The 288,358-nt window shown below is 41.3% G+C and overlaps 2 protein-coding genes across 2 annotated transcripts in view; both read left to right on the top strand.

Moving 5' to 3' along the window:
- The first annotated feature begins 53,257 nt into the window (after nt 1-53,257).
- On the top strand, nt 53,258-196,929 carry cyb5r4 (cytochrome b5 reductase 4). Its single transcript, XM_072250276.1, is given in 17 exon segments — nt 53,258-53,354; nt 53,357-53,517; nt 66,061-66,214; nt 79,455-79,555; nt 85,065-85,149; nt 92,647-92,697; nt 95,094-95,145; nt 101,914-101,971; nt 107,117-107,210; nt 108,677-108,712; nt 109,163-109,285; nt 112,500-112,640; nt 120,729-120,878; nt 141,349-141,496; nt 145,841-145,927; nt 163,625-163,789; nt 196,339-196,929. Coding segments are annotated over 17 exon segments (1,758 nt in total). The 3' UTR covers nt 196,394-196,929.
- An 84,598-nt stretch (nt 196,930-281,527) lies between these two features.
- The window catches only part of mrap2a (melanocortin 2 receptor accessory protein 2a), a 17,571-nt gene continuing 10,740 nt past the window's right edge, over nt 281,528-288,358 (top strand). Inside the window, exons 1-2 of the mRNA XM_072278027.1 lie at nt 281,528-281,645; nt 287,669-287,768. Of these exons, the coding sequence (XP_072134128.1) occupies nt 281,528-281,645; nt 287,669-287,768 (218 nt within the window). The remainder of the gene's footprint in view (nt 281,646-287,668; nt 287,769-288,358) is intronic.

Below are 288,358 nucleotides of genomic sequence, written 5' to 3'. Positions count from 1 at the left end.
TCATTGCTGTTTTTGTAACAGTTGTATTTTACCAGTTGGGATTGTTAGCCCTGAGCTGAACCCGTGAACCTGGAGGTCCGGTGAATCACTCTTAGTCTGGCCTCTACCCTTTGACTTGTTTGGCATGGGTGACCCTACCAAGAGCCAAAGCATAAAACCCTGACTCTCTGGGACATTGAGGCATGCAATCCTCTAATTCACAACGAGGTTGTGGTCCCCCTGGAGGAGTTAACTATTTCACTTGCTCTAAAAACTTGGAGCCCAGTGCTTTTTGGCTCCCACACACAGGCCCAGGAAGTTCAATACACACCTACATTCTGGCCACTTAGGTACCTCTTGTACCTGACAAAGTGACCGCTGAGGGTATGTTCATCGTCTTCTGCTGCTGTTGCTCATCTGCTTCAAGGTTCAACATGTTGTGCATGCAGCAACGCAGTTGTAACACGTGATTATCTGAGTTACTGTCACCTTCCAGTTGGTTTGAACCAGTCTGGCCACTCTCTCCTGACCTCGCTCATGAACAAGGTGTTTTTTCCCCACAGAACTGCTGGTCACTGTATGTTTTTTTGTTTTTCTTTTGAAACATTCTCTGTAAACTCTGGAGACTTGTGCATGAAAATTCCCGGAGATCAGCAGTTTCTGAGATACTCAACCTACCCCGACTGACACCAGCAGCCATTCCACAGTCAAAGTCATTTCGATCCCATTTCTTCCCCATTCTGAAGTTGGTCTGAACAACAACTGAATCTCTTGACCATGTCTGCTTAGATTTATGCATTGAGAGGCTGCCACATGATTGGCTGATTAGATACTTACATTAATGAACAAGTGTACAGGTGTACCTAATAAAGTTGCCTCTGAGCGTATTTACAATAAACTTATTTTATTCTCCCTACATTCTCTTCAACGACCTCAGATCCTACCATTCATTAATTAACAAACCTGAATATCACTGGGATGTGGGAGATACCAGAGGAAACTCGCATGAGCACACACAAGTTAACCACACCTGGGGTTACTGGTGCTCTGAACCAGCAATTCTATTAGTTGTGCCATTGTGTCATGCCAGATTAAACAATCCTATATTCAAAACCTAACCAAAGTGAACATGACTCCAAATATGTCTTCTTCCCACCAGGCGCACACTGGAATCTCTTTTCCTTATTTGCTGTTAATATTTTGAATACTTCTGCATTGTAGGCATAACTAATTTTGAAGTTGGGGTAAGACATTCATTCAGAGGTATGTTAGAATTAGCATTGTGTGAAAAGTAGTGGTTATTTCAGGAGAATTTTAGGCTCCTGTTTTCCTAAAGGAGTATTGTATTGATTCTCAAGCTCACTGTAAAATGATACAGCACAGTAAGTGGACTTCTAGCTTCCCGTGCCATAGCCAGACCTTATGAAACAGTTACCTAATTTTTCTCATCAGTCTGTTCTCATCCCTGATACTTATTTTCTCCTCTGCATGTATTAATCAAATTACCATTTGGATGTTACAATGGCATCTGTTTCCCCCATATTTCCATGTAGTACATCTAAGCGTATATCAGATACAGTACATCACAACACACAAGGTTACTTTTTTTTTACATGAATTGAAATTTACAGCACAATTACCAGTCATTTGCCCTAAAAGTGCCGATGTTTATACTCTGTATCTGATATCAGTGGTAGATCCCATCAGCAAATTAAATTGATGTTCTGAATGACAGCTCTTGGGATTTGGGAGGGCACTGGCATTTGAAATTTGGTAAATTTCAGCTCACAGACAAACACATAACAATAACATTAGTGATTATAAAGGATTACTCAGAGGTGCAGGTAGGTCCCACTCTTACTATGTGGCTCACACAAGAGGAGGTAAAATATAGCAAGGAGATACAGATATTCGTGCTGCAATTTTACATCCTCAATTTATTTCATTCATTTGGATAATCTAGATCCTCTAACATGGCAAACCTTGATTGTTCTGTTGAGAAAAAGGTATGACTGTAATGCCATTGGACTATCGTTCCAGCACAGTGCTGTTTTTGAAATGCCCTTCAGAATTTTAAAATGTTGAAGTAAGTCAGCCTCGCTCTGTAACATGAATCCTTCAGTGACTGCTGCTGTTTCAATCATTAAGTATTCCTGTTGTTTCTAGAACCCCATGCTTCCGTGCTCTTGGGATCAGATGAGATGTTGCAAGGTAAAGGGGTTTACTGCTGACTAAAGTCTAAAATATCAGGTTCCTTCAGCGTTTATGAGCAGTTTATTAATCTAAACAAAGACCCAACAACAATGGGTCTGGAAGTATTTTAAATGCTTGAAGGTATATGTGCACCACTCATTCCACAAGGTCCCAGTATCAACTCAAAGGAAACTATTCGATATAGGAGGATGATGTATAATTGGAACATTCTTCAGTTCAGACAAAAAAAGAGCTATAAATTTAGAATAAGGGGCATTCATGCAGCATAAAGGTTAAAAAGTAAGTACTGCTATTCTACTTAACTGCAAGAAAGGAAGAGCAATCTTTTTTTCTGAAATCCTGTTTCTCCACCTGTCTACCTTGATCAGAGGCAACATTGTGATGTTTGAGCTGGAGTACTGGCTAACCTCATTATCATTGCTTCCAGTCTCATCTGAAAAGACTACAACTTGAAATTCGTTCAGCCCGACTGAATGAGCTTGCACTCTTCTCTAGGGTGATAGGTCACAGAGTTCGCTTCTGTTGTTATTTCACAGAGAAATCTGATCATGTAGCACATGATGAATATTTCAACCCTACTGTAACCATGGAAATAGGGAACTTCAGGGGCAATCAATCACTATTCAAAAACATGGCTATGATAGCTTTAAAGAGTGGAATTGGGAAACATACCTTGAAAGTTTTGTTGAATAGGGATGGAGGTCTACTTCTGGTGCCAATGCCATAGAGGTGGAACTGGGATTTGGTGCTAATTGCATGCCATCTTTATTCTAAAATCACTGGGTTTGTCCTCATTAACACGAGATTTACAGTGAGTTTTTGCTTGGGTCTGGGATTTGGAGTTGTTGGTGGAGAAGGGGCAGTGGAACTTGTGCATGCCAACTTTATACCAAACCCACTGGATCTGTCCTCATCAATGGAAGGCAAAGGACTTGACTACATTTTGAAAGGAAGCGACCACAAACAGTTGAAATAATTGATGAGATCTTAAATATTTTCAAAGCATTTTCAAATATTTTCGATCTTTCTAAGGCTGGAGTTGATTTTAAAATTTTGATTTTAAAAAATCAAGCGTGTGGCAAAGATTAATGAACATGAGAAAATAAGAAATAGGTCATTTAGCCTTTCACACCTGCTTGATCACTCAGTAAGGTGTTGTGAGACAGTGACACCTGATTTTCCACATTCCAGCCAGGAGAAATATCAGAAAAGAAACTGCTTGAGGAACTCAGTGGACTGTACAGCATCCGTGGGGTGGGAGGGAAAGGGTTCTGACCCTGGATCAGGACTGAAAGTGGTGAGGGAAGATAGCTGGTATAAAGAGGAGAGAGGTTGGAATAAGATAGGTAACAGTGGATGATAGTCTGCTTGTTATCCTTCACCCCTTCTCACTCCACCTACCATTGACTGGTCTGCCTCAACCCTCCCCCTCTCCTTTTTATGCTGGCTGCCTTCCATCACCACTCTCAGGCCTGATGTGGCCTCTTAACATGAAACATCAGTAGTTCATTCTCTTTCCCACCCCCCCCCCCCAACCCCGCCAATAATGCTGCTTGACTTCCTGAGTTTCTCCAGCAGTTTGCTTTTGGTCCAGATTTCAGCTTCTTCAGTCTTTTCCATATCCAAGAGAATCAAAAACGCAGCCTCAATCTCCTTAAAATTTTCAGAACACTCAGAAAGGTTGAGTTTCTTGGGAAACTGACCTCATCACCGACCAAATGTTGATGGGAGATTACTGGGAATTTAGGACATAGGTTTTGAGCAAATGATCCAACTGCAAAATACTTGAAGCCATTGGCAAAGTGCATTTACCACCACAACGAAAGTAAAGGACAGGCTCTTGCCCTGTTTATCATTGATTGCTGTGAGGTTTATCAGGCTGGAGATAGAACCCACGAGTAAATATAGAAGATGGTACACCTTAAGCATGTTTCTGGGTTAAATGTTAATGCAGTGCCAGGTACCACCTTCATTGTCTCAAACCACTCCATATAACAATGGGGGAAATCTCACTGTTTGTAAAGGGTTTTAAAGTTTAGCTTTCTCATTAACACATGCATATCGAAACATACAGTGAAATCAGCCATTTGCACCAAATCAGCGAGGATTATGCTGGGCGACCTGCAAATGTCGCCATGCTTCCGTGCAACATAGCATGCCCACAACTTACTAATTGTACCCAGATATTTTTGGAATGTAGAAGGAAAACCGTACGGTCACGGGGACAATATACAAACTCCATACAGACAGCTGCGGGATTTGAACCCTGATCTTATAGCTGGTACTGTAAAGTGTTGTCCTAACCGTTAACCAAACTGCCAGCATTTAGCAATTAAACTATAGTACATCTCAGACCAAAGCACATGCACTGTACCTAGGATTCACCAAGTAATTGCAAAGACCAGGTTATGCCAGAACAGGACTTGAGACCACATAGATCGATCATAGTCACGTAATTATAGAACTGCGCAGCACAGGAACAGACCCTTTGGCTCAACTTGTCTATGCCAACCAAGGTACCTACTTGAGATCATCCCGTCTGCCTGTGTTTTGCCGATATCCAACAATTCCTATCCATGGTCCCATCAAAATGTCTTTCAATGGGAATTCTAGACCAGCAGACTAGGAGAAGGGTAGGTTCGTTTTTCTAATTTTTTTGCTTCACTTGTCACTTTATCTGTGTATATATGTGTGCTTTAATTCAGTAATACTTTTCTTTCATTATCATTTATATGTTAAAGATTTTAAAATGCCTCTAAACATCAGTAAAATTTAAAAACTGCGACATTCACTTAAGGCTTTGAAAGAAGACAAAGCTCTGCCCCAGATTTGCCCTCTGAACAGGGCAGTTTGGGCTGGGCCTTGGCACCACTACCCACAGCTCAGTACCATTCCAGACCTGGCCACACAACTCAAGGTAGAGAGGGCCAATTTTGCCAGATCTCTAAATCTGGTCCATGTCAATATGGGCATGTGGGGACAGCTGGAGGCAATTTCAGGAGATGGGCCAAGTCCATAGATCCAAACTATTGTTTAACCATCTGTTTCACATTGATCACTGGCCCAGACCAAGCCCGTATCATGGCCATACAGCATCTCTCCTTGTTTTCATGCATGTTATAACTCAGCTAAAATATCATTAAGCTTATAATAGGTTGTCCAATTCTAGGAACAATACTGGCCGAGGTACCAGATTTTTTCAGCATTGCTTGATCGGGGTAAATACTTCTTTAAAAAAAATACTTCTTGGTTGTTTTCAGCACCACAGAAATTTGACCACCTCAGAAATTCCTGGCAAAAGCCACACTTGTGTGTCTAAAGCAATATATGTTTCTGCTGCTGAATAAATTGGTGTCATTCTGTTATGAAGATAGTATTTACTTTAGTGGGAGAATCTCAAACAAAGGTATGTAATGACAAGATATACAAGATCAGAGGCCAGCGATCCCCAAGGACTGAGGTCCAAGGTCTGAGATCTGTGGGACCCCAAGAACAATGGCTGGTGATTCCCGAGGTTGGTGAGTCCTGGGGCTGGAGGACCAAAGTCAGTGGGTCCCAGGATTGGAGACCTGAGGTCGGTCAGCAGGTCCTAAAGTTGGTGAGTCCTGGGGTCAAAACTCAGAATTCAGTCAATCCGAAGGTTGAAGACTGGAGGTTGAAGTCCTGAGGTCAGCAAGTCCATAATTCAAAGACTAAGGCTGGCAAGTCTGAAGGTCAAAGCTCGAAGGTTGAAGCCCCAGTTCGGTGAGTCCAGAGATCGGAAGCCTGAGAGTCCGGGGCCACAATATGGAGGTCAAAGACCAGGAGGCAGCCTGTCCTAGGGTTGGAGGCCTGTATGCCTGTGTGGGTGGGGAGGCGGCTGGGACAGGAGTTTGTTTTGTCGATGTTGCTTGTCTTATGTTAGCTGTGTGTTGTTCTGCTGTACTTTGTTTTTTTTTTCAAATCTGCCTAATTCCCTAAATTCTCTGTGCAGGACTTTCTCCCGTCATTCTACTGTGTCATTGATATCTCTGAGTATCCCGACCTCCAATGGTTCTCCTCCCTTACAGAATGGTCTGTGCCCAATCCAAGGTAGTTCTGACCCTGGCACCAAGGAGGCAATACATTTTAGCCACAAAAATGTTGCCATCATTAATGAATACTCTACCATTACCACTCACCTAGATTTCACCTTCCCCTGCTGTGCATCAGAGCCAACAGTGGTGCCACAAACATGATTGCTACTGCTGCTTTCCTCTGAGTGGCCACCCCACCTCCTCATCACCTCAAAAATATCCACACCAGTACATTCATTTGAGGGGGAAATGACCAGAGGGGACTCCTGCACTACCTACCTACACTTACTGCCCCTCCTGGTAGTCACCTATCTCCTGTCTTCTGTAACCAAATCATTAAGTGTACTATGTTCAATAATTTCCACGTCTGGATACTCCATAGCAACTGTAGCTCCTACTGCCTGCTGCAGCTGGACCATAAGGACATAGGAGAAACTTGAGGCCATTTGGCCCATTGAGACTGTTCTGCCATTCTGTCACTGAGAAGGATTTATTATCCCACTCATTCTCCTGCCTCTCTCAGGCTGATTCACCAGTGACATTGGAAATTTAAATTCATTTGATTCAATCTGAAATTAAAGAAAATGCAACGGTAGCTGTACCACTCTAATGTAAAACCCTTCATCAGAGTTTACGAGAGCAAAATCTGCTGAATTTATTTGCTCTGGCCTTCATGAGTTCAGACATACAGTGATAAGGTTGATTTAACTGCCTTCTGAAATGGCCAGCAAGCAGTTATGCACTATGGACACAGTTCCAACCCATGAAAAACCAGAAAGGCACCCCATTCATTGCTTTGATATCTTTAAGCTTTCTGGTCATTACAGACCTGTAATTGTTTTCCTTTTACAAGTGAAAAGGAAAACAAATTTCCTTCCAAGGCTGACTGAGAAATACAAACATGCTGCTTGCCATTTGACTAACAGGAATAGGGAACCAGCCTCTGAGTGACATTTATCACCACAGCATTACAATTGCTAATGACCATAATACACTGTACACAATGACAGAAATAAAACCAGAAAATGCTGGAAATACTCCTCAGGTCAGGTTGAGCACATCCCATGGCCCTGTTATTAGCAATATACCGCAGAGACGAAGAAACATAATCACCTCTAAATGCACCAACAACCTAGTCTCAACATACTACAGATATTTTCTTTCTTCTATCCATCCTCCACATCACCTTTTACAATTTAAAGTTAATCTTTTTTTATTTGAAATATTAACTCTGCTTCTCTTCTAACATATGCTGCCTGAGCTGATGGGTATATTTTTAGCATTTTCTGTTTCTGTTTTGGATCTCCAGCATCTGAAGTTTTTTTAAAGTTTATACACAGTAAGAGTATTGTCCTCTGCTATGTCAAAACCAATATGAGAAATCATACAAACACTTAAAAAGAATAAATCAATGGGTCATTCAAGGCTCACAGACCTCAAGTGGTGTAACCTAACTATTGTTGAATCCTGATACTTTTGTGGTCCAAAGGTTCCTCAGAAATCAAGAACGAGGCATAAAACTTATGATTGTTTTATTAAGCATTACAAGAGTGGAAAACAAATAAGAAAGAGGAACTGAAAGTACAAAGAAAGGTTAAAGGGAAAAAGTAGTCGTAGTCTTCTCATAGATTAGAGATAAGCAAAATTTCAGTGATAGCAATCAATCTGTAAAATAGCCAGATTCAAGATGTGAGTCACCTGCTACTGAAAACTAAGATGTTTCTAAAAATATACAGAAGCTCTGTATTGTAGTTACTGAAAAATTCACTGAACAATTACATGTACATAGGTGATTATATAAAAATACAAGCAAGCATAGGGAAATTAATTTATAAGAAAAATAACAATACTACACGCCAATCCAACACCATGTAAAGTCAAATGATCCTTTCACATCTTCTCACTCCACAGTCACAGTCTTCTGGGGCAGGCGAAAGGAGAGCAAATAGGTAGAAAACAAATATACTGGGAAATACTTCTGACAGCTTGCAATCAATGAGACTCCTACATACTGTATCACAGTGAAGGACAACTATAGTCCACTATATCTTACCTTCTCACATTTTAGGGATTAGATTTTTTTTTACAAGCTCTAAATATTTTTACTGGCACCCTCCTCCTTATGAAATCAATTGAAAATCAGGAGGGAACTGGAACGGCTACTTTCACACTGGTTTATCACATCCCTAGCTTCCATTCCACCAGTGCCAGATAATTCAGCCACAATGCATTAACCAACAACTAACATGAATATTTCTGGAGTGGTCCATTATCCGTATCATTGAAATGATTCACTACAAATTATTTACATCCTGGCCCATTTTTTAAATCAGGTGAGAAAGATCTGGGCCAGAACTTTAAAACATTAAACACCAGCTTTGTTACAGTTGTCCATGACAGCCAAGGCCCACATGAACAGAGAAAGAAATGACATAACTCGTACTCATTCAGATTGAAGATCTGTTGATGAATTGCAGGAAATAGAAATAGTAAATTAAATGCCAAAGTTGATACATACAGCTAAGTAAAGAAATGGAAAATAAGGTAAATTGCCGGAGGGATAAAATGACATTTTTGCAACTCCAATAGAAATTAAATGCCAAAGGAATATTCAGCAATAATTAAGCTAACCATTTAAAAAAGTCAATTGAAACTGAAGTGGATTGGTTCTAAAGTTTGGTATAAAACAAGATTTCATGCTGTTTAATACAAAAGGGAATCTATACCATTGGTTTAGACTGCTATTAGAAACACATTGACATATAATGACACAAAACAATCAAGTTAAAATTAGTTGCTATGCTAGTGAACAATGTGAGCTGTAAGTTCATTTTAACAACATTAATAAAAATGATATGTTACTAGAAATAGCCTCCTACATGTGTACTTTTTCTGGATATTGCAGGAAACCTTGTCTTTTACATTTGGGTGTACAGAACTAGACAGATTGGAATGACTTCTTATCCATTGTGTCTTTTGACTCAGGCTTGAAAAGACATATCCCACAGAGATGTTGTCCCAATAGTGTTACAGCAAACAACTCAGACCGCGAGTTTGTTATAAAGAGGTTTCTTACATTCAGGGTTGACTGAAGTATGCATTTGTCTTTTCCACACCATGCTATTACCATGCCTCAGCTATAGGAAAGAGAGACATATAATGACAGGCATTGTTCTTCTGAAATAGCGATAATGAGTGCAGCATGCTAAGGATGTTTTGGCAAGTGTTTTCTTCAGATAGGGGTCTGATCAGCCTCAACCACCTGTGTCTCCTCTTGTACTGACAGGCAATGGTTTTTAAGAGAAGCCTGCAGCGCACAGCAGGTGCTGGCAACACAACCTTGAAAATAACATTCTTGATGATATACTGTCCCTTCACTGAGGAGCAGAGAAAAAAGAAACAAGGTGTGAGACTAGCGGACCAATAAATGTTGCCTGGGATTTGGATTAGACACTGTGAAAACAGAGCAACCCTCCTCATTTCCTCCCCATCCCAGTTTTCCTGCCCGTATCAGAGGAAGATGTAGGCATAAATACATCCTCAAACATTGTCCATCAAGCAGCTCTGATAATCAGATTTACCACATCTGTGTACTCTTTATGCAGATTGTATTGTGTGTCCAGGGGCCTTGTTTATCCAACAGAATTTGCCACAGGCAAATGTGCTTTGCTTATCAAGAAACTATATGAGGGATTTCTCGCTAATCCATCCTTTTGCATGGTGCCAACAACTTAAAGCCTCAATTATATGGAATCAGTCCAAATTAGGAGCTCGTTCTAATTTACTCACTTTGTGCAAACATCATCGTGCTCCTTATTCAAATCAAACCCAAATTAAAGCATCCCTCTGCAAGCAGATTTAAAGCCATTCCTGTTTTGTTTTTAGCCATGTAAATAAGGACAGTGAAAATGAAACTGGTTTACACATTCCATAGTTATTTGTACTGGACTCCAGTAATGTCAAAACATGATGTACAACACAACCATAGTTAATCTCAGACACAGTGCACAAGTGTTAGTCTTTCACTGAAATATTGGTAAGCAAGTACAAATAAATAAGGATTGCACTGACTATATTAATGGACTTGCACAAAGTCAGTTTGTGTGTGTGCTCGTGATGAACAACATTTTGATAAATTATGCTGTTGATCACATTATTTGAAAACTTCATTGAAATATCATTTATCAGTTTAATGCACCATATGCCATTTGATGTGTTTTATTGCTCCGGTGAATTTGGCACTAAGAACTAATGGCCTGAACAAACTTTGTAACATGCAGCAAGATAGAACAACAAATCTGGAGACTGGGTTATACAGATTGCAAGACACTGATGTACTGAAAAGCTAAATTTAAGATCCGTGTTGCAAATTTAGATATGTAAATAGAATTGTCATATTATTAGTCTACAGGAACAACATTTCGAGACAAAGAACAAAGGTTCTGCTGGAAGTAAGGCATAGGGTAGATTGGTCAGTGTTAGCCAAGTCTTAGTTAAGACTTTAAGAGAACCCTTCATCACAAGAATTTTGATGTGTCTATTGAAAATGTTCTCACTTTCTTACTCTAAGTGGTGGTTAACCCATTAATTGCCTGTTATTTACTGTTTTATTTTTTACCTTAGATTCTTAATTGCTTCTTGCTTTTCTTTTTCATTCAACTGGGTTACATGCTGATGGAATTGATATACCAGTGATGTTTTCTTATCCAAGCAATCTGATAAAAAGTGAGCAAAGGTTTCATGGGTTACTGATGAATACAAACACAGAAAAATGGTTGGATTTGAAGGAAGACAACAAGGAATGTATCAGTTGGCGTCTAATGCATTACCAAGAATATTATGCTATCTGTTCCAAGAAAATAGTGCCTATTAAATAAAAGACATGTCGGACCATAAATGCATAAGACATAGGAGCAGAATTAGGCTATTTGGCCTATCGCGGCTGCCCTGCCTCATGGCTGATTTATTACCCCTTGCAACCTCATTCTCCTGTCTCCTCTCCATAACCGTTGATGCCCTTACTAATCAAGAGCCCGTCAACCTCCATTTTAAATATACCCAATGACTTGGCCTGCAATTTGTCAGATGTGGCACTGAATTCCACAGATTTACCACCCTCTGGCTAAAGAAGTTCTTCTTCAAATCTATTCTAAAGAGACATCCTTCTATTCTAGGGCTGAACTCTCTGGTTCTAGGCTGCCCCACTGCAGGAAACACCCACATCCAGTCTATCCAGGCCTTTTAATATTCAATAGGTTTCAACGAGATTCCACACATTCCCCCCCCCCCCCCAATTTATTCTTCCAAACTCCACTAAAGTACAGGCCCAAAGCCATCAAACATTCCTCATACATTAACCTGGGAACAGTTTCCAATTCCTTTGTTAACCTTTGTTTCTTTTGTTTTAAAGTTCAAACCTTTTTTTGCATAAGCAAAATTTTCCTCCAGTCTCACTAGGCAGACTTGTTTCCTTCTGCAAAGCTGAAAGGAAATGCCAGACTTGAATATATCTGCTTGATCTCTGGGGATTCACCAGCTTTATTATGACATGTGGCCAAACACATTTTACCATCCAACTGGTATATTCAGTGCTGACAACAGCATAAATGAAGTGAGTTGAACCTGTAGCTGCTGGGGCACTGATTGTGACCAATTAAGTGGGTTTTGTGAATGGTCAAAGCAGCTAAAACAAGAAATGTGATGATAGTCACTGACAGTTAAAAAGCAGTTTTTAACATTTTTAATATTCTTGCATATCAATCTTTTGCTGAAATAGGATAGTATTTTTTTATATCTATCCATAATGGTTATGATCTTGAAGACCAGAAGATAAGTTCAGTGAATTTTTAAAGCCTGGACATTTTACAAGGATCAACTTTATTCACTATATAGGTACATTTACATGAATTATACATTTGCTGTGGTGTGTTGGCGAGACATATAACAAAGAATGACAGCATTCAACAATTATGAAGAATAAAGAATTACATAAAAAGTAATATTAGAGCTTAAAATACAGATATGGAATAAAATGTGTGTGAATATATAAATATCAGCATGTAAAGTGTTTACAGTGCAGTGCAGTGACTGAGGTAATAGATAGGAGGGTGGGTGGCTAACTCACCAGAATAGTTGATCACATTAAGTGCCTGGGGGAAGAAACTTTTAAAATGGTGTGAAGTTTTGTTTTAGCAGCTTTATAGTGCTTTCCAGAAGGGAGCTTTTGGAAAAGGCAGGCAGTTTGCCGGCTGGGTAGTGACTGCAATGATTTTTCCTGCCTGCTTCTTTGTCCTGAACACATACAAGTCGTGCAGTGATGGAAACCTGCAGCCTATGACTTTTTCTGCTGACCTGACAGTTGGCTGTAGATTTCATATACTGTGAGAGGACACTGCACCAAACCAGACAGTAATGGCTAATGTGAGGATGCTCCCGATGATGGTAGTTTAGAATTGCACCAGTTAAGTTTTGGGGAAGATGAAATGTTACCAAAAGCTGTTAGAAGTACACGTTCTGCCGAGCTTTTTTGTTAATGAAATAGATATGGTTCTCCTAAATGTGTCCCTGTAAAATAACGACATCCAGGAACCTGAAAGCTGAAACAGTGCTAACTGTAAAGTTGTTGATGAGTGAGTGGGGAGGAGACATATTTCTTAGTAATATGTGAATTATACATTTAAATAGTAAGAGTTAAGCGAGAAAGCATGGCCAGGGCATAGACTACTAGCAGATACTGGGCAATTTCTAATTTCTTGAGCGAACCAGTTTTTATTCCTCTTCATCCATTAACACTGCCCTGACAAATGATTCATACATTGAGAACACACTAATGCATGGAATGTTCACCACTGAACTAACCCCATCACAAAATAATTAGTTAAAAACACACTACATATTCCATTCCTTTCCCACTTTTGATCTGAATACTTCCAATTTTTTTCTTTCAGATCCAATACATCCCATCTTTTCAAGCTGTTTTCAATGACCTCACTATCCACTTCGTTAGCTTGCACAAACTTTGTGCTATTTGACAAAGTGTTCACCTTTTGAAGTAAGTTGTGCAACTAATAAAAACTAGGTAATGATAGAGATCTAGAAGATTATAAGGCTAGCAGGAAGGAGTTTAAAAATGAAATTAGGAGAGTCAGAAGGGGCCATGAGAAGGCGTTGGCGAGCAGGATTAAGGAAAACCCCAAGTCATGTGAAGACCAAGAGGATAAAATGTGAGGGAATAGGATCAAATAATTGTGACAGTGGAAAAGTGTGTATGGAACCAGAGGAGGTAGCGGAGTTACTTAATAAATACCTTGCTTCAGTATTCACTACGGAAATGGATCTTGGAAATTGTAGGGATGACTTACAGCAGATTGAAAAGCTTGAGCATATAGACATTAAGAAAGAGGATGTGCTGAAGCCTTTGGAAAGCATCAAGTTGTATAAGTCTGCAGGGCTGGATGAGACTTCTGCAGGAGATGAGGGAGGAGATTGCTGAGCCTCTGGCAATGATCTTTGCATCATTGATGGGGACGGGAGAGGTTCCGGAGGATTGGAGGGTTGCAGATGTTATTCAGGAAAGGGAGTAGAGATTATAGAAATTATAGACCAGTGAGTCTTACGTCAATGGTTGATAAATTGTTGGAAAAGATCCTGAGAGGCAGGATTTATGAACATTTGGAGAGGCATAATATGATTAGGAATAGTCAGCATGCCTTTGTGAAAGGCAGATCGTGCCTTACAAGCCTGATTGAATTTTTTGAGGATGTGACTAAACACATTGATGAAGGTAGAGCAGTAAATGTATATGGATTTCAGCAAGGTATTTGCTAAGGTCCCCCATACAAGGCTTATTGAGAAAGTAAGGAGGCATGGGATCCAAGGGGACCTTGCTTTGTGGATCCTGAATTGGCTTGCTCACAGAAGGCAAAGAATGGTTGTAGACGGGTCATATTCTGCATGGAGTTTGGTGACCAGTGGTGTGCCTCAGGGATCTGTTCTGGGGCCCCTTCTCTTCATGATTTTTATAAATGACCTGGGTGAGGAAGTGGTGGGTTGGTTAGTAAATTTGCTGATGACACAAATGTTGGGGTTGCTGTGGATAGTGCGGAGGGCTGTCAGAGGTTACAGTGGGACATCGATAGGATGCAAAACTAGGCTGGGAAGTGGCAGATGGAGTTCAACCCGGATAAGTGTGAGATGGTTAATTTTGGCAGGTCAAATATGATGGCAGAATATAGTATTACCGATAAGACACTTGGCAGTGTGGAGGATCAGAGAGATCTTGGGGTCCGAGTCCATAGGACACCCAAAGCTGCTGCTCAGGTTGACTATGTGGTTAAGAAGACATACAGTGCATTGGCCTTTATCAACCGTGGGATTGAGTTTAAGAGCTGAGAGGTAATGTTACAGCTATATAGGACCCAGGTCAGACCCCACTTGGAGTACTGTGCTCAATCTGGTCACCTCACCACAGGAAGAATGTGGAAACTATAGAAAGAGTGCAGAGGAGATTTACAAGGATGTTGCTTGGATTGGGGAGCATGCTTTATGAAAACAGGTTGAGTGAACTCGGACTTTTCTCCTTAGAGCGGTGGAAGATGAGAGGTGACCTGATAGACGTATATAAGATGATGAGAGGCATTGATTGTGTGGATAGTCAGAGGCTTTTTCCCAGGGCTGAAATGTCTAGCATGAGAGGGCACAGGTTTAAGGTGCTTGGAAGTAGGTATAGAGGCAACGTTAGGGGTAAGTTTTTTACGCAGAGAGTGGTGAGTGTGTGGAATGGGCTGCCGGCAATAGTGGTGGAGGCAGATATGATAGGGTCTTTTAAGAGACTCCTGGATAGGTACATGGAGAGAAAAATTGAGGGCTATGGGTAACCCAAGGTAATTTCTAAAGTAAGTACTTGTTCGGCACAGCATTGTGGGCCGAAGGGCCTGTATTGTGCTGTAGGTTTTCTATGTTCGTATGTTTCTAATTTGATGCCTATACAAGGAAGGCCGGTGTTGTTCTTTAATGTTACTGTATATCCAGCTACTCAGTGAATGTCATCATGCATCAAATCAGTGAGAGAGCTACCAACAAAGTATGCTGACCCGGAACCCAAGAGCCCCAAAAAAACAACTACAGTGAAGGGTTAAAATAGTTTTAGTTTATCGAGAAAGAAAATTGAACTTGCATTGTGATAAATTATTTAAACCTACTGTTTTGGGAATGTTACCTGAGGCTGTTCAAGAGCAGGAAATTAGTCACAGTCCACATATCTGAATAAATTTTACAGATGAGAGACTGTTAAACAAGAAATGCATTCAATGATATACACATTCAGATGACCTGGCACATTCATATTATATATTGCAAATAATTATTTTGGCAACTAATTAACATCTGTTCCACCTTGGTAATTTAAATAGAATTAAAAATATTATTTACCATTCCAAATCATGTTTTGGTGCAAGCAACAGCACTTTGACTGAGAGTCGTGAAATCACTATTAACCAGCCTTAGCTTATACTCCATCTTGTGACAGTATTTTGTAATATCAGTTGATAAAGAAGGTATTAGAATTTCTCTTATACATGTTTCCTATCTGATGATTTTTATTTAGAAATACAGCATTGTAACAAGCCTTTCTGGCCCAATGAGCTCACCCCGCCCAATTACACCCATGTGACCAATTAACCTACTAACCCGTACGTTTTTAGACTGTGGGAGCAAACTGGAGCATCTGGAGGAAACCCATGTGATCACGGGGAGAATGTACAAACCCCGTACAGACAGCTGCAGGACCTGCACTGTAATAGCATTTTGCTAACTGTTACACTACTGTGACATGCATAGTATTACCATTATTTATATTATTAATGACAAGGCAGAAGTAAAGTCCAAATATGACAATGAAACCGCAAACCCTGATTTAGTTTTTCATGACACAAAGAACTGGATTTTATACTTGAGTTTCAACAGAAATTTGGTACACTTTGTTCTCCTAATAGTGACTATTTGTTCAGACAATTTCCAGCCAACGGGAAAGGTTCCATAGCTACCAGCAATGTCTTACAGCTGCGTAGACCAACCATTGCTGAGAGCAGGAAATTTCACATGGCCTGAAAACAGCATTGCACATGTTTCTTTTCAATATGCATACTATCAATATTTAGAATGAAAATCGAAAAATCTCATATTTCTGATTTTATTTATTTATTGCAGTGTATAATGAATACAGTACAACAAAGTAAAATTATGTTAACATTATATAAAAGAAAATTACAGATGTACGTCAACGAAGGCAATGTGCATGGGAGCATTTCAGTTTCTGCGCGGATACACACCTGCACACCTTAGAGGGAAAAGTGGCCACCAGTATATTGAGAAAGAATGTGTCTAGCTGATTTCATTTACATCAAGTTGCAATGATATGCGTGAAGAACCCGTATTAAGGTTTGAAATTGTTAATGTAAAAATAAAAACATGATGATACTTTTCTTTAGTTAAGATTTAAAGTGATTTGTTTTAGCCTGAAACTAGGGTCTTAAATCTGAACAAAGCAAACTAGGAACATATGAAGCATGAGGGAAGACTGGGAGATTGTGTCAAAAAGTTTTAAGGGCAATAAACAGTAGCAAATGCTTAAGGAATTCATATGTAGCTTGCAAGATATATACGGTATGCCCCCTTAAGGGACAACAATCTGACAAGTCAGGTGATCCTCCATTAGCTATGAAGAGAAGTCAGTGATTGCATTAGGTCAAAGAGTAAAGCTGATAATTTGTGTATTTAAATCATCAAGACGTGGAAGGCTATGAAGCAAGTGCATGTAAATGGAATGAGTAAAGGTGGGCACTTAACGGTTGGTATGGCTATGCTGGGCTGAGGCTCCTGTTCCTATGCTATATGACTTTATTGCACTAACTTTCCCAAAGAAAAAAATGTCTGAGGATTGGGAAATTTTCAGAATTTGGCAAAGAAGAAATAAGAGAAGAGAATATGAGTGTAACCCAGTGAAGAACGTAACAGACCAGGAAAGGTTCCGTAGCTGACATTAATTACTGAGAACAGGAATAACTTAAGATCAGAAGAGCATAAGACCATAAGACATAGTAGCAGAATTAGGGCATTCAACCCATTGAGTCTGCTTTGTCATTTGATCATGGCTCATCCAGGATCCCACTCAACTCCATACACCTGTCCTCTCACCATATCCCTTGATGCCCTGACCAATCAGGAAACTATCAACTTCCGCTTTGAATATACTCACAGACTTGGCCTCCACCGCAGTCTGTGGCAGAGCATTCCGCAGATTCACCACACTTTGGCTAAAAAAAATCCCCTTACTGCTGTTCTAAAAGGTCATCCCTGAATTTTAAGGCTGTGCCCTCTAATTCTGAATACCTGCACCAGAGGAAACATCCTCTCCACATCCACTTTATCTAGTCCTTTCAACATTCAGTAGGTTTCAATGAGATCCCCATGCATTCTTCTAAATTCCAGTCAATACAGGTCCAAAGCTGCCAAATGCTCCTCATATGTTAACCCCTTCGATCCCAGAATGATTCTCATGAAACTCCTCTGGACTCTCTCCAATGACCACACATCCTTTCTGAGATAAGGGCCCAAAACAGTTGACAATACTCCATCTGTGGCCTGACTAGTGCCTTATAAAGCTTCAGCATTACCTCCGTGTTTTTATATTCTATTCTCCTTAGTCCCCTGCACTTCTACACCTTCTCCCCATTTAGATAATAGTCTGCACTATTGTTCCCTTTACCAAAATACATTATCATATGTTTCTCAACACTGTATTCCATCTGCCACTTTTTTTGCCCAGTCTTCCAACTTGTCTAAGTCCTGCTGCAATCATAGTGCTTCCTCAGCACTACCTACCCCTCCACCTATCTTCTCATCATCCGCAAACTTTGCCACAAAACTATCAATTTCACCATCTAAGTCATTGACAAACAATGTGAAAAGTACAAGTCCCAATACTGACCTTTGAGGAACACCACTAGTCACTGGCAGCCAATCAGAAAAGACCCCCTTTATTCCCACTTGCTGCCTCCTGCCTGTCATCTATTCCTTTATCCATGCCAGTATCTTTCCTTTAACACCAGAGGATTTTATCGTGTTACGCAGCCTTATGTGAGGCACCTTATGAAATGCCTTCTGAAAATCTAAGTAAATGATAGTCACTGCCTCTCCTTTGTCCACCCTGCTTGTTAATTCCTTGAAGAACTCCAACAGATCTGTCAGGCAAGATTTCCCTTTACAAAAAACAAGCTGACTTTGACTTATTTTATCATTACTCTCTAAAAACCCTAAAGCATCATCCTTAATAATGGACTCCAACACTTCCCCAGCCACTGAGATTATGCTAACTGACCTATAATTTCCTCTCTTTTGTCTTTCTCCTTTCTTAAAGAGTGGAGTGACAATCTTCCAGTCCTCCGGGACCATGCGAGAATCAAGTGATTCTTGAAAGATAAAGACCAATGCACCTGTTATCTCTTCAGCATCATCTTTCAGGACTCTGGGATGTAGTCCATCTGGTCCAGGTGACTTATACACCTGAAGACTTTTCAGTTTACCTAGCACTTTTTCCTTTGTAATAGCAACGGCACTCCCTCCTGCTCCCTGACACTCACGGACCTCTGGCACACTGTTCGTGTTTTCCTCTGTAAAGACTGAAGCAAAGTACTCATTAAGTTCATTTGCCATTTTTTGTTTCCCCCCCCCCACCTTACTTCCTCACCAGCAATATTTTCCAGTGGTGCAATATCAACTCCAACCTCCCTTTTATTCTTTATATAACTAAAAAAAATTAGTATCCTGCTTTATATTATCAGCTAGTTTGCCCTCATAGTTCACTTTTTCCCCTTCTTATAGCTGTTTAGTTGCCTTTTGTTGGACTTTAAAAGCTTCCCAATCATCCAACCTCCCACTTACTTCTGCTACCTTATATGTTCTTTCCTTGGCTTTTATGCAGTCCTTAATTTCCCCTGTCAGCTATGGCTGTCTCGCCCAGCTATTTGAGAAGTTCTTCTGTGGGACATATCTATCCTGTGCCTTGTGAACTATTCCCAGAAACTTCAGCCACCTCTGTTTGCCATCATTCTTACCTGCATCCTCCTCCAATCCACCTAGGCAAGCTCCTCTCTCATGCCCCTGTCATTTCCTTTATTCCATTGTGATACTGATACATGTGACTTATGTTTCTCCCTCTCAAGTTGCAGTATGAATTCGATCATATTATGATCACTGCTTCCTAAGGGTTCCTTTAAAGTTCCCTAATAAGATACAACACCCAGTCTAAGATAGCCTTTCCCTGAGTAGGTTCATGCACAAACTGCCCTAAAAATCCATCTCGTAGGCATTCAACAAATTCCTTCTCTTGCGATCTAACACCAACCTGGTTTTCCCAATCCCCTTGCCAATTGAAGTCTACCCGGCTCAATTGTGACAGTACCCTTTTTACATGCCTTTTCTAGCTCCCTTTGCAATCCCTTTGAAAGCTATTGGTGTTTAGAAGGATTTAGGTATCCTTGTACAAAAATAGTTGAAAGTTAACATGCATAACATAAGGCCCCAGAAAAACTGCACAGGGAAAACTGGGTACAGGTCTGGTCTCCCTACCCAAGGAAGGATACTAATGGTACTGGAAGTGAAACAAAGGTTCATCAAAGTGATTTCTCAGATCAGTATGTAGATGGAGAAAAGGGGGAAAAAAAGAAAATTTTGCTTAATGCTGCATAGTGTGTAGGCTGCAATCAAAGATGCCTCAAACTGCTTTGAGGTTCATTGGACAAAGCTGTAAGCTAAAAATGGAAAGATGGAAGTGTGAGTGGGATACATAATCAATGTGTCTGATGATTGGCATCAGTGAATGTGGTGATCCATTGTAGAGGATACCAAACTGTGATCACTAAATACATAATGCTATATTTTCAAGAATGTACTGCTACAGAAAGGGCATTAGGTGCTTTGAAAATCTTCTTATAGACTATCTGGGAGCATGATTTAAATTTTTCTCTGTCCGACGAGGTTTGGATTCAATTCTCAAATCAATTAATTCAACTTCTTTATGTGCTCGCCGCTGCCTTTTACAGTTCAAGGTTGTACACAGGGCTGATATGTCTAAAATTAAATTATCGGGGTTCTATCCTGATATTAGTCCCTGTTGCGACAAATGTAAAGGGGACGAGGCTTCCCTTATTCATATGTACTGGGCTTGTCCTAGCTTGGAGAAATTCTGGAGAGATGCCTTTTTAACTTTATCCCATATACTTAAATGCTACTTGGATCCTAACCCTCAGATTGTTCTTTTAGGCACCTCGGGAGAAGTTGACACACATCTGAGTCCGGCTAAATGTCGTACATTGTCTTTTGCCTCTCTTTTGGCCAGACATGCAGTCCTTCTTAGGTAGAGAGATGTTGCCCCACCCAGTCATGCTCAATGGCTGAGACATTATGTCCTGCTTAGACCTTGAAAAGATTCATTAATCACTTCTTAATTCAGACATAAAGTTTCAAAAGGTGTGGGGACCTTTTCTTGAATATTTTCATAATTCCCATTTAGATTAAGGGTTTATCCCTCCTTTCTTTTCTTTTGCTTTTAAATCCCTTACTTCCAGCTTCTTTCGGTTAAGACTTACGGTTTTTTTTTATGTCTAAACATATTATAGCTCAGGTCGTAGGCAATATACATGCTTTTTATAAATACAACTCTGTGGTGATAAAAGTTCTGATTAACTTTTCTATATATTGTAAGGTTGGCTTGGAGTTGGGTAGTGGGAGGGTGGGGTGGTTACTAACTTTATACTTTCTACTATGGGTGCTTTTCCTTAACTGTTGTGAACTGCACATCTGATATGTTTGTTTTGCACTGTATAAACCTCTCTTTTTACTGTTTTTTTGTTGTATTGTAAAAACTTATTTAAAAAATTAATTTAAAAAAGAATGTACTGCTTTATATGGACAAATCCATGTGACACTATATGGAAGGAAGGGAGGAGGTAAATGGGCAAGTTTTATTTAATCTTTTGTATTGTTCCATTGAAAGAGGAAAGAGGATTGATGGATAGAGGGACATTCATTCACAGAAAATAGACATCAAGAGCAAGGGCAGCATTTACTGACCATTCCCAATTGCATTTTGAACTGAGCAGCTTGTTGGGCCATTTTTGGCATGTGATATAAGTCAGCTTCGCTGGTATGTCTAGAGTAACACATAGCCCAGAAATATGCAGTCAGGAGATCAATGTCCACACAGCTCCTGGATTATAGCATAAAGTGACAGCTTTAAGTAATTAAATTAAAGTGACAGCTTTAAGTAATTTAAGTAAGACATAAAGTAATTTTTGAAAGGATTCTCCCATGTACTTTCATCCTGCAGATACATTCCACAGTCAGATGCGTTTCTGTCTGGTGTTTGTAGTTGCTCTCTAAGATAAAGTTTTCTCCTCAAGGTCTCCTTTTATGCTCATATTGCCTTCTCTTTGCACACACCTGCAAATATTTGAGCATATGTACTGTATTATCAAACCAAAATTGCTACTGGTTAGTTTAACGGGAAAGTTCAATCTTGATTCAAATTCTATTTTTATTCTTTCATGGGATATGGGGTCACTGCCAAAGCCAGCATGTAGTGTCCATCCCCAATTGCCCTTGAACTAAATGATCATTTCAGAGATCAGCTGAGAGTCAATCACACATTGTATGAGATAACAATCCAAAATACTTTCTCCAGTATCATAATCCCCAATTGCCCTTGAACTAAATGATCATTTCAGAGATCAGTTGAGTCAATCACAAATAGTATGAGATAACAATCCAAAATACTTTCTCCTGTATCATAAAGCAGAAAGATAATCAAGAGGGAATGTTACCAGAAATATGAAAGCATCCACTATTTTCTTTTATCCAATAAAGTGATATAAAATATGCTGAACTAAATTTTAAATGTAAAATTTACAATATCAACAGTAGGAAAACTGACAGCTTTGAAATCATATCTGTTGGTTCCCTTCCTCACTACTGACTCCTCTCCCCCTCCCAGGGACTAGGTCAGACTCAACGGAGTTCCTTTCAAGCTTGTACTTTTCCGACACTAAGATGGGCACTGAGCCCTGCTTTCCATAAGGTGAAAACCCTACAGTACCCTATGAGATGGCATCTTTTAAAGCTTTCTCAAAGCCTCTGAGTTAGCCTTCAGTTACTTCATTCATTTATTTTTTGACCTAATGCCAATTTTGATGCTGTCTATTTGTGAAATACCTTGGGACTTTTTTATGTTGAAATAGGTATAGGGTGCTATTATAATATTCACAACACATTGACTTTTTCTCAAAAATGGGGTATGATTTGTCATTTGTTCCATCCATTGTACTCCGGCAATAATATACTGTACATGGTCTATTGGAGTAATATTAGCCATAGGGCAGCTGCCAAATGCTTAATTTTCAATTGCTAACTACACAATCATTCAGCTATTATATTCACATATGGAAACTTTTTAAATTGTACATGAATGCACAAACTAGTGATTTGAATTAAACAGTAGACTGTTATTCACAATGGGTTGAGTGAAAAGCAGTTTATTGTTTAAATGCAGCTATTTTGTTACTAATTGTAATCACCTATTGTTCCCTATTATTAAAACTAATTTTTCCACATTTCTAAGTAAACTAAATTTAATAGAAATCATTCTGTGGTTCAGAGTTTAAAATAATAGATAGCAGCATAATTCCAAAATTTTGATCTATAAGATATGTAAAAATAGTAGTTGAAAGAGTAATGCGAAATATACTAGCATGGATCTGAAATTCCAAGTTATGAGAAACTGTTAATCTTAAAATGCCATGAAAAGGGATCATTACCTTCCCTTTAAAAGTGAGAATGAGATTATTGACAAATGTGACAGCTCCTATGATAGACAAATAGTTAATGTTTATTATTATTTATTATTTAGCTATTTAAATGTGAACTTTTCTTATAAGGCAATGGTACAAAAAGGTTCATGATGGTTGAAAATTGGAGCAGTAGTTTTCTATTAATTCAATCTCATTATATTACCACATGAGCGAAAGCATAGAGTCAAAACAGGAAGCAAACTTGTTGAGGTGGCTCCTTGAATTGACAATGACAAACATCACCAGCATCTTTGTTGAGAAGTCTGGCACATAGGATAACAGTAAATGAAGTTTTATATTCAAGCAAAGGGACCAGATTTTGCCAAATTTCGATGATGAAACCTTGTACAGCTTTTTATTTTGTGGCGGAGAGGGGGAAATGAGACCCACATAATTCATCTGAGAGCAAAACCTTAAATGTCCATGCAGATAAATCCACCACTTACCCTTAGCCTCCCATAGTAAAGGAAGACAAAATTGATAATAAAGTGTGAGAATATAAACTCCAAATTTATAAACCTGGGTGAAGAGATCCTTTAAGTATATCAAAAAGACAGAGATTCAAGTGAACCATGACTCCTTAGAGATTGCGGCTAAGGATACATTTATGTGGAACAAAGATTTAAGGAAAGTTTAGCTTTACTTGTCTACATCAAAACATACAGTGAAATGTGTTTTTGTGTCAACAACCACCACATTCTGAGGACATGCTGGGAGCAGGCCACAAGTGTTGCAATGCTTCCAGCAACAATATATCATGACCACAACTTACTAATGCTAACCCTTACATCTTGACAGCAGAGGTCCGGGCACAGCTGAGAGGTCGGGTTGCGCCTTCAGGTCGAGGGAATAAGACAGTTCTTGGGGATGCTCCTAACTGCACTTTCCTGCACCATCAGGGAAGCAAAACAGTATTATTGACGCCAGAGACATGAGGTGCATGTGGCAGGGCATTCACACCAGAAAGGTACCACTGTACTGAAGATGGCAGAGAGTAGGTTCACTGGAATGATCCCAGGTATGGAAGCTGGAAGTCTAGCCCAACCAGGAATGATTAAGTAAATTGGATCTCTGCTCATTGGAGCTTGGAAGAACCAGAAATGACTGCAGATAGATTTTTAGGAGGCTAGACAGTGTAAATATTGAGAAGTTGTTTCTTCTTTTGGGAGAACAAGAACCAGAGAGCATGGTCTCAAAATAGGGACATGTGCATTTTAATAATAATAATAATAATAAGTACTTTATTGATCCTGAGTGGGAAATTATTTCATTACAGCAGCAACATTTAGAACACACTTAGACCATAAGACAATAAGACAAAGGAGCAGAAGTAGGCCATTCGGCCCATCGAGTCTGCTCCGCCATTTTATCATGAGCTGATCCATTTTCTCCTATTTAGTCCCACTCCCCTGCCTTCTCACCATAACCTTTGATGCCCTAGCTACTCAGATACCTATCAATCTCTGCCTTAAATACACCCAATGACTTGGCCTCCACTGCTGCCCGTGGCAACAAATTCCATAGATTCACCACCCTCTGACTAAAAAAATTTCTTCGCATTTCTGTTCTGAAAGGGCGCCCTTCAATCCTTAAGTCATGCCCTCTCGTACTAGACTCCCCCATCATGGGAAACAACTTTGCCACATCCACTCTGTCCATGCCTTTTAACATTCGAAATGTTTCTATGAGGTCTCCCCTCATTCTTCTAAACTCCCAAGGAATACAGTCCAAGAGCGGACAAACGTTCCTCATATGTTAACCCTCTCATTCCCGGCAATAATAATACATTAATAATAATAAATATAATAATATAAACTAAAGTACAGAATAATAATATACACAATAATTTACCAATGTGCAGTACTGTGTACAGTGTGAACAGAAACAGAGACGGGACAGGCTCTTGTGGCGCTCACCACCACCATCTCAGACAGAGAACTACCCAGCCGTACAAATTGGGGTTTATCTGTCATCCCCATGCAGGCAGGTTACCCCAGAGTTGAGGGGAAGGGGTTTGGAACACAAGCATTCACCAGAGGGGAGGGAGGGGTGGAGGGAAGGTGTGTGGTTTGGGTAAGTTGGGGAGAGGACAACAGGAAGTGTCATGCTGAACATGTTGAAAAACAAGTTCAATTCGTTGGCCCTGTCCAGGCAGCCTTCGATCTTCCTTTCGTTAATCTTGAAGCTAGTGATTTGCTTCATGCTCAACCACACATCCCTTATACTATTGTGCTGAAGCTTGTAGTCCAGCTTCCTCTTGTAAGAGTCTTTGTCCCTCAGCTTTACCCTCAGTTCACTCTGCACTTGCCTCAGTACTCATCTATCTCCAGAACTGAAGGTTTTCTTCTTCATATTCAAAAGTTCTTTCGGGTCACTGGTGATCCAGGGCTTGTTGATGGGGAAACAATGTACAGTCCTGGCTGGCAAGATGGTGTTCTCACAGAATTTGATTCAGTCTGTGATACTATCAGTCATTTTGTTAATGTCATCCCAGTCCGTCCTCTCAAAGCATTCCTGCAGTGCCTCAGTAACGTCCTGAGTCCACCTCCTTACAATCCATGTTGACACAAGCTGCCGCTGGACAAGAGGCACGTACCTGGGTGTCAGCAGGACCAGGTTGTGTTCAGATCTGCCAAGTGGGGGAAGGGCAGCAGCACTGTATGTATCCTTTACATTTGTACACAGAAGGTCCAGTCTTCTGTTGCCCTGTGTAGGGCAGCTGACATGTTGATAAAGAGTTGGTGTTGTACATATTAAACATATGTTGATGAAGAGGGTATTTCTTTACTCATAGGGTTGTGAGTCATTCTGTCTCCTTACCACAATGAGTCAGGGTATATTTAAGGCTGATATAATAGATAGATGTCTATTCAATGAATAAACCTTGGATTATGGGGATAGGACAGAAAAAATGGACTTGAAGAATGTCAAATCAGCCGGGCTGCTACTGCACGTGAGAGCATGCTTAATTATGGAAAGTCCTAATTCTCTTTCTACTTCTTATGGTTTATGTATTAAATTTTACTACTATATCCAGAACGGAGCAACAAAAACCCATGCTGCCTTATGGTCAGAATGGATTTCATTTCCAAAATATATCAGATAACTATGAGTCAAGTTTACACATTGCTATTGAATTAAAGGAAAGAGAGAGCTTTAATTATAATCATGATTATAATTATAATTATGCTTCTAATTGTAATCATACAATATTTTTGCAATTTAATGTAAACTCTTAGTGGGGTAAATGTCAGGTTCTCAGAACACTTGTAATAAATGGAACAAGCTAGTAGATGTAGTATGCACTTTCGAGCCAGCTTAAAATCAAGGGAGCTAAATAGTTAGGCCTTGAAACAGGGCAAAGGGATTGCAGTTTATGATTAACAGCCACCTGCTGATGGTAGTGTCGGTACTTTTGTAATTGTTTTAATGATTTCAGCATCCAGCCAGCACTAACTGTACTTTTGATTGACTGCATACATCATGAGGAGTCAATATTATAAATGGTTAGCACAAGTTAACACTTATCTGCAGTGCTTAATGAAAAAGTGGTCTGTGGCTAGAAAAAGTGCAGGCATTTATATAACCTGGGATGCAATGAAGAAGGGCACCACACAGGAGAATGCAAGCTCCAAGGAATGTGGGCACGGTACTGATGGCACAAAGAGAGATGCCCATTAGACATAAGCCAATCAAACAGAGAAGGCTGATATCTGTATAGGACAACATAGAGAGATGAATCCCAAGGATGCACAATAACCTCCATCAAATTGTTAGGATCAATGGATATTTCTTATAATCACATGTTCAACACTACATGATGCCCTACCATTCCCTTTGTGATCAGTAAGGACTAATACCCTGCATCCCTATGCGTTATCAAGCCTTACACAGAGAATTACCCACCTTAAAGCAATATTTCAAAACTTACATTTCCCGAAATAAAACTAGGGAGTTGAAACATCGAGACAAATTTACCAACACTTACTGACAGGTTTGTCTATGTTTTGCAGGACTTGGAGTCATACAACTGAGGCATGGGGGAGCTCATTGGAAGGAACTTAGATGTCCTAATGGTACTGGATAGTGAAAGGATAATTGATGCTGAGGCATGGCAGAAATGATCAGCAATGTTGATTGTCAAAGGCACAGTAAGAACCTAGGACGTTATTTCTTAAAGAGCATGAAGGAAGCTAACACTAAGTAGCACAGGGCTACTTGAAGAACTATGACACGTTTGTGGACTGCATAATTTTCCAGTGACAGTGTCTGGTGTCCGAAGCATCTTCAATAGCAGAACAAGTATCAGGCACCTAGTATCTAAATGTTGCAGTGCACAGTACAAGCCAGGATGAGGACAACATATGACAGTCAACCAAATGATCAGACAACTAACAAATAGTACCTAACAGCTACCATTCTGTTTCATTTCATCATGATCAATATTGTACAATTAAACACTTGAACATGAAGAAGAAGCTCCTTGAGTATTCAGTGTAAATGACATTAAATTCCATCACATGGAAACAAAGGCAAGACTACAGCATTTAAAATGATCAAAGGTCGGAAATACTTAAAGAATGGTCTCCTGCTAAGACCTCTCCATCAAAGATGAAAGGCCCTTTAACGTCTGCTCCTCTTTTAACACCTGTTTGAGCTGCTGAGCATTTCTACTTCTGTTCGAATCTTCAACCAATTGAATTCCAGTGCGTGTAGTATCCAGAAGCTGCTTAATGACCTCACTCAAACAGCTGAGATCAATGGATGTATCTATAAATGTCATATCCCACATGCTACACAGTCAGCTTTTGGCACAGCTTAATTCACTCTAAAACTCTTCCCAGCAGAATTTCAGAAGAGAGTAAAGGTACAAGAGAGAGACATGGGATATGGGAAGTTTCCCAGGATCTGACAGATCATTCAGTTTATGAGCTTTATAACATATGCGCTATTTTGAAATTCCTAATTAAGCCAATAACTTACTATACATTTCCAAATGAATAACAAAAAATGGTAACAGTAAACAGGCATGGATATAATAAGCAATATAGCCTTATTTGTAATATAAATTTCCAAATAAAGCTAATCTATTTAAATTTGCCATGTTTCTGATAAAGGGTGTATGCAAAAAAATTTGATGAGTTTTTTTCTGGTATCAACAGCAATTCCACTGGAGACATCTTTATCACATAAGAGGTTCATTCATGAGTCTTTCAACAGATGTCCTTGAGCCTGAGCCTGGTGATGTATGTTTTAAAGCTTTACTGCCTTCTGCCTGATGAATGAGTTGGGGGTTTGGGGGAGACATACTACACGGAGCACTGCCACAAGGCGGCAACATCCATCATCAAGGACCCCCATCATCCAGACTTTGCTCTCATCACACGGCTGCCTTCGCAAAGGAGGTTGATGTGCCTTATTTCCCACACCACCAGGTTCAGGAACAGATATTGCCCTTCAGCCATCAGGCTCCTGAACACTGTTAATAACTTCACTCACCTCAACTTTTGAACTGATTCCACAACCTGTGGACTTAATTTCAAGGGCTCTACAGCTCATGCTCTCAGTAGTTTTTTTTTATTTACTTATTAATTTTTTTTTCTATTTGCACAACATATCATCTTCTTTTGCACATTGGCTTTTAGTCAGTCTTTGTTTGTGTTCCGTTTTTCATTGATTCCACTTTATTTCTTTGTTCTACTGTGAATATCTGCCAGAAGATGAATCTCAAGATAGTACATGGTGACGTGCACATACATTGATAACAAATTTACTTTGAACTTTGAATAGAGGAGAGAATGCCCAAGTTAGAGGGGGCTTTAATTACTCGGGGTTTTTTTTTGCTAAGGCAGTGGGAAGTTTAGCCTGAGTACATGAAAGGAAGTCTGGTTTTTGTGTGGCCTGAGCTAGGTCCACAATTCTGCTGCGTCTTACGGTCCTGGGCAGACCACTTGCCATACCAAGTTGTGATGCTTCGGGAAAGGATGTGGAAATAGTTGAAATCATCAGGTTTGGATTGAAGCCAGATCCAGCTCAGGTAAAGGTAGTAAAGGAATGTTGAGCCCTGTGGATTTTGCAAGAGTACAAAATTTCCTGTGTTTCACAATGGTCTTAAAAAGTTCCTACCCTATATAAGTGAAATGTGTAAGCCACCTTGTTGAGAAAGATGCCGTTGGATTGGCATTCATTGGATACAAATTAAGGAGACAAACTGTGCTCTAATACTTTAATGATAAGAACGAGCTGACACTGTAGGCAAATACCTCAGCAGAAAGGCTTCTTTAGGAGCCACGTTGCAGGAAAGTCAAGCTCAGCATACACAACGTACATCAAAGTTGCTGGTGAACGCAGCAGGCCGGGCAGCATCTCTAGGAAGAGGTGCAGTTGACGTTTCAGGCCGAGACCCTTCGTCAGGACTAACTGAAGGAAGAGTTAGTAAGAGAAACGTTGACTGTACCTCTTCCTAGAGATGCTGCCTGGCCTACTGCGTTCACCAGCAACTTTGATGTGTGTTGCTTGAATTTCCAGCATCTGCAGAATTCCTGTTGTTCTCAGCATATACAGGTGAATTTGGGGGGATATGGTGACATGAGTTGAGAAGAAGCTCTGATCTGCGAGGTTTCAACAACGTGTGGAGTGAACACAAACCACAAGAAGTTTTCTTCTCCCTCTCTCTGCACAAATGCTGCCTGACTCGCTGAGCTTTCACAGCAGCATTCCTTCTTTCAGATTTCCACCCAATGTGACTTATTGAACACCTTGATCTTCTTGATCTTTTTTCTCTCTCTTCATCCTCTAGCTAGTTGTCATAAATGACCCTCCTTAATCAGTCATCGCATGAGTTAATTTGAAAATAATTTTTGTTAGAGTATGTAATCAGTAATCAAAATTAAGATGTTAATGGCTATAATTGCCATTGGCTCCAGCTGAATTTTTTTTTACTTCAAAAATAACTAGGAACTTGTTTCAAAAGAATAGTTAGGCATTTAAATCTTAAACATTTCAAGTGTTTCATTGTCGCATATAGAAAGCACATTAGCGCTAGTGTTATACACCAACTAATTTGCAGTCATTCGTTAATCAGAAGTTGCTGGATGAACCCACCTGAGACATCACAGGCATTTACATGAGAGGTTCTGGAATTATAAACTCACATAGGCATGATGCCTGAGGCACCCTGTACATTAGAAACTGTTACAGTTTTGAAATCATCCCAAATTTAGCGATCAACTTGCGGGAAAGTTAAACCATGCTCTGGCAATCTTTGACTACAGGAAGCTGTTTATTACATTGCTTTCTGTCCAAGTGATGCAAGAAGAGAAGAAGATTTAGTTCTGAATTGCTTGGCTCATATGGCAATGTGCAATGAAGCATTTGAAGCCACGACCCTATATGGTGACCATGACATGGCGATCTACGTTTGCCACATACAGTCATTGTTTCTCAGACAGTAGAGAACCTGGGGAGAGACACAAGAACATATGACTACAAACTACTAAAAAATATTATTAAATATCTGAACCTTGACACTAAAAATGAAGCCTGGATTTAAACCTTGACGTTAAGAGACTTCCACACTTCTTGAATTCTTAATGGAAAGATACCCCACAATGAAGGAAAGGAATTGGCCATGAGCAGGCTTAGCTATCTATGCCATAAATCAGAGTTTTCAATTACTGTGACAATAACCCTTAGCATGCTTATGAGTTCCTATACCAGCCAGGATGCAGGATCAGCCGTCATCATCATATTGAATAGCCATGCAGGATTTAGGGGCCTTGTGGCCAATGTCTACTCCTGTTTTTGGGGTTTGTGTGTTCTATAGAGCCTGAAGATCCATCAGAAAACATGTTTCCCATTAATCCATGCATGCTTTATTGCCTTCAAGTTATTTTAATGAAACACTCTGATTCCGTCGGCTGCGTAAGTCTAGGGAAGTCAGTTTCCAGCCCCGCCAAACGTGTGAGATTGAGGCGCGAGCCCACCCAAAACCCTCTGTTTGTGTGGATACTGTGTGATTCGTTACCCTGTTACAAGTAAGCACCACCAAATAACAGACAGTACCTCACGTACAATTAAATGATTTAGCTTTATAATTTTTAATTTAACTAAATTAAATTTTGCTGTAATGTTCTATGGTTCTATGGTTCTAAAGAGTCGGTAAAGAATAAGCAAAAAAAGAAAAGGTCCCATTTTAATGAAACAGTCTAATGTGCACAAGTTGGAGCTCATGGTTTCCCCTTCACCAATCCTCCTTCGATCTCCCTGAGCTTCGTCGAATCATGGCCCCGCTCCGGGTCAAGTCCTATGACTTCTTCTCACTGGCATCCTCTCCCTTCATCTCCCACTGAACAAAAGACCCCGCTCATGCCAGTGTCAGGCACACAACATGAAAAGCACACTCCCTTCATTGGACAGCTCACATTCCATAGCACCTGTTATCTCTAACCATAACCCTAATGCTGCTTCTGCAGAAAGACCATTACATTAGCAGTGAAACCTTTCTCAGGGTGTTACATTAATTTCTGTGTTTTTTTCCTGCTGCTGTATATCAAATCCACCTGATCTCTGTCTTCACTATCTGATAAACTCCATGAAAATATCATTTTGACCTATTCGTCTCATCAGCTCTATGCAAGAAAACATACACCAGTACGACATAGTTCAGGCCCTTCAGCCCAAGATTTGCATACTTTCACCCTACTCCAAGATCAATCTTATCCTTTCCTCCCATGTAGCCTTACATTTTTCTTTCATCCATGTGCCTATCATGATCAGGATATTTAAGTGTAACGGGTTTTCGTCTCTTATGTTACTGCGTAGGCTCATTAAAATAGTTTCTTTATTATGTTATACTTCGGAATGCTTCTTTGTTATGTTAAACGCTGAGAAAGTTCTTGCGCTAGCAGCTTGTTTTGGGTTAGAGTGTGATAAGAATATGTTATGAACCAATTGGGATAGTTGTTATGGTTTTGGTGTATTTGAAGATACTGTATGCGCGGGGTTTTGGGGCAGAAGGCGGGAGAGAGAGACAGAGAATGGACCAGGTGCTGTGATGTCCACTAATGGGGTCGGACCCCGAGGAGGGTGTTCGGCGAGGAGACAGAGACGGACTCGCGTGGAGCGTCTGGTCAACTACCATTGTTGGTCCCAGGCAGCCAGTCGAGGTGGTCTGAGGGGTCGCAGGGTGAAGAAGGGTCCTGAGCTCCAACTCTTTGTGCACGAAGAGATTGAACTTTGATAAGTGTGGCGCCTTTTATTTTCCTTTTATATTTTATTCTCTCTTAATTATATAGTTCCAGTAATATCTATAAACTGTAAATCATTTAATCGTATCTGGTGTATTGTCTGTTATTTGGGCGGGGTGGGGTACATCACACAGCATCCACACAAACGAATTACCCAGTTTGGCGGGGCCGAAGGCTGTTTCCCTAGACGACAGCGAGCCGAGCGACCCTGAGGTTGGCCTGGGGGGCTACATAAGAGTAGCTTCAATATCCTGATAATTGATCTAGTTTTCCCTCAATTGCAGAAATAAGAATGTTCACTGATGATATCACAAAGCTCAGCTCCATTTGCAATCCTTTAACAAATGAAACAATCACATGGCTGCATACAGCAAGACCAAGATACGTTCAGACATGAGCTGGTAAGTGGTCAGTAATATTTATGCCAAAAAAATGCCCAGGCATCATCCTTAATGAAGATGCCAGAGTTTGTCATGAGTTACAAAATACACATGGACTAAGATGTTAACTGTCCTGTGCTATCACCAGTGGGATCATCAGTTGATCTGCCACCTGTCTTCAGGAGTTTCGGCCTGCTTATGATCAAGACTCCTTCGAGGTGGTGGGCCAGCAGTGCTAAAGCACCACCTCCCACTGGTGAGCTTAAAAACTTGGCATCCGCCTCTATCAGAGTTGTTGGTCACTTCCATCCAACAGACAGTCTACTCTTCAGGTGTCTATGCAACTACTGAAGGGTTTGCAAGATATGTATACACTGTTTGACTATCTGCCCCTCTGGACATACTTGGTCCACACCCATGCTGATCCTTTCTCTGCTGCCTCAGCTACAGCCCTGCTGGTTGACTTGATCTCTCTTCTAGTGAAGCCAAGGTCACGCAGCCACTTCTGGAGAGCGAATGCAATAAACCCACGGCAGCCTACTTTGAATGGATAGCATGAGACCTTCCACCCTCTGTCTCTGCACTCTGATCGCAACTCTGCATACTTGGTTAACTTGCGCTTATGGGCTTCATCAATGTTGTCTTCCCAGGGGACTGTGAGTTAGGCTTTGCTTTCTTCAACTCAACCAAACCAAACCTGTACTTTCCAACATCGTAAATCATATTGCCCATCACTTCCAACTTTCTCTTTGATGTTCCCCTGAGAGTGTTCTCCAACATCATACTGATATCCTCATCAAATACATGCCAAGCCTTCTCACCTGCCATTGCTGGCCACTTGACCTTCCTCTTCTTCTCGACCTCCTCACCACCGCCATCATGCGAAGAATATATCTGGGTAGCGTGGTCTGAAACCTGACCTGGGTTATCTCTCGTCTGACCTGGAGTATGATGACGCTCTCCAGAGCGAATCACTGTGGCTTGTGAATCAGTGGTTGAAAAGACCACATCATCTCTGCTTGGTGAAGAAATCTCACCTTCATCCACTGGGATGGAATAGCACTTCAACTTTGCTTGGTGGACTCGTAAACCTTTAATGCTGGAAAACACTCTCCCACACCAACACACTGGACACTCAGAGCCTCTTATCCTAGCTCTTGGTCGTAGTCGTTCCCTGTAATTAACTGTATCCGTCTGATTGGGTCCATCATTCTCCCTCCCTCTCGGAGGACCCCGAGGGTATGTTTCTCCATGTAAACTAGAAGCTTCAAGAGGTGGGTGCTCTTCTGAGCTGGTGCCTGGACTGCCAATCCTGACACCCCCGGTGCCAGTCTTTCCTGGCTGTCCGCTGTCTCTCCACGCTGTCACCAGACTATTCCCAGTTGCCAACCAAACTATTCCTGGTAGTTACTGGTGTCCAGAACAAAAGAGTTACAAAATACACATGGACTAAGATGTTAACTGTACTGTGCTATCACCAGTGGGATCATCAGTTGATCTGCCAGCCGTCTTCAGGAGTTTCGGCCCACTTATGATCAAGACTCCTTCGAGGTGGTGGGCCAGCAGTGCTAAAGCACCACCTCCCACTGGTGAGCTTAAAAACTTGGCATCTGCCTCTATCAGAGTTGTTGGTCACTTCCATCCAACAGATAGTCTACTCTTCAGGTGTCTATGCAACTACTGAAGGGTTTGCAAGATATGTATACAGATATCAATACATCGGTTATCATCAATATCTGTACTATTCTCCCTTTTCTGCTTAGTAGGTTTTTTTTGTTATCACAAATTATTTTTAAATCTTTAAGATAATGTCTTTTTTGAGACATTGTAAGTGTTGTTACTTCAGTTTACTCATGTTATTTTTCCTGTATAATATAACAATAAAAAGATTTGAAAAGAAAGAATACCTTGTACCGGCTGGAAACCTGAGAAGTGTTCATTCATCTGTTGTTTTACTTTCTAATTAGCAACTTGTTTTTCAATCTTGCCTATCTAATTTTACTCATTTTATTTTAAAACTACTGATGCATTCCAAAATCTGATAGATGAAATGTGAAATAGTAAGGGCCTCAGTATTAATTATCTTTAGGCTTTCACTACCTAGGTAATTGTGTGTATCATCCCCAGCTACAAACAACATTAGACTAAAAACATTAACAACCTCCAAAGATGTCTAATCATTGACTTTGCCCTTTCTGTTATTGTAGTTGTATCTTCAATCAGAACTATTTCTCTATCTAGCAGCAAAGTGTTGAGCCCTTCCATACATCCAAGAGTAGAATATTAAGACTTTCTGCATTTGCTCTGATAGCCTTTCATTACAACAATTCAAATAAATCCCACTCCTGAAATTATGCATAGTTTTAATTATTTTGTCAAAATTTTAATCAAATATTCAGCTGAACTTGTTAGCACTTAATGCATATTATCAGTGATTAATTTCATAATTCATTTTTGCTTATTACTAATCAGTAGTGTCAAAGACATGGGAAAATTTCAGTCTTCCACATAAAGAAGTGAAGGTAGATGATGATATGCAAAGGAAACAAAGCAAAAGGAATTCTGGTACTAAATAAAATCAAACGAACATTTAATGCTAATATCCTTGAAATGAATTTATATTTGGCACACATGCACAAACATTTGGAAAAAGTGAAAAAGGAGTATTTAATTCATTAGACTTACGCAAGTGGTGGAAAATGTTCAATTTTAAGGAATAACATTCCCAAATACTTAAAGCAGTATGTATCAATTTTTACACATTTATTCGGTAATTTACAGTAATTTTACGTCTTTGCACTGTTACTTTTCTACTGCCACAAAATAACATTTACACCACAATGATAGTAAAACTAATTCTGAGTCTTATTCTGATTTTGTAGTCACTGAGGTGTGGGAATTGCAAGGTCAGACAAATCCACAAAAATTGGAAGAAAAGACATCTTACGTTTTGATTAATTTGTGCAAAGTAAAGGTAGAGGTTGAAAGAACTGAGGGAGAACCTACAATAGATCATTATTAACAGTTGGAGAATAATAACACCTGTGTTGGTGAGCAAATCCAGAAAAATTGGAAACAAAAATCCAATGTTTAAACTGTGATAGAATATTTCTTGACTGCCTCTGACTATGGGAACAAATTATCAAATTCCTCACAATAGAAGATTAAGTCACGTGGTATGCACATTGAGTTAGTAGACTGGACCCAGAATTGACATGTTCATAGAAGGGAGAGGGTTGTTGTAGACAGATGTTTTTTAAATTGGATGTCTGTAACCAGTCATGCTTCATAAGGATCAGTACTTGGAACTGTTGTTTATAATATACTGTGCCTATAAAAAAGTTTTCACACCCCTTGAAAGTTTTCATGTTTTATTGTTTTACAATATTGAATCACAGTGGATATAATCTGGCTTTTTTTTTACGCTGATCAACAGTAAAAAGACTCTTTTGTGTCAAAGTGAAAACAGATCTCTGCAAAGTGATCTAATTTAATTACAAATATAAAACATAAAATAATTGATTGCATAATTACTCACCTCCTTCAAGTTAGTATTTAATAGATGCACCTTTGGCAGCAATTACAGCCTTCAATCTGTGTGGATAGCTCTATCAGAGTTACACATCTAGACACTGAAATTTCTCCCCATTCTTCTTTACAAAATTGCTCAAGCTCTGTCAGATTGCATGGGGATTGTCAGTGAACAGCCCTTTTCAAGTCCAGCCACAAATTCTCAATTGGATTGAGGTCTGGACACTGACTTGGCCACTCCAGGACATTAACTTTGTTTTTTTAAGCCATTCCTGTGTAGCTTTGGCTTTATGCTTGGGGTCATTGTCTTGCTGGAAAACAAATCTACTCACAAGTCGCAGTTCTCTTGCAGACTGCATCAGATTTTCCTACAGGATTTCCCTGTATTTTGCTGCATTCATTTTACCCTCTACCTTCACAAGCCTTCCAGGGCCTGCTGCAGTGAAGCGTCCCCACAGCATGACGCAGCCACCACCATGCTTCACAGTAGGGATGGTGTGTTGTTGATGATGTGCGGCATTTGGCTTACGCCAACATAACATTTAGTCTGATCGCTAAGGAGCTCAATGTTGTTTTAATCAGAGCATAAAACCTTCTTCCAGCTGACTTCAGAGTCTCCACATGCCTTCTGGCAAACTCTAGCCAAGATTTCATGTGAGTTTTTTTCAACAGTGGCTTTCTCTTTACCACTCTCCCATAAAGCTGCGACTGGCGAGGCACCTGGCCAACAGTTGTTACATGTGCAGTCTCTCCCATCTCAGCCCCTGAAGCTTGTAACTCCTCTAGAGTTGTCATGGGTCTCTTGGTGGCCTCCCTCACCAGTCCCCTCTTGCACGGTCACTCAGTTTTTTGATGATCGCCTGCTCACAGATTTACAGCTGTGCCATATTCTTTCCATTTCTTGATGATTGACTTAACTGTACTCCAAGGGATATTCAGTAACTTGGAAATTTTCTTGTATCCATCTCCTGACTTGTGCTTTTCAATAACCTGTTCGCAGAGGTGCTTGGAGTGTTCTTTTGTCTTTATGATGTAGTTTTTGTCAGGATACTGACTCACCGGCAGCTGGACCTTCCAGATACAGACAACACACATCAAAGTTGTTGGTGAACGCAGCAGGCCAGGCAGCATCTCTAGGAAGAGGTGCAGTCGACATTTCGGGCCGAGACCCTTCGTCAGGACTAACTGAGTCTAACTCTTCCTTCAGTTAGTCCTGACGAAGGGTCTCGGCCCAAAACGTCGACTGCACCTCTTCCTAGAGATGCTGACTGGCCTGCTGCGTTCACCAGCAACTTTGATGTGTGTTGCTTGAATTTCCAGCAACTGCAGTTGCTTCTAGATACAGATGCATTTTTTCTACAATCAATTGAAACACCTGACTGCACACAGTGATCTCCATTTAACTAATTATGTGACTTCTAAAACCAACTGACTGCACCAGTGATAATTTGGTGTGTCATAATAAAGGGGTTGAATACTTCTGCAATCAATTATCTTGTGTTTTATATTTGTAATTAATTTAGATCACTTTGTAGAGATTTGGTTTCACTTTGACACTTTCACAAAAGTCTTTTTCTGTTGATCAGGGTCAATAGAGCCAAATTAAATCCATTGTAATTCAATGTTTCAAAACAATAAAGCATGAAAAGTTCCAAGGGGGTGAAGACTTTTTATAGGCAATATCTTTTGATGACTTGGATGAAAACATGGGTAGTCCCATGAGTAAGTCTTGAGATGCCGTGAAAATTGATTAAGTTGTGGTTACCAAGGAAGGTTGTCGAAGTTCAAAGTGCAAAGTAAATTTACGATTAAAGTACGTGTATATTACCATGTACAGCCTTCAGGTTCATTTTCTTGCAGGCATTCATTGGAAAGTAAAAAGTACAGTAGAATTTTATGAAAAACTATACTGTACATAAACAGAGAAAGACTGACAAACAACCAATGTGCAAGAGAAGCCGCAAGTAAAAATAATACTGAGAACACAAGTTGTAAAGTGTCTTTGAAAGTGAGGCTGTATGTTATAGAATCATTTCAGAGTCATAACGAATGAAGTTTAACATGCTGGTTCACAAGCCTGATGATTGTAGAGTAATCACTGTTCCTAAAATCGGTGGTGTGGAACCTAAGGCTTCTGTACCTGCTACCCAAAGATAGTAGTGTGAAGAGAGCATGGTCTGAATGGTGGGGGCCTTTGATGATTAATGCTGCTTTCATGTGACAGTGCTTCATGTAAATGCACCCATCGGTGGGAAGGGCATTGCCTATAATAGACTGGCCCATATCCACTACTTTCTGTAGCCTTTTCCATTCCTTGGTATTGGTGTTTCCATATCAGGCTTTGATGCAAAACAGCTAGACACTCTCCACTGTGCATCTACAGAAGTTTGTCAAAGTTTTTGGAGACATGCTAAATCTACGCAAACTTCTAAGAAAGTTGAGGCTCTTTCATGCCTTCTTTGTGATGACACTTATGTGCTGGCCCCGGGACTGTTCCTCTGATAGGTTATTGCCAAGGTACCTAAAGCTACTGACCCACTCCATCCCCATTCCCTTGATGAGGGCTGTCTCACCAACCACCAGCTTCTTCCTCCTGCAGTTGATAATCAGCTGTTTAGTTTTGCTGATGTTGGGTGAGAGGTTGTTGTTGCAGCACCACTCAACCAGATTTTCATTCTCTCTCCTCTATGCTGATTCATTGATTTGCCCAACAGTAATGGTGTCACCAGCAAACTTAAATGTGGCCTTGGAGCTGTACTTAGCCACACAATTGTACGTGTAAAGTGAGCTGAGCTGTGGGATAAGCAAACAGCCCTGTGGTGCACCTGACCTGATGGAGGGTGCTGATGAGTTTTGAGTGGATGATAGTATGGAATGCTGAGCTGTACTCAATGAAGAGCATCTTGACATGTGCCTCTTCATTGTCCAGATGTCCCAGATTTGAGTGGAAGTACCGATAAGATGGCACCCGCTGTTGACCTGTTGTGACAGTCGGCAAATTGGAGCAGATTCGAGTCACTCCTCAGACAGGAATTGATATACTTCATGACCAATCTCTTAAAGCACTTCATCATTGTGGATGTAAGTGCTTCTGGATGATAGTCACTGAGGGAAGTTACCACATTCTTCTTGGGCTCCGGTATGATTGATGCCTGCTTGATGCAGGTGGGTACCTCAGACTGCCGAAGTGAGAGGCTGAAGATGTTAGCACAGGTCTTCAGGTACACTGTTTGGGCCAGATATTTTCCATGGATTCACCCACCTGAAAGATGCTCTCACATCAGCCTCAGAGACAGAAATCACAGGGTCGTCATGGTCTATGGGGGTTCATGAAAGTGCCTCCATGATCTGTTGGTCAAACTGAGCATAGGAGGTATTGAGTTCATCTGGGAATGAAATGTTGTTTCCATTTATGTTGCCTGGCTTTGCTTTATGGGAGGTGATGGTATTCAAGCTCTGGCACGGCAGTTTAGTATCTCTCTATGATTCATGTTTGGTTTGAAATTGCGTTTTTGCATGTAAGATGGCGTTCTGAGGTCATACCTAGTCCTCTTTCACTTTTCTGGTTCACCAGTTCTAAAAGCCACTGATTTGTCCCTCAGCAGTTTGTGAATCTCAAAGTTCATTCAGGGTTTCTGATTAGGGAAGAACCCAAATGACTTTGTGGGGATATACTTACCCATGAATATCTCCAAAAATTCCGTGACAGCTGTGCTGTATTCATTCAGGTAATCTGATGCGTCTTTGAACATGGCCCGGTGTATGGACTCAAAGCAGTCTCATAGTTGTTCCTCTGCCTCCTGTGACCACTTCTTTGCTGTCCTTATCTTTAGTGCCCTGGTCTTTAGTCTCTGCCTGTATGCAGGCAGGAGGACAGCCAGGTGGTCAGATTTCCTGAAGTGCAGTCTGGGGATGCATTGCCAGGCAGCCTGGATGGCAATGTAGCAGTGGTCTGGTGTGTTGGGTCCTCTGATGCTGCAGGCAATGTGATGATGGTAGTTGAGTAGAGATTTCTTCAAGCTAGCCTGATTCAAAGGAATCAGTAAGACATAGATCAGTTGAAAATCTGAGTGGATGAATGGCAGCTGGAGTTTATCTCAGACAAGTTAAACCCAGACTTAAATCTAAGAGGATGTTGCTAGGTCTAGAAGCCCTGAGTTATAGGGAGAGGTGGGCCAGCCTGGGACATTGGAGAATGAAAAACATCCTTATAAAAATATTTAAAATGATGAGAGACATAGATAACGTGGATGGTAACAGTCTTTTCCCCAGGGTAAAGGGACCCAAAACCAGGGGGCATAGATATAGGATGAAAGGAGAAAGAATTAAAAGGCATCTGAGGGGCAACATTTTCACACAGAGGGTGGTAAATACATGAAACAAACTGCCAGAAAAAGTGGTAGAGGCAGGTACAATGGTATCATTTATGAAGCAGCTGGATAGGACCATGGAAGGGACTTCCCTGCCGTAAGTACATTTATCCTCTCCACCAATATCAGTAACTATCTGAAAAGCAATTTCCTTGTCTTTAAAAGAAGGTGGGGATGGTTCTTGAGATGGTGCAGAATCTACAGTGATTGAGTTAGCAATCAGCTATTTTATCTCAAGGTCATCCTGCTTCAGCACTTACCACCTTTTTGGACAATGTAGATAGAATTCTTTCAAACAGCAAGTGTGGTTCTGGGAAGCATGGTCCTTTCAGACATGATCTGTTTTGTTATAAAGTTGGAATATGCTGCCATCGTGTGGTAACCTAGGGTAATTGTATGACAAAACTACTATAATGCACAAAATATTTCATCCAGTTGACATCACGCTCGCTAATTGGTGTGAGCATAATTAAAATCATGATCTATTGTTAAGTACATTCAATCATTCAGTCCTTTGAATCCTTTCAACATTTGGTTAGACCATAATTGATTTATACTTTAACTCTATTAAGTTCTCTTTGTCCTACCCAAACTCAAAAAAATTATGTTAGTTATGAAAACAAATATTTCATTTCGCATGTATTGGTTTTATACAGAATATAAAGTACAGAAAGAGTTCATTTCACCCAACCAGTTTTGCTGTCTGAAATTTAAAAAAACAAAGTGCTGGAGGAACCAGCATAACTACCATCAGAGAAGAGGTACAGGAGCCTGAAGATGCACACTCAGTGCTTTAGGAATAGTTTCTTCTGCTTTGACATCAGATTTCTGTATGGTCCATGAATACTACCTCACTATTTTGTTCTCTTTTTTACACTTAAAAAAATATTTCTTATTTTTTGAGGCAGGTTTGATGTTGTCATTTAAAGTTAAATTGGATAGCTATATGGACAGGAAGGGAATGGAGGGTTATGGGCTGAGTGCAGGTCGGTGGGATTTGGTGAGAGTAAGAGTTCGGTATGGACTAGAAGAGCCGAGATAGCCTGTTTCCGTGCTGTAATTGTTACATGGTTATATGTTATATGGTTATTGTAATCTGTAGTAATTTTTTACAAATTGTACTGTAATTCTGCTGAAAAACAACAAATTTCACAACATACGCTAGTGATAATAAATGTATTTCTGATTGTGTCAGGCAGCAACTGTGGAGAAAAATGGACAGTTGATGTTGTGGGTTGAGGCACTTCATCTGGACTAGATTTTGTGAAAGATTCCAGCATCTGCATCACTTCAGTATCACTGTTCTGCATCATGATCTGGTACAGCAATTCAAATGCACAGGAATATAAGAAGATGTGGAGAGAAATGGACTCTGTTCAATACACCATCTATCATCAAAGATCCCTATCAACTGAACTATGACCACTTACATAGCTACATCAGACAGGAGGTACAGAATCCCACAAGTCCCACATTGCCAAGTTCAAGAACAGCTACTTTCCTGGAATCATTTGGTCCTTGAACCAATCAGCAAAAACAAATCAGTGCAGTTTTACAACACTATAGCTACTTTGCTCTTATAGTGTTCTTTGATGTAAAAATTGTGTTTAATTTATGTTTTCCTTGTAAATGCTGCCTACACCCAGTCATCACTTTATTGGGGATAGAAAGTACCTAATAAAGTGGCCATTGAGTGTATTTCTGTATGTCTGTGGTCTTCTGCTGTTGTAGCCCATCCACTTCAATGTTAGACATGTTGTGCATTCAGAGCTGCTCTTCTGTACGCCACTGTTGTAACGGGTGGTTAATTCTGTTACTGTAGCCTTCCTGTCAGCTTCTCTGGCTATTCTCCTCTGACCTCTCTCATTAAAAAGACATTTTTGCTCACAAGATTTTTTTTTGCACCATTCCCTATAAACTACAGAGATTGCTGTGTGTGAAAATCCCAGGAAATCAGCAGTTTCAGAGATGCTCAAACTAACCCATCTGGCACCAACAATCATTTCACGATCAATGTCACTTACTGTAGATCCTATTTCTTTGCCATTCTGACGTTTGGACTGAACAACGAATTAACCTCTTGACCACGTCTGCATACTTTTATGTATTGATTTTCTGCCACATGATTTACGGATTAGACATTTGCCTTAACGAGCAGGTGTACAGGTGTATCTAATAAAGTAGCCACTAAGTGTGCACATTACAACCATGCCTACATGTATAATTGGGCATAACTGCATCAGCTCAACTTTGACATTGACTTTAATATCATACACACTCTTTCCAGTTCTGCTTAACTGTTAAATATTAGTTAGATCAATGCTTATCCATCCAAATTCAGTGGACATACTTCAGATGTATGCAATTCATTTTACAGCGTAACATTTTCAGATTTTTGCATCCTGTATGTCAGAAAACATCTGAACAAGGTTTTAAATAATTTAGCTGATTTTCAACTTCACTTCTGAGCACTAATTCCTTTTTACAGAGTTACCAAGTTCAATCTGGGATTAGTGGGTAGAATCGACCAGTAAACCACTCTTTCCAGGAATGCTTGAAAAATTCTATGTTTTAGAGGACAGTTTATGAACTTGCAATGGGAGCAAATTCATAAGTCGAGAAAATGGATTTATTTGAACATGTATTGTTTATCTGTAACTCAAGTACAAAAGCAGCTTTATTTGGGATGGACCATTCCAGCAATCATCTAATGAGTGAAGCTGTGCCCATTGAGAATAAGTTCAGGTGATTTTGTACAGAATATATCTTTGTTCTGCTGATAATTTTCCCAGCATTAATCATGCCCAAGTCACAGAGTAGCACACAATGTTTCCTCTTCTATAGGTAAATATTGGAGCCTTAGGGAGCTGGTGAAACTATGATCTATGTTTAAAAAAAACTACAGGATCACATTGTACACGTATTAGAAATGAGGTGGAATGAGCTGCATCTGCAGTGTGTCGTTGATATCTGGTGCACAACATTTGCCTCCCTTACTGTTGATGTACAACATTATAGAAAATGATTCCAATGGTGGTTCCTTCACTGCTAACAATCTATTTATTTAAATAACTTATTTATTTGACACTCAAAGCCGCTGCACAGGTTGACTGTGTGGTTAAGAAAGCATTTGGTGCATTGGCCTTCATCAACCGTGGAATTGAATTCAAGAGCCAAAGGGTAATGTTACAGCTGCTGTATATAGGACCCTGGTCAGACCCCCCCTTGGAGTACTGTGCTCAGTTCTGGTCACCTCACTACAGGAAGGATGTGGAAACTATGGTAAGGGTGCAGAGGAGATTTACAAGGATGTTGGAGAGCATGCCTTACGAGAATAGGTTGAGTGAACTTGGCCTTTTCTCCTTGGAGCGATGGAGGATGAGAGGTGACCTGATAGAGGTGTATAAGATGATGAGAAGCATTGATCGTGTGGATAGTCAGAGGCTTTTTCCCAGGGCTGAAATGGCTAGCACAAGTGGGCACAGGTTTAAGGTGCTTGGAATTAGGTACAGAGGAGATGTCAGAGGTATGTTTTTTATGCAGAGAGTGGTGAGTGCGTGGAATGGGCTGCCGGCGATGATGGTGGAGGCGGATACGATAGGGCCTTTTAAGAGACTCCTGGTTAGGTACATGGAACTTAGAAATATAGAGGGCTATGGGTAACCCTAGGTAATTTCTAAGCTAAGGACATGTTCAGCACAGCTTTGTGGGCCGAAGGGCCTGTATTATGCTGTAGGTTTTCTATGTTTCTAACTTTTGATCAATGCCATTCCTTGAAAAAGAGAGAACATCTCTCCTTTTCTCACAAGGGACCTACCCAGGACATTCTGTTCCTGGAGTTGATTGAGAGTATTTTAAATTTGGGGTGGTTACAAAGGACAAGTGGAATGATTTCCCAGCCAAGCCTCACCTCATGACAATCACAGCCGAAATTGAAGTATGTCCCTGGATAGTGCATGTGCTTGAAGGTCGGTTAAAAGCCTGCAATACTGAGGGGGCGACAATGAACGTAATTTGAAAGTATCTCTCCAGAAGAACGTTTCAGAAGTACAAAGCAGAAGTGTGCCCACTTGCTTCTACTAATCAGGTATTCTGGATTTTAACTGTGTCATTGCGTGAGGCCTAGGGTTGCCAACTGTCCCGTATTAGCCGGGACATCCCGTATATTGGGCTAAATTAGCTTGTCCCATACGGGGCTGTCCTTGTCCCGTATTTCCCCCGCTAAGGTAGAGCGTTCCCATGAAACTGTTCGTAAGCCGAAATGGCGTAAAGCGAAGAAGCAATTACCATTAATTTATGTGGTAAAAATCTTTGCGCATTCCTAGACCCAAAAAATAACCTACTAAATCATACCAAATAACACATAAACCCTAAAATAACACTAACATATAGTAAAAGCAGGAATGATATGATAAATACACAACCCATATAAAGTGGAAATAATGTATGTACAGTGTAGTTTCACTTATCAGAATTGGGAAGATTAAGCCAAAACTGATTTGTGGAAAAAAATCGGCACGTACATGCATGTGCACGTCACACATGCGCACACAGGTGCCCACGCAAGGCTTCATGGTCATGGTAGTCTTTCTCGGGGTAAACACAAGTGTCCCGTATTTGTCCCTTATTTGGGAGTGAGAAAGTTGGCAACCCTAGTGAGGCCACATGCCACTCTAAGGCTGATCACTAGGGCCAGGTCTCAAGGGAACACAGAATTTTTATAACTAGACTGCACCAGAAAACCTCCACCCACTGCCCTGAATTCTCCAAAATATCCCTGGCACTTAGAGACACAAGTAACTGCAGATGCTGGAATCCGGAAGAACAAAAAGTGCTGTGGGAAATTTGGCACTCAGATTCTGGCCTGTAAGCTTCCTAAGTTTTAGTGGTTCAACAAATTGACAGATTTGTTCCCTCTATTTCTCTATTTTTTTCTTTTAAAAGCCTTTCATTAACCAAGTACTTACTTACATGATTTGTTGTCAAATTTACTTTGATATCATTCCTGAAGAGTATCCAAAAGCACTTTTAAAATGTTGCTTTGAATACATAATTCCATAAGATACAGCAGCAGAACCAGGCCATTTGGTCCATCAAGTCTGCTCTTCCATTTCATCATGGCTGATCCAATTTTCCTCTCAGCCCCAAACTCTTGCCTCCTCCCTGTATCCCTTCGCGCCCTGACCAGTCAAGAATCAATCAACCTCTGCTTTAAATAAACAAAAAGGCCTGGCCTCCACAGCTGCTTGTGGCAAAGAATTCCACAGATTCATCACTCTCTGGCTAAAGAAATTCCGCCTAATCTCTGTTCTAAAAGAACACCCCTCTATTCTGAGGCTGTGTCCTCTAGTCTTAGACTCCCACCGTAGGAAACTTCCTCTCCACCTCCACTCTATCAAGGCCTTTCACCATTGGATAGGTTTCAATGAGACCACCCCTCATTCTTCTGAGTTTTAGTGAATACAGGCCCAGAGCCATCAACACTCTTCATATGACAAGTCATTCAATCCTGGAATCATTTACGTGAACTTCCTTGAACCCTCTCTAGTTTCAGCACAACCTTTCAAAAATAAGGGGCCTAAACCTGCTCACAATACTCCAAGTGAGGCCCCACCGGTACTTTATATAACCAGGTGACCATTGAATATCATTTTTTTTTATTGTTGAAGTGCACATGTATTCATCTTGGTAATGCTAAAATAGTTACCTGTGCCTTTAAGAGAAAACGGTGAAGTCATTTTGCATGGGTGGAGTAGAACGAAGAGTTGCCATGTTCTAGAAAGGTACAACCCAAAAAGTTCTATAAATATTCTAAAAGTTCTTGTAAAAGTTTATTTGTCTTTCTTTATTGTTTCATGACCGAATGTGAATGTAACAGAGTAATATCAATGTGTTAATCTCTGTTCACGTAGCGTGAGCGAGGAGAATTCATTTCAAGGTCTCGCCTATATGTGTTTGGAGGCTAAGCACGTGTGTGCCAAATGTGAGTACATCTCTTAGTTAAGATGAGATGTATTTATTTATATTTTTGATGTTGTGTATAAAGTACAGGACTAGTGGGATTCTAATGTTGTTGGTATTGTATTTTTTTAGAATTGCCACTACCATATTGGTTTTGTATGTTTTGTTTTAGTTATTCTCATACTGCATGTATAAGAAGGGTGTGGTGCAAAGTTAAACTGAGATTGTAATAGCGGGATTAAAAAAAAATTGTCATTTTTATTTTGGTACCCTCTTTCTGCAATAAAGCACCTAAAACTGATAAAGGAATTTAAGACCTGAAAAAGTATTTGTTGTCCTGCATATGTATTTTTCCCCAGGCTACAAAATTTATTAAGATTCAACATTACATCCTTGCTTTTATACACTAGTCCTTTTGAAATGAATGCTAACATTGCATTGGCCTTCCTCACCACAGACTCAACCTGCAAATTAACCTTTAGGGAATCCTGCACAAGGACTCCCAAATCTCTTTGCACCTCAGTTTTTTTTGTATTTTCTCTCCATTTAGAAAATAGTCAACCCTCTCATTTCTTCTACCAAAGTGCATGACCGCACACTTCCCAACACTGTTTTCCATCTGCCACTTATTCTCCCATTCTCCTAATCTGTCTTGGTCCTTCTGTAACCTCTCTACTTCCTCAAAACTACCTGCCCCCATTTGCAAACTTTGCAACAAACTCATCAATTCTATCATCCAAATCATTGACATAGACAAGATTTTCCCTTGAGGAAACCATGCTGACTTTGACCTATTTTATCATGTGCCTCCAAGCATCCTGAGACTTCATCCTTAAGAATCGGCTCCAACAACTTCCCAACCACTGAAGTCAATCTAACTGGCCCACAGATTCCTTTCTTCTGCCTCTCTCCCTTCTTAAAGAGCGGAATGACATTTGCAATTTCCAGTCTTCTGGAACCATTCTAGAATTGAGTGATTCTTGAAAGATCATTACTAATGCCTCCATGATCTCATCAGCCACCTCTTTCATGTACACCATCTGGTCCGGGTGACTTATATACCTTCAGACCATTCAGTTTCCCCAAGAACCTTCTCTCTAATTATGGTAACTTCACACACTTCACGCCCCGATACCTGGAACTTCCGCCATACTGCTGGTGTCTTCCACAGTGAAGAATGATGCAAAATACTTATTCATCTGCTATTTTGTTGTCCACCATTAGTCCATTAATACCTCTCCAGCATCATTTTCCAGTGGTCTGACATCCATGCTGGCCTCTCTTTTACATTTTATGTACCTGAAGAAATTTTTGGTATCCTCTTTAATATTATTGGCTAGCTTACTTTTGTGTTCCATCTTTACCTTCTTAATCAAGCCTGCTGAGTTCCTCCAGCATTTTGTGTGTATTGCTTTTTACCTTAATTACTTTTGTAGTTTCCTTCTGTTGGTTCTTAAAAGCTTCCCAATCCTCTAACTTCCCATTAATTTTTGCTGTATTATATGCCCTCTCTTTGGCTTTTATGTTGGCTTTGACTTCTCTTGTTAGCAACGGTTGTATCATCTTTCCTTTAAAATACTTCTTCCTCTTTGGGATGTATATATATTGAGCCTTCCAAATTGCTTCCAGAAATTCCAGCCATTGCTGTTCTGCTGTCATCCCTGCCAGTGTTCTTTTCCAATCAATTCTAGCCAATTCCTCTCTATGGCTCTGTAATTCCTTTCACTCCACTGTAATACTGATACCTTTGACTTTAGTTTCTCCTCAGGGTAAATTCGATCATATTATGATCACTTTCCCTAAGGGTTCTTTTACCTTAAGCTCTTTAATCAATTCCAGTTCATTGCACAGCACTCAATCCAGAATAGCTGATTCTCTAGTGGACTCAAGCACGAGCTGCTTTAAAAAGCCAACTCATAGGGACCCTAGAAATTCCCCCTCCTGTGATACAGCACGAACCTGATTTTCCCAAACTACCTGCATATTTAAGTCCCCCATGACTATTGTACCATTTCCCTTTTGACATGCATTTTCCATCTCCTGGTGTAATTTGTAGACCACATAGAACATAGAAATCTACAGCACATTACAGGCCATTCAGCCCAAAATGTTGTGCTGACAATGTAACCTACTCTAGAAACTGCCTAGAATTTCCCTAGTGCATTGCCCTCTATTTTTCTAAGCACCATGTACCTATCTAAGAGGCTCTTAAAAGATCCTATTGTATACGCCTCTACCACCACCGCCGGCAGTGCATCCCATGCACCCACCACTCTGTGTGGAAAAACTTATCTCTGACATCCCCTCGGTACCTATTTCCAAACACTTTAAAACTATGCCCCCTTGTGTTAGCCATTTCAGCTCCGGAAAAAAGCCTCTGGCTATCCACACGATTAATGCCTCTCATCATCTTATACACCTCAATCAGGTCACCTCTCATCCTCTGTTTCTGCAAGAAGAAAAGGCTAAGTTCACTCAAACCTATTCTCTTAGGGCACAATCTCCAATCCAGGCAACATCCTTGTAGATCTCCTCTGCACTCTCTCTACAGTATCCACATGCTTCCTGTAGTGAGGTGACCAGAACTCAACACAGTACTCCAAGTGGGGTCTGACCAAGATCTTATATAGCTGTAACATTACCTCACGGCTCTTGAGCTGAATCCCATAGTTGATGAATGCCACCACACCCTAAGCATCCTTAACACACTGTCAATCTGTGCAGCAGCTTTGCGTGTCCTATGGACACGGAACCCAAGATCTCTCAGATCCTCCACACTGCCAAGAGTCTCACCATTAATATTATATTCTGTCTTCAAATTTGACCTACCAAAATGAACCACTTCACACTTATCTGGGTTGAAGTCCATCTGCCGTTTCTCAGCCCAGTTCTGCATCCTATTGATCTCCTGCTGTAACCTCTGACAACCCTCCAGACGATCCACAACACCCCCAACCTTTGTGTCATCAGAAAACTTACTAACCCAACTTTCTACTTCTTCATCCAGGTCATTTATAAAAACCACAAAGAGGAGGGGTCCCAGAACAGATCCCTGTGGAACACCATTGGTCACTGACCTCTGTGTAGAATACGAACCATCCACAACCACCCTTTGCCTTTTGTAGGCAAGCCAGTTCTGTATCCACAAAGCAAGCTCTCTTTGGATCCCACGCCTCCTTACTTTCCGAAGGAGCCTTGCATGGGGAACCTTATCAAATGCCTTACTCAAATCCATATACACTACATCTACTGTTCTACCTTCATCAATGTGTTTTGTTAATTCCTTACTACTGTTTGGGGGTACAACTCCCACCGGGGTCCTTTTACCCTTGCAGTTCCTTAGCTCTGTCAACAATGATTCAACACCTTCCAACCCTACGTCACCTCTTTCTAATGATTTGATTTCCTTTCTTATCAACAGAGCAATGCTACCTCCTCTACCTTCCAGCCCTTTTGATATAATGTGTATCCTTAGACATTAAGCTCTCAGCTATAATCTTTCAGCCATGATTCAGTGATGCCTACATCATACCTGCCAATATGCAACTGTGCTGCAAGTTCATCGAACTTACTCTGTACACTGTGTGCATTAAGATACAAAACCTTCAGTCCTGTATTCCCCTTTTTCAACTTGGTCCAGCTATTACATTGCAACTCACCCGCTTGACTGCAGTTTTGCCCTATCAACAGCCTCTCCTCACTACACATTGCCTCTGTTTGTAAACCAGCTACCTCATCTTCAGCAATATTATCCACTTTTCCTACGACAGCTCAGGACACTAGTCACACTGTGCTCAACCTTTTGATTCCTAACTGTGCTCCACAACTTCACCACTAACTATTCTGGCACTCTGGTTCTCATCCTCCTGCAACTCTAGATTAAACCCCACCGTGCATTATTAACAAACATTCCCACTAGGATATTACCCCCACTCCAGTTCAGGTCCAAACTATCCCTTCTCTGGAAGACAGCACAACTATCCAAAAAATCTTATGCTCTCCCTCCTACACCAACTCCTAGTCACGCATTAAACTGTACAATCTTCCTAGTTCTGACCTCACTAGCACATAGCTCAGGTAACAATCCAGAAGTCACAACCCTGGAAGTCCTACCCTTTAAACATAGAATAGTACAGCACAGTACAGGCCCTTCGGCCCACAATACTGTGCTGACCCTCAAACCCTGCCTTCCATATAACCCCTCACCTTAAATTCCTCCATAATAGAACAGAGAATAAGCACATAACTCTCTGAACTCCCTCTCAGAACCTTGTCATTCGTCCTACCCATGTCATTGGTACCTCCATGGACGACGACTTCTGTCTGTTATCCCGCCCGCTTAAAAATGCTGAGGCCTCACTCGACCCAAGATATCCTGGATCCCGGCACCCAGGAGTTAACATACCATCTGGGAATCTCGTTCTTGCCCACAGATCTTCCTGTCCATTCCTCTAACTAATGAATCCCTTATCACCACAGTGTCTCCTCTCCCTCCTTCTTGAGTCACAGAGGCAGACTCAGTGCCAGAGACACGACCACTATGACTTTTCTTTGTTAGGTGATCCCCACTGACAGTATCCAAGGTGATGTACCAGTTGTTGAGGGGGATGTCCACAGGGGTACTCCGCACTGGCTCCTTAACCCCTTTCCCCATCCTGACTCACACCCAGTGTCCTGTGTCCTGCACCTTGGGTGTAACTACCTCTCTACGTGTCCTCTCTATCACCTCTTCAGCCTCCCAAATGATCCAGACTTCATCCAGTTCCAGCTCCAACTCCTTAACACAGTTTGTAAGAAGCTGCAGCTGGACGCACTTCTCGTAGTTGTGGCCGTCAGGGACACTGGAGGTCTCCCTGCCTTGCAACATCCCACAAGAGGAGTTATCCTGTCATCCGTACTGTCCTAGCTGAACAGATATAAAGTAGTAAACAAAAAAAACTTGAGCTTTTCTTTCCTTTGCTTTTGCTCAGTGAAGCCTCTCTATACGGAAGACCCAAAGAGCATGATGAAAAGAAAAATAATTGTAGAAATTAATGCTTGTGTTTTGTTTTAACTGAACGAACACACATGAACAGAATTTTATTGTCCAGCCTTAACTTGTAAAAGTGATGGTGAAGTACCTTTCTAAAACAATGCATTGATTGCACGAATGTGAAGTAACAGACAACAGAGTCTCAGACTGGAGGGGGATGAATGGTATTCCCCATTTGCAGTTATGATGTTATGGTTCTCACTTTGTTTGGTCAATATTGTTTTGTTCGGCATGGTAGTACAGCAATTGCTCCACAGCGTCAGTGATCACCGATGGAGGTTTGATTCTCGCGGCTGTCTATAGAGAAACTGTACATTCCCCCTATGACCGCGTGGGCTTCCTCTCAGTGCTCCAGTTTCCTCAGCATTGGTGGCGTGGTGAAACCTGTGCTGTTCCCCAGCACAGTCCTCAAAGTAAATTTATTATCAAGGCAAGTACACCCAATGGCCACTTTATTAGGTACACCTGCTTCTTATTGCAAGTATCTAATCAGCTAAAGATGTGGCAACAACTCATTGCATATAAGCAGGCATAGTCAAGAGGTACAGTAGTTGTTCAGACTGCCCTGTGGAATAATTGTTGGTTCCAGACAGGGTGGCTTAAATCCCTCAGAAACGGCTGATCTCCTGGGATTTTCGTACACAACAGTCTCAAATGTTTGCAGAGAATGGTGCATTAAGCAAAAAGAAAAATCCATTAAGTGGCAGTTCTGTTTGTGAGAACACGTTGTTAATGAGAGAGGTCAGAGGGGAATGGCCAGACTGGTTCAAGGTTGGCAGGAAGGCTACAGGAACTCAAATAACTACGTGTTACATCATCAGTATGCAGACTCTGAATGCCCAAAACTTAGCACATTGAAGTAATGGGCTATAGCAGCAGAAAACCATAAGAATATACTCAGTGCGCAGAGTGCATGTTGCCATAAACTACTTTGAGATTCATTTTCTTGCAGACATTTACAGGGTAAAGAAATGCAAAAGAATGTTCACAAAAAAACCTATACATACAGACAAGTCCTGATGAAGGGTTTCGGCCCAAAATGTCAACTGTACTGTTCTCCACAGATGCTGCCTGGCCTGCTGAGTTCCTCCAGCATTTTGTGTGTGTTGTTTACGTAAACAAAGACTGATAACACCAATGGCAAAAGAAGACAACTGTGCAAATAAAAATAATGAGAACATGAGGGATTTTAAGGCAGTTGTTTCCCTAACATCTTTGGTCTGCATCCCATCGCTGACATTCCTCGGGTCTTGAAAATTAGAATCGAACTGCAGATACTGGAAATCTGAAATAAACCAAAACAAAATGTTTGAAACACCCAGGTGGTCAGACAGCGCCTGTGTAAACGTCCGGAATACTTTAAAGGTGTTTTCAGCATTTTCTTGATTCCCCAATTCTCTCCACTTTCTCCTTGTCTCCAGCTTAAAACCCATTCTTACAGCGAGTCTTTGCCCCAAACTGTCCACTGCGGTCGTACGCCACGGATGCTCCTATCACTTTGTTCCTGATTCGGATTTTCAGCATCTGCAGGATTTTAGTCCAGAGTTCGTACGTCACCCCTTTCAGAAATAAAAACCACAACTCCCATGACGCGTTTCTCCACCGCGCATGCTCGTTGCCTTCAAGGGCCTAGCAGAAATAGGAGCGCTGGTCCCCGTGCTCGAGTGAGCTGGCCAGTCGGGGGGTGAAACAGAGGCTGTCAGGAGGAATTTCGCCTCTGTCTTTCCTGCAAGACCTAAGTGGCAGTTTAAAGAAGCCAGAGATGATGAATAACTCTTCTCAATTTCCCGCGCCCGGTTCTCAGCAGCGCGTCTCGGCGGCGACAACGACGTCGGGCAGGAACAAGGTGAGTCGGGACCGGTCCCGGGCTCTGTCGCCTCTTGTCAATCAAACGGTCACGTGACTCGAGTTTGTTGGGTTTGTGGTGTTCAGGGGTTTTTCAAAACAAGCTTTTGCTGAATTGCTGAGTTTTGACATGCCTCATTCATGGGTTTAGCACTTTCGTGGGCAGGACTGTTGTTAGTAACAAGCCTGATGCTTGTCCTTTCATAAAAAAAGAACATTCTACCGAAGCATTACTTCCTGGTTAATGTAAACTATTATACTGAACAGTGAACAATGTTGTATGTTTCAGGTATATTACCACTGTCTATGTCGTGAAATCTGTTGTTTTGTGGCAGCAGTACAGTGAAAGGCATAAAAATTATTATTAGTTCTAATAAATAAGTAAAACATGCCAATGAAGAATAATGAGGTAGTGTCCATGGGCCATTCAGAAAGTTCAAGAGAGGAGAAGAAGCTGTTCCTGAAGTGTGGGCCTTAAGGATTCTCTGCCTTCTCCCAGATGGTAGTAATGAGATTGGGCATGTCCCGGAATGACCAAATCGCCTCCAACTCATATTGAGGTATAGACGGTGGCAGGCCTTCTATGTGATTGCATCAGAGTGTTGGACCCAGGATAGATCCTCTGAGATATTGACACCCAGCACCTTCAAACTGCTCACTTTCATCAGCCTACCCCTCCTGTGTTCTGACTTCCCCTTCCTGAAGTCCATAATCAATCCTCAGTCTTGCTGATGCTGAGTGGAAGATTATTGTGTGACACTTCTCAACTAGCTTATCTACCTTGCTCCTGTACCCTTCCTTGGTGCCATCTGAGATTCTGCTTACAACAGTAGTGTCATCTGCAAATTTGTATATGGTGATTGGGTTGTGTCTAGCCACACAGTCATGATTGTAGATAGAGTAGAGCAGTGAGCTAAGCACACATCGTTGATGTGTGTTGATTGTCAGTGAGGAGATGTTATCTGTAATGACTGGTGTTCTGATGAGGAAATCAAGAATCCTGTTTCAAATGGAAGTACAGAGGCCTGGACTTTGGAACTTCTTGATTAGTAGTGAGGAGATTATGGTATTAAATGTCACGCTGTAATCAATAAATAGCAGCCTGATGTGTGTATTATTCTTGCCCAAGTGCTTCAAAGCTGAGTGAAAAGCCAGTGAAATTGTGTCTGCTTGAGACCTGTTGTGGAGGTAGGCAAATTGCAGTGGGTTGTTGCTTAGGCAGGAGTTAATTCTAACCATGACCAGCCTCTCAAAAGACTTTATCACAGGAAGTTTAAGTGGTACAAGTGCTACCGAACAGTAGTCACTAGACAACTAGGTGACCCATTGGGGCACCCTTTGAGAGAAGGGTAGTGCAGTGTGATGTGACCAGAATGAACATTAAATTTTCCTGAATGCTATTGCTATCTCTTTGATTTGGAAATTAAAGAAGAAAAACTCAGCTTATTAAAGAAGGAAGACGCATAACAAGACAAATATGTGACCAGAATGAACATTAAATATCCATGAAATAAATTTGAAGGAATCGGGCTTGCTGGGTCGGGTCTGGAATTAAATGTCCGATGTAATGATGGATTTGGCCTTGAATAATCACAGAAGGATTCCATCAATTCCTAGTTGGAATCACTTCTTTGGCACCAAAGGATGTCATTTGGAAGAGGCAATTGTATTGTCTGATGTTCTTCTTGAACTCGTTTGCAATAGGTTCATCATTGCTGTGCAAATTGAGGAGTTCATTAGGTAGAAGCTGCAAATTGCCTATCCTGACCTTTCCCTTCATACAGCAGAAATGTGCAGTTTCTCCAGTGAATAGGAAGGCAGGACAGTGAGGGCATACCCTGGTCATTAAATCAACATCAGCAGAAATGTGACGGCATGCGCGTCGTGCATTTTGTCTTGCTCTTTCTCTGTCAAAGTATTGTCGAAAGCGGCCATTGTCGTCTTCAGCAACTCTCGCAATAATTACTCTGTGCCGCATATTCTCAAGTTGATCTTTCCTTTTCTCCTCTGTCTCTTCCTCTCTCATCCTTCTCTGCCTGTTTTTGTCATTCTGGAGATGCGCAGTCCTTTCATCCTTCGTCTCTTCCTTTGTTCTACCATTTGTTCTTTCTGTCTGATCCTGGAGTCATGCTGCCCTGGCCTGATCGGATTCTTGTTCTCTCCTCCGTCTGTGCCTATTGTTGTCATTTTGGAGATGTGCATGTCTGTCCTCCTCTGTCTTGTCTTCTCTCATCTTTTTTGTCCTGACTCTTTGATCCTGGAGTCGTGCGGCCCTGGCCTCATCCGATTGTTGTTGTCTCCCTCTCCTTGCCGCTTCTCAACAACGTTTGGTGTCATCTCTTGACCATAATGTCCCCCTTCACTTTCCACACAGCATAATTAGGCTATCCATATATTTTTACCCTACTGCTCGATAGACGATAGGAAGCAGTAACACCAAAGCCTCCAAGCTGCTGAGGCTGGCCGTGAACATGCGTCGGGCTGTGACGTTGTGGTCTCCATGGAAGGTGGAAGCGGCTCTGTGAGCATCGTGAAGCACTGCTGAGGCTGGCCGATCGGGTCTCGGGTGAAAGGCAGCCTGTTGGTTGTTGGCGAATGAGCAATTTTATAACCCTGAACTTTGCCTGCATTCTGTAAGTTAGCGCATCTTAATTCGATTTAGCCAAAAAAAGTGCTGCTGCAATGCACTGTTTGCGCTAATTGGAGGTCACAAACAGACAGACAGAGCCTGAGAGTTTTAGTAGTATGTAGATTGAGGCAGCTCACCCAGCTCTTGATTGATACCCTTTTGAAGTATGTGGGAACTTTCGACTGCATCAGTGAGTGGTGAAGATGTCCTTGAACACACCAGCCAATTGGTTGGCACAGATTTTCAGTACCCTATGTGGTACACCATCAGGGTCTTGTGATGGTTCACCACCTTAATGGATGTTCTGACATCGTTCTTCGAGACATCACAGGGTTGTCAGATGAGTGGGGATTCACACAGGAGTAGTTTTATTCTCCATTTCAAATTGTGAATTAAAGGTGTTGAGAGCATTGGGGAGTGAAGCATCAGTCATTTATGTTATTAGGTTTCTCCTTGTAGGAAGAAAAGGCATGCAGATGATGCCACAGCTGTCATGCACCCGATTGTGTCCCTAACGTCACATTTAGGCTGAGGCCCTTCATCAGGACAGATCTCATTCTTACCATCATCACTGTAGCTAAATAAAACTTTGTGTGGGTCTCACTTGGGAGTATTGTGTGCATTTCTAGTTGCAACATTATAGGATAATGTGAAAGCTCTGAAAAAGATGCAGAAGTGGTTTGTAAGGATGCTGCTGGATTAGACAGCATGAGCTGTTGGGAGAAGTTAAATGAGTGTGTGTTTTCTCTGGAATGTCAGAGATGGAGGGGAAAACTAATAGGAGCTTTTAAAACTATGGAGACGTAGCACTGCAGATGCTGGAATCTGGAGCAGTAAGTGATCTGCTGTACCAACTCACCAGATCACGTAACATCAGAAGACCATAAGATATAGGAGCAGAATAAAGTCTTTCAGCCCATCATTTGTGCTCTGCCATTCCATCATGGTTGGTTTATTACACTCATCCCCTATTCTCTTGCCTTCTCCCCCATAACCTTTGGCACCCTTACTAATCAAGAACCTATCAGCCTCCACTTTGAACATGCACGAAAACTTGGACTGTGCAGCTGTCTTTGGTAATGAATTCCATAGCTTCATCACCCTCGAACTAAAGTAATTACTCCTCGTGTCTGTTCTAACAGGATGTCCTTGTATTCTGAGGCTGTGTCTTCTGGTCCAGGACTTCCCCACCAGAGGAAACATCCTCTCCACAACTCTGAGAAGAAGGGAATTGCTGACATTTGTGGAAAAAGATGAAAATTGTATCTGAAATTTTTGCAGAAAAATTGGGAATAGATGTGGACCATCTGAATTTTTTTCCCAGGGTAGAAATGTCTAGTACTAGGATACAGGTCTACAGCAGATGCTATCTTATTGGCTCTTCACGCAACCCTGGAACATCTGGACAGCAAAGATGCATACAGCAGGTTGCTGTCTATCAATTACAGTTCAGCATTTAACACCATTGTTGCCTCAAAACTAATCAGTGAACTCCAAGACTTGCGCCTCAAAGCCCTCTTGTGCAATTGGACCTGGATTTCTTCACTTGTAGACCCCAGTCAGTTTGGATTCGCGAAAACATCTCCTCCACAATCTCTATCAGCACTGAGGCTGCCTACAAGAAGGGTCAGAGCCGTCTCTATTTCCTGAGGAGACTGAGGTCCTTTAACATCTGCCGGACGATGCTGAGGATGTTCTACGAGTCTGTGGTGGCCAGTGCTATCATGTTTGCTGTTGTGTGCTGGGGCAGCAGGCTGAGGGTATCAGACACCAACAGAATCAACAAACTCATTCGTAAGGCCAGTGATGTTGTGGGGATGGGACTGGACTCTTTGACGGTGGTGTCTGAAAAGAGGATGCTGTCCAAGTTGCATGCCATCTTGGTCAATGTCTCCCATCCACTACATAATGTACTGGGTGGGCACAGGAATACATTCAACCGGAGACTCATTCCACCGAGATGCAGCACAGAGCGTCATAGGAAGTCATTCCTGCCTGTGGCCATCAAACTTTACAACTCCTCTCTTGGAGGGTCAGACACCCTGAGCCAATAGGCTGGTCCTGGATTTATTTCATAATTTACTGGCATAATTTACATATTACTATTTAACTATTTATGGTTCTATTACTATTTATTATTTATGGTGCAACTGTAACGAAAACCAATTTCCCCCGGGATCAATAAAGTATGACTATGACTATCACCACAGCGATGTGTGCTTAGCCCCCTGCTCTACTCGCTTTGCACCTATGACTGTGTGGCTAAGTACTGCTCCAACACCGCATACGGGTTTGCTGATGATACCACTGTTGTGGGCTGTATCAAAGGGGATGATGAATCAGCATACAGGAGGGAGATTGACAACTTGGCTGAGTGGTCAATAACAACAACCTCTCACTTAGTGTCAGTAAGACCAAAGTGTTAAATGTAGACTTCAGGAGCGGGAAACCAGAGGTCCATGAGCCAGTAATCATTGGAGGATCAGAGGTGGAGAGGTTCAATAACTTTAAATCCAATCTCGGAGGACCTGCCCTGGACCGACATATAAATATTATTGTGAAGAAAGCACAGCAGTGCCTGTACTTCCTCAGAAGTCTGTCGAGATTCAGTATGTCATTGAAAATCTTGGAAAATTTCTACAGATGTGTAGTGGAAAGTGTGCTGACTGGCTACATTACAGCTTGGTATGGGAGCACCAATGCCTTTGAGCAGAAAATCCTACAAAACATAGTGGATTTGGCCCAGTACGTCACGGGTAAAACCCTCCCATCCATTGAGAACATCTACATGAAACATTGCCATAGAAAAACAGCATCCTTCATCAAAGATCCCCACCTCACAGGCTGTGCTCTTTTCTCACTGCTGCCATCAGGTAGAATGCATAAGAGCCTCAGGACTCGCACCACCAGTTCAAGAGGAGTTACAACACCCCTCTTGAATAAAGGGGGATAACTACACTCGTTTAACGACACTTATATGGTTATTTCATGCTTGTTATTTATTTCTATTTATTTATATCTGCTTTTCGACAGTTAGTTTGCAGTTTATAGTTACTGTTTTGACTGCAGAAAAAGAATAACAGGTTTGTATGTTGTGGCATATATGTACTCTGATACTAAAATTTACTTTGAACTTTGAACATGTGTTTAAGGTGAGGGGGAGGTTTAAAGGAGATGTACAAACGTACAAAGGAAGTTTTGTTTTTTTTCCCACAGCATGTTAGGAGTCTGCAGTGAACTGCCGAAGGTAATGGGGGAAGCAGATTCAATAAGAGGCTGTTAGATGGACACAATCTTCAGGGAATGGAGGGACGTGAATCATGTATAGGCAGAAGAGATTACGTTTAATTCTATGTCATGTTTAAAGCAGACATTGCTGTGCTGCACTGTTCAGGACGTTCTTCTCACCAAGGAACCGTCAATGTGAGAAGGGTAGTAGATATATTTCTCAGTTCATCTTTTTCCAGCTTTCAAGATTGTGTCTTCATAATGGTGTAATATTAGATTAGATTAGATTCAACTTTATTGTCATTGTGCCGAGTGCAGATACAAAGCCAATGAAATGCAGTTAGCATCTGACCAGAAATGTAAAGAATAGTGTTATTTACAAAATAACTGTGAATAAAAAAAGTGCTACAGCACACAAATATAAAAGTACTGAGACAGTACAATACAGATGCGATACTGCTTAGCACTGTGATGAGAGGTTCAGCAGTGTCACAGCCTCAGGGAAGAAGCTCTTCCTGTGCCTGCTGGCGTGGGAGCGGAGGCTCCTGTAGTGCCTACTGGATGGAAGGAGAGTAAAAACTCCATGGTTAGGGTGAGATGCATCCCCGATGATGCTTTTTGCCCCACCCAGGCAGCGTTTATGGTAGATGTTCTCAATGGTGGGCAATTGGGTGCCGATAATCCACCGGGCAGTTTTCACCACATGCTGGAGTGCTTTGCAGTCCGATACGGGACAATTGCCATACCACACTGAGATGCAGTTGGTGAGTATGCTCTCAATGGTACAGCGGTAAAAGTCCGTCAGTATCCTGGGACAGAGCCTTTTAGGGTGTTCCTTTGTTTCGGGAGGGAGGAGAAGATGGCGGCGCGGCCGTTCTGAATTGATATCGTATCTGTGAAGTAGGATGCCGTGCACAATCCTGATTTGATAGAGACAGACATGAAGAAGCACGGAGGAACATCTGGAGAAACTTCTAAAATGCCTGCTTCGCTGCCGCTGCTACTGTGCAATCGAGAATCTCCGGAGGGAAGGCTCCAAATCCTCGGCCTTGCCTGTTGCCAGGGCTGTGGTTGAAGAGCTTGGCGGAGATAGTGCTCGGTGCATCGGTGTCAGGGAGCTGGTCGGAGGCTCGGAGTTTTCAGATGGACTCGGAGTCGGACTGTGGTCGGATGCTTCCGGGATGCTGCATCGGCAGGTTTGCGGTGCTGGAGGTTTGCCGTCTGCGTGAGATGATGGGACTTCCAAGAGACTGTACCGTGCCCATGGTCTGTTCTTATCAAATTACGGTATTGCTTTGCACTGTTGTAACTATATGTATTAATTATGTGGTTTTTGTCAGTTTTTCAGTCTTGGTTTGTCATGTGTTTCTGTGATATCATTCTGGAAAAACATTGTATCATTTCTTAATGCATGCATTACTAAATGACAATGAAAGAGGACTGCGTGTCCTCATAATCTAATCTAATCTAAAAAATATCATGCAACATCGTGTTTTACGTTATAGTAAAGATTATGTTATTTCCTTTTAATTTCAATATAGATTTGAAGTGGATTGCTATTTCTATATGCAGTAGCACTCAGTTAAGTATTCTTTAGTAGCAGATGATCAGAAACACTGAATTGCATGACAGCTATTGTCGTAAATTTCTTTCGATCTACCATGTACTACGGTGAATATAACTTTAACTCTTTATTAGCAAGTTACCAGAGAGACCCCTCCTTAAGCACTCTCTTGGGCTGCTCCGGGGGTCTCTGGTTTCTGAAGCAAATACAGTGCTTTTTATACATGTGCAGTCACGTACATAGATACAGGTGGGTTCACCCCCTTAGTTTCTGTACAGATGAGTATTGTTTAACTTATCAGCCATAAATTGTTTGTGTAACAGCTTAACTACCCTTATGTCTGGGAACAACCAGACATAGGCTTACCCCACAGAGCTTCCTACCCTTGAAACAGGCATTCCTTATAATACTTATCTAGGGAGCGCTATGTTTCTTACAGTAGTTAAACAGTGGTACAATTTGTTCTTAAGCAAGGACTGAAGTTACACGGGTCGCATACCAAGAATAATATCACCCGCTCAGCTTATCTTGTGAGAAACACTTGAGCTTCTATGCTTTTTTTTAAATTATGAGGACACGCAATCCTCTTTTATTGTCATTTAGTAATGCATGCATTAGGAAATGATACAATATTCCTCTGGTGTGATATCACAGAAACACAGGACAGACCAAGACTGAAAAACTAACAAAACCACATAATTATAACAAATAGTTACAACAGTGCAACAATACCATAACTTGATGAAGAACAGTCCATGGCACAGTAAAAAAGTTCAAAGTCTCTCGAAAGTCCCACATCTCACGCAGACGGGAGAAGGAAGAAAACTCTCCCTGCCATGCACGACCACAGTCCAACTCTGAGTCATCCGAAAACTTTGAGCCTCCGACCAGCCCTCCGACACCGAGTACGGAGCACCATCTCTATCCGAACGCTTCGACCTCAGCCTCGGTCGCCAGCAGCAGGCAAGGCCGGGGATTTTGGGGCCTTCCATCCGGAGATTCTCGATCGCACAGTAACAACAGCAGCGAAACCAGGCATTTCAGAAATTTTTCCAGATGGTCCTCTGCTTCTCACGTCTGTCTTCATCAAATCAGAATTGTCCACTGCCCCTATTTAACAGAAACGATATCATTTCACCGGAGAGCTGCGTGACCTGTGTCGTGCTGCCATGTTCTCCTCCCGATCACCTTTGTCAAAGTCTTAGCCGCTATGACCCTTACAAAATAGCCAGGGTCACAAGAGGCCTGCAAGATGCTAACTTCTTAACATTATATGTTAAGAAATTAGCATCTGGTGAGTGCCCCCTTCCAGCTCTGCTTCCCTCCCTGATGAGCTCAATTACTTCTACACTCACTTTGACCAAGAGAACAAGGAGGTCACCCTCACAGCAGATCTCCCACCTGGTGAACTGCCTCTCTCACTTTCCACCTCCGATGTTTGCACCACCCTGAGCAGGGTGAATGTACGGAAGGCAGCTGGTCTGGATGGAATACCTGGCTATGTGCTCAGAGTCTGTGCAGGGCAGTTGGATGGGGTCTTCACGGACATTTTTAATCTGTCCCTGGCCCAGGCAGTTGTCCCCACAAGCTTCAAGATCACCACCATCGTGCCAGTCCCGAAGCATTTCACTGCCACGGGCCTGAATGACTTTCATCCAGTTGCACTCACCCCCATCATTGCAAAGTGCTTTGAGAGACTGGTTCTATCACATCTGAAATCCTGTCTGCCCACTACCCTGGACCCCCATCAATTTGCCTATCGCACCAACAGGTCAACAGAGGATGCCACCTCCACGGCACTTCACTCTGCCCTGACCCACCTGGACAGCCCCAACTCTTACGTCAGAATGCTGCTCATTGACTTTAGTTCAGCATTCAATACTGTGATCCCCTCCAAGCTGATCACCAGACTTCGCCAGCTTAGTATCAGCTCATCCCTCTGCAATTGGACCTTGGGCTTTCTGACTAACAGACCCCAATCAATTAAGTTAGACAACCTCTCCTCCTCCACTCTCACCCTGAACACCGGTGTGCCCCAAGGATGTGTGCTGAGCCCTCTTCTGTACTCCCTTTTCACCTATGACTGCATTCCTGTACATGGCTGTAACTCCATAATCAAGTTCGCAGACGACACCATGGTGGTTGGCCCAATCAGAGGGGATGACGAGACTGCCTACAGGGACAAGGTCCAGCATCTGGCTGCGTGGTGTGCCGACAACAATCTGGCCCTTAACACCCAGAAGACCAAGGAGATCATTGTGGACTTCAGGCATGCCAGGAGCCACACTCACGTCCCCATCTACATCAACGGAACTGCAGTGGAGGGTTCAAATTCCTTGGAGTCCACATCTCCGAGTATCTCACCTGGTCCCTGAACTCCTCCATCCTGATCAAAAGGGCGCAATAGTGCCTTTATTTCCTGCGGAGCATGAAGAAACTCACCTCTGTCCCAGGATATTGACGGACTTTTACTGCTATACCATTGAGAGCATACTCACCAACTGCATCTCTGCGTTATGGCAATTCTCCCGTATCGGACCGCAAAGTACTCCCAACGTGTGGTGAAAACTGCTCAGCGGATTATCGGCCCCCAGTTGCCCACCATTGAGAACATCTACCATAAACGCTGCCTGGGCAGGGCGAAAAGCATTATCAGGGATGCACTCTCACCCTAACCATGGACTTTTTACTCTCCTCCCATCTGGTAGGCGCTACAGGAGCCTCCGCTCCTGCACCAGCAGGCACAGGAAGAGCTTCTTCCCTGAGGCTGTGACCCTGCTGAACCTCTCATCACAGCGCTAAGTAGTATTGCATCCATATTGTACTGTCTCAGTACTTTTACATTAGTGTGCTGTAGCATTTTTTTTATTCACAGTTATTTTGTAAATAACACTATTCTTTGCATTTCTGGTCAGATGCTAACTGCATTTCATTGGCTTTGTATCTGTACTCGGCATAATGACAATAAAGTTGAATCTAATCTAATCTAATATTACACCATTATGAAGACACAATCTTGAAAGCTGTAAAAAGCTGAACTGAGAAATATGTCTACTACCTTTCTCACATTGACAGTTCCTTGGTTAGAAGAATAATTTGTTTCCACTCTGATTTTGTGGCTTGTGAAGTGGCTGATAATGCCAGTGTGGGAACTGCAGAAACCTTCCTGTTTGAAAATTGCAATCTCAATATTTACAGTACTTAGAAAAAGTATTTACCCACCTTGGAAGTGTTAATGTTTTATTGTTTTACAACATTGAATCACTGTGGATTTAATTTGGCTTTTTTGACACTGATCACCAGGAAAAGGCTTTCATGTCAAAGTGAAAACAGATCTCTACAAAGCGATCTAAATTAATTACAAATATAAAACACAAAATAATTGTATTAGCATTCACCACCCATCTTCAATACGCCACACCGAATCATCACTGGTGCACTCAATTGGTTTTAGAAGTCACATAATTAGTTAAATGGACATCACCGTGTGCTGTCAAGGTGTTTCAATTGATTGTAGTAAAAATATACCTGCATCTGGAAGGTCCAGTTGCTGGTGAGTCAGTATCCTGGCAAAAACTACATCATAAAGACAAAAGAACACTCCAAGCAACCCCACAAAAAGGTTATTGAAAAGTACAATTCAGGAGATGCGTACAAGAACATTTCCAAGTCACCTGAATATCCATTGGAGTACAGTTAAGTCAATCATCAAGAAATGGAAAGAATATGGCACAGCTGTAAATCTGCCTAGAGCCAGCCATCCTCAAAAAAACTGAGTGATCGTGCAAGAGGGGACTGGTGAGGGAGGCCACCAAGAGACCCATGACAACTCTAGAGGAGTTACAAGCTTCAGGGGCTGAGATGGGAGAGACTGCGCATGTAACAACTGTTGGCCAGGTGCTTCACCAGTTGCAGCTTTATGAGAGAGTGGTAAAGAGAAAGCCACTGTTGAAAAAAACTCACGTGAAATCTTGGCTAGAGTTTGCCAGAAGGCATGTGGGGACTCTGAAGTCAGCTGGAAGAAGGTTTTATGTTCTGATTAAAACAACATTGAGCTTTTTGTCTATCAGACTAAATGTTATGTTGGTGTAAGCCAAATACCACACATCATCAAAAACACACCATCCCTACCATGAAGCATGGTGGTGGCTGCGTCATGCTGTGGGGATGCTTGACTGCAGCAGGCCCTGGAAGGCTTGTGAAGGTAGAGGGTAAAATAATGCAGCAAAATACAGGGAAATCCTGGAGGAAAACCTGATGCAGTCTGCAAGAGAACTGTGATTTAGGAGAAGATGTGTTTTCCAGTAAGACAGTGACCCCAAGCATAAAGCCAAAGCTACACAGGAATGGCTTAAAAACAACAAAGTTAATATTCTGGAGTGGCCAAGTCAGAGTCCGGACCTCAATCCAATTGAGAATTTGTGACTGGACTTGAAAAGGCTGTTCAATCACGATCCCCATGCAATCTGACAGAGCTTGAGCAGTTTTGTGAAGAGGAATGGGGGAAAAATGTGGTGTCCAGATGTTCAAAGCTGATAAAAACCTAACAAATTTCACGACACATGCCGGTGATAATAAACCTGATTCTGATCCTCACCCACGCGGACTCAAGGCTGTAATTGCTGCCAAAGGTGCATATACTAAATACTAACATGAAGAGGGTGAATACTTAAGGAATTAATTATTTTGTGTTTTAAATTTGTAATTAATTTAGATCACTTTGTAGAGATCTGTTTTCATTTTGACATGAAAGAGTCTTTTTCTGATGATCAGTGTCAAATATGCCGAAATAAATCCAATGTGAGTCAGTGTTGAGAAACAATCAAACAGGAAGGCCTCCAAGGGGTGCAAATACTTTTTATAGGCAATGTATATCTATAGAATTTTACATACATTCACCAAATGATTTGTAACTTGTTGCTAGTATCACTTGGCAATTTTTGTGCGAGCCTGTTATTAACTGTATGAAAATTATACCTCAATGTGTTTTAAAATGCATTTAAATCTTTCTAAGCTGTCTTCCATTTATTAATTACTTCAATAAATCTTAATTTTTTTATATATCAAATGGTATGTTCTACTAAGATGTTTGTGTACTGAAGCATTATTTCCCCCCCCTAAAGGTACGACTTAAGCCGGGTCGAAGTCTAATGGATTGGATCCGTCTGATAAAGAGTGGGAAGGACATGACGGGGTTGAAAGGAAGGTTTATTGAAGTTACACCAGAAGAGCTTGCAAAACATAACACGAAGATTGATTGCTGGATATGTATCAGAGGTAGGACAGAAGACTTCATATTATAGGCTTGGCTTTATGAATAATGGTAGCTTGGATACAGTTAAAACAGAGATGAGAATGGTGGATTATGACTTATTAAATAATTGTTTTAACTCTCTTGGTTTCAATAAATTAAAAAAAACTTTTGTAGGGAAATTTTCATCTATAGAATGAAGCTAGTTTTTCTGAATAGTGAAACAGAATATAATGGTTTATGACCACATGTTGGTCATAACTCTTAATTAAACACAAGGTAAAACAGTACATCTCCTTCCCGCAGTTGTCTCCGACCTTCACATTCCCCTTCCCAATGCCCCCTCCTGCTTGATCGGCTATTTTTCCCTTTATCCTCTCTCTTTGTCTGCCTCCATCCATCATTCACCTGCCACCTTCCAACTCCGTGCCCATTCATCTCACTAACTGCCTGTCATCTCACTCATCTCCTCAGTCCACCAATTGCTTTGGAATCCTTCAAAGTCCAAAGTGTGTTTGTTCAGAGTATGTATATCACATACAACCTTGAGCTTCATCTTGCAGCCGCCACAAAACAAATAAACAGAATAGAATTCTGATATGTCTATCCATGGCCTCCTCTACTGTCAGGATGAAGCCGCATTCAGGTTGGACGAACAACACCTTATATTCCGTCTCGGTAACCTCCAACCTGATGGCATGAACATTGATTTCTCTAACTTCCATTAATGCCCATCCTCCCCTTTTTACCCCATCCCTTATTTATTTTTATTTCCCCCCTTTTTTTTCTCTCTCTCTGTCCCTTCACGATGTCTCCTTGCCTGCTCTCTATCTTCCTCTGGGCTCCCCTCCCCCTTTCTTTCTCCCTAGGCCTCCCATCCCATGATCCTCCCCCTTCTCCAGCTCTGTATTCCTTTTGCCAGTCAACTTTCCAGCTATTAGCTTCATCTCTCCCCCTCCTATCTTCCCCTATCATTTCAGATCTCCTCCTCCTGCTCCTCCCCCTCCCACTTTCAAATCTCTTACTATCTCTTCTTTCAGTTAGTCCTGACGAAGGGTCTCGGCTCAACATCAACTGTACTTCTTCCTATAGATGCTGCCTGGCCTGCTGCGTTCCACTAGCATTTTGTGTGTGTTGCGTAAACAGAATAGAACCCACTTTAAAAATAATCCCATACAGCAAACACTGTCAAACACCCAACTTGTGAGAACAAAACAAATCATGCAAACAATAAAATGTAAACAAATAGCACAAGAACATGAATCACAGGATCCCCGAAAGTGAGTCTACAGCCACAGAGCCAGTTCAGTGTGGCAGCCGGTTCAGGAGCCAGTTCATTGCTGAGGTGAGTAAAGCCTTTCAGAGTAGTGAGCGGAACACTGGTTCATTCTTCACCCTCAGTCTCAACAACTTGATTTTTTCAATCTGGCTGGGTGCTTAAATCTACTAAACGTCAGTTCGTTTTATGCTGTTGGGCCTGGGCCCCACCTCTTCAATTCTGGTCAAAGTTTCAATCTGGCTGCAATTCTATTCCAGCAATGGTATCCACGGCTGGACCTACATTCTGAGCGTCCAGTTCGCCGAATCCTCCTGGATACCACAAAAGTGCCAGGTCATGCAGACTGTTCAAAAGCACAACTCCAAAAGAGGCATTACAGGCTGTGAATTGCAGTGATTGTTGTCTGGAAAAGGTATAATTAATAGAATGGCTAGTAGTCTTATTTGCTGCCTGTAAAATGTCACCGTGTCCTGCCAGTGCCATCTTGCCAGGATCTTTATCGACACTCCCCATTTCTGTGGTGTCCTTGTTCTGGCTGCAAGTCTCTGATTAGTAGCGTTCTGTGGGGATCTGTATTGGGACCTCTGCTGTTGGTTGCACACTGTGATCTCTCACAAAGAAAGGCTAGGGTGGCAGGTGCATGGAAACATCAAGTTCTCTTCCACGTTACATGGAAGTGTGTAATTCTTTCATCTTCAATGAATTGAATCCTGGAAAGTCTTGCCTAAGAGTAGTCCAGGAAGGCAGCTTTTTAAGGGAAATTAATTGTGGCCAATAATTGTAATGCCCTGTATATGAATCAGGACAATTACATTAGGTGTGCAAATTGTATTTACGTAACTGTTGCTACAATGTCTGTGGCACCTTTTTCTGTTCAACTTTGTTCAAATACCTCCATGGACAAGATGGAAGTTAATTTTGCTGTTGATCTCTGTAAAATTCACTTAACATTAATCCTGTTCAAACTAATGCTAGAGTGCTTTACAGTGATGAGAGAGAGAGACTTCTAGTTCTCCGCATCTCACAGTCTTAGTTTTGTTGCATTTTGAGGATCACTTCACTTGCAGTAACTTTCCCTGAAAGCCCCACATATACATTCATCCTCAACAATAGCAATAATCCTGCACCTATGCACAAAGGACACTATTGAAGCATTTACCGTTGTTGTGACTGTGAATTGAGCTATTGGAAACACTAAAGCTGGGAGATGTGAAAGGATTTTGTTCATCATGACAGGCAGGCAGTCATTTGTAGACACTTCCAGTGGAAATTCAGTCCATCAAATTTTTATACAGAACAAAGATAATCACAGGTGATTCAGTACAATTTCAATAGTTATAATGGCATTACTTAATTCAATATTGTGTGTCTAACCCATTGTTCCCTTGACAAATGGAGTACACTCACTGGCAAGACACTTCTGACAGTTCTAACATTTCTCCTGAAACAGTAATTCACACAGTTGGTCCAAAAGCTCTGAGGACAGAGAAAACAGACATCCATAATTTGTGTTGTGAGGGCTAAATCTCGCAGCAAGCTCTTGAATATATTTAAAAATGCAAACAACAGGAATTCTGCAGATGCTGGAAATTCAAGCAACAACACATCAAAGTTGCTGGTGAACGCAGCAGGCCAGGCTGCCTGGCCTGCTGCGTTCACCAGCAACTTTGATGTGTGTCTTGAATATATTTTCAGTTTTCTGAATTTCTGCTGTCAGCTTTTTACCTGGGCACGGTAAAAAAAAAATTTCCTCACCCTGAGCATTTCTTCCTGCTTTGACATGATTTAACCATGCCATTTTCTACCAGCTGTGTTTTGTCCAGATGGTTTCATACTTTTTGGTCCAGTGGTAGACACAAGAAATTCCTGTAAAGACTTCCCTTCTTTTGTTTCATTACCACTATAACAGATTTATCCTTGCCTCTTGTTAGTTTTCATCCACATGTAGCCCATCAAAGCTATCGCCTGATTCCATATATTCTAGTTCCTTGCCTTTTCTGAGCTAAGTAGCTGTACCTCGACCCACTCCACTCCACTGCTTCTAATTTATTTCACAACTTGCTTATCATTGACTGGTGGGTGAGCAGTTTTTTTTTTTCTCATCCAAATGTTGGGGACATCCTTAGTTCACTACTCAAATGCCTTAGCAACATCATTCACACTGCCTAAAGATTAAGAGGCTGAACTAGAATTTTCATATTTGATTCTGCGATGGAGATGCAAACACATATCACCCACTGAAATATTGTGTGATTGCACCTCTGCCTCAGTGCATTTCTTGGTTAAACCTTGTCTTATTGATATTTCTAGGTAATAATGCCATCCTGAATAGTCTTCTATCCTCTGTATACTCAATTTCTTTGTTTCTGCTTACAGCAAGTCCTTGGCTTTGTAGTCACTGACCTGCTATAAGGCAGTGTATTTGGCAACACCTCAGTTTTAAAAATCTCTGTTCTTTAAAAATCCTTTCAACATCTTGCAGATATGGCATCATGTTCTGAACTATTGTTCCAAAATTGATGCTCAAACTTTGAGATGTTCAAGCCCCAAATCCTCAACTTGCCGCCTTAGATCTGTTGCACAACCTTTCTCTTCTTTTAAGATATTCTGTAAAAATTGTCTCTTTAATTGTTATCCCTTAAAAGGAGTTATAAAAGCCAACTCTGTTATCAAATGATATAACATTAAATTCTGTGTGATACAGAGAATTAAGTTAACGTTTCTTGAGTAGTTGAATTTGTTGAAAAACTATTTTTAGAAAATGCAAATGTGGATGCTTCAAACAAACTTGAAATGTTCCAGTGAAACTTCTATAATGAAAGCCTTTGAGAAAAGAGAGCAGAACAAGTGGCTTAAAAGGAGCCTGTTTAATTAAGAACCTTGTGAAAATGAAGATGAGTAGAATCCAATGACTTCCTAAGAGTGGCAGTATTTCTTTCCTCTTTGATATCAGTTTTTTGCATATCATCACTTGGAGTGAAAGGTAGTATAGCCAAAGCAAATCAATGCACATGCTGGAGTATAAAGTTCCGAAGATGATTTTTTTGTTTCAATATATTGTATACCACATATTGCCACTGCTAGTTTCTATACTGTTTGAGCCTTGTATCAACGTTTTAATTTCAAACAACCTGAAACATGCAGAATTTCTATACCTTCTGTCCCTTTGAAAAATATTTCGGCTGCTATTGGCTCAAATGTTGAAGGCACATTTGTGAAAGTGCAAAGTTAGTTAGTTTCTTTAATCAGCTGATACATTAATTTCTAATAAGTGCTAAGGTTTTGTCTGATTATAAGTCTAAAATATTCTGGGAAGTTTACTATATTAAAGATGCTGCTGTGGCGGCCCGCACACGCGGGACTTGAACCGCCATCAGGAGTCACGAGCAGACATGCGGTAGCGTGTTTGGAACTACCCGCCCGGGGCGGACCTTCCGGGGACAGTCTGACGTCACATCCGCCCCGCGGGTCGCAGCGGCCCATGGGAGGGAAGATTTAAGCGCGCGATTTTGAATCAGTAAAGGCATTCTGAGTTCAGCTCTCTCTGCCTCCGTGTGTTTCTTTAGTAGCGTGTTTGCGCGTGACTACATTGGTGATCCCGATGTTCCAGACGGCATCTGGAGCCGGTGACTCAGCGACCAGACATGAGTTCGAGCAACCCGCACAGCGCTGTCTCTCGGAAGCTCCCGACTTTCTGGGCCACTTAGCCCCACGTTTGGTTCGAGCAGGCTGAGGCCCAGTTTGATATCAGAGACATTACAGCCGACGCCATGCGGTACTACTACGTGGTCAGCACGCTCGACCAGGAGACGGCAGGCCGGATCATCGACTTCCTTTGCTAGCCACCAGCGGAGGACAGGTACACAAAGCTTAAGGTGCTCCTGATCCGTACCTTCGGACTCTCCTGTGTGAACAGGCCGCGCGGCTCCTACACATGGACGGCCTGGGCGACCACACGCCATCCGAGCTCATGAATGATATGCTGGCGCTCATGGACGGCCATAAGCCGTGCCTTTTATTTGAACAGTTGTTCCTCGAGCAAATGCCAGAGGACATTCGCCTTCCCTTCGCGAGTGAGGATTTCAGCGACCCACGCAGGGTCACGACTAAAGCAGACGTCCTTTGGCAGAGCAAGCAACGTGGAGCAGCCTCCAATGGCCTAGCCACGATCGCGCGCCCCAAAGTCCAGGCCCCTCAACCGAAGCCGTCGAGACCCACGGGGGAAAAAGATGAAAGTTCGGAACAATGGTGTTTCTATCACCAAAGATGGGGTTAAGGCGCGTGCTGCTGCTGACCACCATGTGCTTTTCCAGGAAACGCCGGGGCCAGCCGTCGCTAATGGCTACGATGGCTGACACTGAGACAGCCTCCTGTACCTCTGGGACCGACACTCTGGGCGGCGCTTCCTGGTAGACACCGGGCCCGAAGACAGCCCCCCCCCCCCCGAACATGGACACTCGTAACGCAGTCCCAGGCCCCGAACTCACCGCTGCAAATGGCACCAGTATTCAGACGTATGGCCCGTGAACTATCTCACTGCATTTCAGGTCCAGCCGTTTCACTTGGACTTTCATGTTGGAGGCGGTGTCACAGCCACTACTAAGGGCAGGTTTCCTATGAGCCAACTGCCTGCTGGTCGACCTAAAATGCCGGTGTTTGGTCCACGCTGAGACATTCCAGACTTTCCAGCTCAGAGAAGCCAAACTACCGGCCCTCCACCTGGATTCCGTGACCCTTTCAGGTAATGAATTCGCCAGGGTGTTGGCAGAATTTCCCTCCATAGTCACCCTATAGTTCTCTACAGCCGACCCCAAGCATGGCATGCAGCACCACATCCCCACGCAAGGACCGCCGCTGCGGGGGGCGTCACGTGATGACGTGGGATTGAGACGTGTGAATCCAGCTGTCCCGTAAAAAATCAGCAAAGTACCGTTTAAACAAAGTAAAGTTAATAAATACTTTCCGAAAATTACTTATAAACTTCGTAAGACTACTCTACGATATGCCTCGTAAACCGCAACAGAAGAAGCCTGTTGTTGTGAAGTCGCCACGAGATGGGAAGAGAAAAGGGCCTACTGCAGCGATGGAGCCTCGGATTCAGGTTGGATCTCCTTCGGAGGAGACGCATTTTATCTCTGGCGTAGAAGAACAAGGAGCAATGGCGGGGGTAGCGGTCTGTCGGAAATTGATGCCGGAATTGCACATGCGTAAAGAAGTACGCATGCGCAAATTGACACAACTTAAACTACAAGAACCGACGGCCACTGCAACTGAAAGTGACTCGAGTCAGAATTGGATATCGCAGAGAACACAGATGCAGAAGAGGAGGAAGAACTGGAAGAGACTGGAAGTAAAGGAGACGACGGAGACGTAAGAGAGGCTTTATTGCAATTGATGGCTGAACTAAGAAAATTAGAACAAAGTTTAGAAACGTGAAGATGTGCTATGATAAAGCTATGAAAAGACAGGATAAAATGGATAAGGAACTTCAGAAGATGGAAAGAACAATGGAGCATATTAACGATAGAGTGGAAAAAAGAGAAAATGATGTGCTTGTCTGGAACACGGAAAGAAATCGACTCTTGGAGAAAGTGGACGTGTTGGAAAATTTTAGTAGACGTAATAACATTAAAATTATTGGTCTTAAAGAAGGTATAGAGGGAGATAATCCCATAGAATTTTTTCAGAGATGGATCCCGAAAACCTTGCAAATGAAAGAGGAAGACCGATCAATTGAAATTTAGCGGGTACATAGAGCTCTGAGACCAAAACCACAAGATGACCAATATCCACGATCAATTTTAATAAAATTCTTAAGATTTCAAGACAAAGAAAGGATTCTACAGGCGGCTGTCCAAGCTGCCGAGAACAGAAAAAGGCCACTGATGATAGAAGGGAAGAAAATTTTTTTCTACCCTGACATAAGTTATGAGCTTTTGAAGAGAAGGAAGAAATTTAATCCAGTGAAAAAAGCCCTATGGGATCACGGTTATCAATTTATATTGCATTATCCTGCAACCTTGAGGATTTTTTTGCCTGGTGGAGAAAAAAGATTTTTTGACGATTACCGGAAAGCGGAGGAGTTTGTGCGAGATCTTTGAATATTCACCAGATACAAGAACAAACCTAGGGGAGCGAGATGGATTGAAGATGAAGACTGGATCAAGGATTAGGCCTGTTGGATTTTTAGGCAGATGAATATATAAATATATTATTATATGAGGGAAGGGAAGAAAGGTTAAAATTTGAGGAATATTAGTTGGGAATAATGACATTAATTTTTTTTATATATATACAATTTTTGTTACGGGGGAGCTGGAAGAAACACTGACCAATTGCTACGTTATTCATGTGTGCAAGCGTGGCAATAGCCACGACCTGCACAATGGAGGGGGTTAGTGTTGTGTATCTTTCATTCACAATATTAGTGGGGGGGGAGGTATTTTTTCTTTTTTTGTATCTTATCTATCTTTTTTTTCTTTTTGCTTGGATGATTGGGAGGGAAACACATAGCAACATGGTGAAGTTCAAAGAGATTCCCCAGGGAACTATGAGAGTTGAGAAGCTAAGTAATATTTTAGATTTTAAGAAATAAATATGAAACATTTTTGAATATTTGGAGCCCTTATTTATAGCTCCGATGATAAAGATCTTGGTTCCTTGGGGGAAAGTAATAAACATATATTAAATTTATTTTTATCCCATGGAGCATGTGCAAACCTTCCAATATTCAGGTGGTTCTTTTTTTTTCTTTTTTTTCTTTTTTTCTTTTCTCTTTAGGTAGGAGTATATACCGGGGGGGGAGGGTTAAGGGGAGGGGGGAAGGTAGATATTATTTTCTCATGTATCACTTTGAAAACTCAATAAAAATTATATATATAAAAAAAGGACCACCACTGCACGCCTGAGCTCACAGGCTCCCACCCGACAAGCTCCACCTTGCCAAGGAGGAGTTCCTTAAGATGGACGAGATGGGAATCGTACACTGCTCAGACAGCCCGTGGGCATCCCCGCTGCACATGGTGCCCAAGTCCGCAGGAGGGTGGAGGCCCTGCGGAGACTACAGAAGGCTCAACGATGTCACAACTGCTGACAGATACCCAGTACCCACATCCATGACTTCACGGCAAACCTGCATGGAGCGACCATCTTCTCGAAGATCGACCTGGTCACGGGATACCATCAGATCCCAGTGCACCCCGACGACATGCCCAAGACAGCCCTCACCACCCCGTTCGGCTTGTTCGAATTCCTGAGGATGCCTTTGGGTCTCAAAAATGCAGCCCAAACTTTCCAAAGGCTCATGGACTTGGTGGGACACAGCCTGGATTTGGTTTTCATTTACTTGGACGATATCCTGGTGGCCAGCAGTTCACACCAAGAGCACATGGCACATTTGCGCCAGCTCTGCCAATGCCTGAGCGACTACGGACTGGCAATCAATCCAGCGAAGTGCCAGTTTGGGCTGACAGAGATCGACTTCTTGGGCCACAGAGTCAACTAACATGGTGCAGTTCCCCTACCGGAAAAGGTCCAGGCCATCCGCCAGTTCCCCAAGCCCAGCATGGTCAAGGGCCTGCAGGAGTTCATAGGGATGGTCAACTTTTATCATCGGTTCGTGCCGGTGGCGGCACGCATCATGAGACTCTTGTTCAGCCTGATGGCCGGCAAGGCCAAAGAAGTGACATGGGATGCGGAGTCCATAGAGGTGTTCGAGCAGGCCAAGGAGGCGCTGGCAAAGGTGGTCCTCCTAGTGCACCCGAGTGTCGATGTACCCACGGCACTCACAGTCGACGCTTCCGACATGGCAGTCGGCGGAGTCCTGGAGCAGCTCGTTGAGGACCACTGGCGAGCACTCGCTTTCTTCAGCCGGCACCTATGACCACCAGAGGTGAAGTAGAGTGCTTTTGACAGAGAGTTGCTAGCGCTGTACCTGGCTGTCCGGCATTTCCGGTACTTCCTCGAGGGAAGGGAGCTCACCATGTATACGGACCACAAGCCCCTCACCTTCACACCGGCCAGGATATCAGAACCATGGTTGGCTTGGCAGCAGAGGCACCTGTCCTTTATTTCAGAATTCACCACGGACGTCCGCCACGTCGCAGGGAAGAACTAAATGTCGTTGCTGACACACTGTCTCACCCCTGCCTCCACTCAGTAGGCATATCGTCCTCAGGAGTAGACTACGCAGCACTGGCAGAAGCACAACGGTCAGACACCGAGATCCCAGCTTACCGCACTGCCGTCGCGGGGCTCCAGTTGGAGGACGTCTCCATCGGCCCGGCAGCAGATCAACTCCTGTGCGACGTGTCTACCGGCAAACCCTGACCCGTGGTACTAGCAGCATGGAGGCACCGACTGTTCGACACGCTGCACAACCTGGCCCACCCGTCTATCCGGGTGTCCATCAAGCTGGTAGCTGACAGATTCACCTGGCACGGTTTGCGCAAACAGGATGGACACTGGGCCAGGATCTGCGTACACTGCCAGACCGCCAAAGTCCAGCGGCACGTGAAGGCTCCCCTCCAGCAGTTCCAGCCAACGCACAGGAGGTTCCAACATATCCACATGGACATCGTCGGCCCCCTGCCAGTCTCCCGGGGCGCCAGGTATATCTTTACCATGGTAGACAGGTTCACCAGATGGCCGGAAGCCGTACCACTCGCAGACACGTCTGCTGAGTCCTGCGCCAGGGCGCTCATTGCAAACTGGATCGCCAGGTTCGGCCTCCCAACGGACATCACCTCGGACAGAGGGGCGCAGTTCGCGTCTGGTTTGTGGACAGCACTGGCGCAGCTCCTGGGCACCCAGCTACATCACACCACAGCGTACCATCCCCAGTCCAACGGTTTGGTAGAGCGATTCCACCAGCATCTCAAGTCAGCCCTGATGGCGTGCCTCAGGGGCCCCAACTGGACAGATGAGCTTCCCTGGGTCCTACTGGGCATCCGCACAGCCCCCAAGGAGGACCTGGACACCTTGGTGGAATTGGTCTACGGCACCCCCCGTCAGTCCCAGGGGAGTTTCTACCAGAGGCCCGAGGTTCGGAAGAAACTCCAGCAGCGGTGCTAACGAGGCTGCGGGACAAGGTAGGGACCCTGGCACCGGTCCCGACCTCCAGGCATGGTCCCACGCCATCCTTCACCCCTAAAGACCTCCGAGACTGTGAGTATGTTTTTATTCGCAGGGGCATGCACAGGTCACCTCTACAGCGGCCGTACAAGGTGATCCGGCACAACGGAACCACGTGTGTCGTGGAGGTGGGTGGCCGGGAAGAGACTTCTACAGTGGACGCCTCAAACCGGTGCACTCGGACATTGAGCAACCAGTGAGGGTACCCGCACCACACCGGCAAGGCCGGCCACCCAGGCAAGCCGCACAGACTGGGGGCTCCACTCCCCCGATGGACATTTTGGGGGGTGGTGTGGCAGCCCGCACACGTGGGACTCGAACTGCAATTGGGAGCCACGGGCAGACGTGGTAGCGCGTTTGGAACTAACCGCTCAGGGTGGACCTTCCGGGGACAGTCTGACGTCACGTCTGCCCCACGGGTCGCAGGGGCCCATGGGAGAGGAGATTTAAGTGCGCGATTTTGAATCAGTAAAGGCATTCTGAGTTCAGCTCTCTCTGCCTCCGTGTGTTTCTTTAGTGGCGTGTCTGTGCGCGAGTACACTGCATCTAATATAAGTTGGGTGAAATATCAGCTTGAATTTTGAGAGAGATAGCTCCCTGGCAGAGTGCCAGCATGTCAGGACGTCTTGACTTGTGTTTGTAAATGTAGAAAGCCAAACTCCTGTTTTAAAACCACCCGCTCTCCTCTTGGAGAGTGAACTAAAATTGCAGAAATGTTTTCGTACAAGCTGGGAATCTGATTAGTAAATCTGCGCCAGCTTGGAACTGCAGCAGTAAAGCATATCGATTCATTTCAATGGCTAGGAGGGACAAATCTGATGATCAGAATCAGATTTAATATCACCAGCATATGTCATGAAATTTGTTACCTTTACTGCAGCGGTACGATGAAATGCATGATAAGTGAGAATAGAGAAAAAAACTTGAGTTACATTAAGTATTTATATGTCTGTTAAATAGTTAAATTAAAATAATGAAAATCGTAGTGAGGTAGCATTCATGGGTTCAATATCCATTTAGAAATTGGATGGCAGCGGGGAAGAAGCTGTACCTGAATCACTGAGTGTGTGCCTTCAGGCTTCTGTACTTCCTTCCTGACAGTAACAATGAGAAGAGGGTATGTCCTGAGTGGTGAGATCCTTAATGATGCATGATGCCTTCCTAAGGCACCATTCCTTGCAGATGTCTTGGATGCTGCGTAATTTGTAATTTGGATAATTGGTAATTTGGATATTATGTAATTTTGTGTATATTTAAATATTTAAGATTATTTACTTTTTCAGTACAAATAGTTTTTTTAACATTTTGAATAACTCAATTTTTTTGTATATTTTTAATGCTTCTTTAAATGTTTGACGGCAATAACATCCAGATTAACCAGTGGGTGTGGCTGATTGATCTTTCAGTTTTATCCCCCACTTTTGTGTGTGAGGCCGCTGGTTGTGGTCCACACTATCCTGACAATTTTACTTTAACAATATACCCTCAACCATTGTAAAGTTAAAACGAGAAATATGTTACTTCCACCAACAATACGCATGGATCACTGTGGATTATTAGGCAGTGATCCAGTGTTGTGGAGATGCCTTCAGATGTAACTGTAGATTTGTGACCTACTAGATTTGTTATGATGGAACACCTTTCTTCCAGAGTTGAGATGATCTCCAATGTTGGAGTGCTTTGTTTTAAACAGAATGTGCTTAATGTGTCAACTGTTCATTAGAGATTATTTAGTCGCTGTTATATTATTTGTGGGAGCTTTGTGTGAAGCATGGAATCATGTGCATTTACACCACAAAAGAAGGTTTTTCAGCTTGTTATCTCCACGCCAGCCTGAAATAGACTAACACCATTTGTCGGTTCTTGTTCCATATTCTTGGTAGGTTTTACTTCATAAATGTGATAAGTGTATTTGTTCTCCTTATTTAACACAGCAGGAAGTTCTTAAAAACCCACTCCCCGCTACCATTTGAAAGAAATAATTATTCTTCTGCTCTCCTCTAGCACCAATCAATATAAGTCTAATTCCCTGCTTGAAGTGTGGTGATTGAACACAAGACATTCAAAAGTAACTCACTCAAAATACTGCAGGACATGCAGAATCTTTTGGGGTGGAAATGTGCAATTAATATTTCGAGTTGGGACCTTCATCTTTATAGTGTAAATGTATGGATTAGCTGCCATATTTACTATATTTTAAAGTTAATTGATTGGCTAAATGCTGTGGACTGTCCATGAAGGGATGTGGAAGATGCAGTTTGTTCTCTTTATGGGGATAGGAATATCTTGTAAAATATCTTGTGAAAAAAATATCCAATTTCTGCATGATCATTATAGAAAACAAAAAAGAAGCTATTCTGCCCATTATGTCCTTACTGTCAACCACAAGGACAATTATTATATCATTTACAAGCTTCTCCATTATAACCTCTGTATTTAAGTCTAGTTATACAGTATATGCTGTGACCAGCAAGGACATAGCCTTGAAATTGTGAAAATAGCAACTATTACATTTTCTTTCCTGCCACAGAAAGCACTTTAGATCCCGTTCACTCTTTCTTTTATGATCAACTGGTATTCAAGACCTTATCTAAATCCGTGTAGACTGCATCAATTGATCTGAACTCATTCACTCTCCACTCTGCCCTAACCCTCACCTCCTCAAAATGTTCAATCATGTGATTCAGGTGTGATCTTCTCGGACTATCCCTGATTAAACTCGATTGTTTTATAATATGGCATAGAAGTTATTCCAATAATTTGCATAACACTGAAGTTAAACGAACTTACCAGTAGAGTAATTTGTGCGACATGTTTTAAAAACTTTTAACAATTCACATTATTTATCTTTGTAGGCCTGGTTTATAATGTGACCTCCTATTTGGAGTATCACCCCGGAGGAGAAGAGGAGCTTATGAAAGGTGCTGGAGCTGATGCAACAGAATTATTTGATCAGGTGAATATATGAGGTAGAAAATAATCACAGTAATTTCTCAAATTAAAACCGGAGATATATCCTTGGCCATTATCGAAGTGAAATTTGCACATAGAATTTAAACTGTAACATTCAAGGTATGTCATACTGCACTTTGAATAATGGTATGTTAGAATAGTTTTCTGTTTAGGAGATCTTAATTTAACTCCTTACAATGTTTCCTTAGGTTTAATGCACAATGGCCTAGAACTTTTAAAGCACTCAAGTAGATATAAAAGACATGATTTACAGTGTGGCTTCTATGATTTTTGGGTGATTGTTCTCTTGCTGCGAGCTTAAGTTGTACATTAAGCCTAAAACGTTGAATACACCTGAACAGGTGTCACAAATTTTGCTAATAAGAAATGTGCCATTCAGGAGATCAGGCCCACGATCAGAATAATCGGTGGGACCGATGATGGAAGGGTCGGTATGAGTTAGATGAGTTAATTTCTCCAGAAGAGATTCATTAGGCAAATTCCTAGGATATAAGAGTTGTTTTTATCACCAATGGCTATAAATAAGATCAATATTCTTTTGCATTTAGAATCAGGTTCATTATCACTGATGTGTTCGTGAAATTTATTGTTTTGTTGCATAAAGTTAGTATAAGGGACAAAAGATAAATAGTACAAAAGAGGAATAATGAGGTTGTCCTCATGGACTGTTCAGAAACCTGAAGGAAGAGGGGGAGAAACTTAGTGAAACGTGAGATCCTAAGAGGACAATACAGGGTAAATGTGTGGATGTGTCCTGCAGTGGGGAGGTGGGAAGGGGGGAGTCTTGAATTAAGTGACATAGGCACAAGATAAGGAAGGTAGTCTTTTGAAAATGAGGTGTGTTGGAATTTCTTCTCAATGGGGATAGTAAATCTCTGGAATTCTCTTTTCCAGAAGTTGAAGATACTCCATCAATGGAGTTATTTAAAGAGGAGGTCAATATAATTTTGATCAGGAAACTGAGTGAGACATGGATGCTCAGGAGGCTACTTGAGGCTTAGGACAGATCAACCATGATCACATTGAATTGTAAGAGAGCTGAGGGAGAAGGTGGGTGGGAGGAGAGATGTAGTGAGAAGCCCCACCCACCTTCCCCTTCACCTGACTTAATCTATCATCTGCAAGTTTGTACTCCTCCCCTCCCCACCTCCTTATTCTGGCTTTTAACCCCTTTCTTTCCAGTTCTGATGAAGGGTCTCAGCCCAAAATGTTATCTGTTTATTTCTCTTAGATGCAGCCTGATCTGAGTTCCTCAAGCATTTTGTGTGTGTGTTACTCTGGATTTCCAACATCTACAGAATCTCTTACGTAATATGCATTCTGTTTTTCCATTTCCCTTGTACCACCTCAATGTACTTGTGAAGTGATCTGCATGGATGACGAGCAAACGTTTATCACTGTATCTCAGTACGTATGACAATAAAAAACCAAACTGAGCTTTATTCAGACTTTTCTCAGAGCTAAAATAAAGTTCAAAGTAAATTTATTATTGGAGTACTTGTACAACCCTGAGATTCATTTTCTTGTGGGCATAATTATAGAATAATAACCATCATAGAATCAGTGAAATACTGCACCAACTTGGACGTTCAACCAACGTGCAAAAAACAACAAACAGGACAAATAAAAATCATTAAATAATAAATAAATAAGCAATAAACATTGAGGACATGAGATGAGGAGTCCTTGAAATTGAGCCCATAAGCTGTGGGACCATTTCAGTGCTGGGGCAAGTGGTTGAGGAGTAATAGCTGTTCCTGAGCTTGATTGTGTAAGTCCCGAGGCTCAGTAACATCCTTGGAAGTATAAATCCTAATTGCATCCTCAGTGCAATCACATCTTTCCTGAAATCTGGTGACCATTACACAAAGCTATGGGCAGACTGGTGTTGTGTCCTGTTATAAGAGCTGTAGAATGATACTGTTTTGTGCATTGAGTTTTCAATAACTTTGATAACATTTTCCCCCTAGGAGATATTTTCTGATCCATTTTAATGACGTTGTGTAGGCTTGATTAGAATGAAATTTGGTAGAGGTTTTTAAATTACAGTATATAAAACTGCTGTAGTTAATAAGCATCAATGCTTAGAGCTGAAGAGAACTTTATGAATAATTTGCTAGAACATGGCCGGTGGAGTAGTAGGAACTGATAGCACTGCATGAGAAAGAGAAGATTAACATTTCATGCAGAGAAAAATGGAGGACTATGGAGAGAGAGTGAAGGATCAGGCACATATAAGTAGTCCTGAGCTGCTTAGACAAAGATACGACTAGCATTGGTATTTTGTGCTACAAACCTGGCTCTCAAAGTTTAGCAAACGCAAACACGAGGAATTCTGCAGATGCTGGAAATTCAAGCAACACACATCAAAGTTGCTGGTGAACGCAGCAGGCCAGGCAGCATCTCTAGGAAGAGGTACAGTCGACGCTTCGGGCCGAGACCCTTAAGTCCTGATGAAGGGTCTTGGCCTGAAACGTCGACTGTACCTCTTCCTGGAGATGCTGCCTGGCCTGCTGCGTTCACCAGCAACTTTGATGTGTGTTTCTCAAAGTTTTAGCCCATGTTTGCTGATTTGAAAGTGTAATGCCAATTTCCCTTGTGAAATTTGAACATCAAAATTCACAATGCTACATTTCAATTTCACAGCACCAAAGGTGATTAATAATAATTCTTGGCATGCTCCTAGAATGTGTAAAAGGCTGCAAGTTTCAAATTACTGGAAACTTGATCTCCTTTTGCCCTTCTGATATAAATGTGGTGAAAATAATTGAAGCAAGATAAAACTATGATTGGTATTTGCAATTGAATCACAATTAAGACAACAATAAAGTACTGTACTTTTTTTTTTTTTGGCTGGGTAAATTTATATTTGGCCCCTAAACCAGGCTGAGAGCAAAGGCATATCTTTACATGAAACATTTGAATTTTGAAAGACTGCTGGTGCATTTGAACTCCAGATTGTTGATATGGACCCAGAATCTCTGGTGAGAAACAGCAGTACGGCTATGTACACTCACTGTTTTAATGTATCTGAAGGCTGAGTTCAAGTTGTTAATGCGATTTTAAGAGGATACTTCATTCTTTTTAAATGCATCTGTATGAAATAACACCCAGAAACTAATAGAAATTATGTAAACATTTAGGAACATATTAAATCAAAGAAAGTTATTTCAAAGTCCTCATTCTCCAGGCGAAGAATCAGCTCTGAAATGATATGATTTTTGGATTTTTTTTGATTCTTGTGCACAATCTTAGAGGTTGATTCCCAGAAAGACTCTGCTCCATAGTTGGACTCCATTTGGAATCAAGTGAGAGATGCAACCTCTGTCACTCAGCATACAATAACCCCACGAAAGCCAGGTACTTAGGAACAGCTTAGTGGTTGTAGCTTCATTATAAATCACCAGCAAAGTTTGCCAAAATAGCTTATGATTTCACCATTCATTAAGCTTTCTGCTTTCCTTAGATTATTAATTTGTTTTTGCGTGGAAACTTGCTGCACTTGGGTATTTTCTACAAGCGATCTGTGTTGATTGTGAGTAAAGCACCAGGATATTTTGACCAGTCAAATCATGATTCCTTATATTAACACACAAAAACCTAGGAACTAGCTTTCATTTATTTTTGGGTTGTTGAAGGTTCAGCCCTAACAACAGGCCAAGCCACTCAAAAAGCAAACTAGCAAAATTGGGACATCCTAGCTTTAATAGGTTGACACTGCTGGTCAAACATGAGGAAATCTGCAGATGCTGGAATTTCAAGCAACACACATAAAAGTTGCTTGTGAACGCAGCAGGCCAGGCAGCATCTCTAGGAACTTAGTCCTGATGAAGGGTCTCGGCCCGAAACGTCGACTCTACCTCTTTCTAGAGATGCTGCCTGGCCTGCTGCGTTCACCAGCAACTTTTATGTGTGTTACTCTACACTGCTGGTCACTGGACAGACCTCCCCCACCCCCACCAGTGAGCTCATCTAAATGGAGCTCTGTCGCAGGAAAACGGGATCCATCTTCAAGAACCCCCACCATCCAGGCCATGCTCTCTTCTTGCTGCTGCCATCAGGAAGAGGGTTTTATGACCCTCAGAATCCACACCACCAGGTTCAGGAACAGTTATTACCTCAACCACTGGGCCCTTGAACCGGATGGGATAACTTCATTCAACTTCATGTGCCCCATCACTAAACTGTTCCCACAACCTGTGAGCTCACTTTTAAGGACTTCTCATTTCATGTTTTTGAAATTTATTGCTTAAGGTTCCTTAAGTTTATTACAGATGGGGTGGTAGTGAGAATTAGCTCCCACTATCTATTAAATGCTTCTTATCATGCTGCACGCAGTAGCTGACAAACTATTTGGGAAGACAAACTTAGAAATTGTGTTATAATATAACCTGATGAAGAGATATTTGTAATGCTCAGATTATAACTTTCAGGACCTGAATATATGTATGTAAGTTGATAATAACGGGCAACTCTAATGAAAGAGTCTCAATGCTAAAGACAAACAGGAGAAAATCTGCAGATGCTGGAAATCCGAGCAACACACACAAAATGCCAAAGGGTTTCAGCCCGAAACGTCGACTGTACTCTTTTCCTAGCTGCTGCCTGGCCAGCTGAGTTCTTCTAGCATTTTGTGTGTGTTGCTCAATGCTAAAGTCTCGTATGAGAACCTGTTTGATTCTGGATTTTCATTTCTAAAATTGTACTCCAAAAATGTGCATTTCCATCTTGATTCACCAAACCGGCTCATCATGCAGGAGGCCATTTTCATAGCTTGGAATACCCACCTATTACAGAAAATAGCATGCCATGAAGCTGTTGTTAAAGAGTTTATTGACTTAAAGCATTTTGTCATCTTCTGATTCTTATTTTAAATATTTCACAACTGTATTCACATTTTCATCTGTTTTAATCCATGTTATCAGATAAATTCAAACATCTTTCATAAAATCACATTACATCTTTATTACAGAAACAGAAAATTCTTCCTAAATGGTCTATTTCTGCTGTTTATACTTGAATAACATCCTATTCTTCCTCTGATTTCACCTTCCTAATCTGTTTATCAAATTTCCCCATAATTGCATCTTTGCTATTTAGCCCAAAGAAACACTGATGAATAGTGACTTCTATGTTGTTTGGTCAAAGAGATTTTTCCTAAGAACCTTGTTGAAATTACCAGTGATCAGAGGAAAAGATTAATTGTCTTTAAGCTTTGTGAGTTATTTTGCAACCTATCTATGCCTCCACTCCCTTTTTTTACAATGTGATTCTTATTCTTTTGTGAAACCAATTTATACAAAACCACTTTAATAAATGACTATTTCCATTTTGAATTCATTTTGTTGTGTCCTTGGTCTTCCAGTTTGAATAAGTGGCAAACCTATCCTATTTGTGTTTTTGTATTTCCAGCTTTTTTTTAAGCTGAAACACGGTGCACAGAAAAATGTGACAGTTTCTCAATCATTGATGTGATGACTTTCAAATTTCAGATTCACAGCTGGGTCAACTATAATTCTATGCTGAAGGAATGCCTTGTAGGAAGAATGTCTTCCAAGCCTATTTATGCTGCTAAAGGTAGATTACATTTTCCTTGTTTTCATAGTGCCTCAGAGGTTGAGCCACTTTTAAGTTAAAACTATATCATAAAAGTAAGAATAATTCTCAATGAGTACTCCTTTGATATTTATGTTATTATGCAATGGTATGCTGAACTTTTGATAATATAGGACTCAAAATTCATTAATTCTGAGAAAAGGACATGCTGATTACAAGCATGATTAATGCCTGTCTGCTGGACTGTAGGCAGGCTGCTTTCAAAATTTGTTCTGCACATTCAAAGCTGCAATGACTCATGCTGGCCCTCACTAAACTAAAGGATTCCATTTTAGGAATAACTAGTATCAGTTCAGTCTAACCACTGATTAAAATCAGCCCTTGCCTCCTAAAGCAGAAATGTTTTGTGGCAGTAAACATTGGTGAAAATCAGCTCACATCTGGTGAAGATCTGCTGCAAGAGATGGGAGATGACTGCAGCTGGTGTGCTTGCTCAATTTTCAAACTTTGCTCCAGAGGATGGAATATGGGGGCCCCAGTGACGTGGGGTAGGGTGCCCAGAGGTTTTCAAGGTATGCATTCAAACTGCCGTGGGAGGAGGCAGTGTTTGATGGACTGCGAGATGACTAACTTCAAGAATCTGGATGCTGTGCCAGAGGAAAGGATTAATTGGCTTCATGCACTTGCTATAATTCCAGTGCATTTTGCATTAGGATATTAAAACTTTTCCTAATACTGTGTACAGATTTAGGAGGCTTGACTCCCCTCATTTGCTCTTTCCTTTGCCTTTCGTTTAGAATTGTACAATTTAAATAAATTTTGTTATGCATGTAGCTGCAGCTGATACGTATTTAACAATGATCCGTAACGACTAGCAGACACGTACATCACCATTATTCAAACACTAGCCCTGGGTGCTAATTAAATCTAATATATCTGTGCCTTATTGAAATGGTCTGCTTAAGTGTTACAAATTGTTTTGTAGAAAGCTGATCTACTTACGATGGTTAACATAAGAAAATATGCAGATGCTTTCAATGGTGATGTGGGTTTCAATTGCACTAACATCACCAGAGAGATAATAAAGGAGGGACGCTCGCTTCTTGGTAATTATGGTACTAACAATGTTGTGCTTTTTACAGGAGCATCTCTAGTAATGGTCATTAATAGTACTGCTTGGTGGGAAAATATTGACAACCAATTCTATGTTCATCATTCTAGTGGCAGAAATCTGCAACAGTTCAGTTAAAATTACTCTGCAGAAGGCATTGATGTTTGCATTAATTAAGGCACAGGTATTGGAGATGTTCGGCAGGTTAGGCAGTGTCCATTGAAAGAGTTGATATTGTGGGTTGATGAACTTTCAGTGGAGCTCAGAACTTGGTTATTAAAGCAACACATACAAAATGGTGGAGAAGCTCAGCAGGTCAGGCAACACCCTTGGAAATGAACAGACAGTCAATGCTTCAGGCCGAGACCCTCTCAGGGCTGAAAAGGAAGGGGGAAGATGCCAAACTAAAATGGCGGGAGGTGGGGAAGGAGGATAGCTGGAAGATGATAGATGAAGTCAGGTGGTTAGGAAAGGTAAAGGGCTGGAGAGAGAGGAACTCAATAGGAGAGTGGACCATAGGAGGAGGGTACTCAGAGTGAGGTGACAAGTGAGTGAGAAGAGGTAAGAGGCCAAAGTGGGGAATAGAAGAGGGGAGGGGGATGGAAAATCTTTTTACTAGAAAGAGAAGTCGATATTTATGCCACCGGGTTGGAGGCCACCCAGACTGTATATAAGGTGTTGCTCCTCCAGCCTGAGGGTGGCCTCATAGTGGCACGAGGAGGCCATGGACCTATATGTTGGAGTGGGAATGGAATTGGAATTAAAATGACAATCCCATTAGATTTACATGTGAAGTGTTCCTTACCTGGAAGGACTGTTTTGGGCCCTGAATGGAGGTGAGGGAGGAGATGAATGAACAGATGTAGCACTTTGACTGCTTGCAGGGATACTTGCTGGGAGGGAGATTAGTGGGGAAGGACAAATGGACAAGGGAATCACAGAGGGACTGATCCCTGCAGAAAGCAGAGGTGGGGAGGGAGGTAAAAAGGTGTTTGGTGGTAGGATATCTTTGGAAATGGTGGAAGTTGCACAGGATGATGGCTTGGATGCAGATGCTGATGGGGTGACAGGTAAAGACGTGAAGAACTCTATCACTGTTAACGTGGCAGGAAGATGTGGATGAGCACAGATGTCCGGGAAATGGAGAAGATGTGGGTGAGAGTAGCATCGATGGTGGTTTATACACCCCCAGCCACATCAGTTAGTTGTTAAGCAAGCTTTTATTTGCAGAAAAGAGAGAATGTCCAATGTAGGATGGACTATAGGGAACTGACTGACTCAAGTTATGTTAATAGCTGTAAAGGAGTTGATAAAGGGTAGACAATAAGAAATAATATGTCTGGGAAGATGCAAGTAGAAGGAAAGAAGTGAAATATGAAAAATCAGGCAAGTTTTGGTTAGGCTGCACTTGGAGTAATGTGTGCAATTCTTGTCACGCCATTATCGGAGGGATGGGAAACTTTGGAAAAAGGTATAGAAGAGATTTATCAGCATGCTGCCTGAATTAGAGGGTGTGACCTATAAGGAGAGATTGGCCAAACTGGTGTTTTCTCTGAAGTGTCAGAGGTGGAGGGTAGACCTGATAGAAAATTATAAAATGGTGAAAGGCGTAGATAAGATAAACAGTCAAAATCTTCTTCCTGGGCCTTTAGCTGCCAGTGAAGCATAGGCCATTGATACCCTCCTGTGTCTCCATTATCCTCTGTTCTGAGTCAGTTTCTTGAGGGTGGTCCATGAGTGCCCCCTTTGTCTAATTTTGTCCTCAATGTCTTGCCTCCATTGTTCTTTGGACATCCCTTTTTCTTTCCTTGGGAATTTCATTTTAATGCCTGCCTGGTGATGTTGTTGGTTGGCTTCCACAAGGTGTGGCCAATCCACCTCCATTTCCATTTGTGTATTTGTATCTCTATGGAATCCTGCTTGACCTTTTTCCATAATGTCTGGTTACTTTGTCTGTCTATCTGACATTCAGGATCCTTCTCAGGCACTGGTTGATGACAGCCTACAGTTTTTGTAGTATCTTCTTTGTACTCCTGGTTTCAGAACCATGTAGGAGCACTGTTTTAACATTTTGAGTGGAAGATTCTGATTTTGGGTTTCCTTGATATGACTGGATGTTCACACTTACTTCACGATGTTGAAAACTATGCTGGCCTTGTTGATCCTGGCTTTGATATCTTCATCTGTTCCACCATATACAGTATACTCACAATGCTTCCAAGATAGATAAAGGAAGTTACATCTTCTAGGGTTGTATCTCTCATCACAGTGGGTCTATTTCTGTTGCAGTTTATCTCCATCACTTTTGTTTTATCTATATTTGGTCTTAGACCCAATATGGTGGAGTTGGTGTTGACTTCTCTTGCATTTGCTGGTTAGAGCTAGACAGTAGGCGAAGGTCATCTGCAAACTCTAGGTGATCAAGTTGCTGCCACACATTCCACTGGATTCCATTTTGTATTTCACTTGTCTGTTTCATTGCTGTTCCTTTCCGTGCCTTGCGCATCAGGCAGCATCCTTTCTGTTTCTTTAGCATTTTTTTTAACGAGCCCGAGTTGTTAGCTTGACACTCAACCCAGCATGGATGGAAAGTGTGCAAGGAGCCAAATGGATTTGAACCCGGGACCACTCTCCTCGAAGTCCTGTGTGGATGCTACTACACCACCGGCTGGCCAGAGTGTCTGTTTCATAATCCAGTCTATTGTCAACACGAGCATAAAAGGAGCAATGAAACATCCCTTTACCCCATTGTTGGCTTTGAAGCTGTATGACTGTTTTCCTGCATGTATGACTTTGCGTGACAGTTTGTTGTATGAATTCCTGATAATACTGATAAATTTCTGCAGTTTTCCATAATGTTTCATAAGTTTCCTTAGGTCTTTCTGTCTAAGCTATCAAAAGCTTTCTCATAAGCAATGAAGTTGATGTAGACAGAAGTAGTCCATTTGATTGACTGTTCTATGATTATTCTTAAGGTAGCTATCTGGTCTGTGCAAAAGCAATCTTTCCTAAAGCCTTCTTGCTGGTCCCTTAATGTTGTTTCTAAAGCTTGTTAAAGGCATTGCAGGATAATTCTGTTTGGCACCTTTAAGACCACAGACTTTAAGGATATACTTCTGTAGTTTTTAAGTTTGTAGGTTACCATCTTTGGAAGCTTGATTGTGTGACTTTCCTTCCACTCTTATGGCATCTCTTCTTTGTCCCAGATGTTGCAGAACAAAGTGTATAGAATACCTCAAAGTTTCGAGTCTGCCTTCAGCACCTCTGGTGGTACACTGTCTGGGCCAGCTGCTTTTTCTCACTTTAGCCTCTTGACTGCCTGTGTGATTTCCTTCTTTAATGGTTTGGCACAGTCAGCATCCAAGACTGATGGGGCTTTTGTAATTAAAGGAGACTCTAGAGGAGGTGTGTGTTCAGAAGCTCATTGAAGTACTGTGCCCAATGTTGGAGCGGTTTGTCTTCAGTTAGGACATCTTCATCTTTAGTCTTCACTTGAGTGTTGATCTAGCTGAGTTTGCTAGCTAGTTTCTTAATAGTATCGTATAGTTCTTTCATATTCCCATTTACTGTGTGCCTTCTGCTTGGGATGCAAGGACGTTGATGTACTGTCTCCTGTTCCTCTTGATGTCTCTCCCTACTTCCTTGTGCATTCTGTCAGATTCCCTTTGTGCCTCCATTTTCTCATTCCAAGTTCTGCTTCCATTGTATTTTTCTTTTAGTGTTCTTTTCTTGGTTCTTTCCATCATTCTTGGTGTAATCCACTCCTTATGCTCAAATGTCCTTTCTCTCAGCACAAGCGCACACATTTATTGCCTCTTTGACAGCAATACATTCATCTTCGATATCAAGGTCCATAAGTGTCAAGAACCTGTTGGAAAGTGTGAGGGCAAATCTCTGAGCTGTCTCTTTGTCTTTCAGGGAGCTCACATTGTACTTCAGTCACTGCTTGTGTGGTGCGTAGCTTCTTTTTAGCTTCATCTGTACTTTGGCAATCAGAAGGTGGTGGTCTGACCCGGCACCTGCACCACGTTTCACTCTCATGCCATGGAATTACCTTTACAACTACTCTGGGATGCATACATGGTCGATCTGGTCCTCTGTTACCTTGTTGGTGACATCCATATTGCCTTGTGTATTTGTTACATGGGAAAAAGCTTCCTCCAATAAACTGTTCCCTATTTTCATTCATTTCTCTGAGACCGCATTTTCCCATTACCTGTTTGTATTCTGTATTATCCTATTTTGGCATTAAAATCTCTTGTGATAATGGTCAGATCTTTTCCCTTCCCTCTGCTGAAGACTCCACTGAGTGCATTGTAGAACTTGTCTTTGTCTTCTTCATTGGTGTTGTTTGTTGGTGCATAACATTGGATAATTCGGCCTGTTATCTTCTTGTGTTTGGTTTTAAAGCTAGCAGTGATGATTTTGGAACTGATGGCTTCCTATGCAATCATGGCTGTACATGCTTCTGGTATCATCATGAAGGCTACTCTGTGTTTGTGTGTGTGTGTGTTTCTCTGATGGCCCGAGTAGCTGATACTTAACTCGTTTTCCAGTCGAGTATCTCTGGATAATGTACTGTTCATCTAGTCTTACTCAGTCCAAGAAGTGACAGTTTGTACCTTTTCATCCCATTTGCTATGATGGTGGATTTTCCTGCCTGGTACGTAGTTCTCACCTTCCAGGTACCCAAGGTAGGTATGACTTTGGTGACAAAAGATTAGGCAGCTGTGCAGGATCCTGATGACTTACACTGGACTGTGTCATGTGTTCACTCGATGAAGAGACTCTTCTCACAAGGTTGGTGGTATGGTTGTCCATCAATGTTTCTGTAGTCCAGTGTACCCACTGTACAGGGGATTGGCCCGTACAGCTTCACCAGAGCCCTGTTGGCCAGCCTTACCCATTTCCACCTTTCAAAACGGGAATGTAGGGCTGGACTTCGAGGGATGAAATCTTTTTACCAGAATAGAAATGCCTTGTACTTGGAGTCATGAATTTAAGGTCAGGTGAAAGTTTAAGGGAGCTACCTGGAACAAACTTATTTACCTAGAGAGCGGTAGCTGGCTGGAACAGGCTTCCATGAGTGAAATTAAGAACCTGTGAAAAGATTAATTAAGCTTCCTATTTTGTCTTTGTATTAATATTCTGCACAGTATTTACATGTATTGTACACAGTTACTGTTCTGTTTAAAATTATGTAAATATATGGAGCTAACTGGGTATGTTGGAGGTTTTTCTCGTTAGCTGATTACCGAAGATTTTCAGGCTTCTATGCGTTCTCTTTTTTCTTGCCTTCAGTTCTTAAAATGTTCTAAATGTTTCAATTAACACTTTAGTAATCTCCCCACACTTATTATTTCCCTGTCACGGATCATTTGATGTTTATTCCTTTTTCTTCTCACTCTTTTCCATGTGCCTCTTCCCCCATTGTAATTTCGTGTGCATTCTACATTAAAAATCTTGTATAGATGCAATGTTTTCCTTCCATTAGCTACTGTGAGGTTAAATTACTAAAACATTTATTAGCAGGCATTTGGGTGCATTTAATTAGCTTCCATTGTGCCATCAGCAGTATTGAAAGAGGGAGAGAACATTTTTTTGAATAGGTATTTTTAACTAATGGCAACACATTGGATTCAAGCTTGTATTCAGGACACAATATTATCTATTCTTGAATGAGCAGATTTTATTTCTGAGTGGGGGGGCTTTCCTTTGGGGAGGGCATTTAGACTCTGCCTGCCATTCATTAACTTTCCATTTTTTTTTGTAGCTCTCCTCTTGAATTGGTGTTATTCTTGGAAATGGGCCCACTTCAATTCAAAATAGAATCCTTTGTTTATAGCTGTGTAAATTAATCCTTTGCTAATGGAAGTGTTACTTGTAAATATGTTGTAACCTGCCGTGCCATTTGCTTGATGTTTTTCTGTGATGTCAGCTGTGTCATGGAAGATGATTCAATCAAGTCCTGAAGGCAAAAATGAAATATATTCTGAAACTCTTACTGGGAGGGTTATCTTTGGTAATAATAAAGGATTACCGAAGGATGGTTTAAGATTTTCATTCCAACAATAACTTGTATACTAGGATAATCTATGCATATCTTCCTTTTAGCATTATTGCAGGGAGGTTGAAACACTAGCAACTGTGGTTTTATGCTCTGTATGTTCGATAGCTTTGATGTCTCATTCATGACTTCTGCCTAACCAGAGAAGCAAAATTCAATTCTGAGGTGTAATATAACCTCCAGTTTAAGTGGCATAGAATCAGTTCTAGTGAACATACTGTAATTGCAAAGAATGAATTTTCTGTAATGTAGTGGCTGCGTGCCTTTGAGTAAATTGGGTTTTTTTTTGTTTTGCTTTGCTGTTCCATTGTTTCATTTATTTTATCTTTCCTCCTTTTAGTTTCTGTGAAACAACCAGGTTTAACAGTGCAGAAGGAGACATTACTAAATGGTATGTTATCAAAAGAAACAAGAGCTAGAAACAATGAAGTACAAAAACGTATTGCTATCAATGGCTGTTTCTGTGTGAGTAGCCCCCAAGGAGATTGTCTGCACGGAGTGTCCATGTACAATGACACTCTGTCCCAGCAGCTGCTGGAGGCAGGTACTGCCTGTCCCTACCAACCACCCTACCAAAGGCAAATTTGCCCCAAAATGCCTGCTTTTTTTAAACCTACTTCAAGGTTGTACCAAGGTAATGAGTTAATCACTCTTTCCCATTCTTAGGTTAGATGGAAAATTTGTTAGCTGTCAGTAAGTTTTCCTCATGCAAAGATACTGTATATCTATCAAATTTTCGATCAAAATATATTTAAGTTCATGTGATTTTTTTTTTGTCTATATCCTATACACAGTAGGGTTATATTTACTCAGCTTTTTTAATACTTGGGGGAGAGTGTTGTGATTCTTAAAGACAATGTATGAGTGACTCAAGCCATCTTGATAACAAAACTTAATTGTTCACGCAGGCTAAGCAGTTTAACTTAGCATCGTCACATCACCAGTGATCTAATCATATTTAGGTAGTTCAAAATAATATTGAAAAAGGATCTTGTGATTTCCTGGCGTATATGATGAATAAATGCTTCTTGGTCTTCTAGCCGGGCACAGGTATCAATTTCAACCAATGTTTTGATGACAAGCTCTGCCACCTTCATCAGGGGTGATGCCTGAACACATCTAGCCTGGTGGTATTTATACACCCGTCGTCCGTCCCTCCTGATTGGTTAGTCCTCATCAAATCAGATTTCCACTGTCCCACCTTGTTTACAATCGAATTCCAGTTCTTACTTAGAGCGAGAACTTCATCTTCATTAAAATTCTTTTCCTCTCACTTTATTTTCAAAGGCTTCCTTCACCAGGTGGTCCCAAAAGCCATTGGTGCGGCACAGTAGTTCTGTGCTGTCGAGGTCAATCCTATGGCCATTGCAAATGCAGAGTTCTGCTACCACCAATTTCTCCGGGTAACCCAAACAGATACACCTCCTATGCTCCTTGATGCAGGTTTCCACCATGCATCCCGCCTGGCTAATATACACTGCTCCACATTCACAGGAAATCCTGTAAGCGCCAGCTGATTTGAGTTCCAGGTCATCTTTGACCTGCATTAACTCTGACCTGAGCTTTCTTACAAGTTTGTGGATGGTATTAATACAGCATTTCTTCAGGATCTTAACAATTCTTCCCAAAACCATGGAAATATAGGGAAGACAGGCAATAGTGATGGGTTCCTCCTTGTTGGGATCCCTGGTTTTTCTGCTGACTCTTTTAGGTGCCTGATTAATTTCCTTCACCTTGTAGCCATTCTGTAGGAACATCCTGTATAAACATTGTATTTCTTTGTGGAGACTCTCTGGGTCCCATAGCCACTCTGTCTGTTTATTCACAGTAGTTCCCTTTCTAGAGGAAGTACATTGATGTTAGGGTGTGTTCAAAAAGGTCAATGGTACCCTTAGCAAGCCTTGACTGCAGGAGGACCAAGCAGTCCTTAATGGGAACTCCTGTGAATGGGGTCAGCATGTCGAAATCAGCAGGATCCCACAGATTCTATTGTGAGGATGACCTCTGCTTTACTGGAAAAATCCAGACTGCCAGCCAACATATCCAAGATATTTCTCCCTCAGGCACTGGAACACCAAGACTTTATGGGCTCCCTAAAATACACAAGAAGGGCTCCCCGCTGAGGCCTATCATTAGAGGGATCGAATCTCCAACTTACTACCTCACTAAACATCTAATGACCATTCTGTCTGCCTTTGTTAGGGGCTGTGAGCATCACATCACGAATTTGACCGATTTTTGTGAAAACAATAACAAACATCCAGCAGACCCTGGAGAACATAATGATCAGTTTCAACGTGGTGTCCCTATTCACCAGAGTTCCCGTTAAGGACAGCTTAATTGAAATGTTGGTTAAAATCGATACGTGTACCTGGCTGAAACCCCGAGAAAAACTGATTATTCAAAATAATATTGTTCCATTGTTTATGATGCAAGCCCAAACAAACATGGATTGCTAGGTTGCTTAGTTTCATAGCGACTGCTTTGGCTTTGGCCCAAGAGATCTGGCTGCCCTGTCTGATCTAACTGAACCTCGCTGCATCTTTTGGGAGACTTGGGATGGCAATGGGAAGGATTTTGTTCTGGTGTGGCACCAAGTGTCCATGCAGTGATGCAACTATTCATTAATGAAGTCATTGTCTTATGAAAGAAACTGGAGCTGCAGAATTGTATAGAAGCCTGATTCACGTAAGGAATTTCAAATTTCCCACGAGTCTGAAATGCAATATTCCCAAAAGATCTTTCTCTAAATTTTTTGATAATTTTATGGTAATTTTTTTTCCATAGGTGCAACTGTTACAGATGGTTCGGAAAAACGACCTCGAGATATTTCCCCAAGGTAGGTGTTATATTTATTTGTTCTGTGACTCAGTTAAAATTTCTGTTTTTGTTTGAACTGCAGTTGCCCCTGTAATATCCTAATTTAATAGAAGATCTCAGCGGTAATATGATTGGTGAATCGCAGATGAATTAACACCTACTTGTTTGGTTTTCCAATGTGTTTGTTTTAAAAAGAGATGAATGTATATTAAGATTTATAGTGGAGCAAATTCCTCATCAGTGAACTAACTAGTTATTTTTGGTACAAATACTGTAACAACTGAGTGAGTACTTCTACTTCATTGTATATTGTCCTGAGAAACCCTTTTAAGATTTGAGTAGAAATTGCAACAGAAAATGTATATAAGATGCTGTGTAAGTTCCGCAATGTCACAATGTTACATGCTGGAATGTGCGTGGAATTCTGTAGCATTATTTTTGAATAATAAGTGTGTGTGTGTGTGTGTGTGTGTGTGCACTTTGCATTGTTTTATCTATCACATTTCAAGGCAGTGCCTTGCCCTTAGGATAGAGCTAATACATCCTGTACCCAGAAATGGATTAACTCAAGAAATATTTCATCAAACTTAAAGCTGGCACCTGGCAAAAGCATGGAAGTATAGATCAGCTTAGTGATTGATGGTGCTCTTTGAATCAGTATATGTTGTTTTCCTCAAAAATAATAAATGAACTGAAATCAAGGTAGTGCATATTTTCAACCCATCTACAACATGACCACCTCCCCTAGCAGTGCTTTCCGGGCATCTACCACTCTTCATTTAAAACACACAACTTCCATTGCTAATCTCGTTTAAGCTCTATCCTGCTCATCTTTAAAGTTATGTCCTATCATATTTGACATTCCTACCCTGTGTAAAAGAATGACTGACTACCTTATCGACATCTCTCATAATTTTTCCAACTTCTGTCAGGTCAAGCTTCTGCCTCCAGCTCTCCAGCCAAAACGGTTCAGTATGTTGAACCTCTCCTTTTCATTAATATTACCCGATCTAAGGAACATCCTGGTGAATGTCTTTTGTACCCTTTCCAAAACTACTTTTTTGCTGAAGTGACATGACCAGAATTACACATAGTACTCTACTTGAGGCCTAATTGAAATTCTTATTATTATAGGCATCGGTTAGTCTCGTGAGACCATGGATTTGCGCCTTGGAAGGTTTCCAGGGTGCAGGCCTGGGCAACGTTGTATGGAAGACCAGCAGTTGCCCATGCTGCAAATCTCCCCTCTCCATGCCACCGATGTTGTCCAAGGGAAGGGCATTAGGACCCATACAGTTTGGTGCCGGTGTCATCGCAGAGCAATGTGTGGTTAAGTGCCTTGCTCAAGGACACCTTCAAATCACTAGATGAACGCCTTAACCACTTGTCCACGTGCCAACAGTTGAAATTCTCTTCAGCAGCAAAATGACTTGCCAACTTTTATTCTGAAGTACCCTGACTGATAAAGGCCAATGTGCTGTCTGCCACATTTTACCACACTATCTGCTTATGTTGCTACTTTCAAAAAGCCAGTGACTTGCATCCCAAGATCTGGGTCATATTATTTACTATATACTTTGTTCTTGCATTTGACTTCCCGAACTGCGACTCTTCACACTTGCCTGGACTAAATTCCATATGCCATTTCTCCACCCATATTTCCAATTGATCCATGTCCTGCTGTATCCTCACTATCCACAATTTTACCAATTTTTCTGTCATCTGCAAATTTACTTACAGGCCAGTTATGTTTTCATCCAATATGTCACAAATAACAGAGGTCTCAGCACTGTAAAATATGTGGTCCTCCAGTCAGAAATAACACCCCTCCACCCCTGCCCTCTGTTTTCTATTGAAAAGCCAATCAAAGCCAGTATGAATTTAAGCTTCAATATTTTAACCATCACTGAAAGTGTTCTTTTAATCTAAGTCACCATATCTTTTCCAGAGACCGCCACAACCCTTAATCCATTTTAAGTTGGTTTACTTTCAAGTTCAAGTCAGTCGATTTGATTTGGCAATCCACTCCAGTAATCGGAACACAAAGTTCTGGACATCTGCTGCTGCAGTGCAGCGGTGAGGCAATGCTGTTTACTTTGTGATGCCAAGTTCGAATTTGCTGATTTGCTGTTAGACCAGGACCCAACTGTTGAGGCAGCAAAGTTTAAACCTCAGTCAATGTCACTGAGACAGATTATCTGATCATTATCACATTGCTGTTCTTGGAAAATTAGTATGTGCAAATTGGCTGTTGTACATCCTACATTGCAACAGTGACTTAGGCTATGTCCACATTAGACTGGATAATTTTGAAAACGCTGGTTTCATGTAAAAACAATAGGCATCTACACCAAGCGTTTTTGAAAATACCTCCGTCCACATTAAAACGGGTATTTGGGCGAATCTCCTCCTACTGGGCATGCGCAGGACACACCTACAGAAAACAAGTGACATATTTGGTGTTGAATCTCGCTGTGAAAGTGCATGTTTGTGCAGTTACAGACTAGAAAAACTTAAAAGGAAATTGCCTAACAACAGACAGCTGTTGGCTCTCGCGCAGGAGGACTTAAAACTTAAAAAAAAAAACAAATACTGGAGCGTATGGAGGCAACCGACAGGGAGTTCACGGACAGTATGACCTGGCTGACGATGAGCATTAAAAAACTGACTAACTCTGTTGCATTAATAAGGCACCTTGTTAAATGTATAAAAAATGTCTGGATCAGTGTTATCTTGTATTTCTATACAATGTTACATTAGGCTGTTACACATCTATTGCCAGAGAAGTGCTTGCATAGATATGGCCCTTGTGGCAAAAGGGATCAGGGGGTATGGAGAGAAGGCAGATACAGGGTTCTGAGTTGGATGCTCAGCCATGATCGTACTGAATGGCGGTGCAGGCTCGAAGGGCCGAATGGCCTACTCCTGCACCTATTTTCTATGTTTCTATGTTTCTATAAGTAGGTAAACCACCTTCATACAAGCAAGGACAGAAAACAGGGCGAAGTGAGTATACTTATTTATTCAGTAAGTTATGGGTCAAAGTATTTGGTGAGTATATTTCTAACTCCTCTGGCTTCAGTCTCGTTGTCATCTGTTCTGAAATTGTTAGGTTGTGTGGGGAGTTGCATTCAAGAAAACAATGAAATGCCGTGCTGCCACCACCATCTGTTCCGGCACGTCATGACAGCGTTTTTAGAAATCTCTGGTTAGCCCGTCTACACTGCTCTGCCCAATCAGCGTTTTGAAATATACACACGCTGGAGGGCGCTTTAGAAAAGCTCCATTTTCGGGGGAGGAAAATGCTGTTTCAGTGTGGATGGAGGGTCAAAACGAAGAGAGAAAGCTTTGGTTACAGATTTATCTGGTCTAGTGTGGACGTAGCCTTGGTGTCCCTTGACTGTGAAATGTACCATTTCTACATGAAAGTGTTTCTATTTCCATCCATAGTATATTGATTGTAGATTCCAACACACTCTACAGGATGCTCGGCAGCATCTCTCCAAGACTCTTTAGACAACACCTTCCAAAATTAGCTAGAAGAATAAGGGCAGCAAAAATGTGGGAACGCCACCACTTGGATGTTGCATTTCAAGACATGCACCATCCTGACTTGGAAATATATTGGCATTCCTTCATAGTTACTGTGTTTAAAATTTAAAAAAAAAACTTTGCTAAATGTATTGTTCATGCACCCACATCTTAAACCTCCAATTGCTCAAGAAGGCAGCTAACCATCAGCTTTCCAAGGGAAAATGAGGATGAGGAATTGAATGTTGGCTCAGCCTATGAAGTCACATCCTTTCAATGTATTAAATAAAATTATGTTAACTGCATTCCATAAAGACTGCTCCCTATCACCCCACTGTCACCAAGCTGCATTGATTGCCTGTTCCTGAAGAAAATTCCATTATTCAGTATTACATCCTGCAACATTCCTCAGTATTTTAATTTATTTTTTTTTGTTGAGATACAGTGCAGAATAGTCCCTTCTGGCTCCTCAAGCTGTGCCACCCAGCAACCACTGATTTTAAATCTAGCCTAATCATGGGACAATTTACAACGATCTATTAACCTATCAATCTTTGGACTATGGGAGGAAAGCTATGCAATCACAGGGAAAACGTACAAACTCCCTGCATGCAGCGGTGGGAATTGAACCTGGGTCACCTGTACTGTAAAGCATTGTGCTAACCACTACGCTACTGTACTACCCTCCCAAGATTTCTCTAGTTCTTGTGCTTTTCCAGTCTCTGTTGCACTATGCTTTACAAAGTGGACATTACTTTGTCAAGCCTTTGCATGTTATTGTCTGTCTGCATTGTACTTTCTCTGTGACTGTAACACAATACTCCACATTCTGCTACTGCCCTTCCCTTCTACCGCCTCAATGTATTAACCTTGTGAAATGATCTGTATGCATGGCTTGCAAAACAATAATTTTCACTACCTTGGTACATGTGACAGTAATAAACCTATTACCAATTAAGTCATTTTGTCTCACTTTGGAAGTTTATTTAGCACCAACCACATCTCTATCCTTCCCCATCTTTGAAAGGTTGTATCAGCTTTTTCTGAATCCTTTCCTAAAAATCCGATGTCTGTTGTATTTTTTTTCTCTTTGTCTAGTTAGATTCCATGTATGTACTACTTGTGTTGTCAGTGGCGATTGAGGGATTATTTTTAATCATTCATTAATGCCAATTTACTTAGCAGTAACAACTAAAATGAGCACTTATAACAAAGGTGGGGATTTATCTGGAAAAGGAGCCTCTTGTTAAATTTTTTCACAATAACTTGTTTGTTCCAGACTGTGGTTGAATTGACCAACGAGACCTTGAGTGGTGATATGGCCTCTAATGACATTAGAGATGGGGGAGCTACAACAAACACTGTTCACATACTCTTATGGAAGCATTTGCTAGATAGCAAACTCTACCTCCCACCACTTCTCTTCTCATCTCCAACTCACTTATAGCTTTGTCATGTGTCTTTCTGAGAGTCTTGTCATTCAGAAGCACACTGTATCAGTTAATAAAGAAAGAAATTCTCAGGACTCTGATTTAAGTATTTTCAACAATAATTGAATCACCTAAAAATGTCAAAGCACTTTATGAAAGCAATGAAAACAAATTAAACCAAAGACAACTAATTTAAAGAGTATCTTATTTTTTCCCTTGTAACCATACTGTTCCCCATTCGAATTGAGATTTCAGAGCAAAATCCGCAAGTGTAATGTTGGGGAATTTCAGCAAATATTGACTATTGTTGAATACCATTTGGAGAAATGTAGGCAATTCTGAACTGTTGGAAAAATTGGACAAAATTTGAATCATAGTATTTGCTGAAAGCTCTATCGGTAACCTGGTTTCTGTTTTACTTTGCTGTGACCTCATAACTTGTAAATCAGTATCATTCATCTTGTACAAATTAATTTGTGAGGTGACTTCAAGATGTTGATGACAACATCATATTTCTTTCTAAATGAGTGGAGAGTTGCAATTAAGAAAGGAAAATAGCAAGTTTGAAAAGGAAAGCCGGAAGGAAATTTTTGATGGAGCTACACTACTGCCTTGAGGCTCCTTTTCTCCTCTCCGTGGCGTTCAACAGATTTTGTTTTAAGAAAAAATACTACTTTTAAGCTTTTTTTTTCATCAATGCCACCTTTTTACCAAACAATGTTCATTTCATCAAGGTCTAGCATCACATACAAATTTGTAAATTAAGTATGGATCTTGATGTCCATTTGTTTAGTCCAAACAAAGCTCCAACCTAAAAGTAAAAGTCTTGGTCTTGGATGACGAAAGTTTTAACTATGCCAAAAGCATTCTTGTACAGATCTGGCTCATTGGCTAACTCTGGTAACAGCCATGTGACTGAGCAATGAGAGGGCCACTTTTCATAAACAACATGCATCTATGGTCGGTATGATTTGGAGTTCAACCAAACAGGAGGGTTTGATGCTCCGATTAAAGAAAGCTGAATTTGAGCCAACGCTGTATATATACTGCCCATACACAAATATCAGTCGGCAAGAAATAACAGATCGTGTGCTGCATGAAATTATAAAGAAAATATATCTACTGATTTCAGCTTTATCAAACAATGATTAAGAGAAATAAAAGAAAATAAATAAAGGGCCCATTACATTTAAACCATTGTAAATGTGCACATGACCAATGGAGCTCATCTCTTCCAACAGCTGGGTATAACCATTACTCATGGTGCTGAATTCTCATCACCAGTCACTGGTAAAGCTACCCACTTTGGGCTCCTTCATCTCACGAAGCACTCCTTGCAATCAGGTCTTCCTGTCGGATTGAATCCTAAGGGCGGCTCTCCCAATCTCTTTACCACATCTCTCACCAAAAGACCATGAACCAGGTGACTGTCCTTCAGAAAACTCTTCCCCACAGCTCTCTAGAACCTTCTCTCTGTCCCCATAATCCTGATTGGCTGACTCACATTGCTAAGTTGGACAACATGGGTCCTTTTCTTAGCTGAAGCCAAAACATACTTTCCAACATGGCACACTGCTAATATGAGCTGCCTCACAGCATAGCAGTAGAAATCTTAACCAGGGCATGACACTTACCACTACTGTTTAACTTATTGTATCCAATGCAGTACTCTTGAGTCTCCTAGTTTCTCGAGTTTTCTGTCATTTGTTCTTTGCGCCTGTGGAAATATACAGTCACATAGGCTTGGCCTTGAAAATGTATTTTAAAGTATGAATTCAAATGTTATTGTCATACAACCTAAATTTTTTTCTTAACAATTTTACCAGATATGAATGGTTTCAGACAGAGGATACGATCACAATTGTCATATACACCAAACAAAAGGTATGAGCTCCAGAATAAAACATTTAGGGAATTACCTTTACACAGATGGCATGCAGTCCCCCTGAATGCTCCCTACAGGCATCGTGTGTAAGATGAGGTGCAGTTGAAAGCTTAACAAATAATTCTGAAAATCAATTTGGAGTAGCAGTTATTTTATTGTTTCACAAAGCATTTGAAAATCTTTTCAATATTTAATAAATTAAGCCATAAATTATTTACCTAAGTACAGCTTTGATTTTAATTTGAGATCTGTTTTATTTATTTTAGTGAAATAGAGGCCTAGAAATTTATACAAGCACCATGACATTGAAAGTCATGTTAGCACAAAATAAAGCAATTTTAAGCATGCTTCTGGATATCTTGCGCGGGTCCACCATTATTTGGCTATCCTTTGAGCAAAATTTTTGCTTGGTAGCATTATTTTTCCTGTGTTAATTTTGAAAGCTTAAAGCGCCCAAAATTTGTTATTGGTGGGATTTTAATAATTGTTGCAGTTCTCTCTCAAAAATGCATCTTTTATTTTCTAATTCTGAATGTACAGAAGAAGCTTTATTTAAGAGAACAGTCACACTACTGTGCACACTGCTCTGTGTAACACATAGATAACTCTTACTTTATCCTTTGCACATTCTGAAGACTGACCCCTCCTCCCTTCCATGTAATTTAATCTCACTTTCCTACAAATAAAAGTGACTTTGAATCCCTATTTACCAAGACATAATTAATAATGTCAGTGTGTGAAAAACCCTGTCATATCCTTCCCAAAGTAAGACTAGCGCTCATGACCGAACCACAGGAAGCATTCAGGGACTTTGCACCAAGCACTGTATGCAACCAAGCTTGATGGGCCTGCTGCTTTTACCTACGCTTCTCCCAGGAGCAATATCTATACCAATGAACCTGTGTTATAGGCGAGTAGCATTCCTACAAAATGGGCCACATCGCAAATTTCTGAAATACAAAGCCAAGACATGTACATAACATCAAAAAAAAGTTTTTGTGTTGTTTACTTTGTTCACAAATTCCCTGAGAGTGAATTTTATTCCATATTTCAAATTGTTGGGTTGTGAGTGATTTGTGAATTCTGTAAGGTTGAATTTCTATAATCTGAATGACTGTAATGCAAGGGTCGACTGTATAGGCTACGTTACCTCACTCTCATTAGTGACTGACTCAAACTTTGAGTCACACAAACTGCTCCCTCACTAGGAATTGTCATCCTGCAGGATCAATTCAGCCCCAGTATGGTGATGTATAGTACATAGCAGTTTGCTGATCACTCATGCATTAAGGATGTCTTTGGCACTCTGTTCCACAAGACCAGACCTCATGTTACTCTCCATCAGGCAGCTTGGCCACCATTTCCTGCCACTGCAGGCTTCCCAAAGTCCAAATGTTCACTTGACTGCATTTATGTCATTGCAAAGATCTTCCTGGTAACCTTATATCAGAATCACTTTGTGACCCTGGAACGTGTCTGCTATTTGAACGAAAGATTTTCATCCTGTGAGTGATGTGATGCACCACCTTGATGTCCTGTCAATAAACTATGGAACCCCTATCTGCCTTCAGGAATTACAAGGGTAGCTGTGGTGATGGAGACAATGCTCTCCAGTAATTTGAAGAGTGTTGAGCTTGTGCGTCTTTTTGAGCTGACTGATGAACTCAGCTATTTATGTGTATTCTTCCTTGCATAGAATAAATGGCTTTGGTAGAAGCTGCTATTTATTGGAAATATTGTATTTCTAACATTTTTATTGAACACAGCATTTTCTAGCAGTGTTCATTACATTTATACGGATGTAAGCACGCCCAAATCTATCACTCATTATATTTCTCTGTCGCACTGTTACTTTTAATTAACTTTAAAATCCTCAATACAGTCAAAGTTGTGCATTCTTCGCCAAGTCCGAAAATTAATTCCACTGCAATTAATTCAACTGCTTCCCACGTTTCAAGCTACCGACAAGGAATATATTGCACCATGGCCATGTAATGGAAGGCTGTTGGTAATGTTGTTACTGTGGCACCCATGGTATGGATTCCTCAGCTCTGGAAAAATAACTCTGTAGTACGCCCACGCTTTTGGGCTCTGCATACTGATAGAATAACGTTTGGAGTGCTGCATATAGTTCCGGTTGCCCTGCTATAGGAAGGATGTCATCAAACCAGAAAAAAGTACAAGAGTAATTTTGAGGATGTTGCAAGGACTGAACAGTTTGAATTACAAGGAGAGACTGAATAATCTAGGGATTTTTCCCCCCTTGGAGCACAGAAGGCTGAGGGGTGACTTATAGGGATTATTAAAATCACCAGTGGCATTGATAAGGTGAATAGCCATAGTCTTTTCCCTAGGGTAGGGAAATCTAAAATTAGAGGGCATAAGTTTAAAGTGAGAGGGAAAAACTTTGAGACCTGAAGGGCAATATTTTTACACATAGGGCAATGTGTGTATGGAATAACCTGTCAGAAGAACTGGTCGAAGTAAAGGTAGAAACAATTATTACATCTATAAGACATTTAGAGAGGTACATAGTTAGGTACCATTTTAATCAAAAATCTAATGAAAGAAAAGAGATGGAAGAAAGCAAATCGTATAGAATATAAGTCCTTAGATAAAAAAGTTAAAAGCTTATGTCAAAAAGCCAAAGAAGAATGGTTAAACTGGGAATGTGAGCAAGTAGAAAGAATCCCTTTTACTGATCCAAAAAGATTACATCAACAAATCAAGAATATCACTGGTAAAAAGCTCCTCTGTTCTTCAGGCGGATGTTTGAAAGCAAAGAACGGTACTATTATCATGGAAAAAGATGAGATTATGAACAGATGGACTGAGTATATTCAGGAATTGTTTGAAGACGATCGAGGCAAAAAACCAGAAATTAAGAAGAACATTGAAGGTCCAGTTGTTTAAAATCTGAAGTTCGTAATGCAATAAACAAGATGAAGAAAGGAATGGCAGCAGATCCTGATGAATTAGTAATAGAACAAATTATCGCCCTTGAAGATTATGGAATTGAAACACTGGCTGATTTAATCAATGACATTTATAAGACCAGAATAATATCAGAAGAGATGAAAAAATCAGTACTTATCACTCTTCCTAAGAAACCTAGAGCAACAGAATGTGAATTACATAGAACCATAAGTTTAATGAGTCATATCACCAAGATACTTCTAAGAATTTTGATGACAAGAGCTAAAGTAAGATACAAGCTGAAATAGGTAAAGAAAAATGTGGTTTTGTGAAAGACAAAGGAACAAGAAATGCGATATTGATGTTAAGGATACTATCAGAATGAGCTATTCAAGTGCAAAAAGATATGTTTGTTTTATCGACTACACAAAAGCATTTGATAAAGTGAAGCACAATAAGTTTTTTGAAATATTACAGGAAACTCTAGATCGAGATTCGAAAGACCTCTGCCTAATCAGAAATCTGTACTGGGAACAAACTGCCGCTGTAAAAATAGATGGAGAAGTGAGTCAGTTTACGGAAATTAAGAGAGGCATTAGGCAAGGGTGTGTTTTCTCCCCTGATTTGCTTAATGTGTACAAAAAATCAGAGACATCTTGGGAATCAAAGTTGGCGGCAATAATTTTAGATATGGGGATGACACTGTTAATTGCAAGTACGGAGGAAGAACTACAAAACTTAATTAATATAGTTGTTGAAGAAAGTGCAAAAATGGGTCTGTCTATCAATTGCAAAACGACAAAATGTATGGTGATATCCAAAAAGAAGGAGAATCCTATCTGCAGGATGAGAATAAACGGGGAAGACATAAAACAAGTACAGAACTTTTGCTACTTAGGAAGCTGGGTGACATCAGATGGCAGGTGCAACATGGACATCAAAAGAAGAATAGGGATGGCAAAAGACACCTGTACGAGAATGAAGAGTATACTGACCAATACTAAACTAGGCATGTCAACCCGCCTCAGGGTACTGAACTGTTATTCTTATCCAGTTATGTTATATGGCTCAAAATGTTGGACAATATCTAGTAACATGAGGATACAATCTGAAGCAGTAGAGATGTGGTTTTTGAGGAGGATGCAAAGAATATCATGGATAAAATGAATATCTAATGAGGATGTCATGAACAGAGCATACACAAAAAGAGAAATAATGTAGGAGATCATGAAAAGGCAATGTGACTTCATTGGACATGTGATTAAGAAAAAGGAGTTAGAATGCATGGTAATTATGGGAAAGATTGAAGGAAAGAAAGCAAGAGGAAGGCAAAGACAAATGATGATGGAGACAGCAGCCAGAGAACTGGAAATGAATACCAATGAGGAAATTGATCCACTTGACTCGAAACAGGAGTGTGTGGGCCATGGCAGTCAAAGCTCAAACTGGGCATGGCACCTGATGATGATGATGATGACGACGACGACATGGTTAGGAACGGGTTAGACGGCTATGGGCCAAGTAGATGCAAATGGGACTAGCTCAGTTAGGCAACTCGGTTGCCATGGACGAGTCAGGCCAAAAGACGTATCTTGCATGCTGTATAGCTCTATGACTCTGCCCCTCACTTCTATGGCATGCTCTGTGAACACTGAAGATGTTTGAGGAGCCTACAGTCAGAGGATGCCCTGTCAGGTTTAAAAAAGATTGTTCTTTTAAATAGAAGAAAAGCATTAAATTAGCAGAATTTGCCTCTGGTTCAAACGTGTTCAATAATAGTCTTTGTATATACCTTTCTTCACATTATATCGCATAGGTGTCACATAATGTGGTGTCACTCGGTATGCTCCTAATGCAGGGAATAGATCAGATGCATTAATGTGGGGTGCATCTGGAAATACTTCAATTTTGTAAATGCCTCTATGTGAAATAATACCAATCTCCAGTGCAACATACTCCCTGTGAAATTGAAATTGCACCATGTGCTATTCAGAAAATGAATTTGTGTAATCCATTCTCTAGACTTAAAATGAATACCTCCCTTCACAAGTAAAAAAGGAGGATTTGGTGTGACTACTTGTATGATGACATTTGTACTAATAAATGCATTCTGAATGAAAAGTGATTTAATTATTGTAGGCATCTGTAAATCAATTATTTAAAATTTTGGTGTAAAACTTTTAATTTTAAGCAGGTCAGTTACTAATTTGTACAAAATTCTTTTGAAGGACATCAACTCAGATTCTGTGATTGTTGACTTGGAAGGTAGTGTTCTTAGAACAGAAGTTCGTCAAGGAGAACATTCTTATATCCTTCATTTGGGTATGTAGGAGCTTCAATGGCAATATCTAACGAGCCAGTTCAGAAAATGGATAAACATAAATGATTGTTGATACAGTAATCACTGATATTTTACTTTTTAAAAACTTGTTATATATTACTGAATATTGGTCTGCTACAAGGTTAACATTGTTGCAGCTAAATGGGAATATTGAAATAATTCGAGTTTATATAGTGAGCTCAGGAAATAATCGATTGTTTTTGTTAAAATTATATATGTAACCTTCAAAAACATAACTCTCCCTCAATCTCCAGGCCACATATTAGGCGTTTTGAATCTTCGACATATTTAATGCACTTGTATACAAAGTCATCCAGACACGAAGACTTCAAATGGCACTTTAATAATTGATTGACACATGCATTGTCTCTGAATGTGATTCTGTTAGAAGGTCTTCATAATGCCTGTAAACTATGCTTCACTCTAACCTAAAAGACGCCTACCTGACTTAGTCTGATGTCTGTCACTATTACACAGATAAATCAGTTGTAAGTTCTTTATTTACATCTTCACTTGGATTAACAGGCATTTATCCAATTGCTCACTCTAGGTGAGAAGAGGTACTTTCTGTGAAAATCAAAGAATCAGGGTCAGCCTTGTACAAAGGTTCCTTTTTATTATATACAGTATGTTTTACCTTTAAAACTGTCAGATGTACACGTACAGGTCACTATAAACTCAGCCCTGAGACTGTGAGTTCCACAGTATGCTGTAAATCTAAAATAGGTAGGTCTGTAAATACAGGGCTTGTACCAGATAAAACACAAAATAATCTGCAGATGCTGGGGTCAAAGCAACACTCACAACACGCTGGAGGAACTCAGCAGGTCAGGCAGCATCCGTGGAAAGATTGGTCGACGTTTCAGGCTGGAACCCTTCATCAGTCTGACGAAGGGTTCCGGCCCGAAATGTCGACCGATCTTTTCCATGGATGCTGCCCGACCTGCTGAGTTCCTCCAGCGTGTTGTGAGTGTTGCTTGTACCAGATAAGTTGCCATAATGACTGCCTGACTGGTGTTAATAACCCAAATGGTATTTTAATTGACATTTTTGTATGTTACTTCAGTTACACACTTTGTGATGTTTAATTTAATGTTGTCTGAAACGGGCTAATATGAAACTCAGTTGTGTAATTGCATTCCGGCACATTCTCATTTGCCTTTCATAAATCAAAAATGTAACTTTGCCATTGCAATGATAACCTAAGAACAAATAACCCAGCAGAGTTGGAATAACTCATCACTGGCCAGTCTGGTCTTGTTCCACACCGTGCCACTGGACAATTCTGCAAACCATAGTTTAAATTCACCTCTTATTAGTGTGAATGACAGATTTTCTCTCTGAAAGTCTGTCAGGCTTATAGATTTTCTTTGACATTCATTGTGTGTACATGTTTTTTTTTGACTTTGTTTTGGACTAACAATGTTCCCACTTTTTTTAAATGTAGAACTGAGCCATGAAGTAGTACAAGAGGTAGCACCTGGTAAGCAGAGTTTTAATAATACTGTATGTTTCAAGAAAATACTGGCTATATGAATATCATTCAGAGCTTCAGAAATTTTTTCTTGCTTTCTCACTTTGTGAAATTTTGTGCATTTTGTACCTAACAGAGAAGTATGCTTGTTTACATTAATTTAGTTTGTTTTCAGTTAATAATCCAGAAAATATGTACCAATACTATATGGGGTAGAAAGGTTTTCTATTACATATCTGAATTTGAAGATACTTTTACAAATTTATGACCGAGGCTTTGGCTTTTTCTGATCCATAGCACAAATCAGGCAATTGGCTGTAAATTCTCCAAGTCATTTTTTATCATTATTTTGGCCACACTTTAAAATTACATGAGGAATTTACCAAGAGTTTGCATTCTGTTCTGAGTTCTGTTGTATCACTTCTTATGCAGCATGTTAATTCTAATTTATTCATTTAGTACACTGTAGCAACAAAGTGGGGAAAATTGAACTGCACTTGAAAAAAGTTAATAATACAGTATGGAATGATCTTGGACAGCCTCGAGAACACCATAACACATATGAAAAGAATGCTAACAGGGGTATGTATACATGATGTTATTTATATGATTCTTTAAGTTGATCCATTTATATTATTTATGATGTATGTGAAAAGAATAAAGTTTAATTTGAGAACCTTGTAGCTAGTGTGAATGTGTGTTGGGCTGAAACCTAGATTAGTACACATTTATAAACCAATATACTCTGGAGCAGTAGTGCTTTATAAAATCTCCAGATTACCTTAGTTGTGCTAGTTGGTGTAATCCCAGTGTAAAGATCTTTGCTGCTTTCCCTAGGGATTGATTTTGAACAAATTCTTCAATCCTTTTGGATGATCAGTAGAAGTTAAGTTCAATTAGTTTGTTTTCCAAACAGGATTTTCCAGCTTTTCATTCCCCTTTTGGGGATCCTTAAATTGTCTATACCAGGGAAAAGATCCAGAGAAGTGTCACTTTTGACTGTTTTCTAAGGTAACCTTGCAACAAGTAAACAAAATTTAGTCGCTATGTTGTGTGTTTGCAGTGAGGACGAATCCCAGGTCATATCTGTAATATAAGAAATTTAATTTTTGTGGCACACCTTACTCAGACCTCGCGATCCTTTGTTGTATTTATACTTCCAACTGAACATTTGTACGAAATGGAGTTTCATAATCTTCAGATGCCCCATAACTTTACTCTCCCATTCCAGTTACAGAATGTCATGAAATGGGAAATGTGAGGAAACCTTTTGAGATTTACTATTTGAGAACAAATTGATCTGTCAAAAGTAATGAAAATTACTGAAATATAACCATTATTGTACAGGATGGAATTTTTTTTTAAACACAGGCCACATGTTTTTACAGGGTGATTTCAAGAGATGCTCTTCAAACTGTCTGAGATAGTAGTTCACTAGCTTTAAATCTTTTTGTTATCATCATTGTTAAATCAATATACACATATTGTGCATGTACTTAGCAAAGGCTTTAAATACAGCACCGCAGAGTGTGATTGCTCACAATGCTTTCATGAATCAGCCTGATTCAAGCCAATGACTTTGTACTCAGCTTCAGCCATAGTTTGACGTAAGTTTGTCCATCAGGGCAGCAATAGATAGGGTCAAGTTCCAATGTCTGAGGTGAGCATGAAAGATAAATGACTGCAAGGAAGGAATGCATTGGCATATGTCAGGCTGAAGAGCGTCAACATCAGAATGAGCAAGGCTCTTTGCTAAGCGCCTTCTCACATCAGAATTATAATCTGTAATTTAGTTGTAACTCATCATGCAAACTTTTGGAATAGAATCATTCCTACCTTGATATAAGTGATCCTTACACAGCAAGGATATGGTCGAATAGTATTTTATGGCAAAATCTTCAAAGAAAATTAAGATATATCAAGAAAAAGTGTGTCATCCTGTGGGTTTATGTGCCAGAAATTTGTGTAACAAATTAGGAAAAATTATGTAATGAATACAAGAGATTCTGCGGATGTTGGAAATCCAGGGCAGCACACACAAAATGCTGGAGGAACTCAGCAGGTCAGGAACTCAGAACCTATGGAAGTGAATATACAGTTGACTCCTTGGGCTGAGACCCTTCGGGACTGGAAAGGAAGGGGGCTGATGCCAGAATAAAAAGGTGGTGAAGGGGAAGGAGGACTAGCTAGAAGCTGGTAGGTGAAGCCAGGTAGGTGGGAAAGGTAAGTAGTTGGAGAAAAAGAAATCTGATAGCAGAGGAGAGTGGACTATGGGAGAAAGGGAAGAAGGAGGGGCACTAGGGGAGGTGATGGGCAGGTGAGGAGAAGATTTAGGAGGCTAGAGTGGGGAATATAAAAAGAGGGGAAGGGTGGGGGGGGGAAATTCCAGAGGGAGAAATCAATGTTCCTGCCATCATGTTGGAAGCTAGCTAGATGGAACATGAAGTGTTGCTCGTCCACCCTGAGGATGCCTCACCATGGCAAAAGAGGTGGCTGCAAACTGACATGTCGGAATGGAAATGGTGAACTAAAATGTCTGACCACCAGGAAGTTGCGCTTTTGGTGGATGGAACGGAGATGCTCGACAAAATGGTCCTTCAATTTACATCAGGTCTCATTGGGATTGGGGGGGGTGGATACAACAAGTGACCCCAACAGATTCACAGGCGAAGTAAAGCCTCACCTGGAGGACTGTTTGGGCCCTGAATGAAGGTAAAAGAGGAGGTCAATGGGCAGGTGTAGGATTTCTGTCGCTTGCAGGGATGTGTGCCAGCTGGGAGATTAGTGGGGAGGGACAAGTAGACTAAGGAATCTCAGAGGCAGAAAGCAGGGGAGGTGAAGATGTGTTTAGTGGTAGGATCTTGTTGAAGATGGCCAAGGTGGTGGAGAATGATGTGTTGGACGTGAAAACTCATGGAGTGGTAGGTGAGGACAAGAGGAACCCTATCCCTGTTAAGGCAACAGTAAGATGGGATGTGTGAAAGTCTAGAAAATGAGGAAGATGTGGTGAAGGCAGCATCAATGATGGAGGAAGGGAAACCCTGTTCTTTGAAGAAGGAGGATATCTCTGATGTCCTGGAAAGAAAAGCTTCATTCTGGGAACAGATGCTGCACAGACAAAAGAATTAAGAAAGGGAATAGCATTTTTTTTAAACAGGAGACAGGGTGGAAAGAAGTATAGTCATGATAGCCATGGGAATTTGTATATAAAAGATGTTGATAGGCAGTTTGTCTCCAAAGATGGAAACAGAGAGATTGAGGGAGGGGTCAGAAATGGATCAAGTGGATTGAAGGGCAGAGTAGAAGTTGGAGGCAAATTTAATGAAATTGACAAGCTTAGAATGGGTGCATGAAGCATGATGCAGTCGTCAATGTAGTGGGGGAAGAGTTGAGTATAACTGGCGAGGGCTTGGAACATGGACTATTCTATGTGGCTCACAAAATAGCTGGGGCTCCTGTGCGTGCCCAAGGCTAGCCTTTGAGTTTGCAGAAAGTGGAAAAAACAGAATGAGAAATTATTGAGGGGTGAGGACCAATTCTGCCAGATAGAGGATGGTGGTGGAGGAGGGGAACTTGTTATGTTTTTTTGCTGAGAAAGAAGTGGAGAGCTTTGGGCCTTCCTGATGGGGGATAGACATGTACTGGGACCGGATATCTGGTGAAAATGAAGTGATCAGTATCAAGGAATTGGAAGTTGTTGAAAGGTATGTCATATTGGAGAGAAAAATAATGGGAATTGCTTTTGTTAATATCTTGACAAAATTACAAGTTCCATCTTGCTCTACTCCCAAAACAGATCTTTTCTACCGGAAATGCAATCTGATCTCCAAGGTGGATGTCTCGCACAATACCAGACTGTTCTGCTTTCAGCTACCCCCCGGATGTCATCTGACTGTACCTGTTGGACAACATGTGTATCTTAAGAGCCGCATTCAAGGTATGTCAATGCCTTCCCTTGTACAGTTCACCAGAGCACTCAATTTAAAAGCAAAATACAAATAATCATATGGATTACTAGTTGAAAATTGACTAGTTCTTTCACATTGCATCTAAAGGAAAAAAGATTAAATGTGAAAGCTTTAGGTATGGAATAGTTTCTCAGTCGTTGGGTGCCCTGTTGTTGCAAATCTGCTTTTATGAAACGGTGATTCATTGTTTGTGGATTCCTGTTATTTGCACTGAATAAAGCCTTGTCAGGATGTAAATGTGGTATCTACATTTTGTTGTAATTATAGGCAGTGAGTTGTAAATTACAGCCTAATTGATTAAGATAGCATCAACAGATGATGTAGAGCTCTGAGACTCGTTCTGTTACCTTCAACGTTAGAGGGTTCTCATCCACAAAGAACGCTGCCTCGAAGAAGTTGCAATTAATTCACTGTGTCATATCTAAGCATAACCACTGTATTTTAGCAGTGATGTTTTTATGCATGGATTTTTAGTACATGTTATAATTATGTTTATTATTAATCATAAGATTATTTTCCGGTAAAATGGTGACGCACTGGGAATCCAGTGTCCACTCAGGGTCCAATCAAAGGTGTATTTGTTTGTCCTGTATATTTTTTTCTACAATCACAAGTCACTGCTAGATGCTAAAAATGTCAGGTACTGCAGGACCATCCCATCAGTGAGTGTCTCAATGGCGAAACAGCGGGACTTGTTGAGAATCATTGTTGTGTTGTGGAGTGGACTTGTGTGTCATTGTGCTATGATGGTGCGTGGTGCACATGAATGTCTGGACATTTTTATTGGGATCACAAGACCCTGGTGGACATTGGTAGAATGCTGGCTCCGGTTCAGTGGCAAGACTGACAGCGGGGTAACTGCGTTGCCTCAGTAGTGGCTAGAACTAGGTGGAAGTTGTGGGCTCACCTGTTGCAGGAGAGGAGATATTGAAGTGGTATGGGAGAGCCTCTTGTGCAATGTTCTGTTGCTAATGTGTATTGTACCATTGCCCCAGAGGAATGCTTTCATTTGTGTATTTATGTATGGTTTAATGATAATTGAATGAACTTAGTTTCCCCTTAGCAGTTACTCATTCTAGATGGGTTGGGTATGATAAAGTAACCCTGTGCTGCTTCTGCTTGAGTGTAGGATCGATAGGCATCCGTTAGTCTCATGAGACCATGGATTTGCGCCTTGGAAGGTTTCCAGGGCACGGGCCTGGGCAAGGTTGTATGGAAGACCAGCAGTTGCCAACGCTGCAAGTCTCCACGCCACCGATGTTGTCCAAGGGAAGGGCATTAGAACCCATACAGCTTGGCACCGGTGTCGTCGCAGAGCAATGTGTCTTGCTCAAGGACACACGTGCTATCTCAGCCAAGGCTCGAACTAGCGACCTTCAAATCACTAGATGAACGCCTTAACCACTTGGTCACACACCAACACGTGAGCACAGCTGACCTAATCCATATTGTTATCTGGTCTTTAGATTAGCTTTTAGAATCAACACTTCAGCTGGACTTTCCTTATCCCAGCTATCTTGAAATACCACTGGAAGAACACTTCCAGAACTTTCCATAAGATCGCAAGATATAGGAGCAGAATTAGGCCATTGAGCACATCGAGTCTGCTCCACCATTCCGTCATGCTTATTTATTATCCCCCTCAACTCCATTCTCCTGGTTTCTCCCTGTAACCTTCTTACTAATCCTTACTGATGCCAACGGTCCAATCAGCAGCAGGAACAGGCCTCAACGACGAGCTTTCTCACAGGTCGGTGACTCTTGTTTAAAAGTACAGAAGGTACAAGCCATTGTTGGGAGTAGGCCAGTAGTGAGTAGGAGTGTCAATCTTTGGCTCAAAGGAGGCTTCAGCTCAAAAGGGGTGTTGGCACCAGGTAAGCTTCTGTTAAGGTTCCCTTTTTTTTTTAATCTGTTACGGTACCTAGTGTAGTAAATGGCTGTTGTGTGTTCTTCATGCTGGATGTTAAGAGTCCTGGGAGACCCAGAATCTCCCAGGGAACTACATCTGCATCAAGTGCATCCATCTGTAGCTCCTTGAAAACCGTGTTAGGGATCTGGAGCAGGAGCTGGATGACTTCGGGCTTGTATGGGAGAGTGAGGAGATAATTGATTAGAATTACAGGGAAGTAGTCACCCCAGTTGTGGGAGGCAAGTAGCTGGGTAGCTGTCAGGAGAAATGGAAATATGAAAAGGCAGTTAGCACAAAGCATCCCTGTGGCCAATCTCCTCAAAAATAAATATACCGCTTTGGATACTATTGTGGCAGATGACCTTCCACAGGAATGCCATGGAGACCAGGTTACTGGCACTGAGCATAGGTCCATGGTGCACAAGAGGGGAGCAGCAGTGATAGGGGACTCAGTAGTCAGGGGAACAGACAGGAGATTCTGTGGACATGAACGGGACACCGAAATGGGATGTTGCCTCCCAGATGCCAGGGTCAGGGACGTCTCGAATCGTGTCCACAACATTTTGAAGAGTGAGGGACAGCAGCCAGATGTCTTGGTATATATTGGTACTAATGACATAAGAAGGAAAAGCAAAGAGGTCCTGAAAAGAGAATTTAGAGAGCTAGGTAGAAAGCTGAGAAGCAGGGCCTCCTGGTTGGTAATTTCTGGATTGCTGATTGTGCAGCGCGCCGGTGAGGGTAGCAACAGGATGGTTTGGCAAATTAATGCAGGGCTGAAAATCTGGTGCAAAGGGCAGGGCTTCAGGTTCTTGGATCATTGGGATCTCTTCTGTGGGAGGTATGACCTGTTCAAAAGTGACGGGTTGCTCGTGAACCTACGCAGAACCGATGTTCTCGTAGGCAGGTTTTTTAGAGTTGTTGGGGAGGATTTAATCTAATTTTGGGAACTGGAGTGAAGGCACTCTGGATAGGACAGATGGTAAATAAGCAAAGATAGTGTGTAGTCAGGCTGTCAAGGAAGGGCAGGTAGATGATAGGACATAATTGTAGCCAGCAGGGTGAGTATGAGTGCATTAGGGATGCAGAATCAAAAAGGGTAGCAAATACAGTACTCAAAGTGTTATATCTCTATGCACAGAGTATAAGAAATAAGGACGATGATCTTGTTGCTCTAATACAGATTGTCAAGTATGATTTTGTGGCTATCACTGAATTGTGGCTTGAAGGATGGTAGTAGTTGGGAGCTGAATGTCTAAGGTTATACGTTGTATGAGAGAGATAGGAAGGTAGGCAGAGTTGGTAGAGTAGCTCTGCTGGTAAAGAATGGCATCAAATCAGTAGAAAGATGTCACATAGGATCAGAAGATGGTGAATCCTTGTGGTTTGATTTAAGAAACTATGGGTAAAAGGACCCTGATGGCAGTTATAGACAGGCCTCCCAATAGTAGCTGGGATGTGGACTGCAGATTACAACAGTAAATAGAAAAGGCATGTCAAAAGGGCAATGTTATGATAGTTGTAGGGGATTTCAACATAGTTGTAGGTTGATTGGGAAAGTCCGGTTGGAAATGGATCCCAAGAGAATAAGTTTGTTGAATGCCTATGAGATGGCTTTTTAGAGCAGTTTGTCGTTGAGTCTACTAGGGGATCAGTTATACTGGATTGGGTGTAATGTAATGAACCAGAAGCAATTGGGGAGCTTAAGGTAAAAGAACCGTAAGGAGGCAGTGATCACAGTATGATTGAGTTCAACTTGAATTTTGTAGGGAAAAAGTAAAGTCTGACATAGCAGTATTTCAGTGGTGTAAAGGAAATAACAGTGATATGAGAGAGGAGTTGACCAAAGTAAATTGGAAGGAGGTGCTGGCAGGGATGATAGCAGAGCAGCAATGGTGTGAATTTTTAGGAAAAATTAGGAAAGTGCAAGACCGACGTATTGAAAAAACAAAGAAATACTGAAATGGGAAAATAGTACAACCATGGCTGACAAGGGAAGTCAATGCTAACGTAAAAGCAAAAGAGAGGGCATACAACAATGCAAAAGTTAGTGGGGAGACAGAGGATTGGGAAGATCTTAAAACCCTACAGAGAGCAACTAAAATAATCATTAGGAGGGAAAAGATGAAATATGAAAGCAAGCTAGCAAACAATATCAAAGTAGATTGTAAAAGCTTTATCAGGTATGGAAAAACAAAAAAAGACAGATGAGCGTGGATATAGAACCGCTAGAAAATGAGGCTGGAGAAATAATAATGGCGACCAAGGAGATAGCAGATGAACTAAAAGGGTATTTTGCATCAGTCTTCATGGTGGAAAACACTAGCAGTGTGCCAGATGTTGAAGGGAATGAGCCAAGAGAAGTGTGTGCATTTACTATTCCAAGGGAGAAGTGCTCCAAAAGCTGAAAGACTTATGGGTACATAAGTCAACTGGGCTTGATGAACTGAACCTTGGGGTTCTGAAAGAGGTGGCGGTAGAGATTGTGGAGGCATTTGTAATGATCTTTAAAAAATCTTTGGCCTCTGACATGGTGCCAAAGGACTGGAAATTGCAAATGTCACTCCACTCTTTAAGAAAGGAATAAGGTAGCAGAAAGGAAGTTACAGACCAGTTAGCCTGATCTCAGTGGTTGGAAACACCTAGATGGAGTAGATGTGGAAAGGATGTTTCCCATGGTGGGAGTGTCTAGGACGAGAGGGCATAGCCTTAAGATAGAGGGGCGCCCTTTCAAAACACAGATGTGGAGAAATTTCTTTGGCCAAATGGTGGTGAATTTGTGGTATTTGTTGCCACGTGCAGCTGTGGAGGCCAGGTCATTGGGCATATTTAAGACAGAGATTGATAGGTTCTTGATAGGACATGGCACCAAAGGTTACGGGAAGAAGGCCAGGAACTGAGGTTGAGGAGGAGATTGGGAAATAAAAGGATCAGCCATGATTGAATGGTGGAGCAGACTCAATGGGCCAGATGGCCTAATTCTGCTTCTTTGTCTATGGTCTAGAATACAAGAGCAGGGAAGTAATGCTGAGGCTTTATAAGGCACTGGTAAGGCCTTGTGTATTGTGAACAGTTTTTGGCTCTTCATCTAAGAAAGGATGTGCTGGTAGTGGAGAGGGTTCAGAGGAGGTTCACAAGGACGATTCCGGGAATGGAAGGGTTATCATAGGAACGTTTGATGGCTCTGGATCCGTACTCACCGGAATTTAGAAGGATGGAAGGGGATTGAAACCTTTTGAATGTTGAAAGGCCTAGACAGAGTAAATTTCGAAAGGATGTTTCCCATGGTGGAGGAGTTTAGAACAAGAGGGCACAGTTTCAGGATAGAGGGGCATCCATTTTAAACAGAGATGTACAGAAATTTATTTAGCCAGAAGGTGGTGAATTTATGGAATTTTTACCACAGGCAGCTTTGGAGGCCAGGTCGTTGGGTGTATTTAAGGCAGAGCTTGATTGGTTCATGATTGGACACGGCATAAAAGGTTATGGGAAGAAGGCTGGTGAGTAGGCCTGAGGTGGGGAAAAATGGATCAGCCATGATTGAATGGCAGAGCAGACTTGATGGGCCAAATGGCCTAATTCTGTTACTATGTCTTATGGTCTAATCAAGAACTTAATAACTTTCACTTTAAATATACCCAATAACTTGGCCTCCACAGCTGTGTCTGGCAATGAATTTCACATATTCACTACCCTCTGCCGATAGAAGTATCTAGAGGCCTATGGAAGCATCTAGGGTTGCTTGCTCACCATGGCTTAGTGATAGAGTGCATGTGGCTTTTTTCCAATAGTCACAAAACAGAAACAAGTCTTTTATTCTAAATGGTTCTTTTTTTCTTTTTCAATATTTTTATTGATATATAACTTGCATGAATACAAATATATAATTCATAAGGATACAAGTAAATAATATGAATTACATTACATTTAAATCACAGTAATATGATCACAGTATCCTATATTCCAAATCAATCATGTATAAAAAAAAAAGATTGAATTATGAAATGAAATAAAATAAAATAATTGTATTTTATTTAAAAAGTCTACCCCCACTACCAAAATGAGCTGGTTGGTTTAAAAAAAAGAAGAGAAAAATACCTTACCATATGATATTATAGTAATAATGGCTCAGATTCATACTCTAATAACAGTTCAAAGATTGTGAAAATAATTCAGAAAGGGTCCCCATAACGTTAGAAAATCATGTTTAGAATCAGAAACCGAACAACGGATCTTCTCTAGATCAAGGCACAATATAACATCAGATAGCCATTGAACATGAGTGGGTCCTTCCCCTTGAACAATATCGCCCATCCTGGCCATAAGAGACATAAAGGCCAATACCCGCAAATTGGATGGCTTCAATTTTGTAGCACTATCCTCAGCAATACCAAACAAGGCAGTCAAAGGATTGGGCTTAAAGCTGACATTGAAAAGTGCAGAAAAAGTTTGAAATCCATCTTTCCAGAATTTTTCAAGGCTCAGACATGTCCAAAACATATGAATTAGTGTGGCCACTCCATTAGTACATCTATCACAGTAAGGGGAAATATCTACGTAGAAACGGGAAAGCTTGTCTTTAGACATATGAACTCTATATACCACTTTGAATTGTAATAATGATGTACATAATGATGAAGAATTAATCAATTTTAAAATAATCTTCCAGCTCTCCTCAAATATGAAAATCTGTAAATCTTTTTCTCAATCTCCTTTAATTTTATCTAAAGAGGCCTTTTTCAGTCCCAACAGTAGACCATAAATGTAAGATATTGAACCGTTATCAAAGGGTTTCAGATTAAAAATTGTATCTATTATACTCTTATCTGGACTTGTAGGAAATGTAAGTAATTAAGATCTTAAAAAATCTCTAATCTGTAATTATCGAAAAAAGTGAGTATTGGAAAGGTTAAATTTCGTTGAAAGTTGCACAAAAGAAGAGAGATTCTCTCCATCAAACAAATCCTGAAATGGTTTAATACCCAATCTACCCCATTCTTTAAAAGATAAGTCAATTAAAGATGGTTTAAAAAAAACAATTAGAAAATACGGGACTTGAGAGGGAGAATCTCAATAAACCAAAATATTTCCTAAACTGTAACCAAATCCTCAATGTATGTTTAACAACCATATTGTCAATTAGTTTATTTAAAGATAAAGGAAGCAAGGATCCAAGTAAAGAAATAATGGAAAATTTTATAAGAGTTGACTTCCAAATAAACTCATGTAGGGCAATTCTCATGGTTAGTGTAATATATCCAGAACGTAATATTACGTATATTAACTTCCCAATAATATAACCTAAAATTGGGAAAGGCAAATCCTCCGTTCTGTTTGGTTTTTTGAAGGTGAGCTTTATTTATATGAGGTTTTTTATTCTTCCATATATAGGAAGAAAGAATTGAATCCAAAGAGTCAAAAAAAGATTTAGGAATAAAAACAGGCACAGCTTGAAAAAAGTATATAAATTTAGGTAAGATATTAATTTTAATAGAATTGATTTGGCCAATCAGTGATAAAGAGAGAGGCAACCAATTAGAAAGTGTGTTTTTAACATAGTTCAATAAACTTAAAATAATTTCCTTAAATAAATCTTTATAATTCTTAGTAATTGTTGCTCCTAAATATGTAAATTGTTTTCTTAAAATTTTAAAAGGAAGGTTAATATCAGTTGGTATTAAATTGTTTAAAGGAAACAGTTCACTCTTCTGTAAATTTAATTTATATCCTGAGAATTGACTAAAATTAGTCAGTTAATGGAACACAAATGGTAAAGGGGTTCTAACATTAGATACAAAAAGTAATAAGTCATCAGCGTAGAATAGTACCTCTCCTTAAAATACTAGTAATCTCTTTAGGCTCTTGAAAAGCAATTACTAAGGGTTCTAATACCAAATCAAAAAGCAGAGGGCTCAAAGGGCAACCTTGTCTAGTTCCACGTTGGAGTTTAAAGAGTTCAGAGTTCTGAAAGTTGGTAAGAACCCAAGCGGAGGGAGATAAATAAAGTAATTTAATCCAATGAATAAAATTAGGTCCAAAATTAAATTTTTCTAAGGGTGTAATAAATGGTTCTGTATAACAACTTTGTCTTCAGTTTCTCAGCCTTAAGGTCTTATTATATTATTACCAGTACGTTCTGCGTTCCTTCCAGATGTAGAAGTCGTCAGGCCCTATACCTCTGTATTGCCAGCCTTGTATTCAGAACCAAAGAATGACGATCAGAGCTATGCAAATATCTACTTAATGATCAAAATTTATCCCGATGGATTGCTGACACCAATTATTGACAAGCTTCAAATTGGTAAGAAAACAAGTTTTTATCATTAGTTTTCTGATGCACTTTTTTTCTCATATAATGGCAACGCAAAACAATTTTACCAGTTTTGCTTCTCAGTGCTGCATCTCTGTGATGAAGGTGTTGACGGGCTGTTTTCATTTTCTGTAATTCACACCAACACTGAGAAAGGAATAATGAATTATATTCAGGTCAGGGCATTGTGAGCCTTGGGAATGTCAACACTGTCAGGTTTCCTACCACGTATCTGTTGCCTTTTTCCTTAATGATTGAGGAGTTCACTGGTTTAGGAGGTACATCTGAAGGAGCGTTATCAAATTTCTGCTGTAAATCTCATAAGTAATGCAGGCTTCATTTGTTTTGAGGAAGAGAATAGTGTACAATGAATTCTCTGCTTCACCCTGGGTAGTTTTGAGCTTTGTGAGTAATGCTGGGGTTGTGCCTACCCGGATAATTGGAGAATAGTCTATCACAGTCTTGATTTATGATAGAAAGACTTTGGAGAATTAGAAGGTGGATGCATTGCCATTGGATATGCAGACTCTGATGCACGGTTACAATCTCAATAATTATATCGTTTGTTGAACTACCTTTATGATCAAAGAACACACTGGAGGTGGATGGCGAGGATTCAGCAATAACATTTCCATTCAAGGATATGGGAGGTATCTTTCCCTTATTGGAGATAATCATTGAATAGTTAACACTCCTGAAAGGTCTTTTAGGACTGAGGTAGGGAGAAATTTCTTTGGTCAAAGGGTGTATTTTTGGAATTATGTGATGTGCTCAGGGATGGCAAGATGCTCACTTATTCATATCAGCATTGAAGCGTGGGCATCTATACTAGGCATTTAAGTGGTAGCTTTTCTTCAAGCAAGTTGAAGCTAACATTGTTATTGTAGTGCAGCTGAAGGAGATTATTGCATAGTGATTAAATTTTATCTTTTGGCACAATCCAATATGTTTTATGGCTGAAAGTTAAATCTTGCCTGGCAAATTTGTTGGAATTTTTTTGAGGAAATAACAAGCAAGTTAGACAAAGGAGAGTCAGTGGATGTTCTGGTCTTGAATTTTCTGAAGGCTTTTGACAAAGTGCTGCACATGAGGCTGCTTAACAAGGTAAGAACCCATGGTATTACAGGAAAGATGATAGCATGGACAGAAGAAGATTGTCTGACTGGTAGGAGGCAAAGAGTGGGGATAAAGGAGACCTTTTCTGGTTGGCTGCTGGTGTTCTGCAGAGAGTCGGTGTGCGACCTCTTGTTTCCACATTTATATATCAATGATTTGGATGAAGGAGTTAATCAAAGATTCAAAATTTCATTTAATATCAAAGTATCTATGTAGTATACAACCCTGAGATTTTTCTTTCCAGATAGCCACGAAACGGAGAAAACCATTAAAGTCGTTTAAAGAAAAATAGCCCCAAATTTAAACCGCAAAAGCAACAAAAACATCAAACCCCGCCCCCTCCACACAGAAAAACAAAATCTGCAAACTGCTAGAATATCAAACCCCAAACACCCTGCACAAAAAAGCTTACAATTCGCTCCATTTTGAGTCACAATGGCAAAAACAGCATCAACTCCACACCACCGCACCCCCCCCCCCCCGAACACATAGAAAAGCAAATCGGCAAACTGCGAAAACATCAAACCCCACAACCCCCCGGCACAAAAAAAAGCTTAGAAATTGCACAGTGGCAGCGACAGCATCAACATTCTCCCTCCCAACCCGATGTGCAGAGGAAAAAATTGCAAATCGGACGAACTGCAAGAACATCAAATCCAAAATTCCAAACCCCCACCACACACAAGAAAACTTACAAATCACGCATAAACTTGCAGGCAAAAACACAGAATGTAATTGACAAAAAAAGTGGGGAAAAAGAGACCGGACAGTCCAAAAATCCATTAACAGCAGAACTTTGGTAACATTCTCCACGGGGGAGAGGGGAACCACTCAAACGCAGAGGCAGAGCAGTGAGGGAGTCGAGATGTCTGTGTGTGACAGCCTGTTCAGCAGCATCGAGTGATGGACAGCCTTTCACCCACAGACACCTTATCCAGCAGTTCCGTCACAGCATGGCGAGAGGTAGGTCATCGGCGCTGAACACTCGCTCACCTCACTTTCACCTCGATGTTTCAATCTTCTGCGATGCTTTAATCAGCGATTGATGGATGCTTTAAGTGGCGAAATGGAGTTGATCATTGACTCGCTCCATCTCTAAACTTTGCCACGAGGCCCACACTCATCCCCTGGAATGTTCTTGGAGATAGCAGAGTGCTAGGTCACTCAATCGATCTCCAAACAGTAAATCACTGGCTCTAACAGTTCCAGAAGATGAATAAGAAGTGAAATAAACAGTTTTGTGCACTATCTGCAAGACATTGCCTGCGGAATCCTTACTCGCTGGTACCATCTTGACTGAAATTGATGGTTTTGTGACTAATTTTGCTGACTATATGAGATGGGTGGAGAGGCAGGTAGTGCTAAGGAAGCAGGGAGTCTGCAGAACTTTAACAGATTAGGAGAATGGGCAAAGAAGTGGCAGATGGAATATAGTGTATGGAAATGTATGAATATTAACCTTGGTAGAAATGATAAAGGTGCAGAATATTTTCTAAATGGGGAGAAAATTCAAAAATCAAAGGTGCAAAGGGGCTTGAGACTCCTCGTACAGGAGTCCCTAAAACTTGTTTGTTGAGATGTTGGTAAGGAAGGAAAATACAGTGTCAGCATTCATTTTAAGAGGACTACAATATAAAAGCAAGGATATAATGCTAAGGCTTTTTTTTAAGGCATTGGTCAGACTGCAATTGGAATATTATACCTCTTATCTAAGAAAAGATGTGCTGGCACTGTAGAGGATCAAGAGGAGGTTCACAAGGATGATTCTGGGAGTGAAAGGGTTAACATATGAAAAGTGTTTGATGGCTGTGGGCCTGTATTTGCTGGAGGTTAGAACTTATTGAATATTGAAAGGCCAAGATAGAATAGATGTGGAGAAAGTGTTCCCTGTAATGGGGAGTCTAGGGTCAGAGGGAACAGCTTCAAAATGGTGGGACATTCATTTAGAACAGAGATGAGTAATTTCTTTAGCCAGAGGATGGTGAATCTGTGGAATTCATTGTACAAATGGCTGTGGAGGCCATGTCATTGGATATAAAGTGGAGGTCGCTAAGTTTTTGATTAGTCAGAGCATCAGAGGTTATGGGGAGAAGACAGGAGAATGGGGTTGAGAGGGATTTAAAAAAATCAGTGATGATGGAATGACAGAGCAAACTCGATGGCCCAAGTGGCCTAATTCTGCTCCTACGTTTTATGGTCTTAATTGGTCACGTGTAATTGGGTGGTGTTGTTCTGGAAGGGCCTGTTTCTGTGCTGTATCCGCCACTGCCTGTAAGGCATTTGTATGTTTTCCCTGTGATCGCATAGGATCCCTCTGGGTGCTCTGGTTTCCTACTGCAGTCCAAAGATGTACCGGTTGGTAGATTAATTGGTCATTGTAAATTGTCCTGTGATTAAGCTCAGATTTATTCGGTGGATTGCTGGGTGGCAGTCCTTGAAGGGTCAGAAGGGCCTATTTTGCGCTGTATCTCAGTAAATGAATAATAAGTAAATCTCTAAGAAATAAAATAATTGGGCTATTGCATTGACTTTTACTTGCATCCTTCAAATACACCTTGTGTATTTGTGGAATATACTTTGTGAATCTGTGGAATTTGTTGCCACGAGCAGCTGTGGAGGCCAAGTCACTGGGTGTATTTAAGACAGAGATAGATAGGCTCTTGATTAGCCAGGGTGTCAAAGGGTATGTGGTGAAGGCAGGGGAGTGGGGATGACTGGAAGAATTGGATCAACCCATGATTGAATGGGGGAGTCGACTTGATGGGCCGAATGGCCTACTCTTCCTCATATATCTTATGATCTTCTAATACATGAGGAGTAAAAATCTTTACATTACGTCTCTGTTCAAATATGCAATTATAGTAATTTATAATAAGTATTACGTACAACAGGATAGTCAATGTAACATAGAAATACAGTAGGGTCAGCATGAATTAAGCAGTCTTATGGCCTGGTGGAAGAAGCTGTCCATGGTCATGACTTTTATGCTGTGGTACTATTTCCCAGATGGTAGCAGCAGGAATAGTTTGTGACTGGGGTGACTCAGGTCTCCAATGATCCTTCAGGCTCTTTTTACACACCTGTCTTTGTAAATGTCCTGAATAGTGGGAAGCTCACATCTACAGATGCGCTGGGCTGTCCGCACCAGATGTGTTCAGCAAATAGCATGAGTAGATATGAATGAGCAAAATTCAAAGTTCAAAACAAATTTATTATCAAAGTACACGTATGATACCATATACTACAGGGAGATACATTCCCTTGCAGGCATTTACATGAAAACTTGACTTTAGTCCTTACATTCTTCATATACATGAGGAGTAAAAATCTTTGCTACGTCTTCATCTCAATGTGCAGTGTATTGTAATTCATAATAAATAGTATGTACAACAGGCCCTTCTATAACATAGAAATATAGTCGTATCAGTATGAATTAATCAGTATGATGGCCTGATGGAAGTAGCTGTCCTGGAGCCTGTTGGTCCTGGCTTTTATGCTGTGGTACCGTTTCCCGGATGGTAGCAGCTGAAACAGTTTGTGGTTAGGGGTGATTTGGGTCCCCAATGATCCTTTGGCCCTTTTTATACACCTGTCTTTGTAAATGTCCTGAATAGTGGGAAGTTCACATTTACAGATGCGCTGGGCTGTCCACACCACTCTCTGCAGAGTCCTGCGATTGAGGGAAGTACATTTCCTATACCGGACAGTGATGCAGCCAGTCAGGATGCTCTCAACTGTGTCCTTGTAGAAAGTTCTTAGGATTTGGGGGCCCATACCAAGCTTCTTCAACCATCTGAGGTGAAAGAGGTGCTGTTGTGCCATTTTCACCACACAGCCGGTACGTAAAGACCACATGAGATTCTCGGTGATGATTATGCTGAGGAACTTGAAGCTGTTCACCCTCTCAACCCCAGATCTATTGATGTCTACAGGGTTAGCCTGTCTCCATTACTCCTGTGGTCCACAACCAGCTCCTTTGCTTTTACAACATTGAGGGAGAGGTTGTTTTCCTGACACCACTGTGTCAGGGTGATGACTTCTTGTCTGTAGGCTGCCTCATTGTTGTTTGAGGTTAGGCCAATCAGTGTCTTATCATCAGCAAATTTAATTAGCAGATTGTAGCTGTGGGTGGCAACACAGTCTTGGGTACACAGAGAGTAAAGGAGGGGGCTTAGGACACAGCCCTGAGGGGCAACTGTGCTGAGGGTCAAAGGGGCAGAGGCGAGGGAGCTCATTCTTGCCACTTGCCAGTGATCTGACAAGTCCAGGATCCAGCTACATAAGGCAAGGTGAAGGCCGAGGTCTCCCCTGAGCTTCTTGTCGAGCCTGGAGGGAATTATGGTGTTGTATGCTAAACTGTAGTCCAAGAACAACATTCTCATGTGTGCATCTTTCTTCTCCAGATGTGTAAGGACGGTGTGTAGAGCTGTGACTATGCGTCATCTGTCGATCATTTGTGTTGGGAGGTGAATTGTAGGGGGTCCAGTGTTGGTGGTAGCATGCTGCAGATGTAGTCCTTGACCAACCTCTCAAAGCGTTTGCTTATTATTGAGGTGAGTGCGACAGGACACCAAACATTCAGACATGTTACCTTGGTCTTTTTAGCCACAAGAACAATGGTGGAAAATAAAGAAATACAATAGACTCTATGAAAAACCATGCATAAACAAAGACTAACAAACAACCAGTGTGCAAATGAAAGATGTATTGAGACTGAGTTGTAAAGGAGTCCTAGATAGTGAGTCTGTATGTCATTTGAATCAGTTCAGAGTTGTGGTGAGTAAAGTTATCCAGGCTGGTTCAGGAGCCTAGTGATTGGAGGTTAATAACTTCCTGAATCTAGTGGTGTCTGCTTAGGATTCTGTACCTCCTGCTTGATGATGGTAGAGAGAAGAGAGCATGGCCTAGATGGTGGGTTCCTTGATCATGGATGTCGCTTGTGAATGTTCTAAATGGTGGGGAGATCTTTGTCTGTGATGGACTGGGCTGTATCCACCATTTTGTATAGTCTTTTCCATTCCTGGGCATTAGTATTTCCACACCTGGTTATTATGCATTCAGCTAGGATACTCTCCACTGTGCATCTTTAGATGTTTGTCAAAGTTTTCAGTAACATGCCAAACCTATGCAAACTTATAAGGAAGTAGAGTTGCTGTCATGCCTTCTTTGTGATATCACTTACTGTACATGTTGGTCCCAGGACAGATCCTCTGATATGATTACGCCAAGGAATTTGAAGTTACTGACCCTCTCCACCTCTGATCCCTTAATGAGGACTGGCTCATGGACTTCCAGTTTCTCCTCCTGTAGTTGATAATTAGCTCTTTGGTTTTACTACCTTCGAGTAAAGGTTGTTGTTTGGTACCAGTCAACCAGATTTTCAGTCTCCCTACTATATACCGACTCGCCACCACCTTTGATTTGGCAATAACAGTGACGTAGTCAGCAAATTGAAATACAGCATTGGAATTGTACTTATTAGCCACACAATCGTAACTATAAAGTAGGGGCCACATACACAGCCGTTTTGTGCACTATGCTAATGATAAGTTTTGAGAAGATGATGGCCAGTCCATATAGATAGATAGATAGATATACTTTATTAATCCGGAGGGAAATTTGGTTTCGTTACAGCTGCACCAACCAAGAATAGAGCTTAAATATAGCAATACAAAAACCACAAACAATCAAACAACAAAATGCAAACTATGCCAGATGGAAAATAAGTCCAGGACCAGTCTATTGGCTCAGGGTGTCTGACCCTCCATGGGAGGAGCTGCACATTCGATGGCCACAGGCAGGAACGACCTCCCGTGCCACCAAGTGTTGTATCACGGTGGAATGTGGCCGAAGTCCAACAGTAAAATGTTCAATATCCAGTCTGCAAACATGTTCCTCGATTGTAATATGCCCTGGATTTCACCATCTGTTGTTAACCAGATCAGTAAGCACCAAATTCCTTTACGCTTACTGCTTTCAGTGCACTTCCGGTCAGCCGGAACGGTATTACCCACTGAACTGCTCTTCTCCAAAAGTCTCTGTTGTCTTGACCTGGTCCTCTTTCCTTGGCTTTGTGATCCCCCTCTGCATCCACTGTGTGTTTTCCTCCGGATTTCAGCAGGGGTGTCCGCCGCTCTGCTCGCTAAACTGGCCGGTATTTGCTGGTCTATGGAATACACAATGTGACCTTGCTTCTGTCCCGCATGTCGGGATGTAACCATTTCCGGCGCTAAAGAAAACCCAAATAAAACTCTCTCTACCAGCATGTTAGAGAGGGTGCAGCTTCGACGTGCCACTATGAGAAAAAAAATTACAAAAAATAACGTAAATTAAAAAGTAAGAAGAAAGTAAGAATAGATTGGAACGGCTGTACTAGGCTGCATGCACAACTGGCGCATGCGCACTAGCAACTCTAGCAATATAGACTGGGGTATGGCAGTAAGGAAATAGAGGAGCCAGTTGCACAGGTAATATTGAGGCCCAGGTCTTGGAGCTTAGTGATGGGTTTTGAGTTTGAGAGGATGATGGTATTGAATGCTGAGTTGCCAGTGAAGAGCATCCTTACGTGTGCATCTTCATTGGTCAAGTGTTAGATAGCATCGCTAGTGACATTAGGCAAATTGGGGTAGATCCAGGTCATTCCATAGGCAGGAGTTGATGTGCTTCATGGCCAACCTCTTGAAGCCTTTCATCACAGTGGGTATAAATGCTCCTGGAGGATAATTATTGAGAGAGGTTACCATATTCTTCTTGAGCAATGGTATTATTGAAGCCCATTTGAAGTAGGTGAGTACTTTAGTCTGCCAAAGCAAGAATTTAACGGTGTCCAGAAACACTGCAGTCAGTTGATTAGCACAGGTCTTCATTACTCGGCCAGGTATGTTGTTTGGGATGGATGCTTTCAGTGGATTCATCCCTCCTGGAGGATGCTCTGACGTCATCCTCAGAGACTGAGATCACACCGTATTTGGGGGCTGTGGGCATTTATGAAGGTGCTTCCATGTTTTTTTGGGCAATTGAAAATAGCATAAAAGTCATTGAGCTCATCTGGGAGAAAAAGCTTCTTGTTATTTATGTTGCTTGGTTGTGCATTATAGGAAGTGATGACTTTCAAACCCTGTCACAGTTGTTGAGCATCCTTCTTTGATTCAAGCTTTTTTGATTCAAGAATTGTCACTTTATATGTGAGATTACCTTCCCCAGGTTATACCTGGACCTCTTGTACTTTCCTGGGTCACCCAGTCCTGAATGTCACTGATCTAGCTCTCAGCAGCTTTCAAGTCTCTTAGTCAATCCACAACTTCTGGTCGGGGTGGGGGGGGGGGTGGGTAGGCTCTTCATATTATGATTTCGAGCTAGAAATTTCATTGGATAGTCTTAGCGTATCATTAGAAATACTGTATAATTCTGTCCCTGTGGCAGGGAGCCTAACATATTAAATGCTTTGAAGCTATATTCATCAGTCATAACGTATTAATGTTTTGGGGTATAGTGATCGTCCTGACACTAAGTGTCTTTGTAACTTCTCGGAACGAGCAAAGATGCAATAACAATCAATGTCTAAATTAAGCAGTTCTCATTACTGCTTGTATTTTGCATTAAATTCTGTTAATGTTGTCTGTTTTATGTTGAGTTTTTATTTGATAGTGAATTTGCTAACCTTCTAAATAAGCACTAAAAATGAGAAACTGTTTTTCATTGCATTTTTCAGCTAAATGCTATCCAAGTAATCGCAGTTACAGTTTAAAATACATGCACATGCTTTAGAATTCATTATGGCTATTAGATGTTACTCTGGCTACAAATTGGCTGTTCTGAATATTATGCACTCTAATTAACCCTTTGGCAAGTTTATTTACCCATGCCCTGTCAATCTGGAACAGCTAGCAAAGAATTTACCACCACTGGGTATAGTTTAGCCAGGTATTTGAAATAGAGTAATCTGGCCATATTTAAAGTACAATCATATTTTTCTTCAGGGTGTACTGCTTTTTGGCTATAAATTGGGCCATTGGCTATTTGAGAAGATTGAAAGTGAAATCAACCTTAAACTAGAAATCTGCAAATTTATCACAAAACACAGGGAAAAATGAAAACTCAATGTAGAAATCAGGGTACTTTTTAAAGCCATCTCATCTGTATTCTCCTGTTCATCCATATTGTCATCTCAGAATACAATCAACAAGGTCCAGAATGTGGAACATATTGAGACTTGGCAAAAGCATGTAGCATTTTAAAAATAAAAATATTAGCTGTTCAGAAAGCTGTTAGTTTGTTGTGGTCCAGGTAGCAAATATCCTGAAAACGATTATTACCAAGTCACTAGACCACTTTGAATAAAGTTTTCAATCAGTGTAATCCAATACCCAGACCCATGTCATCTTCATTACAATTACCCATCCCCATTACTTCAAAGAAATATCAAACTGGGACACTTTGGTAGCTTACCTAATGCTCATTTGGAAAGTAATTAGATCTACCTAATAATTCAGGACAAAAAAGCAAATCAATTATTATGTAGCTGATATTGTGAGGTAGGGTGAATAACTGAAATATGGATTAATAAAGATTAGTGCTGAAAATTCACTATTGCACAAAGATAGTGGGATAGCTGTTATGTTTTGAAACTGCAAAACTAATTAAAAGCAAGGCATGAGACTCAGTATAAATATGTACTGTTTTTTACTTTTACTGAGGTGTGATGACATATGCCATTCATGTATTTTTACATATAACCTGTAATGAATTCTGTAAGCAAAGTGTGTGTGTGAGTGTGTGTGTACGTACGTGTGTATGTGTACTAAGCGCACTTTGCTGAAGTGTTTTCCTCCTGAAAGGTTTGCAATGATATTCTGGGCAGAGGGTATTGCTCTAATTTCCATATTGGGTTGATGGTGAAATCACCGCAGATACTGGCAGGCCATGGGATTTGCATATTGTAAAAGGACGAGATGGGATAGAGTTCATCAAGTGTGTTCAGAAATGTTTCCTTAATCAGATCGTAGAAGCCCCAATGAGAGTGTATGGTATTTGATCTGCTATTAGGGATTGAGACGTGGCAGGTGTAGGGGAACTTTGCACCTAGTAATCACAATTGCATTAGATAAATCCTCAGGGCCTGCCAAGGTGTTCCTTCGTTCTCCGCGGGAGGCAAGTGCAGAAATTGTTGGGGCCCTAGCAGCGATATTTAAATATCCTTAGAAACACGTGAGGTACCAGAGGATTGGAGGATAGCCCATGTTGTTCCACTAGGCTCTCAAAATAAACCAGGAAGTTATAGACTGGTGTGTCTGACATCAGTAGTGGGAAAGTTATTGTAAGGTTTTTTAAGGGACCTGGTATATAAGTATAGATAGACAAGGACTGACTGATTAGGGATAGTCAATATGCTTTATGCATGGTAGGGAGCGTCGAACCTATCTTAGTGTTTTTTGAGGAAATTACCAGGAAAGTTGATGAAGGCAAGGCAGTGGATGTTGCCTATATGGACCTTAGCAAGGCCGTTGACAAGATCTTCCATGGGCGGTTGGTCAAGAAGGTTCAGTCAGTTGGCATTCAAGATGAGGTAGTAAATTGATTAAACATTGGCTTAACGAGCAAAACCAAAGAGTGGTAATAGATAGTTGCCTCACTGACTGGAGGCTTGTGACTACTGGAGTGCTGCAGGAATCTGTGCTGGGTCCGTTGTTGTTTGGGATTTATATCAATGATCTGGATGATAATGTGGTTAACTGGATCAGCACATTTTCAGACAGCACCAAGGTTGGGGGTGTAGTGGACAGTAACCAAAGCTATCATGGTTTGCACCAGGATCTGGACCAGATGGAAAAATTGTGGGTGGAATTTAATGCAGACAAATGCAAGGTGTTGCACTTCAGTAGGACCAACCGGCATAGGTCTTACACAGTGAACTGAGGAATGCGGTAGAGCAAAAGGATCTGGGAATACAGGTCTATAAATTCAGTGAAAGTAGCATCACAGGTAGACAGGGTCGTAAACAAAGGTTTTGGCACATTAGCTTTCGTAAATCGAAATATTGAGTACAGGAGATGGAATGTTTTGTTGACATTGTATAAGACATTGGTGAGGTCTAATTAGGAGTGTTGTGTACAGTTTTGGTCACCTAACTACAAGAAAGATGTAAATAACATTGAAAGAGTACAAAGAAAATTTACAAGGATGTTGCCGGAACTGGAGGACCTGAGTGATAAGGAAAGATCGAATAGGCTGGGACTTTATTTCTTGGAACTTGGAAGACTAAAAGGAGATTTGAAAGAGGTATACAAAATTATAAGTGGTATAGGTAGGGTAAATGCCAGCAGGCTTTTTCTACTGAGTTCGGTGGACCTACAACCAGAGGTCATGGGTTAAATGTGTAAAATTTAAGAGGAACATGAGGGGAAAGTTTCACTCAGTGGGTCTTGAGAGTGTGAAACGAGCTGCCAGCACATAGTGCGTGTTCAATAGTTTCATTTAATATCTGAGAAATGTGTACAATATACATCCTGAAATTCTTGTTCTTCGCAGACATCCATGAAAACAGAAGAATGAGTAACAGTAAAAGCATTAGAACCTCAAAGCCCCACTACTCCCCCCACACACAAGCTGTAGCAAAGCAACGACCCTCCCCCTCCAACACTTCAGCAAAAAAAAAAGCATCAGTACCCTCCCCCCACCAAACAAGCAATAGCAACACACATCAAAGTTGCTGGTAAACGCAGCAGGCCAGGCAGCATCTCTTATGTCTCACCTCTCACTGTGAAAGGGGACACCTTTTCCCCTTTATTAATGAGAGAGAGAGAGAGAGAGAGAGAGAGAGAGCCTGTGGTATGTCGAGTTGTTGAGTGAATGTTTAGTATTTGTTGTACGGCAGATCATGGTCTTTGTTAAGGGCTTGCTATTGCTTAAACACGAGGAATTCTGCAGATGCTGGAAATTCAAGCAACACACATGACACTTCACCTGTGAGTCGGCTGGGGTGATATACTGCGTCTGGTGCTCCCGATGTGGCCTTCTATATATTGGCAAGACCCGACGCAGACTGGGAGATCGTTTTGCTGAACATCTACGCTCTGTCCACCAGAGAAAACAGGATCTCCCAGTGGCCACACATTTTAATTCCACATCCCATTCCCATTCTGATATGTCTATCCACGGCTTCCTCTACTGTAAAGATGAAGCCACACTCAGGTTGGAGGAACAACACCTTATATTCCGTCTGGGTAGCCTCCAACCTGATGGTATGAACACTGACTTCTCTAACTTCTGCTAATGTCCCACCTCCCCCTCGTACCCCATCCGTTATTTATTTACACATTATTTCTCTCTCTCTCCTTTTTCTCCCTCTGTCCCTTTCACTATACCCTTTGCCCATCCTCTGGGTTCCCCCCCCCCCCACTTTTCCTTCTCCCTGGGCCTCTTGTCCCATGATCCACTCATATCCCTTTTGCCAATCCCCTGTCCAGCTCTTGGCTCCATCCCTCTCCCTCCTGTCTTCTCCTATCATTTTGGATCTCCCCCTCCTCCTCCCCCTCTCAAATCTCTTACTAGCTCTTCCTTCAGTTAGTCCTGACAAAGGACCTCGGCCCGAAACGTCAACTGTACCTCTTCCTAGAGATACTGCCTGGCCTGCTGCATTCCCCAGCAACTTTGATGTGTGTTGCCACAATTCCCTTTGTTTATTTGGGAGACTATATAATTGGGACCAGAGACAGTTGCCAAAATATTTCTACTAGCGTACATCGCATTTATGTGTGTGGCTTTTTAACACTACACCATACTTAGAGCGAACAGTTTTTAAATAGCATCAGTTGCATATGTTTGTGTTCAAAAAGCAGTGATTTTTGTCACTGTTAGTTGGTGAGAAATGTGCAAGACAATTCAGAACTGTTTTGCTTACTGCGGTTTCAACCATTCAGGCTTAGATACCAGAAAACAGCTGAAAGTGAAACAGCTGTACTCGAGTGCTCGGAGGAAGGTGCAGATGCTTTTTTGCTGGTGGGGGAGGGTGTTGTCGCTTTACTGTTGCTTATGTATGGGAGGGGGGAGCCTTGGGGTTCTAACATTTAACTGTCATTCATTCTTTGGGGCACTCCTGTTTTTGTGGATGGTTGCGAAGAAAAAGAATTTCAGGCTGTATATTGTATACATTTCTCTGACACTAAATGTACCTTTGAAACCTTTGAAATGATTTCACTACTTCAACAAGTTAGGAATTATGGAGAATTTGAAGGTATCAACAATGGTCTTGCATATTACAATGAAAATGAAGATGTGGAGGATGCAACTGTCAAAAGCATTGTATGAAATCAGTCCATTATCTGCGCTTGGTGCCTTGACTGATTTTGTTGATTGTATGTTAACACAGCAGCATACAATGGATGAATTCTTCTGATAGCTTTTACAAGTTAATACAGTTTTATAGTACTGTAGAGGTCTAGGTAGTGTTCTACGTTCTTCTGTATTTCAGTACATAAATTGTTATTCAGTTAAATTGTAATCTGTCTTTTTTTTTATACCTTTTTAACCATTTCCGTGAAACTTCAGTTAATTGGGACAGCTGCTTAATTGGGCCAAAATGTACTGGTCCCAACGTGTCCCAATTAACCAAAGTCCACTGTATTTAAAATTTTTAAAAAAGTGATCAGGTGAAATATGAAGTAGTTCAGCAGAAATTTTTCTTAGGATCTGAAATACAGACCAACAAGTAGTCTGCATACAACGAAACCTTATGCACTTTATCCCCTCTCCTGAACATTATTGGAATCCCGAAGAGCAATAGCAAGAGGTTCTGAAGTGAAGGTTCTGCCAGGCACCTCTCTATAGTCTAAAATAAGGAGAGTTTTGATTGTTAGTTATAACCGCAGCCATAGGAGCTTGATAGATCAATTTGATCCAGGAAATGAAGCCTGGACCAAAATTAAACCTTTCTCAGATCTCAAATAAATAAGACCACTCCACCCTATCAAAGGCATTCTCTGCGTCAAAGGAAACAACACATTTAGGTTCTTTGGATGGAGAGGAATAAATGATGTTCAATAATCTTTGAATATTAAAATGTGAATATCTATACTTAATAAATCTAGTTTGAACATTAGAAATAACTTTAGGTAAAATATTCTCAAGCCAATTAGCCAAGATCTTAGAAAGAATTTTAGAAAAGAAATTGGTCTTTACTTGTTAGTCGATATTTCAGATTCTAAGAAATCTATTCCTTCTATGTTATCCATATTTTTTGAATGCGGTAGTTTTTCTGGATATAAATTAAATTTACACAAAAGTGAGTTATTTCCTGTTAATGATCACTTGGATCAATAAGTTCAAGTACCTTTTAGTATTGCTAAAGATCACTTTACTATGGTATTAAAATTACAAAAAATTTTAAGGATCTGTAAAAAATATAATTTTCTCCTATTAGTTGATTATACGCAACAAGCACTTTCTAAATGGTCTCCTATGACGCTATCATTAATTGGTCGAATTAATGCTATTAAAATGACAGTTCAATCAAAGTTCTTATATACATTTCAAGCAGCCGCTTCCTTTGTTCCTAAACTGTTTTTTGATAGAATAGACTCTAAAATCTCATCCTATATTTGGAATAATAAAAATCCTAGATTGAGTAAACCTTTATTGCAGAAATTAAAAAAGGACAGTGGTATGGCTTTGCCAAATCTTAGGTTGTACTACTGGGCAATTAATATTCGATATATTACCTTTTGGATTCATTATTCAGACATACATGACTGTCCTTTATGGGTGGATTTGGAAAAAAATCTCGGTGAAGGGGTATTCTTTAGCCTCTTTACTGGGAGTTCCTCTTCCTTTTCTGCTCTCTAAGATTTGTAGACAAGACCTCAATCCCATTATTAAACATACATTAAGAATTTGGTTTCAGTTTTGCAGATTTTTTGAGTTAAATGATTTTGTTCTTTCTAGTAAAATCCATCTTAACTTTTTTTAAACCATCAATTTTAGATCAGGCCTTTTTAATTTGGAAAACCAAAGGAATAGTAACTTTTTCAGATTTGTTCATAGGGGATTGTTTAATGTCTTTCACTCAGTTAGCGGATAAATACGATTTATCTAATGCACACTTTTTTTTAGATATTTATAAAATAGGATTTTTTCAAAAACATATTTTGCTTCCAAATTACCCCTCTGCTTATAATCATAGTCATACTTTATTGATCCCGGGGGAAATTGGTTTTCGTTGCAGTTGCACCATAAATAATTAAATAGTAATAAAACCATAAATAGTTAAATAGTAATATGTAAATTATGCCAGGAAATAAGTCCAGGACCAGCCTATTGGCTCAGGGTGTCTGGCCCTCCAAGGGAGGAGTATCCCCCTAATATGATAGATACCCTTTTTCAGGTTAAAGCATTTCAAAAAGGATCGATAGCTACAATTTATAAATGGTTATTGAATTTACGAATTATATCTAACGATAAAATTAAAGGTGCTTGGGAATTGGAATTTCAAGAGTTACTTTCAGATAATTAATGTAGTAAAATTTTTCACCTGGTAAATACTTCATCTATTTGTGCTTGTAATTCCTTGATACAGATCAAGGTAGTGCATTGGGCACAAATGTCAAAGGATAAATTAGCCTGTATTTTTCCCAATATCAATCCTATTTGCAATAGATGTAATATTGAGGTGACAACTTTAACTCATATGTTTTGGTCTTGCATAAAGGTGGAAAATTTTTGGAAAAATGTCTTTAAAACTTTATTAGAAGTCTTGGATCTGGACTTACAACCTGTGACGAGAATACACATAAATTAAGATGTTTGCTGGCCTGGGATAGCACCAGTGGCATCAGCAGTTGGTCTGCCACCTGTCCTCAGGGGAGGGAGAGATAAGGCACACAATGAAGCAGCATTTGGAGGTGTTAATGAAGGAGCCATCAGTCTGGGTATTGTCAAGAGTGGCTCCCCCTTTGAACCCTGAACTGTTTGAAGTGATGGACAGGCGATACCCCAGCAGGGGGATAAAAAGGGACAGGTTCGCTAAGGCAGGACACACACGACACTCGAGGTAACGAGACCCTGGAAGCGGTGCGCCTCTCACGAGTTGGTGGGAAGTACCGGGCCATAAACGCACAGGGTGGAAAGGTACGATCAGCGGGAACCCGGTGTGTGTCCACCCTCGCTTGGGTGCCGGGTTCACTGCAGAGGATCGACCGCATCTGGAGGAGGGGTCACAGTCGGGGACCTCAGGTGACATCACAAAGGACCCACCCGAAAGCTGCTTGTGAGCAATATCGCCGGTCTGTGAGTGGAAGCCGTTCTGAATGATCAGTCGTTCTCGTTCTCTCTCTCCCTCCCCCCACGTTGTCCATCGCCATGGCAACGATTACTGCGAACTGAACTAAATTGGACTGAACTTTGTGTCACTTTGAAATTGGTCATTTACCCCTAGACAACGATAGAGCTTGATTGATGCTGTTATCTTAATTCTGTGCACGTGTGTTTATCATTGCTGAACTGTTGCATTTATTATCCTTTCGATTACTGTCTTGCTTGTTTCTTTAATAAAACTTTCTTAGTTCTAGTAATCCAGACTCCAACTGAGTGATCCATTTCTGCTGGTTTGGCAACCCAGTTACGGGGTATGTAACAAACCAAATTTACTTACAGCAATTTTTGGGATTATTCCATCGGAAGTAGGATATATTCCTGTTTCTGCTCAGTGGATGATCGCCTTTTCAACTTTATTGGCTAGGAGAGCCATTTTACTTGAATGGAAGGATCCTAATCCACCTACAACACACATCAAAGTTGCTGGTGAACGCAGCAGGCCAGGCAGCATCTGTAGGAAGAGGTGCAGTCGATGTTTCAGGCCGAGACCCTAGTCCTGACGAAGGGTCTCGGCCTGAAATGTCGACTGCACCTCTTCCTACAGATGCTGCCTGGCCTGCTACGTTCACCAGCAACTTTGATGTGTGTTGCTTGAATTTCCAGCATCTGCAGAATTCCTGTTGTTTGCGTCCTAATCCACCTACTGCTTTTATTGACTTTCCTCCATGTCTTGTTTAAGTTTAGAGAAAATAAGAAGTCAGACATTTGATACATCCTTTAAATTTGAAGAAATCTAGCGACTTTTTATTCAATATTCTCATATGATTTGATTTATTGATTTTTGTACTGACTGTCTTCCAGTTATTCTTCTGAAGTTTTGGGTTTGATCAGAAAGTCTTTCTTTTCTTGGTTTTACTCTCAGGATGGACTGCCCAGTCCTCTTTTTTTTTTTCTTTTTTGTTTTTGTTTGTATAGAATAGTGTTTTTTTTTCCCCACATAAAAATTTCAAAAGTCTTTTTTCTCTTCATGAAATGATAAGAGGCGAATTAATTATTTTTCCTTATTATACATTCTATATCAGGTTAATACTATGCATGATTTTGATAATGTTTATGTCACCTTCTTTATGTATTGATATATATAATTGAGATAATTCTCCTTGTTTGTATATATGCTCTTTTTAAATCAATAAAAAGATACTAAAAGAAAAAGGAGAAATTTTTCTGCTTAAAATATCGGGGGGCAGGGTAATATGGAACAGTAATCAACATTTTTTAAAGAAAGGGTAAAAGAAAACTTGACATTGTTTTTGGAAGATGTCACTGTATGTAAGTAAATTAATACCATGATAATATAAAAGGAAAACAGATGACAACAAAAACTTAGTGTATAAAGGATCACCAGTGAAATGCAAAAAATGATTTATCATAAAATACTGATTAAATAAAATAACAATTAAAATAAAGCCAGAGAATTGAAAATTTAAAATAGTTAATTGAGCCTTTTCCCTTGTCCCAGACTTTTTTTTTGTTCTTTGCTCCCCTTTCTTTTGCTCTTTCTATACTTCTTTGGCAATTATAGATATTGTATATCTAAAATTCAAAGCCAGAAACTGTTAGCAATATTCAACAAGTAATCCAACCTCTGTAGGAAAAGAAACAATGTGAAGCAGCCGTTGGGTCAGAGACCTTTCATCAGAACTGAAAAGAAAACAAGCTGGTAAAACTGCGGGAGGTGGGGTAGGGGAATGTCTCAAGTGTAAAACAAGTGTGCCCAAGCTCCAAACAAAGCTAGCAGGTCAGTGACTGACTGGGAGCAGTTAGAGTGAGAACATTGACTGAATAAGGGTGGTAAATTGAATTAGTAAGTATCCACATGATACTAAGATAGGTGGTGTTGTGGATGATGGGGTAGGTTTTCAAAACTTGCAGAGAGATTTAGGACAGTTAGAAGAGTGGGCTGAAAGATGGCAGATGGAGTTTAATGCTGAAAAATGTGAGGTGCTGCATTTTGGTAGAACTAATCAAAATAGGACATACATGGTAAATGGTAGGGCATTAAAGAATGCTTTAGAACAGAGGGATCTAGGGATAATGGTGCATAGTTCCCTGAAGATGGAATCTCATGTGGATAGGGTGGTGAAGAAAGCTTTTGGTTTGCTGGCCTTTATTAATCAGAGCATTGAGTATAGGAGTTGGGATGTAATGTTGAATTTGTATAAGGCATTGGTAAGGCCAAATCTGGAGTATTGTGTACAGCTCTGGTCACCGAATTATAGGAAGGATGTCAATAAAATTAAGAGAGTACAGAGGAGGTTTACTAAAATGTTGCCTGGGTTTCATCTCCTAAGTTACAGTGAAAGGTTGAACAAGTTAGGTCTTTATTCTTTGGAGCGTAGAAGATTGAGGGGGGACATGATAGAGGTATTTAATATTATGAGGAGGATTGATAGAGTTGACATGGGTAGGCTTTTTCTATTGAGAGTGGGGAAGATTCAAACAAGAGGGCATGGGTTGAGAATTAGAGGACAAAAGTTTAGGGGTAACATGAGGGGGACCTTCTTTACTCAGAGAGTGGTAGCTGTGTGGAATGAGCTTCCAGCAGAAGTAGTTGAGGCAGGTTCTATGTTGTCGTTTAAAGTTAAATTGGATAGATATATGGACAGGAAAGGAATGGAGGGTTATGGGCTGAGTGCAGGTCAGTGGGAATAGGAATAGAATAGAATAGAGTTCAGCACGGACTAGAAGGGCCGAGATGGCCTGTTTCCATGCTGTAATTGTTATATGGTTATATGAAGAATGTACAGTTACAGGAGGATATGCCCAGGCCAGGCATCTACATCCGGTGGGTGGGAGCTGAGTTGCTTTGCTGGATGGCCGAAGCTGACAAAGGCAGCATGTTACCCGAGATTGCAGAATTCAATATTGAATTTAGTAGTACTAGTACAATCACTTGAGTTGAGTATGATGTTCTGCTGAGGGGATGTGAGTGGATTCCCTTCGTGGAGTGTGCCTGTATATGACCGTGGGGAGGCTCATGCATAGGCAGCAACCACATGATCCTTGGCAGGTCAGGGTTCAGGGACGTAGAAGACTACTGGGGACCCTTCACATTGGCAGCTGCCTTTTGCTTGTACTGCCATTGTGATGTGGCATCATCTCCCACCAGCTCCACTGTTGAGGTCTTGGTTGGATTGTTGTTTGTCTAGACCCACCCCTTTGACCTTACACTACAGCTGACCCTGGAGCTAAGGCTGAATTCCAGGCGGTATCACACTCAGTATATCAGGAACTCTTGTGTCTCTCTACCACAATAAGTTGACAATCCTTGGAGAGAATATTGAGTTTAGAAGGTTGTAATGTACTCAGACCAAAGTCAAGGTGCTCTGCTTCAGACTTTACATTGTGCCTCACTGTGACAGTGCAGGAGGCTACAGACCAGGGAGTGGGAGTGGGGTGAGGAATTAAATGGCAGGAAATGAGAAGCTGGAGTTTGTCCCTGCAGAGTTAACACACATGCAAATCGATCACCCAGGCTGTGTTTGGTTTCTCCAAAGGGAATGCGGAATGGAGTACACCAGACTGGAATACACCAGACTGGAAGAATAGCTGCTTCACCTGGAAAGGTTGTATGGTTCCCTGGATGGTTGGTAGGGAAAAGGTGAAAGGGCAAGTTTGGTAATGTCTGCAGTTGCAAGGTAAAATGTTGTAAGAAGGGGAGTGGTTGGTGGGAATGGAGGAGTGGACCAGGAAATCATGTGGGGAACAGTCCCTGTGAAGTGCTGAAAGGGGAGAGGGACATGTCCAATTCTGATGGAAGGTCGTGGACCTGAAGATTAACTTTCTCTCTCCACAGATAGTGCCTGGCCTGCTGAACATTTTCACCATTCTGTCTTTAACATTCCTATATTAGGTATCTTTCATATTTTAATAGCTTGTCAGGCCTTCTGTTAATGAAAAGAACTTTTAGTTTGAAAGCTTCTAGCAATATTTTCAACTGCTTCTCTCAAAACATTCAATTGTTTTATTTTATCTAAAGGTGATTCTGTGTCCTTGAGTAGCCCAGACGGCAACTTCAAATGCACTCAACTTAATGGAATAACTGAGCTTATCCTTTTGGCTGCTGGTACAGGGTTCACTCCAATGATTAAACTTATAGGCTTTGCCTTGAAGATTTCGTATTTCAGGTGAGCTTAATCAGTGTGACTTAAAACTTGTCAAATTGTAATAACTTTTCAGTGTAACAGGTTTCTGTTTCGTTCAGCAGTTTTGGCCTTGTATCACGAGCAGCTGAAATCCAGTATAACCTTTTTAGTAGGAGGCAAAAGGAAATATGATCCATGCTACCTGTGCAAATAATTTGTTAAATTTTTTTTAATGTAATCTTGAAGAAAAAATATTACAATTAAAATATATAGTTCAAAGATATTTTAAGCAAGGGTAAGGTCACATAACTTATTGTGCAATAACATTTATAGGTATCTGTCTGCTCAGCAGGTACCTCTACCGTATGGTCCCCTCTGTTCCAGTTATTTTGGAATTGTAGATAAGTAGTTTTAAATCCAAATTACTAATTTAATGTTTAAAGAATAAAAAGACAAACAAACAACTACAGTTCCCGAACCACATTTCCCAAGGAGTCATTGGAATGCATAGAGGGAGAGAGAGTTCAAAAGCAGCAAGCAGGAGCAGTTGGCACGTGTGGTGCGCCACAGTTCCTGGGGATTCTTTGGATTGTGCATAATTAGGAACTTGGCAAGATCCAATTAAAAAGTTTGGCTTTAGCAGAGCAGCCATTGTGTGAGTGGGCCAGTGTTAGAGTGGAGAGTTAAGGCTTTAGATCGACCAGTTGATCTTTGAGACTTCCCCAGTAGATCCTGAAAAACATGAAAAATAAATAAACAAATACTGTTGTAATGTGAGCATTATAAAAATAAGTAATACTAATTAGGATAATGGTAATATAGCAATACTCCAGCTACTGAAAGTAGAGAGAGATTATTTCCGGGTTGCGGGGTTTTTGTTCCGTTCTTTCTGCCCTGTGCGCATGTGTGTAGCTCCCCCACCATGCACCGTGGTAGAAAAGACCGGAAGTAAAACCCTGCAACCCGGAAGCAACCTCTTTACAAACAGCTTTCCGTAGCAGTGTTGCGGGAGTATTGCTATATTACTATCATCCTATTTTGTATTAACTTATCTTTATAATGTTCACATTACAACACTTCTCCCCCTTTAAATTCCAACATTCCCCAAATGTAAATAACTGGGAAACAAAAAACAGTGGTGTCATTATCTTGCATACCTCTGAAACTTATACTAGTGTCTCAGTAACAGCTTACCAATACAAAACACCTGAAAAGCATGGCAGATTCAACATTCAGTCTAACAAGGGAAACTGTCCATTCAAATATTCAGTCTGTCGGGAGGTTTGCGAGGGCGCTGTGCTGCAACAGATGAGAATTATGAAATCTAAGTACAAGAGCTGTCTTACTGACAGACACCTCACAGACTGTCTCAAACTGGCTGTCTGTAGCTATGAGCCAAATTTCAGGGAACTAGCAGAAAGTATTCAGCCCCAGTCATCACACTGAGTGCAACAGTCAATTTTTATTCATTTATTTTTCATGTTGAAATAAAATTAAATAATGAAACATAGAATTAAAGGTGTTGTAATGTGAGCATTATAAAAATAAGTAATACTAATTAAGGTAATGGTAATATAGCAATACTTCCGCTACAGAAAGCTGTTTGTAAAGAGAGGTTGTTTCCGGGTTGTGGGGTTTTACTTCCAGTCTTTTCTGCCCGGTGCACATGCGTGTGACTAAACAATTTAGTAGGTCGATCTTGCCTTTCACTAAGGCCATGGGTAGGGGATCTTGGGCTTCAAAAGGTTGGTGACCACTACTTTAGATCATCGATGCTTTGATGAGAGGCCTAGACCATAGGTAAGTTTTTCTCCCCCCCCCCCCCCATTATTTTTCTTTCTTATTGCACGTTATTAGTGGAGATGGCAGACAGGATAGTGAAGTGCTCCTCTTGTGACATGTGAGGAGGGAGGGAGACCTTCAGTGTCCCTGACAACTACACCTGTAAGAAGTACATCCTGCTGCAGCTCCTAAACAGACTGTGTTAGAGTTGAGCTGGAACTGAATGAACTCCAGATCATTTGGGAGGCTGAGGGGTTGACAGACAGGACATACAATGAGGTAGTTATACCCAAGGTGCAGGACACAGGTAACTGCATGACAGTCAGGAGGGAGAAAGGGGATAGGCAGTCAGTGCAGAGTACCCTTGTGACTGTTCCCCTCAACAACAGGTATACCTATTTGGATACTGTTGGGGGATCCCCTAGCAGAGGTACGTCATAGTGGTCAGGTCTGTAGCATTGAGTCTGTGTCTATGGTTAAGAAGGGAAGGTTGGGGGGGGGAATAAGAGGCGAGCTGTAGTGATAGGGGATGCTTTGGTAGAGGATCAAGTCCATAGCATCCTTAAATTGGAGGGAGAGCAGCCCGAGGTCATGGTCCATGTCACTTGTACCAACAAGGCCCTGCAAAGTGCATTCAGGGAGTTGGGTGCTAAGTTAAGGTACAGGATTGTGATCTCAGGATTGCTAGTGAGGACAGAAATAGTAAGATTATACAGTTTAACATGTGGCTAAGGAGATAGTGCAGGAGAGAGGGCTTCAGATTTTGGATAATTGAAGTTAGGATCTGTATACAAGGGATGGTTTGTACCTGAACTCGAAGGATACTATAGTCCTAGCAGGAAAATCTGCTAGTGCTGCACAGGGGACAGGTGGTTTAAACTAGAGTTGCAAGAGGATGGGAACCAGAGCAGATAGTGGAGTAGTTATGGCAAAATGTTGCTAATCTTGTATACAAAGTCAGGATTCAAAAGCTTGAGCATGGTGGGACTAATGGTCTGTGCTGCAAGTATCGTAGGAAAAATGGATGAGCTTGGGGCATGGATCAGCATGAGGATGAATGACATTATAGCCATTAGTAAGACTTGGTTGCAGGAGGGGTAGGGCTGACAGTTCAATTTTCCAGGGTTCTGTTGTTTTAGATATGATAGAGCAAGATGAATTAAAGGGGGAGGGATGCATTACTAGTCAGGGAGAATGTCATGGGAGTGCCGAGACTGAAGAGCTTGTCTATTCAGGTTTTATCGGTAGAACTGAGGAATAAGAAAGGGATGACCACATTAATGGGATTATATTATAGATATAATATAATCCAACAGTTCGAGGGATTAGGAGGAGCAAATTTGTACACAGATTGCAGACTGTTGCAAAAAAAAGGTTGTGATAGAAGGTGATCTTGATTTCCCACATTTTGACTGGTAATTCCATACTGTAAAAGGGCTGGATGGGATGGACTTTGTCAAATATGTTGAGGTAAGTTTCCTTAATCAGTACATGAAATGCCAACTAGAGAGAGTGAGATACTAGATCTCCTATTAGGGAAGAGAGAAGCAGGTGACAGAAGTTTGTGTAAGAGAGAGCACTTTGCATTTAGTGATAATAATGCTAATAATTTCAAGGTAATTATGGGAAAATGTAGGTCTGGTCCTCATGTTGAGATTCTGTATTGGAGAAAGGCCAATTTTGATGGTATTAGAAAGGATCTGGCAAGTGTGGATAGGGACAGGTTGTTTATTGGCAACGGTGTGCTTGGTAAGTGGCAGGCCTTCAACAGTGAAATTTTGACAGCACAGAGTTTGTATGTTCCTGTCAGAATAAAAGGATAACATGTCGATGGGACTGGATAGCTTAATGGTTCAGCATGGACTAGATTGGCTGAAGGGCATGTTTTTTTGCCATAGTGTTCTATCCCTTTATGGCATGCTCATCCTGTCATTATTTTCACCCTGTTCATTCCACCCCATCCTTGTCTGTCTTTAAAATTTGTTCACTAAAATGCTTCCTTACAACCTTGCCAATTTTGGTTCTGCAGTTTGTTTTAGTATTTGTTCATTATGCTGCCATGCTATCGAGGTTGTCATGGAAATGCTTTTGGAGCAGTGCACTGGCAAAATCAGGTGGTCCAATTCCAGAGCATCAGTAGAAGGGATGTTGAACTAAATTGTAAAACTGACATTTGCTTTTTTTATTTTAATGATTGGGACCAGACCCTTCAATCATTCATATCCCAATATCTGAGACTGATAGTCATTTACTGAGAATATTTTGGACATAATATTAAATTAAACAGACTTCATTATCCTAGATCAAAGGTTACATTTATAGTCTCAGCAATTGGTCTCCATTGCAGGTTAGTCCGTTGTCTTGAAAATACAGTTTTTATTTATCAAGAAACAAATGCATAGACAGCGAAGGATCCCTCCAGTGCTTTACTGTATCCGATCTTTTTTTGTTTTCATTGTTTACTGCAGTTTTCGGGTGTGCCTTCCCCTAAATCAATAAGTGGAAACTGCAAACTGCCTACACTGCCATTATTTCAATCAAATGCCTTTAGTCAATTGAAAAGTCAAGTAACAAGAAGGTAATATTGCTTTTTTTTTGTTTTAGAAAAATCCTGTTGCTGTTCTTTAACAAGGAAGAAAAGGATATTTTGTGGAAGGATCAATTGGACAATTTAACCTCAAAAGACAAAAGGTAACATTATCAAACTAAGATGCATATTTGTACTGCATAAATGAGCCCTTTGGCCCACTTTATCCATGACAAGTTTTGTATTTGCCCTACCCTAGTATCATGTATCTGCATTTGATCTTTAGCCTTCTATGCCTTGGCAATTTAAATGCTTATCTAGATGCTGCTTAAATGTTGTGTAGGTATCTGCTACCATCACCAGCTCAGGCATTGCATTCCAGATTCCAGCAATTTCAAAAGTTTAAAAAAAAAATCCTCCTTGGATCATAAGACTGTGTAGGTGCAGGGTGAGAGATTGAAGGTTTATCTTAAACATCCTCACTAAGGGTAAAAGGTTTTTTCTATCTACCCTATCTGTCCTCTCATCATTTTATATATCTATGTCAGGTTGTTCCTCGGACACTTCTAGTCCATGAAAAATAAATAAGCCTGTCCATTCTTCTTTTATAACTGAACTAGTTCAATCCAAGTAACGTTTTGGTTAATCTGCCCGGAATCCTCTCCAGAACAATCAGATCCTCTTTACGATGTTGCAATCAAATTGTCCAGTACTGGAGAAGTTGGCCTAACCAATGATGTAAAATGATGTCCCTCTCCTCTATTCTAAGCCACAGCTAATGAAAGCAAGCATCCTATCTGCTTCTTCATCACCTTATCTGCCTATGCTGCCCTATTATAGGATCTATAAACCTGTAACCCAAGGTCCCTCTGTTCATCAACACTCCATAGGGTCCTATCATTTACAATGAATGTCCTACCCTTGTTTGACCTTCCAAAATGCATCATTCTGCACTTGTTAGGATAAATCTCACCTACCATTTCTGTGCAACTTTCCAGATGATTTTAAGTTTTCTTATGGATAAGTTGTTGATTGGAAGTGTTAAGTTGGGAGAAGGAACTGAGAAACTAGGTTGGGTGACATGTGAGAGCCTTATAAAAAAGGCCATCTTGGGTATTCCTGCAAGAATGAAAGACAAGGCGGCTTGGGAACCTTGGATAACAAGAGAAACTCAAGTTCTACCAAAATAAAAATGGAAAGGGCCTTGAGAAATTTAAAGAAAGTGAGAAGGTACTTAAATAATGAATTAGGGCTAACATTGGCCATGAAGTGCCCATGACAAATGAAAGGTAGAAGATTTCCAAGGCCCTTTATTATGTATTTGAATAGTACGAGGATAACCACAGAATGGCAAAGGAGGGGATCTGTGCCTGGAGTCGGAGGAAGTGGGTGATGTTCTAAAAAGGATACTCCTCACCATCATCCATATCCACCAAAAAGAACATGGTTCATGGTGAGGAGTACGTTAATGTTTATTGGCATGTCAGTATTTAAAAAGAAGCAAGTATTGGGTCTTTTGGAAAAACAATAACATGAATAAGGCTCCAGAGCCAGATGGAATCTATCCTCAGAAACCGAAGGAAGTAAAGGAGGAGATTACTGGAACCTTGACAGAATCTCAGACACAAGCGAGATTGAGAAGACACGAGATCTGACCAGAGACCAGTCCGGACATCGGAAGTTTGAGAGGAGGCAATCTCAGTCAGGTCCACTGCCTGAATAGATATAGGGAGCAGTGGGGTCACAGCAGCACTCTAGAACTTTGACCAGTGACCAATCCATGTTGGAGACAGATTAGCAAGAGCAAATTAAAGGAAGGCAGGTTCAAGCACAGCGGCCACATCTGAATGGATAGAGTCAGAGTGGTGACCTTGAGGTTTTAGCTCTTGGAGGCTTAATCAATGAGAAGCTTCAGTCAGAGAAATCAAAAAAAAGCTCCAGGTTAAGTTTTTGTCCCTCCCTTCATGTTCAGCTAGGTCTGTAGAAGTGCCAAGCAGGATAGTGGAATGCTTCTCTTGCGGGATGTGGGAAGGCAAGGAGACCTCCAGTGTCCCTGAAGACTACAACTGCAGGAACTGCATCCAGTTGCAGCTTCTAACAATCCATGATAAGGATTTGGAGTTGGAACTGGATGAACTCCAGACCATTCAGGAGGCTGAAGGGTGATAGATAGGACATATAGAGAGGTAGTTACACCCAAGGTGCAGGATACAGGAAACAGGGTAACAGGAAGGGAAAGGAGGTGACGGAGCCAGTTTAGAGTACCCCTGTGGCCATCCCCCTCAACAACTGGTACATCACATTGGATATTGTTTGGGGAGGGATTTGTTAATTAGGGGAATGAACAGGTGGTTCTGTAGGCAAGCACAAGATTTCTGGATTGTATGATGCCTCCTGGGTACCAGGGGCAGGGCACTTCAGATCAAGTCCTCAGCTTTCTTAAGTGGAAGGGAGAACAGCTAGAGGACGTGGTGCATGTAGGTACCAATGGCATGGGTAGGATGAATGAAAAGGTTCTGCAAAGGGAGTTCATGGAGTTAGATGCTAAGTTAAAGGCAGGACCTCCAGGGTTACAAGTCCCATAATGCCTTACAAAGTCAGCATGGTTTCCTTCAGGGAAAATCCTGTCTGATGAACCTGTTGGAATTCTTTGAGGAGATTACAAGTAGGATAGATAAAAGGGATGTAGTAGATGTTATATATTTGGACTTTCAGAAGGCCTTTGACAAGCATCAGGCTGCTTACCAAGTTAAGAGCCCACGCTATTACAGGAAAGTTACTAAAATGGTTAGAGCATTGGCTGATTGGTAGGAAACAACGAGTGGGAATAAAAGGATCCTTTTAACTTGCAGATTGAGTCAGTGGTGAGGAAGGCAAATGCCCTGTTAGCATTCATTTCAAGAGCTCTAGAATACAAGAGCAAGGATGTGATGCTGAGGCTTTATAAGGCACTGGTAAGGCCTCACCTTGAGTATTGTGAACAATTTTGGGTCCCTCATCTTAGAAATAATGTGCTGGCATTGGAGAGGGTTCAGAGGAGGTTCACAAGGATGATTCCAGGAATGAAAGGGTTATCATATGAGGAACTTTTGATGGCTCTGGTTCTGTACTTGCTGGAATGCAGAAGGATGGGGGCGGGGGGGAATCTCATTGAAACCTTTCGAATGTTGAAAGGCCTAGACAGAGTAGATGTGGAAAGGATGTTTCCCATGCTGGGAGAGCTTAGGACAAGACGGCACAGCTCAGGATAGAGGGGTGCCCTTTCAAAACAGATGCAGAGAAATTTCTTCAGCTAAGTGGTGGTGAATTTGTGGAATTCGTTGGCACATGCAGCTGTGGAGGCCAGGTTGTTGGCTGTATTTAAGGCAGAGATTGATAGGTTCTTGATTGGACATGGCATCAAAGGTTACGGGGTGAAGCCTTGGAACTGGGGTTGAGGAGGAGATAGGGAAAAAAGGATCAGCCATGATTGAATGACAGAGCAGACTCAATGGGTCAGATGGCCTAATTCTGCTCCTATGTCTTATGGTTGTGATCTCAGGATTGCTACCTATGCCACATGCTAATGAGGCCAGAACTAAGAAGATTATACCATTTAATATGTGGCTAAAGAGTTGGTGTAGGAGGGAGGGCATAAGATTTTTGGATCATTAGGCTCTCTTCCAGACTTGGTGGGACAGTAGTGACGGTTTGCACCTGAATTGGTGGCGGACTAATATCCTAGTGGGAAAGTCCTGGTGCAGGTCATTGGGAGTCGGCAGTTTCAATGGTTTCAGCATGGACTAGATGGGCCAAAGGACCTGCTTTTCTACTGTATTTCTGTATAGCTCTGTGATTCTATGGAAAACTGCCAGTGTTATTCCTTTAAGAAGGACAACACAAACAAACAAGAGAATTATAAATTGGTGAACTGCCTATCAGTGTTCAGAAAATTACTGGAGATCTTTGGGAACAAGATTTACTTGCATTTGGAAACGCATGGACTCGTTGAGCAGTCAGCATGGCTTTATGTATCCTTGGAATGGCCAGAAAGTTGATTGAATTTTTTGTTGCGGAAATGACAAAGTTAATTGAAGGCAGGCTATTGGATATTGCCTATGGCAAGGTTCCTGATGGTAGGCTGGTCCAGAAGATTAAGGCACAAAGTATCCACAATGAGTTGGTAAGTTTGAAATAAAATTAGTGTGGTTGAAGAAGATGTGTTAGTGGTGAAGGGGCTGATGTCTGTGACCACTGGTGTTCCAGAGAGATTAGTGCTGGGACATCTGCGTATTTAACTGTCAGAATAAAAAAAAAACAGGGGTAATGGGTTTAGGGAACCTTGGTTTTAGGGAGATAGAGGCCCTGGTTAAGAAGGAAGTGCATTGTAGGTTTAGGCAAGAAGGAGCCAATGAGGCACTTGAGTATACGAAATGCAAGAGAACACTCAGGAAGAAAATCCAGAGCACTAAAAGAAAGGTGGTGAGAGTGTGGAACAAGCTGTCGGTGGAATTGGTGAATACAAGTTCAATTTCAACATCTAAGTGTAATTTTATTTATTTATTTATTTATTTATTTTTGAAAGAGAATAGGTTTGTGGATTGGAGGGCTAAGGTCCAAATGCAGGTCAATAAGACTAGGTAGATGAATCGATGGGCTGAAGGGCCAGTTTCTGTGGAGACACAGGAGAGGGTGCAAAGACACTTATCAAGAAGTTGCCTGAATTGGAGTGTTTTTGCTATTAGTTAGGTATGTACAAACTTGGCTTGTTTTCCCAGGAGCATCCTTGGGTGAGGGGTGACCTGAGAGAATTGTGCACAATTATGAGAAGAATAAGTTGAGTAGATAGTCAGAAAAGAGAGGGATATGGTCTATGTGCAGGCACTGTAGATGGGATTAGTTAATTGGCTTCATAGTCAGTAAGGACATGGTGAGCATAGGGCATGTTGTACTGTTTATGTTCTATGCCATAAAAATCCTCTTAAAAATCATCCTTGTTGTCCATAATGCCACTAGTACAACTACAACTAATCATTTTCCTCATTTCTATTCAAATCATTAACATATCACAAATTTCAAGGTTCTACTATCAATCCCTATGGTATACCACTGGTCACAGATTTCCAATCAGAAAAACAAACTTCTACCACCTGAAGCATCTCACTGCTCACAACTCAAAAATGCTCCAATTATTATGACTGTTTCCTATCCATTAAATAATCCTTAGACCATATAAACGTATGACCACAATACCACTTAATTAATGTCATGTTACTCTAATGATGGCCTTTTGAAAGTCCAAATAATTTTGAAAGTTCATTGTGTTGTTCACCCTTATCTACAGTAAATTTTGTTTTAGCTGTTTATTTTTTGTCTTCTGCTTTAGTGTCAGTATAAGAGAGCAAATGTTCTATTTCTAAACATTCATTTTCAAAAATATTGAATGTTATGGAGAAATTTTGTAAGAAACAAATTAGAGAACATGTTTCAAGTAAAAATTTGATTACTTTGTAGGTATATATCCCAGTGCATAAATAAACAAAGATGCTATTGATAAATGACATAATAAGTTGAATGAACTAAACTGATTAACTGAAACAAAAATGGTTGTAGTAGGAATCAAACTGGGTGAAGGACAATCAAACTAAAAGGTGAGGGTGTGGTAGATGTGACAGTTTAACTTTCAAATCATCAATTCTTACACCATGGCAAGAGTGAGCATTGCAACAAGGCACAAGGTGGTCATCCTGCATCAGCAAGGTCTCTCCCAAGCAGAAATTTTCCAGCAGACATTCAAGATGGGTTGTTGAAGCCCTTCTGAAGGATAAAGGAACGGGAAAGGTTGGGGACCAGAAATGCGGTGGTCGGCCACAGAAACTGAGTGCAGCGGATGAATTGACTATTTCTTACATCCTTCACATACAGTTGAAGTCAGAAGTTTACATACACCTCAGCCAAATGCATTTAAACTCAGTTTTTCACAATTCCTGATATTTAATCCTGGAAAATATTCCCCGTCTTAGGTCAATTAGGATCACTATTTTAAGAATGTGAAATGTCAGAATAATAGTAGAGAGAATGATTTATTTCAGCTTTTATTTCTTTCATCACTTTCCCAGTGGGTCAGAAGTTTACATACACTTTATTAGTATTTGGTAGCATTGCCTTTATATTGTTTAACTTGGGTCAAATGTTTTGGGCCATCTTCCACAAGCTGCTCACAGTAAGTTGCTGGAATTTTGTTCCATTCCTCCAGACAGAACTGGTGTAACTGAGTCAGGTTTGTAGGCCTCCTTGCTCGCACACGTGTTTTCAGTTCTGCCTACAAAATTTCCATCGGATTGAGGTCAGAAAATGATGTCAAGTCCGGTTCATCCTTGGGAGCAATTTCCAAATGCCTGAAGGTACCACGTTCATCTGTACAAACAATAGTACGCAAGTATAAACACCATGGGACCACGCAGCTGTCATACCGCTCAGGAAGGAGACGCATTCTGTCTGCTAGAGATGAATGTACTTTGGCGCGAAAAGTGCAAATCAATCCCAGAACAACAGCAAAGGACCTTGTGAAGATGCTGGAAGAAACAGGTAGACAAGTATCTATATCCACAGTAAAACGAGTCCTATAATCGACATAACCTGAAAGGCTGCTCAGCAAGGAAGAAGCCAGTGCTCCAAAATCGCCATAAAAAAAGCCAGACTACAGTTTGCAAGTGCACGAGGACAAAGATCTTACTTTTTGGAGAAATGTCCTCTGGTCTGATGAAACAAAAATTGAACTGTTTGGCCATAATGACCATCGTTATGTTTGGAGGAAAAAGGGTGAGGCTTGCAAGCTATTTAAAACTCATCAGTCCACAGGACTTGTTTCCAAAATGCATCAGACTTGTTTAGATGTTCCTTTGAACCTTTTGAATGGAACTTTTTGGCCACAATGAGCAAAGGTATGTTTGGAGAAAAAAGGGTGCAGAATTTCATGAAAACAACCCCTCTCCAACTGTTAAGCACGGGGGTGGATCGATCATGCTTTGGGCTTGTGTTGCAGCCAGTGGCATGGGGAACATTTGCTGGTAGAGGGAAGAATGGATTCAATTAAATACCAGCAAATTCTGGAAGCAAACATCACACCGTCTGTAAAAAAGCCGAAGATGAAAAGAGGACGGCTTCTACAACAGGATAATGAACCTGAGCACACCTCAAAATCCACAATGGACTACCTCAAGAGGCACAAGAAGGATTTGTCATGGCCCTCACAGTCCCTTGACCTAAACATCATCAATAATCAATGGATAGACCTCAAAAGAGCAGTGCATGCAAGATGGCCCAAGAATCTCACAGAACTAGAAGCCTTTTGCAAGGAAGAATGGGTGAAAAATCTCCCAAACAAGAACTGAAAGACTCTTAGCTGGCTACAGAAAGTGTTTACAAGCTGTGATACTTGCCAAACGCAGTGTTACTAAGTACTGCCATGCAGGGTGCCCAAACCTTTGCTTTGGGTCCTTTTCCTTTTTTTGTTATTTTGAAACTGTAAGATGGAAATAAAAAAGTAATCTTGAGTAAAATATTAAAGAAATGTGTCTTTAACTTCATGCCTTTTGGAAATCAGGTCATCTTTTACTCGCTTATTCACAGTAACTGAAATTTCGACCAGGAGTGCCCAAACTGTTGCATGCCACTGTAATTAGCCATTTCATTAATCAATGTTCTTTGCTCAATTTCCTGCTCTAATGAACTTACTGTCCTCTGCGGGTTTTGTTATTTGAGGCTGTGCATGAACATTCACAATTATTTAGCTGTTTAAATGTTAATATATCATATATTTAGAGCATGTTTTTCTTCAGATATAGAATATATACCTGTGTTGCAAATGTGCCGTAGTGTGAAGTCCATTCTGCAATGCATTTCATTTGTGTATGGTTTCTTCGAGTGAGTATTAAATAGAGAAGGGAAGGTTTCAGCTTGGATCCCTAAAGCACGGCACTTGTGGAACTCTTTTCCTTTTGCCTTACAGTCACATTCCATTCTGTGCCACCACTTTGCATTTAAAATCATGAGAAATTGATTTGGAGCAAGCTTGATCCTGTATGACATAACTTTGCTCTGCATCTAGAGAAGTTTCAATAATTGTGTGCTTGATATGTGCACCAACACATCTAATAATATTGCACAAGCATGACCTGACCTTGTGCCTTTTATATTTTTCTAGTATAGTAATGACTTCAAGTCAGTAAAAGTCAGTTGCTGCAGTGCCAGTAACATGCATTTCACTAAAATTGCTGGTTCGCGAAATTGCTCATAGAAGTAGAAAGGTTAGTGTCAGATTGGATTTAACAAACAATATGGGTTAATGATAGAATGCAGTGACTTGAATTAAAAAACTAAACAATTAATCTTTCATGTCGGAGTGCCTCATCAGAAATGGGAAAGAAAAAACAGACTGGCTGTTGGGATAGATAGGATAATAGAAATATTGTTGACGGGGTGAGGCCAGGCTTGCCTTCAGGAACAAGCTGTACATGAAATCTTCTGCTTGTTGAGCTAATAAGGGCTGATAAAAGGTTGGAACATTAAAAACTGGAATACAAAAACCTTCGAATGCAGAGCTCTAGAAAATACCTAGCAAGGCAGACAGTGCTATTAAAAGATAAAAGCTAAGTACACATTACAGAGCTGAATGGTTTCCTTCTGTAATTGCCTTATGACTCCATAAACATTTTAACTGCACTATGATTATTAATAAACCAACTGCATTGTTAAATCAAGATCACACAGATTTATTGGATGTGAGAGTCCCATACTGTAAATAGTTTTACACCATTGAATGCTTGCAGGGTTGATTGTCTACTATAAGAATATTGGGGTTTTTCTAATAATTAAATGCTTTCAAAAGGATCAATAGTGAGATTTTATTATTGACCTCCAGGAAGTTCCACACTACTTTTGCTAAGACACCTGGTCTAAGATGATCAAACCTTGCGCTTTATTGAGCAGAGAGATTAGCATTTGCTGCTCTTCAGTTCTCAAGAAAATTAGAAATACTGCCTTGTTAGTTCATCAGTAACCTCTATCCATTTTTCAGAGTGCAAGTCATCCAACCCTATTAATACAGATGATTAACCAAGATGGCCTTTGTATATGTCTACTGTTGGTGTCATAATAGGCTAAATATTTCAAAAAAGGCCATGAAGATGGTAACAGCAGCAGTTGGCATTGCTGAGTATTTTATACTTTTGCAAAAGGACGAGCAGTTTGACAAAGTTAGATGTAACGCTCAGTTATATTGGCTCGTATATGTCTAGGGGAAATCCCGCCCAGCACGGCCTGAACGCTTCCCACGGGGTTGGTTGCTGTACCCCTGCTGCCCGAATCAATTCCAAACATCAATCATCAGCCAGCACACCCAGTACGTTTTACCAAGTACACTTTATAGATATGACTAAGTCTATGAAATTAAATAAATTCGATACAGAAAAGGAAGTAATGGGGAAAAAAAGGCGCCAGACTTATCAAAGTCCAAGTTCTTCGTGCACCAGTTGGAGCTCAGAAGTTCCTGATGACCACCCGGACCCCGTCAGCTCGCGGCTCGGGACCGCCTGGAGTGATCGACAGGAGCCTTTTCGCACGTCCGCCGTCCTCTCCGTCTCTCCTCCGACTCCCCGCCAAAAACCCCGTTTCCCAGTCATATGAGACAGCATTATCACCCGAAAAAACGATAACATGAACACCCATTGGCTAATAGCACCCTGCTGTCTGTATTAACCCAGGTAAATGTCTAGCTAGAGACTTTCTCAGCATTTAACATAACATAGAAGCCATTTCAATTTTAACATACAAAAAAAAAGAGACCCCGTACATAGATTTTCTTCTACCCTCCAAGAACAGACTGCTATGAAGTGGCACAATCATTTAAACAAGCCCTCAAGCTTGACCACAAAAACTGTCCATCACTGAACTGCTGTGTTCTTTGGATTTTTAAATTGTATTATTTTCTCCCCTCACTTTAATCCAAATCCCAAGTTTTCCACAGGAGACCATGCACTTAACATCCTCTCCCATGGAAAGTCCTGCGGTGCTAGTGATTTGTCACATTTAAAAGGTTTAAAAACTTCTCATGGGACAGGAGCCCTCACTAGTAATTCTAAAATGATTAATGTTGTGTTTAAGAATTTTTATTCTAAACCGTATCAATCTGAGCAATGTAATGATAGACATCTAGGATGGAGTCCTTTTTCAGGAATTTAGATCTCCTCGGCATTTCTTCTAAACAAGAGTCGCTCCTCAATGCTCCGTTATCTATACATGAGATACCGGAAGCTGTGAGACAGCTCCAAAGTGGCAAGGCTCCTGGTCCTGATGGATTCACTAGTGAATTCTAAAAAGAGTTCACAGGGTTATTATCAGAGCCTATGCTAAACATGTTCAATCATGCATTTAATTGTGATCTCTTCCCACCGACATTGAGAGAAGCTAATATCTCCCTAATTCTTAACAAAGGAAAGAGCCCTGAAGATTGTGCCTCCTACAGGCCTATTTCATTGTTAAATGTTGACTTTAGAATCTTATCTAAAACCTTAGCGTTGCAATTAGAAACTGTGTTACCTTTTATCATGAGGATCAAATGGGTTTTGTAAAAGGCCGTAGATCATCAACAATATCAGAAGATTACTTAATGTGATTCAGGCATGTCAGCAACAGGCAGTGGATGGCTTGGTGGTTTCCTTAGATGCAGGAAAGGCCTTTGATCGTATCAAACGGCCGTATCTATTTTTCACTTTAGAACGATTTGGTTTCGGCAATAATTTTATTAAGTGGGTGAAGGTACTTTATAATGACCCTTTGGCTGAGATTCTCACTAATGGTATTAGGTCGGATAATTTTAGTATTCTGAGGGGCAGTGGGCAGGGCTGCCCTTTATCACCACTACTTAGAGCCATTGGCTGAGGCTATTCGGCCAGACCCCAAAATATCTGCTCCAGACATAGGACTAGCGTCACAAAACTACATTGTATGCAGATGATGTTCTAACTTTCTTATCAAACCCTGCTATATCAGTGCACCACCTTATACAATGCATCAATTCATGTAGTGCCTTTTCAGGTTTATAAGATAAACTTTACTAAATCAGAGACTATGCCTCTGGGGAATCTGCAGCAAGTACCTGACACTCAGGGTGTTTTCCCCTTTAAATGGTTGCAGACAGCTTTTGTTTACCACACCTACATGTGATCATATTTAATCACACCTACATTTGATCAATTGTTCAAAGCTAACTTTACACAGTTATTTGACAAAATCAAACAGGACCTTGAGCAATAGAGCACTCTTCCCATTTCTTGGCTTAGCCGAATATCCTTGCTCAAAATGAAAATTCTTCCTCGTCTGTTCTACCCAATACGAATGATTCCAGTCATTCTTACCCAATAAATACTTAAAACAAAAATAAATGGCTGGTTTGTTTCTTTCATCTGGAATGGAAAAAAAAGACCCTGTATTAAAATATCTAAGTTACAGCTTCCCAGTAGTCTAGGGGGTCTGGATTTTCCAGACATCAAAAAATATCAATTAAGTTCCTGTTTATCTTATGTGGTTGACTGGGTTTGCAGGGACCCCCTCCTCAATTTGGCTAAACATCGAAGCTTCACAAGCAAAATGCCCTCTTATTAATTTGCTTTTCCTCAATAAGATGAAACTAGTTAAGGAATATTGTTGCAATCCAATAACAATTAATACAGTCAGGGCTTGGAGGGTGATGCGACAAATTGAGGGCAACGCAGTGAAAATATCACCCTTCACTCCAATAACTGGCAGTCCAGATTTTCAGCCTGGCATAGTGGATTCTGGATTTAAACTTTGGATTTCTAAGGGTATTTTCCATCTAGGAGATTTGTTTAATGAAGGAACAATGATGTCTTTTAGTCAAATAGTACAGAAATTTAACATACCCAACAAGGATCTTTTTCATTTCTTTCAGATACGAGATTATATACAGAAAAAAACATCATTGTTATCTGATTTCTATAGTTCTGACTTAGAAAAGAGCGTGTTTCGTTCTAAGGATGAAGTCTCTATTAGTACTTTTTACAGCCTCCTGAGGGAATGTTCTCATGGAGAGGCTGAACAGCTGGGAAGGGTCTGGGAGGAAGAGCTGGGAGTAGAAGTTACAGCTGAAACATGGGAAGACATCTGTGAAAATGCAAAGAAGATTTCAGTTTGTAATAGAACTAAAGCATTGCAACTCACAATTCTGCATAGAGCCCATCTGACTCCAGATCGTCTCTTGAAATTTAAGACGAGAGTTTCTCCAATGTGTTCTAAATGTAAAGTAAATACTGGAACTTTCACCCACTGTTTTTGGACTTGTCCCAAGCTTCAGGCATACTGATGTGATATTTTGGGTGAAATGGAAAAGATTCTGAAGATGGAGTTTGAACTGGGCCCAGTGTCTTTTCTCTTAGGCTTACCCGGCAGTCGTATTATTAATGCACATCAGAAAAAACTTTAACATCCTGACTTTTTGTGCGAGGAAGAACATTTTACTTTGTTGGATATCCGATAAGGCCCCTGGACTTCTTGGTTGGTGTAAATTAATCATGGAATACAGTCCTTTGGACTTTTTGACAAGTATGGTACTCTCAAAAACAAATAGTTTTCATAAAACATGGCAACCTTTTCTGCAGTATAGAGATGTAAACCTGTCTGCTATACTAATAAGGGCTTTTGTATAGGATGTTGTGGTGATGTCTATATTTTGGTGGAAGTGTTCTGATACCTGATATGTGAGGGGAAGAAATGTAAATGTAAGTGTATCTGGAAATTGAAAGTTTTGTTATGCTGAGCTAAAAAAACTTTTTTTTAAATTTAAAAAATAAATTCTCCTGGGTTTGTGTCTAGACTTGACAAGATATAACTGGATTTCAGTGCAGTAGACCTAAATGGGTAAGGGCCTAGAATTTCTTGGACTGGATCCATTGTCACCTGTATTAAAGTTCGTTTACAGATTCCTGAAATTGTACTGCCTCAGAAAAATGGCTTACAAGTGTAAGGGGGTTTCGACTTTTATGTTACTGCGGAGGCTAGTTAAAATGGCGTCTTTGTTATGTTAATCTGGAGAATGCGGCTTTGTTGTGTTAAACGCTGAGAAAGTTTGCGCTAGCAGCTTGTTTTGGTTCAGAGTGTGATAAGAAATATGTTATTAACCAGTTGGGATAGTTGTTACGTTTTTGGTTTATTTGAAGATACTGTATGCGCGGGGTTTTGGCGCAGAAGGCGGGAGAGCGAGACAGAGGATGGACGAGGTGCTGTGAGTCCGCTAACGGGGTCGGACCCTGAGCGGGACGTTCGGCGAGGAGACGGAGACGGACTCGTGTGGAGCGTCTGGTCGACCACCATTGTTGGTCCCAGGTGGCCAGTCGAGGTGGTCCGAGGGGTCGCAGGGTGAAGAAGAAGGTCCTTGAGCTCCAACTGTTTTGTGCACGAAGAGATTGAACTTTGATAAGTGTGGCGCCTTTTATTTTCCTTTTATATTTTATTCTCTCTTAATTATATAGTTCCAGTAATATCTATAAACTGTAAGTCATTTAATTGCATCTGGTGTATTGTCTGTTATTTGGGCGGGGTGGGGTACATCACACAGCATCCACACAAACGAATTATCCAGTTTGGCGGGGCCGAGGGCTGTTTCCCTAGACGACAGCGAGCTGAGCGACCCTGAGGCTGGCCGGGGGGGCTACACAAGAAAGGGTCTCTGATCTAAAATGTTAACTGTTTCTCTGCCGCCAGATGCAGCCTAACCTGCTGAGAATTTCCAACGTTTTTTGTTTTTGTTTCAAAAGGCCTTTGAAAGTCATAGGGGATGATGGGGAATTATTCCCTCTCCCTTGACATCTTGGGGTTCTGTTATTTCTGCTGTTAAAACAGTGAAAAGTGAATTAATGGAGCTGTATCCTATGATTTTTGTTGAGGGTGAACTCCTTACCTATAATTAAATAACTATACAAAATAGATAACGAAAAATAGCATTTAGAACATAGAGCATGAACACTGAACAGGCTCTTTGGCCCATGATGTTGTGTGGCCTTTTAACCTACTCTAAGATTGATCCCTGTATTTGTTTCTACCACCACTCCTGACGGCACGTTCTATTTGCGTGTGTGCGTGTGCTTGTTGTCATCCTCGGTGGTTGGAAAATCTTCTGTTAATTGGAATTCAGATTGTATTGCTTTTGGCGGTTAACAACAGAAAGAAGGCACTTTCACAATTTAATAAGCAAAAGCTTTCAGCGTGTAATGAGCTTAATCTGAACCATCCTGTTTCATTGATATGGCAATGGTAAAGTAACTGCTTTTAATATCTTTCTCTGTTGTAGTATACAAGTAATGACTTATCAAATCACTGGCCTCTTGTTTCTAGAATTGTCAGTTCCAATGTTAAGTTAATGTCCATCCAAAAGCACATTTATTTCAGAATTCATATTAGTAAATATAATTAATTAAATGGGATACTTATCAGTCTATATTTTACTGAGGAAATAAATGTAAATTTCAGAAGGCTGTGGTGTCTTGTGTTATAGAGTTCATACAGCTGTTGAGTTTAAATGCAAGCTGAGAAATTAGCAGTCATTCTCCACCAAGCATAGTAGTGAAATGTACAGTGATCTCTGCCCTGTATTTGAGCCAGTGGCTTGCCATGGTATGAGGCCATTAGACAAGATACTCAGATCACTGTAGTCTTGGGGGTCAGGCTGTGAGTTTATAGCCAGAGACCCTAAGAAGACTTGTCCTTTTCTTCTTAGCCCCCCCATACATATTCCCTCATCTCCATGACCGTTTTCCCTTGTAATTGTGTCTGTGCCACCCATTGAGAATCTGACCTCAAGACTGATTACCTTCCCATGATCCACTGCAGGAGCTAGGTTTCCATAAGCAGACATCTCTTGGGTAGTTTTGCAAGCAACAATATTAGAGGTAAATTAGTTTTTTCCCCTGCCTCCTCTAGAAATTTATACTTTTCTACGAGTACTCTTCATTCTGCCAACTCTGCTATACTACATTGATAATTTTTAAGAGCAACTGGTTTGTGTAAGATTTGAGGTCAACAATAACTTACTGAAACCTGGTTGAGAGAGAGGCAGGAATGGGTTATTAGTATACCATGCTTTCCAAATTTTAGGAAGGGGGGGGTAGAGTTGGACTATTAATCAGGGACAACATCACAGCTGCACTCAGAGGAGACTTAATGGGGGGGGGGTGTCAGACACTGGGTCCATTTGGGTAGCAGTCAGGAATAGGAATAGTGCAGTCACTGATGGGATTGTACTACAGATCCCCCAATAGCCACTGAATATGTAATCAGATTAGGGAAATGTATATTAAAAAAATGTTGTCATGGGGGTTTTCAACTTCCCTAATATAAGCTGGGATGATCTTAGTGCAACACACATCAAAGTTGCTGGTGAACGCAGCAGGCCAGGCAGCATCTCGGCCTGAAACGTCGACTGTACCACTTCCTAGAGATGCTGCCTGGCCTGCTGCATTCACCAGCAACTTTGATGTGTGTTGCTTGAATTTCCAGCATCTGCAGAATTCCTCGTGTTTGTGATCTTAATGTAAGGGGTTTAGATGGGGCAGGATTTGTTAGGTGTATCCAAAAAGGTTTCTTAAATCAATATGTGGATGGTCCAAAGAGAGCAGGGGCTGTATTGGACCTGGTGTTGGGTAATGAGCTTGGCCAGGTGACTGACCTTTCAATGGGTGAGCAGTTGGGGAACAGTGACCATAACTCCTTAATTTTCAGGATAGCTATAGATAAGGATAGGGTCAGTCGTTGCGGGAGAGTTTTAACTTTTAGTGGGGCAAATCACGAGGGCATTAGGCAGGAACTAAGAGTTAATCACCTTCTCTCTGACAAGTGGAGGGTGTTTAAAGATAATTGCACAGAGTACAGGAAAGGTATGTTCCTGTTAGAAGGAAATACAGGGATGGAGAAATAACCTCTCTTGCATGTCCAGGGAGGTGATGAATTTAGTCAAGAAGGAAAAGTATGTAAAGCTTTGGAAGTCAGGATCAAACGAAGCACATGAGGAGTATAAAGTAGCCAGAAAAGAACTAAATAAGGGAATTAGGAAAGCCAGGAGGGGCCACGAAAGGTCCTTGGCAAGTAGGATTAAGGTGAATCCCAAGGCAATCTATATATACACATCAAGAGCAAAAGGATAACCAGGGAGAGAGAGAGAGACAATGCAACAATGGGGCAGAACATTTGCTTGGATGTGGAAAATGTTGGTGAGTTTCTTAATTAGTACTTTGCTTCAGATATGGAGAACCAGGGGATCAGTGCTGAGTGTATAAATAAATTAGGGTGTTTAGAGATCAAGGAAGAGGAAATGTTGGACCTCCTAATGAGTATTAAGGTGGATAAGTCTCCAGGGCCTGATGAGATTTACCCCAAATTATTGAAAGAGGCTGAAGATGATATGGCCGGGCCCTTGACCAGTATTTCATGTCCTCTCTAGCTACAGGTGAGATCCAGGAGGACTGACGAGTGGCTAATGTTGTACCTCTATTTAAGAGGGGAACAAGGGAACATCCTGGAAACTATATTATCCTTTGAGTCTCACATCAGTTGTAGGGAAAATGCTGGAAAAAATTATTAGGGATAGGATATGAGCATTTGGAAACTTGTGGCCTAATTAGGGAGAGCTACCCTGGCTTTCTGCATTGCAGATTATGCTTTACCAATTTAATTGTATTTTTTGACAAGGTGATGAGGGTAAGGGAATGGATATTGTCAAATGCCTTACTAAAATCCATGTAGACAAAGTCACTGATGGGAGGCTAATCCAGAAGATTAAGATACATGGGGGCCGCAGTGAATCGGCTGTCTGGATTCCGAACTGGTTTGCGCATAGAAGATAGAGGGGAGTGGTTGAAGGGACTTATTTGAGCTGGGAGTGGTGTTCTGCAGGGATCTGTGCTGGGATCTCTACTGTTCGTGATGTATACAAATTACCTGGATGAAAATGTAGATGGGTGGGTTAGTAAGTTTGCAGATCATTCCTAGACTGGTGGAGATGTGGATAGTGTACAAGATTGGTGGACTTGTATACAGTGTAGACGACTGGCAAAAAAAGTACAGCATGATATACACTAGTTGTAGATATGGAGAGAGAAAAATGGCAGATGGAGTTTACCCCAATAAATGTGAGGTGTTGCACCTTGGGAGGGCAAATGCAAATATACAGTACACTATTAAGGACAAGATCCTTAACGGTGTTGCTGAGCAGAGAGATCTTGGGATCCAAGTTCATAGCTCCTTGTAAGTGGCTACTCAGATCGATAAGGTGGTTAAGAAGGCTTATGGAATAGAGTTCAAAAGTCAAGAGGAGTATTGCATACAGTTCTGGTCACCCACTATAGGAAGGATGTTGAGGCTTTGGGGAGGGTGCGGAAGAGACTTACCAGGATGCTGCCTAGTTTAGAGGACGAGAGGCTGAATAAACATGTGTTGTTTTCTCTGGAGTGCCAGAGGCTGAGGGGAGATCTGATAGAAACGTAGAAAACCCACAGCAAAGCTGTGCCAAACATGTCCTTACCTTAGAAATTACTTAGGGTTACCCATAGCCCTCTATTTTTCTGAGCTCCATCGACCTGTCCAGGAGTCTCTTAAAAGACCTATCGTATCCACCTCCATCACCATCACCAGCAGCCCATTCCACGCACTCACCAGTCTGCGTAAAAACTTACCCGACATCTCCTCTATACCTACTTCCAAGTTCAGAAAAATTGTAATGACTTCTCACTGTGATTTTAAAGTGAGAAGTTGATACAATTTCTATACCACCAGCAAGATATTAAGAGAAAATTTTAATAGTTTTGTCTGTTTAGGTTTCAGGTTGAATATATTCTATCAGAGCCTCACTCTGAATGGACAGGAAAACGGGGCAAGATTGAAATGTCTCTCTGTTCGGAACTTGTGGCAAGGCGAACTGAAGAGGGGAAAAGCCTCGTGTGTGTTTGTGGTCCAACTTCCTTCACTGAGCAAGTTGTTCGGTATGTATTCCAGTATTCAACCTTTGGCCTGACAACCCTTGGCCATCTGCATTTTCTGAACTCTGACTCACGATCAGCCCTGAATTTGGAAAGAAGTGATGCGCAAATATAATGTAAAAGAACAAAAGAACACTAAAAGGAATCACTTTGGCCATTGTGAAACAAGATACATCCATCCCTCTATCTTTCCAACCTACTTTCAGCTACCAGATGTTAAGTACTAATCATTTTTCATTAATTTTTTTTTTGTTCCTCTACCTCTCCTTTAGAAACATAGAAAGCCTACAGCACAATACAGGCCTTTCAACCCACAAAGCTGTGCCAAACATGTCCCTACTATAGAAATTACCTAGGGTTACTCATAGCCCTCCATTTCTCTAAGCTCCATGTACCTATCCAGGAGTCTCTTAAAAGACCCTATCATATCTGCCTCCACCGCTCCACGCACTTATCACTCTGCATTAAAAAAAGACATCCCAACATCTCCTCTGTACCTACTTACAAGCACCTTAAAATTGTGCCCTCATGATAGCCATTTCAGCCCTGGGAAAAAGCCTCTGACTATCCACATGATCAATGCCTCTCATCATCTTATACCTCTATCAGGTCACCTTTCATCCTCTGTCACTCCAAGGAGAAAAGGCCAAGTTCACTCAACCTATTCTCATAAGGCATGCTCCCCAATCCAGGCAACATCATTGTAAATCTCCTCTGCATCCTTCCTGTAGTGAGGCAACCAGAAGTGAGCACAGTATTCCAAATGGGGTCTGACCAGTGTCCTATACAGCTGCAACATTACCTCTCGGCTCCTAAATTCAATTCCACGATTGATGAAGGCCAATACACCGTATGCCTTCTTAACCACAGAGTCAACCTGTGTTGCAGCTTTGAGTGTCCTTTGGACTCAGACCCCAAGATCCCTCTGATCCTCCACACTGCCGGGAGTCTTACCATTAATACTATATTCTGCCATCATATTTGACCTTCTAAAATGAACCACCTCACACCTTATCTGGGTTGAACGCCATCTGCCACTTCTCAGCCCAGTTTTGCATCCTATCGATGCCCTGCTGTAACCTCTGACAACCCTCCACACTATCTACAACACCTCCAACCTTTGTGTCATCAGCAAACTTACCCATCCCTCCACTTCCTCATCCAGGTCGTTTATAAAAATCACAAAGAGTAAGGGTCCCAGAACAGATCCCTGAGGCACACCACTGGTCACCAACCTCCATGCAGAAAATAACTCGCCTACAACCACTCTTTGCCTTCTGTTGGCAAGCCAGTTCTGGATCCACAAAGCAATGTCCCCTTTGATCCCATGCCTCCTTTCTTTCTCAATAAGCCTTGCATGGGGTACCTTATCAAATGCCTTGCTGAAATCCATATACAATACATCTACTGCTCTTCCTTCATCAATGTGTTTGGTCATATCCTCCAAAAATTCAATCAGGCTCGAAGGCACGACCTGCCTTTCACAAAGGCATGCTGACTATTCCTAATCATACTATACCTCTCCAAATGTTCATAAATCCTGCCTCTCAGGATCTTCTCCATCAACTTACCAACCACTGAAGTAAGACTCACTGGTCTATAATTTCCTGAGCTTTCTCTACTCCCTTTCTTGAATAAAGGAACAACATCCGCAACCCTCCAATCCTCCAGAACCTCTCTCGTCCCCATTGTTAATTTGAAATATTTTGATATATAATTACAAGAATTTGGTGCAGTTTTTCAAATTAAATGTCAATCTCGTGACTTCTAATAAGGTAAATTTATTGTCAAAGTACATATACTGTATGCTACCATATACTGCCGAGATTCATTTTCTTTGGAGGAATTTACAGGGGGAAGAGATATAATATAGTATTTTACAAAAAAAAATACATAAACAGACAAAGACTGACAAACAATTGATGTGCAAAAGACGACAAACTGGAAATAAAAATAATACTGAGATCAAAAGTTATGAGGAGTTGTTGAAAATGAGTCTGTAGGTCATAGAATCAGTTCAAAGTAATGGTGAATGAAGTTATTATTGCCAGTTCAGGAGTCTAGTAGTTGCAGGGTAATAACTGTTCCTTAACCTGGTGGTGTGAGACCCAAGCTTTTACCTCCTGCTGATGGTACTAGTCAGAAGAGAGCATGGCTTGGATTGTGGGGGTCTTTGATACTTTCTTCTGGTAGTGTTCCATGTAAATATACTCAGTGGGGAGGACATGTAATCTGTATCCACCATTTCCTGTAGCCTTTTCCATTTGTGGGCATTGATGTTCCCATTACATGTCACGACATAGCTAGGATACTCTTCACTGTGCCTCTATAGAGATTTGTCAATGCATTTGTTTACATTTTTTGTTTTTGTGTTTACATTTACAAATGTGTTAACATTTATTGGTCTTATTTCGCAAAGCAAGAGTTTACTATCATTTATTGCCCTTGATAAGGTGGTAGTGACCGAGCATCTTGAAATGGTGCAATTGTCATGATGGCACTTCCTCAGTGCTTTTTGGGCACCATTTCAGTATCTAGACTCAACACAAATAAACAACCAACAGTCTGCTTCCAATTGATGGTGTGTGCTAGTCGCGGCATTCAGAAATGTTTATGCAGTGAATAAGATGTCAATCAACTGAGCTACTTTGTCCTAGGTAGTATGGAACTTCACTGTTGGCACAAGTTACTCGTAAGGTAACTGAGGGATATCATATTACATTCCTGACTTGTGCCTTTAACATTTCATGAGGTGAGACATTTGCCATCAGTTTCTGTGACTGATCCTGTGAAAAATAAGGTTCATTGTAATCCTCTCAGGATGTTGATGGACCATCCTTAGAGATGGCCATCATACGACAGCTTGGTAGTATGAATGTTACTTTCTGTTTAACAGCCTATATCAGCATATTGTTCAAGTGTTGCTCTATTTTGCTGTGAACTGCTTCATTTGCTGAGGGAATTATTATTAGCAGATGACTCCCACAGTTCAGTGGAGCTATATTCCTAGAAAACCATCCATATTGTGATTTTCCATAATGCAAAATCCTATTCCCCAGTGGATCCCATGTTATAATGGGAGATTATAATGGAATGAGTATTTTGCATTTTGCATCAGTCTTCACTGAGGAAGACATCAGCAGTATACCAGACACTCAAGGGTGGCAGGGAAGAGAAGTGGGCGCAGTCACAATTACGACAGAGAAAGTACTCAGGAAGCTGAATAGGCTAAAGGTAGATAAATCTCCTGGACCAGATGGAATGCACCCTCGTGTTCTGAAGGAAGTAGCTGTGGAGATTGCGGAGGCATTAGCAATGATCTTTCAAAAGTCGATAGATTCTGGCATGGTTCTGGAAGACTGGAAGATTGCAAATGTCACTCCGCTATTTAAGAAGGGGGCAAGGAAGCAAAAAGGAAATTATAGACCTGTTAGCTTGACATCGGTGGTTGGGAAGTTGGAGTCAATTGTCAAGGATGAGGTTACAGAGTACCTGGAGGCATATGACAAGATAGGCAGAACTCAGCATGGATTCCTTAAAGGAAAATCCTGCCTAACAAACCTATTACAATTTTTTGAGGAAATTACCAGTAGGCTAGACAAGGGAGATGCAGTGGATGTTGTATATTTGGATTTTCAGAAGATCTTTGACAAGGTGCCACACATGAGGCTACTTAACAAGATAAGAGCCCATGGAATTACAGGAAAGTTACATACGTGGATAGAGCGTTAGCTGATTGGCAGGAAACAGAGAATGAGAATAATGGGATCCTATTCTGGTTGGCTGCCGGTTACCAGTGGTGTTCCACAGGGATCAGTGCTGGGGCCGCTTCTTTTTACATTGTACATCAACAATTTGGATTATGGAATAGGTGGTTTTGTGGCTAAGTTTGCTGACAATACGAAGATAGGTGGAGGGGCCGGTAGTGCTGAGGAAACGGCGAGTCTGCAGAGAGACTTGGATAGATTGGAAGAATGGGCAGAGAAGTGGCAAATGAAGTACAGTGTTGGGAAGTGTATGGTTATGCACTTTGGCAGAAAAAATAAACGGGCAGACTATTATTTAAATGGGGAAAGAGTTCAAAGTTCTGAGATGCAACGGGACTTGGGAGTTCTCTTACGGGATACCCTTAAAGTTAACCTCCAGGTTGAGTCAGTAGTGAAGGCGGCGAATGCAATGTTGGCATTCATTTCTAGAGGACTAGAGTATAGGAGCAGGGATGTGATGTTGAGGCTCTATAAGGCACTGGTGAGACCTCACTTGGAGGACTGTGGGCAGTTTTTGGTCTCCTTATTTAAGGAAGGATGTGCTGACATTGGAGAGGGTACAGAGAAGATTCACTAGAATGATTCCAGGAATGAGAGGGTTAACATATGAGGAACGTTTGTCCACTCTTGGACTGTATTCCTTGGAGTTTAGAAGAATGAGGGGAGACCTCATAGAAACATTTCGAATGTTAAAAGGCATGGACAGAGTGGATGTGGCAACGTTGTTTCCCATGATGGGGGAGTCTAGTACGACAGGGCATGACTTAAGGATTGAAGGGCGCCCATTCAGAACAGAAATGCGAAGAAATTCTTTTAGTCAGAGGGTGGTGAATCTATGGAATTTGTTGCCATGGGCAGCAGTGGAGGCCAAGTCATTTGGTGTATTTAAGGCAGAGATTGATAGGTATCTTGAGTAGCCAGGGCATCAAAGGTTATGGTGAGAAGGCTGGGGAGTGGGACTAAATAGGAGAAAATGGATCAGCTCATGATAAAATGGCGAAGCAGACTCAATGGGCCGAATGGTCTACTTCTGCTCCTCTGTCTTATGGTCTTATGTATTACTCTAGGATGTTTTACTCTTAACAATAAGGATGCTGTTTCACAGTAGGGGGACGCACTAATGAGGTTTGCTTGGAAACTAACAAGACCATCTCTTAAGTGGCCAACAGTCGCAAAGGAGACCCAAGTGAATTGCAGATGCTTATCACCTTCTAGCCTTTAGTTTGAACTGAGACATACATATACTTGATGTAGGTGTTTAAAAGTGTAAGATAGTTTAATGACGTAACTCATAACAAGCAAGTGGTATTTATGTGGGTTTACTATTTGTCCTGAAACTTGCTGGCCTATTTCATATAGTTTGAGTACTAAATAATATAGAAAAGTCTTAGAAGAAAGAAATCACTCTCACACACACGTCAAGAAATGAGTTGGAGAAAAAAATGAAAGCAATCAAATTGTTTTTTTCATTCTCCTCATATTCTGTAAGAACAGACTTTATTCCATTTCTCAGATTTTTGGATTGTGATTTATGAATTCCATAACCCAAATGGCCATAAGATGGGTGTCGCCAAAATTCACCAGAGAACGCATCCACTTCTGACCTTGTAGTGGAAGGATGGCTGATGATGACACTGCCTAAAGGAAATCCTACAATGATATGGTGTGGAAACAATCGACCTCAATTTTCACAACATTTTCCTTTAAACAAGGTATGATTCCAATCACTGCTATTTTCACCATTAGTGTACAGTTCTTCATGCCACAGTCAGTCAGATATCACACCCATGTCCTCACTCAAATTTGGTTCTTTTGCCTGTATTTGCATCCCAAAGTGGAAGAAGTATTCTAAAGGCAAGTCAGGATGACACAACCGTTGCTAGCAAGAGAAGTCAAACCAACATTAAAGCCAAAGAGAGGACATATAATTGGGCAAAAAATAGTGGGAAGTTAGAGGGTTGGAAACATTTTAAAAACCACAGAAGGCAACTAAAAACGTCATTAAGAAAAGGATGGAATACGAGGGTAAGCTAGCCAATAATATTGAAGGAGGATACCAAAAATTTATTTGGATACAAAGTGTAAAAGAGGCGAGTGTAGATACCAGACTGCTGGAAAGTCATGGAGAGGTAGTAATGGGGAACAAGGAAATGGCAGATGAGCTGAATAATTATTTTGCATTCGTCTTCACTGGAAGACACAACAGTATGCCAGAAGTTCAAAGAGTGTTGGGGGGCAGAAGTGTGTGAAGTTGGTAAAGTTAGGGAGAAGTTTCTTGGGAAACTGAAAGGGCTGAAGGTAGATCAGTCAGATGGTAAATACCCTAGTGTCCTGAATGAGGTGCCTGAAGAGATTGTGTAGGCACAAATAATGATCTTTTAAGAACCAATTGATTCTGGCATGCTCCCAAAGAAATGGAAAATTCCATATGTCACTCCACTCTTCAAGAAGGGAAAGAGGCAGAAGAAAGGAAATTATAGGCCAGTTAGTCTGACCTCAGTGGTTGGGAAGATGTTAGAGTTGATTATTAAGGATGTGATTTCGGGGTACTTGGAGGCAGAGGATAAAATAGGCCGTACTCAGCATGGTTTCCTCAAGGGAAATATCTTGCCTGACTAATCTGTTGGAATTCTTTGAAGACATAGCAAGCAGAATAGACAAAAGACCTGATGGGTGTTGTGTACTTGGATTTTCAGAACGCCGTTGACAAGGTGCCACACATGAGCCTGCTTAACAAATTAGGAGCCCATGCCCATGGAAAGACATTGGTGGATTGGCAGAAGGCAAAGATTAGGAATAAAGGGAGCCTTTTTCTGGTTGGCTGCTGGTGACTAGTGGTGTTCCACAGGGATCTGTATTGGGACTGCTTCTTTTTATATTATGTCAATCACTTGGATGGCAGAATTGATGGATTTGTGGCAACATTGGTGTATAAGACAAAGATAGGTAGAGGGGCAGGCAATTTGGTGGAAGTAGAGAGGCTGCAGAAGGACTTATGATTAGGAGCATGGGCAAAGAAGTGTCAGATGGAATACAGTGTCAGGAAGTGTATGAAAACCTGAGGTGCAGAGGGGCTTGGGAGTCCTTGTGCAGGAGTCCATAAGGTTAATTTTCAGGTTGAGTCAGTGGAGCGGAAGGCAAATACAATGTTATTATTTATTTCAAAAAGACTGGAACATAAAAGCACATGTAATACTGAGGCTTTATAAAGCACTGGTGAAGCCGCACTTGGAGTATTCAGAGCAGTTTTTTGGCCTATCTAAGAAAGGATGTGCTGTCATTGGAGAGTATTCAAAGGAGGTTTACAAAAATGATTTTGGGACCGAAAAGCTCGTCATATGAAGAGCAATTGTTGGCTCTGGGCCTCTACTCACTGGAATTCAGAAGAATGAGGGGTGAGCTCACTGAAAGCTATCAAATGTTGAAAGGCCTCGATAGAGCGGATGTGGAGAGGATGTCCCCTATGGTCGCGGAGTCTAAAACCAGAGGACAGCCACAGAATGGAGGGTCATCCATTAAGAATGGAGATGTGGGGGAATTTCTTTAGCCAGAGAGAATCTGGAATTTGTTGCCACAGGTAGCTGCAAAGGCCAATTCATTGGGTATATTTAAGTCAGAGGTTGATAGATTCTTGATTAGACAGGGCATGAAGTGATGCAGGGAGAAAGCAGGAGATTGGGGCTGAGAGGAAAAATGGATTGACAAAACAAAAAGCCTAATTCTGCTTATATCTTGTGGTCTTATTTGCATCATGAAATCTGAAGTCAAATTGTCCTGGTGCAATCTATACTGTGCATCAGCGAGCCCTTGTTGTTCTTGATGGTACACTTGCAGATGTTGGGGGGTGCTATTAGAGTAGCTTAGGTAAGTGATTGATAAACATTTTATAGATGGCATATACTGTGATCGTTGTCTGCTGTTGGTACAGGGAATGACCAAGCAGATGCTGAGGTGTGGAAATGCTACCCAGCAAGAGCTTGCGTTAAATGAGTGCAGCTTAATGACATTCAATCTCACTGAAGCAATGAGATTGTATTGCCACACTCTTCGAATTACTTCTTGCTGGTGGAAAGGCTTGGGGGACTCGGGCAGTAATCATTCACTTAAGAATATCCAAGTAGTATAGTCAGGGTATTATTGTGTGTGGATCCTGGTCAGTGGTGAACCCGAGGATAATGTTGGGAAAACATAATGGCAACAATGGTAGTGCAGCAGTTATATTCTAGTCACAAAAAGAAGTCCATTCAAGGTAGTTGTCACGCCATCTGTCTACTTTTAAATCATCAATCATCGTTAAATAATGAAATCTATCACATCTAAATGTTATCAAATGGCACTTATTCATAATTAACCTGCCCAATGTGGTGTTTGCTAGGCACACTCAACCTCAGTCTTGATTGGAGTTGTACTTGTCACAAAGGATCTTTGAGTTTGTGAATGCTGGAGGTAAATAATTTCCCAGGCCCAGGACATTGTCTCGGGCATTCCTTAGAGCAGTATCCCAGGCCCAACCTCAATGACCTTCCTCTCATCAGGCATTTCTAAGTGAGTATGTTCCCTGACAACTTCACAATTTTTAATTCCATTTTTAACTCCTCAGCTAATGATGCAATCCATACTTGTGTGCAATAAGATATGGATACCTTGCAGGCAGAGACCAACAAGTATCAAATAACATTTGTGTCAGAAAAATACTATGCAATGACACAAACGAAGAACAATCATCTAGCCTCGATCTTCGATTACACTATCACCAAATTCCCCCATCATCAGTTTGGGGGTTTCAACACTAATTGGAAACTCAACTGAACCAGCAGTATAAATATGGCAAGTGCTTCCTTCTGATAGCTAAAGGCTTTCTACCCTCAACTCATCTGGAATTATCCCAATTTGCATGTGAGTGTAAGGACAATAACTCTCAAAACTTGATACTACCCAGTACAAAGCAGCCTACTTGACAGACACTCAAATTATTCAAAACATTAATTCCCTCAATCATCAACACATAAGTGCTTCAACATGTACCGTATATAATGAACACTGTAGTTACTCTTCTATACTGCTCTGGCATTACCTGCTAAAACCCACAACCAATAAGGAACATCATTACCTGTATGTTCCCCTGCAGGTCATCCATCCTCATTTGGAAATACATCTGGTGCAGATCCTTCATCATCATTGGGTCTAACTCCTGAAATTCCTGCTTAATAGCATCAGGAAGACTGAAGTGGTTCAAAGGACACTTAGGCATGGGCACTTAATGCAGGCCTTACCAGCAAAACCTAGACCTGGCCAGACTTTGTTTAATACTTCAACCCATTCAAAAGATAGTGGATTCTGGGTAATTGAAACACATCAGGCCCAATTAAGTGGTTGGCCCAATTAGCCAAAGTTTCATGGAAGTAGTTAAAGGTAGAAAAGACATTTAACTGAGTAACAAATACTTAAATGAATACAAAATAAATTAGAACATTACCAATAGTACTATAGTACTCTAAAACTAATAGTTATCGACAGAAATTCAGTGTGCCTGGCTTGTTCTTTTGATTGACTGAAAATCAACAAAATCAGCACAGACACCTGGTGCAGATAATGGACTGCTTTCCTACATGCTTTAGAAGAGTGATTCCCAATGGGGTGATACTACTCCCAAGGGTGGTTACATGCCATAAGGGGGCAGTAGGAGAAATAGATGTCATGGGGGGGGGGGGGGGGAAGAAAGGGTAGTAAGAGACCATGAGCCATTGCATGATTGGTCAATTGCAGTAACTGAAAAATATGAAGATAGTTTGCTGAACACCAGCTCTATCCTGATTAACATTCAGATTCCAATCTGAATCCTTGTCAGTGTAATTTTCACTGTTGTGATTGCTTTAATCTTTGCCTCACCATTCCTTTGTATGCTGCTACCATCATTCAGTCAGCGTCAATGCGCTGCCACCATCAACATCTGATAGGCATTTCCAGTTTGTGTTAATTTTTTATTTTAATTCAGCTCCATTAATGATGGATAAATATGCATGATACAATCAAAGTCTCAAGGCGGTGAAGCCTTGAATTCTAATCATGCTGAGAAACAGAAACTACATCAATGTTACGTAACTGGAGTATGATTGCAGGAACATTTTCGTAAAAGACACCCTGAAAAGGCTACTCATGGTATTACTCAGTTCCAGAAGATGAAAGTAGTATTTGAAAAATGTGTGCTCAACTCATTTGCCAAGAAAGCTAAAAATGACCTTGATGTTGGGCTCATTGCTTCTCAAAATATTTCAAAAATGATAGCAAAGTGAGGAAAATCTGATACAATGGTGAAAGATTAATAATGCCTGCTGTATCAGAAATGCTCACCACTGTTCTCAAAATGGATACCAATATTTCAAAATCAATTCCTCTGAGCAATAACTCCGCAGCTCATCATATTGTTGAAATGAGTGAGACAGAATATCAACTATGCATAGAGCTACAAAAAAATAGAATTTTGAATATAACTAGATGAGTCAACTGTGAGACAACAAGGCATTGCTAACGGCAGATGTATGGTTTATCAAAAAAGAAGTTTAACAGGAATTCTTATAAAAACAAATCAATGGAGAATCAATCTATTACGAGCTGAAAATGTATATTGAGAACAAAAGTAGTCCCAATAGGAACACGATTTCTTCTGCATCAGCTGAAGCACCATATACAACAGGTCACCTTGCTAGTTTAATGACATTTATTAAAAAAAAAATGCTAAGTCTGTTTGCAATCCATTGAGAAATTTATTGTCAACATCTCAGTCAAAAACTTCAGCTAGTGACTTTGTTCAAGCATGACTCTTGTAAAGCTCATCCGCTAAAAGCAGAATATTTCACCAGTTATGTCACGATTACTTGCTTCTTCACACTGAAATGCATTGGCCGTCAAAAGGCTGCTGTTTAAAACATTTCTTTAACTTTTTTGACCCTCTGTGGTTGAATTTTTGCTTAAAGTCAACAAGAACTTGGGACACAAGATTGAACTTCTACATGGAGATGTGGCATTCCTAGCTGATCTGTCTGACAAAGTGAACATTCTAAATATGAAACTGCAGGGAGAGAAATGCAGTTTAATGCAGGCAAAAATGCAGCGTCCACTTTTATTAGAAAATTGGAAATATGTAAAAAAAAAATTAGGAGAAGAATGTTACAAACAAGAGAAAGTATGCAGATGCTGAAAGTCCAAGCAACACACACAAAATGCTGGAGGAACTCCACAGGCCGGGAAGCATCTATGGAAAGAAAAAATACAGTTGACGTTTCAGGCTGAAACCCTTCAGCAGGACTGGAGAAAAAAAAGCTGAGGGGTAGATTTGAAAGCTGGGGGAGGGGAGAGAGAAATGCAAGGCGATAGCTGAAGCTTGGAGGTGGAGGGATGAAGCGAAGAGCTAGGAAGTTGATTGGTGAAAGAGACAGAAGGCCATGGAAGAAAGAAAAAAAAAAGAGGGTAAGGAGCACCAGAGGGAGGTGATGGACAGGCAAGGAGACATGAGAGAGGGGCAAGGGGATGGGAAATGGCGAAGCAGGGGTGGAGGCATTACTAGAAGTTTGAGAAATCAATGTTCGTGCTATCAGGTTGGAGGCTAACCCAATGTGGCCTCTTGTATATCAGTGAGACCAAACATAGACTGGGAGACAGTTTCTCCGAGCACCTACGCTCTATCTGCCAGAACAAGCAGGCTCTCCCAGAGGCCACCCATTTTAATTCCACTTCCCATTCCTATTCCAATATGTCCATCCATGGCCTCCTCCACTTTTGAGACAAGGCCACACTTAGGTTGGAGGAACAACTCCTTATATTCTCTTTGGGTAGCCTCCAACCTGATAGCATGAACATAGATTTCTTAAACTTCCAGTAATGCCTCCACCCACCTCCCCACCCCCGTCCCTCTCTCATGTCATCTCCTTGCTCACCCATCACCTCCCTCTGGTGCTCCTCCCTCCCATTTCTTCCTTCTCCCATGGCCTTCTGTCTCTTTCACCGATCAACTTCCTAGCCATTTCACCTATCACTTGCCGTTTCTCTCTCCCCTCCCCCCACCTTTCAAATATACTCCTCAGCTTTTTATCTCCAGTACTGCCAAGGGGTTTTGGCCCAAAATGTCAACAGGAGAAATGTACTCTCCCCCTCTGTTTCCCTGCATGGAAAGTATGGCACTTCCTTTTGCAGATGGTGATTTGCAGGAGTACAGCTTACACCTGCAGTCACTGAAGAAGGATTTTCAGAATCGATTCAATGATTTGAATGGACTGGGTAATTAACCCAATTCTTTGCAAGGTGGGAAGAACAGGAAGAGAGCTTGCTAGAAGCCATTATCAAAATTTAGTATATGAAGTAGTAAAAACCTTTTTCCAAAAATGGTGGCTTTTGTGGTATGTGGCTATACTGTCATATGACATTTACTGGTCTTTGGAGAAGAGCCAAACTGCTCTTCATTGCATTTCCATCCTGCTACCTTGTTGAAGGCTTCAGTGCAGTGAGCCACATACCAACAAAGAACAGAAACCGCTTGGACATTGTTACGCACAGGATCCTAAGGCTTTTGCAGTCACAACTTAAGCCAGATATTTCAACGCTTGCCAAAATCCATCAGGCTCAAGGATCACGTTGATATTGAAGCTGCTGTACAGTGCACAGGAACTGTGTAAACTAGGTTAAAGACAAATAAAAATTTAAAGCAGCGTCATTTTTCTCACATTAACATATGGTAGGCATGTTTTTACACTATATGGGCATGGAAAAGTATATTGTACGCAAGAGGGGTGTAGACAAGAAGGTGCTTTAGGAGGATGTTGGCAAGTATGAAAGTGCTTTAGAGGGGCATTGGGCTAAAAAGGTTGGGAAGTAAAGCTTTAGATGATTGGAGTACTGTGTTCATAGGATCTCGGCCTGAAACATCAACTGTACCTCTTCCTAGAGATGCTGCCTGGCCTGCTGCGTTCACCAACAACTTTGATGTGTTGCTTGAATTTCCAGCATCTGCAGAATTCCTCGTGTTTACACATACAACTGACACTATTTTAAAAACTCTGCACTGTAAGCATTGTGCACAGTCTAACAGCCACACAAGTGCACACGACTGATGCTAGTTAGAAACGGGCAACGTTGTCCTGTCCCATTTAAGTGCTATAGTGTCCAAAATAAACAAAGGGAATCGGCTATTTTCCTGATCAGTTTTTGGTCTTTGAATTGTCCCAAGAAGCAGCTGCCCCATTAACTGATGGCCCAATTAACTGGAATCCACTGTAATCACATTGTTATCCTCTGTTCCCTGTCACACCAGTACCAAGTGCTGACTCAAATTTTCTACCTGCCTTGGTTTAATACAGCCACAAAAATGGAGAGAGAGAAAAAAACAACTCATTGGTGCGGCATTTCATTGCTGTACATGATTTGCCATTCAAAACACTACAGGAACATTTGATGAAATATTGTCACATTTTATTTACTGTTTTATTGAGACATTTTCTTATTATTGGTTATGCTACCTTATTTTATGTTGAAATTTCTTAATCTGCTATATAGTATGTTACAATTGTTTTGATTTTTGCCTCACTTTCTTTCACATCTCCATTTTTATGATTATTTTCTGCATTGTTGGTCTTCAAATACTGTTATTGCTACTTAGTATTCATTCTGAGTTTGGGTGCAATGTGGTATGTTGAACAGATGCTAATAAGATGAGAGACTTGCAAATAGTTCATCTTTCACCGTGTATATAAAAAAACAGAAAAGAGTGCTTGCAGACATTATCAAGTGCAAAGCATAAACATTTATTGAAAAGTTAAAGGCACATCTGTGGTTTAGTAATAATTTTATAAAATTAGCAGATAATTAGGTTTTAAAATCTTTTATGCCATTGTATATGAAATTACATAGGTTGATGCAATTTCCTCAATTTTTGCATGGTGTTTGGATGGCTGGTAACATGAGAGTGTGGGCATGAAAAAAAAACAGAAAATTCTGAAAACACTCAGCTTCAGTGGAAAGCAAAACCATTAAAGGAGAAGCATTGCATATCTTGTACCTTTCATCTATCCCACATAGATCTCTTGGCTCTCGGACCATGATCCATTTTCCATTGTTTGGGAAAATGCCTCTCAATCAAGACCGATTTTAATTATGAAATTTACTTTTGCCTTAAGTCAACTAGAACAGACTTTGGCCATATGAGAACTGTGTTTAAAGGTTAAGTCCTTGAACCCAGCACAAAGTTCTACCTTATTCAGGATTCTACAGATGCTGGAAATCTTAAGACAACACAAATTTCTGAAGGAACTCAGCATGTCAGATAGCATCTATGGAAGCAAATGAAGAGTTGATGTTTCGTGTTAACTCAGTCCTGATGAGGGGCCTTGGGCCAAAACATTGATTGTTCATTTCCCTCCATAGATGCTGCCTGGCTGGCTGAATTCCTCCAGCTTTTGCATGTATTGATTTTAATCTCTTTTGGGACTTAGGCTATCAAAAGCACTTCAAAGCATGGAGAGTTACCACTAACATGGTCTTGGCAAATCCCTCTAAAGCTGCTAGCATGATAAGCAAATCAACATCTGCATATTGGCAAACATCCCAGCCTTGATGCTCAGCCAATTCTAAAAGACGAGCAATGTCATTTAAATGCATAGAAAGGAAATCTAAATTCCATCACAACAAGAGGTTGCCAGGGAAAATAAGGCAACTATGGCTGATAAGGGAAGCGAAAACAGCATGAAAGGAAAAGAGAGCATACAATATTAGCAAAAAACACTGGGAAGCTTGGTTAGGAAACTTTAAAAACCAATAGAAGGTAAATAAAAACAAGGAGAGTAAAGCTGAAATATGCAGGTAAACTAGAAACTAGCCAATAAAGAGGATACCAAATGTTTTTCAGACATGTATAGAGTAAAGGGTTTTAAAGGTACATTAAATGTCAGAAATGTATACAATATACATCCTGAAATGCTTTTCCTTTACAATAATCCACAAAAAAAAACAGGAGTGCCCCCAAAGAGATGCAAGAGTGCACATTGGACATCTGGAAAATGACACTGAAGAGGAAGTAATGGGGACAAAACATGGCCAAAGAACTGAATAAGTATTTTGCATGAGTCTTCACTGTGGAAGACACCAATAGCATGCCAGAAATTCAAGTGTGGTAGGAGCGGAATGAGTGTATTCACAATTATTAAGGAGAAGCTGGTTAGGAAGCTGGAGTCTGAAGGCAGACAAGTCACCCAGACAAGGTATATGACACATCAGGGTTCTAAAAGGGTAATTGAATAGATTGCAGAGGCATTATTAGTAATCTTTCAAGAACCCCTTGATTCTGGAATGGTTCCAGGGAACTGAAAAATTGCCATTATATATACACACACAGTTACAAGAAAAAGTTTGTGAACCATTTGCAATTAGCTGGTTTTCTGCATTAGTTACTCAAAATGCTGTCTGATCTTCAGCTAAGTCACAATAATCAACAAGCACAATCTGCCTAAACTACTAACACAGAAACAATTTTAATTCTTCTTGTCCATACTGAGTACCTGTACACCATTTAAACATTTATAGTCTGGGTTCAAAAAAGTACGTAAAAGCTATTTGGAGTCAGGTGTTGCAATCAATGAGATGAGATTGGAGATGTGGGTTGTAGAATTGCCCTACCCTATAAAGGCAACAAAGTCAGGGTACTGACAGAGCCTACTCTTCTCAAGAAAGATTTGTTTACATGCATCTTACCTCAATCAAAACAACTTTCTGAGGACTTTAGAAGAATTGTAGAGATGCTTGAAGCTGGAAAAGGCTACAAAAGCATTTCTAAAGACCTGAATGTTCATCAGTCCACAATAAGAGAAATTGTATACAAATGGAGGAAATTCAGTACTGTTGCTACTCTCCATAGGAGTAGGCTTCCTGCAGGGATCACACCAGGAGCACAATGTGCAATCCTGAAGGAGGTGAAACAGAACCCAAGGGTAACAGCAGAAGACCTGCAGAAATCCCTAGAACTTGCTAATATCTCTGGTCGTGTGTCCACTACAAGAAAAACACTGAACAAGAATGGTGTTCATAGAAGAACACCAGAGGAAACCACTGCCAAAAAAACATTGCTGCACATCTTAAGTTTGCAAAAGGCCACCTGGATGTTCCACAATGCTTCTGGAACAATGTTCTGTGGACAAATGAGACAAAAGTTGAACTTTTTGGCAGAAAAAACACACCGCTATGTTTGGAGGAAATAAGGCACAGCACACCAGCACCAAAACCTCACCCCATCTGTGAAGCATGGTGGAAGGGCTGTTTTGCTGCCTCAAGACCTGGACACTTCCAGTCATTGAACATAGAACACAGAATACAGAATAGCACAGCACAGTACAGGCCCTTCGGCCCACATTATTGTGCCGACCCTCAAACCCTGCCTCCCATATAACCCCCCACCTTAAATTCCTCCATATACCTGTCTAGTAGTCTCTTAAACTTCACTAGTGTATCTGCCTCCACCACTGACTCAGGTAGTGCATTCCACGCACCAACCATTCTCTAAGTAAAAAACCTTCCTCTAATATCCCCCTTGAACTTCCCACCCCTTACCTTAAAGTCATGTCCCCTTGTATTGAGCAGTGGTGCCCTGGGGAGGAGGCATTGGCTATCCACTATCTATTCCTCTTATTATCTTGTACACCTCTATCATGTCTCCTCTCATCTTCCTTCTCTCCAAAAGAGTAAAGCCCTAGCTCCCTTAATCTCTGATCATAATCCATACTCTCTAAACCAGGCAGCATCCTGGTAAATCTCTGTACCCTTTCCAATGCTTCCACATCCTTCCTATAGTGAGGCGACCAGAGCTGGACACAGTACTCCAAGTGTGGCCTAACCAGAGTTTTATAGAGCTGCATCATTACTTCCCGACTCTTAAACTCTATCCCTCGACTTATGAAAGATAACACCCCATAAGCTTTCTTAACTACTCTATCTACGTGTGAGGCAACTTTCAGGGATTGTGGACATGTAACCCCAAATCCCTCTGCTCCTCCACACTACCAAGTATCCTGCCATTTACTTTGTACTCTGCCTTGGAGTTTGTCCTTCCAAAGTGCACCACCTCACACTTCTCCGGGTTGAACTCCATCCGCCACTTCTCAGCCCACCTCTGCAACCTATCAATGTCTCTCTGCAATCTTCGACAATCCTCTACACTACCTACAACACCACCAACCTTTGTGTCGTCTGCAAACTTGCCAACCCACCCTTCTACCCTCACATCCAGGTCGTTAATAAAAAAATCACAAAAAGTAGAGGTCCCAGAACCGATCCTTGTGGGACACCACGAGTCACAACCCCCCAATCTGAATGTACTCCCTCCACCATGGCCCTCTGCCTTCTGCAGAGAAGCCAATTCTGAATCCACCTGGCCAAACTTCCCTGGATCCCATGCCTTCTGACTTTCTGAATAAGCCTACCGTGTGGAACCTTGTCAAATGCCTTACTAAAATCCATGTAGATCACATCCACTGCACTACCCTCATCTATATGCCTCATCACCTCCTCAAAGAACTCTATCAGGCTTGTTAGACACAATCTGCCCTTCACAAAGCCATGCTGACTGTCCCTGATCAAGCCATGATTCTCTAAATTTCTATAGATCCTATCTCTAAGAATCTTTTCCAACAGCTTTCCCACCACAGACATAAGGCTCACTGGTCTATAATTACCCGGACTATCCCTACTACCTTTTTTGAACAAGGGGACAACATTCGCCTCCCTCCAATCCTCCTGTACCATTCACGTAGACAAGGACATAAAGATCCTAGTCAGAGGCTCAGCAATCTCTTCCCTCGCCTCGTGGAGCAGCCTGAGGAATATTCCGTCAGGCCCTGGGGACTTATCCGGCTTAATGTATTTTAACAACTGCAACACCTCCTCTCAATATCAGCATGCTCCAGAACATCAACCTCACTCATATTGTCCTCACTATCAAGTTCCCTCTCATTGGTGAATACCGAAGAGAAGTATTCATTGAGGACCTCACTCACTTCCACAGCCTCCAAGCACATCTTCCCACCTTTATCTCTAATCAGTCCTACCTTCACTCTTGTTATCCTTTTGTTCTTCACATAATTGAAGAATGCCTTGGGGTTTTCCTTTACCCTACTCGCCAAGGCCTTCTTTTGCCCCCTTCTTGCTCTTCTCAGCCCCTTCTTAAGCTCCTTTCTTGCTTCCCTATATTCCTCAATAGACCCATCTGATCCTTGCTTCCTAAATGTCATGTATGCTGCCTTCTTCCACCTGACTAGATTTTCCACCTCACTTGTCACCCATGGTTCATAGAAACATAGAAAATAAGTGCAGTAGGCCATTCGGCCCTTCGAGCCTGCACCGCCATTTATTATGATCATGGCTGATCATCCAACTCAGAACCTTGCACCAGCCTTCCCTCCATACCCCCCTGATCCCCATAGCCACAAGGGCCATATCTAACTCCCTCTTAAATATAGCCAATGAACTGGCCTCAACTGCTTTCTGTGGCAGAGAACTCCACAGATTCACCACTCTGAAGAAGGTTTTCCTAATCTCGGTCCTAAAAGGCTTCCCCTCTATCCTCAAACTGGGACCCCTCGTTCTGGACTTCCCCAACATCGGGAACAATCTTCCTGCATCTAGCCTGTCCAATCCCTTTAGGATTTTATACGTTTCAAGCAGATCCCCCCTCAATCTTCTAAATTCCAATGAGTACAAGCCCAGTTCATCCAGTCTTTCTTCATATGAAAGTCCTGCCATCCCAGGAATCAATCTGGTGAACCTTCTTTGTACTCCCTCTATGGCAAGGATGTCTTTCCTCAGATTAGGGGACCAAAACTGCACACAATACTCCAGGTGTGGTCTCACCAAGGCCTTGTACAACTGCAGTAGTACCTCCCTGCTCCTGTACTCGAATCCTCTCGCTATAAATGCCAGCATACCATTCGCCTTTTTCACCGCCTGCTGTACCTGCATGCCCACTTTCAATGACTGGTGTATAATGACACCCAGGTCTCGTTGCACCTCCCCTTTTCCTAATCAGCCACCATTCAGATAATAATCTGTTTTCCTATTTTTGCCACCAAAGTGGATAATTTCACATTTATCCACATTAAATTGCATCTGCCATGAATTTGCCCACTCACCTAACCTATCCAAGTCACCCTGCATCCTCTTAGCATCCTCCTCACAGCAAACACTGCCGCCCAGCTTCGTGTCATCCGCAAACTTGGAGATGCTGCATTTAATTCCCTCATCCAAGTCATTAATATATATTGTAAACAACTGGGGTCCCAGCACTGAGCCTTGCGGTACCCCACTAGTCACTGCCTGCCATTCTGAAAAGGTCCTGTTTATTCCCACTCATTGCTTCCTGTCTGCTAACCAATTCTCTATCCACATCAATACCTTACCCCCAATACCGTGTGCTTTAACTTTGCACACTAATCTCCTGTGTGGGACCTTGTCAAAAGCCTTTTGAAAATCCAAATATACCACATCCACTGGTTCTCCCCTATCCACTCTACCAGTTACATCCTCAAAAAATTCTATGAGATTCGTCAAACATGATTTTCCTTTCACAAATCCATGCTGACTTTGTCCAATGATTTCACCGCTTTCCAAATGTGCTGTTATCATATCTTTGATAACTGACTCCAGCAGTTTCCCCACCACTGGCATTAGGCTAACCGGTTTATAATTCCCCAGTTTCTCTCTCCCTCCTTTTTTAAAAAGTGGTTACATTAGCCACCCTCCAATCCTAAGGAACTAGTCCAGAATCTAACGAGTTTTGAAAAATTATCACTAATGCATCCACTATTTCTTGGGCTACTTCCTTAAGCACTCTGGGATGCAGACCATCTGGCCCTGGGGATTTATCTGCCTTTAATCCCTTCAATTTACCCAACACCACTTCCCTACTAACATGTATTTCGCTCAGTTCCTCCATCTCACTGGACCCCCGTCCCCTACTATTTCTGGAAGATTATTTATGTCCTCCTTAGTGAAGACAGAACCAAAGTAATTATTCAATTGGTCTGCCATGTCCTTGCTCCCCATAATCAATTCACCTGTTTCTGTCTATAGGGAACCTACGTTTGTCTTTACCAGTCTTTTCCTTTTTACATATCTATAAAAGCTTTTACAGTCAGTTTTTATGTTCCCTGCCAGTTTTCTCTCAATCTTTTTTCCCCTTCCTAATTAAGCCCTTTGCCCTCCTCTACTGAACTCTGAATTTCTCCCAGTCCTCAGGTGAGCCACTTTTTCTGGCTAATTTGTATGCTTCTTCTTTGGAATTGATACTATCCCTAATTTCTCTTGTCAGCCACGGGTGCACTACCTTCCTTGATTTATTCTTTTGCCAAACTGGGATGAGCAATTGTTGTAGTTCACCCATGCAATCCTTAAATGCTTGCCATTGCATATCCACCGTCAATCCTTTAAGTGTCATTTGCCAGTCTATCTTAGCTAATTCACGTCTCATACCTTCAAAGTTACCCCTCTTTAAGTTCAGAACCTGTTTCTGAATGAACTATGTCACTCTCCATCTTAATGAAGAATTCCACCATATTATGGTCACTCTTACCCAAGGGGCCTCTCATGACAAGATTGCTAATTAACCCTTCCTCATTGCTCAAAACCCAGTCTAGAATAGCCTGCTCTCTAGTTGGTTCCACGACATGTTGGTTCAAAAAATCATCCCGCATACATTCCAAGAAATACTCTTCCTCAGCACCTTTACCAATTTGGTTCACCCAATCTACATGTAGATTGAAGTCACCCATTATAACTGCTGTTCCTTTATTGCACACATTTCTAATTTCCTGTTTAATACCATCTCCGACCTCACTACTACTGTTAGGTGGCCTGTACACAACTCCCACCAGCGTCTTCTGCCCCTTAGTGTTACGCAGCTCTACCCATATCGATTCCACATCTTCCCAGCTTATGTCCTTCCTTTCTATTGCATTAATTTCATCTTTAACCAGCAATGCCACCCCACCTCCCCTTCCTTCATACCTATCCCTCCTAAATATTGAATATCCCTGAACGTTGAGCTCCCATCCTTGGTGACCCTGGAGCCATGTCTCTGTGATCTCAACTATATCATAATCATTAATAACAATCTGCACTTTCAATTCATTCACCTTATTACAAATGCTCCTTGCATTGACACACAAAGCCTTCAGGCACTCTTTTACAACTCTTAGCCCTTATACAATTATGTTGAAAAGTGGCCCTTTTTGATGCTTGCCCTGGATTTGTCAGCCTGCCACTTTTACTTTTCTCCTTACCACTTTTTGCTTCTACCCTCACTTTACACCCCTCTGTCTCTCTGCACTGGTTCCCATCCCCCTGTTGTGAACTAACCTCCTCTCACCTAGTCTCTTTAATTTGATTCCCACCCCCCAACCATTCTAGTTTCCCCCAACCATTCTAGTTTAAAGTCACCTCAGTAGCCCTCACTAATCTCCCTGCCAGGATATTGGTCCTCCTAGGATTCAAGTGTAACCCGTGCTTTTTGTACAGGTCACGCCTGCGCCAAAAGAGGTCCCAATGATCCAAAAACTTGAATCCCTGCCTCCTGCTCCAATCCCTCAGCCATGCATTTATCTTCCACCTCATTGCATTCCTACTCTCACTGTCGCGTGGCACAGGCAGTAATCCCGACATTACTACCTTTGCGGTCCTTTTTCTCAACTCCCTTCCTAGCTCCCTACATTCTCCTTTCAGGACCTCTTCCCTTTTCCTACCTATGTCATTGGTACCTATATGTACCACGATCTCTGGCTCCTCACCCTTCCACTTCAGGATATCTTGGAACACGATCAGAAATATCCCGGACCCTGGCACCAGGGAGGCAAACTACCATCCGGGTCTCTGGACTGCGTCCACAGAATCGCCTATTTGACCCCCTTACTATCGATGGTTCCTTCACCCTACCATTCTTTATCTTCCTCACTGGGACAAATTTATCCCTAGCATCCTGCAAGGGATCTCTAAACATCGACCACATATTCACAGTACATTTCCCTTCAAAAACATCATCCCAATTCACACCCACAAGTTCTAGCCTTAGAGCCTCAATTTTCCCTTCCCCAATTAAAAATTTTCCTGTCCTCTGATTCTGTCCTTTTCCATGATAATGCTGAAGGCCAGGGAGTGGTGGTCACTGTCCCCCAGATGCTCACCCACTGAGAGATCTGTGACCTGATCCAGTTCATTACCTAATACTACATCTAGTATGGCATTCCCCCTAGTTGGCCTGTCAACATACTGTGACAGGAATCTGTCCTGGACATACTTAACAAACTCTGCCCCATCTGAACCATTGGAACTAATCAGGTGCCAATCAATATTGGGGAAGTTAAAGTCACTTATGATAATAACCTTGTTATTTTTGCACCTTTTCAAAATCTGCCTCCCAGTCTGCTCCTTGGTATCCCTGCTGTTACCAGGGGGCCTATAGAATACTCCCAACAGAGTAACTACTCCCTTCCTGTTCCTGACTTCCACCCATACCGACTCAAAAGAGGATCCTACTACATTACCCACCCTTTCTGTAGCTGTAATGGTATCCCTGATCAGTAATGCCACCCCTCCTCCCCTATCCCTTTTAAAGCACTGAAATCCAGGAATATTGAGAATCCATTCCTGCCCTGGTGCCAGCCAAGTACATGAATTACATCATCATTCCATGTATGTATCCAAGCTCTCAGTTCAACACCTTTGTTCCTGATGCTTCTCGCAATGAAATACACACACTTTAGCCTTTCTACCTTCCTACCTTTACACCCTTTATTCTGCTTCTCTTTCCTCAAAGCCTCTATATGTTAGATCTGGCTTTACTTCATGCACTTCTTTCACTGCCCTATCACTCCAGATCCCATCCCCCTTGCAAATTAGTTTAAACCCTCCCAACCTATGTTAGCAAACCTACCTGCAAGGATATTGCTCCGAGTTCGGGTGCAACCCATCCAATCTGCACAGGTCCCACCTTCCCCAGAAGAGATCCCAATAATCCAAAAATCTAAAACCCTGCTCCCTGCACCAACTCCTCAGCCACACATTCAACTGCCATCTCCTCCAATTCTTATCATCACTATCACAGAGCACTGGCAGCAATCCTGAGAACACCACCCTTGAGGTCCTGTTCTTCAGCCTTCTGCCTAGTTCCTGAAACTCACACTTCAGGACCTCATCAATGAGGAAACAATGAATTCAAAATTTTATCAAGACATTTTACAGGAGAATGTCAGGGTAGCAGTATGTTACCTGAAGCTCAATAGAAGTTAGAAAATGCAACAAGACAATGATCTAAAAGACAAGAGTAAATCAACAACAGATTGGTTTAAAAAGAAATCTATCCATACTATCCTTTGGCCTTAACAGTCAGATAGACACTGATTGCAATGCTTCAATAGTAAAAATCCAACCATCTTCCTCAGGTACTAGTTAGTCAAATGACAAGTTCCTCTGTCTGTATCTTGTTTTCCAGCGGTTGGCATCCAGCTTAATGGTGCATTACCACCACCCTCTGCTCCAGAATGTGCACTAGACATACATTCTAAATCCCTTCACCCAATCACACACACACAAACCTACACTTCACCCTCCCACCTTTGACCATCCTAGTATCCTATTCCTGTTTATTCGTCATATTCTATTAAAAAAAAACCCTGTACCCCTTAAAAACGCTAAAAATACCCGGACTTGTACTCTCTCACCCATGCCCAGCAACCCTTTTACTGTGAATTCCTGCATCCCCAACTCCCTTAATTTATTTCTCATCATCTCTCTCTGTATCCCATACTTCCTGCAACACAAAACTACATGTTCTACTGACTCCTCTTCCTGACATTCCTCACACAATCCTGTCTGGTGTTTCCCTATCATTTTCAATGTTTTGTTTAATGCACAATGCCCCAGCCTTAACCTAGTCCACACAATTTCCTCTCTTCTGTTTCCATTACCTACCCTAGTAACTGCAACACTCTTTTATATTTGATATAAATGCCTCTCTTTCCCCTCCCTGTCCCATCTTTCTTGCCACATTCGGTTGACTTTTTCCCAGATTACACACTTAACCTCTGCTTTACTGATACTAATGTGCATTTCCACATTTTCTTTCTTTAATGCCCTCTTTGCCAACTCATCCACCCTCTCATTCCCCTTCACCCCTACATGTGCTGGAACCCATAGAAATTTTACCTGACCTCCCTGATTTGCAATTCTTGTAACTAACTGAAGGACTTCATAAAGTACATCTTGCCGACTGTTTGTGTGAAAAGACCTTAAACTTGCTAGAACTGAGGATGAATCTGAACATATCAATGCTTTGACTTGTCTGGCTTTCTGCACCCATTGCAACGCAACCAACACTGCCAGCATCTCCACTGTAAACACCCCTAACTTATTAGATGTTCTTCTGCTGATTCCAATTTCTTTTGCTGGTATTACCACCCCAAACCCTGTCACTCCTGTTTCAGGTTCCTTCGCACCATCTGTATAAATATGAGTATAATCACTATACTTTTCCATCACATGACAGTTAAATGCATTTACCAAATCTGTTTTATATCTTTCTTTCCTTTTTACTTCTAACAAATGCCAGTCTATGTCAGGCCATACAAGCTTCCATGGAGCTACAACCAGATAAACTACTGAAGGACTTATCCTCAGATCAAATACTCCACATTCTTTCGCGATATCATTCCCTACCTGACTAAAGGTATCCCTTTGAAACCTCCCATTTTCCCAGCACTCCTGCAACACTCCTTTAGTAGGGTGAGAATCATTGTGCCCCTGCAAGTTAGCCTAGTAGTTTGCCATCAGTTGCATCCTTCTTAGTTCCAAAGGCATTATTCCCATTTCTACCTGTAGGGCTGACACTGGTGACATTTTAAAAGCCCCACTGCACACTCTCAAGGCCTGAGCCTGAATCACATCCAGTTTCCTTATAAGAGACCTAGCTGCTGATCCATATACTATATTTCCATAATCCAATACAGATCTTACTAAAGCCAGATACATTCTCTTCAAAGCTGAACAACTTGCTCCCCATTCCCTACCAGTCAAACATCTCATCACATTTATTACTTTTTTTACATTTCTCCTCAACTTTCCTGATATGGTCTCCCCAAGTTAATCGTGAATCAAATATAACTCCCAGAAATTTAAATGATGCAACCCTTTCTAATTCACCCCCATACATCCTTAACTTCTTCCCTACCTCAACCCTTTTCCTTGTAAAAAAAAATACAGTTTGAGTTTTGTCTGCTGAAAATCTACATCCCCAATCATAACCCCACTCCACCACTTCATCAATTGCTTCTTGTAGTTTCCTGATTATATGGTCCATGTTCCTGCCTCTTTTCCACAAGGCCCCATCATCCGCAAACAGTGAACTACCTATATCCACTGGTACCTTTGTGAAGACATCATTAATCATAATCATGAAAAGTAAAGGGTTAATCACACTACCTTGAGGTGTCCCATTTTCCACTATGTACCGTTTTGATAATTCTGATCCAATTCAAACTTGAATTTTTCTACCAAACAAAAAATCTTTAATCCAATTAAAAACTCTCCCACCAACCCCCATCTTGTGCAGTTTAATTAATAATCCTTCCTTCCACATCATATCATAGGCTTTTTCAATGTCAAAGAACACTGCCACTACTGACTCTCTATTTGCCTGGGCCTTCCTTATTTCAGTCTCTAACATAATCACTGAGTCCATGGAATTCCTTCCCTTTCTAAAACCACTCTGATAACTTGCCAGCATTCCCCTTTTCTCAAGCTCATATGATAACCTTTCTGTTATCATTCTTTCCATTATCTTACATATACTTGATGTTAATGCAATTGGTCTGTAGCTAGTGGGTTTTGGCAGATCCTTGCCAGGCTTCCTTATTGGAATTACTACTGCTTCTTTCCATGCACTTGGTAATCTTCCCTCCTCCCACACTCTTATAAAAATGCAGCAACTTCAAGAGCGCTCCTTCTCCTAGGTTTTTTAGCATCACAGAGCATATCAGATCTTTCCCTGGGGAGGTTGGTCTCGATCTCTTTATTGCTCTCACCATTTCTGCTAATGTAAATGGATCATCAATTCTATCATCTGTTCCTTCCCTCCTGCTTAACACACCTGGGTGTTGGCTCATTATTCTTTCCCTTCTTCAGACAAATTTTCTGAACTGTGTATCAGTACAAATGACTTGGCCATGACCTCAGCCTTATCCCTACTGGAGACTGCAGTTTCCTCCTCAGATATCATTACTGGATATTCCCATTCCCTTATATCTCTTCCCATCCTCTTAATCATTCCCCATATCTCTCCCACAGGTGTTGTTCTTCCTACCTTGTCGCAAAAATTCCTCCAACTTGCCCTTTTAGCTTGACGTATAGTTCTTCTCACCACTGCCTGTGCTTTCTTATATTGAACCAAATGCTGCATATTATGGGTTCTTTTAACTAGCCTGAATGCTCTATTTCTGTTTTTTACAGCCTGACAACATTCCTCTGTCCACCATGGTATCAGTTTTCTATTCATCCTATTTTTACTCCTAGGTATAGATCCTTCTGCTGCCATAATTGCTGAAGTCACCTGACTGTTTAATTCATCTACATTTCCAGAAATATCAATCTTTGTCAACCCTTCTCCACTCAACTTCTGGAACTTACCCCAATCAGCTTTTTCAAACACCCACTTTGGGGTTCCGCCACCTGGTCTTACTTCAACTCTTTCACCCACTGAACACAAAACTGGGTAGTGATCACTGCCTACTGTTGAAGCAGTCCAAACTCCCCAGTTACTAATGCCAGCCAAGGTATTAGACACTAACGTCATATCTAACACTGACTCAGTTCCTGTTGTTATATCTATCCTTGTGCCGCTACCATCATTCATACACACCAAATCCCTTTCTTCCATCAAATCTTCAATTACCTTTCCATTTGGATCTGTAATCTGATCCCCCCATATTGTGCTATGAGCATTGAAATCTGCACACCACACTACTTTGTCCTTGTATCTTTAATAGGCTGTCCAAATCCAACCTTTTACATGGATTGTAGTAGTTAATTATAACCACTCCCTCCCCTCTCCCCCACACTTCCACCACTATGTATTCCTGATCATCTCCTTTTTCCAGTACCCTATATGGTATACCTTGCTTGATTAACATAGCACAACACCCTCCTCCCCCTAGATTCCTATCTTTCCTTATCATTGTCTACCCATATACCACAAAGTCGAAAGTTGGTTTCAACCAAGTTTCCTGAATACACACTACATTCGGTTTTACAACCATTTCTTTAATAAAGTGCTTGAATTCCTGGCTATTGGCTAGTAAGCTCCTTGCATTCCATTGTAAAAGAATCACCATAATTAGTATTAACCAACACATGACACTTCCTGGCTTGACTGATTACTGAGGTTCTCCCTCACTTCCTCCCATGTCAGTCCTACTAACCCTAAATGGTTTACTGTTGCTTTTACCACCAGCTGAATTTTGCCACTTTTTGACTTTACCTCAGCAGTACTATTAATCACTCCTGCAAAGAATGTTACTAGAGCCTTTTTGTCTACATAAATCCTGTCATTTGTTCTTTGTTGCATCTCTCGTATCCCTATTGCTCCCTATTCATTAGGAACATTATTCTGTTCTCTTGACATTCTTACAGCTTCTGCATAAGTGATCTTTCTTTTCACTCTTATTTCTTGAATTTTAGTCTCCCATCTCACAACCTCACACCCACTATATGCAACATTATGAGCTCCTCCACAATTGCAGCATTTTGGTTGAACTCCTGTTCCACACTTTCCATATTCATGATCACCCCCACATCTAGCACATCTCCTCTGCCTTTTACAGTTTTTAGCCACGTGTCCAAACCTTTGACAATTATAGCACCTCAATGGCTTTGACACATACACCCTTACTGGGTAACTCATGAAACCCAGGAACACCTTCCTTGGTACTCTTTCTTCTTCAAATTCAATCAATACAGATTCACTTTCCTTTTTCACTCCCTCCTTTGTTGTTTTCAGTCTTTGAACATTCATTACTTTCCCTCCTTTGATATTCCTCTTTATCTCCTCCATATTTATACTCATTGGTACCCCCATGATCACTCCTTTACAACCACTGTTTTGTGCTCCCACCCTCCCAGTGTATTCCACCTTGCATTTTCCTATCTCTTTTAGCTTGAGTGCTTTCTTAAGTTGTTCCTCATTCGCACATCTTACCAATAAGTTGCCATCATTAAGGACTTTTGCAAATACTATTTCCCCTATCTTATTTGTCAGAGTTGTTGTTAGCACAAACAGGTTAATTTTCTTCATATGTCCCTGAGCCTTCTCATTAAACCTAATTATGACAACACCTCCTCTCTGAGCTTGTTCATCTTCCTCACTTTCAGAGCTTTCTCCACTATCATTTCTTATTCTTTTATTCCCTTTGTCTTGGTTTTTATTCATCCAACCCCTCACTACCTCCTCATTCCCTTTATTTCTCCCTTCACAATAATCCACCTCTCCCCAGCTACCTACCTCTGGTCCCAAGTCTCTATCCCTCTCCTTCTCCACTTTCTTTCCCTCAACCCCACCTCTTATCTTGTCCACCATTACCAAACCCACACAACCTCCTCCCAGCAATTTCTATTCCTTCCCCACTCTCTTTCCCTCAACAGGTTCCAAAACACAGCCAACTTCCAATCAAGCCAACTCCCTGGTCTGCCCAACCAGCCTAATGACAAGTTCCCCTTGGGACATCTCCTTATATACCCTGTCGTGTGAGCAAGGCAGAGCTTAATGCTCAGTCCTAATTGGTTAGATCTGATTTTCCTATTCCTGATTGGTTATTTTGAATTGGCCTTGTTTTGATTGGTCTATCTTTAAGGCCAAACACTCTTTCGGAATGTGTGGTCCCAGACTAGAGCTATCTCTACACTTTTAGAACCTATTTTTAGGTCCCCCACATGCTCCAATCCAGTGATTCCCCAATTTACCTCTTATAGGTAGTCTCTTCTAAGGATGTTGGCCTAATCAAACCTTGGTCTACATGAGCATGATAAGCAGTGTTCACCAGTCTCACTCCCTTCAGCTGTCAAGTTTTTAATGCACTTACCAATGTGTACTTTTGGCATAGCAATAGAGGTATGAAGTACCCAACTTTGTTTTGTAATGGCCAGGTCAACAGCAACACAGAACACAATAAAACAGTACATTGATTAGTAAGGGTGTGAAATTTTATAGGGAGAAGGCAGTAGAATGGGTTTGAGAGGGATATAACTTGATGGACTAAATGAACCTAATTCTGCTTCTGTGTCTTATGGTCTTGAATCAGTATTCAGATGTGTTCATCTGTGCTGCCTTTAATTATTTTCCATGCATTAAACTGACTGAGGAATATCAGCAGCAGGAACTAGATACATACAGTGCTGGTAAAGTGATTCAGCCCCACACTCTTGGAAGTTTTTATGTTTTATTGTTTTACAAGATTGAATCACAGTGGATTTAATTTGGCAGATGTCTACAAAGTGATCTAAATTAATTACAAATATAAAACACAAAAAAATTGATTGAATAATTATTTGCCCCCATTAATAAGACACTAAATCACCACTGGTGCAGCCTATTAGTTTTAGAAGTCACATAATTAGTTAAATGGAGATCACCCATGAGCAGTCAAGGTGCTTCAACTGATTATAGTAAAATACACCTGTATCAGGAAGATCTAGCTGCTGGTGAGTCAGTATCCTAGCAAAAACTACAGAGGGGTCGGCAACCTTTTTGCCTCTGTGGGCTGGATCGCGTATTAATGAGCAGACGGGCCAGATAAATGCCATAAAAAACTTGAAATATGGGAATTATCCATCTAGTTATGTTTTGCCTCAATGAATAACGCATGCTAGAAAATCATTTGTGCTTAAGGTTGCCTACCCCTGAACTACACCATGAAGACAAAAGAACACTCCAAGCAACTTCCATAAAAGGTTATCGAAAAGTCAGGAGATGGATACAAGAAAATTTCCAAGTCACTAAACATCCAATGGATTACAGTTAAGTCAATCATCAAGAAATGGAAAGAATATGGCACAGCTGTAAATCTGCCAAGAGATCACTGTCCTCAAAAAAGTGAGTGACCATGCAAGAAGGAGATTTGTGAGGGAGGCTACCAAGAGACCTGTGATGACTCTGGAGGAGTTACAAGCTTCAGAGGCTGAGATGAGAGAGACTGCATATACAATAACTGTTGCCCGGGTGCTTCACCAGTCGTAGCTTTATGGGAGAGTGGCAAAGAGAAAGCCATTGTTGAAAAAACTCATGTGAAATCTTGGCTAGAGTTTGCCAGAAGGTTCTATGGTCTGATTAAACCAAAACTGAGCTTTTTGGCCATCAGACTAATTGCTATGTTTGGTGTAAGCTAAGCACAACACATTATCAAAAACACACCATTCCTACTGTGAAGCATGGTGGTGGCTGCATCATGCTGTGGGGATGCTTCACTGCAGCAGGGCCTGTAAGGCTTGTGAAGGTAGAGAACAAAATTAATGCAGCAAAATACAGGGAAATCCTGGAGAAAAACCTGATGCAGTCTGCAAGAGAACTGCGATTTGGGAGAAGATTTGTTTTCTAGCAAAACCATGACCCCAAGCATAAAGCCAAAGCTACACAGGAATGGCTTAAATACTACAAAGTTAATGTCCTGATCTCAATCCAATTGAGAATTTGTGGCTGGATTTGAAAAGGGCTGTTCATTCATACTCCCCATGCAATTTGATCGAGTTTGAACAGTTTTGTAAAGAATACTTTTTATAGGCACTGTATATATACAAGATCCCAACAGTGGTACTGTAATTTGCAAAAGATTCATTATACTCTGCATGATATTCCCCTTGTTTTATTAATAGTTAAACATAAAGGTTTTGAACTGTGACATTTTGCTCCAATTTGCCTGAATCATTGGTGAAGACAGAGATCATCACAGCATTTAAGTATCATCAAGATGAGTACTTAATTGCCAAGGCATAGAAGTTCTGGACCAGGTGCTGTTAAATGGAATTAGAGTGCAAGGGTACTCATAGACCATAAGGTCTGTTTCTGTGCTCTGTGATTATGACTCTAATATCTGCTAGTTTTTAAATTAATAATTGTGCCTATATTAATACATGTACAAAATATGAGACTAAATTGTAAAAAGAATTCTTGATGGGCAATTTGGGGGGGGGGGGGGTCCCATGGTGGAATAACAAAGCAATGCTATTACACGTCAGGGCGTTCGATTCCAGTGCTGTATGTGAGGAATTTGAACGTTCTCCCTATGGCCTCATAGGTTTTCTCCGGGTGCCCAAGTTTCCTCCAACAGTCCAAAAATGTACCATTTAGTACCTTAGTTGGTTATCGTAAACTGTGCTTGGGCTAGGATTAAATAGGTAGGGTGTTTGGTGGCACAGCTCATTTGGGCTGGAATGGACCAAGATCTATCTCTAAATAATAAATTATCCCTAACATAAATTATTAAGTATTAATTGCTGTACCCTTCTGTGAGCTTTTGTAGGATTATTGGAATGGTGTGTTATACCGAGCTTTTTATTTTAATATTTTGATATATTATCTTCATTTACTAATTCCTTTCGACATATAAAGAAGCCGTTCAGTCTACCAAGTCTACACAGGAACAAGGAGTACACAAATAGCACTGGAGGTCAAGATTGAATCTGAGTAGCTGAAACTGGGAGCTGTTGCAATGGTAGCATAAAAGCTCAGCCTATCTCTGACGAGAAGGAACAGTCAGCCCTGTGCACTCACACAGTTCAAGATTGTTTAATGTTATTTGCAGTGTAAATGAGAAGAAAATAACTGTTAATCCGGCACAAAAAAGAAATCACACAGTAAGAAAAAAAAATCCAATAAATACATAAGATAGCTTCTCTACGTAGGTTGGTTGTAGGTTCATAAAGTGGCACTAGGCACAGAAGTATCTGTACGTAAGGTGACTGACAGGAAATGATAAAATAGTGCTGGTGGTGGGTATGGAGGTGTGGTTCAGTGGGTGGAGGTGTTGACCAGCCTTACTGCTTGGGGAAGGTAACTGTATTTGAGTCTGGTAGTCCTAGCGTGGATGCTCCATAGCCTCTTTCCTGATGGGAGTAGGACCAGCAGTCCATGAGCAGGGTGGATAGGATTCTTCATGATGTTACCGGCCCTTTTTACGTACCTTCCTGTATACATGTCCTTGATTTGCTGGGCAGTTTTGACTACTCATTGTAAGGCCTTCCTGTCTGTGGCAATACAGATTCCATATCATGCAGTGATGCACCTTGGTAGGGTGTTCTCTACTGCACTTTATACAAGGACATGAGTATAGGTTTGTATAGTCCCGCTGTCTTCAGCCTCCTCAGAAAGTAGAGGCGTTGGTGACCTTTCCAGATTGTGTAGGATGTATTCTGGGAGCATGAGAGGTTGTGCAAGATGTGCATGTTTCTGTGGCTATGTAAACCTCTTTTCACTGGAAACTTAATTCTTGATTCCCAATTATATTTGGTAAATAAGTTTCAACTGCAGTACAACTTCAGATAGAATGAACTTTGTGAATTGTTGGCTGTGCACATATTTTGTACTTATAAATTATACAACACAGGACAAATTTCAACCCACAATTGTCTGGGAAAAGTCTGACGAATTTTGAATTGCACAAAACTTTGATATTTCGGTTCTTGTAGATATCATATGCTTCACTTGTCTTTTTACCTCTTCTGCAGCTTCTGCACAGAATTAGGAATTACCAATGAAGAGATTCATGCTTTCACTGCATAACAGTTCCAAAAAAAATCAACAGGAAAGCTGTTTTGCTGTCAACTAAAGACAACATGCCAATTGGATTATACTGAAAATGGTTTATATAATATTTTTAATACTGCTATGCATAACTCCTACCTTTGTTTAAAACTATGGATGTATTTGATACAATTATTCTAAATACATTTTTAAAAATTAACTTGCACATGTAATTTATGTTCTTGAGAATGATCTGATTATACCAAGTGAAAACTCTTTAAAGGATGATATGATGTTGACTGTGCTTATGTTTTCAGTAAAAATAGAACTGAAATATAATATAGTGATGCAATACTATGTGACCTCAGACATCTTCCTGCTGTATCTGGAGAAGGTGAAATCTGCCTTCTGTACATTTTAATTTGTGAATGACTTAGACGGAGCCTTTGAGCTATGGCAGACTCTGCACTGATAGCAAATATTGTCAGCTCTACAGAGAGCGATATATTATCACTGGAAAATTTATATACTTTTTCTTTAAAAAAAGGTTATTAAAACTCTTATGCAGAAGTGAATAGTATGATCTGTTGTATCCAATATTTTCTACAGTGGAAATGATTCTATCTTCAAATATAATTATACTTGGCTGCACAAAACAAAATTGGGTCACAAAATACGGTAAAACACAATTTATGATCTGAGCAAAGTTCATGATTTTTATCTTGACTTCACAGGGAACATAGTGAGTTTCAAGAGAAGTTGAGTTTCAGTATAAAGGAGAGAAAACTGTGAATCAGGGTTAGGTGATTAGCATTATAATTCAAAGCCATTAAGGATGGACATAAGTGTAAATTAACCCATGTAATAAAGAGCCTACTAAGTGGCAGATTTTTGCTCTGTGTTTGGGGCAAACGGGTAAATGCAAGTATTATACTTTGTTAAGAGTTTGAGAAGATTTAGTATGACAACATCTCATGCAAGTTTCTTTCGATTTTTGGTGGAGAGCATTCTGATTGGAAAAAGGATCTAGTGCTTTCCTGATGTATATGACTAAAATCTATTCTCAGGCTTTCAGCCAGGTACAGGTATCGATTATAACCTACGTTTTAATGACAAACTCCACCATTTTCATGATGCATCACAGCCTGGTATGGAGCCTTCAATATACAAGATCTCAAGAGACTGCAGAGGGCTGTTGATTCAGTTAGTTCTATCGTGAGCACAACCCTTCCCACCATCAAGGACACTTTCAAGAGGTGATACCTCAGGAAGGCATCATCAATCAGTATTTAGGACATGGTTTCTTTTTGATACTATAACCAATAGAAGGTACAAGAGCCTGAAGACCCACACTCAACAATTCAGGAACAGTTTCTACTCTTTAACCACCAGATTTTTCAATGATCCATTAACCCACAAACACTACCTCATTATTCATTTTTGTGCACGGTTTACTTTGTAATTTATGGTAATTTTATGCTTTTGCATTGTACTGCTGCTGCAAAACGACTGATTTCATATATAAAAGTTATAATAAGTGTACTTCAAGGCACATGATAAAATAAGCTGTAGTCAGCTTGGTTTCCTCAAGGGAAAATTTTGCCTGACAAATCAAGGAATTCTTTGGAAGAAATAACAAGCAGGATAGAAAAAGGAGAACTGCTTGATGTGTACTTGGTTTTTCAAAAGGACTTTAACAAGGTGCCACACGTGAGGCTACTTGACAAGCTACAAGCCCATGGTATTACAGAAAAGATTCTAGCATGGATAAAGCATTGGCTGATTGGCAGGAGGCAAATAATGGGAATAAAGAGAGCCTTCTCTGGTTGGCTGCTAGTGACTAGTGACGGGGTCTATGTTGGGAACAATTCTTTTTACATTATGTGCCAGTGATTTGGATGATGGATTTGTTGCAAAGTTTGCAGACGGTATGAAGATAGGTGGAGGGGCAGGTAGTTTTGAGGAATTAGAGTGGGTACAGAAGGACTTCATCAGATTAGGAGAATGGCAGATGGAAAATAGTGTCAGTGTATGGTCATGCACTTTGGTAGAAGAAATGAAAGGGTTGACTATTCTCTAAATAGAGAGAAAATACAAAAAACTGAGGTGCAAAGGGACTTGGGAGTTCTTGTGCAAGATTCCCTAAAGGTTAATTTGCAGATTGAGTCAGTGATGAAGTAGGAAAATGTAATGTTAGCATTCATTTCAAGGATGTAATGTTGAGAGGTTATAAAGCACTGGTGAGTCCGCACTTGGAGTATTGTGAGCAGGTTTGGGCCCCTTATCTTAGAAAGAATGTACTGAAGCTGGAGAAGGTTCAAAGAAAGTTCACAAAAATGATTTCAAGATTGAATAGCTTTTCATATGAAGATCATTTGATGGCCCTGGACCTGCAATCATGAGAATTCAGAAGAATGGGGGTGACCTCATTGAAACCTATCGAATGGAGAAAGGCCTTCATAGAGTGGATGTGGAGAGGATGCTTCCTATGGTGGGAGAGTCTAAGACCAGAGTACACAGCCTCAGAATAGAGGGGCATCCTTTTAGAACAGAGATGAAGAGGAAATTCTTCAACCATAGAGTAGTGAAATTGAGGAATTTTTAAGGCAGAGGTTGACTGATTTTTGATTGGTCAGGGTATGAAAGGATACAGGGAGAAGACAGGAGGTTGGAGCTGAGAGGAAAATTGGATTAGCCATAATGACATGAGAGAGCAGAATCAATGGACCAGATGGCCCAATTCTGCTCCTATATCTTATGGTCTTATAATAAACCTGAATCTGAGCCTAAATCCAAGAGATGCTAAGCGATATGGTCAAGCATAGTGAAATTTGCTCTTCATTAGCAGGTACATAAGTTCAGGAGCAACAAATTTCAGGTTGTATATTGTATACATTCTCTGATATTAAATGGAACTATTGAACAAACAATCTGCTGGAAGAACTCGGCATCTGTAGGAGGAAAGGAATGGTCAATGTTTTGGGTGGAAATTCCCATCCATCCTGATGCAGGTTTTCGACACAAAATGTCAAAAATTCCTTTCCTTTCATGGATGCTGCTCGACCTGCTGAGTTCTTCCAGCAGACAGTTTGATGCTCTGGATTCCAGTATCCAGAATATCTTTGTGCTACATAGGTTCATGCCATCTGCAATTGACTGCACGTACAGAGATGTTCAAGATATTGGCAAAATTGGAACCAATGTTGCAGATCAATGATTTATAATATTGTAAAGTAGAAATTTGACAACGTCAAGGTAAGTAGCAAACAGTAGCTTGCTCTAGCCTTCAAAAAAAACAGCTGTCTGGGTGTTCCTATGTTTCAGCTGGTCACATTTCCTTTTTCTCCACTACCGTTTTAGTTCTATGAGCAAGATAAACAAAAATGCGGCTGTGGAATGTTTTCTTTCCAACTCACCCTAAGCATATGACCCAGCCTTGGGCACCTGTCGTGATCTGGATTCCTTCAGGAGGTTCTCATTTCTTCCAAATGGATGGCAACCTTTAAAAGTCTACTATAACCAAAAGTTAAAGCAATTTGCATAAACACAGATCCTGTAATTATCTGGATATAAAATTCAAACTGCCACTGCAGGGTACTCAGATGAAAACAATTCTAACCATAAGGATTAATTTTTCTTATTGTTTATATTTTAGTTCAGCTTAGATAGTTACTTTAATTTTCATTGGTATTCAGCAAAATTAATTGAATTTGGGTCCTTAAAAAACTTCAATTGATACGAAGCATCAACTTTGGAAAAAAAACCTATGTCAGACCTCTCGCTGGGAGAGCATTTCAAAGACGGTGACAACAACTCCCGAACTTTACTATAGCCTTGCAGAGGAACAGGAGCAAATGGTCTTGGAAAATATTTAATTCTGGGAAGAGGATTATAACACTATCAGGCAGGAACTAGGGAGCATAAATTGGGAAGAGATTTGGTCAGGGAAATGCACAACAGAAGGGTGGAAGTTATTTAGTGAGCACTTTCTGGGGGCTCTAGATGGGGAGAATCTCATCAAAAAGAAGAAAGAAGCTTACCTAAGGTTCAGGAAGCAAAGATCAGCCAGATCTCTAGAGAGTTACAAGGTGGCGAGTAAGAAGCTGAAGATGGACAGGAGAGTTCGAAGGGCCATAAGAAGGCCTTGGTGAGCAGGATTAAGAAAAACCCCAATGTATTCTACACCCATGTGAAGAACAGGAGGATAACCAGAGTGAAGGTAGGACCTATCAGAGATAGTAGAGGAAACATGCCTGAAGTCAGAGGTCTTTGTTTCAGTATTCACCAGTGAGAGGACCTTGAATTTGTGAGGACAGGGTAAAACAGACTGATATACTTGAACATGGTGATGTTAAGAAAGCAGACTTTTCAAAAACATTAGGATATAGTTGGGATCACAGAGACATGGCTCCAGGGTGACCAGGGATGGGAGCTCAACATTCAGGGATATTCAGTATTCAGGAGGGATAGGCATGAAAGAAAAGGAGGTGGGGTAGCATTGCTGGTTAGAGAGGAGATTAACGCAATAGAAAGGAAGGTCATTAGCCGGGAGGATGTGGAATTGATATGGGTAGAGCTGCATAACACTAACGGGCAGAAAACGCTGGTAGGAGTTGTGTACAGGCCACCTAACAGTAGTAGGGAGGTTGGGGATGGTATTAAACAGGAAATTAGAAATGTGTGCAATAAAGGAACAGCAGTTATAATAGGTGACTTCAATCTACATATAGATTGGGTGAAGCAAATTGGTAAGGGTGCTGAGGAAGAGGATTTCTTGGTACGTATGCGGGATGGTTTTTTGAACCAACATGTGGAGGAACCAACTGGAGAGCAGGCTATTCTAGACTGGGTATTGAGCAATGAGGAAGGGTTAATTAGCAATCTTGTCGTGAGAGGCCCCTTGGGTAAGAGTGACCATAATATGGTGGAATTCTTCATTAAGATGGAGAGTGGCATAGTTAATTCAGAAACAAAGGTTCTGAACTTAAAGAAGGGTAACTTTGAAGGTATGAGACGTGAATTAGCTAAGATAGACTGGCAAATGACACTTAAAGGGTTGACGGTGGATATGCAATGGCAAGCATTTAAAGATCACATGGATGAACTACAACAATTGTTCATCCCAGTTTGGCAAAAGAATAAATCAAGGAAGGTAGTGCACCTGTGGCTGACAAGGGAAATTAGGGATAGTATCAATTCCAAAGAAGAAGCATACAAATTAGCCAGAAAAAGTGACTCACCTGAGGACTGGGAGAAATTCAGAGTCCAGCAGAGGAGGACAAAGGGCTTTATTAGGAAGGGGGAAAAAGGATTATGAGAGAAAACTGGCAGGGAACATAAAAACTGACTGTAAAAGCTTTTATAGATATGTGAAAAGAAAAAGATTGGTTAAGACAAATGTAGGTCCCCTACAGACAGAAACAGGTGAATTGATTATGGGGAGCAAGGACATGGCAGACCAATTGAATAACTACTTTGGTTCTGCCTTCACCAAGGAGGACATAAGTAATCTTCCGGAAATAGTAGGAGACATAGGATCCAGTGAGGTGGAGGAACTGAGGGAAATACATGTTAGTAGGGAAGTGGTGTTAGATAAATTGAAGGGATTAAAGGCAGATAAATCCCCAGGGCCAGATGGTCTGCATCCCAGAGTGCTTAAGGAAGTAGCCCAAGAAATAGTGGATGCATTAGTGATAATTTTTCAAAACTCGTTAGATTCTGGACTAGTTCCTGAGGATTGGAGGGTGGCTAATGTAACCCCACTTTTTAAAAAAGGGAGAGAGAAACCAGGGAATTATAGACCGGTTAGCCTGAGATTGGTGGTGGTGAAAATGCTAGAGTCAGTTATCAAAGATGTGATAACAGCACATTTGGAAAGCGGTGAAATCATCGGACAAGTCAGCATGGATTTGTGAAAGGAAAATCATGTCTGACGAATCTCATAGAATTTTTTGAGGATGTAACTAGTAGAGTGGATAGGGGAGAACCAGTGGATGTGGTATATTTGGATTTTCAAAAGGCTTTTGACAAGGTCCCACACAGGAGATTAGTGTGCAAACTTAAAGCACACGGTATTGGGGGTAAGGTATTGATGTGGATAGAGAATTGGTTGGCAGACAGGAAGCAAAGAGTGGGAATAAACGGGACCTTTTCAGAATCACAGGCAGTGCCTAGTGGGGTACTGCAAGGCTCAGTGCTGGGACCCCAGTTGTTTACAATATATATTAATGACTTGGATGAGGGAATTAAGTGCAGCATCTCCAAGTTTGCAGATGATACGAAGCTGGGCGGCAGTGTTAGCTGTGAGGAGGATGCTAAGAGGATGCAGGGTGACTTGGATAGGTTAGGTGAGTGGGCAAATTCATGGCAGATGCAATTTAATGTAGATAAATGTGAGGTTATCCACTTTGGTGGCAAGAACAGGAAAACAGATTATTATCTGAATGGTGGCCAATTAGGAAAAGGGGAGGTGCAATGAGACCTGGGTGTCATTATACACCAGTCATTGAAAGTGGGCATGCAGGTACAGCAGGCGGTGAAAAAGGCGAATGGTATGCTGGCATTCATAACAAGAGGATTCGAGTACAGGAGCAGAGAGATACTACTGCAGTTGTACAAGGCCTTGGTGAGACCACACCTGGAGTATTGTGTGCAGTTTTGGTCCCTAATCTGAGGAAGGACATCCTTGCCATAGAGGGAGTACAAAGAAGGTTCACCAGATTGATTCCTGGGATGGCAGGACTTTCATATGATGAAAGACTGGATCGACTAAGCTTATACTCGCTGGAATTTAGAAGATTGAGGGGGGATCTTATTGATGCATATAAAATCCTAAAGGGATTGGACAGGCTAGATGCAGGAAGATTGTTCCCGATGTTGGGGAAGTCCAGAACGAGTGGTCACAGTTTGAGGATAAAGGGGAAGCCTTTTAGGACCGAGATTAGGAAAAACTTCTTCACACAGAGAGTGGTGAATCTGTGGAATTCTCTGCCACAGGAAACAGTTGAGGCCAGTTTATTGGCTATATTTAAGAGGGAGTTAGATATGGCCCTTGTGGCTAAAGGGATCAGGGGGTCTGGGGGGAAGGCTGGTACAGGGTTCTGAGTTGAATGATCAGCCATGATCTTACTGAATGGCGGTGCAGGCTCGAAGGGCCGAATGGCCTACTCCTGCACCTATTTTCTATGTTTCTATGATAGAATAGATAAGTCCCCAGAACTAGTTGGGGTATTCCCCAGGTTAATATTGGATGCAAGGGGAGAGAATGCTATACCTTTAGCATGGACTTTGCATCCTCACCTGCCACAGGAGCAGTACTAGATGATGGGAGGGTGGCAAATGGTATTCCTTTGTTGAAGAAAGCCAGTAGGGGTAACCATGGGAACTTTAGGCCTGTGAGTTTTACTTCAGTGGTGGGCAAGTTATTGGAGAGGATTCTTAGAGACAGGATTTACGAGTATTGGAGAAGCATGGTCTGATTATGGATACATCATGGCTTTGTGTGGGGCAGGGTATATCTCACGAGCCTGAATGACAAATTGATGAAGGTAAAGCAATGAATGTTTTGTATATGGATTTTAGTAAGGCATTTGATTAGGTTCCACGTGGTATCCTTGGGCCACATCCAATAAGAAGTTGAAACAAGTCAGTCAGATGAGTTTGAGTCAATGAATTTGAAACATCATAGATTGATCTGATATGGAAAAGAACAAGAATGGAGGATTTCCGGAACATAGGCAGTGACAACTCCGTGGAGACGAAACATCACAGAAGTAAATTACTCCATGTCGGAAACGCAGAGGCTATTTCAGAATTAAGAAGAACGCCTGACCAGCAGATACTCCTTTTTCTGTTTCTTCACAGTTCAAAGTAAATTTATTATAAAAGTAAATGTATGTCACCATATACCACCCTGAGATTCATTTTCTTGTGGGCAATCACAGTAAATACAAGACACAAGGATCAATGAAAGGCTGCTCCCATCAGGATGGATAACAACCAATGTGAAAAAAAACACATAGTGCAAATTCAAAAAGAAAGAGAAAAAAAAGAAATAATAATAAATAAATAGGCAATAAATATCAAGAACATGAGGTGAAGAGCCCTTGAAAGCAAGTCCTTAGGTTGTGGGAACAGTTCAGTGATGGGGCAAGTAAAGTTGAATGAAGTTGTCCCCTCTGGTTCAAGAGCCTGATAGTTGAGGGGTAATAACTGTTCCTGAACCTGGTGGCAAGGGTCATGAGGCTCCTGTACCTTTTTCCTGATCGCAGCAGCAAGAAGAGAGCTTGCCCTGGGTGGTGGGGTTCAGTGATGATGGAGCTGTTTTCCTAAGGCATCACTCTATGTAGATGTACTCAGTGGTGGGGTGCGCTTTAACCGTGATGGACTGGGCCATATCTACCACGTTTTGTAGGCGCTTCCATTCATTGGCATTGCTGTTTCCATGCCTGGCCATGATGCAACCAGTCAGATACTCTCCACTATGGCTCTATAGAAGTTTGTCAAAGTTTCAGGTGACATATTGAACCTGTGCAAACTGGCACTTACATGTTGGTTCCAGGACAGATTCTCTAAAATGATAACACTGAGGAATTTAAAGCTATAAACCTTTCCACCTCCGATCTCTTGATCTAGGCCATGCAGTTTTTTACTGTTGTTTGTTAAATTATTGTGAGAATAATATTATTTATTATTTTATATTTAATAATCTCTGGAAGTCCGCTGGCGATGTCAAAGGCCTAATGACTACTGAAGACTGGAGGCCAAAAAAGGACGGCCTGTCCGAGAGCTCAAGGACTGTATACATGTATAGGCGGGTGGGTGGATTTTAGGGAGGGAGAAGATTTGCTGTTGTTGCATTTTTTGCTTGGTATGTTCTGTTTTGTTGTGTTATGTGTTGTTCTGCATGGTTGGCAAGCTACATTGGCCCAGAATGTGTAGTGAAAATTGTAGACTGCCTTTGGCACATGTCCCTCCAATGAAATTCAGAAATCTTTCTTGGTCTTGAAAATACTCAGTGAAGGACATGCACTCTAAGGAGAGGTTGAACAAATTTGGGTTGTTTTTCCTGGAGCAGCACAGACTCAGAGAGACATGACTGAAATTGAAGCGGTTGGGAGAGGCATAGATAGAGTAGACAGCTGGTGTCTTTTCACAAACAAGAGAAAATCTGCAGATGCTGAATATCCAAGCAACACACACAAAATGTATGTTATCTTTCAGAGCTCTGAGATGCAGAAAGTATGTGTTCCTGGTGCATGATCAACAGATGCAGATATGGTGGATAATTGGAAAGCTAACCGAATGTTATTGAATGCAAATGTAAAAGATTTATGCTTCAGTTACAGTATATGATTTATTGGTGAGATCATATTTAAACCACATATAGTATTTGTCTATTTTAGGTTGGGTGAAAATGCTTTGAAAGCTGTTCAAAGTTGGTTTACCAAACTAGTACCTGGAATGTGAAGGTTGCCTAATGAGGAAAAGGCAGTGAAAGTCAGGCTGAGAAGGGTTTGGTTGAGGTGACTGCTGGAAGATGATTAAAACTAATGAAAACCTGAGCAAGTTTGACAGGTATGTTTCCTCTAGTGAGAGAACCTGGAAATAAAGTGGCTGTTTAAAACAAAGTAATAAATTTAAGACAGAGATAAGGCAATTGTTTTTTTCTCAGAGCAGTGAGTCTTTAAAACTTCCTTCTTCAAAAAATAATAGACTGACCAAAACTGTACACAGTAATTCAAGTGAGGCGTCACCAATGTCTCATGTAATTGCAATATAGTTTCTCAGTATCCTGAGCAATGAAGACAAAGTGCCAAACACCGTTTTTTAAATTTCAATCAACCTGAGACTGCTTCCAGTGAACTATGCACTTGTCTTCTTAGGTCCCCAGGAAACTATCAAGTTCCACTCTCGTTTGATCTCTAAATGTGCAATGCCTCACGTTTATCTGGATTAAAAGCCATGCCAATCCTCAGCACACAAAGCCAACTGATTGAGATCTCCCTGTAATTCTTCATAACCTTCTAGACAGAGTATTTTAGTATCATCTACAAGAACTAACATTGGAGGATCTGGTGGCATGTAGTGTAGCCACTAGTGTAACACTATTACAGCCCCTTTAACCCAGGTTCATAAAACCATAAGATATAGGAGCAGAATTAGGCCATTCAGCCCATCGAGTCTGGTCCACCATTTCATCATGGCTGATCCAGTTTTCCTCTCAACCCCATTTCCACTGCTGTCTGTAAGGAGTTTGTACATTCTCCCTGTGACAGTGTGGGTTTCCTCCTGCATTCCAATCACGTACAGGTTAGTAGGTCAATTGCTCACATTGGGTGATGTGGGCTCATTGGGCCAGAATAGTCTGTTATTGTGCTGTATCTCTATGTAAAAAAATAATAAAATTATTCCACCTCAGTGATATAAAATTCAGACCATTTGCATCTAACATCTGGTTTAACAGCTTCCATTTAGAATCAACAAACAATGCACACACAAATAGTATCCATAGAGCTGATCAGAATATTAGAGCAGGCACCACAACTAATGCCTGGCAGAAATATCCAAATCATGAAATGGAAATCTGATTGGATACCATTGATGCTAAATGCCACTTTCTACTGAATACTCTCTCTTAAACTTACACAGATGAATCCACATTAAGACAAATGAAGGACAGCACCCCTGCTAGGCATTTCAAATAATCATTGACTGTTTTTGGACTAGTTATAACATTGGCTGTTGCTGTGATTCTTCAAAAGGTTGGGGCTTTCAAGAATTATATATTGCATTCTGCAGTGGGTGTTATGGTGTCAACTGCCAGGGAAACAAACTTACTTGCTACTTGCCTAAAAATCCATGGTAACTTTATTCCATTTGCCAATCTCTCATTTTTGGGAAGGAATGGATGTTCATTTTAGCGACAAACAAAACACTTTAGGAACTCACATAAAAGTTGCTGGTTAACGCAACAGGCCAGGTAGCATCTCTAGGAAGAAGTACAGTCGACGTTTCAGGCCGAGACCCTTCGTCAGGACTAACTTAAAGAAGAGCTAATAAGAGATGTGAAAGTGGGAGGGGGAGGGGGAGGGGGGGATCCAAAATTTCAGGAGAAGGCAGGAGGGGGAGGGATGGAGCTAAGAGCTGGACAGTTGATTGGCAAAAGGGATATGAGAGGATCATGGGACGGGAGGCCAAGGGAGAGAGAAAGGGGGAGAGGGGAAGCCCAGAGGATGGACAATAACAGATGGGGTACGAGGGGGAGGTGGGGCATTAACGGAAGTTAGAGAAGTCAATGTTCATGCCATCAGGGTGGAGGCTACCCAGACGGAATATAAGGTGTTGTTTCACCAACCCGAGTGTGGCTTTAGGAACTCAATTGGTCAGGCAGCATCTGTGGAGAGAAGTCCAGTCTAGATGAAGGGTCACAACCTGAAATGTCCACCATCCCATTTTTCTCCACAGATGCTGCCTGACACATTGCGATCCCCCAGCAAATCATCTATTGCTCCTGATTCCTGCATCTGCAGTCTCTTGTGTTTCCAATTTAACCACCACTCTCTGATGCTTTAAATATTGCAGATAAAGAGGACTAAGGGTATATTAACAATAGTGACTTATCCAGGAAGTGAAGACTGCACAAATAGTAAACAGGAAAATGAAAGAAGCAAAACAGAACTACTTTGGTTATAGGACAATAATTCATCATTAATTTGATACATGTCATAGATTCTCTCGCCTCAGTTAACTTTTCATAAACAACGTCTTCCCACACAGAGCATCTGAGAGGTGACTTTCTGAGTATTAATCTTGATTTTTTTTCAAGTTTTCAATTCTTCAGCTATATAGTTAGGACATTTCTGAGTTTTGAAATATCACTTTGAATCACCTTCTGTCTCTTTCTCCTGCCACAGCCACTGTGAACCCAAACATATGAATCAGAATCAGAATCGAGTTTATTATCATGAAACCTGTTGTTTAGAGGCAGCAGTGCAGTGCAAGACATGAAAAAACATTGTAAGTTAGATAGTTAGACAGACAGCAGTGGAAGAGGAATATCAAGTTAGTTATCATAGGTTCATGGACTGCTCAGAAATTTGACGGTGGAGGGAACGAAACTGTTCCTAAATTATTGAGTGTGGCTCTTCAGGCTTCTGCACCTCCTCCCTGATGGTAGTAATGAGAAGACAGCATGTCCCTGGAAATGAGCGTCTTTAATTATGGACGCCTCTGTCTTGAGGCACTTCCTTTGGAAGAAGTCCCTGACTGAGGGAGGCTATTGCCCTAGATAGTGCCAGGGAATGTAAAGGGCGCTTGACCCAAAAGCTCCGCAGCAGATACGATTTAGCAGTGAGTGATAACTTTAACAATAAACTGCAAAATAACAAGCCATGAGGGGCTACAAACCAAATGAAAACAGATACTGAACACAACAGGCAACAACGAACTTGAGGGCTAGGAGCAACCCGTTGAGGTGGGCTGCTTTGAATGAGTGAACGAGGATTGTGAATGAAAACTGGGTTTAAATAGGCTATTGGTGATGCGTTGGAAACAAGTGGCAGTTGACTCCTGTTAGCTGGGTAGAAACTGGAAGGTGCTTGCCTGTGCATGCTTGACAGAGACGACAACTCTTCCAACCCTGTGCATTGGAGCCTCTGTACCAGGTGATGATACATCCAGTCAGAATGTATATATAATGAAATTTGCAAGGGTCTTTGGTGACGAACCAAATCTCCTCAAACTCCCAATGAAGATTAGACACTGGCATTTCTTCTTCATGCTTACATCAATATTTTGGGCCCAGGATGTATCCTTAGAGATATAACCGCCCAGAAACTTGAAGAAGCTCATGCTTTCCATTGCTGACACTTCAATGAGGACTGGTGTGTGTTCTCTTGACTTCCCCTTCCTTGATCTTGCTGACATCAAGTGCAAGGTTGTTAATGCAACACCCCTTCACCATCCAATCTATCTCGCTCCTGTACACCCCCTCACTGCCATCTGAGATTCGGCCAACAACAGCCATGTCATCGGCGAATTTATAGATGACCTTTCAGCTGTGGCTAGCCACCCAGTCATTAACGTAGACAGAGTAGAGCAAGAGAAAAAGCACACATCCTTGAGATGCACCTGTGTTGATTGTCAGTGAGGAGGAAATGTTATTTTCAATCTATACTGACTGAAGTCTCTCAATGAGGAAGTCAAGAATCCATTTACTGAGAGAGGTACTGAGGCCCAGGTCTTGAAGCTTGTTGATGAGTATTGAGGGGATGATGGTGCTGAACATGAGTTATAATTGATAAACAGCAGCCTGATTTTTGCTGTTGTCCCTGTGGTCCAAGGGCAAGTGGAGAGTCAGTGAGATTGTGTGGCTGGTCAGACCTATGTATTTCCCCAGACACACCATCTGAAAAGTCTGGGCAGGTTATACTCTTTAAGAGCAATACAATGCTGTCCTTACAAATAACGTCCAGGTCCTAGAAAATGAATGCATATAAAAAAGATCTGGCCTTTTCGCAGAGGCTAGACAATGGTTCTCAGAAACTCATTTAATAATCCCACTAACAAACCAAACCACCATAACCTGGACTATTATACATCTCATCACATCAGATTTCCCCTACATAGACTAATAGTGAGCTGTCACAGATTGCTTGTATCTCTTACTTAAGACCCACAAACAGGGATACCCCGGCACCCCTTGCTTCTTCCTACACATACCCACTGAAATTAGATCTTCATCCAGACACTTCTCACACCCTCCACCATCCAGTTCTCTGGTCCCAACCTTCTCATCTATACCAGTCTCCAGAACCTCAAATCCCACCCGAAATACCTTAGCAACACACATAAAAGTTGCTGGTGAACGCAGCAGGCCAGGCAGCATCTCTAGGAAGAGGTACAGTCAACGTTTCAGGCCGAGACCCTTCATCAGGACTAACTGAAGGAAGAAATATCTTAGGACCACTTGCATCTTTCTGGAACAAAATTCCAAATAATTTTCCTCTTCCAAAACTCTTATCCATCCGTCCTTACTCTCACAAGTGTTTTTCCAATTCCTCTCACTTCCTATAAATCAAAGGAGTAGACATGCATACTTCCATGGGTCGCAGCTATTCGTGTCTTTTTGCTGGCCATGTGGAACAATTCTTGTTCTAATTCCACTCTAGGGCACTTCCCAAATCTTTCTCCACCACACGACAACCACATTGGTGCCATTTTGCACTAGTGTGGATCTCATCAATTTTACCATCTTTGCTACCAATTTTCACACTGCCCTCAAAGTCAGTCAAATATAGTACCATATACTACCTTGAGATTAATTTTCTTGCAAGTGTTTACATGAAAATAAAGAAATGCAATAATTAGTGAAAAACTACACATAAGCAAAGACTGACAAACAACCAATGCACAGAAGTAGATGAATTGTTCAAGTAAAAAGTGAGTAAATAATATTGAGAACATGAGTTGTAGAATCCTTGAAAATGAGACCGTGTGTTGTGGCATTAGTTCAGAGTTGGGGTGCGTGAAGTTATCTATGCAGGTTCAAGATTCTGATGTTTGTAGTGTAATAAATGTTCTTGAACCTGGTGGTGTGGGACCTAAGGCTCTTTTACATCCTGCCCAATGGTAATAGCAAGAAGAGACTATGGTCTGGGTGGTGAGGGTCCTTGATAATGGACGCTGCTTTCTTGTGGCAGTGCTCCTTGTAAATGTACTCAGTTGTGGGGACGTCTTTGCCTTTGATGGACTGGACTGCATCCACTAATTTTTGAAGCCTTTTCCATTCCTGGGCAATGGTGTTTCCATATCAATCCATGATGCAGCCAGTTATGACATGCTCCACTGTGCATTTATAGAAGTTTGTCAAAGTTTTAGATGAAATGCCAACTCTACACACACTTGTAAGAAAATAGAAGCACTGTCGTGCCTTCTTTGTGATCACACCTTCTTCTTCACCTGAATTCTTTCAGATATTTCTCTCCTTTTTTCAGTTGTTTCTGTCCATATCTCAGAAGGCAAGCTATGTGCTGATATCCATTATATACTAATGGACTTACAGAGATAGCTTGAGTACAACCTGTCTCTTTTTTCTCAGATGCTTTGTTTCTCCTTATCTACTCTCTCAAGATTAAGTCAACAATTGCACCACATCTAAAATATCCAACTTTTTCAGGAAACTTGGCTTCCCTTCTATAGTTGATGGATCCCTCTCAGGCATCACCTGTTTTTTTTTTGTCAGCTTTTGTTCTCGTCCTATCTCTATCCATATAGAACAGAGATAAATTTCCCTCATCCTCCCCTTTCACCCCATGGACCTCTGCACCCAACCTATCATCTCTCACCATTTGCTTTAATAGGCTCCTATCACAAGCCACATCTTTTCTGCTCCCCCCCCCCACCAGCTCTTTCTGCTTTTACAGGGATCACTTTCTCCATGACTACCTAGTCTGCTCATCCCTTCCAACTCGCCCCTCCTGTTCCCTGGTAACTTCCCCGTCCTTACATCTCCTCCCTCATCACCATTCAGGGACCTAATCAGCCAGGTGAGGTAGTGATTCATGTGCATCTCACCGTCTATTCGATTCAGTGCATTATGCATGTTCTCCTCTACATTGGTGAGACCAAATGCAGATTGGGCATCCCTTGTGAAGAACACCTGTGTTCTGTCCACAACGGCCATCTTGTGCACACCTTATCCAGTCGCACATTAACCTATCTGACCTCAGCCTTCACCACTGTCATGGTAAGGCCAAACATAAACTAGAAAAACAGCACCTTTTATTCCACTTGAGTAGTCTGCTGACCAATGGTATAAAGCAGTTTCAGGTAACCCACACCCCTGTGTTCCTTTCTGACTTCCACCAGTTTTTTCCCTCTTCTTCTCTCTCTCCCTCTCCCTTTCTCTATCTCATCTCTTCAACACTCCTATCCACCCCCTCCTTCTTTATCTAGATTCATCACCATCTGTCCATCATCCACAATATCAACCTGGGTTTCTTCTTGCTTGATTCACCTTTCCTATACCCTCCCCCCACCCCCGCAAATGCGTCCATGTGTCCACCATGCCTCCCTTACCTGTTTGCAACTCTCACCTACCAGCCTCTGTCTCAACAATTCCTTTCCCCCTCCTCCATGACACCATCTGCCCGTCATCCCCTATTTTCATCTGTTCCATTCATCACCTACCAGGCCCCTTCTCACCTCTCCCTATCACCTCATTATCCTGACGCTTTCCCCTCAACATTCTCCATCTTGATCAGGACTTCAGTGTGAAATGGCAACTGTCCTTTCATGGGTGCTGCCTGATCCAGTAAACTATTTCAGCAGTTTGTTTCTGCTTCAGGTGTCAGCATTTGCAATCGCTTGTGTTCCCTTATATACAGTATAAAAAAAAGCCTTTTGAATGGGACTGGACCTTTGAACAAAGTGAACAGTCTTCAACAGCTGTACTTCAGAATAAGATTCTCAACTACCACCCCACCAACTTCTGGGTCCAACATATAATTCTCCATAACTTCCACCACCTCCAACGGGATCCCACCACTAAGCACATCTTTCCCTCCCCACCTCTCTCTGCTTTCCGCAGGGATCACTCCCTACATGACTCCCTTGTCCATTCGTAGCCCCCATCCCTTCCCACCGATCTCCCTCCCGGCACTTATCCTTGTAAGCGGAACAAGAGCTACACATGCCCTTACACTTCCTCCCTTACCACCATTAGGGGCCCCAGACAGTCCTTCCAGGTGAGGCGACACTTCACCTGTGAGTCAGCTGGGGCTATTGCGTCCGGTGCTCCCAGTGCGATCTTTTATATATTGGTGAAACCCGACGCAGGCTGGGAGATCGTTTCGCTGAACACCTATGCTCTGTCCGCCAGAGAAAGCAGGATCTCCCAGTGGCCACACATTTTAATTCCACGTCCCATTCCCATTCTGATATGTCTATCCACAGCCTCCTCTACTGTAAAGATGAAGCCACACTCAGGTTGGAGGAACAACACCTTATATTCCATCTGGGTAGCCTCCAACCTGATGGCATGAACACTGACTTCTCTAACTTCTGTTAACGCCCCACCTCCCCTTCATACCCCATCCATTATTTATTTATTTATTTTTAAAGTTATTATTAATTTTTTTCTCTCTCTCCTTTTTCTCCCTCTGTCTATACCCCTTGCCCATCCTCTGGGCTTCACCCCTCCCCCTTTCTTTCTCCCTAGGCCTCCTGTCCCATGATCCTCTCATATCCCTTTTGCCAATCAACTGTCCAACTCTTAGCTCCATCCCTCCCCCTCCTGTCTTCTCCTATCATTTTGGATCTGCCCCTCCCCCCCCAATTTCAAATCTCTTACTATCTCTTCTTTCAGTTAGTCCTGATGAAGGGTCTCGGCCTGAAACGTCGACTGTACCTCTTCCAATAGATGCTGCCTGGCCTGCTGCGTTCACCAGCAATTTTTATGTGTGTTGCTTGAAATTCCAGCATCTGTAGATTTCCTCAAGTTTGTGTTCTCTGGAACTAGTTTGTTCTCAGAACAATGTTGTGCCGAACCAGCTAAAAAGCAAATTAAAACAGCCAAACACTAATCCCTTCTACGTACACAATGCCCACAATCCTCCATCTTCCTTATATCCACGTATCCACGTGCCTATCTAAACATCTCTTAAAAGCTTCTAATATATTTGCCTGTACCACCACACCACACAGCGCATTCCAGGCATCCGCCATTCTCTGAGTAGAAAACTTACCCCTCATATCCCCCTTGAACCTACTCCTCTCACCTTCTATTCATGCTTTCTGGTATTAGACATTTCAACTATGGGAAACAGATACTCTCTGTCTACTTTATCTATGCCTCTCATAATTTTATAAACCCCCCTCAGATCTCCCCTCAGCCTCCGGTACTCCAGAGAAAACAACCCAAGTTTATCCAGCCTCTCCTGATAGCACATACCCTCTAAACCAGGTAACATTCTGATAAACCTCTTCTGCATCCTCTCTAAAGCCTCAACAACCTTCCTATAGTGGGGCAACCCAGAAATGTATGCAATACTTCAGATGTGTCCTAACCAGAGTTTTATAAAGTTGTGACATAACCCCTTAACTTTTGAATTCAATACTTCGACTAATCAAAGCAAGCATTCCATAAGCCATCCTAACCACTGTATTGACCTCTGTCGCCACTTTCAAGGAGCTACGAACATGGATTTACTAGAATCTTACCTGGATTTCAGCACCTAAGTTACAGAGAAAGGTTGAACAAGTTGGGTCTTTATTTTTTTGGAGCATAGAAGGTTGAGGGGGGACTTAATAGAAGTATTTAAAATTATGAGAAGGATAGATAGAGTTGACATGGATATGCTTTTTCCATTGAGAGTGGGGGAGATTCAAACAAGAGGACATGAGTTGAGAGTTAGGGGGCAGAAGTTTAGGGGTAATATGAGGGGGAACTTCTTTGCTCAGAGAGTGGTAGTGGTGTGGAACGAGCTTCCAGCAGAAGTGGTAGAGGCAGGTTCGATATTGTCAGTTTAAAGTAAAATTGGATAGCTATATGGACAGGAAAGGAATGGAAGGTTATCGGCTGAGTGCAGGTCGGTGGGACTAGGTGAGAGTAAGCGTTCGGCATGGACTAGAAGGGCCGAGATGACCTGTTTCCGTGCTGTAATTGTTATATGGTTATATGGATCCCAAGATCTCTGTGCTCACCAGTACTGTTAAGGATCTTGCTCGTAACAGTGTACTGTCTCCTTGCAATTGCCATACGAAAGAGCAACACCTCACATTTATCTGGGTTACTCTCCATCTGCCATTTCTCTGCCCATATCTACAACTGATCTATATCATACTGTATTCATGTTGTGTATAGTTGTCTACACTATACACAACTCCATCAATCTTGGTATCATCTGCAAACTTACTAACCCAACCGTCTACATCTTCATCCAGGTTGTTCATATACATCACAAACGCAAAGGTCCCAGCACAGATTCCTGTGGAACACCACTACCTACACACCTCCAGCTCAAATGTCCCTTCAGTCACTACCCTCTGTCTTCTACGCGCAAGCCAGTTCTGAATCCAAACAGCCAATTCACAGCAGGCCCCTGGCATCTTAGTCTTCTCAATTAGCCTCCCATGAGGGACTTCATCAAACACCTTACTAAAATCCATATCGGCAATATCCACAGCCCTACACTTGTCAATCTCTGTTGTCACCTTGTCAAAAAAATCAATCAAGCTGGTAAGACACGACCTGCCCTGCACAAGGCCCCGCTGGCTTGCCCTAATTAGGCCATGGATTTCCAAATGCTCATATACAGTATCCTCTCCCTAAGAATTTTCTCCAGTAATTTCCCCACAACTGACATAAGACTCACTTGTCTGTAGTTCTCAGGATTTTCCCTAGTTCCGTTCAACACTAGCTACTCGCCATTCTTCTGGGACCTTGCATGTATCTAGAGAGGACACAAAGATACTGTTCAAGGCCACAGCAATTTGACTCTTGCCTCCTTCAATAATCTGAGGTAAATTCTATCAGGCCCTGGGGACTTATCTACATTAAAATTCATTAGAAGGCCCAACACTTCCTCTTCCTTGACCTCTAAATGCCCTACCTTTTTATGAACTCAGCACTCTCCTGGTCCTCCATATCGTTTTTCTTGGTAAGTTCTGAAGCAAAGTACTCATAAGGTACCTCAGTCACATTCTCCGCATCCAAGCAAATGTTCCCCACTTTATCCTTGAATGGTCCCACCCTCTCCCTAGATATCCTCTTATTCTTTAAGTATGTATAGAGCCATGGGATTCACCTTAATCCTACTTGCCAAGGACATTTCATAGCCCTTTCTGACTTTCCTAATTCCCTTCTTTAGTTCTTTTCTGGCTTTCTTATATTTGTCAAGTGCTTTGTTTGATCCTTACATACTTTTCCTTTTTCCTCTTGATTGAATTCATCACCTCTCTGAACATCCAAGGTTCTCTTATCTTTCCATCCCTATCCTTCCGTCTAACAGGAACATACCTTTCCAACACTGTGCACACTCCATCATTAAACACCATCCACATGTCTGATGTGGACATGCCAGAGAAAATGTATTCCCAATTAACTCTTCCTAGTTCCTGCCTAATGTCCTCAAAATTTGCCCTACTCCAATTTAAAACTCTCCCACAATGACCGTACCTATCTTTATCTATAGCTATTCTGAAAGTTAAGGAGCTGTGGTCACTGTTCCCTAACCACTCACCCACTGAAAGGTCAGTCACCTGGCCAGGCTCATTACCCAACACCAGGTCCAGTACAGCCTCTCCTCTTGTTGGCCCATCCACAAATTAATTTAAGAAATCTTTCTGGATACACCTAAGAAATTCTGCCCCATCTAAACCTCTTGCCGCTGAAGAAAAGCGCACTCGTCGGAAAAACAGCACCAAGACAACACTGGAGGACAGCGCCTTCAAGTGCAGTCGATGCAGCCGAGACTGTCAGTCCGTGTGGGCCTTTACAGCCACAACAGACGCTGCTCTAACACAGACTGAAGCAAGACCTTCCAGGAACAGATCCATGGTCTCACGAGACTAACAGATGCCACCACATTTATCCTTTGACATATGGGCCCGATGCACTACCTTGAACTGTATCAAGGAATTACGGGCACAAATCGACGAGTTATTAACCAAATGAAGAATTTTACTCCATTGATTATATGAAAATGACTCTTGAACTTCCAATTCCCAGGCATGGTTAATTTTTTCGTTAGATATCATTCGTAAATTCAATATCTGTTTATAAATTATAGCTATCACCCTTTTTGAAGTGGTTTAAGCTGAAAAAGAACATCTGTCATATTAGGTGGATAAGCATAAGAGTAATTTGGCAGCAAACCACGTAAAAAATTCCTAATTTGTAAACATCTGAAGAAATGTACATTAGGTAAACGACATTTATCCATTGACTGAGGAAAAGACATTAAACAGTCCCGTAAAAATAAATCTGAAAAAGTTGTTATTCCTTTGGTTTTCCAAATTAAAAAGGTCTTATCCAAAATTGATGGTTTAAAAAAAATTAAAATGGATATTACTAGAAAGAACAAAATTATTTAGCTCAAAAAATCTACAAACTGAAACCAAATTCTTAAAGTATGCCTGATAATAGGATTAAAGTCTTGTCTACTAATCTTAGAAAACAAAAAGGAAAGAGGAGCTTCCAGTAAAGAGGCCAGAGAGAATCCCTTCACCGAGTTTTCCTCCAAATCCAACCATGAAAGACATTCATCTATGTCTGAGTAATGAATCCAAAAAGTAATATATCGAATATTAATTGCCCAATAATACATTCTAAAATTTGACAAAGCCATACCACCATTCTGTTGTTTACATTTATGTTCCTTTTAGATTAGTAAAAAATTAATGTGTTCGTCCATCGTCGACGTCGATGAGGACCTCGACACCATTATGATGGTGTCGAGGCTAATGCGTGATTTGGATTTAAGTGAGGGAGAGTTGCGCAGCGTCGGCCTCACTCTCTCTTCCCAATTCCCATCTGGATCCAGTGGCAAGACAGAGTCGAGACAGCTGGAGATGGGACTAGGGGCAGAGAATGACCAGGACGTCTTCTGTGTCTTGTCCTGCTCTATACATTCCACGACGCTTGCAGAGACCGCCTTCTTAACCGTTGGACCTTCCATTAGTCTCGTCCGCTCAATATTAATAAGATTAATAAAGAAACAAAGAAAGATAAGGAGCTATGTTGTTCAAATTAGGATTGTTGTGTCAGCTAATCAGAATGGTGGGATGGAGAGAAGGTTCTAGGCAGACCTCGCAGAGAGAGATTTCTGACAGACAGCAGTTGGTTTTGTGGTCTTTTGGTGGGAGATGTGGAGAGGAGAGGACCAGAGAAGATGCCTGGATCATGTTATCCGAAGGGAGAACTTGATACAAGATAGAGTCCAAGAAGGGAAGTCTACCTGTGATTGGTGATGAGAATTCAGCGCCATGAGTAAAGCAGTACAGCCGACCACGCCGACGTTTATATGCACATTTAGACTGGTTTAATTGTAATGGACCCTGTTATTTTTCTTCTTTTCTTTTTCCTATTTACTGCTTGATAAAGCTGAAATTGGTAAATATACTTACTTCATAATTTTATGCTGGCATACGATCTGTTATTTCTTGGTGATGGATAACTATGAATGGTTAGTATTTACACAGCATTCATTCAAATCAAGGTTTCTTTTATCAGAATTCCCAATGTTCCTGTTTGGTTGAACCCACGAATCATACCAACCTTAGACATATATGGTTTATGAAAGGTGGCCTTCTCACCGTTGAGTCACGTACTTGTTAGCAGAGTTAGCTAACGAGCCAAGTTTGTAGGCAAGCCCTGTTGAGAGAGCAAAGTATCTCTATCATGATATCCCTTGATTTGCTTATTGTCAACAAATCTATTGATCTCTGTTTTGAATGAACATAGTGACTGAGCCCCCACTACTGTCTGAGGTGGAAAATTCTAAGGGTTCAGAACAAGCTGAGTGAAGTAAATCAAAGAAACTGAAGATGTGCTGGAAATTTAAGTTAAGTTAGCTAAACTTGAAGATTTTGTTACTGAGTCCAGAAGGCTGCAACATTCCCTGACGAAAGGTAAGGTGTTGTTTGTCAAGCTCACGTTTGGTCTCGTATCACTGCAGAAGGACACAGACAGGTAAGTCAGAGAGGGAACAGGATGGAGAATTAAGGTGGCAATAACAGGAAGCTCAGTGTTGTCCCTATGGATTTAATGTGGGTCCTCTGCAAATCGGTGTTTGGTTTCACTAGTACTGAGGATATCGTGAACAAATAATGCAGCAGACTAGATTGGAAGAAATGCAAGTAAATCACTACTTCAAACTTAAAATGCTACTTGGATCTCTAGACGTCGGGAAAGGAAAGGTCAAAAAATAATTTGTCTCTGTCCTATCAGCCAGCCCACTAATCTGAAACTATGCCTTGGGCTCCTCAGCCAGGGTAAAAACTCCTTTTCCACCTGGCCTTAGAAGCCCTGTATGAATTATGCATATTTTAATGAGAGTTTAATTCATTCTTCGGAAAGTAGTCCGAAAGGAAAGGAGATAACAAAAATGAACAAAGTCCTGAAATATTCAAATGCTTCAGGTTTCCGGATATGTATCAAACAGTGGTTGAGCTGAAATAACACAGAAACATAGAAAACCTACAGCACAATACAGGCCCTTCGGCCTACAAAGCTGTGCTGAACATGTCCTTACCTTAGAACTACCTAGGCTTACCCATAGCCCTCTATTTTTCTAAGCTCCATGTACCTATCCAGGAGCCTCTTAAAGAGCCTATTGTTTACGCCTCCACCACCACCATCGGCAGCCCATTCCACACACTCACCACACTGCGTAAAAACCTTAACCCTGACATCTCCTCTGTACCTACTTCCAAGCACCTTAAAACTATGCCCTCTCATGCTAGCCTTTTCAGCCCTGGCAAAAAGCCTCTGACTATCCACATGATCAATGCTTCTCATCATCTTGTACATCTCTATCAGGTCACCTCTCATTCTCCATCGCCCCAAGGAGAAAAGGCTGAGTTCACTCAGCGTATTCTCATAAGGCAAGCTCCCCAATCCAGGCAACATCCCTGTAAGTCTCCTCTGCACCATTTCTATGGTTTCCACGTCCTTCCTGTAGTGAGGCGACCAGAAATGAGCACAGTACTCCAAGTGGTGTCTGACCAGGGTCCTATATAACTGCAATATTACCTCTCGACTCTTAAACTCAATCCCACGGTTGATGAAAGCCAATGCATCGTATGCCTTCTTAACCACCGAGTCAACCTGCATAGCAGCTTTAAGTGTCCTATGGACTTGGACCCCAAGATCCGTCTGATCCTCCACACTGCCAAGAGTCTTACCATTAATGCTATATTCTGCCATCATATTTACCTACCAAAATGAACCACCTCACACTTATCTGGGTTGAACTCCAACTGCCACTTCTCAGCCTAGCTTTGCATCCTATCAGTGTCGCGCTGTAAACTCTGGCAGCCCTCCACACTATCCACAGCACCTCCAACCATTGAGTCATCAGCAAATTTACTAACCCATCCCACCACTTCCTCATCCAGATCATTTATAAAAAATCATGAAGAGTAGGGGTCCCAGAACAGATCCCTGAGGCACACCACTGGTCACCGACCTCCATGCAGAATATGACCCGTCTACAACCACTCTTTGCCTTCTGTGGGCAAGCCAGTTCTGGATCCACAATGCAAGGTCCCGTTGGATCCCATGCCTCCTTACTTTCTCAATAAGCCTTGTATGGGGTACCTTACCAAATGCCTTGCTGAAATCCATATACACTACATCTACAGCTCTACCTTCATCAATGTGTTTAGTCACATCCTCAAAAATTCAATCAGGCTTGTAAGACACGACCTGCCTTTGCCAAAGCCATGCTGACTATTCCTAATCATATTATGCCTCTCCAAATGTTCAAAAATCCTCCCTCTCAGGATCTTCTCCATCAACTTACCAACCACTGAAATAAGACTCACTGGTCTATAATTTCCTGGGCTATCTCTACTCCCTTTCTTGAATAAGGGAACAACATCTGCAACCCTCCAATCCTCAGAATCTCTTTGTCCTCATTGATGATGCAAAGATCATCGCAAGAGGCTCAGCAATCTCCTCCTTCGCTTCCCACAGTAGCGTGGGGTACATCCCGTCCGGTCCCAGTGACTTATCCAACTTGATGCTTTCCAAAAGCTCCAGCACATTCCCTTTCTTAATATCTACATGCTCAAGCTTTTCAGTCCACTGCAAGTCATCCCTACAATCACCAAGATCTTTTTCCATAGTAAATACTGAAGCAAAGTATTCATTAAGTACCTCTGCTTCTCCTCCGGTTCCGTACACTCTTTTCGACTGTCACACTTGATTGGTCTTATTCTCTCACGTCTTATCCTCTTGCTCTTCACATACTTGTAGAATGCCTTGGGGTTTTCCTTAATCCTGTCCACCAAGGGCTTCTCCTGGCCACTTCTGGCTCTCCTAATTTCACTCTTAAACTCACTCCTGCTAGCCTAATAATCTTCTGGATCTCTATCATTACCTAGTTTTTTGAACCTTTCGTAATCTCTTCTTTTCTTTTTGACTAGATTTACAATAGCCTTTGTACACAACGGTTCCTGTACCCTACCATCCTTTCCCTGTCTCATTGGAACGTACCTATGCAGAATCCCACGCAAATATCCCCTGAACATTTGCCACATTTCTTCCTTACATTTCCCTGAGAACATCTGTTTCCAATTTATGCTTCCAAGTTCCTGCCTGATAGCCTCATATTTCCCCTTACTCCAATTAAACGTTTCCCTAACTTGTCTGTTCCTATCCCTCTCCAATGCTATGGTAAAGAAGATAGAATTGTGATCACCATCTCCAAAGTGCTCTCCCACTGAGAGATGTGACACCTGACCAGGTTCATTTCCCAATACCGGTTGAAGTACAGCCTCTCCTTTTGTGGGCTTATCTGCATATTGTGTCAAGAAACCTTCCTGAACACACCTAACAAACTCCACCCCATCTGAACCCTCATTCTAGGGAGATGCCAATCAATATGTGGGAAATTAAAATCTCCCACCATGACAACCCTGTTATTATTACACCTTTCCAGAATCTGTCTCCCTATCAGTTCCTCGGTGTCCCTGTTACTATTGGGTGGCCTATAAAAAACACCCAGTAGAGTTATTGACCCCTTGCTGTTCCTAACTTCCACCCACAGAGACTCCATAGACAATCCCTCCATGACTTCCTCCTTTTCTGCAGCCGTGACACTATCAGCAGTGCCATGTCCTCACCTCTTTTGCATCCCTCCCTGTCCTTTCCGAAACATCTAAAACCTGGCACTTGAAGTAGCCATTCCTGCCCCTGCACCATCCAAGTCTCTGTAATGGCCACAACATCATAGCTCCAAGTGCTGATCCACGCTCTAAGCTCATACGCTTTGTTCATAATACTCCTCACATTAAAATAGTTGAGTGATTGTGTATACAGTAATTTGGTCTCCCAAATGAGACTTCTTACGTTTAACTATATTAAGGAATTATTTAAATACAAATAGTTTTATTTGCAACAAATGATCTACATCTCTGTGATAATGTCAGCCACATAATAGCATAAATGCTCCCTCAACAATTAAGAGCATTGAATTATCAACTATTTGTGGTAACCATTGCAAAACCATTAGCAAAGTTGGAAATGAAAATACAGTTTCAAAATCTTCTCTCAAATAGTCTAAACCAGCCTGTTGCCCTGGAGGAACTCTTGAAATAATTTTAAAGTCTCAAGGAAACCCAACGTAAAAATTATTATATCTAGAGATAATGGTACACTACCGTGATCAACAAGTTGTACATATAATTATCCAAAGATAATTGTCAATGTTCTTTTGAGTAGAGAAAGAATTTCTAGCCAACCTTTCTTGAAAAAAGGTAGTTAAGCTTAGCTTATTTTTCTTGAAATTAGTCTCTTTTCTTTCCCTTTCATAAATTTTAAAAACTCATAAGGCAAACGTAATGAATTTCTGTTAAAGAACTGGCTTAAACCAAAATGGGAGTTAAATTTTCTAAAGGCTTGGTAGATTTAGCTTAAATAAGGGTTGTAAATTAAATTTATTTAATGCTATTTACAATATGAAAATTTATTTGCAAAGTTGAAGCAGTGTGTTGTGACAATGTCAGGATTTTCTTGTTTTACAAGAGAAACAAAACCTCTCATGGAACCAACTATTGATGGGGCACCATCAGTACTAATGCCAACAGAGATCCTGCAAGACAGACCTTTTGTTTCCGACAGAAGCCTGTTGATGGGTCACGAACCCATGATCGACTCTATTTCTTGCCAAGCAGGTACGCACTGCCATTTACCAGCTTCTCTCTGATGCTGAAGGAAGGTGTCTGGATGTGACAGTCTCTCTCTCTCTCTTTCTCACTTGCTGCTTCTGAAGGAAGGTCCCTGCCATCGAATGGTCTCTTTCTCCCTCAATGCTGTGGGAGGATGGTGCTGGAGTTCCGGGTCTTGGGCAAGGTTTAGTCAATGCGATTTGTGGATTGGTCTTTGTCGTTCATGTTATGATGTGTTTCTTGCTTCTGGTCATTTTCCAGCTATTCTTGTCTACAGTATTCCCCTGGAGAGAGGTGACATGATGTTCACCACCTGCAGTAATGTCATCAGCTCTTGAAAGTTACAACATACAAATACTTTTCTGATGCCTTTTGTGAATTTTTATCAATCAGCTCTAAAGTTATTCTTGCAGCAGTTTTGAATAGATTGTGCTAAGTAACTTTTACATTATTCTTTAATCGCTGCAATTCTAACAGACTTTCAGGATAGTAAACCAACTGTCCCTGAGTTCTGCTGAAACTGACGTTATGATTTTCAATAATGATGCGACCAGATTTGGGAACAACTTCTTTCCAACTGTGATAAGACTGCTGAACGGACCCTGACCCAGATCTGGGCTGTACCCCCTAAATAAGCGGACCTGCCTCTCGGTTTTTTTTGCACTACCTTACTTTCCCTTTTCTATTTTCTATTTATGATTATAATTTAAATTTTTAATATTTACTATCGATTTGTACTCCAGGGAGCGCGAAGCACAGAATCAAATATCGCTGTAATGATTGTACATTCTAATATCAATTGTTTGGCAACAATAAAGTATAAAGTATCAATATAACATACAAAGCAAATATGGTAATTTTACAGTAAGTAAGGAGCATTATAGATATTAAATGAACTAGATATCTGATAGAACTTACCTGGTTTGGAGAAATTGGCCCAACAATTCTATTATACTGTCTTCCATATTTTACTTGCATCATCATCTAAAAATATATGATATGCTATATCAGCTGAATAAATAGTCACCAACTCCATCAGGAAGCAGTAAAAGGTTCAAAGTACATTTATTATCTAAGTATGTATACGTTATACAAATATGAGATTCATCTCTTTACAGGCAGCCACAAAATAAAGCCTGAAAGATCCCATTAAAAAATTGTCAACCTCCCAATATGCACAGAGAAAAGAAAAACAAATTAAGCAAACATTAAGAAGAAAGTAAGTAGCATTCAGAATGAAAGCAAATCCACAGACATGCAGCCAGACAGGCCAAAGCCTCAACCTCGGTTCAGCGCAGATTATAACACTATATTGTACATTAAATACTCAGGAAATAAAATACTACATTTCCCTCACACTTACTTAGAAATGTTTCACATAGGCTATTGATTTTTGCACCAAGTGAAGGGTAGAACTTGGACCAGGATTGAGGGATCTATAACATATCAGTGTAGCTATAATATAACAAAGCTGAAGAGAATGAAGAGATTCACAGGGATGTTGCCTGGACTGGAGGACTTTTTGTAATTGCAGGAGTCTTCAAGCTTGATAACCTGCCGCAGATTTTACCCAGATTCCACCAAAATATCACCATGGCCACTAAGAGAACAGACAGACGAGGAACACACATCAAAGTTGCTGGTGAACGCAGTAGGCGTCATGTTTATACAAACAGTTGCAACACTTACAAAGTCATTTCATACCCACATCTTGGCCTCTCTGAACACACTTCAATAATGTTAATCCCATCATTCCAACTGCTAGGAAACCAATCAAGAGGACCATCACCATATGGTCTAATGATGCAATTTCTATGCTCCAGGACTGTTTTGAATGAACTATCTCTTTAAGAAGGCCACCACAAATGGTGAAGACACGTTCCTGAGGAATAAGCCACATCTATCATCAGATAAATCAGTAAATGTATATATCACATTGGGACTTCAAATACGGCCATCTCACGGCCCAACCAGAAGCCCTTGTTGAATGCAGAGATGCACTCCCTACTAAAAGACCAGGTTGATGCCTTCAAGTCCGGTGACAAACCAGCTCTCAGAGCAGCCAGAAGATATCTCATCTTAGGCACCGAGAGGCCAATGGACACCTAGACACACAATTTAAAAATACCTGTCTGATAATGATCCCCAGCATACTGTGTATTATTGATAATCACACTTTAACATCAATCCTATTAGATCCATTACAAGCAAAGCCCTCCCCACCATTGAGCACACCTACGAGGAACATTGTCGCAGGAAAGCACATCCATCATCAAGGACCCCATTAGCCAGGCCATGTTCTCTTTTCACTCCTACCAGCAGGAAGGAGGCATAGCAGCCTCAGCTCCCACACCACCAGATTCAAGAACAGTTATTCCTCAACCATCAGGCTCTTGAACCCGAGTGGATTACTTCACTCACACCAACACTGAACTGATTCCACAGTCAATGTTCTCATTTCAGGGAGCTATAGACTTGTGCTCCAATATCCCTCTGTACTTCAATGCTCCGAAGGGTCCTACCATTTACTATATCCTTTCCTCTTACATTTGACCTCCCAAGATGCACCACATCATACTTGGCTAAATTAATTTCCAGCTGCCATTTCTCCAACCAAATTTCTAAATAATCCATATCCACTTGTATTCTTTGACAGCTTTCCTCTCTTTCCATAAGTCCACCAATTTTTAGGTCATCTGCAAACTGGGATCTGAGTATCTGTGCATTTCTAACAAAATCATTACTCAGTGGAAGCTGGTGGCTGAAGATAACCTTTCCTGTGGTTGGAGAACGGTGTATGTGCCTGGGTCAGTGGGAGGATGGAATGGTGCTTGTGTAATGCTCAATTATATTGGCTCGTATATGTCTAGGGGAAATCCCGCCCAGCACCTGCCTGAACGCTTCCCACTGAGTCAGTTGCTGCACCACTGCCGCCCGAACAATCCCAAACGTCAATCACCAGCCAGCACACACAGTACGTTTTACCGAGTACACTTTGTAGATATTACTAAGTCTATGAAATTAATATAAATTCGATACAGAAAAGGAAGTAATGGAAAAAAAGGCGCCAGACTTATCAAAGTCCAAGTTCTTTGTGCACAACCGTTGGAGCTCAATAAATTCCTGATGACCACCCGGATCCTGTCAACTCACGGCTCGGGACTACCCGGAGTGATCAACCGGAGCCTTTCGCACGTCCGCGGTCCTCCTCGTCTCTCCTCCGACTCCCCGCCAAAAACCCCCTTCCCAGTCATATGAGACAGCATATTACCCCAAGAAATAATAACATGAATATCCATTGGCTAATAGCACCTGCTATCTGTATTAACCCAAGCAAATGTCTAGCTAGAGACTTTCTCAGCATTTAACATAACAAAGAAGCCATTTTAAATTTAACATACAAAAAAAACCCCGTACACTTGTTTTGCTGCTGTTGTTTTGTTGTTTGTTGTGTTCTGTGTTGTCCTTCCGAGAATAGTGGGTGTATTAAGTTGGCACCAGAATGTGCGGCACACGTTCCATTGTCAACTAGCGGGCTGCCCCCAGCACATCCTTGAGTGTGTTGGCTACTAATGCAAATGACTGTCACCAAGTGTGGATATGGCCCAACTGTGGAGTGAGAGAAACTGACACAGGTTGGTAGTTCACAGACTTCAATACGAACTGTGTGACAGGGGAAAGAAAACAGAAACACTAGGCCAGAGCTGTTAACTAAAAGTCTCAAATGGAAAATGAAACCTACACTGCGGCTGAAAAGAACAACTAAATATAAAACGAATACCGCTGGTCTTCAGAGTCAGTAGACTCAACAGTCCCAATTTCTCAGGCTGAATGCAAGCAGGCAGCGAAGCATTGCTGTGTTCAAGTCTCGACAAATACTATGACGGAATGAATGGAGTTAAATACTATCACAATGAAGTAATAATTAGCTGACACATGCATATTCACGAGCGCAATTGCCGAATCTGCTGCACTGCCAAATCTGTGGTTGTGACAATGACACATTTCACTGTATGTTTTGATGTACATGCGATAAATTAATCTGTATCTGAACATCCATCTAAAGTGTGATGGCCATGTTGAGATAGACAGAGATCAAGAATTTTTCTTTTTCATATACTGTATGTGGTCTGTACTAGAGTCTTAAAACAGCAGGATAGAAGTTAGGAGAATTAATGCTGTATCTTATGTTCTACCCAATACCCATAAGCCTTGAATCTCTTTACTTCCAAAATCTATCAGTCTTGAATATGCTCATTGACTGAGCATCAATATAGCCCTCAGAGACAGATAATCTGCAGATTAGTGATATTATCTCCTCCTCACTGATGATCAACACTGGCACATCTCAGGGATATGTTCTTAGCCCACTGCTCTACTCTCTCTATACCCATCATTGTGTGGCTAGGTGTAGCTCAAATGCCATCTATAAATTTGCGGATGATACAATCATTGTTGGCAGACTCTCAGATGGAGACAAGAGGGCGTACAGGAGCGAGGTATACCAGCTATTGAGTGGTGTTGTGGCAACAACCTTGCACTAAACATCAATAATACCAAAGAGCTGATTGTGGACTTCAGAAAGGGTAGTACAAAGAAGCACAAACCAATTCTCATAGACGGATCAGAAGTGGAGAGAGTGAGCAGTGTCAAGTTTCAGGGTATTGAGATCTCTGAGGATCAAACCGTGCCCCAATATATCGATGCAGCAAGACATTGGCTATATTCCTTGAGGAGTCTGAAGGGATTTGCTTTGCCACCTAAAACACTTGATAACTTCTACAGCTATACAATAGGGAGCATTCTGACAGGCTGCACCACTGTCTGGTATGGGGCGAGGGTCTACTGCACAGGATCAAAAGAAGCTACAGAAAGTAGTAAAGTTAGTCTGCTCCAACTTGGGTACTAGCCTCCGTAATATCCCAGACATCTTCATGGAGTGGTGCCTCAGAAAGGCACCGAATATTATTAAGGACCCCCATCACCCGGGACATGCCCTCTTCTCATTGTTAACATCAGGAAGGAAGTAGGGAGACCTGAAGGCACACACTCAGCAATTCAGGAGCAGATTCTTTCCCTCTGCCATCCGATTCCTAAATGGACACTGAACCCATGAACACTACCTTACTTTTTAAAGTTATTTCTGTTTTTGCACTATTTTTAATTTAACTATTTAATACACATACTGTATATACTTACTGTAATTGATCTACTTATTGTTCTCTATATTATCATGTATTGCATTGTACTGCTGCTGCTAAGTTAACAAATTTCTCGACCTACGCCAGTGATATTAAATCTGATTCTGATTTCAGTAATTTACGAACTACTGTATAAAGCAATTTATTCTCATCTCACAAACCCAAACTTTAAACCATGAAACCGTAAGACATCGGAGCAGAATGAAGGCATTCGGCTCATTGCTCCGCCATTCCATCATGGCTTATTTATTATACCTCTCAATCCCATTTTCCTGCCTTCTTCCCATAACCTTTGACACCCTTACCAATCAAGAACCTGTGTTAAATATACCCAGTAGCTTGCCCTCTGTGGCAATGAATTCCACAGATTCATCACCATCCGGTTGTCCTTCTGTACTGAGGTTGTGCTCTCTGGTCCTAAACTCCCCACTATAGGAAACATCCTAAGTCCACTCTACCTAGCTTTTCAAAATAGATTTCAATGAAATCAACGTCCCCCTCCCTCCAGTCTTATTCTTCTAAACTCCAGCAGGTACAGGCCTAGGGCCAACAAATCCTCTTCAAATGTCAACCCTTTCATTCCCAGAATGATTCTCGTGAACCTCCCTTGGACCTCCCCAAAGCCAGCACATCCTCCAGACATGGCTCCAGGGTGACCAGGGATGGGAGCTCAACGTTCAGGGATATTCAATATTCAGGAGGGATAGACATGAAGGAAGGGGAGGTGGGGTGGCGTTGCTGGTTAAAGAAGAGATTAACGCAATAGAAAGGAAGGACATAAGCCGGGAAGATGTGGAATCGATATGGGTAGAGCTGCGTAACACTAAGGGGCAGAAGACGCTGGTGGGAGTTGTGTACAGGCCACCTAACAGTAGTAGTGAGGTCGGAGATGGTATTAAACAGGAAATTAGAAATGTGTGCAATAAAGGAACAGCAGTTATAATGGGTGACTTCAATCTACATGTAGATTGGGTGAACCAAATTGGTAAAGGTGCTGAGGAAGAGGATTTCTTGGAATGTATGCGGGATGGTTTTTTGAACCAATATGTCGAGGAACCAACTAGAGAGCAGGCTATTCTGGACTGGGTTTTGAGCAATGAGGAAGGGTTAATTAGCGATCTTGTCGTGAGAGACCCCTTGGGTAAGAGTGACCATAATATGGTGGAATTCTTCATTAAGATGGAGAGTGACATAGTTAATTCAGAAACAAAGGTTCTGAACTTAAAGAGGGGTAACTTTGAAGGTATGAGACGTGAATTAGCTAAGATAGACTGGCAAATGACACTTAAAGGATTGACGGTGGATATGCAATGGCAAGCATTTAAAGGTTGCATGGATGAACTGCAACAAATGTTCATCCCAGTTTGGCAAAAGAATAAATCAAGGAAGGTAGTGCACCCGTGGCTGACAAGAGAAATTAGGGATAGTATCAATTCCAAAGAAGCAGCATACAAATTAGCCAGAGAAAGTGGCTCACCTGAGGACTGGGAGAAATTCAGAGTTCAGCAGAGGAGGACAAAGGGCTTAATTAGGAAGGGGAAAAAAGATTATGAGAGAAAACTGGCAGGGAACATAAAAACTGACTGTAAAAGCTTTTATAGATATGTAAAAAGGAAAAGACTGGTAAAGACAAATGTAGGTCCCCTGCAGACAGAAACAGGTGAATTGATTATGGGGAGCAAGGACATGGCAGACCAATTGAATAATTACTTTGGTTCTGTCTTCACTAAGGAGGACATAAATAATCTTCCAGAAATAGTAGGGGACAGAGGGTCCGGTGAGATGGAGGAACTGAGTGAAATACATGTTAGTAGGGAAGTGGTGTTAGGTAAATTGAAGGGATTGAAGGCAGATAAATCCCCAGGGCCAGATGATCTGCATCCCAGGGTGCTTAAGGAAGTAGCCCAAGAAATAGTGGATGCATTAGTGATAATTTTTCAAAACTCGTTAGATTCTGGACTAGTTCCTGAAGATTGGAGGGTGGCTAATGTAACTCCACTTTTTAAAAAAGGAGGGAGAGAGAAACCGGGGAATTATAGACCGGTTAGCCTAACGTCGGTGGTGGGGAAACTGCTGGAGTCAGTTATCAAGGATGTGATAACAGCACATTTGGAAAGTGGTGAAATGATCGGACAAAGACAGCATGGATTTGTGAAAGGAAAATCATGTCTGACAAATCTCATAGAATTTTTTGAGGATGTAACTAGTAGAGTGGATAGGGGAGAACCAGTGGATGTGGTATATTTGGATTTTCAGAAGGCTTTTGACAAGATCCCACACAGGAGATTAGTGTGCAAACTTAAAGCACACGGTATTGGGGGTAAGGTATTGGTGTGGGTGGAGAGTTGGTTAGCAGACAGGAAGCAAAGAGTGGGAATAAACGGGACCTTTTCAGAATGGCAGGCGGTGACTAGTGGGGTACCGCAAGGCTCAGTGCTGGGACCCCAGTTGTTTACAATATATATTAATGACTTGGATGAGGGAATTAAATGCAGCATCTCCAAGTTTGCGGATGACACGAAGCTGGGTGGCAGTGTTAGCTGTGAGGAGGATGCTAAGAGGATGCAGGGTGACTTGGATAGGTTGGGTGAGTGGGCAAATTCATGGCAGATGCAATTTAATGTGGATAAATGTGAAGTTATCCACTTTGGTGGCAAAAATAGGAAAACAGATTATTATCTGAATGGTGGCCGATTAGGAAAAGGGGAGGTGCAACGTGACGTGGGTGTCATTATACACCAGTCATTGAAAGTGGGCATGCAGGTACAGCAGGTGGTGAAAAAGGCGAATGGTATGCTGGCATTTATAGCGAGAGGATTTGAGTACAGGAGCAGGGAGGTACTACTGCAGTTGTACAAGGCCTTGGTGAGACCGCACCTGGAGTATTGTGTGCAGTTTTGGTCCCCTAATCTGACAAAAGACATCCTTGCCATAGAGGGAGTACAGAGAAGGTTCACCAGATTGATTCCTGGGATGGCAGGACTTTCATATGAAGAAAGAATGGATGAACTGGGCTTGTACTCGTTGGAATTTAGAAGATTGAGGGGGGATCTGATTGAAACGTATAAGATCCTAAAGGGATTGGACAGGCTAGGTGCAGGAAGATTGTTCCCGATGTTGGGGAAGTCCAGAACGAGGGGTCACAGTTTGAGGATAGAGGGGAAGCCTTTTAGGACCGAGATTAGGAAAAACTTCTTCACACAGAGAGTGGTGAATCTGTGGAATTCTCTGCCACAGGAAACAGTTGAGGCCAGTTCATTGGCTATATTTAAGAGGGAGTTAGATATAGCCCTTGTGGCTACGGGGGTCAGGGGGTATGGAGGGAAGGCTGGGGCGGTGTTCTGAGTTGGATGATCAGCCATGATCATAATAAATGGCGGTGCAGGCTCGAAGGGCCGAATGGCCTACTCCTGCACCTATTTTCTATGTTTCTATGTTTCTATCCTATCTTAGAGAAGGGGCTCAAAATTCTCACAATGCTCCAAGTGTGGTGTGACCAACGTCTTGTAAAGCCTCAGTGATACATCCTTGCTTTAATGTTCCAGTCGTCTCTAAATGAATGCTAACATTGCATTTGCCTTCCTTACCAATTAGGTCCACAGCCTGATACAAATGGCAGCAGTGGGTCGCTATAACAAAAAAGAGCTTTGACCAGTGGCCAATGCAGACATCACAAGAGTTGAGAGGAGGGGACTTCAATCAGGCCCATTGCCTGAGTACAAAAGGCAGTGGCGGGTTGCTACAGTGTAAAAAAGAACTTTGGCCAGCAACCAATTGGCGTTTGGGATGGATTAGCAAGACCAAATTAAAGGGAGGCAGGAAAAGTGCAGCATCCATTGTCGCAGTGGCCAGTGGACAGAGTCAGAGTGGTGATCTTGAGGCTTTAACTCTTAAGGCTTCTGCGAACAGAAGCTTCAGAGAAACAAAAAGAAAATAAAAGCTCAAGGTTAAGTTTTTTTTTCTCCATCCCTTCTTTACATCTGCTCAGCTAGGACAGTAGAGATGCTAGGCAAGACAGCTGAATGCTCCCCTTGCAGAACGTGGGAAAACAGGGGGATTTCCAGTGCCCCTGGCGACTACAACTGCGAGAAGTGCATCTCGCTGCAGTTTCTAACAATCTGCATTAAGGAGTTGGAGCTGGAACAGGATGAACTCTGGATTATTCAGGAGGCTGAGGGATGATAGATAGGACATATAGAGAGATAGTTACACCCAAGGTGCAGGACACAGGAGACTGGGTGACAGTCAAGAAGGTGAAAGGAGTTAAGGAAGTGCAGAGAACCCCTGTGGCCATCCCCCTTAACAACAGGCATATCACTTTGGATACTGCCATAGGTGGTGGCCAAGCAGAGGAAAGTCACAGTGGCCAGGTCTCTGACACTGAGTCTGCCTCTGTCACTCAGAAGGGAAGAGGGAGAAGAGACACGATGCCGTGATAGGGGGTTTGTTAGTTAGGGGAATGGACAGGAGGTTCTATGTGTGAGAACGAGATTCTTGGATATATGTTGCCTCCCAGGTGCCAGGATCTGGGATATCTTGGATCGAGTCTTCAGCATTCTTAAGTGGGAGGATGAGTAATCAGAAGTCGTGGTCCATGTGGGCATCAATGACGTGGATAGGATGAGTTATAAGGTTCTACATAGAAAGCTGAGGAAGTTAGGTGCTAAGTTAAAGGGCAGGACCTCCAGGGTTGTGACCTCAGGATTGCTACCCCTGCCATGTACTAGTGAGACTAGAACCAGGAAGATTATACAGTTTAATACGTGGCTAAGGAATTGGTGTAGGAGGGAGGCCATAAGATTTATGGATAATTGGGCTCTCTTCCAAGGAACGTGGGAAACGCACAAAAGGGTCAGTTCGCACTTGAACTGGAGGGAAGGCTCGTTAATGCTGCACGGTGGGGTTTAAATGAGAGTTGTAGGGAAATGGGAACAGAGTGTCAGAACAGTTAGTGGAAAGGTTGTGGAGGCAGATGTTCGTAAGAACTCAGACAAGGTTAGGAATCAAAAGGTTGAACATGGTGCAACTAGTGTCCTGAGCTGCATACACTGTACTTCAATGTTAGAAGTATTATAGGAAAGGCAGATAACAGTGCTGAAGATGAAGTAGCTGGTTTGCATACAGAGCCAATGTGTAGTGAGGAGAGGCGGTTGGTAGGGCAAAGTTGCAGTCAATAGGATGAGTTGCAATGTAAAAGACAGACAAAATCATAAAGGGTGAATACAGGACTGAAAGCGGTGTATTTGAATGTGCACAGTTTACGGAATAAGGTAGATGAACTTGCTGCACAGTTGCAGATTGGCAGGTATGATGTTGTAGGCCTCACTGAATCATGGCTGAAAGAACATTAAAGCTGGGAGCTTAATGTCCAAAGATACACATTGTATCAAAAGGACAGGCAGGAAAGCAGAGGGGACAGCATTGCTCTGTTGGTAAAAAAATGAAATCAAATGATTAGAAAGAGGTGACATAGGGTTGGAAGATGTTGAATCATTGTGGACAGAGCTTAGGAATGGCAAGTGTAGAAAGACTCTGGTGGGAGTTGTATACAGACCCCCAAGCGGTAGTAAGGATGTGGCTCTCAAATTACAATGGGATATAGAAAATGCATGCCAAAAGGGCAATGTTACAATAGTCATGGGGTACTTCAATATACAGTTAGATTGGGGAAAATGGGTTGGTGCTGGATTCTAGAAGGGGATATTTCTAGAATGCCTATGAAATAGCTTTTTAGAGCAGCTCATGGTTGAGCCATGATCAGCTATTCTGGATTAGGTGTTGTGCAACGAGCCAGAATTGATTAGAGAGCTTAAGGAAAAAGAACCCTTAGTGATCCTAATTTGATTGAATTCACCCGGAAATTTGAGAAGGAGAAGCTGAAGTCAGATGTATCAATAATACGGTGGAGTAAAGGGAATTACAGAGGCATGAGAGAGGAGTTGGTCAAAATTGATTAGAAAAGAACATTGGTAGGGATGACAGCAGAGCAGCAATGGCTGGAATTTCTGTAAGCAATTTGGAAGGCACAGGATATATACATACTAAAGAGAAAGACGTATTCTAAAGGAAAGATGACACAACTGTGGCTAACAAGAGGAGTCAAAGCCAACATAAAAGCCAAAGAGAAGGCATATAATAGAGCAAAGATTAGTGGGATGTAAGAGGATTTGGAAGCTTTTAAAAAACCAACAGACAGCAACTAGAAAAGTAATTAAGAAGGTAAAGATGGAATACAAAATCAAGCTAGCCAATAATATTAAGGAGAATACTAAAAGCTTCTTCAGATACATAAAGTGTAAAAGATAGGCGAGAGTGAATATCGAACTGCTGGAAAACGATGCTAGAGAGATAGTAATGGGTGACAACAAAATGACGGATGAATTGAGTAAATATTTTGCATCAATCTTCACTGTGGAAAAAAGTAAAAGTGTGGTGGAAGCTCCAGGTGTCAGGGGTCATGAAGTGTATTTAGTTACCATTACTACAGATAAGATTCTTGGAAAATTGGAAGGTCTGAAGTTAGATGGTTCTCCTGCACCAGATGGTATACACCCCATGGTTCTTAAAGAGGTGGCTGAGGAGATTGTGGACACATTAGTAATGATCCTTCAAGAATCACTAGATTCTGGAATGGTTCCAGAAGCCTGGAGAATTGCAAATGTCACTCCAGTCTTCAAGCAGGGAAAGGCGCAGAAGAAAGGAAACTATAGGCCAATTAGTCTGACGTCAGTGGTTGCAAAGATGTTGGAGTTGATTATTGAGGATGAGGTCCCAGGGTGCTGGGAGGAACAGGATAAAATAGACTGCAGTCAGTATGGTTTCCTTAAGGGAAAATCTTGCCTGCCGAATCAAGATGAGGAGTGATTGTATATCAGTAGCACAGGAAGTTCAGCCATATACACAGGGCAGATACTATAGATTCTTACATACCTACACAGATGGTTGTAAAGACTCAGCGCCAGCTCCTTCAGCTTGTTCCAAAGTTGCAGGTGACTATTAAGGAAAGATTATCAGACCAAGTACAGGTTGAGTACTCCTTATCCAAAATGCTTGGGGCCAGAAGTGTTTTGGATTTTGGATTTTTTTGGATTTTGGCATATATAATGACAGAGCTTAGGATCACTACTAAATCAAGCTCCGAACTTATGTGCTACCAGCAAGCGGTTTTTGTCTTACACTTGTTCATCACGCATTTATACTTAATAATAAAAATTATTCCATACCGCTAAGATAATGAAAATATAATGTGTGCAGGGTGACAAAATCAGCGCAGCGGCATCAGGAGAGAATAACTGTTGAACAGGAACAAACAGCAGGGTTCCAGTCATCACCTACATTGTGTTTTGATTAAATGTTTACTGTATCTGAATTTTACTTTCTTTGTGTTTTTATGTAAGGTATAAAAACATTCAGCATTGTAGACTTGTTCTGGTGCTAGATTTTTGTGATCAGCAGTCACTTTAAAAATTTAATGCTTGCCCTTTCCTTAAATTTCTGCAACCAGCTTGTCAACTATTCACAATTACCATCAATTTTCAATTTATCATGACAGATCTTTGCTTATTTCATGATCAGCATACCGCTAAGTGTCATATGTTCACTCTGATGTTGATGATACACGGTCCAGATCTTAATTTTTCACTTAATTCAGCGGTTTTCTATTTTTCATTTACCTCTGTCCATTGCATATTTGAGTTAACTTCTCAGAACTGTCTACGATGCACCTGGGAACCTTCCTAGTGACTTATGTCTTATGGTCTTAATAGGTCACACGTGTAATTGAGTGTCACGGGCTCACTGAGCTGGAAGGGCCTTGTTCCATGTCAGCCACTGTTTGTAAGGAGTTTGTATGTTCTTCCTGTGACTATGTGGGTTTCCTCCAGGTGCTCTGGTTTCCACCCACGGTCCAAAGACATACTGGTTGGTAGGTTAATTGGGCTTTGTAAATTGTCCTGTGATTAGACTAGTATTAAATCGTGGGGGAGAAGTGGTTCTGAGCAGCGCAGTTCAAGGGGCCTACCCCACGTTGCATCTCAATAAATACATACACAAATAACATTGAAGAAGGCTTCCTCTTTTCCTGTGGACACTAGCCAGCATAAACCCACTCAAAGCTGTAGGGCCAGACAACATATCTGCTCAGGTGCTGAGGAATGGTGCAGCCCAGCTAACAGAAATCTTAAAGGACATCTTTAATATCTCTCCAAAACAGTCCACTGTCCCTAAAGTCTTCAAGGCAGCCAACATCATTCCAGTACAGAAGAAAGCAATGGTTATTAGCCTAAACAATTTCCACCCAGTGTCACTGACTTCAACAGTCATGAGTGCTTTGAGCAGCTGGTAATGGATCATATAAAATCCCACCTTGCAGCTACATTGGACCATTTACAGTTCACCTATTCTTCAAATCAGTCCACTGATGGAGCCATAGCCTCGGCTCTCCACCCCGTCCAGTCTGTAACTGGATGTTGGACTTCTTGATGGAAGACCCCAGTAAATCCAACTTGGCAGCAACATCTCAAGCTTCATCACACTGAGCACTGGTGCCCCCAAGGGTTGTGTGCTCAGCCTGCTGCTGTTTACATTGCTGACTCACAACAGCACTGCCAGATGTAGCTCAAATCGCTTGATCAAATTCGCTGATGATACTACAGTGGTTGGCCTCATCAGCAACACTGATGAGCTGACGTACAAAGAGGAGAAGAGAGGTTTGTCAAATCAGGCAAGAACAACAACTGCCCCTATCCTAACAACTTCCTACACGAACACCATCAAGATCGTCCTGGCTGGCTGTGTCATTGTGTGGTACGGAAGCTGCAAGGTATCAGACCGCAAGACCCTACAGGGGATAGTAGAAACTGCCAAGAGGGTCATTGGGGTCTCCGTCCCCACTATTTGTGACACTTACTGGGAGCACTGCAGGCAAGTGGCACAAAGTATTGCTGAGGATCTCTATCGCCCAGCCCAAAAACTCTTTGACCCACTAACATCAGGAAAAAAGTACAGAAGTATCAGGACTAGAACTGCGAGGCTGGGTAACAGCTTCTTCCCTGAGGCTGTGAGACTAATGAATACACTGCTATCACTGAGGTTTTGTCACTAGGACAACAAGCTACTTACTGTACTGTTTACTGTTTCCAGTGCTGCACTTGACTACATGCATTTTGAATTATATTTTACTAACTCATTTAGTATTATATTTTAGTTTATAAGCCATGTGTGATATATGTTGTGTGGCTGCACTTTGAATTGTTGATAAATGTTTAACATTTGCAAGTCTTCTAAACTTCCTTTAGTATTTTCCTTTTGACCACAGTTCTTGCTAGTGGTTTTGTGATTCCTATTTGCACCCTATCCATTTTTTCCTTATCTCCATCATCGCCTTGTTGTTAATCAGTCCACGTCACAAACCTAACCCTAATCTTTCCCTTGTCTTTAAATGCCTCCAAAGTGCTAAAATCCACACCTAGATGGCAGCTCATTAACTTGGAAGGCTAACCTAATTTCATCATACTGTCTCACCTGCTGTGCATTTTTTCATTTCATCCCTTTGTTGTGAAAAGCAACAAAAGATGGATACATTTTTCACAATTACCATCATCTAAAATGCATTTTGATCCAACATCAGATGCAGTTTCTATTTTTGTAAACCGAGCTTTCCTGAATAGGTTTCATTATGTCTCTTGAATGCAGCAAGTAATTCATTAATGCAGTATTGCCAATGGCTAGCTCTCAGTGGCTCATTTATTCTTATTAAATGGATTGATGCTTTAGATCTACATTGTTAGAGCTGGGACACCATGCCCTCATAATGGATAGATAGATAGATAGACAGACATACTTTATTGATCCCGAGGGAAATTGAGTTTCGTTACAGTTGCACCAACCAATAGAGTATAAATATAGCAATATAAAACCATCTAACCATCTTGGCAATATAATCTGGTTTTATTTATAACATGGACATTATTTATAAGGCATGAGAGGCCATTAAACCAACTGAGTCCATGTCAGCTCCCAGCAGACCATACCCATCGGTACCATTTCAAAGTTCAAAGTAAATTTATTATCAGCGGCACCATATACAATACTGAGATTTATTTTCTTGTGAGCATACACAGTAAGCTCAAGAAACACAACAGAATCAATGAAAGCAACACACATAAAAGTTGCTGGTGAACGCAGCAGGCCAGGCAACATCTATTGGAAGAGGTACAGTCGATGTTTCGGGCCGTGACCAATAGACGGCCCAAAACGTCGACTGTACCTCTTCCAATAGACGGCCCGGAACATTGACTGTACCTCTTCCAATAGATGGCCCAAAACGCCAACTGTACCTCTTCCAATAGACGGCCCGGAACGTTGACTGTACCTCTTCCAATAGATGCTGCCTGGCCTGCTGCCTTCACCGGCAACTTTTATGTGTGTTGCTTGAAATTCCAGCATCTGCAGATTTCCTTGTGTTTGAGAGTCAATGAAAAATCACACACAGTAGGACGGACAAACAACCAACATGCAAAAGACAACAACTGTGCAAATACAAAAGAGAAAAAAATAAATAAACAATAAATATCGAGAACATGAGATGAATAGTCCTTGAAAGTGAGTCCAAAGGCTCACAGTTTAGTGATGGGGCAAGTGAAGTTGGGAGAAGTTATTTCCTCTGATTCAAGTGCCTGATGGTTGAGGAGTAATAACTGTTCTTGAACCTGTTGGCGAGAGTCCTGAGTCTCCTGTAGCAAGAACAGAGCATGCTCTTGGTGGTGGAGGTCCACAATGATGGATGCTGCTTTCCTGTGACAGCGTTCCTTGTAGATGTGCTCATTGGTGTGGAGGGCTTTACCTGAGATGGATAGTGCGGTATCCACTGCTTTTTGTAGTATCTTCCATATAAGGGCATTGGGATTTCCATACTGGGCTGTGATGCAACCAGTCAATATACTCTCCACCACACATCTAGATGTTTGTCGAAGCTTTACATGTCCTGCCAAATCTTCGCAAACTTCGAAGGAAGGAGAGGTGCTGCTGTGCTTTCTTCGTAATTGCATTAACATACTGGGAACTTCTTACCCTTACATCCCTACAGCCCCGCAACTCTTCTCTCACATGCACATCAAAGTCAAAGTTGAACTTGTTGTTGCATGAATAAAATCGCCGGAGAAAAGCACTGGTAGATACAAAGCAGCTTCTTTATTCAACCAAACAAGGTACAGCAGGCATCATATGGAGACGCTTTCAGTGGAAAGGTCTGCTGGCCCAATGTGGGGCTCAATATTTATCTGCTAAACACGAATCCACAATAACGTTGCTTGGTATTTTATGTGCTAAACATAAAGGACAATTCCATATTTACAAAGTATAAATAATGCTTTCTTTGAAACTATATGCAAACTTCACACCTTCTGATTTGCATCCATCCCACAGATGCCAAAATCGTCTGTGGACTGGGAATCACAGCTTTTAGGAATGCATTGCTCCAAATTAAATCCACAATACATTTTCAAGGAACAGAAAACTGGTAGCCAAAGCCATTTGCTAAATGTAAATGACCTAAACCCAAAAATCGCTCTAACAAAACTTATTATCAAAAATGTATATGTTACCATATACTACCTTGAGATTAATTTTCTTGTAGGCATTTACAGGAAAATAAATACAATAGAATTTATGAAAACTACACATAAACAAAGACTGACAAATAACTGATATGGTATGGAAGACAAATTGTACAAACAAAAAACAATACTGAGAACATGAGTTGTGAAGAGACCTTGATAGTGAGTCTGTAGAAAGAGTTCAGATTCTTTTGTCACATTACCTACCAAAGGGGTAATTAGTTTAGCCAAATAACCACCAGTATATCATTGGGACGTGAAAAGCAGCCAGAGAACCCAACAGAAAACTATATGGTCAGGGGCAGAATCTGCAACCTCTGTGAGATAGCAGCTAAAGTAAAAATTGAACTGGAGTTCCTGGAGTTGTGAACCAGCAGCATTAAATGATTTACCACCATTTAGTGTTCATCCCAGTTTACCCTTGAGAAGCTTCTTGCTTTCTCGATGTCCTTGTAAGTGAGCAAAGCCAATTTACACAAAGCTCTCCCATTTGTTCATGTCAGTGTAAAACATCTTGGAACATGTTGAAAAGGTTGTGTTGGAGCTATACAAATAGATATATTCTGTTCAATGAAAACATTGCTGAAAAATAGTAAGTACAGTACTTCAGTTATGCAGGCTTCTAAAGTTTCAATGGGTGAGCAAAAGGATTCCCTGAGGAAATACTTTCTAAAAATAGTCTCCCTCCCCCTCTTCTTCTATTTCCCACTGGCCCTTCACCTCTTCTATTTCCCACACTGGCCCTTCACCTCTTCTTACACTTTCGCTTTCTCCATGGTCCACTCTCCTCTCCTACCATCCTTTTACTACCCACCTGACTTCACCTATCCCCCCACCCCAACTTTTTATTCGTGTCTTCCCACTTTGTTCTCAGTCCCGAAGAAGGGTCTCAGCCCAAAGTGTCAACTGTTTATTCTTTTCCAAAGATGCTACCTGACCTGCTGAGTTCCTCCAGCATTCTGTGTGTGTTGCTTTTTCTGGAAAGTGTGTAATCCTCAGGTTCTGCCGGCTGTGTAAGTCTGGGGAAGACAATCTCTGGTCCTGCCAAATGGGTGAGATTGAGATGTGAGTCCACTCCAAACCAAACTCCCACCCCCGTTTGTGGGGATACAGCATGATTTGTTACCCTGTTACAAATCAGTACCACGAAAAAGCAGATAGTACACTGCATACAATGACATGATTAGGCTTTATAATTCTTAATTTGGCTACAGGGTTAGTCAAGAAAAAGCAAAAAAAGAAAAGGACCCATTTTAATTGAACAGTCTAATGTGCACAAGTTGGAGCTCACCATTTCCCCTTTGCCAATCCTCCTTCGACCTCCCGGCCTTAGTCAAATCACGTTTCCACTCCGGCATCTTTTCTCTTCATCTCCCGGCGAACAAAAGACCCAGATCACCCTGGTGTCTAGCACACAGCATGAAAACACCCTCCTGTCGTTGGATGGCTCACATTCCAAAGCACTTGGTATGTCTAACCATAACCCAAACACTGCTTCTACAGAAAGACCATTACATTAGCAGTGAAACCTTTCCCAGGGTGTTACAAGTGTTTGAAGTTCTGTGGAACATACTGTTGCGAGCTAGTAACTGAATCGGGGGATTGTTGGACAGCATGGCTCAAAGGGACAGAAGGGTCTATTCTGCATTGCATCTCAATAAATAAATAAAACAAAGTAAATAGCCCATTTCTGCTCCTCTATCTTATGGTCTTATAAACTTGAGAATATGGATCTAATCTGCTTAATCTCTGGTCCTTAGAATGATAAAATATGTCTCTCTCTCTCTTCTTGATGCTGCCTTCAGGTGGGAGATACAGGAGCCTTGGGTCCCACGTCACTAGGTTTGAAAGCAGTTGTTGCCCTACAGCGATCAGGCCCCTGGGTGGGTTTAACATGCCTCAGCACTGAATGCGTTCCACAGCTTTCACTTTCGGGGACTCTAGATTTCATGTTCAACGTGTTTGTGTCCACTTTTTTTTAAACTACTTGCATGATGTGATCAAGACCCTTCAGCACTGAACTGACTCTGCAGCCATGGCCTGCAAAACTCGGCACAGCACTGAACTGACTCCATGGCTGTGACCTGCAGCCATCGGGCTCCTGGACCCGCTTCATTTACCTCAGCGCTGAACTGGCTCTGAGGTTGTGGACTCACTTTCGGGGATTGTGGTAAATGTTCTGAGTGTTATCTGATCACTTTTTTTACTGTTTGCATGATTTGTACTTTTTTCACACATTGGGTGTTTGATGGCCTTGTTGTGTGGGGTTTTACTTCAAATGTATTCTATTATGCTTTGTTTTATGGCTGCTTGCAATAAGTTGCATACCTTGATAATAAATGTACTTTGAACTTTGTTATGATCTTGCATCATGTTGACTACCTGTATTACACTTTCTCTGCAGCTTTTACACTTAATTCTACGTTATTACTTTACCTTGTTCTACCTTGATGCATTCTGTAATGGCTTTTATCTGCATGAACAGTATGCAAGACCAGCTTTTCACTGTATCTCAGTACGTGTGACAATAATAATAAACAAATACCAATGCCAAAACCAATAAACTGATCGGTCAATTCCTCTCACTGCATCCTAGGAATCGATCTGATGAGCCTTTATCATACTCACTCCATTGTAAGTACATGCCTAATCTAGGAGGCCACTTCGGTGATGATATCCGTTATCTGTCAAGTAGGGGACCGTGCACAATTCTGATTTGATGGAGACAGACGTGAGAGCACGGCGGAACATCGGGAAAACTTCTGAAATGCCCACTGCGCTGCCACTACTACTGTGTGGTAACCAGAATCTCCGGAGCTGAAGGCCCTGAAATCCTCGGCGTTGCGCGTTTCTGCGGCCAGGGAGAGGTCGAAGGTGCTCGGCAGAGGATGGCGCTCAGGAGGCTGTATCGGAGAGGCTGGTCGGAAGCTCGAAGTTTTTGGATGGATGGACTCAGTGTCTGCTGTGGTCGGCTGCTTCCAGGGTATTAGCAAGTTGACGGTGCCTGGAGGTTTATGGCAGGAAGTTTCTCCCTTTTGCCACCTGCTATCGGGGACTCGGGAGTCGATCAACTCGGGACTTTGAGACTTTTTTTTACTGTGCCCATGGTCTGTTCTTCATCAAATTATAGTATTGCTTTGCACTGCTGTAACTATATGTTATAATTACGTGGTTCTGTCAGTGTTAGTCTTTGCTTTATCCTGTTTTCTGTGATATCACTCTGGAGAAACATTGTATCATTTCTTAATGCATGTATGCATTTCTAAATGTCAATAAAAGAGGACTGAGTGTTCTCATAATCTAAATCTAAAATCTGGGCACAATATTCTGTCTGGTTTTAGTTGAATCTCTTTACTCCTCTACTTTGATCCTCTTGTAATAAAAAGATGATCATGCTCACCTTCCTAAATGATTGTAGTAGCTAAATGTAGATTTTCAGTGATTCACCTATCCCGCCAAACGGTAACAACTTTTGAAAGCCCTGTCTCCATGCTATTTCATCCAATTCACATCTGCCTCATTGTCCACTCTACAAAACTTTAATCTTATAATATCCCTCGCCCTGGAGTTTCTCTCTCTCTCTCTCTCTCTCTGCATCCCGAACATCAGTTCCTCATCCACCATTTCGATCTCCCCTCCGACACCATTAGTCACATTCCCTCCATCATTAGATTCCATTTATTCCTTGCAACTATCTTTCACTCCTAATCCCTTTACTTTATCCATCCACTAGTCACTTGTCATGGCATTAATCCTCAAAAATTCTTTCCTCTTACACTCCAAAGCCTACATGATTATAATCTTACCACTTTTAATGGGCTCCATACAACTCTGACATTTCAAAGAGCATGAATGTAAATTATAAACACACCACATTTTGTTTTTATTCAAATAGCTAAATTAGTTGAAGTAGTTGTGAGGATAGGGGAAAAAGTATTGCCTCCGTGGGTGCTGGGGGATCTCCTCTGTCAGCTGGAAGTTAGAAATTGTTTTGTTAGGGTTTGTAATGTTCTGCATAGGAGATGGTTAGTTGTTTCTTCAGATTAAAGTTTAGGCACAGAAAGCTAAAGGGTGGGATATTAGATCACTTGAACAAAAGGGTGATCATTAACCTAATGTGTTTAATGATGTCCTGCTGCAATTGTAACTTTCTATTGATCAATCTGATTAACTGATCTTTGTTAACGAAGAGGCATTCTTTGACCTCCAGCGCACGTCTCTGAATCAAGAAATAGTGGATTCCAATGGGATCCCATACATCAGGTTCAGAGATGCAGTGAAGTTCCTGACTTCGTGAACCAGGACCATTACCTTTTCCATTCACTCCAAACTTCATGCTTCGGAGCATTTTTGTTTAAGAAATTTAATACAAATGTAATACTCCCTCCATTGGCTCAGGGCCGAAAAACTGGAGTGCCTATCTTCTGATCAAACAGCTTAATTTTCCAGCCTTAGGCAACAGGATCCTTTATGAGCTGTTATTTCAACCAACTGTGGTTCTGTCTGTTAAAGGAATAACATGTTCTACCTTACAAGATCAAAAATGTTGACAATATTTAATTCAACAGTTTGGCTTCATTAGACATAAACCACCACATAATAGTATTAGTTTTTATATACAAACAAGCTAATCTATTCCCAACAACACACATCAAAGTTGCTGGTGAACGCAGCAGGCCAGGCAGCATCTCTAGGAAGAGGTACAGTCGACATTTCAGGTGTGATGTGTGTTGCTTGAATTTCCAGCATCCGCAGAATTCCTGTTGTAATCTATTCCCAATTGTGCTCACATTGAAAAAAGTATTTTTGAACTACTTATTGAATTTATTTTTTAAAATATATTTCTCATTGTAATTTGTAGTGATTTTATTATGTGTTGCAATGGATTGCTGTTGCAAAACAACAAATTCAGAACAATCTGTCATTGTTAATTAGTTTATTATTGTCACATATACCAAGATATAGTCAAAAAACTGTTTAGCCTGTCCTCCACATAGATCATTTCAAAGCAAAAGCACATCAAGGTAATACCAAAGGAAAGGCAGGATACAGTTTTACAGAGAAACTCCAGTGCAGGCAAATAAATAAGGTGTAAGGGCCATGATGAGATAGATTGAGAGATCAGAAACTCACCTTCAATGCACATGGAACCAATTAAAGATTCTGACAGCAGTGGGATAGGAGTCTGGTGGTTTGTGTTTTCAAGCTTTTATATCTCTGATAGAGGGTGCAGAAGACAGAAATGACCAGGGTGAGAAAAGTTTTTATCTTGCTGCTTTCTTAAGTCAGCAGGAAATCACTGGACTGGAGGCCATTTTGATGATGCATTTTATTGTTACTCATTTAGACAAGAGCTTCAAGTAACTTTGCCTTGTCACATAAACACTGTAGGATTCAACCATCCGATAGAATCTCTTAAACAGCAGCCAATATAATGTACACCATAAATTTTATAAGGTAAAGTAAAAAAGCTACTCCATAATAGTGAAGCTGAATCTTTTGTTCCCAGCTTCTTCAATGGCAACCTGAATTCCTCTTTAAATATATCTAAACCATCTGTGGCAATTAATTAATTCTACAGATTCACCACCCTCTGGCTAAAGAAGTTTCTCCTTATCTCTGTTCTAAATGAATGTTCTATTCTGAGCCTGTGCCCTCAGGTCCCAGACTCCCCCATTAAAGGAAACAGCTTTTCTACAACCACTCTATCTAGACCTTTCAACATTCTATGGGTTTCAATGAGATTCCCCGCCCATTCTTTTAAACTTCAGCAAGTACAGGCCCAGAGCCATGCTTTTCATACATTAACCCTTAACTCCCAGAATCATTCCCATGAACATCCTCTGAACCCTCTCAACCAGCACATCTTTTCTTAGGTAAGTGGGCTAAAACTGCTCTCAATACTCTAAATGTGGTCTGACCAATGCCTTACAAAGCCTCAGCATTACATCTATGTTTTTATATTCTTGTCCTCTAGAAATCAATGCTAACATTGCATATGTCTTCCTTACCACAATTTCAACCTGCAACTTAACCTAAGAAAATTCTGCAGAAAGATCCTCAAGTCCCTTTGCAGCTCCCAGTTTTGAATTTTCTCCCTGGTTACAAAATAGTCAAAATCTTTATTATTTCCACCAACGTGCATGCCCGTACATGTCCCCACACTATATTCCATCTGTTACTTCTTTGCATTTTCCTAATCTGTCTCAGTCTTTCTGCAGACTCCCTGCTTCCTCAGCACTATCTGCCTCTCTGCCTTTGGCCACAAAGACATCAATTCTGTCATACATATCATTGATATATAATGTGGAAACAAGCAATCCCAACACCGACGCTCTGTGGAACACCACTAGTCACCAGCAGCCAACTAGAAAAGGTCCCCTTTATTCCCAATCTTTTCCTCCCACCAGACAGCCAATCTTCTATCCATGCTAGTATCTTCCCTATAATACCATGGGCTCTTGTTAAACAACCTTATGTGCTGCACTTTGTCAAAGGCCTTCTGAAAATCCAAGTAGACAACATCCACTGATTCTCCTTTGTCTATCCTGCCTGTTATTTCCTCAAAGAATTCCAACAAATTGTTCAGATCAAACAGTCCTTCCAAGTGAGGCAACACTTCACTTGTGAGTCTGTTGGGGTCCTCTATTGCATCCAGTGCTCCCGGTGCGGCCTCCTCTACATCGGTGAAACCCAACGCAGGTTGGGGGACCGCTTCTTCGAGCTCCTCCGCTCCGTCCGCCACAACAGACAGGATCTCCCAGTAGCCACCCACTTCAACTCTGTTTCCCATTCCCATTCAGATATGTCCATACATGGCCTCCTCTACTGCCATGATGAGGCTAAACTCAGGTTGGAGGAGCAACACCTCATATACTGTCTAGGTAGTCTCCAGCCCCTTGGTATGAACATAGAATTCTCCAACTTCTGGTAATTCCCTCCCCCTCCCTTCCTCTATCCCTATGTCACTCTGCCCCCTCACCCAGCTGCCTATCACCTCCCTCATGGTTCCGCCTCCTTCTACTTCCATTGTGTTTTCCCCTATTCCTTCTTCACCTTTCCTGCCTATCACCTCCCCGCCTCCTTTCCCCCACCCCTTTATCTTTCCCCTTACTAGTTTTTCACCTGGAACCTACCAGCCTTCTCCTTCCCACCCTCCCCCCACCTTCTTTATAGGGCCTCTGCCCCTTCCCTCTACAGTCCTGACGAAGGGTTCTGGCCCGAAACATCAACTCATCATTTCCACTGATGCTGCCTGACCGGCTGAGTTCCTCCAGTGTGTTGTGAGTGCTGTTTTGACCCCAGCATCTGTAGATTATTTTGTGTTCAGACCAGATTTGCCCTATGCTGACTTTGGTCTATTTTATTATGTAACTCCAAGTACTCTGAAACCTCATCCTTAATCATGAACTAACTTCTTCCCAACCACTGAAGTAAGGATAATTGGCCTATTATTTCCTTTTGTCTGCCTCCCTCACTTCATAAAGAGTGGAGTGACACTTAAAATTTTCCAATCCTCTGAAACCATGCCAGAAACTAGTGATTTTTGGAACATCACTACTAATGCCTCCACAATCTCTTCAGCTACCTCTTTCATCCATCTCATCCACATGACTTAGCTACCTTCATACATTTCAACTTCCCAACCACTTTCTCCTTACTAATAGCAAATACTCACTTCTGCCCCCTGACACTTTTGAATTCCCGGCATACTTCTAGTGTCTTCTACAGTGAATGCTGATGGAAAATACTTAATAATTTTATCTGCCATTTCCTTGTTCCGCACTACTACCTCTCCAACATTATTTTACTGTGGTTTGACATTCACTCTCACTCTCTTTCATTTATTATATCTCTGAAAAAACTTCTTGTATCCTCTTTTATCTTATTGGGTAGCCTACTTCATATTTCATCACTTCTTTCCTCTTTAGTTGCCTTCTCTTTGTTTTTAAAAGCTTCTCAATTCCCTAACTTGCTGCAATTTTTTGCTATATCATATGTCCCATCTTTTGCTTTTATGCTATCTTTAACTTCACTTGTCAGCCACAGTTGTGTCATCTTCTTTGAGATGAATCAATCCTGCACCTTCTGAATTCTCTGACACTCCAGCCATTGCTGTTCTGTATTGAATTAAATTGACTTTACTTCTTACATTCTTCACATACATGAGTAAAAATATTCACGTTATGTCTCTGTCTGAATGTGCAATATACAAATTATAGTAATTTGTAATAAATAGTATCAACGGTAAAATATACAACAGAACAGTCAATATAGTTTAGAAATACAACTGTGTCAGTGCAAATTAATCAGTCTGATGGCCTGGTGGAAGAAGCTGTCCCAGAGCCTGGTGGTCCTGGCTTTTATGCTGCGATACTGTTTCCCAGATGGTAGCAGCTGGAACAGTTTGTGGTTGGGGTGACTCAAGTCTCCAGTGATCATTTGGGCCCTTTTTACACACCTGTCTTTGTAAATGTCCTGAATAGTGCAAAGTTCACACCTACAGATGCACTGGGCTGTCCGCATTACTCTCTGCAGAGTCCTGCGATTGAGTACAGTTCCCATACCAGACAGTTATAAAGCCAGTCAGTATGCTCTCAGTTCTGCCCCTGTAAAAAGTCCTTTGGATTTGGGGACTCATGCCGAACTTCTTCAACCGTCTGAAGAGAAAGCGGAACTGTTGTGCTTTTTTCACTACACAGCCAGTATGTACAGACCAAGTGAGGTCCTTGGTAATGTGTATACTGAGGAACTTACAGTTGTTCACCCTCTCAACACCAGATCCATTGATGTCAACAGGGGCTAGTCTGTCTCTATTTCTACTGTAGTCTACAACCAGCTCCTTTGTTTGTGCGACATTGAGGGAGAGGTTGTTTTCTTGACACCACTGTGTCAGGGTGATGACTTCTTCTCTGTAGGCTGCTTCATTATTATTTGAGATGAGCCATTCAATGTAGTATCATCTCCAAATTTAAGTAGCCAATTGGAGCTGTGGGTGGCAGAACAGTCATGGGTGTACAAGGAGTAAGGGAGGGGGTTAGGACACAGACCTGAGAGGCTCCTGTGTTGAGGTTCAGAGGGGCAGAGGTGAGGGAGCCCACTCTTGCCACCTGCTGACAATATGACAGGAAGCCCAGCTGCACAAGTCAGGGTGAAGGCCAAGGTCTCTGAGTATCTTGGCAAACCTGGAGGGAACAATGGTGTTGAATGCTGAACTGCAGTCAAGAATAGCATTCTCACGTAAGCATCCCTCTTCTCCAGGTATGTAAGGACGATGTGAAGAGCTGTGGGGACGGTGTGAAGAGCTGTTTGCTGTTTTCCCTAATAGTAACCCCCTTCAATCACATTTGGCCAGCTCCACTCTCATGCCTCTGGAATTTCCTTTACTCCATTGTAATACTGATACATCTGACTTTAGCTTCTCCGACTCAAACTGCAGGGAGAACACCATCATATCATGATCACTGGCTCCTAAGAGTTCCTTTACCTTAAGCACTCTAATTCATTACTCAACTCCCAATTTAGAATTGCCCTTCCCCTTGTGGGCTCAACCACAAACTGCTCTAAAAAGCCATCTCTTAGGCATTCTACAAATTCAGCACCGAAATGATCTTCCAAATCTACCTGCATATTGAAATCCCCATGACTATCGTAAAATTGCCCTTTTTACTCTCCCATTATAATTTGTATCCCATATCCTATCAACTGTTCAGAGGCTTGTATAGAAATCTCATCACAGTCTTTTTACCCTTGCAGTTTCTTAACTCTATCCACATGGATCTTGCATCTTCTGATCCTATGTCACCCCTTTCTAAGGATTTAATTTCATTTTTTTACCAACAGAGCCACGCCACCTTGTTTACCTCCCTGCCTGTCCTTTCAATACAATGTTTATCCTTGGATGTTAAGCTCCCAACTATGATCTTTCAGCCATGACTCCAAGATGCCCACAACATCATACATTCTATTTCTAGCTGCACTACAAGATCATCTACCTTATTCCATATACTGCATGCATTCAAATGTAACACCCGCAACCCCATTTTGATCACCCTTTTTGATTTTGCCCCCATGTTACACTTCATTTCATCCCACTGACTGCAATTTTGCCCTATCATCTGCCTGTCCTGCCTCACAGTCTCTACCACCTGCCCCATCCTCAACCTTATCATTCTGGTTCCCTTACCTCTGCCAAATTATTTTAAACCCTCACTGACAGCTCTGGCAAACCAGCCCACAAGTATATTAGTGTCCCTTGAGTTCCATCCTTTTTTTTTATTTCAAATATTTTTATTGTTTTTTTTAAATAAACAGAACATAGTACAAAGAAGATTTGTGCAGTTCATAACAAATGTATCAAATGTACAACTTACATCTATGAAAGAGATGCACCCATAGTACAGTCCTGCTTTGGTTACCTCCCTGCCCCAACCCACTCCTCCCAATCCCCATCTCCAAGCCATCATTGCATTAGCAAAAAGGGTTAAACAGAACCTTTGACCCCACAGAGCTGCATTGGTATAGAGAAGGTATATTTTCCTAATACATAAACTGTTGTACGTTTACAAATCTGGGTCTGTAGAATTTTTCCAGGAAATGCTGGAAGTCAGGGATTTATGTGCAGAGGAAAAGAGGACAGGATGGACCTCAAGTTTGGCTGGGAATTCTGAAAATATTCAAGAAAGGGTCCCCACACCTTTTGGAACTTCATGTCCGAGTTGAAAATTGAATAATGGATCTTCTCAAAGTGTAGACTAGACATGATGTCCTTGAGCCACTGAGCATGGGTGGGTGGGACAGCATCCCTCCACCAGAGCAAGACTGCGTGCCTGGCCAAAAGAGAGGCAAAAGACAGTATGCACCGTTTGGTCGGACTTCGGTGCATATTCCCCTCTCTGAAGGTTCCAAAAAGAGCATTGAAAGGGTTAGGTTCCAAATTATGATTAAGTATTTGGGATAGAGTTTGGAAAACATCTTTCCAGTATTTTTCCAAGCTAGGGCATGTCCAGTACATGTGAATAAGGGAAGCCTTGCCCCTTTTGTATTTGTCGCAGCAGGGACTAACATCTGGATAAATGCCAGATAATTTAGTTTTAGACATATGGGCCCTGGAAAAAAATGGCATCAGGCACTTTAAAGATCTGTTTATAGACAACTGCTTTGCATAATTTGAACAACTGTCTGCAAAGTTTAACCTACCCAACATTCATTTCTTCAGATATTTACAAATTAGACATTTTATCAGCCCTTTGATATCAAACTTCCCTGAGGCACCAGACACAAACGTCATTGATATGTTTCTCTGCATGAATCCATTGTGCAAAGGACTAATATCTACTATTTGCAACAAGCTAGCGGTCCTGAGGCGAGCCCCCCTTGACAAAATTAAAACTGCCTGGGAGCAAGATTTAAATTTCTTACTGTCAGACTATGTATGGGATTCAGTTCTTAAGTTAGTTAACTCAACCTCTTTATGTGCCCACCACTGCTTGTTACAGTTCAAGGTCGTACACAGGGCTCCCTCCATTTTTTTCTACAGGTTATACCTTCCCCAGAAGAGATCCTATGATACAGAAATCAGAAACACTGCCCCTGCACCAATTATTCAGCCATATTATCCTAATTCAGCTAAATTATCCTATTCTTACCCTCATTGGTGCATGGCACAGGCAAGAATCCAGAGATTGGTACTCATGAGGTAACCTTAACCTACTAATCTGTACATTTTAGGAATGTGGAAGAAATTGAAGCTCCTGGACGAAATCTACGTGGTCATAGGGAAAATATAGAACTTCTCAGAGAAGGTGGCTGAATTGAACCCAGTGCAGGAGCCACGTTTTATATCTGCATTGTATCCTGTGTTGCGTGTTTAGTAGGTGTCTTGTAGTAACTAGTCACGTGAGTGGGGGTGTGGTAAAAGCGAAATGAAAAAGTTACGTATTCATGCTTTGTTCTGGGCAGTTTCGAGCTGGGGCCTGATGGATATCATATCTTTCATTGACTGCATAATTATGCTTAATTACATCACTTCAAGATTATATATTTTGCTCGTTGTCAAGAAAGGATCGAATATAGCTCCTTGACTTTTGAAACATTATTATTGGATTGATCACAGGGCGAGTCATACAAGGAGGGTCACCAGCAGCGGTGTTAGCTGGTCACTACACTCACGTCACTGGCACTGTTATAGTGTTACACTACACTACCATGTGGAATTTATAGGAAATGAATATGGCTTCATTGCACTTATTTACCTCAGTCAGAAAATGTTATGTCATGTTGAAAGGCTAATAAATAACATTTCAACATTTAGATTATTCCTAAGCCTTTTCAGAATGGTGCAAGACAAGGTCCTCAGTGAACTTGTCAAATATCTTACTAAAGGACCTTAATATGAAACCCATGCAACATATAGTACTTGTAGAGTCAAGTTAGAAACAAATATTTAATTCATATTTGGGTTACAGGGCAAAAAAAAGTAAAATATTGCAGATGCTGTAAATCAAAACGCTGTAAATACACAGCAGGTTAGGTAGCATTTATGGAGAGGGATACAGAATTGTTGTTAAAGTAATCAATCCCAAATACCAACTCTGTTCCTCTCTCTACAGCTTATACCTTCCCCAGAAGAGATCCTATGATACAGAAATCAGAAACACTGCCCCTGCACCAATTATTCAGCCACATTGTCCTAATTCAGCCAAATTATCCTATTCTTACCCTCACTGGTGCATGGCACAGGCAAGAATCCAGAGATTTGTACTCATGAGGTAACCTTAACCTACTAATCTGTACATTTTAGGAATGTGGAAGAAATTGAAGCTCCTGGACGAAATCTACGTGGTCATAGGGAAAATATAAAACTCCTCAGAGAAGGAGTGTATACCTGGTGTGTATAATGCATTTGGGAAAAGTTTTCATTTCAAAAATTCAGTGATCAATATCTTGAGATTGTCCTAAAAGTACAAATGGGTAACTAACGAGTATGAACAATGTGCTATCCATGAGGCTTGAAATATTGACTCAGCATGGCTGCTGGGGACAATTATCTCAAGTAATTAAATAAATCTGGTTGGTATAAGTAATGGCCACAGTCAGACATTGTCATTTAAAACCCTAGTTCCCAAAGTGAGGAAATATTCCATGATGGCCCTGCCTGTCCAATATATTGTATCAGAACAGGTCTATTAATATGGTTGAAACTTAAATGCCTTCTCAGGTCAGGACAGTAATCATAACATCACACAGCATAGTAATGGGTCCTTCAGCCTATTGACAATTTACAGGTATCCTATTTTATTCTTCCTACATTCCCATCACCTCCTCCCTCCTCCCAGAATCTACTGTTTACATACTCACCAGAGCGATTTTCAATGGCCAAATAACCTATGAACTGTCAAGAAACTGGGATCCAAATCCTGAAAATGGATTATAAAGATAAATACCCATATAGGTAGGTCAGGTGATTAAGAGCATAAAGTCATCCTTGCCTTTATTGACCAAGGCTCAGAATAGTAGGGTAAGGAGGTGGTGCTGGAGGAGCACAAAATATTAGTCAGGTTACAGCTTGGGTATTATATGTATTTCTGGTCAGCACACTACAAGAAGGATATGATAGCACTGGAAAGGGTACAGGAAATGTTGCCAAGGCTACAGAATCATGAGAGAAAATTAGCCAGAATAGAACTGTTTCCTTTGGAACTAAGGAGACAGAAAGATATTTGATTGAGTTGTATAAAATTAAGAAGCTGGGACGGGGGAAATAATAAATCTATCTTACCTAAGATAGGCTGGTAACCAGGGTAAAGGTGTAAGCTAATTAATAGAAGTGTTAAAGGACAGATGAGGAAAAAGGCTTTACTCAACAAATTGGAGGCTCAGGAGCTCTCTGTCTGAAAAGGTGATGGATTTGGAAATATTCACAACATTGCAAAACGATCTGCTTGAGAGACTGAGAGCAGTGACTGGTAAGACCATGAAACAGGAATGGAATTAACCCCAAATCATTTTTATTCATAGTCACGGTCGTAGTCATAGTCATACTTTATTGATCCCGGGGGAAATTGGCTGAAATGAAAATTTTTGACTAATGGTCTATAAGACCTCCTTCCATAATGCGAACTTCTATGATTTTAATATATCAGAATCAAAATCAGTTTTATTATCACCGACAATTGTCACAAAATTTCTTGTTTTTAGGTAGCAGTACAGTGTAATACATAAAATTAAATTACAATAAGAAATTAAAAAATTATATGTAGTCTAAAAAGAAAGCAAAAAGTGAGGTGGTGTTTGTGGATTTTTCGAAGATTTAGGCATTTGATGGTGGAGGGGAAGAAGCTGTTCATAAAACATTGAGTCAGTATCTTCAGGCTCCTGTTCCTCCTCCCTGATGGCAGCGATGAGAAGAGGGCATGTCCTGGATGATAAGGGTTATTAATGGTGGACACTGCCATCTTGAGGCATCGCCCATTGAAGTTTAACTTGATTATGTGGAGGTTTGTGCCTGTGATGGATCTACAACCCTCTGCAGCTATTTCCAATCCTGTGCATTGGCACCTCCATACTAGACAGTGATGCAACCAGACAGAATGCTCTTCATGGTACATTTGTAGAAATTTGCTAGAGCCTTCAGCGACATACCAAATCTCCTAAATTTCTAATGAAATATAGCCATTGGCATGCCTTCTTCATAATTGCATTTGATCTGAATATCTTTGTGTAGGACCATTTTTCCCAATTAATAGCATCAATACATCAGCAAACTTCAGATTGCTCAAGGTTAGCTTGACATATCCTCATCTAAGCCTGAATTGCCCAAAACCCCCAATCTTTAAAAAACCGTACATAGCTGTTAAAATAATCAGAGTTTCAATCATGAGTACCAGGGCAAAAGATCTCTGTGACATAATTGATGATAGAAATTTATCAGTTAAAAAATGATTCACAGCAATTTTGCGCAATGCCTACCTTTCAAAATAAATGCAACCTGGTGATTTCAGTTCATCTTCTTGATGATCTGCAGCACAGACCTTGCAATGCTCCACATAACTAACCCAATTCCAGCTCCTAACTGCTTCAGATTGACCTTAACTACTACTTTAAAAGTCTCCTGAAAGTCTCATGATATGACCCAACATTTGCCTTTCCTTTGCACTCTCTCTCAAAGACCACAGCTTTAGTGAAGCAACACACATAAAAGTTGCTGGTGAACACAGCACGCCAGGCAGCATCTATAGGAAGAGGTACAGTTGACGTTTCAGGCCGAGACCCTTCGTCAGGACTAACTGAAAGAAGAGCTAGTAAGAGATTTGAAAGTGGGAGGGAGAGGGGAGATCCAAAATGATAGGAGAAGACAGGAGGGGGAGGGATGGAGCCAAGAGCTGGACAGTTGATTGGCAAAAGGGATATGAGAAGATCATGGGACAGGAGGCCTAGGGAGAAAGAAGGGGGGGAGGAGCCCAGAAGATGGGCAAGGGGTATAGTGAGAGGGACAGAGGGAGAAAAAGGAGAGAGAGAAAAAGAATGTGTGTATATAAATAAATAAATAACGGATGGGGTACGAGGGGGAGGTGGGGCATTAGCGGAAGTTTCAGAAGTCAATGTTCCTGCCATCAGGTTGGAGGCTACCCAGACGGAATATATTCATGTTGAAATACTTCAAATACATTTAATTAAATAAATAGTGTAAAAAGAGAGAACAATAGTAAGGTGGTGTTCATGGGTTGGTTCATTGTCCATTCAAAAATCTGATGGTGGAGGGAAAGAAGCTGTTCCTAAAACATTGAGTATGTGTCTTTAGGCTTTTGTACCTCTTCTTTGATAGTAATAATTAGAGAGCATGTCCCATGTGATGCAGATCCTTAATGATGAGGCATTGTCTAAATACTACACCCAGAATACAGGCCTGACTCTGGTAGGGCTACTAGAATAAAAATAGAAAATGTTACTAATTCTCAGCAAGCCAGGCAGCATCTGTGAAAAGAGAAATTAAATTAATGATCAAGGTGAATATCTGTCATCAGAACTGATGAAGGGTTCTTTGACTTGAATTGTTAATTTCCAATCTCTTCAGCTTCTTGAATTCTATCTATTAAAGAACTATTTGAATTTATAGAATGTTTTTAAGTAATGAAACAACTCAAAGTACTTGATACTGAGATATAAGTAAGGAGATATTGGAAACAAAAATAGAAAAGGCTGGAAAAATTCAGCTGGATCAGGCAGCATTCATAGAAAGGGAAACTGTTAACGTTTTCAGATCTAAGATCCAGCTGGACTGAGAAAAGGAGAAATGAGTAGGTCTAGATGGCAGAGAAGGTGAGAAGGACAATAAGTAGAAGAAAGGGAATGTCTGTACTACAGTGAAAAGATGCACCATTATATGGTCACTTAAGAAGAGTGACAAAAAGCATGGTAGGTTTTAAGGAGCATTCAGTGGAAGGGAGAAGGAATTCCAAAGTTCAGTGCTCTGGCAGCTCACCTGTGGTAGAGAAGAGTAATTTAGGGAATGCAAAAGAATTGCAGGAACACAGACCTCGATGGCCTAAAGGAAGTTGAAAATGGAGATAGCCCTAGCTTCCAACACATTAGGATCACAATGGAGACACCAAAAGGCACTTGGGTTTCCCTCATTTAGCAGCATGTCCCCCTCAGATCTTCCAGTTTGAAATGGTCCAGAGACACCACCTATTCCCAATGAATTAATAATGTCCATATTTTCAGCCAAACCTCTGGTGAATCTGGAGGAAAATGGGGAGGTGAGTGAAGAGAATTAAGAGTTTTATATTAATTTTCAGAGCTGTGTTATACTGGAATGGGCTATGCCTTTTGCTCAATCCCAATTGTCCTAGAGAAAATAGTGATGATCTGCCATCTTGAACCACTCACTGCATTCCTTCTGCAAAAGGAGCTCCCACATCACTGTTGGGGAAAGAGTTTCAATACTTAGATCCAATGAATGTAAGGGACCAGCAATACTTGGGGAATCTGTAAGTGGTGGATTTCCCATACACCTGCTGTCCTTGTCCTTGGTGATAGAGGTCATGGTTTACAGAAATAGTCAAGGCAAGTAACTGGAGTGTTTTTGGTAGTGCCTTCATATGCCTCATTCCATTCCATTACCTTTGTTTGCTATTGATTCAGAACGAGAGATCTTCTCCCTTTTCCCGGCTGCTTATTTTTCTACTCCCTGGGGTAACTTAGCAGCAATATAATTTTATCCAAGCTCACTCTCTCATTCATAGCAGGGTACCTCAGCTATTTACAACCTGAGTAATCCGAGTCCAACCTTATCGTTAAATCCATATTTTACTCCTTGAAGGTCAAATGTAAGAATGCACTTATTTTTCTTTCCTTTTCCTTTTTTGGATGCGAGTCTGAATGTAGATGATTTTGGACAAGGTATAGTGTTTATGCTGCTCCTGGAGTGATGATGTAACTTACTGACTGCAGTCTGGAAATGATACTGTTTGCTCTTAGTCTTCAAAGGCAATTTTTGCATAGTTTGATTAAGATAATGAGTCACTCATTATTTAATATGTTTTGAATAAAATGCTAGAAATTTGCTGAAGCAATTCATAGAACTCAAAAGTTGTTAACATATGCACACATTTAAAAATGCAGGCAGCAACCAGAATGGTTTTCAAATAATGAATAATGTGATGTTATATGGAAATGTGCATTGTCATTTTCTGCTGATTAAAGATACATGTTTACATACTTTATACACCAGACTCATTAGCATGTTAAAGCAAATCAGTTGAGATGTCAAACCTGCCCACTGTAAATATTACAAAAGGTACAAACAGGAAAGAGTCTTCAAAAGTTAAAATACATCTGAAAAATATATCCCTGTATGTCATTTGTTCATTATCACCCATTCATTTCATGTTATAAGAAAACCTTGATGTATAACTCCATTGTGGATTTCCAATATCTATTGGTCCACCTTGCAGAAATATAGTGGCAATTGTCTATTGACAGCATTCTCGTTGGGGATTTTGCCCATCTCTCATTGAAATTGCCTCCAGAAACTAAGTGATACCCTTATTAAAAATTAATTATTATTAGCAAGTATTGTGCCTTCTAATACAGGTAATTCCATTATCAATTTATAATGGATAAAATTTCACAATTTCACCATATCTGCCATGGCTCCAGGATTACCTACTTGCCTCCGATTCCACAGTCTGAATTCAAGCTTTGTTCCAGAGATTTAACTCAGATATCTGTGTAAGTGGTTTCTTTTTTTTTAATGTCACTGCGTAGTCTAATTAAAATGGTTTCTTTGTTATGTTATAATTGAAAGGGCTTCTTTGGTATGTTAACTGCTGAGAAAGTCCTCCCGCTAGCAGTTTGTTTGGATCACGTTACTGATAAGAAGGTGTTACGAACCAATTGGGATAGTTGTTATGCTTTTGGTGTGTCTGTAAGATATTGTATGAGCGGGGTTTTGGGGAGAAGGCGGGAGAGAGAGACAGAGGATGGACCAGGTGCTGTGAGTCCGCTAATGGGGTTGGACCTCGAGCAGGAGTTCGAGGTCCAAGGTGAGGAGAGGAGATGGAGACTCGTGTGGAGTGTCTGGTCGACCACCGTTGTTAGTCCCAGGCGGCCGGTCGAGGTGGTCCAAGGGGATCGCATTGTGAAGAGGAGGGTCCTGAGCTTCAACTGTTTGTGCACGAAGAGATTGAACTTTGATAAGTGTGGCACCTTTTATTTTGCTTTCATATTTTATTCTCTGTTAATTATATAGTTCCAGTAATATCTATAAACTGTAAATCATTTAATCGTATCTGGTGTATTGTCTGTTATTTGGGTGGGGTGGGGTACATCACACAGCATCCACACAAACTAATTACCCAGTTTGGCGGGGCCAAGGGCTGTTTCCCTAGATGACAGCGAGCCGAGCGACCCTGAGGTTGGCCGGGGGGCTACATCTGGAATAACATTTCAGTTCAATACTGAAGGAGAGAAGTACCGTCCTTTAGATGGTATGCTAAAATAAGGATCAATAATTAACTTTATTCCCCAAATACATTTATATGGACTGGGAATTTACTGTGGTGTGTTGGTCAGTGTTCAACATGCAACAAAAACAGCAACATTCAACAGGTATAAAGAATAAAGAATTATATAAAACATAAAAGTTAGAGATTAAAGGACATATATGGAATGAAATATGCATAAATATATAAATACCAGTCTGTATCTTGGAGCAATATAAAAAAGGTGGTTTAAATTGTCTACAGTGCAGTACAGTGATTAGCTAACTAGAACGATTTATCAGATTAACTACTTGTGGGAAGAAATTTTTAGAATGGTGTGAAATTTTTGTTTTAATAGCCCTATAGCACTTCCAGAAGGGAGCTTTTGGAAAAGGCAGTTTGCAGGATGGGTAGTATCTATAACGATTTTTTCTGCTCTCTTCTTTGTCCTGGACACATACAAGTCTTGCAGTAATGGTAGACCGCAGCCAATGACCTTTCCTGTTGATCTGGCAGTTCACTGTAGTTTTTTGTATACTATGAGAAGATGCTACACCAAACTAGACAACAATGGCTCACATGAGGACGATCTCTATGAAGGCAATGTAGAGTTCTGGGGAAGATGGAATTTTGCCGACTGCTACAAGAAGTACTGCACATCCTCTGCCAGAGTTCTGTTTCTTCTCTCCGGGTGGGGGGTGGGGGTGAAAAATCCCATGGGACTACTTCAGAAAAGAGCAGAGGAATTATTGTCAGTGTACTAAATGACTCTCCGTGAACCTATGCCACTAAAATCAGTTATAAAAGATCATTGTCATATTACTGTATATGAGATCTGTTATGTTTTGTAAATCCAAAAAATAAAAATAATTGGAAGATACCACAGAGCTGGGAATGCCTTCCTTAGTTTTGCTTGACTTTGGTGTAGCACGTGTATATGATGTGGTGGCATAAAACTTATGCCATTCACATACTTTTACATATAACCCGTAATGAATTATTTAAGTGAACAAAACACTTAAGTAAACAATATATTTTCAACATTATTCAAATATTATTGAAATATTAAATACAAAACACTCCTCCCTGCTTAACTATAAACTGCAGTTCAATGTAGAATGCATCACAACTTGGCAGGTGAGACTTGTGGCTGTGAAACAATCATAGCAATCATGTGTTCTGGGACCTCCTCCATGGTAGTTGTAGGAGTTGACTCTGGGACTGAGGAAGTGGTTTTGACAGCTATAGACACCTTTTTTCTACTTTCTTCTTTCTTCTCCCAGCTGCTCTTGGCATCTTCTGAAAATGTTGGTATCCCAAATAGTTCATGGAAAGCTGCTTGATCTGCTGATCTATGCCAGGCTATCAGGCAAAGCTTCGAGCTAACATTTTCATTTTGACTACACGTTGATAACTGGTATGTAGTTCCTCCAACACAGTAGCTCTCAAATTGAATGATACAAAACCCTAATTCCCCACATGCAAATCTCATTAGGGGAAAGTTCATTACAGCCCCGGTAAAAATGGGGGAACTGGGCTTTCTGCTGCACATTCCAGCCATTTTGACTGCTATGTGGGCCTGAGAGAGTGTGGGGTATTTTTTGGTTTCACTTTCTTTAAAGAGTTCCAACAGGTTTGTCAGGCAAGGTTTTTCCTTGAGGAAATCATACTGACTATGGCCTATTTTACCATGTGCTCCAAGTACCCTGAGATCTCATCCTTACCAATTGACTCCAACATCTTCCTAACCACAGAGTTCAGACTAACAGGCCAATGGTTTCCTTTATTCTGCCTCTCTCCCTTCTTGAAGGGTTGAGTGACATCTGCAATTTTCCGGTCTTCTAGAACTATTCCAGAATCTAGTGAATCTTGAAAGATCATTAGTAATGCCTACGCAATTTCTTCAGCCACCTCTTTCAGAACCCTGAGGTATCCACCAGCTGGTCCAGTTGATATATCTACCTTCATACCTTTCAGTTTCCCCAAAAACCTTCACTCTAGTATGAGTAAATTCACGCACTTCATGACCCCTGACACTGGAACTTTCACCATACTGCTGTCGTCTTCCACAGTGAAGACTGATGCAAAATACTTATTCAGTTTGCCTGCTATTTCCTTGTCCCCCATTACTACCCCTCAGCATTGTTTTCCAGTGGTCTGATATCCAATCTCACCCCTCTTTTACACTGAGGAAACTTTTGGTATCCTCTTTAATATTATTATTAAAGAGGATATCAAAAGTAAGCCAGCCAATAATATTAGAGGATATTAATATTAAACTGCACTTCACTGAAGTGCTTTCCTCCAGAAATTTTGCAAAGTTATCCTCTATCCTGGGCAGAGGGTATTGATCGACTTTCAGTATTGGATTGGGGTGACCTTAAAATCACCACAGATCATGACAGACCCATTCTTGGGTGATGAGCATTGCCCATGGGCTCCACTCAACCTTGGAAAGAAGTCCTTCAGCCTCCATGCGATCTAGCTGAATGGCTACTTTATCATGGGTGGTATAAGGAACTGGATGGGCTTAGTAAAACTAGGGAGTGGCATCTTCACTTAATAATATTTTACCCTTGATATGTTTGAGTTTTCCAACACCATCCATGAATACTGCTGAGGCATCATCCAGTACCTTCCTTACTTTGCTTTCAGTTGATTCTATTGTAAGGGATGTGGGATGCAAATGGTGGATGGATCTCCAATCAAATTGTAGTTGTCTCAGCCATCAAAGCCACACAATGCTGGCCCTACTATTTTCACCACATACAAGTACAATGTAGCTTGTTGCTTATTGTATTGCACTGTTATGAATGTCACCTCCACAGGAATATTTGTTTCTCCAGTGTAAGTCGGATATCTGCAGGCTTCAGTTCAATATCTTTGAAATGCCATTCAAACCCATTCTGTGGAATGACTGAAACAGCCAAATCAGTGTCCAAAGCTATTTATTTAATTTGCCATTCACTTCTGTTGTAACCCATATTGTTTGTCTGTTGCTAGTTTTCTCAACATCTATCTCAAGGCTAATCAGTCCTGTGTCACTCTGACCATTATCAGATTTTTCTTCAACAGCATGCGGATTAGTGTTATTTTTGAAACTGCAATTTGACCCTTTTTACTTTCCCTGTCGTAATGTAGGCCTCCATATACCTACTATTCAAGCTTCTCTTAAAGGTTGAACTTGAGCTCATATGCACCATTTCTGCTGGCAGCTCATTCCACATGCTCATAACCCACTGAGTGAAGAGGTTTCCCCTCATGTTCCCCTTAAGCTTCCCACCTTTCACCCTTAACCCATGGCCGCTGGTTGTGGTCCCACCCAACCTCAATGGAAAAAGCCTGCTTGCATTTACCCTATATATACCCCTCATAATTTTGCATACAACTAATAAATCTCCTCTCAATCTTCTGTGTTCTAAAGAATACAGTCCTAACCTATTCAATCTTTCCTTATAACTCAGATCCTCCAGACCCAGCAACATTCTTGTAAGCATTTTCTGCATTATTTCAACCTTGCTTACTTCTTTCCTGTAGGTAGGTAGCCAAAACTGCACACAATACTCCAACTGAGGCCTCACCAACTCCTTATACAACTTCAACATAACATCCCATCCCCTGTATTCAATACACTGATTATGAAGGCCAGTAGGCCAAAAGCTTCCTTTACAACTCTATCTACCTGTGATGCCACTTTCAACGAATTATGGGCCTGTATTCCCAGATCCTTTTGTTTTACCACACTCCTCATTGCCCTATTATTCACTGTGTAAGACCTATCCTGGTTGGTCCTACCAAACTGCGACACCTCACACTTGCCTGCATTAAATTCTATCTACCATATTTCACCCCATTTTTCCAGCTGATGCAGATCCCTCTGCAAGCTATGAAGCCTTCCTCACTGTCCATTACACTGCTAACGTTGGTGTCATCTGCAAATTTGCTGATCCAGTTAACCACATTATCATCCCGATTATCGATATAGATGACAATCAACAAAAGGACCCAGCACTGACCCTTGCAGTCAGTGAGGCAGCTCTCTCCTACCACTCACTGGCTTCTCCCACAAAGCCAATGTCTAATTGAATTTAGGACCTCATCCTGAACACTGAGGGACTGAACCTTCTTGACCAGCCTCTCATGCGAGACCTTATCAAATGCCTTACACAAGTCCATGTAGACAACATCCACAATCTTGCCTTCATCGACTTTCTGAGTAACTTGCTCAAAAAACTCTATAAAATTGGTTAGAGATGACCTACCATGCCTACCTATTCTTAATCAGTCCATGTTTATCCAAATACTTATAAATCCACTCCCTTAGAATACCTTCCAATAACTTCCCCATACCTGATGTCAGACTCATTGGCCTGTAATTTCCTGGCTTATGTTTAGAGCCTTTTTTTAAGCAGTTGAAACACATTGGTTTCCTCCGGTCCTCTGGTACCTCTTCTGTCACTAAGGATGATTTCACTATCTCTGCTACAGCCCTGGCAATTTATACATTTGCATCTTGTAGGGTCCGAGGGAACACCTAGTCAGGCCCTGGAGATTTATCTATCTGATTTGCCTCAGGTTAGCAAACACCTCCTCCTTTGTAATATATACAGTGTTCATGAAGTTGATGCGGTTTTGCCTCACTTCCATAAACTATGTGTCCGTCTCCTCAGTAAATACAGATGTAAAGAATTCATTTTAAAATTTCCACATCTGTTTTGGGATCACCATGGATTACCATTCTGGTCTTCCAGAGGACCGGTTTTGTCCCTTGCAATCCTTTTGCTCTTAACATACTGTATCTGTAGAATCCCTTAGGATTCTCCTTCACCTTGTCTTCTAGAGCAACTTCATGCCTTTTTTAGCCTTCCTGATTTCTTTCTTAAGTGTTCTCTTGCATCTTGTTTATTCCATAAGCATTTTCTGTCTGTATCTTGTTTTACGGCAGATGCCAACCGTCCCCTAAAACCCTCACTAATTTTTATAGATGCACTGTAGAAAGCATTCTTCTAGGGTGCATCACAACCTGGTATGGAAGTTGTCCTGTCCAAGACCAGAAGAAGCTGCAGAAGATCATGAACACAGCCCAGCACATCACACAAACCAATCTTCCGTCCTTGGACTCACTTTACACGGCACGCTGTCAGAGCAGTGCTGCCAGGATAATCAAGGGCACGACCCACACAGCCAACACACTTTTCATATGAGAAAGAAACTGGGAAATAAACCCAGATTAATGGGATATATTATAGACCATCCAACAGTCCTAGATATTTAGCACAAATTGATAAAGAAATCACAGACTGTTGTAAGAAACATAAAGTTGTTATAGTAGATGATTTTAACTTACCACATATTGAAACTTTTCTTATTTCTCTGTTCCACATATAACAAATGATTAGTCAAGTTCTGCAGTCTGTCTTGACACAGCGTTGCCATGACATTTTCCATGACTAGTAATACCATTCCTACTGCTTTAATCCCTCCTGCTCTACCACATCTGGAACAACAGAATCCCAGAATATTGAGCTGCCAGTCCTGCCTCCCCCCAACAAACTTGAAGGTTTTGTTGTGCTTCTTTTTTAACTCAACTATCTCGCTGCACTTCTACAGGTAGGTTGTCATCCCTGGTTCATTTAAAACTTCCTCTCCACCACTGTTAAGTTTTGCAACTCCAAAACACAAAACTAATTGAAAGAAAACATGGAGCCGGGAACGTGCATCTTAGTTTCATTTTACTTTTAGCTTGGCACGTGCATATGATGTGGTTGCATAATGACTTATGCCATTCATGTACTTTTATAAATAACTCACAATGAATTATTTAAATGAACAAGAATGCTTAATGAAACAATATATTTACAATATTACTCAAGTATTACCAAAGTATTAAATACACAATAGGAATTTGCTGTGCCCAAAAGTTTTCCTCATTAAAACAATGTTTAAACTGTAAAAAACTTCATTGGTTTCTTCAACATCACTTCTATTCCACGCATTGACTAAGACACAGAACAAAATGAAGTAAAAATCCAATATTTTCCCTCCTCCTTAACACTTCTTGGGTTTTCCAAAATTTTGCCTCAATTGAAAAGCTGACAGGAGTTGTATCAAAGCCTAGAACTCCGTTTTGTATTTTTATACTTTGCACAATGGGTGTGCATTTCAGAACAAGGTAATGACTGAGATTGGAAACCTTTTAACTTATCACCTGGGGGAGTTGTGGAGATTAGTATTTTCCTATAGCTTCATCATAAAGTACACTTGGATATCAGTTCCATAGTGCAAATAATTACAAAGACCAAAAAATAAGAGTAGAAATTAATTTCTGGTCACATATGTTACATGCCCATGTGCTTGGGCACTTCCAAAATTCAGTCCCATCATACGTGATTTCCTTCCACTTCTGTCCTCCCCTGCCCACTACCATCCTCCACTGACTACTCCCACACCCCCAATGTTGCACTCTTCCCTGCTCTTCTTCCCACTTCCTCTGCCCTTTCTCTTTTCAGCTCTGACCTCTCACCTATTCTCCTTTACCTAGTCTGGCCATATTCGCATTCCCACCTCCCTCACCACTTTTTTCCCTCCTTTCCATTTCCCAACTTCACCGTCTTATCTCATTGGGTGTCTTTTCCACCTCCTTTGGCTGAAAAAAAGATCATAGTGGTGTGAGCACAGGTCCAGGATAAGCTATTTACCTTAAGGGAGACTAGAGGAGGGTACTTTTCATATTGAAAATAATCGAACTGTGGAACTCACTGTCTGTCAGGGAGGTGGAAACAGAGACTCTCTCACGGTGCACTTAGATAAAAAATTCAAACATCAGTGCATAGAAAACCTCTGCCTGTGGAAAGGAAAGATTTTCCTGGGGTCCATGTCTCAATATATCGGATCAGCAGGACGCAGTGAATATTGTGGATTAGAGCAGTGATCAGTGAAGAGAAACCATACTGATATCCCTCCACTGGAAAATATCAAGCAGTCTTCTTGGTGAGAGTGAGATGCAATATGTTTCAGTTTTGCAATATTGTAGTTTCTGATTCAGGCAAAGTAACATATCTGAGTAAGGGATCAATAAAATATTTCCTGTATGGTATTAACTTCCATATCTTATATAGGAAATAATATAACTGCGAGCTCTTTAAGCAGCAATAGTTTTCACTGATGTAGCATAAAGCATTGCTGCAGACAAGCAGCTCATACGAAGCAGCTGTTTTCATTCATTCTGAACTGGTCAAACATCTAAAAGTCATTAGAGTTTTCAAACTCAATGAGATTTCTCAAGTTTTGTTGCCAGTCCTTTGTATTTTAACTCTTGATGATTTTTACTATTCTCCACAGAACGACTTTTAATTTTCCCCATTATTTGTCAGGTAGATAAGTCTAGATAAGCAAAACACAATTAAGCACGGTTATTTGTGGGATTATGCCATTCACTTTTCCACCTGCTTCTAAATGAGTCCCAGGATTTGTGCTTCATCTCACGGTTTGTCAGTTGGTTTTATGTGTTACTGCAAACGTGAGATTCGGTGCATTTCAGAATATCAATCTTTGAAATCATCCTGGTCATTTCCACCAGTATCTCCTTGATATTGAACCCCAGGGGTTCAATTTAAGGCTGCGTAAGAGATTTTTTATTTTTCAAAGAACTCCTTTCCAGAATGGAAAAGCCCAAATTTCCCCTTGTCTTCGAGGTAATTTGGTGCCATGAGATCCTCTTCTCAGCTCTCTCTAGTGCCCAAAGATGTGCAGCGATTCTGGCTGTGCTCCCGCCCCCGACCCCGCCAGAAATTTATTCACTTCTTCTGACTGTGTCAATTCGTGGTGCCACGAGTGTTACAGACTGCGGACGTTGGAATCTAGAGAGGGCGAAAATCAGATTGTTCGAGAAGCTCAGCGGGAGGGAAATACAGTCGAAGTGTTGGGTCGAGACCGGTAAGTCCAGATGACGGGCGACCCGAAATGTTTACTGCCCATCATTTCCCTCGACATATGCTACCTGAGTTTCTCCAGCATTTTTATACCCTCTCATCAGCTGCTTATCTAATGAAAGTGATGAACAGTGAAGGTTAGGCTGGTTTGTGATAGATTTTCCATGAATTTTATTTCGCAGTAAATTCTTTACCGTTTAACTCATATTGTCAAGAACATGCCTTAGTTACCACCCATTTGATCATATGAAGCTCCCGGCACTTTAGACCATCCACTTTTTACCCTGTTTCCTATTCTGCAGTGAATCCCTTTAAATTCTACTGACAATAAGATATTCAATATACAATCACAGGGGGTTAATTTTTCTTACTGTGAATTCGATGTTTTGCACCGACGCTAGCTGCCCGCACTAGAGTCCTACGATATGGTTGTTGTTGCCTCTTCTCTCCAAGCAGCGGTACCATAACACTAGCGGTAGTCACTCTACGATCTCCAACTCCCGATCTGAGCGGATCTCGGTGCCCGCAAATGCCGCAAGGAGCAGTGAGAGTGATGCGGATCCGAGACAAGGCAAACTCAACTCTTAACCAAATCGTCCATCCTGCTGGGTGCGGTCTTTCATTAATTCTATTGTGTTTCCTGGATTTGCTGTGTATGTCCGGAAGAAGATGAATCTCGGGGTTATATATGTGACACAAATGTACTTTGATAATAAATTTACTTTTAAGTTTTAAGTGTGCGCATGGATTAACGCGCCTGGAAAATGTCAGGGCAGATAGGGGAGCGGAGGTGGCCACTCACAATTCAGACCCGCCTCCTCCTACCAACACCCGGGCACCAGTCGAAGTCTCCGTCGGGATGTGATATCAGAAACCCGGCGAGAATCCGAGGATCAGCTGATGGTGCAGAAACCTGGGGTGGTCCCACTGCGGGAGGTGAGCTGCCGACTGTGTGTATAGAAAGAGTGGCGGGGTTTGGTTTCCGCTGCCTTGGCTGGGACCAAGCGGCGAGACGCTTAACTTTCCGTGCACTGGTTACACGGGCGCGCACTTGCTGTTAAATCCGCAACTTAAAGCGTTTGCTGGAGAGCACGATTCATTCCCCGATGTTTTGCCTGGATTGGAAGAATAAATTGGGGTTTACATAATGTTTCATATTAAGGAGGTGTTAAGTATCTCGCCCCTGCGAGTTTCACGTAGGGCTTGTGAAGTCGATCTCTGGCGCTTGTAAAGATTCCCTAGAAAAAGCATCAAACAAGTTCTATGTTATAGGTTGGAGTTTTAAGCGATTGTATTTGTAATAACAGTTCGCTTATAAAGCCCGAAACTATATTTATTTTGAATGATTCTCAGTCGATGTGAGTGGTTTAAGCCATGATTCTGGGGCAAGAGTCTCTGGTTCAGCCCCTGGTCAATACTGAGTCTCTTGGACATGCAGTATTTGAATGCTACAAGCGGTGATAAGGTGAGAAGGGTTGCCAACATCACTTCCCTGCAGTTGGTGCATTTCTGCTGCCGCCGATCTGTTTTGTTTTGCTCTGGCTCAGTTCTAACCCAGGCTATTGACAAGGAAACACGGAAAAAAAAAGGTGTACATTACTCTGGATTTCCGGCATCTGTAGAATCTCTTGTGTTATTGACAAGAGAAAGGAGAGGCTGTCTTTTGGCTTTCAAATGTGCCCTTCAGCATCTTGAAACGAGCAGTCCGGGGTTTGCTGGAGCCACAGTCCAGTTGCAACACACACCTTCTCTCCGCATTTTGATTTTAAAAAGAAACAAAATTAGTTTGCAATCTAGGTTGCTGGAAATGCGTATTGGCACCGGTGAGCTGAGCTGGCGGCTAAAATGTTTAAAGCAAAAGGACTAATGAGCTACAAAAGCGGGAAAACATATTGGAAATCTGAAATAGGAACAGAAGAATGTTGGATATCCTCCATCTATGGAATAAGAAACAGTTAACGTTTCGAGCTGATAACACTTCCATCATCCGAATTGATGAGTCTGCCTTCTTTTTAAAAAAAACGCTTTCAACGTGGGAGGAGGAGTTGCTGCGATTTCGAGTCGAATTTCATTTGATGGCGGGGAGGAGTGAATGGATAGACGTGAACGAAAATAATCTAATTTAACATCAGTAATAAGGAATATGATAGAAACAAATATTAAAACAATATAGTAGGTGAAAAAAATGGAAGTAATTAGTGTGATTTTGGAGTTCTTTGGAAAATAACAAGTGGTAAAGGGGATCTGGTACACAGATTTCCAGAGGAGATTTGATAGCATGCCATGTCAACGGGTTATTTGCGAAGAGTGGATTTTTTTGGCAATAGGTACCAACCAGGTAGTGCAGTGGTGATCGGTGTTGGGACCTGAACTTTACACAGTTTATAAAGGGAATTGGATGAAGCCACAGAAGGTAAGATGGAAAGTAAACGATGAAAGAGTTAAGGAGATCCCAAAGTGAGTTTAAGCAATGGGCAAAAATCTGACCGTTGGAATACAATATGGCAAGAAAGTCAAGAATGTCAATTTTGTCAGGAAAGCACAAAATGAACCAAACGGGGAAACGTTGTAAAACTCTAAAATGCAGAGGGATCTGTGTGCCCTAGTGCAGAAAAAGCTGGTATGCCATCCAGCAAGTAATTGTGAAAAGAACAATGTATTTTGCCGGAGCAATTCTTTATTTTTAAAAAGTGATATATTTCAGTTGTGGGAATTGGTAAGATTGCATTTGGCGTTTTGTGTTTAAGAAACAATATTACTGCATTAGAAGCAGTTCAGAGAAGGATTATAAAATTAATATCTGGATTGGGTATGTTTTCTTGTCAGGAAAAGCTGGACAAGTCGGGCTTGAATATGCTGGAGGTTAAAAGAGTAGAAGGGGATTTCATTGCAACATACAAGATCTTGATTGTTCTTGATAGGGTGAATGAGCATAAGTGAATAAAAGTAACCAATTGTCCCGTTTCAACGGAAGTTAATTCAAAATCCTTTCTTGCAGAAGGTCTCACGTCTTTGCAACTCTTTTCCTCCAGAGCAGTGGAGACAGAGTCTTCGAATATTTTTCAGGCAGAAATATATGAACCAGTAATAAGCCATAAGGTGAAAGGCTACCATAGCTGGAGACATGATTTTAATAAATGGAGAAGCAGGCTTAAGGAGATAAGTGGCCCATTCCTGCTCCCAGTTTGCATGTTTTTTTTTAGTTTTAAAGCTCTCTGGGAACAAATCAGAATTTGCAGGAGAGAGACTCCCTAGCTTCAATAAAACCGAGGATACTGTGAAGACTTAGCAGGTCAAACAGAATCACTGGAGAGAGGAACAGTCCCATTTTTAAGGCCTGCCCGTGATCTTCCACCAAAACCACTGCATAGGTGCCATTTTCTGAATTTTCATTTCCTTAAGTATTTTCCCTTTTATTTTAATTGTCCATTATTAGCAGATGATGTTTGGTTTCTTTGTTGCTTATTGGATCTGCTGAGCTGTTCTTCAAAAATAAGCGTTTCAGAATCAAGTTTATTATTACTAATGTATATTGCAAAATCTGTGCTTTTTGTGGCTGCAGTACAGTGCAATACATAAAAACCACAGGTCACAATAAGAAATATAAATAGTACAAAAAGAGTAAAATAGTGTAGAGTTCATGGACTGTTTTGAAATTTGATGGCAGAGGGGGATAAAGCTGTTCCTAAAGCATTGATTGTGGGTCTTCAGGCTTCTGTACCTCTTTCCCGATGGTTGTAATAAGAAAAGGGTATATCCTGGATGGTGAGGGTCCTTAATGATAGATGCCACCTTGTTGGCTGGGCAGCTAGTGCCCACGATGGACCCAACTGAGTCTAAAATCCTGTGCAGTTGTTTTTTTTTCAATCCTGTGTATTGGAGCCTCCAAACCAGCGATTGATGTAACCAGTCAAAATGCTTTCCATGTATCTGTAGATATTGGCTAAATTTGCATCTCTGACTACTTGTAGGATGCTTAACTTGTCCTTACTTCACAAAAGAGTTGCATATTTGAGAGCCCAGTGTAGAAATAATGCAAATTATCTATTAATTAAGGCAATTCACAGATCACAGTATACCACTTCCAGTCAGAGAGCTACAAGGTTTTAATGATGTGCCATTATGTATGACATTCCCATCAGTTCTTGCGGCATTTGAGCTGTGGTCTAGAGGGACTAAATGTAGAAGTTGAAGAGCTACAGTTCATAATGCTACTGCCCCACTATAATGAATTGTGAGGTGCAATTTGCAGGTGACCTCAGGTTTTTTGACCATTGCAGAAGTTTGATTCGATGACAACATCAGTAAAAGGATCAATTGTTCAGGCAGTTGGTCCCAGTGATGACTTGTTTGTAGATCCTTAGAAATTTCATCCTCAAGTAATGCTTTGATGAATGTTTCAACTTCTATTTCAAATGTAAAGAGACAGTACAGTATATTGCTAAGGGCAAGCCCCTTGGAAGTGTTGATGAGCAGAGGGATCATACCTCCCTGAAAGTGGCTACACAGGTTGACAGGGTGGTTAAGAAGGTGTATGGCATGCTTACCTTTCTTAATTGAGCCAATGAGTAATGTTTCAGCATTATAAAAACTCCAGTTCAGCCACATCTTGAGAATTGCATACAGTTCTCATCAACTCATTATAAGAAGGATGTCGAGACTTTGAAGAGGGTGCAGGAGAGCTTTACTAGGATGCTGCCAATATTAGAGGGCATGTGTTATAATGGGACGTTGGACTAACTTGGGTTGTTTTCTCTGGAGTGAAAGGGGCTGAGGGGAGATCAGATCGAGCCTTATAAAATTATGAGAGGCATAAATAGACTAGACAGTATCATTTTCCCAGGGTTGAAATGTCTAATAGCAGAAGGCATGCATTTAAGGTGAGGTGGTAATTTCCAAGGACATGTGAGAAGCAAGCTTTTTAAACAGTGTAGCGGGTGCGTGGGGTGCACTGCCTGGGATGTTGGTAGAGGCAGATATATTAGAGATGTTTAAGAGATACAGATAGGCACGTGAGTGTGAGGGATATGGGTATTATATAGGCATTATATAGGCAAAGGGATTAGTTTAGTTGGCCATTTGATTACTAATTTATTTGTTTTGGTACAACACTGTGGGCCAAAGGTCCTGTTCCTGTGCAGACTGTTCTTTGTTCTGTTTGAATATTAATATTGATTTGAAAATGGCAATGAGCTTTATTCGTAGCTAGGCATAGAAGGCTACTGAGCAAGTGCTAGTGAAGGGATTAGTATAGATTGGTACTTAAAGATCAGCATGACATAGGTGGACTAAAGGGCCTGTTTCTGTGCTCATTGATTGCATTAATAAAATACTGCATTCAACTTGTGACAGAATCTATGGTGCTATAAGGGACGAGCTGGCCAAAGTTCAATGGAACAATACCCTAGCAGGGATGACAGTGGAACAGCAATGGCAAGTGTTTCTGCGAATAATGCGGAAGGTGCAGGATCAGTTCATTCCAAAGAAGAAGAAAGATCCTAAGGGGAGTAAGGGGAGGCCGTGGCTGACAAGGGAAGTAATGGACAGTATAAAAATAAAAGAGAAGAAGTATAACATAGCAAAGACGAGTGGGAAGCCGGAAGACTGGGAAACTTTTAAAGAGCAACAGAAGGTAACTAAAAAGGCAATACATGGAGAAAAAATGAGGTATGAAGGTAAACTAGCCAAGAATATAAAGGAGGATAGTGAAAGCTTCTTTAGGTATGTGAAAAGGAAAAAAATAGTTAAGACCAAAATTGGACCCTTGAAGACAGAAGCAGGTGAATTTATTATGGGGAACAAGGAAAGGGCAGACCAGTTGAACAGATACTTTGGATCTGTCTTCACTAGGGAAGATACAAACAATCTCCCAGTTGTAATAGTGGCCAAAGGACCTAGGGTAATGGATGAATTGAAGGAAATTTATATTAGGCAGGAAATGGTGTTGGATAGACTGTTGGGTCTGAAGGCTGATAAGTCCCTGGGACCTGATGGTCTGCATCCCAGGGTACTTAAGGAGGTGGCTTTAGAAATCGTGGATGCATTGGTAATCATTTTCCAATGTTCTGTAGATTCAGGATCAGTTCCTGTGGATTGGAGGGTAGCTAATGTTGTCCCTCTCTTCAAGAAGGGAGGAAGAGAGAAAACAGGGAATTATAGCCTGACGTCGGTGGTAGGAAAGATGCTGGAGTCATTATAAAAGATGAAATTACAACACATCTGGATAGTAGTAACAGGATTGGTCCGAGTCAGCATGGATTTATGAAGGGGAAATCATGCTTGACTAATCTTCTGGAATTTTTTGAGGATGTAACTATGAAAATGGACAAGGGAGAGCCAGTGGATGTAGTGTACCTGGACTTTCAGAAAGCCTTTGATAAAGTCCCACATAGGAAAGTAGTGGGCAAAATTAGGGCACATGGTATTGGGAGCAGAGTACTGACATGGATTGAAAATTGGCTGGCTGACAGAAAACAAAGAGTAGCGATTAACGGGTCCCTTTCGGAATGGCAGGCAGTGACCAGTGGGGTACCGCAGGGTTCAGTGCTGGGACCGCAGCTGTTTACAATATATATTAATGATTTAGATGAGGGAATTGAAAGTAACATTAGCAAATTTGCCGATGACACAAAGCTGGGTGGCAGTGTGAAATGTGTGGAGGATGTTATGAGAATGCAGGGTGACTTGGACAGGCTGGGTGAGTGGGCAGATGCATGGCAGATGCAGTTTAATGTGGATAAATGTGAGGTTATCCACTTCGGTGGTAAGAACGGGAAGGCAGATTATTATCTAAATGGAGTCAAGTTAGGAAAAGAGGAAGCACAACGAGATCTAGGTGTTCTTGTACATCAGTCACTGAAAGCAAGCATGCAAGTACAGCAGGCAGTGAAGAAAGCTAATGGCATGCTGGCCTTCGTAACAAGAGAAATTGAGTATAAGAGCAAAGAGGTCCTTCTGCAGCTGTACAGGGCCCTGCTGAGACCACACCCGGAGTACTGTGTGCAGTTTTGGTCTCCAAATTTGAGGAAGGACATTCTTGCTATTGAGGGAGTGCAGTGTAGGTTCACAAGGTTAATTCCCGGGATGGTGGGACTGTCATATGTCGAAAGATTGGAGCAACTGGGCTTGTATACACTGGAATTAAGAAGGCTGAGCGGGAATCTTATTGAAACATATAAGATTTTTAAGGGATTGGACACGCTGGAGGCAAGAAGCACGTTCCCGCTGATGGGTGAGTCCAGAACCAGAGGCCACAGTTTAAGAATTAGGGGTAGGCCATCTAGAACGGAGTTGAGGAAAAACTTTTTCACCCAGAGAGTGGTGGATATATGGAATGCTCTGCCCCAGAAGGCTGTGGACGCCAAGTCTCTGGATGCTTTCAAGAAAGAGATGGATAGAGCTCTTAAAGATAGTGGAATCAAAGGTTATGGGGATAAGACAGGAACTGGATACTGATAGTGGATGATCAGCCATGATCAGTGAATGGCGGTGCTGGCTCGAAGGGCCGAATGGCCTACTCCTGCACCTATTGTCTATTGAATCCTTATTGCAGGGGTCCTTTACTAAGGATGAAACAGGATCCAGGATCTGTTTCCTTTCCACACTGACAGCAGACTTGTATAGCAAGCACCTTTTGCAGATGCACGTCTGTCTAAATGGAAAAGCCTTGTGCAGTGATAGGGCTTTATTCGACATTCTTTGAAGTGGGAGAGGGCAAATCCACCTAGCCCACAACACAGCAGAAAAAAATAAACTGCTATCTACCCCAGGTTTAACTGAGACATTTATAAACCATACAGAGTCAATTAAATTTTTTATAAATGAATTATTAACAATAAGATTCCAATGGCCACCCTCTGATTCCTTCAATTCAATTTGTTAGCTAAAATAAAAACTCTCTCCTCTCAGATCCCCTTTAAAGCTCTCTCCTCTAATCTTAGACCTATGCCCTCCTGTTTCTGATGCCCCTAGCACGGGAAAGAGACTCTATCTAGGATAGTTTTGCCCCTCATCTTATTAGCCTCTATCAGGTCACTGTTCAGTCTCAGTTTGCTTCAGGAAAAGCATGTTGAGCCTCTCCAGTCTTTCCCCATAACTAAAGGCTGCCACTGGCTAACACGACAGGGGCATAGTTTTAAGGTGCTTGGAAGCAGGTACAAGGGGGGATGTCAGAGGTAAGTTTTTCACACAGAGTGGTGGGTGCATGGAATGCACTGCCAGCGAAGGTGATAGAGGCAGATTTGATAGGGTCTTTTAAAAGACTCTTAGATGCTGTAGGTACATGGAGCTTAGAAAAATAGAGGGCTCTGTGGTAAGGAAATTCTAGGCAGTTTCTGGAGTAGGTTACATGGTCGGCATAACATTGTGGGCTGAAGGGCCTGTAATGTGCTGTAGATTTCTATGTTCTATTTTCTAATCCAAGTAAATCTCATCTGCGTTCTCGTCAGTACAGCCACATCCTTCCTATAGTGTGGCAACCAGAACTCTGAGATATACCTGATGATTTGAAAAGTTGTAACATAAAATTCCATCTTTTTAATGTCCAGACCTGTAAAAGTAATCATGCTTTACTACCCTATCTACCTGTGTGGCCACAGTTATGGTGAATTATACACTTGAACCCAAGGTCCTTCTGTTGATAAACATTCCTTAATGCCCTACCATTTACTTTATACGTCCTACCTCTATTTGACTTGTCAGGATTAAGTTTAATCTGCCAACACTTACACAACTTTCCATCTGATCACATCATACTGTAGTCTCCAACAATCTTCCTTGCTATTCGCAACGCCACCAATTTTTGTGTCATCTGCAAATTTACTAATCCCACATTTACATCCAAGCTGTTAAAATATAATCCCAACAGCAAGGGTCCCAGCACCGATCCTGCATCATACTACATCATACCTCCTAACACCAAGTACATTTTGGGCCCTATTACCCCTCTCCCCTGAGTCCTTTTTGTCGTGTCCATCTTATCCAGCCTCCAATGTGGAAGGAAGCATGTTGGGAGGTCATAGGGCAGCTGTACAGGATGCTGGATAGGCCACAAAACTCCTGTTCATCGGTGAGATCCGACGTAGATTGTGAGACTGCTTCTCCAAGCACTTACACCCTGTTCGCCAGAAAAAGCTGGATCTCCCAGTGGCCACCCATTTTAATTCCACTTTCCATTCTCATTCCGATATGTCAATCCATGGCCGCCTCTACTGTTGTGAAGAGGCCACACTCAGGTTGAAGGAACAACACCTTATATTCCGTCTCCAACCTGACAGCACGAACATCGGTTTCTCAAACATCCGATAATGCCTCCTTCACCTCCTTCACCATTCCCCAATCCTTTTACTGTCTCTCACCTTTTCTGCTTGCCGGACCGTCGCCTCCCGCTGGGGCTCCTCCACCCTTTTCTTTCTTCCATGGCCTTCTGCCTTCTCTGAATAAACTCCCCCTTCTCCAGCCCTGTATCTCTTTTACCAATCAATTTCCCTTCTCTTTACTTCACCTCTCCCCCTCCCAGTTTCACCTATCTCTTTGTGTTTCTCCCTCCTCTCCCCCACCTTTTAACTCTACCTTTTTTTTCTCCAGTCCCGCTGAAGGGTCTCAGCCCTAAACGTTGATTGTACTCTTTTTTCCACAGATGCTGTCTGACCTGCTGAGTTCCCGCAGCATTTTGTGTGTGTTTCTTGGATTTCCAGTATATGTAGATTTTCTCTTGTTCGTGACCTGAATATTGTGTTTGCTTTTTATCACCCTGATATAGGAACAATGTTATTAACCTGGAGAGGGTGCAGAAAAAAAATTTCAAGAGTCTTCCCAGAAATTGAGGAACAATATATAGGAAGAGGGAGATAGGTACAGATCTTATTCCTTAGAGCATAGGAGGCTAAGATGTGATCCTGTAGAGGTGTATAAAATCATGAGGGACATAAGCATTTTGTTCTTGTAATACCTAATAAATGACCGCAAGCAACAAGTTGTATGCCTCATTCTGTGCTTCTGAAGAACCTCTGACCAAAAACGTCAGTATCCAACAACTCTGTGGATTGATTTTATTGAAGTGTATAAGATCCTAAGGGGTTCACCTCATGGGAAAATGTTAAACAAGAGGACATAGTTACAGTATAACATTAGGGACTGGTCATTTAAAACAGGTACATGGAAATGGAGACACAAGAGACTGCAGATACTGGAGTATGTAGCAACCATTGAGATGCTTGAGGAACTCGATGGGTTCAGCAGTGTGTTCGGGGTGGGGGGTAGTGTGGGGTGTTGTAGGCAGGGATAGGTAATGTTTTGTGTCAGAACCCTATATCAGGGCTGGGGGAGAGATGGCCAGAATGAAAGGACCTGCTGAGTTCTTCCAGCAAATTGTTTGTTGCTCCAGATTCCAGCGAGTCTTCTGTGTCAGCAAGTTTGCTGATCCAGCATTTAAATGGTAATTCAGGAGTGCATCTAACTTTCAGGAATGCGCACCACAAGTGGATTCTGTTTCTCCTATTCTTCTGTGAAATCCAATTAGTCAAATTAAACCTGGCCTAAATATTCAGGCAGTCCACACATACTGGCAGCTGTCTCCATAGACCCTCACTTACCCTTGTAAATCTGGCACAAGCCCAAATAGCTTGGGTAAGTATCAGACACTGCCAGTGATTGGCCAGTCTGAATTCATAGTCTAAGAACTTCCCCATCTAATTGGGCCATCAATTTCCTCCAGAGGACCAGGGAGTACAATAATTTAATCTGATGTTATCTTTGTTATTATCACCTTTGATGCCTTTCTACCTTGTGAATTAGAAAATAATATGGCCGCTGCATCACTATTATGTAATCACGTAGGAATACTAGGAAATGTTTTGAAAATCAACTTGAATCATTAACTTTTGTTTCTGTTTTAACAAATGCTAACAGACCAGTAGAGTACTTTCAGTTTGTCCTTTTTATTTCAATAGCGAATATATCTGTTTTGTGAGATTCAATAACTGACTAGTCATAACTGAAGGATTCACTGCGTGTATAAATCATGCAAGCAAACATCAGTTGTTGTTCAATGAATCATTTCCATTCGGTTGTCTCAACATTTTGTTCTCAACTCCATTAAAGAATTTCTTGGTACATTTCCTATTGGTACATTTGTTTTGACTTTCCTGTATTGCTTTTATTGAGTGAAATTAAAATATAGAACATCATGTTGTAGGCTTTGCCAGTCAGTGGTCAGCTGAGACAAATATTGAGCGAGAGCCCAAAGGAGAGTGACGAGAGATAATATGAGAAGTCCCGGAATCTGTGAGAGAATGTGAAGAAAGGCATAATGAGTTAACAGGGAAAAGAAGAAACAGAATCTAGTTTTGTATCAGAGCAAACTAGAAAATCTTATATCTAAAGAAATGTGCTACAGCCAGATTGGTCATATCTGAAAGAAAAATGTACATTAGCATCCTACACCATCACTGAACCTAAACAAAGAGTTATAAAGAGATAAGGCACAGAAACAGTCAAACTGATCTATTGGCCTCTCACTAACCATCTCCCACCCATTCTACACTAACCCTATATTAATCCCATCTTTTATTCTCCCCACAATTCTCCCAGGTTCTTCCACTCACCTGCACACTGGGAGCAGTTTACTGAGGCTTATTAACCTACCAACCTACTTGGGTGGTCACTGGGAGAACATGCTAACTCCACGTCATCAACACTCAGGATTGGGATTTGTGGTAAACCATGTATATATGTTGTAACTGGGTTACCTGTCTGGACACGCCCCTCTGCTGACTGCCCCTGTGGCTCCTCCCACAGACCCCTGAAGAAAGGCAATTTCGCCATTGCTCCTCCTCGTCAGTCCAGGGGCAGACACTCAGCATGAAAGTCACGTTTTACTGCGATTAAAAGCCTTTCAGTATTTACCCTACTTCCAGTCTTTCGGAGTAATTGAAGGCGTATCAGGATTGAACCTGGGTCTCCAGTGCTGTGAGATAGCGTTTCTACAAGCTGCACCACTCTGCCGACATAATGAACTTAAGTCATTTACCAAAGCTGTTCTGTCAGAAAATTTGGTCCATCTTGAATGTCCAGAGGGACAGTTGAAAGAAGTGTAACTAAATATATTCCCAATAGAAATATTAAGAATAAGCTGTAAAAAGTACTCTACTGGTCTGTAAGTACACTCTTGGTTATATTTTTTCCTTTGAGCTAGACCAAGTTTTGTTCATTTGTGAAACTGTCAGATCTATGATTACTAGCATCCATTTACCAGAGTATTTGATCTGGTCTTCTCTTCAAGTTGCTTGGTAATTGCTAATTGCCGTATTTATCTTTGCAACTAAAAGACCCTGCTGTGTAAAGATATCTTAGTTATCCCTTTATAATCTTATTTATTGATGAGAGCACTATAAAGCCATTTTATTCTTCCATGTTCTGAAATAGCAACTAGTGTGTGTTACTCTGCTTTTGAGGTCTGCATGAATGACCAGAATCCAGTGAACGTAACAAAGTAGAAGTGGTGAATTGTGTTTATACCATTGGCTATTTGTGTGTTGTTCAGAAAATTGCCTGGTCTTGAATCTTAACAAGCAATTACTTTAGTATGGTAAGACATCTCTCGCAAAATACTTCTTTTCCTTTTGAAGAAATATGTCCGTCCTTAGGTGTTTCCCCTCCCATCTGGAACCCTCACCATCCCAAACTATTGAATGTACCACATTTATTCCTAATCTTGTCTGCTTGCTGTAGGTCTGTGGAATCGTTTCTTCTTATCCTTGTGTTAGTCCATCAGTCCACTTCGTATGATCTTTCGACTGTTACTGCTTGCTCTGGGCTGATCAGCAGTTTGAAAGGTTGGCAGGGTTTCACTCCAACAATATTTAACTTTTTCAAAGATCTTTGGGCATTGATCCTGACTTGCTGGAGACAAGATTGCTACTTTTCTGTGAAGGTTTGAGTCTTCTAAATATGAAAACAACAGGGGAGAAGATAAGGAACTATAACAACTACATTACAACCCTCCCCACACTCCTTTCAGGTCTCAGTTTATTCTTTGGAAATTCACTGGAGGGTTGGTGCTCCAATCTCCCCCACCCCCCCTCCACCATCCCCTGACCTGTTTATACTGGCCTCTTCCCTTTTTCTGCCCAGTCCTAATGAAGGGTCTTAACTTAAAATGTTGACTGCCCATTCTCCTCCATAGATGCTACCTTACCTGCTGAATTCCTTCAGCATTTTGCTTTTGGAAGCAATACTGGATGGACATGTTGTGGGCCTGTGATTGTATGATAGGACTGGGAGGAGGAATTAAATGATTCAGACAGTTAAATGAGTCAGGATTAGAGGGTTATGTGTCAAACATAGGCAAATGAGACTAGCTTAGGTGTGCACCATAGTCAGCATGAACGAGATGGGCTGACGCAGCTGTTTCCTAGCTGTATTATCTTGTCACTGTACTTGTTGTGCCAGTTCGTCCCTGGTTTCTGCATTGTTGGATAAACAAATCCTAAATGCACCAAAGCTGACAACTTGAGGTATATTTTGATCTTGAAGGAAGCTTCAGAGAATTGAATGCAAATTCACTGCAATTACTGTGGGACAGATCATGCTGCACCAAGATTGTCAAGCAGAAAGTCCTTCTCACTGACCCTCATGAATGGCGACCAGGGCTGGTAGAGAAGTTCTGCCAGGAAATGCCAGTGAAATAGATAGTTATGGGAGGAAGGAGGTGGCAAAGCTTTACTTCCAAGTAATTGATGAACTGCAAACATTTACTGCAGCTCAGGACGGGGTCCACTGGAAATGATGCAAGCGTAAGTTTTACGTCTGGCGGCGCAGAGCTGTTCTCCCCCTCCCCCCTCCCCCCTCCTCTGTGTGTGTGTGTGTGTGTTTCTGTCGTTACATTAGTGATACGATAAGGATATGTTTTGTGCTGAGATTTTCATTCTGTACTGAATCAGAATTGGTGTCCAAGCATGATGGAGTTTGGGTAGACTGGGCTATTCAGTTACAGCTGGAAGTTAAAGCATAATTTTGATGATGGCCACAACTAATGAAAACTGCCATTTCTTCACTTTTCTACCATTTAAATATGTTACTGTCTCTGCTTGAACAATGAAGTAACATGGTTGGTGTTTCCTGCAAATAACATCATACAATAGTGTCACCTCTGTATTTCATTAATTAAGATACAATCCTGAATCCCTTGTGTTCTTTCAGTTTGGCACTGCAGAAGGAATATCGTTTTTAATCTCAATTTCCTTTGTTATGATGCCAAGCAGAATGAAACTGTCAGTGTTGAAAGTTGGAAACTGATCAAATGATCGCTTTTGATGTGACAGTGTATGGTGACGGCGTGCATTTAAATAGATTTTGGTCACTGGGTGAATAATTTGATTCTACTTGCACATTGAATGCATCGCAGATAGGTTTCTATGTTAACATTAATGTATTTTTGTACATGCAGTGTACATTGTAACTTAATTTGGAATATAATTTTGGTTTAGTTGCCGTTTTAATTAATTCTAAAGGAACTTGTATTATTATGCTTTCTTGCAGGTGTGAAATGTCTGAGGATAATCCCACTGCAAACAAGACCACTGTCTCTAGTAATGGTTATATCTGGAGCTATGAGTATTATGACTATGAGCCAGTTTCCTTTGAAGGACTGAAGGCGCACAGATGTAAGTTTTTGATGTGAATGGAATTTATCACCCAGCGTAAATCGAGTGTTAAAAGTGGCAGACAATACTTTTTAATCTGCAAAGCAATGTGACTTTACTTTATTAAACTGTAATCCTAGGGGTAATGTTTGCTATATTAGATTCAGCTGCTCAGATAAGAACTAATTTGCCCTTGATCACCATTTGAAGACCTGCCATTTTAATCCAACCTGTAGTGGGATTAATTTAATGCATCTGCTACAGAATTTCACAAAGCTGGAGGACATACAAAGGAGCTAGATCCAGTAAAATTGAAAGACTGTCTGAGAACGTGAAACTGCAAAGCAGAGCAGCCTGATCTTACTGCAGGGCCTCTGTTCAGCTTTAAGTGGATTTAAACAAAAATACTGTATAGCATTATGGTAGGAAATTGGAGAGAGAAGCAACAACAGTTAATATACTACTTCAAATGATATGCAACCAGACTGCAGAACAGCATTATAGTGTTGAATATTACATAGAAAATAGTTGAATCAATTTGTGTTGGTGATACTGAAAAAAAGCGTGACTGCATCTTTTTAGTGCTGATATTTTATTGAATGCTGTGAAAGATCATTCAATACAGCAATGTAAATTAATATAATTCAATGAGAATTGAGTCAAAAATTATTATTTTTAAAATTCTAAGCAATTTGTGTTGTTGAGTTGTAGAAATCAGAAGTGACCTTTGGAGATCTTGCTAGTTTAAAGCTCATATGTTCTCAGACAGAATTCATTCCTACACTAGCAGTTATGTGCTCGTGCAACTCAGGGTACTTTGGTTGAAATACTTGAGAATCTTTTGAGTTTTGGAGAACTTAGATGAGTGATTAACTCAACTATATTGGTAAAGGTTTGATACATGAGAAGAAATTAAATCTCAGTAAAACAGTATTCAATTAATTTTGAACTAAGTGTTTTCAGTTAATAAAAGCCTAAGAAATTAAAGATCTTTTTGGCATATATTCCTGAGAGAGTTAGTAGACCATGCATTATGGCCTCCTACCAAATTATAAAACTTTGAGACTTGTAAGATTCTGGTTGACTCTGATATTTGCTTTTTCCTTATTCTCCCTCATTGGTTTGTTATTCAGATACACCCCGTGGCCACTTTATTAGGTACAGGAGGTAACACTCCAAGGTTCGACGTGTTGTGTCTTCAGAAATACTCTTCTGCACCTAACTGTTGTAACAAAAGTTTAGTTACTGTCATCTTCCTGTCAGCTTGACCCAGTCTGGCCTCTGACCTCTCTCATTAACAAGGCATTTTTGCAGACATAGTCGCTGTGCACTGGATATTTTATTGTTTTTTTTTTTTTTTTTTTGCACCATTCTCTGTAAACTCTAGAGATTGTTGTGTTGGAAAATCCCAGATCAGCAGTTTCTATGTTGCACAAATCCCCCCATCTGGCACGAATAATCATTCCGCAGTTAAAGTCAATTAGATCACATTTCTTCCCCATTCTGATGTTTGCCCTGAACAACAACTGAACCTCTTGTCCATATCTGCATGCTTTATTGCATTGTGTTGCTGCCACGTGATTGGCTGATTAGATATTTCCATAACGGACAGGTGTACCTAATAAAATGGCCACTGAGTGTTTATTTGCTTTCTGCTGTTAAGCGCAATGTTTCCACCCTGGTTTATTGTGAAAACAGTTAACATGCTTGCAATTACAAATAAGAATTTAGGGAAATGATTTGTTTTCTTTCCTGTTGTTATGCAACATATCCATCAAGGAATGAGACGGAGTTAGTCCGGAGCAATTTTATCCCTGTGTCTTAGCTTTCATGATATTTGCTGACAATCATTACAAGCATAATCTGTTAAAATCAACCCCACAGTTCAGAATGATCACTTTAAAGCAACAATCAAAGCTATCATCTTTAACAACATAGAACAGCACAGCACTAGACAGGCCAGTTGACCCTCAATTCATATTAAATGCCTTCCTCTGGTGTTTCATCCATTCCCTTCATTTTCATGTGTCCATCTAAAGGCCTCAAATTCCACCAAACTACCTGCTTCCTATTCAGGTACCTACCACTCTGTACATAAAATACTTCCCCTCCCATCACTTTTAAACTACTATCCCCCACCCACAACAATAGATGCTTTTTCTCTACCTGGGGGAAAAATTCTGACTGCCTTTCATAATTTAAAAAAAAACTCTTATCTGCTCACCCTTCCGCCTCAGCCTCTGATGGCCTAGGGAGACCAACCCAACTTTGTCCAACCTTACTGTATAGCTCATACCCTCTAATCTAGGCAGCATCCTGGTAACCCCCTTCTGCACCCTCTCTGCAGTCTCCACGCCCTTCCTATAATAGAGCAACCGGAACCATGTGCAATACTCCAATTGTGGCCTGACTAATGTTTTATACAGCTGCAGCATGGTTTCCTTACTCTTATGCTCAGCACTCCTTCCACTGAAGGCAAGTGGAGCATAAAACTTCTTTATCACTTTATCTATTTGCATAGCCACTGCACTGAACATCATTTGCCTTCCCAAAGCGAAATGTCTCACATTAATAAAAACTGCTGGTGAACGCAGCAGGCCAGGCAGCATCTGTAGGAAGAGGTACAGTCGACGTTTCAGGCCGAGACCCTTCATCAGGACTAACTGAAGGAAGAGTTAGTAAGAGATTTAAGAGGAGGAGGGGGAGATCCAAAAATGATAGGAGAAGACAGGAGGGGGAGGGATGGATCCAAGAGCTGGACAGGTGATTGGCAAAAGGGATATGAGAGGATCATGGGACAGGAGGCCTAGGGAGAAAGAAAGGGAGAGGGGAGAAGCCCAGAGGATGGGCAAGGAGTATAGTCACAGGGACAGAGGGAGTAAAAAGAGAGAGAGAGAGAGAAACAAATTAATAATAATAAATAAATAACGGGATGGGGTACGAGGGGGAGGTGGGGCATTAACGGAAGTTAGAGAAGTCAATGTTCATGCCATCAGGTTGGAGGCTACCCAGACGGAATATTAGGTATTGTTCTTCCAACCTGAGTGTGGCTTCATCTTGACAGCAGAGGAGGCCGTGGATATGAAGCCACACTCAGGTTGGAGGAACAACACCTTATATTCCGTCTGGGTAGTCTCCAACCTGATGGCATGAACATTGACTTCCCTAGCTTCTGTTAATGCCCCACCTCCCCTTCGTACCCCATCCGTTATTTATTTATTTATTATTATTATTTTTGCTCTCTCTCCTTTTTCTCCCTCTGTCCCTCTCACTATACTCCTTACCCATCCTCTGGGCTTCCCCCCACCCTTTTCTTTCTCCCTAGGTCTCCCATCCCATGATCCTCTCATATCCCTTTTGCCAATCAACTGACCAGCTCTTAGCTCCATCCCTCCCCCTCCTGTCTTCACCTATCATTTCGGATCCCCCCCCCCTCCCCTTCCCACTTTCAAATCTCTTACTATCTCTTCTTTCAGTTAGTCCTGACGAAGGGTCTGGGCCCGAAACGTCGACTGTACTTCTTCCTATAGATGCTGCCTGGCCTGTTGTGTTCACCAGCAATATTTATGTGTGTTGCTTGAAATTCCAGCATCTGCAGATTTTCTCGTGTTTGCCTCATGTTAAACTCCATTTGCCACTTCTCTGCCCATTTCTGAAACTGGTCTATATTCTGCTGTATTGTTTGATAGTCCTTTACATGGTCCACAACTCCACTGATCTTGATGCCATCTGTAAACCTTCTAATCTACCAAAATACATTTTCATTGATATAAAGAATAGTTCAACATAGTATGCTCAATTCTAAGTCAATATAATTCCTTCACCCTGAATCCCCTGAATCTTTACCTTCTGAATCAACCTACCATGAGGATCTTATCAAATGCCTCATTGAAATCAACGTAGTTAGCGTTCACTGCTTTAACCTCATCTCGTCTTTAAGGCATGACCTGCCCTGCAGAAAGCCGTTTTGGCTGTCTCTAAGCAGGCCATTCCTTTCCAAATCCACACAAATCTTATCTCACAGCATCCTTTTCCTACTACTAAGTTGAGGCTCACTGGTGTATAGTTTCCTGGGTTATCCCTATTTCTGTTTTTTTTGAACAAAGGCACAACAGTTGCTACTCTCATGTCCTCTGGAACTTCACCTGTTGCTAGGGAGGAAGTAAAATCCTTGATGTCCGTAAACATTCACGCATAATTTCATATAATTCTCCAGCTGCATTCCTCAGTGTATGCTAATTTTCTGATAGGGTGCAACTTGTGCTTTGGATTACCCTCCTCTTATATTTTAATGAAGCCGATTGCATGTTCCTCTCTTTGTCCAGCTTACTGGGAGGCACCCTGCACTCACACCATGAGTGAATGTCTGTGACTTGCTGTAACTTAAATGGTGAATTGACAAATTGAAATTATGTTCATGTTAAAAGGCTACGTATTGATCTTCAGCTGATCCAGCTAATCTTCAGTGTTTGCTATACAGGCTTGATTTAATGACTATTCCCTTTGCTGTTTGCACATTTAAACTGGAACAATCTTCCAACATCAGCACATGTGGAGATTGTAGCGAGGGTAATCAATCCAACTCTAGTAAACAGGATGTGGAGAAGAATATGTCAGCAGCCTTGTTAAACGTAGCTTTATCAAATATGATTGTGTAATTGAGTAGACTTCATATTACAGCTTTATAAGATATTGGTGAGACTGTGCTGGAATATTGTGTCCTCTGCTCACTATTCCAAGGGATCCTTTGACTAAGCTGGAGAGGGTTCAGAACAGGTTCACAAGGATGTTGCTGGGACTGAGGGCTTGGGTTATAAGAAGAAATTTATTGGTTAGCACTGTTTTCACTGACGTGATGGAGGCGAAGGCTGATATTGTAGGATATATAAAATCATGAGGGCCGTAGATACGGTTCAGGGTCAGTCTTATTCACAGGGAAGGGATGCTTAAACTAGAGAGCATAGGGTTAAGGTGAGAGGGGAATGAAATAAAGTGGCAAGTTTTTCCACACGGAGTGTGGTGGTTATATGGAATGAGCTGTTAAGGGAAGTGGTAAAGGCAAGGACAATTACAATGGTTGAAAGATATTGGGATGGCTACATGGATAGGAAATATATGTGGTGACACAATAGTGTAGCAGTTAGCATAACCGCTTTACAGCACCAGCGATCACTTACTGGGGTTTGATTCCCACCACTGTCTGTAAGGAGTTTTATGTTCTCCCTGTGATCCTGTGGTTTTCCTCCAGTTTCCCACCACATTCCAAAGGTGTACAGGTTAGGGTCAGCAAGTTGTGGGCAGCTATGTTTGCGCAGGAAGTGTGGCGACAGTCATGGGCTGCCCCTAGCACAATCCTCGGACTACGTTGGTCGTTGATGCAGAATGATGCATTTCAATCTATGTTTCAATGCTTTGGTGTGACAAATCTAGCTAAATACAGTGAAAAGCTTTTGTTTGCATGATATCCAGACAGACCATTACATTGGGGTAGCAAAAAGGAAAACAATGCAGAATGTAGTTCTACAGTTACAGAGAAAGTACAGTGCAGATAGGCAAATAAAGTGCAAGGTGAGGTAGACTGAATGGTCCAGAGTGCATTTTTTAGCTTTTGAAGGTCTTTTCAACAGGGTAATAAAAATGGGATAGAAGCTGTCCTTGATCCTGGTAGTATATGCTCTATAGCTTCTGTAATCCTTGTCCCTGATGGGAAACGGAAGAGAATGCCCAGGGTGGAAGGGTACCTTGATTGGATTGGTGGCTCTCCCAAGGATTAATTTATCATGTAACTTTTTGGTTCTACCACTAATATCCTTGCTGGACTGACCTGTGATTGTCTGTGTGTATGGATCTGGCATGGGCTTCCAACTCTGAATCCTTGCAGAAGGTTTTTCCATGTCTTTGACTCTAAAACCTGTACACGCTTGGCATTGCTGACCATCTCATTATTTGAAGAAAGGATCTACTAGATTGTCTGTACAAAAGAGATATTTCAGCCATGCTGCTTTTCAAGTTACAACTTTGTGAAGCAAAGTACTCTTTTTCAGATTCCATAGTGATTGGATTTTGGGTCGGCCTGGCTGTCTTCGTGCTCTTCATGTTTTTCGTGTTGACGTTACTAACCAAGACGGGAGCCCCACACCAAGAGTAGGTGCAGAAGTTGAAACATTTCTCATTTTGAAACTGTTGCGAAGAGCATTAAAGGCGTAATGCTGCTTTCTCCCAAAGCTATACGCTGCTTCCAATGAGAGAGGCAGGGCACAGGGAAATCAGTGAGAGTGCACTGGAAAGCTGTTTTTCTGAATGAGGGGTTGACAACCAAAGGATTAAGACCATAAGATATAGGAGCAGAATTAGGCCATTTGGCCCATCAAGCCTGCTCTGCCATTTCATCATGGCCGATCCATTTTTCCTCTAAACCCCATTCTTCTGCCTCCCCCTACCCCATATCCCTTCATGCTCAGACCAATCAAGAATCTTACCCTGACCAATCAATGTGTGGCTCTGGGCCTGTATTCACCAGAATTCAGAAGAATGAGGGGTGACCTCATTTAAAAACTACCAAATTGTGAAAGGCCTTGATAGAGTGGATGTAAAGAGGATGTATCCTATGGTGAGAGAGTCTAAGACCAGAGGACATAGCGTCAGAATAGAGTAGTGTCCTTTTAGAATGGGGATGAGGAGGAATTTCTTTAACCAGAGAGTGGTGAATCTGCAAAATTCAATGAGGTCACCCC

This window comes from Mobula birostris, chromosome 2, assembly GCF_030028105.1.
Source record: "Mobula birostris isolate sMobBir1 chromosome 2, sMobBir1.hap1, whole genome shotgun sequence".
NCBI classification, from domain to species: Eukaryota; Metazoa; Chordata; class Chondrichthyes; order Myliobatiformes; family Myliobatidae; genus Mobula; species Mobula birostris.
Note: the sequence above shows the minus strand (reverse complement) of the source record. Positions and strands in the feature narration are given on the sequence as shown.